This window comes from Amphiura filiformis, chromosome 1, assembly GCF_039555335.1.
Source record: "Amphiura filiformis chromosome 1, Afil_fr2py, whole genome shotgun sequence".
Taxonomy (NCBI): Eukaryota; Metazoa; Echinodermata; class Ophiuroidea; order Amphilepidida; family Amphiuridae; genus Amphiura; species Amphiura filiformis.
Window position 1 is genome coordinate 67188746 of NC_092628.1, and position 249546 is coordinate 67438291.

Here is a 249546-nt window from a genome sequence, read left to right on the forward strand (position 1 = left end):
TCAAGTCCTCAATAAAATATTAGCTATGAAGGGGACAGTAGGGTCTAGGACCTCGTTTTTCGAATTTTTTCAAGGACTTGCATTTGAGAATGCATGTCTAGGTATTGTTCAGTTTGAATCTTCAGAAGTAATGGAACACAAACGCACATACCCCCCCACAACCCCCCCACAAACACACCCCGTTTATTTTACAAATGCCTTCCAAGGACACACACTCCATCCATACTTGTCACACGAAACACAGAGACTCAGTACACGGTCGATCTTACCGCTTCGATGTTGATTAAGATACTTCTTGCATCGATCCCGAGATGCGGAAAAAACCAATAGTCATTTTGTCCCACATAAATGAATAAATAACAAAACCCCCGATCCCCGAGTGGACTCACCCATTCGGTGACGTCACTACGATAATCATCCCTTATCCTCCTTGGTTTCTAGATGAGATAGACGTGTGGATTTTTCTTTACCAACGCTAAGTATCATTACGAACCAAAGGCCGAGATATACAGTTTGTTTGTTACACCTGAGGTAAAAACCAACCAGTATAGTACGCTAGGGAGATAGTTTTGACGACATTTTTCGGCTAGAAAAGTGACAAAAACGATCCAAAAACTTAGCTTGTATGAGTGTTTCCGTTCAGTATCACGGAACACACGTTTTCAAAATGGCACGCCCTTAGGGACGCCATTTTATTTTTGTTCTCACGTAAAACAACTATAGCAGACTAGTAAGTTACAATAGATGTTTGTACAGTACTGTGTATACATGTATGGTGAGTGATTATCGCTATGTTTATGGTGTGCTCTATCGTTATATCTTTCAGTACGCGTCTGATGACGAGTTACTGCTAAGAGTTCGTGGGTTTCGAAGGACCAGCCTGACAAATCTATAACCAAAAGGTTTTCAGTTTTTCATCCCTTTGTATATATATTTTTATATCATACCACTACATCAGCGTCAGCCACTGTGCGTGTGGGTCTGTTTATTGGGCTTGAGCTTGTGTTCGGGGGGGGGAGTGCTATACGCTCCCCGATTACTACAATGTCCAGGCCTTGTCAATCATGCCCTTCCCTTGTGGCAGAGTGGGACCCGATCCACTCTGCTACACCCACAGGGATTGCTCTAAATCAAATAAGTGTGCTTCCTTTTGCATAGGCTTATCGGACATCCACTTCGAGGATTTAGAAAGTAGCGCTCGTTTGGGTCTTCGACACAGACAGAAGACGAAGACTAAGAAACAGAAGCCTACAGGTAAGATTGATATGGGAGGTACTAGCGCGGCCGGCAAGGGCCACGCTAAGGTAACCTCTGGGGCTCCGGTCCCGGGCAAGCAGGCGGACCCTCCGGGGACTGCTAGCGAGCCCGAAGGCCTAGCAGCCAGCGAAAGCACTGACTTAACGTCTAAGCTAGTAGCAGGCAGCAGGGCGGTACTTGCCCTAACAGGCGAGGACCAGTCTACCAGTGAGATCTCTAGCGCGCTTCTTGCAGGTGGACACCCGTCTATTGCTGGATAACGAGCGGGTCTAGCACCGCGAAGTAGCCGGCGCGACGGACAGTATGCCAAGGGTACCCGGGCTTGCCTGGGTTGAATCTAGCATACAGCGTGCGAACGGACCTCCGGGCTTGCCTCGGCCGGTCTGTAGCACGCAGCGTGCCAGTGGAACCCGGGCTTGCCTGGGTTGATCCCGCACGCAGCACGCCTTCGTTCCCGCAAGGGTCGTAATGAAAACGCGTGCATGGGTTTAGCAGAGACGATACCGGGCTAACGCTTCGGGTGTAGTCTTAGCAGAACCAACTGGGGTTGTCACACGGCAGCGTTCCATGGCGGGACCGCCGAGTGATGCCCTGGGCCTTGGAATGGCTGCCGGCTGTCCTCCGGGACTGGCTAGCGGATATACCGGGGTTGGGCTCGCAGTCTCTCACGGGACAGCGACCCAAGTGCAAACAGTGGCAGCTACCGAGGCGAAGCTACGGCTCGACTTCAGTGGTAGCCACTATGCACGCGCCCATAGCTGCCGTGAGTGGTCCGCCACACACAGCGACCTTGGGCGAGGCTCAAGAGGTTAGGGTAGGTAGTTTGAACAGCCTGGCTGATCAACAACCCACTTATGTCCTCGAGAGCCAGCAGAGCGTGGGTGATCCATTACAGTCAATGGGTCGATTACCCTCTTATGATCGATCACTATCTATTCAGCGGAGCATGGCTCCATTGATTGATACTACCTATTCAGGTAGCGAGGTGAATGATCGGGGGTATACACGCTCAGCTACCCGTGATACTAGGCAAGCTCCTTTTAGCCAAGGGACAGCCAGTATAGCGGGGTACCCATACACTGCGGCTTGATCCTCTAGCGGGAACGCTGTGAGGCATGGGTACAGTGGTGCGCAGCCGGAGCCCTACCGGGCACCTACGCTACAACCACGCAGGTACCGCGCAGTACTCGTCCTGGTTACCACAGTCTCTGTGGCAACAGGGGGAGGCGGTACTGGTACTACCGTTCCATGGGGTTTCCTGGTGGCGGATCCTTTCAGGGTCAGCTACCGACAGGGTATACCCGTGGTATCCGCCGCAGGGTGGTTTCTTCCACGGTCTCCAGCACCGTGGCAAGTGCCGCCTAGCGATGGGCAAGCAGTACCACCAGCTGTTACCCAGGCTGGGCGGCGAGTGGCTAACCCTGATACAGCTCAGGGTAGGCCGCGCGCTGCTATGGCTAGGGCGACAGCAGGGAGAGCGTGCGGATCCCGGGGTGCTATGGCTAGCAGCTCGGGGTCTGGCGGGAGTACTCCCTCTTCTGCTGGTGTTCAGTTGGCTAGCCACACGGTGGCGACACCTCCTGTCCACCTTCAGATGCCCGTCGTCAGATCTCTTCCTCATCAGAGAGTGAGTCAGAGTCTGAAGGCGAGGGAAAGGAGTCGGAAGATGAAACCAGTAGCGACTCACAGTCTGATGAGGCTGTGCAGGTAGCTTCAGGTATCCTTCCCCGCTGCCCGTGAGGAACTCGCTAGCAATGGTCTGCCTGCGGACACCGCTGAGGTGATGAGCCGTGTGGCCCAAGGTTTGGGCCTGGCTTTCTCTCAGGAGGAGTCCGTTCAGGAGGACCAGGGCATCTTTTCAGTAGGATGCCCAGCTAGCGGCGTCCACACAAGGGTCGCCGCACTTGCATTCCCGGGCGGACCTCAAGGGTAGGTTTCAGTAGGGCTGTCAGGCTCGCTGGAGCTTCGACGCCGCGTGCTTGCGCTTCCACTGCGTGTTTCGCAGGAGGACTCTGAAACCTACCTCAGGGTCCCTGACATGGATCCAGACATTGCCAGCGCCTGCCGCTAGCGGCCAAGGCGCACGGGTCGCTTCTCCCCAGTGGGAGGAGGAGCTAAAGCTCATCGATACGCGAGCACGCGCGCTTATCAGAGTCTCTAGCGTCGCTACCACGCTTGCCGAGCACCTCGGTAGGAAGGTAGCGAACGACCACGGGGCAACGTCGGAACTCTTCCGCGAGGTTAACCTGTTAGCGGTGCTAACAGCTAACCTCAACGAGAGTTCTATGGGCCTAGCCCATAGGATGTCATCTCGCCGCCGGAGAATGCCTGTCTGTCCCTCCAGTCAACTTACGGCTCCGACTTTGCTGATGCAATGAAGAAGTCAGACTCGTGGGACAGGGGCTACTCTTTGGACAGGCCTTTTGCGCACGGTAGAGGACCGGGCAAAGAAGGCCACCAATGAGAGCACTCTGAAGAAGTCAGAGGCTGCCCTGACCAAGGGAAGGGCAGTAAGGCGAAGAAGAAGCACTTGAAGCCGAAGACTTCTAAGCGTTCTGCAGCGAAAGCTCCGGCTTCATACGGGCGCGCACCACAGACTACACCCGAGCCGAGGCTACTCCAGCACCTCCCAAGAAATCTGGGAAGCGCAAGAGTAGTGCTGGATCGTATGGCAAGCCCCCTAAGAAGAGCCGTTCTTCTAAGGGTGGCAAACCAGATCGGTCCTGAGGGCACGGCGGTCGACAGTCCATGCCGGCAGGTTTGGACTTCCACAGGATTCCCCTGTGGGCGGCCGCTGTACATTACGCCCAGAGATGGCATGCCATCTCACCGGGCGCCTGGGTATTGTCAGTGGTCAGTGGGGGTTACAGGCTGGAATTTACCAGCCACCCTCGCAGGCGCCTGCACGATTCAGAGGTCCACGGTAGTGCCGCCAGACGGCCCCCAGCGTCGGGCACTACTGTCAGAGGTCACTCAGCTTCTCACGAAGCAAGCGATTGCCCCGGTCTACCCCCCTTTCACCAGGGGGTTTTGGAGCACTTTTTGTCTGGCCCCAAAGAAGACCGGCGCCTGGAGGCCCATTCTGAACCTCAAGCCGTTGAACAAGTTCATCAGGCCCAAGAGGTTCAGAATGGAGACTCTCGCCGGTGCTAGCCTGCCCCATCAAGGGTATGTGGGCGGCATCGCTAGATCTCTCGGACGCATATCTGCATGTTCCGATCGCACCTCAAGATCAGAGGTTTCTACGCTTCAAGGTACAGGGTCAAACTTACCAGTTTCGATGCCTGCCATGCGGCTGGTCCACCTCCCCCAGAGTGGTTACACTCCTGGTCAGGGCGGTGGCAGCGTACCTGAAGCGCAGGGGAGTCAACATGTGTTGCTACCTGGACGATTGGTTCATTTACGGACGCACCCGCTGGAGACACAGTGTCTCGTGGAGTTAGTAGTCCGTGACGGTGCGGGACCTGGGATTTCTGATCAACGTCAAGAAATCCAATTTGGTCCCGACGCTTGAGACACCACTATTCTTAGGGGCCCAGATCAACCTCAAGGAGGGATCGCGGTGCCCTCACCGAGAGGGTGACGAACATGGCGAGGTGTGCCCGACTCTTGGCCGAGTCAGAGGGGCACCGCTGTGGCATGGATGAAGGTTTTGGGCCTTATGGCCAGTATGGTAGACCTCGCACCGCACTGCCGCTTTCACATGAGGCCTATACAACTACACCTTCTAGCCTTTTACAGGCCCAGTCGTCACCCAATATCCCTCGCGGTTCGATGTCGGAGATCGGCGAGAGGAACTCTGGTGGTGGACCCATCAGCCCAATTTGACTCAAGGTGTCAGGTTTCCTGCACCAGCGGTCGTCACGTAGTGACGACCGACGCGTCAAAAGCTGGGCTGGGGGCTACATCCACGGGACTCAGTCTCGGGCCTATGGTCGGCCACGGAGACGGAGTTCCATATCAACCTTCTCGAACTTTGGGCAGTGGAGAGAACTCTCCAGCATTTCGAGAAGGTGATCGTGGGATCTCATATCGTTGTCCAAACAGACAACACAACCGTGGTGGCCTACCTCAACAGACAAGGGGGCACCAGGTCACCACGGTTATGCCTGCACGCACTTACGCCTGATAGGGTGGTGCAAGGCCAGGCAGATTACGTTGAGAGCGATGCACATAGCGGGAGTCACCAACATCCTCGCGGACGATCTGTCACGAGGAAAGGTGTCGGGACCTACAGAATGGTCCCTTGCTCCGCAGGTCGCCCAGGCGATCTTCGAGGTGATGTACCACCCTCGATAGATTTGTTCGCATCTCATCGAAATCATCAGCTGCCGTGTACTGCTCAAGGGTCGCGAGACCCACAGGCATTCGCCGTGGACGCTCTGTCCGTAGACTGGGAGGAATGACTGCTTACGCTTTCCCCGATCTCACTGCTCGCAAGGGTAGTGACCAAGATCGGGAGGGAGGAGTGCAACGTCATTCTGATAGCACCGTTCTGGCCGAAACACCTGTGGTTTCGACCGATGGTGGATCCACTAGCGGCCCAGCCGCGAGTACTCCCCCAGTTACCAAATCTACTCCGGATGCCCGGAGGAGAGGTACCAAGTCTACCACTAGAGCACCTGCAGTTAGCTGCATGGCCCTTATCAGGGAACGTATGCGGCGGAGGGAGGCTTTTCATCAGAAGCTGCTTCTCTCATCGCCGGGGTAGACGAGTCTACCCTCCGTCACGTATAGTCAGCGTTTGGCTCCCTACTACGCATGGTGCGATGAGAGAATACATCTCCCACTAGAGCCCCTGTGCCTCTAGTGGCAGATTTTCTGACAGAAAAGTTCAGGTCAGGACTTCAGCAGGCAACGATAGCCAACTACAAGTCAGCCATTCTCTCGATTCATCGGGATTTGAAGACGGTCGACTATCAATTCAGATGGGTCCCTAAGTCTTCTTCTCGACGGTATGTTCAACGGCGCCCGCCCGAAAGGAAGGTGGTCCCTCCATGGGACCTCAACACAGTCTTGGAGTATATTAAGGGTCCCCTTTTGAGCCCCTGTCAAAAGCGACCCTTAAATACGCCACTCTTAAGGCGGCCTTTCTTCTGGCGTTGGCCGGACGGCGCTGCTCAGAGTTGCACGCAGTCTCAAGTCAGCCTCCGCTTTTACTAACAACGGAGCGACGCTGTTTCTTCGCCCGGATTTCCTTGCAAAAATGAGCGAAGTACATTCCGACACTCGCCCTCTTCCTACCCAGTATTGGGCAGGGTTCGTCAATAGCCGAAGACAGGTTGTGGTGCCCGGTGCGGGCGCTACAGCACTACCTTGGCCGAACACAAACCTTAAGAGGGGCTCATGACCGCTTATTTATCACCCACGAGAACCGCACGGTCCAGCCGCTAAACAGACTCTGGCACGGTGGCTGGTCCAGGTGTTAGTGGACTCGGGCGACAAAGACGCCGCCCCAAGGCCCACTCAACCAGATCTATCTCATCTTCGTGGGCCTACCATAGGGGGGTCCCCATTGAAGAGATTTGTCAGGCTGTGTCCTGGAAGAACCCGTCGTCCTTTTCCACGGTTTACTACAAAAACGTAAACCAACGACCAGGCGATAAGTTCACCAGGGCTGTTCTGGGGAGATAACATGGTGGTTGGGTATCAGGTGTTTTATGGACAATCAGAATTCCAACATGGTAAGAACCAGTGTTTCTATTCTTAACCACTGCACTTTCAGCTCAGGGGTTATTGTCTGTTCTCGTATTCTTTCTGTTTCCCGGCCGTGAGGGGGAAATAGTTTGACCTCGCGATTACCATGCTACCCACTCTCCCGATCCTTATCAGATGCTGGCCAATCTTGTACCTCCATCCGTCGGTTACTTGCTAGATCGATCTTTCAGATGTTGATGCAAGAAGTATCTTAATCAACATCGGAAGCGGTAAGATCGACCGTGTACTGAGTCTAGTCCCAAACAAAAATGTTTGGTAGACTCATAACCGTCGCGATCTTACCTTTCCGATGTTGATTATCCGGACCCCGGCCGCCCCTACAAGTTTGGCGAGTAGGGGCTGCCCAAGTCGGATAAGGGATGATTATCGTGTGTGACGTCACCGAATGGGTGAGTCCACTCGGGGGATCGGGGGTTTTTTGTTATTTATTCATTTATGTGGGACAAAATGACTATTGGTTTTTCCGCATCTCGGGATCGATGCAAGAAGTATCTTAATCAACATCGGAAAGGTAAGATCGCACCGGTTATGAGTCTACCAAACATTTTTGTTTGGGACTATTTTGTGTGTGTTTGTTCTTGTAGGGATACCCTGTACCATTTGTACCCCAGCCAATCGGCCATCATATGTATGTTTATAATAAAAACAGATTTTACTTCCCTTTGGGGTATGTATAACATAATATACCTCTGAGGATATGCAAATTGTCCTCAGAAGGAGTAAATGTCCTCATTAAAATGGTATGTTTCAGTGCGATATCTTCAGAAGCAATAGCAATACACCTTTGAATTAGATAGTTTGATTGATCACAGATTTCAAACCAAAATACCTTTGAAGAACTTAGTCAACTGCAAAAGGATATAAGCTTTGGTTTGTTATTATGATTTAAAATATTCAAAAGGAATTGATTATAAAATTCAATGCATACATGTCATGAAATACCAAAAGTACTGTACCATCCATTTGTTTTGCATCAAAGGAGATAGGCAAGCTTCTTTTGTAAATTATTATCTTTGTATTATTGGATTCAGATTATAAATTCCATTGTATATGGCTTAGATATTTTCAAGGAAATGTGCTATTTGTGTCCACTCTAGACCGTGGCAATTCCAAAAAACCCATATTATATCCAGAGAACAGCTAAGCCGACTATAGCTAAACCCAGTATTGTTTTTTTTTCTTTTTGGGTAGAGAGGTTACTCACCGTAACTGGGTATTTGGTTACTAGTATCTGAGTATAGCGTGTTTAAAAAGTCCTATGGTAGGGCTATTGCATTCTGATATTATTCTAATTGGTATGTTTCTCAAATCTTTAAATCTCACAAAATAGCAAACAAATAAACAAACAAACTGTTATTAAACTCAATGGTGTCCCGTGACGAGTTGTTATCAACATTCTCATGTAACAAGACCTGATTTATTATGCTTTTCGATGGCTAAAAATTATTTTTTCTTCCCTATTAATATTTATTGCTTCGTAAGCACCTAATTTTTCCATACCAAGAAGTTGGGAATTATCAAATTTTACTTGTGTGAAACTTAGAGGAACTTCCAAGTGCAAACATAGGGGGAATAAAACAAATTTTCTCTGATTTTGTCCAAATCTACCCCTAAATTGTCCCTGTCTTTAAAATATTTGATACCTTACCTGAGTAACCCATAAGGTTAGCAATTAAACCCACACTAAAGATGTAGGTGTATTGGTTTTTCTTTCAGGAGCAACACCCAAAATCAACAAAAACACCACTGGTAGTAAACCCAACTGGGACCAATTGTTACCATATATGGGCATAATACTTACTTGCCTACTACCACTTATTGGGGAAGTTAATGGTTCAAAGTCTTGATCAGTTTAGGGAGTGATCGTTATTTACGACAGGGGGGTAATGGGCGTTTTGAGGGGAATCCGAATTTTTGGGGTCTTGAGGGGGAACGCGAAATTTTTCGTTGAACCAAGAGGGGGGATTGTTAAGTTTTAAAGGTCCGTAACCCGATCGACAGCATCATCCCCGATTTTTTCATTGTTGATGAGGTTTTGGTATCACATAATAGATACTATTTTCTCATTACTATCCTGAAATTTGACGCTCCAAGTCGATGTATTTCCGGGGAAATCATGAAACACAGCGGTTTTACAGGTATACCAGTTGTTAGCATTTTACACGACACGGGAGTTTTGGGTAGTCATAGAATGAAATCGGAATAGATTCGGAAGACTTCACCCCAGTACCAATTAGTCTCATAAAAATACATCAAATAGGCCCCTAATGTCAAACTATAGATGGCGCTATAATGATATAAAACAAAAAACAAAAATAAAGAAATACATAAGAGGCGAAATAAATAAGGAAACATGACCTATATTGTCAAGCATGATACGAGGAATATGAAAAAAATTATGAGAGCACCTCCCCCCCCATTAAAAAATTAGTTTAAAAATAAATCAAAGAAAAATCATAAATATGTGAAAATGTGCATCATATAGCTAAAAATAAAGAAATAATTAAGCGAAGTAAATACAGCATGGGCTATCTTGTCAAGAATGATAATGAGCGCAGTGATATGTAATGTTTTTTAAGATTAATCAGTATGAATAGAGGGTATAAATGTGTACTGGGGCGAGCCGGTTTTCAGTGCCAAGGCGACCACTTCCTGTTTCCACCGGGACATGCTTTCGGCCGTTGTTTCAGGATGCCTGACCAGAATGCAATGCACGCGTACCAGTGTATTGGCTTGCTAATATGCTAATTATTCACATTTATGCTGAAATTGTTCCCGTTTTCTCACATAGATTGATAAAGGGGACAACATTTGACATTGTGTGTAAGTTTGAAGAGAATCCATATCCTAAACCGATAGGGTTACCCCCCTTTAAATGGAGAAATTCGGGAAAACAAGGGGGGAATCCGAAAATTTTGAGCGGACGCGAGGGGGGAACGCAAAATTTGTTGTCGATATTTTTTCCAAAATGCCCATTACCCCCCCTGCCGTAAATAACGATCGGTCCCTTAGTATTATCAAAATAGTACTGCCTATTGTGTTTTTTTCCACCCAGATAATGACAATAGAGGATATGTGCCCGAACCCATACTAATGCATTGTCAAGTTTAGTTACCAATGTATCCAGGGCTATATTGTCAACAATTTTGCTAGCAATAAATGTTTTAGTAAATGACTTCCTTTTCTGTACTAGGAGAGTTGTCAATATATACCCAGTACTTCCTGTACTTGTCTCAATTCATTACTCAAATTTAGTTCGTAAAGGTTATCATCCTATAGCATAGATTGCAAAGTTTATTTATTTTATGGCATTATTTATCATTTATTTGTTTGTTTTTGTACACAATCCCAGATAAAATAACTTCATATATAAAGATTCAGTGTTCCCAGTGAAAGTGTTACAAATACAATTGTGTGTAAATTGTTTAAAAAGTGAAGGATAAGTCATTAAAATTGTCATAATACAGGTATTTTTGAAAAGAAAAATTTGGCAAACAAACAAGGAAAACAGTAGTAAAAAATCAAGTTGAAGCTCCATTCAAGCTGATTTCTCTATGTAAGTAGAGACATTATATTTTCTTGTAAAATGTCCTATTTTGTTTTACACAGCTTTCGGCTTAAGGTGGTCCTACACCCCTTGATAAATTTGTGACTAATTTTTGCATTTTTCTCAAAAAATAATAACACACTGGTAACAAAAGTTATGTATATTAAAGGGACAAAGAATCCAGTTGCTACACCAGAATTTCAGTGACTCAAGACAAGCGGTACGTTATTTATGATAAGAAAAGAGGTACCACTAGAATGTACCTCATTTCTTAAAATGAACCACTTATTTCAGTGAAGTAATTGGATTTGTGCATAACCTTTGTTACCATTGTGTAGTTATTTTTTTCAGAAAATGCAAAATTAGTCACAAAATTTATCAGGGGGTGTAGTACCACCTTAACCACTAGTTTCAGAATGCAAGTCGATACACATGTATGCAGCTGAAGCTTATATTCTTGAAATTACAGTAAGGCCAAAAAAAAATAATTGTTTGTTTGTCCTCCACAGCTTTGAAAGAGGACAAGCGGGCGGGCGGATTTTTTATTTTTATTTTAATTTTGTTTTTTCGGATTTGGCATATTCCTGGACCTAGCTAGAGCTAAATGCTACAATCATTCATGGTGACTTAAAAAAACACATTTTGTTTCTTTAATATGCAGTTTAAGTTTTAATTTGTGTTCATGTCATAGTCTTTTAATGATTTCAAATCCAATGCATTTTGAAGTCACTAAAAATAATAGACTATGACATGAACACAAGTTATAACTTTGCATATTGAAGACACAAAATGTTTTTTGGGTTTTTTTAATTTTCAACCATGAAAGATCTTAGCATTTAGCTCTAGTTATAGGTCCAGAGATACTCCAAATCTGGAAAAAAATTGAATTTTACTTATTTTTATTTTTAAAAAATTGAAAAAAAAAATTGGTCAGGCCTTAATCTGAGGAGCGGGCGGTGGAGTACAAACAAACAACTTTTTTTTTTGGCCTAACAGTCAGAGCCCAAATTAGCTGTCAAATTATGTCAGGGTATATTTCCATGGAACAACTGGGACAAATGTACACAATGATCCCAGAATAATGAAAATATGCGCAATTGTTTCTCTAATGTCACCCATGATTTTGTAAACATTGAACCGACAAGATACAGAACAAGTTGTGGTCAATTTCATGTTAGGGGGGCAATTTTGGGCCTACAGTCCATGGCCTGATGGTGCAAGTTACTATGTTATCACTACCCCCTGATGTTTACATTTCTTTACTAATTACAATATTTCAATATATTTATGAGGAAAAAAAGATTTACTTGTTTACACTTCAAATCAAAATCTTGTTGTTTATGTAGGCAGACATTGTACATATGTACAAAACAAGGCATATAGGCCTAAAGTCTGGCCCTCATATTATGTATGCAATTCAGGATACAATCCACCCTGGACAATTGTGTGAATTTGCTGAATGAATTAATGAATGAACGTGAGATACTACAATCTAGGGAATGTCTATCTGGCAGGCTGCCCTTGGCATTGATAGTTCATTGGGATACTAGTATGGGGGTGTGGCTTCCAACTAGGTCCTGTACTGCATGCACTGGCATTGTGCACATGTTACATGCAGTGTTGTTGCGTCCTATAGCTACCGTCCTATAGCGTGGTAGCGGCATGTGTATGTTTGTGTGGGTGTTGATATATTTAACTCTGTAACTTTGGTTGCTAAGCTGTGGTATGAATCATTTTACATGCATTTAAGACCTAGCCTATACCATTTGTACCAAGTTCTGTCTGAAGTCAATTCCATCTACATGTTGGCACCTTCATGTGGACATATGGTCATTCTTGTGAGCTAGAAAAGGATATTAAATAGTTCTGAATTTGGAAATAAAAGTTTGGTTCAAATTCAGGTAAGTGATATTTGCATGTACATAATTATAAATTTGAGTACCATAGGAGGATGTTTTCTTTCATATTGAAAGTAAAACATACAATATGTATCATAATCATATTGCTTTATGATTTCCTCATCAATATCCTCTGAAATGTGTAATAATTGAAAAAAAAAGCAAGCTGTTATCAATGCTTTGTGTTAATTCTGCAGATATTGTGTTCATGTGTGATGAACAGGTGCATTTCACACCAGGCTAACACCCCCACCAATAATAAATATTTCTGTACATGAATAAATTTAGGAGCGATTGCCGAATAGGGTGCAACTCCACTAGTCTTATTACAAGACTGCCCTACCCCAACCCTAAACCCTAACCCTAAACTCCGTAAACGAGTACTGGACTCAAGTCTAGCAAGTTGCACCCTATTCGGTAATTGTACCTAAATTTATAGCAGACAATTTATTTTCGCAAGTACGGTACATGTATAAAACATGGATTTGGAGTTTGCAAATGCACCTTTAATTCAAGAGCAATAAACTTGCTCAGTTCCGTCGAATTGTGATAACCGAACAGCGAGCACGTCAGCGTGAGGATAAGTCTTTATAGCGCTGACAGTGAAGTGCTTGCTCAAAGTTCTTGTGGATATGATAGCAGCCTGGGCTCTTTATACTAGAGCTACTTCAAGCGAGGTCCTGTGATTTGAATCAAATGTGTAGATTGGAACCATTTCAAGTTTTCAGGATCACTTTCACATTATCACGCTATTAGGGACATGTGACTGACACATTGTGTATGTACATCATGTACAGCTGGGTTGGAAGTTTCATATCATTGAACTAAGTCCAAATGATTAAAGCATCAATAAATTGATAAATTAATTCTTTCATCAATGAAATTCTTTCATCAATGAAATGCAGCAAATTCCAGTTTTTGAAATCTGAATGTAGAAAATATCTGGTTGCTCTAGAAAAAAAGTGGTATCTGCTATCTGGTAGGCTATGGCAGGCTCAATCCGACTCATACAGTACATTTAGGGCTGCAGCTGCATGTATGTGCATCATTGATTGGGTTATTGGCACACCTGCAAAGGATGTCTGCCATTTAGCGATGCATGCACAGTTTTCACAAGATCATTTAACCATGATATGATTTAAATTACTTGGGATATAAATAAAACATTTTATATCATATAGCCTACTGTATATTAAAAAGTGTCTATGCTCCAAGATGCGCCACCCATGATATTTCAACTTGCAGATTGCGATACTCTAAACCGCCTATCCAAAAGGTTTGGTGATAACACCCGGGATAACACAGGACATGCCTGGACTTTATCCCTCCCTACATTTCAAGCACTAAGTCTCCAATATAAGGGTACACTGAACTGAAATGGGACATTTTTAAACATAATTATGAAAACAGTGTAAATATAACCGCCCATGTCAAATGACATACTTTAGAGGAGGCACAGTAAAAAACACTTTAAAAAAGTGGAATTTTCACAGAGTAAATCAAAATAATTGATATCAAACATTTTTTTACTTCTTTAATTTGCTAATTTCAAGATTTTTAGACACTTGTTGCTCAAGTTTGTGCAACCAAAGCAGCGAATTTCCTCGTAGTCTTAAGACAAACTGACATTTAGCATTTGCCTGAAATAGATGAGGATGTTTGGTTAGGTGCAATCCATTGACCCTTGACCCCTTACCCCCTTCCTTGTGTTGACTCAACTGGATCCAATCTCAAGTTTGACGAGGGGCATTATGATTAAAAAATTCTGTTGGTCATGTTGGATTGTTGGTATATGGATTGAGATATGTTAGAATATTTTAATTGGTGGCATTTATTTGGTTTATTAGGTAGGGGCGTGTTTGTAAGAGTGTGTGTGTGTTTTTGTATAGGGGTGTGTCTGAGGCTCTGAGCTATTGTTTAATTTACTTCCTTGTGGGGGTGTGTATGTGTGTTTTCCTTCAGTACAAACTGCAAGTCGCTTTTACTTGAAATAGCTAAGTTCAAGCAGAATACCATTGAAGTGTAAACCTCATGTCAAATAGTTATTTTTAGACCATTTGATTTAAAAATATATATATAAATGGGTCAAGTAAATGTATCACTAGGACATGTTTGGCCGGGATGTTTGGTATCTTGAACAATCCTTGGGGAACAATCATCCTTCGGGCATATTCTGTATCTTTGATAACCACAAAGAACAACTTGCTCTATCATTGTATACGTCTGAAACCCCAATACTGAGATAATTGCTTTATTGCTGTATCATAATGATAGTCATACAGTATATCAGTATCTTAGCAACTATATGCATGCTCCAGGAACTTCCCTGTCCTATGGCAAGACTTACAGGATATGTGATAGTAGGATAGCTTCCACACCTAAGAACACTGAGTTGAAGAAAGATCATAAGAGTATGTGGTCTGACAAGATGATTCATAGTATACCAGGAGCTTCAAGATCTGTTATGTACTGTCAAGCTTATAGAGCTATCCTTTTATGCAAATTTCTTGTTGATTTGAGTGTTTGACCTGACTGCAGTGTCATCACTGCACATTGCAGTACCGTAATTATACCTTTTGTATATGCTAATTTGTATTTGATCTTCTTTGATCTGATCTGTATAAATTGGGTCTAGTTATAGTCTATTTGGTGAAAGGTTACTTCTGCCAATCAAAGTAGATTACAAATTTGAACTGTATATTCTAATACAGGCTAGTGACCTTACTACTTCTCAATGTATGGATCTGCATCACTAACATATCTTTATAGGAAACTAGATTTCGCGGTTCTCGGGTTGGGTGGTTCTCATTATAGGCCTATCTCTAATTACCAAACACCCGTTACCCATATACCCGCCCTGACCTTTTAAACTACTATGATATAGGCCTGCGTCTCTTAGTGATCAATATAATGTGCTATAGGCCTTACCTGGTTCTGGTCCGATGAGATGCACCTGTAAATTAGTCACATGCACACTGTAATGCTTTGCGATACCCACTTTTCGCCCGTCGGTACTCAGCGACACGCCCGTTGATACTCGGCGTGCAGCGCTCTAAAGCACGCGATAGCTCCGCTGCACTGCGATAGTCTTGCGGACAGACGGACAAACTCTGTATAATTAGTATTAAGATGCTTTGAACCATTATAATTGCTCAGCAAAATCAGGAACCTTTGGATTAATCTTTGTCCAATTTAAAAATTAATCTAGTAATCAGAATCAGAACTCACCCTTCAATGCTTTTGAAATGTGTTTTTGAAATGTGTTATGTTTGAGTGCAATATCAGTTTGTGGTACTGGTAAATCATAAAGCAAAAAAATTAATAGAAATTGAAAATTGTTTAAATTGCTAATTATATTCCTATATTTCTTTTGTTTTACTTACTTGAGTCACATACTTTGTTGTTTTTGATGCAGGCTGAGGCTACCAATCAGCAGTGACAAGATAAGGGGCAGCCATATTGGATGTTGTCAAGGTGATACCAGTCCGATCTAACCAAGATGTCTAACGCAACAGATTCACCATATGATTTGTGTACAGGATTAATCCTTCCACTAACAGATGAATCGGGATGGAGCATCCATTTCCGAAGATTCATTTACCTATTAGGACTACTATGGAGCTTCATGGGAGTAGCCATTGTGGCAGACATTTTCATGTGTGCTATTGAGGTCATTACTAGTAAAACATCAAAGATTAACCGATCTAATCCGGATGCTCCTGGTGGCGTTGAAGAAATTGAAATCAGAGTATGGAATGACACCGTTGCTAATCTTACCTTGTTAGCGTTAGGTTCTAGTGCCCCTGAAATTCTGTTGTCAGTTATTGAAATCATTGGCAACAGTTTTGAGTCTGGACCACTCGGGCCAAGTACAATTGTAGGTTCAGCTGCCTTTAACTTGTTTGTAATCACAGCAGTCTGCGTGGTCGCAATACCCGATGGTGAGACAAGAAGAATAGATATGATCAAGGTGTTTGCAACCACCACAACATTTTCGTTGTTCGCTTACGTCTGGCTATTCTTAGTTCTCAGTGTTATTACTCCTAATGTAGTGGATATATGGGAAGCAGTCTTCACCTTTGTGTGTTTTCCTGTTCTGGTCATCATTGCCTACATGTTTGACAAAGAACTCTGTGGAGTTAAGAAGCATGCACCAGCAGACATGGAGCTTGGTCTAGGTGGGTATACATACTGTGATCATGATGATCATATCATGATGTTCATAACAGTGACACTTTTGAGATCCAGATTCCAGATCTATGGATCCAGATTGTTCAAATCTATTCCAATCAACATAAATTTCTATCTCAATGTCTAGTACATGTAGTTGCATGTGAGTAAAACAATGCCATGATACCCATCTTGGCACATCACTTCCAAACAGGGCTCAAATTACTTAAATGAAAGAGATTTTGAACATATTCTGCGATTTTAAACATCCTTCTAGATACCTTTTCCTATTTTTTACAGGGGCAATTTCATGAAATTTTGGACAATATTGCCCTAAGCCACCACTTATTTTGAGCCCTGCTTGCATTAAACCAGTGTAAATTATTGCTAAATTCCTGTTACCCATCTTTTTTTATTATGAAAACTTATATCAATTTACTCACATGAAACTACAAGAATTAATCCAAATATTTAAAGAATCATTTCTAATCTATGAAACAGGTCTCTAGGAATATTAAACTGTCATTGATGTAATGCAAGGATAGAAACATTTCGTAGATCTGGAATCTGATTTAAAAGTGCATTGCAAATCTTCTCATTATGAAATACTAATAGGGGGGAGGGCATCTGGAGTAAATGCATTTGATGAGTTTTGTTTGAGTACTAAGGGGTGAATAAGTATAGAGTTAGAATAGGGATTGCTGTTTTATTGTGTGTGGAGTAGCATAGAACAAGTGACTCATCAAATGCATTACTTCACAAAATGTGAAGCATGAAAACTTAATGTTAAAGCATGTTCAGCAGAATTTCTGAATGGGTTTTGGATATAATTTGGGTATTAAAGCATGGAAATATGAATAAAAGTGTTTCATTATTTCTGTCATTTTTTCACTATTTTGGATACTAAGTGTAATTGTTGTTTTGAACACGCACAAAAACAAATTATCTGGGTTATATCAATGGGTTGCCATGACAATGCAAGACTTTGTTTCAGTGAGGTAATGATGCATGCATCTGTAACCGGTGTCACAACATGAAGTGCAGTGGTAGGCGGGTATGTACTGAATGCAGGTAGGATGGTATCAATGCATGTATACAACCACATAAAGAGTAGAATAAAATTTATAAGAAATCCAGTTGTATGGAAGAGAATTCTTTCTTTGAAAATATTCTAATATAATAGATCATTCTTTTTGCATGCACACACACAGACAATCGGCATGCATCCAAATCTCAACTTAAGTAATAATATACAATTACATCTATGTTAACATGGAAGAAGAGATTTCTAGAGTCTGTCTTTGTTGGTGTGTCGTCTCAAAATATTACATTCTTGTATTATACTGCAAGACTATTGCTAAGATATTCTTTATATTTCTTTATTTTTACCTGCTAGCATTATTTACTTAATTATTTGGTTTTATCTAACTATTTTGACTTTTTGCTTTATTTGTAATATTCCATTGGGACCATATCATAGAGGTTTATGGATTTGGTAAGCTTTGTAATTTTAAGTTCAAATGTCAAAGGTCGTCTACACCTCATCACTACTAGAAAATCTTCATCACCTTATGATCACCATTTTCTATCACCAGTGTTGCCAACTTGTTTTCATCAATATTGCTTAAATGTTGCCATAAACACACAATACATCAAACAAAATTATGGATATTTTGGTAACTAAAGATTGATATCTGTTGCAGACTGTGCAAAAATATGTCCCTGTTTTAAGCTGCAAGCTGTTGTAACAGTGATATATATATTAGATCCTGTCATTTGCAGCTTAATTCTGGTTGCTGTGCGTGACAATTGATTTTGTCTTTGCTAAGTCGCTGTTAAAGTTGTTCACTTTGTCACAAAATTTATGAATTTACCAAGTAGAGGAATGTAATGCTTTGTAATTCCTTGTCTATTTCACACTTTTTTAAGTGCAAAAAGCAGAAATAAGTGTTATTTATACTTCATGTCCATTTTGGTTTAAATCACACATACAATTAAGAGAATAAATTCAATAAAATAATATTTCCAGCAGGCATAAAAAGTGTTCATTTTTAGGCTTCATAGTGAAATTCAGATTCAGAATGATAATTTCATTTTCAAATAATAAAACAGATCTAACTATTAACAAGAAGTTTAACATTAAAGGGGTATAATGCTAACTATCTTATTCTGGAAACTGAAAGTCACTGAATTCAACCCCAAAGAATTGGCAACACTGGTATAATTAATATCCACATTACCCACCAATTACACCCTGATACTGTTGATACCCATACCAACCCATATCATTTATCTTATTTATTTATTTATTGTAACCTATATTCCTCAGTTGATTGGTGATTGTATACTACCACTACCAGGTCTTGGTATCTATGAATACTCACTGCACACAATCCCTATGCATGGGTTGCAAAGTACAAAAGTTAACTTCCTACGCAAATGATACCCCTCAAAATGTTGCAAAGTTCACTCAGGCCAAGTGTGGGCTGTTTGTTATTTATTGGCTAGCATACCACTTAATTGTTAAAATGAATTTGAATATTGCTCACTTATGTTTGCTATGATATGAACCCTGTGGTGTTTCCACAATTCAGGCATGAAGATATGTTTCTTTTTTTTTCAAAATGTTCAAATTTCTTCATTTTCAGCATATTTTAGTTTGTAGCCACATTTTATATTGTTTTTAAATATTTTAATCCCCATATTGGTAGTTCTGCCTGCATGATCATTAACCACTCAATTTTTCAGCAATTAGTTTATACTACACGTATATGTTATTTATCGACTTAAATATCAATATTTACTATAGATTCCAACTCTTATCATAGACTCTGCCATTGGGAACATTGTTTTTAATTTTGAATAATTCAGCATGTTCATTATCATGATTTATATGATGTCATCTGGATATACCAAATGGCACCAGAACTTACATCATTTCTTCTTCATTTTGGTCTTCGGTTATCATTTTAGTTTAGTTGTAGAAGATGGTGTAGGATACTCATTCTTTTAAAACCATGAGTTTCACTGGGGATTTCATGCCTATTTGGTGCTCCCAAAGAGATTAGCCTAGGAGAGCTCTGAATCTGTAAACCCAGAGTGTTGTTGCTAGTTTTATACTGATATTGAAAATCAGGCAGCCATATTGGAATGTTACTCATTGGGATTGGGAACAAAATAATAATGCGCCTCCAGTTTATAGTCACATGAGTTTAATTCATCCTGATATATCTTGATATTCGTTGCCCTACACTTTTTTATATTGTTGGAGGAGCTTGAGCATTAATACTGAGTTAGTATGTGTTTTATAGTGCTACTTTAGTGTATGTAATCGGCACAAAGCATTACATGCAGGTCACAAACTAGCAGTTATTTAAAAAGAGCTCCTTGTTCACATGGCAAACAATCTTCCCCCTTATAGGGAGAGGGAGACACAAACATGGCAGAGTCTGAGATAGAGAATCACCTAAACCTCTTGGGAGCAATAATAACTATAATTTGCATGAACTTCTGGCAGCAGAGGCATGCAATACCAAGCATAATTTGTCATGGTCAAGGGTTAGAACATCCAGCCCTCATGAATATGCAAGAAACATAGCTACATAGGAAGCAGATCAATCTTCATCAATCTCCATAATCTGTTCTTGTGGATTAAAACCAAACTACTACTTATATAATCTAATTGCATCATATAGATCATTATTTGCATGCTGATAGTATTTCTTTTCTATAATGACACATATAATTAAGCATATGTTCAGTATTTATAAAGTTTGTCTCTGCTGTTTTGCAGCATTTTAGTTTGTCTTCACTGTTATTGTGTCTTTACAAGTAAGCTACATGTATATTACATTTATTTATTTATTGTGATTGTGTACAACAGAAATATGTAAGCTCACATTGGTTTCTTGTATGTAGATTGTTTAATGTAATTTGAACAACAGATTTCTGTGTTTGAACACATTTCATCCTTTTTCAAGCAGCAGGAATCCCCTGCTCTATCATATAGCTTTCACGCCCAAGGAAAGTGTCTATGTAGATGTGGCTCATCAATAACCTGATTTAGGCCCAAAGGATAAATGCTGATTGATACTTGCATTTTGTGCTCTTATTTGGTTCTTCATCTGACATCAGACAAATCAGGAAAGCATATGCTTTTAAAAGCTGATAACTTTGACAAATGTATGGGGTAAGGCAACTTGACTACAATAGAAGTAAACTAATGTTAAAGATAGGAATTTGCATGGGCTAAATATTATAAGGATTTTGTCAGGAACATGTACCCTTTTCTATGGACTTTTTTTCCAAATGTAGACATTTTAAATGATAATCATTCTAAGCCTTCCATGAAGAATACTTGACCCATAACAGTATTTGATTTTAATATTATAACCAATTTTAGGCTATAAGGAATGCATCCATGCATGTTTTTACATGTAGTTTCTCATCCCATCCTACCCTCATATTTTGCTCTTTGGGGGACTGTTATTATTAGATATCATCATATATTTTTACTGCAAATATTTTTCCAGTATTTGAGGAATTATGATTTCAATACTTGAAATTTACAACTCTAAGGTATCTACCATAGAGCTTATATTGTTAATTTGATCAATTGAATTTGTAAAACTGATCTCTCATGCAATTTCTTACATAACAATTTATGATACTGGACAAAATAAGTTGATAGAGCATACAAATGTGTCAGCAGACGTACATACGTACATGTATGTACCTGCAACAATAATGTGATTGAGCTCATTAGAAAGAATATTACCATGATAACAATTAAATTACACTCATCATCATGTAATATGCCCATACAAATTGTGTAGTATATGAAGCAAATGTGACCTGTAATGTGCAGTGCCTTCCATATAGAGGCTTTAATACATTTAGTGAATCACCAATGGTGATCCAATGTGATCCAAGTTTGTATTATTATAAAGATAATGTAGATTCTGCAATTGAAGGAGAGTGAGGGAATGAAAGAAGATTGAGTATATCTCGTTCTTCTTAAAAAGCAGGGAGGTTAATAATTATTAGCCTTTTAGGATTTAAGCGGACACAATAGGATGCCGCTGCAACGAAAATGGGTCAAGTCTTTGAATTTGCAGAGTTTTACCCATATTGAAGACCGATCTCCTATTGTGTACGACATATCTCGAAAAGGCTAATAAGCAAGTGAAATTGTATAGTTGCCCAAGCAGTTGAAAAGATCTCAAGTGTTATTTACCTGGCTGTTAAAAATATTCATCTTTTTGAATGGGAGAGATTGGTGATAGGGTTGAACATTCATTACAATATCGCTAGATGCAGGGAAAAAATGTGTCATTATGATAAATGGAAACTAAATACTAAATGCTTAACATTGTTGGATTGGTGTCATGCTATCAAAGATGCTCACATCAGCATATTTGGCTCCATTAAGTTGATGTACAAGTACTGATGGACACGATGACTCACCGATCGAAGTAACATACGATCACGAAACAAGATATTTTTATCTTTCCCTGATATTGTCGGCAAATGAGATATAGGGAGAACTGCAGCAGTATTACTTCTAATGATTATACTGTGTTACATTAAATTATCAAATAAATGCAGAGTTGTTTTTCAATTTTTAGGATTTGATCTTGAATAATTTTATAAACCTGCATAAAATCCTCTTAAAACCAGCAAATTGTTTACATTATTTGTGTAGGTCTGCTGGTAATTTAAATAGAAAGACCAAGTCAAATTTTCTTATTTGTGCATTTTGTTCTCATTTTTGCTATTTTCAAATTTGAATCGGTTAAAAATCTAATATCAAAACCTGTATAAATCCTTTTATGAGTACATCATGATACATCTCGAGCCAAGATTATGAAATCATCTGTAATCTTATTATTCAATTATGTCTCCGTGTTATGTCTTAAGCTCAATGGCGTCCATTAAATCTGGAAATTTTTGACTTTAATATGCAATATCTTTCATGATCTTCACATTCATGGCAGTAATTAACTGAACCTCTTTTCAACTATGAATTATAGTCATAGGACTACGTTCTGATCATCTATTTTGATGAAATAGTAGTCAAATATATAAAGTTGGCTATAAAGTGCCTGGTTTATCTTGAGCATTTTGCCAATTTGAAAATTCCTACCTGAAAATCTCATTTAATAGGGTACTCAGGGCATGGGAAGAGAAAGGGGAATTCCACAAATACCCTGCACTTCAAGGGGCAAGTGGTAGGTTAGGGCCAGGGGTCCTCATATACCCCATTGCATCCCGTTTTGTGTTTAATATCATTTTGTGCTGTTCTTACGTGAAGCCCTAGATATTCTTAGTTTATTCTTATCTTGATCTAGATTATTCTTAATGGCCCCACTCCCCAGGCATGCTATTGCCACCTATTACACTAGTACGGTACTAGTCATGCTAGATTCCAAATTTGGTTTGACAGCACGTACGTGTGTATTCATAGATGTCCAGTGATGTTAGCTTTTGTACATGTACATTGGTCAATTCCTGGGATGCGAGATATTTCAGTGAGAATCAGTGGTAGTTTATCATTTGCCTCTGTTGATTGCATTCTATCCCTATGACAAGTTCACGGTTAACTATGCAAACAAAACGGCACTGCTTGGTTTGTTTGCTGGCTTGCTGGCAGGAGCATCAACTACAGGTCTAGTCCAAAGGTTCATTGGCTATTTACATTCGAAAATTGACAATAACACTTCTTTGTATACTTGATAATTCATGAAGTTGTATTCATTTGTTTGACATTATCCAATTTTTTGACATTTAAAAAAGGGAACTAGTTACGGAAACTTCCCGCTTGACTAGGCTTTACATACAGGGCGGTTCCAGGATGTAAATACATTACACATATGTAAGTTAAGTTAGCATATAGGCCTACATGTTCATCTACATTTTCAAATTGTTATAATTCCATCTGAAATTAACAAACAGCAGACTAGAAAAACATATGTTAACTGTTTAACACCCACGCATACTACACACCCATAGTGATGCCGGGAATGATGTACCTTGCAATCATTTGACCGGGGAGTTCATACATGTCCTATGGGGGGATGCCATACATTTCATAAATGTTCAGTAGCAATATCATTAGTCACAGATCACATTTTTATTACCGCCTTATTTATTAGTTTACATTATGATGATAGATTTAAATGTTTTAATTATAAGCTCAATTTTATACATCTTTTGAACCATCCCGGGAACCATCAGTAGCAGTCTGTTGCCATCTTCATGTAAAAGGGGTGGGGCATTATGTTATCTCATGGTTGTCTGTACCAGGATGGTCTGTAGCATCTTGATATACAAGGTGTTTTCCAATACTGCAACATGCAGTAGGGTCTGTGCAATAATTATGAGCCCTGGAGGAGGGTGAAATTGAAAAAGAAATGTTCGAGAAACCAAATGTAGGGGGCAAGTAATATTTGGCAGTTCGAAAGGGGGAATTTTGGCACACATTTATGGAGCACATTTCAATAATATGCTCTAGAAATGCTCAGGAAAACAGGACTGATACATTCAAAGACACAAAATATCTATATGCTATCATCATATTCACTTTTTTATTCAGGTTTGAAAATTGTGTTTCCCAAAATTTGGCAACGGAGGCACATGAAGTTTGCTCCTGGGACATGCGAAATTAATGCCTGTAAAATGTGCTCAATTCTAAACGTAATGTTGGAATAAGTTGTGTGAACTCAAAACAACACCAGACTAATAAATAAATGGTTATAAACCGTTATATAGCATAATAGCAGACTGAACCCCAGAAGGGGCAGACTGGCTTATGGTTTTTTGAGTCAAAATTTGGACAGTTTTGGTGAAAATGACAGGCACTTCTAAAATCCTAGCTAAGACCCTGCCTGTTATGCCACTGTTGAAGCAAAAGATACCTTAATGCTCACAATGTGAATATCACAAATTCCAACATGGATATATTTTATGTACCAGATTCAGTCAATGATGATTCAGTGATTTATGATAGAACATAGGAAATAATTTTGTTAATAACAATGTTATTAAAAAAATAAATTAAAGTAGGAACTTTAAACAATATTTAATACTGCATGTGCCTAAAAGCAATTGTGATTTTAATAAAAACAAAACGGAGAAATGTATGGTAAAAATGTCTGCACTGTATGTAGAGTTCATAATGCATATCAATTAAATTTCATAATTGTTAACCAGATTTGCAATGTAGGTCACATTGGTCATATCTTCAATATTATAATATCACAAGAACATTAGGTAATCTCTCCCAGACTTGTTGAAAGAGGCACTTTTCATTAAAATCAACTTTTTAGTCATGTGTTGGCTGCTTTGGTTTATTCAGTTGCATTTTAATCCAAATTTGTATCAACCTCATAAGTTCTGAAGAGTAAAAAACCTTTTGGTGGAGGTTCCTGTGCAAAATGTTACCTTTTTATCAAAGTGTATCCTTATATGATAAAATATCTTGAGCAGAAACCAGTGCCCCCCCAATATTTTTTCTTGCCCCCCAGTTTTGAGGGAAAAACCCAAAATAAGGTAAATTTCCACTTTTTGCAGCAATTTTTGGGCAAAATTTGTCGATTTTTCCCCCCTGAAATTCACCCCCCACCCCCCGCAAAAAAATTTCTGGTGCCGCCACTGGCACAAACGGTTATTTTAGGACTTTATGTCTCTTGCCTTATTCATGCATTTGATTTGTAACATGTTTATATAGTCTGCAAGATATTGGGTAAGCCTATATTTATACTACAAGCATGAGTCTGCAACCTACAGTGCATGTATAGAAATATGATTTGATATGTACGTGCCATTTCTTTAATATGATATTTTTAATATGAATCACGCTTGAATGATGACTAGATTAGTATTCCTGTCTTCACATACCTCATATGGATGGTAGGTCTAGATGTTAATGAGATTGGGCTAACAGGTTATCAGGTGCATGTCATCAAAATTAGGAAAAACATATTTTTTGTAGTTGGGTATGGCAAAAGATGGGTACAATTTGTTATTTAGGAATGTGATTTCTCAGGATTTTTACTGAATGCAGGATTTTTAATGATATTTTGATATAATAAGTCTGGCATTTTTGAAGTTTCATTATGTACTAAAACAGTATAAGATGCACATCAATTTGTTCAATTTATCTTTCATCCGCACTGTTGGCCAAAAAAATAAAAGGTTCGTCTCAAAGCTCACAAGTGGTTTGAAAGCAAGTGCGAAATGTGATTTTTTCCGGAAAAAACTAAAAAAAATTCTGCATTTCTTTTTTTTTCCAAATCCTGTGATTTTACAAATGCGCGCGCAAGCTTTAAGACGAACCTTTTATTTTTTTTGGCCTAATAAATAAATGCTTCTAAAATAATCAGAGCAACTGCCTTGCCTTTCAAATTACGGTACTTTACAGATCGGAAATATGTATTATTCTAACAATATTTAATGTGTAACATATTGGTGTTCTGTATGATGTAGCCAAGCCCTACAACGTAATTGTAACACAGAATGTGTTACACAGATGTTGTAAATTGATGTATAATTCAACATAGAGCATTTGTCCAGAAAAACTGGCATCAATCGGTATGTTAACAGTTATTGATATCGGATGCTCAGCAAGCATCCCATGATCAGTTTCAACTGAGCCATTTACAATGAACGCTCCTAGTTCATGGCACTAGTTGATTTTATGGAACTTGATAATAACACTCATAAAGAGCATCTTTATGTGGGTGTATAATTTGCGAACAGAAAATAATTTGCATCTTTCTTGGGTCACAGAGTTAGGTTTGAGATTTATTTCACACAATCTATGTCCCTTTCCCGGGCTCCCATTATAATTTATTCAGGTAAAATTATCAGGTTAATATTTAACCAACAGCTCATTTGCAAATTGTATTTACAATACTGGTGAGTTCTTTATTTTAAAAGCAGATGTTACCATAGTTACTGATGGTAACCATAGTAACATATCAACATCATCTAGCAGGGTATGATGAGTCACTAGTCTAAAATATGTGTATCACACACTGGATATGGCTAATTTACAAGACTGAAGTGTGAATGTCCATGTTTTTAATTTAAGGACTTCAATAATAAATGTAAAATACATAGGATGGAGATGGTTGGCCAAGTATAATGGCATACATGCTGCTGAGCATAATCATGGGACATGATGAATTGTGAGCAGGATTAATTTTTAAATTTTTAATTAGCCTGAAGAATTAACAAGAAAGGTCTTTAAAAAAGACAACACAGTGATTGAAGGAAATCTCCCTTGTCCATCCTATAAGCATGGAGGTAATACAACCTATATTTAGATGGTAATAGTGCATTAGTGATAAATCCATTTTCAGAAACACTTGCTTCCTCGATGTTGATCAATATACATCATTTTATGATTTGAGGGTGGACATTAACCCAGTTTATATGTCATTTTGATAATGGCCTACAGACAGGCAATCATCATTATGCAGTCACAGATTCTAGAATTTTGCGTGATGCAGTGCTCTACTAGTAGTAGTAGACGTATCTATTTCGGGGAACCAGACATAATTTTGGGCAATCATCCAAACAAGTCTATGTATAGATACATGTGTAATTCCTATTAATCCTATGGGATTCTCTATTACTATAAATGACAAGTTTAAACATTGAACCTGCTAGCATAGCATTGACATTTACGCAACCATGGAAGTATAAAATATAGAATCGATGCAGACCAGTTTGACTTTTGAGCCTATGTATTCATTGGCTTACTTAGAACTGGCTCAATTTGTGGACCACAATGCCACTAGAATAGTGAGTAAGAAGCATCACAGTAACTAGCAAAACAGTTGACATATCAGTTACTCAGACAGATGAGACAGCACTGGGGGTTTACGCCACTTTATTTCAATACCAGAATCTGTGCACATGTCAGATTGCAATGAAGGACAAATCCAAGCTTAGATTAAAAATACTTTAATAATCTAATAGATTAAAATTAAATTAATCTAAATTAGTTTTAACATTTGTTAATCTTATAGATTAAAATTCAATAATATTCCATATTTTGCAGCTTTCCCTCTAGGTCCCAAAAGCAAAAGGTATCACAAGATCCACTGAAGCTGGAGAATTGATGTGTATTATGCATGTGGGTATATAGTGGTAGGCAATGCCTAAAGCCCGATCCTGACTCCACATCGCAGTGCGATGCAATGCTTTTAAAACATTGCAGCATCGCGCAATGAAATTAACATGTACATTTCAATTTCATCGCGCGCTGCTGCGATGTTTTAAAATCATGAGGGGTCTGCATCTCCTTTTATGGTCATCCTGCCGACCATGATTTTCCAGCAGCCAATAACAGAAGCGTGCACGGCTGCGATATCGCATCGCGGTGCGAAAAAGTTGAACATTTTCCAACTCCATCCCGGACCGAAATTTCCACCGCGCGATGAGAATTTTCACCGCCGAGCTCGTAAAACCTGGTTCAGATTACAGTTTTTATAGCATCGCAGCATCGCATCGCGCTGCGATGTGGAGTCAGGATCGGACTTAACTGCCTTTCTAAATTCCAGGGTTGAGAACCAGAAAGCCGTAACTCACAATTTGTTTAGAAGTTCCAATATAAATGGATTAATTGGTACTGTTAAATGGAGAATGCTTGAAACCGCTTATGTAACTCCTACGCATTTGATATGGCCGAATATCTTACACATGTAGCGGAAGGGAGTATTAGCTATAGGAAGCATTAATTTTGAAACCATAACAAATAGCTCATGTGAGACTAGGCATTAGCACTGTAATTTGACCCTAGGGAAATGCGGTGTAAAATTCAATAGGCCTATAATTCCGTGGTTATAATGTAGTTGATATTATTAATAACACATCTTAGGGCCTATTATTAACCACAATATCTTATCCAAATTGTAATTTCATATCTTTTAAAATCTTTTGGTAAAGATCACGAGTGAGAAATTTGATTCTTTTTAAGAGAGTAACTCTACAAATGAGCCCATGGTCATGGGGTGTGTGATTGGGTTAGGCGATTGTTTGATGTAGACAAGCACGGGCCCAGATCAAAAGTTCTCTAATCAGAAAATTATAGACTTACATCACTGAGATGAAATTTTGTCTCATTTGCATCACACCTGAGCCAAGTTCAGTGTTGTACTAGGCAACATTTCCAGAAGAAAAATGTCTAAATGGTCCCACTGATCCATTCCAAAATAAATTAATGGGGTATGCATAAAGAAGATATGCCTACTGCAATTTTTTCTCAATTTTCAAGTAAATTTGAATCAAGGGGGCAATTTCCTCCATTTAGTATGCCACTGGCTGTGGAAGTTGAAGTGAATAATGAATTGTATAGCACCTGGTGCAGACTTGGGTTGCCTTACACACTGTATTTATGGCTACATGACTCACCATGCCAGTAGACTAGAAATAATCCTGTGTCTCAAACATCCCTACTCTTATCATTCATCCGATTCAAGCTTGATGCAGATTGGAATGGAGGGATATGAATTAGGTCAAGTAGAAGGAGTATCAACACTTACGTTTAAAGTATGCGACAATTAAGCCGCCTCTGACATGTGACAGTAATAAAATTATGAAAAACATGTAAATATTATATTGAAGCTTACCTCCTCAGTTCATATCCCTATTAAAGCCCTTTAACCATCAGTTTACAATGCTTTACATGTAGTTCTTCAAGACCCTTGGCACACCATGCAAGTCTGGACCCCAGTTGACTATGCTTAAATTCAGTGGTATGATCCCCCCTCCCCATGAGTTGATAGTGTGTACATGCTTCAATGGAGGATCTGTATTTTGACCCTCATTTTCCACCCCTACCCCTACCTTGGCTGTCCCCTACAGTTCAAAAGTCTAATTATGGCACTGCTTAAATATTTGAACCCTTCTGCACAAAAATCTTTTAAAATGTTGTTTGTATACTGCTCTGCATGTACGACATGACAGCACATTTATGAAGATGATGACTATTATATAATTGGGCTGAGATTTGAAACTGGCAGGCGTCAAGAAGTATAATCTAATTTAAGCATAATTAGTCAAAGTTGTTGAGGAAAGAAATGGTGATTTCATTTAAGCTTGTGATATAAACAATAGTTGCTACGGAGACAGGCTGTGTATAAAACTTGTTGTCATGGATACAGGATACTTGCTAGAGAGTGATGGGGTATTTGGTTTACCAGCTGTTACTAATGGTTTAACAGTTTATAGAATGATACATGTTAACTGGAACAATTAAAAATATTTGTGCATTCATATGCACTTAAAAATTCCTGGCAAACCTATAGGATAAGTCAGTATAGGTCATATGAGACAAGAATTTTTTTTAATATCCTTGGTCGGAATCACTTCAAGCATGATATTGAATCTATTTCAGTTCATTGCATTTGATTTTGATAGCTCTTTTTTTTTTAAATTTACACGCTGATAGCTATGGTGCATCTTTGGATATATAAATGTGAAATTCTCAAGGGTCTGTCATCTACTCTAGTTTTATGTTCTTGCTGTCGCCAGTAATTAAACACTTAAATCAAGCTGCACAGTTATTACACTGCGATATCGCTATGCTAATGCATGTCAAAAGCAGGATTTTCTATATAAGGAGAGTTAATTGAAAGAGAAAATGCATAAAATATCCATTTATTTTTGGTCTAGACAACTTTACTCTTTTTTATTTTTTCGTTGTTGCCATGGTAATATAATAGTCTCCTGAATTCAATGTAGAGTTACATTGTGCAGGAAAGAAATGGGAAATTGTGGAAAAGTTAGAAGAGTTGGCTTGATTTGATGTCTCTTTCAAACACGAGTTTCCAATGTCTTATCATCTATTTTTAGAACAATCTTGGAAGTACATTTTTTTTTAAAGTGATAAATCATTTTTCAATGCATTATTTCAAATATACACAATTACACATCCATTGCTTGGTTTCATTTCTGGCAGACAGCTGCCATGCTGAACCATAACTAACAGCTATTATGATTGTGATTTTCAGTCAATTGGGAGTTCTTTTGTTTCCCCCCTCTTCTCTGTAGTTACTAGTTTCATGGTTAGCTGAACTTCAGGACCCTTCCTGGCATAAAAAATACAATTTGCTCTTTCGTCTGGAATTGATTGATGTTTTAATGTACACATTTCTCATCAATATAATATTGATGAAATGAAAATAGATGTTCGCTAACCACCATTGATGTTTGTGTTTAATCAATACTGGTTTATTTTGTATTACACTAGTCACTGCTAGTTATAGCTATAGATCTGAACAAACTGAGCAAATAAGACCAAATTGTGTTGCATATTTGATCAGATTTGTGCTTTTAGGGATGGCAGTGACTATTAAAATTGAAGAAATTGTCAATAATCCATGGTGCAAATGTTCCACTTTTATAATTATAATAATTTAAAACTGAAAAGTTGAGATAAATTATAATAATATTAATATTGCTGTATATTATGTGCTGTTGCAAGAAATGCAAACCCATCACTGTTTATATATTTTTGTAAGCACTTCAGGCAAATGCTTAAAATCAAAATAGTGTGTTTTGATATCTGTAGATGTGTGTCATATCATTTTGCATATTATCACATACATCTCTCTGGATAAGATGGTGATTGCTGTAAAGAGTGGTGGGGGGCGGTCAAATATATTTGCACCTAAAGACCCAGAGGTTTAGAGTGAAGCTAGCTACGGTGGTGGGTGGATGAACCCACCACTTCCTTTCTGGAGCTAACCACTATAGGTTAATTAGAATGCTGGAGCCCAACATTCAAATGCAAAGAACACATATATTTTACTGACTTTATCCTGATATATCAAAAATTGGTAAAATTGCTGTCCGACACCCCGGGTCCGACACTTGAACTGGGGCTAGCTTTACAACACTGCCCCTTTACTTTCACATCACATTATTTGACTTTGGTTTGGTGTATGGGACACCAATATAGCTTTGTGATAGACTGACAAGTTGGAACTGTTTCAATTTATGTTATTACAGTTTTGAAATGCTGAAAGAAAGGCCCAAGTGTTTCCAACGATATATATTTTGAAGCCTGTATGTTATTGATATTTGACAATTACACTCAAAATGTTGAAGTATGTCTTTAACTTTGTATATTCTGTATAATTAATAGGAGAACTTAATTTGCAACAATTAAGAATTAAGCTAATATTATACAATATACATACAGATTGTGTATTACTAGTGGTTGATAAATGTGCAAATACCAATTGCAATCAATTACATGTGTGATCACTTTACAGGTGTGAGTGGGGTGCTATTGTGTGGGTGTGTATGCAGGGGGTGTGTGGTATGTATTTGTGGGGGTGTATGTAGATATAATGGCCACAATTGAAAAAACCTGTGTGTAAGGTTTACAAGGTCCAGTTAATAACTGAGTCCAATAAAATGGACTTAAATATTTCTTTAATATCATCATATCTAACTGTTTTCTTATGTTTTTTCTTTCTTTTAAAAAACTTCTCCATATTGGATAATAATGTCTTGGAACTGATGCTTCTACTACACATGAACCAATCACCACACTGCTCTCACCACCCTGCCTGTGCTGTCGCTGCATGCTCCACCCACTGGATGTCACATGCATGCTTATGACATTCAAATTGCACTCATTTGCATGCTTTGCTCTGATTGGTCATCTATGATGATATAACCACCAATCAGATAAGGCTAACGGTACAATATATGGTACAGTTATGGGAAAGCTAATTTATACTTTGTCATATAAATATTTAAATGCTTGGATAACCATTTAACTATACAGATAGAAATAACTATAGGACAAGAAAATTTTCTTTCTTTAATTTTTCATCCAAGTTCTGCGTTCTCCTTCATTTTGCTTTGTTTATCTCTCTCCCTCACCTTCTCTTTCTCTCACTTACTCTTTCTTTTAGTAATTCATATTTTCAATGTATATTTAGTTATAGAGTCAATGTTTAAAACTACACTACAAAAAGAAACAGCTAGCTGCATGGAAGATAGGCCTGTAACAAAAAGGAATTATTTGGGATACCGTACATGAGCTTATTCAATTTTTTTTCAATGTGAAGATATAAAAAAGTCTTCTCTGGTTTGTACTTGACCTCATTTGTGTTCATCAATTAAACAAACAATTTTGGATTAGAAAGCAAAATTTAACTTCTACGCTACTCAAATTTGGTAAAATCACTGGAGCACTTTCACCAGCTGAATCGGCATCTTCAGTGGATGTAATTGCTCTGAAGATTTTTTTATGCCAGTGATGTTGAGACACATCTGATTACATCACAGGACGGTGTAGGTGACATCAAACAAGAAGGTGTAGTGGTACTCATTGAATAACATCCGCTGAAGATGCCGGTTGAGCCGGTGAAAGTGCTGCCATGAGTGTACCAATTTTGAGTAGCGTAGAAGTTTAATTTTGCTTTCTATATACATTCACTGCTACTTAAGAATATACATCATTATAATTTTTAATTAATCTTGCACAAAGGTCTTGTTCTTGTCAGGCTAGAATTTGTATTATGTTTGGCTAAGTCTTGTGTACCTCTTCCACAATTACAGGCCTATACTTCTATGTTTGTGGCTATAGTTAGTCATGTAAATTATTGTACAAAGTACAATTTGCTAACCCATAAACTGCACTTTTAATAAATGTGAAGTTATTGTAAAATAATCTAATGTTATAGAAGAATTTAGAAACTGTCTTTCTATCGTTAAGAACCTTTGGAAGTTCAAAAAATATTTAAAGTAAAATTAGTTGGTTGGAGTATAATTTATGTACACCTTACATTTAGTATAGTGTGTCTTAGATTTCGGTGAAATAATGCATGGGATTTTCAACATGCTGCCTATATGGGTTCAGTTCCCTTTACTCTGCAATTTTTGTTTTTGTCATAAAGAATGAAATTACTATAAGAAGTATAAGAGAACACTTTTAAAAATAAGTAGACTATATGTTGGACAGTTTTATATTTTAGAGTTTAATATTTGAAAGATGTACAAGCATGAAGATGCCATGAATCATTGCAATATATGGCAACTCTAAGCACAGATACTCTGCCCTAAGTTACAGCTTATTTGGATCCGAGGTAGATGGACTCAGCTTTGCCCATCCTCAAGTAAACAATGTTGCACTATTTTATTGTAACCCGTATTTATATTAAAGCAGTCCATGATTAAAGCAACATACTTGCAATTGTTGTAGTTTTACTCATAAGTGTCAGAATCACAGTGGGTCAGAATTGTGCAGATAAATATGACGTTACTGTCAAATGGATGTGAATTTGATATTCCTAATGGCTCAGGACCCATGATAGATCATGTTGAACATCCCAAAATATCAGGGTTGTAAGGTGAAATCACATTATGTCATTTGCCAACTTCTAAATATACATGTTGGTAAACAGCCCTGTGCTACGTATTATATACGCTGTAGTTTTAATTGCTTGTTGGCTTGCACATTTTTACCATGCATGGTTTTTTATTTTTAACAGATGATGATGATGGTGGTGCTATTGCAAGAGTTTTCAAACAATGTACGAGTTTGATGTGTACTGCTGTTCTGTGTGCTTTATACATATATGTAGTATCACTTAACACATGTTTGCTTTGAAATAATTTCAGCATAATCATTCATATTTTAACATGTTTCAGCTTAATCGAAACATTTTATTAATGCTGCAGCGATTGTGTTATGTGCTTGCTGTTGAATTTGAAGTGCAACTAACAACTTTAATATACCTAAAATATAAATATCATATGAATAATAACATATACCACCATTACCTACCACCAATTACCTGTATATCGCTAATTCTACCAAATCGGGTGCCAATCCACTGTAAAAATTGAAAAAATAAAAGTTGTTCAAAAACACCTGCTTTTTGTGTTTTTTAAGAGGAAATGTATCACTACTTTCATATGTAAAATATTGCCAACACCACTTGCATATTTTTCTTTCAGGAGGTCATGATGTTTTTTAACACTAAAACTCAATGTAATGTGAGCTATGTTACCGGCTACAAAATGGGCTGGTTTTACTCAATCCAAGGTCATAAAAAGCAAACCTGAATTCACCATTTCATAGAAGTTTTAAAGATGCGTAAATGAGTGTGTAACGTAGCTCACAGTAACGTAGTTCACGGGTTTTTAATATTTTTGATGTGATTTGCGAACGTTAGAACGTTATGTCGGTTAATTCTAATATAAATGGGGTTCGACCACTGGTAGCTTTTACATATTATTAGGAAGTACATGTAATACAAGTGCATACTATAGAATCCTGGTAACGTAGCTCACCAATCTTAACATGGTCGGTTGAAATTTCAATGTTGACAACATTTCTATGCCAAAAATGCTACAGCATCACGATTTTTACTGTGATTTTTAAAAACCTATGAGTGTTTCCTTTCAAAAACCGCAAATTACATTGATACCTCTGTTTTACTTCTTTCCAATAACGTGTGTTAAAAAGGGGTAACGTAGCTCACAGTGTTTTGGTGGAAAGTGCAATTTATTTTAGAATTACACAAAGACGTTTTAATCACTAAAAAAAAATGTTGATAAACAATATGATGGTGCATTATCTAATTAAAAAACAACAAAGATGTAAAGAAATCGCATTTATTCAAAGAAAATATTCAGGGTTAGATGTGACACTTGAGCAGTGGAAACGCATTTTAAGCGATTTTTGAGCCTTTGCAAGGGTTAATCAGGCTGAAGAAAGCATTTAAAGTATGGAAAACTATATATGTCCATGTAGATCTTGTTGAGTTCTACCAGAAAAACAACATATTTGATGCCCTAAATGCTCAACAAAGTGTTTGTGGACCAAAGAATGGAAAAAAGGCTATTGGCACCGGATTTTGTAGAATGAGCGATATACAGCTCATGTGATTTAGTTGAGCAGGCACAAGGAAAACTGATAATGCCTGGTTGCATGACTATGAGAGTTCAACAAGTAGGAAAATCATATTTTTAAGGAACACATGAATAACAATAACAGAATGAATAGAAAACAACCACGGAATGTTTTGATGCATATGGTATTCATTTCAGGCACAATTATTGTTATGCCTTTGGCAATAATACCCACAATGCCATTGCCCCAATGCTATTCGTTTATAAACCTCCATTATGAAACATTTAATTAAATGTAAGATCATCAGATCTTTGAACTAACTCTGCCCTTCATTCCTCCAATCAATATCTTAACTTCAAACCTTAGCTGCATTTAGACATGTCAATTCAAGATTTGTTTCAATGTCAATTGACATTTAATTCTAAATGTCAATTTTGTTGGGTTTATGAGCAGAAGATGACCTCCTTGTAATACAACTAAGATATATTAAATCAGCTAGCAATAATGCTGCTAGATGAAAGAGATGCCATAACATTAGTTGCCATTTATCTTTTTGGAGATTTGAAACTATGTACATTTGTTGTTTTAGAATTCATCAATTTCAAATATTTGCCTTTTACAGATAAATTCAATAAACAGATTTTTTTAAAGGAATACTTGTTCTGATTTTCAAAAGGATTACATTTTAGTCATCTTCTTTGAAGATATCAGATCAGAAATTCCTGAATTTTCTAAATCACATGCAGCATTTATATGCAAATCATTAATGTAACCAAAGATAGTGAAGGAGTATTTCCTTATCTATGGTGTAACACACTCCTAAACGATTATTTAGATTTGAGCTCCCAGAACACCATAAGCTTTAATTCATTCAATTCCTCACAGACTCGCTGCATTTACTCATGTTCATTTATGTACTCAGACGTTGAATACCATGCATCCATAATTATTAAAGTGACAGCATTTGAGCGGGCATTTGAGAAAATGCACAGAATGTATATGAATACACTGTTCACCCATAGATTTTACAACTTTTTGTTTCAAATTTCGCATCCAGTTCCCCTGAAGACTCATATTCAGATCCAAAGATTGTGCAATATTTTAGTAGGAAACTGTAACTGATACCCAAGTATAAATTATTTTAATGGTTGTCCACCAATGTGCCCAAAATAACTCTCTTCATGTTAAAAAAAAAAAGTGTTTTTAGTTTTACTTTAAAAAGATTTTCAATTTTTTTCCGCAAGAAATATCCCATTTTCCCTTAAAAGTTCGGATAAAATGGTGTTTCTGATATTTTACTACATCCCATAATGAGTTCATCCCATACCCATAATGAGTTCATGTTTTCTAATGACAGGTAGGTTTGCAACATAATTTGACCCGTCTATGATTTGACTACATGAAAGCCATCATGAGTATATTCAGTTCCCTCATGACTGTAATATAATAACCTAATATTATACCTCTACCTTTGATAGAAAGATGAGATGACATCGTATGCATAATAATGCAATACATACCACCTTGTTGTTTCTTTAATGAGACTTAGCGAGGTAGCAAGTTTCAATTATGCAAGTGGTAAAACATTAGCATACAAGATGTGAGTGTGTTCGTTCACAGGGAGATTTGAATTGGTAATTCAAAGGAGAAATAATACCTTTGAATTGGCAATTCAACCAAGGAGGAATAGTAGTAATATCTTGTCATATTCAATTGTGATAAACACATTTTAATCATTATTAACACTGATTGTCCATAATATATTTTATTTCGATATATTTTTCGCCAAATACATTGTTGATAATTTTTAAATAACACTATAACTGCATATCATTTCCTGTGATCAGCTATTATAGTTGTCCTTTCATATGCATAACATGTCATTTAATTTCCATCTATAAATATAATATGCAGTAACATTAAATTGCTCTACCATCTGTAATGCGCCATCCACACCCTAGGCAGATACGTCCTCCTGTTGTGGCATATATTCTCCCTAGACTTAATGAGGTAAACTCTGTTATACTTTATTGGAAAGGACAATGATATTATAGATGATAGCAGATATTATTTTGTACAAATTAGTGATGGTATGTGTAATTATGATGAGAAGTGAATAGCAATTAGATATCAAATTGAAATTGACTTGGTATACGTGTTTGCAGGGGCGGACTGGTGGTTTTAGGCGGCCGTGGCAAATTTATCAAGAACCGCCCTATTACTCAAATAGGCGCAGCCAATAAGCTTAGCGTAGCGACTAGCACTGATGGGGTCCAGGGGCCGCGTAAGGCCCCTGGTAGGGTCCAGGGCAAAGCCCTGGTGGGAGTCCAGGGTGAAGCCCCGGACAACTAAGGGTTTTAGCTATTCTAGGGGTCAGGAAGCCCGGATTTGACAACGATTTCTGAAGCCAAATTCCATTTGTACAGACTTGAAATATTCTTTATCCATTGTCACTCACTTGCAATAATCAAGATCAAACCAATAGTTATTCAATTTATAAGTAGTGTGCATGTTTTATGTTTTGAGTCATTTGCACACATATAGAATTACATCTTTGCAGAACTGTGTTATCATATCGTGAGTATATTCAATCATTAAAAGACAAATGCTAAAAATTGTTTAGGCCTACTGGGTAAAGGTTAATAGCAACTTTTTAAAACTATTGCGACTTGGTAGTTCACAGCATCTAGCGAATGGTAGTGAGCTTTGGCAAAAATTGCATTGATCATTTCATAGATAAAAGCTATAAAACTCCACAGTGGCGTAGATTTGTTTTTGACATTGGGGTTGGAAAAATATTCTTGAAATAGCACCTTTTGGCGACATTATAAGTTTATTGTACAAACAAGCTTGAAATTATTATACATTTTTGGCATATTGAAGCTAAACTGGTGATGATGCAATGGAATAAATTCAGCAAGCGGAAAAAATTGACACTTTTAGGCTAAAATGGCCAAATATGAGATTGATTTGGTCAGAAACTCACATAGGCCTACAGGTGTCATCATGGGGGGCTTGTATGGACCATCCCCTTTTAAAATATTGGGGGATTTATCCCCATCCCCGGGATCTATGCCTATAAGTTGAAACATCAAAAGGCAAAGAAATTGGTTTGAGTATTGAACTGAGTAATGTGGCTGTAAGTATTATGTAATGTAATCCCTGCATTACAAGGAGCACCCCAGCCCAGAGGTTTTCGAATGATGGTCTAGCCGTGCTAGATTTTACAGCTGATGGTGGTCCAAAAGGGCCAAAGGCCGGGAGGGGGGCACTCACTAAAATGAGTGAAGCGATGTGCGTGCAGTGCAGTGCGGCCACAACCCACATTAACCCCCATTTTTCAACTCCCTCTCACTCAATGACCACTTTTTAATTTTTTATTTTACTGAATTACTGAACTCATCACTCAATGACCCCTGTTTTTCCTTTTCCTGTCACAAAAAGACCTCCTTTGTAAAGAATTTTGACAAATTTCTGGTAGTCTTTCACCATTGTTTCTCAAAAAATCCCATTTTGATGACTTTTGAAAACAATTATCAAAAATTTGTCAACTTTTATATTTTAACCCAAGTTTTGACCCAGTCTCACTGAAAGAACCCCCTTTTGAGGCCTCCTTACTAAATGACCCCTTGGTTATATGGCGTTGAAGCTCTCACCAAAAGACCCCTATAGCATGTATAGTTTCAAACATGTCCGCACATCCCCGTCACTTCGAAAGTCGAGTGCTTGTAGGCCTATCAGCCCCTATTTCTATAGGCCTTAGGCCCTATCACTATGCAGACAAACAGCGGGCACACTGTGTAGGCCCTTATATTACTCATCCCCTCAATGATCCCCCACCTTTCTTCTCTTTTCCTTTCTTTCTCCTGATACCAAATGCCCATACCGGCCCTAGCCTCATTCCGCAGCCGCAATGAAATACCAATATTCCATTGACAGCCAGCCCAATATTTTGCTGTTGGCTTAAAATTTAAAAATTTTACTGTATCGCATCTAGAGTATTGGCCTTTTGCTGTGTTTACTTTCTAGAGAATTGATTCAAAAGGCCATTTGTAGGTGATGCCATGACGGTGTAGGCCTCACAGTGGCCGGCCTATAATAGCTTAGTGTTAGGGCCTATACCTTAAGCCCTAGGGCCTATACCTTAGGCCTTACGCCTTCGGCTCTCGGACCTATGCCTCAGGCCCTAGGGCCTATGTCTTAAGATACTCCTTCCCCATTCTCTCCCCTTTTCTTCTATTTTCCCTTCCTTTCTCTTCTTTTCCTTTCTCTCTTTCTTTTTTCTCCCTTCTCCTTTTCCTTTTTCTTTCTTTTTCTCTTCTTTTTGAGCAACCGGCCCTGAGCGGCCCAGAACCAAGCGGCCCATGTGGCGATCGCCACAACGCCACAGTGGCCAGTCCGCCCCTGCGTGTTTGTGATTAAATCACAGTAGTCAGAAAACATGCATGTATTTCCTCTTATATTGTACAGATATTCACTGTCCATGAGTGTGATGTTCGAAATATAATCATGAGGTGAAAGATGGATTGTTCCCGGCCAATGGATGGAATGGAACCATTAATCTTTCACAAAAATAAAATAATTTCTTGTTTGATCAAAAGTACAAAATGTACCACAATTATTACATGTTGAGGGAAATCTAATTTTAAAGATTTAAAAAATCTAAAACCTGAAACTACTAATATTTTGAAATAAATGAAAGCCTTTTTATGTGTAACTATTACTTAGAAACACAAAACCAAAGACAATATGTACATACCTTTAATATTTCAGAATTTAAATATTTACAAAATAAAAGATGATTTGATTATCTTATACCAGTTTGTGTTTCACATTAAACTTTTAAATTGAACTTTATGTACATAATTGTAATGTTTTCATAATTTCAATATTTACCAAACTGAAAGATGATTTGATTACCTTACATTAGAGTGTGTTTCACCAAAGATACTCAATCTTTGGTTTCACATTAATTGTATATTTAGCAGGTGAAGTATAAAAATGCTTCTGGTTGATAGAGTCAGTGCATAGAGACTCAATGCAAATATGAACAATTACAGTGCAAATATCAGCTAATAGCATGATGATGATAGCAAATCCTATTAGACATCAATTAGACATTTACAGTTAGCAGACAATTCACATTTGGCAAATTATGAGCACTAGACATGATCATAGAAATCTAACACGAGCCGTAATTAGTTTCCAGATGATATTATCAATATCCTGGTAACATAATATTAGACTGCTAGTTATTTGTGTCAGGGCTGATGGAATCAAGAGTTTAGGAGACAAAGGTCAATTTATGGTGTGTATTTATGTGTGAGAAGCTAGACAGCCACACCCTATGTAGCAATCCTGTGCGCATAGATACGATACGGACTGTTGACCAAGTAAATGTTGAAACCTATGTTGAGACTCAATTTGACTAATTGTATACTTGTTTATAAATGTGTGTGTGGAATGTTGGTGGGTGTGTGTTTTGATTTTCACTGTGAATCGTGGATATACACTAAAAGATCAGTACATACATGTAATGCTATAACAGTGGACACACAAAATAAACAAGAACATCCAAGGTTTTTAGACCCTGCTAAATAGAGGGTGACGAACATAAATATGCAGGAGCATTAAAAACGAAGGGCCATGGTTGTAAAATGTCAGTCTGTTGTAAAATGTCAAACCTGTGTAAGAAAATGGTATATATGCCCTCACAGTGAATAAGAGGGAGGGGTGTGTGTGCATCTTGAGTGGGGGTGGGGGGGGGTGTGTGTGTGTTATAGTTTTGACTTGCTCTGAAATGAAATTGACTTTAATTTCTCTTTCTTTAAGCTACTATTTGTTATTCAGTAAATTAATAGACAAAACCATATGAACAAGCACTTAAGTATATACATCTGTGGCAAAGGTTTCAACAATGCATATCTTTTTACTCATTAGTAGTTGGGCATCGTGTCAATGGTTTGCCCATCTAGGTTTTGGAACAAATTGTTCTTGACACTGCTCATTATACATGGAGGGCTTTCATCACCATTATAGGGTAGATCAATCTGTATCCATGCACAATGTCTTCTTATTTTATGTACAGTCAGCCATGATGGGACACGCAATGTGAAATTTACATTGGGAAGTGTTGCCCTAGAGTGGATACAGATTGGGCTGCAGCACATGAAACATGCATCCAATTCTTTTGGTTTACACTAGCACAGAAAGTGTATGTTACCAACGAATATACATGTTCCCATAATGTAATGTAATGAACATGGAATCCAAACCTCATCAACACATCGTTGAGTATATTGTCTTATTCCTGAACAATTTTCACACACAGTTTTGAGCATATTTGATCACTTTGTCACAAAATGTGTTGTTATTATTGTTTTATTTGTCAATATGTTTACATTTCCAGATGTTTGCTGTTGTATTGTAGTTTTGTGTCTGACGAACAAAATAATCACATCAGTTTTGTTGAATTTTGTGTTACAGTTCAAAGTAGAACTGACTCAAGATTGTAATCAGATAACTTGAAATCACAAATGATTCACGCTTTCTATACTCCCTCTTTCTTACTAGATGACAACCTGGGATTCCTGAGTGCCAGTAATGTGGACAAGAAAGTTGTCAAGGAGTTCATGCAGGAGGTGGGCAAACATCCCGACCTGGACGAGCACACTATCGCTAAACTTATCACTTATGAATGTCAGCAACATGAGAAACATGACCGTGGTTGGTATCGAGTCAACGCATCCCGCCAAATGTTTGGACGCCAGAAAATTGAAGCCAATGTGGAACCTCATATTCTTGATGTACGTACTTAAGTTTTTTAGGCAATAACTCCCGCAACAACTTAGGGTGTATTTTGTTGTGAACTGCATGTGCACTTTCAATTAGTAAACTTAACATGCTCCAATTCTTGAAATATAATCCGGTGGGGGAACACAAGTATGATAGTGTTCATGTGCTCAACCCATTTTTTCATAATACTACCTAAACAAGTTATACTAAGTTGTGCCCCAAGCATGTTTTTTTCCACTAAAAATGTACTGCTTTTTGGATTCAATTTACAAGTTGATCAAGTGCATTTTTGATCTGTAATTCTAGTGACTGTATGTATACACACCTTTCCCAATCACAAGATAGATGCTTTTTACGGTAATAGATGCCCATGCATGTATCTTCTCATTAATACTCAGCATCTCTGATCCACCACTTTCAAGAAACAGTTGATGACATATCACTCTGATATAGTTGTGCTGCACTCCATAATATGTAGAGCTTGGCTGAATTATCTAATTTTGCTGAGATTGATGCAGTCATTAAACATTATGAGAATCACGATCCTACTAGATAAAAGGCTGTAGAATGCTTTGGTGGTGCTAAATTTTCTGTAGTGACTATTAAACTCCATTTATGAAGCAAGTTGTCTGGCAATAGTTTAGTTGAATCTTTCTTTATTGAGGGTAACATACTTTATTGACCAGCACTGCTTTCCAAGCACGCCCTCATACGTACATAAAGTATAATATATTGTATTATATATAGTATATCACATACATGTATAACAGCCTGAACATAAAATGCAATTTAAGTCCGCAAAATTAATATATATAACTGTAAAAAAAACCTAAAATTTTTTTTAAATGAACTGAGAATCATCACCTTAACCAGGGTAGTACTTGATAACTAGAAGAATAACCAAGAAGATGTACAGGGATCTGTTTTCATTATAGTTAATCTGTAAGGCCTCGAAATATGTAAAAACCGCAACAGTGTAATGAAACCTAATGGTAAATGTAGTAATTTTTCTACTGTGTGCATGTGTGCCTGTGATTTACTTTTGGTTTCACATTGTGTGTCAGAAAACCAGAATCACTAGAATCAAAGTGACAGGTTAATGTCACCCTCTCTCTCAACAACTAGAGGCCCAAATCATTCAGCAATGACTCTATTGGTGCAGTGCATTCCTAAAACAGCCGCATAATGACTGGGACAAATTTTAATGGTCTGGCGGATGTAGTGGACTGGTAATGCTTGTAGATCATGGCTGTAAAATGAATCATGATTGTTTTGTGAGCTGTGAAATATTCAGAAGGGATAATTAGCATTTTGTCCTTCATATTGCTATCAGCAGTAGATAGCAAATGAAATAGTGTGTATCATCAGTTCTTTGATAATGGATTGAGCAGAGTGTTGTCAAGTAGACAACAGATGAAATAGTTTTGCTCTCAACAGTAGATGATGACTGGTAAAGGTGCTATTCAGCGGTAGATAGCAAATTGGCATTATGAAGTATTACAACCATAAATCACAAAATGTGTTTGAAATGTACAACACAACTTGCCATTTTTACCACTCATTGTGCTATATGTAACATTGTTCTGTAATGTTGCATGGGTATTATAAGATAAAACGTTATTTTACATTCTTCACAAAAAACACCAGAAATATACAGGAGATGCTCGAGAGGCCTCGTGGCTTGACATTTGGAACAAAAATACATAACAAATATCACGAAACACATTATGCTTTATTAAAGCATTCATATGCAGGAAAATAAGCATGTGTTGTGATATACAAATTAATAAATGTGCACATAAAGTCCATGCGTAATGTCATCGGCATAAGCTGAAAGTTGACAAATTTATCACACCATTGATGAGAATGCGCCATTTTCCTGACCCATCTAACGATGATACTCACATCAGTCATGTATCCTAATGCTGGTTTCATACTACCCTGCCGCTTGCCGCTGAGCGGCGTGGCGCACGTGCATTGCAGACAAACGGACACAATCAAGGCTTGTCATTGGTTGAAACGCCCTGGCGCTTGCCGCAGCGGCAAGCGGCAGGAAAGTATGATGGGAGCTTTATCCTTTAAGTCCCTGAGAAGAGGGTAAGGAAATAAACAATAATAACCAATATGTCATTGAATAAATGGCATATTTCAACCAAACTGTTAGACACATGTATAATTTCTAAAGGTGTTTCTTCTAAGACTACGACTGTCTTCTCACCTTCACCCTGGATATTGGTAAATAGAGGATAAAGTTAAGCATGTTAGCAATTGCCTAGTAATGTCCACATGTTTCATGAATTCCAATCAAAACTAACTAAGTTTTACATTTTCTTCTTTTGCATGCAGCTTTACCATAAGATCAAGAACAAGGAACTGCCAGTCCATACCGGGGAAGATGCGTCTGAAGGTGGTAAGATTGCAGTGGTGGAATTTTCAGCAGCTTCCTGTGCTGTGATGGAGAACGAAGGCAAAGTACGCATTGACATTGAACGCTATGGTCTGACTAGTACTCAAGTCATTGTCAAGTAAGTACAGAGTATGTTAAAAAGACTGTGATGCTCACTTATATGCCAGTCATTAACTGATGAGCGATTATTGCTTTCAGATTACTGAACCGTTCAGTCTTTTGCAAAACTACAATAAGAGAAAGGTTTGAGTAATTGAGTTTTAGATCAGTGAACCGGAGCTAACATAACAGCCGCACTTACGCTCAGATAGAAATCACTGATTACATTAGTTAAACTCAAATGATGCAGAGGGTTATGAGGCTCACACTGGAATACATACACCTTTATACAGTACACTCTAATAATAATAATAATAATAATAAAAGAGATTTATATAGCGCATCATACAGAAGTCTCGATGCGCTTTACAGAGCACACATACATAAGTAAAAACTAAAGTGTACAAAAATCCTTAAAGAATACACCTTAAAATACAAACTACAATAGCATGATTAATTAGGCTACACCAAGCATCCCTCACAAGGAATGGAGAATATATAAGAACGAGCAAAGGGTCCCAAACCAGTGAAAGACGCACTCTAGCCACAACATCAATGAATGATGCTACGCATATCATAATATGTTACAAACTAAAATGGAGGAAGAAACATGCATCACATACTTGAACAAATTAAACATTGAAATACAAACTCACATAACATGCAGAAGTGAATAGACCCTGAAAAAAATCCTGGGATATCTACCCTGCCAGGACTTCAATCTAGGACCTTCTAGGAATATAGGACCTAGGGCACATACTCTAACCCTTAGATTAATAAACACACATATTGGAACTCGAATTCAACTTACTCCAGTGCAGCGTTCAGACCTGGCGACATCACTCATCTTATGCGCGAAGTTTCTTTTGTGTATGCTTGCACTATTTTGGAGTTTGCTCACGCGGTACCTGACTTAGCGTCGATCCCCATAAGCAACATGCCATGATTCCGCGGTATGCTCTAACCACTGAGCTAAATAAATGTAATGGGGATCCCTGATAAACAGGGCTTCAAACCAAGTAGTAAATGATTGAGCAGTCCATGCACAGTGGGTCTAAGTAAGCAATGCAACACACCATAGTGTACCAGATCAACACAGATGCTTAAACCGGGGCTTAAATTAGCAAGCACAGAAACACAGTGGGTAAGGGGCTCGCACATCATATACTGGAACACATGCACATTAAATTATACAGTATACTCTAGTCGCAAGATCATTGAATGATACTTAACTGCATTTCTTAAATATATTACACACTAAAGTGGTGGAAGAAACAGTTTCATCTTTCAAACTACTTGGTGTTGATTTCCATTCGACTCAAGTTTCTCCTTTTACAGGATTTGTTATCAGAACTTCTCAAAATATGCACTGTAATATACCAGATTACCTTTACATAAAATATTAATTTTCACCAAATTTAAACAATACTTTGTATACATAGGTATGAAACTGTAGATGGTACCGCTGAAGCCACCTCTGACTACATCGCACAGAAATCTGCTGTTGTTTTTGAGCCTGGTGAGACACACAAATTCATTGAAATTGAAATAGTTGATGACAACGAGTGGGAACCAGATGAGACATTCTTTGTGAAATTGGCCCTTGATTCCAACCAGGCTAGTAAGGTGAAGCTCGGTCGCAAGAACATCATGCAGGTCATTATCATCAATGATGATGGTAAGTTTTTGCATTTCATGTGTACAAAAGTAGATACAACGATGAGGGAACAAACCTACCAAGTCAGATTTTGCTTTTGGGGGGATATTGTTTTTAATTGTGCTAAAATCATGTAAAACCAGCCGTTTTTGGCCAAAATTGATTGATCTTGATTGAAAAGATTTTGGAAAAAAATCGAAACATTTTCAAAATATGTTTGCAAATTTTTGGCAAACATTTTCAAAATGTTTTAAAAAATCAATTTTTTTGCCAGATTTTTCATGCTTTCAGTGATATTTTAGGGTCATTTTAGCCTTAAGAAATCCTGACCTTGAAAAGTTCATTCGCTCATTAAACAGGGTATGTTTTTGGCCCAGGTTTTTGGTCACCTAATTAGGAAATTTCAATTTTGTTATTTACAAATGACATTTTTAGAAATGTTTAAAATTTAAATACCAATCATCGTCTTTTCTATACAGAGCCTGGAATCTTGGAATTGGCAAGACAAGTTTCTTGGTCAAAGAAAGTATTGGCAATGCTATTCTTCCAATCGTGCGAAATGATGGCTGCGATGGACGTATTGAAGTCACATGGACCACAAAAGACATGGAAGCCGTCCATGAAAAAGATTACATCGGTGGTACTGGCACTTTAGTATTTGAGCATGGCGAACGTGAGAAGAACCTAGAGATTCCCATCATTGATGATCAAGAATATGAGAAAGATGAGAGTTTCCAAGTTGATCTGTCAGATCCTACAGGTGGTGCTAAATTGGGACGAGTTAAGAAAACTGTTGTGACAATTATCAATGATGATGGTAAGGGGTACGAGTAAAATGTTTTCAGCAGGCTTCCCGTTAAGCTTTCAGCTCCGTGCATCCAAGCGGATGAACAGTGTGTGGCAAATGCATACAATTATGTGCCTAGTAAAAAAAAAAAAATTTTAACTTTTCATATTTCTGCACTTGTTATATTAATATGTTGTTGGTGCTAAACATGTGCTAATATAGATACTATAAATATACAAAAAAAAATGTAAAATCATTTTGATTTTGTTTTTAAAATTGCTTTTATTAAAGGCCTAAAATTGCTTTTATTAAAGGCCTATTCAGTGATTTACTCATCCGGACGATCGTAAAAATCATCAAAATTCAGATTTTGGTACCTTTATCATTGTCATAGATGTGCTAACATAGCCTGCGAGTAGTTCAGCTGAAAGCCGTGTATTTAAGACAATAAGACATTTTACACAAATCTGTAATTTAGATGCTACATGTATTTGAATGGGGCTTCAACTCCGTCAGTACTGCTGTTTTCTTTGTTTTTTGCCAAATTTGTCATTTCAAAAATACCAAATGACAATTTGAATGACTTATCCTTTACTTTTAAGCAATTTATAAACAATTTAATTTTTTTTACACTTGCGCTGGGATCACTGAATAGGTCTTTAATCATAATAATTACTGAATATATGCAATTTTCAGGAAAATAAACTTAAACAAAATAAATAGTAATACTCAGTTTCAATTTGTAAGAAATAGTAAAAAATGATACATGCACTGCACACCATGTTGTTAGTCTCATCCCAACTAGGCATGTGATCAATAGACAGTGAAGAAGTGACTACATCAAAAGTTATGAGGGTTTCATTATTGAATGTTCAGCAGGTTGGTCAATATTTTGGGATTTAAATTATTTTCAAAAAGCAAAATTAATGGAGACTTTTTGATCAATTATTATGATTAAATTAAGCTCTTGAATAAAATGCTTCTGGATGCATCAATGCATGTTTACAGGAACCCTGCTGTACTGATCAATAAAGATTGAGAATTTTGGAAAATAAGAAAAGCTGTCGTATTATGGCTGTAACAAGGAAACTAAATACTGAATGAACAACTTATTACTCATTAATCAAATTTTATTGTTTTTTGTGTCATCAGATTACTCTGGTCTCTTGGATCGTGTAGTGAAGATCACGCATGTCAACGTGAGACAAAATAAATATTGGTAATTCATCATATGCTGATCAGTTCCGTGATGCTATGAATGTCAACGGTGGAGATGTAGAGAATGCAACCACAATAGACTATGTTATGCATTTCTTCACCTTTGGATTCAAGGTAATTTGTTCTGTTTGGAAAACATCATCTATCAATGTATTAAAATGGAGAAGGCAGACACCGCCATGTTTTCAATTTTCAATAAATAGCCAGAAGTACACTATGTTGGTTACCATGGTTTCCCATAGGGTTATATATAGGACCAAGTTTTTGTTAAGTGAACCATGTACATCTTCATCTTTTCATTTGCTCTATACTTTCATGTGTTGTCATCCTCAAGCAGGCCTGGCTCTCAAATTGCACACCCTAAGCACTGATCTGGAGCATGTGAAAGTACCAACCCTAATCACTGACCTTCTTGTAACATTGACCAATCATATTTAGGCACCCTTTTTACTGATCTACCATAAAAAAGGAACCCTTTTCACTGACCTATCTTGAAGAAGAAATTTTTCACTGACCCGTTGTAAAAAGGAACCCTTTTCACTAACCTATAATGACCTATCATGAAGAAGGAACTCTTTCACTGACCCATTGTAAAAAGGAACCCTTTTCACTGACCTATAATGACCTATCATGAAGAAGGAAACTCTTTTACTGACCAGTTATAAAAAGGTACCCTTTTCACTGACCTTTCATAAAGAAGGAACTCTTTTCACTGAACTTTCATAAAAAGGAACCCTTTTCACTGACCTTTAATGACGTATCATAAAGAAGGAACTCTTTCGCTGACCTATCATAAAAAGCAACCCTTTTCACTTACCTATCATAAAAAGGAACTCTTTTCACTAACCTATCATAAAAAGGAACCCTTTTCACTGCCCTATCATAAAAAGGAACCCTTTTCACTAACCTATCATAAAAAGGACCCTTTTCACTTACCTATCATAAAAATGAACCCTTTTCACTTACCTATCATAAAAATGAACTCTTTTCACTAACCTATCATAAAAAGGAACTCTTTTCACTAACCTATCATAAAAAGGAACCCTTTTCACTGCTCTATCATAAAAAGGAACCCTTTTCACTAACCTATCATAAAAAGGAACCCTTTTCACTTACCTATCATAAAAATGAACCCTTTTCACTGCCCTATCATAAAAAGCAACCCTTTTCACTCACCTATCATAAAAAGGAACTCTTTTCACTAACCTATCATAAAAAGGAACCCTTTTCAGCCCTATCATAAAAATGAACCCTTTTCACTGCCCTATCATAAAAAGGAACCCTTTTCACTAACCTATCATAAAAAGGAACCCTTTTCACTAACCTATCATAAAAAGGAACCCTTTTTACTGACCTATCATAAAAAGGAACCCTTTTCACTAACCTATCATAAAAAGAAACCTTTTCACTGTCCTATCATAAAAAGGAACCCTTTTCACTGCACTGACATATCATAAAAAGGAACCCTTTTCACTGACCTATCATAAAAAGGAACCCTTTTCACTGACCTATCATAAAGAAAAAACCCTTTTCACTGACCTAACATAAAAAGGAACCCTTTTCACTGACATATCATAAAAAGGAACCCTTTTCACTGACCTATCATAAAAAGGAACCCTTTTCACTGACCTATCATAAAGAAAAAACCCTTTTCACTGACCTAACATAAAAAGGAACCATTTTCACTGACCTATCATAAAGAAAAAAATCCTTTTCACTGATTTATAATAAAAAGGAACCCTTTTCACTGACCTATCATAAAGAAAAAACCCTTTTCACTGACTTATAATAAAAAGGAACCCTTTTCACTGACCTAACATAAAAAGGAACCATTTTCACTGACCTATCATAAAGAAAAAAATCCTTTTCACTGACTTATAATAAAAAGGAACCCTTTTCACTGACCTATCATAAAGAAAAAACCCTTTTCACTAACCTATAATAAAAAGGAACCATTTTCACTGACCTATCATAAAGAAAAAAATCCTTTTCACTGACTTATAATAAAAAGGAACCCTTTTCACTGACCTATCATAAAGAAAAAACCCTTTTCACTGACTTATAATAAAAAGGAACCCTTTTCACTGACCTAACATAAAAAGGAACCATTTTCACTGACCTATCATAAAGAAAAAAATCCTTTTCACTGACTTATAATAAAAAGGAACCCTTTTCACTGACCTATCATAAAGAAAAAACCCTTTTCACTAACCTATAATAAAAGGAACCTTTTTCACTGACATATCATAAAGAGGTCAAAAGAGTTCATTTTTAAAGGTCTCATTAAATGGTTTTTAAAATAATTTAACTGGTAAACTTGGCAGTCAGATTACAATAGATGAAGGAGATCATAGAAAATCACATTTTTGTCATGTGTGATAAAAAAACATTCAAGCTTTTAACTAAACTACATTTTTTTTGTTTTCTCCATGTATCAGGTGATTTTTGCATGCATACCTCCACCATCATTCCTGAACTCTGGCGGTTGGATCACCTTTGTTGGAGCTTTGTGTTTTATTGCTATAGTAACAGCACTCATCAGTGATTTGGCATCCATCTTTGGGTGTTTGATTTCACTTCACCCAAGCATTGTGGCCATCACGTTTGTTGCTCTGGGAACCAGTTTACCAGATTTGTTTGCTAGTAAGACGGCTGCTACTAACGAGAGAACCGCAGATAACTCAATTGGAAATGTTACCGGCAGTAATTCTGTCAATGTGTTCCTTGGGTTGGGTATGCCATGGCTCATTGCTGCTATCTACTGGAGAGTAAGGGTAAGTTGAAACAATATTGGAGCAGAGTTGTATGAAACAACCAAAATTTAGGTCAAGCTAAGTCATTTGGCCTCATTTTTAACCCGAGTCAAAGATATCACTTGAGTCAGTTGTATCATTTTGCCTCGAGTCACAATTCACTGGAAATCACTGTAGGCACAAAAACAGGCAAAGTTTGATGGCCAAATAGTGCCACAGAAGTGTTAGGAAAACAGTACAGATGTACACTGGAAGTGATGAAAATCACTGTGCACATAGCAGACAAACAAAACCAAATAGTTTGGTTGTTTGGTTTTTTCGTGTCTGTTTATATGCACAGTGGTTTTCATCACTGTTCTAGTGCACTTTTGTATTCCCATTGATCCTTGTTGTTTTGCAGGTTTAGCATTTCTGTGGGCCTTGGAGCCAGTATTTTTTGGCTATCGAACTTTGCCTACTTCTAATGCCTACATTTGCTGTTTTTGTCCCCCTGCATACTATCTAGTCTGTATTTTACTTGTTTCCCCACACCAAGTTGGTGTACCTTGCTCTTTTTCTTTCCTGTTGTTCATATTTTGTGTCCTGATCCGTTGGATTCACCATTACCCACTTTAACAAAATGCTAGTCTAACCTGCCATTTCTGTTTCTTATTGTTTCTACAGGATGATGAGTTCGTAGTACCAGCAGGTTCTCTTGCCTTCAGTGTTGCTGTATACACCATATGCGCCCTTGTCTGTGTAGCGGTACTTATGACCAGGCGGTATCTCGCAGTCTTTGGCAAATCTGAATTGGGTGGACCCAAACTACCAAAAATTATCTCTGGATGTGTCCTGGCCTCCTTGTGGTTCGTCTACGTCCTCTTGTCATCTCTGCAAGTTACTGGCACAATAGAAATTTAAATTTTACCCTATTTGTGACCAATATTAATGTTTAGTATATTAAGAAAATCAAAATGGCTGCCAAGGACATTTCCATAATATTCCAATCATGGACTTTTCTAGTTGTGTCTTATGATATGCATCCAAAGAGGTTAGACCAGGGGTCCATTTCACTAAACTTTACGAAGCTTTGTAAGTCTCGAAATTGTTGGTAACTTACGACGAGTCGTAAGTTCCATTTCACTAAGCTTACTTACGAACGGTACCCTTCGTAAGTAATAGGAATTTACTACAGGGACCCTTTGTAAAGTTACATCTAGTATTGGGTGTTTGTAACTTTACAAATGATTACTTGAGTTACGAAGGGTTAAAGGTTTAGTGAAATGGACCCCAGGGGACTTTACCATGTCTGTGTATCGCTCATGGAGGGTGAACTAACTTATCTTTCACATCATGCACCCATCAAACTTAAAATTACTATAGACCACTTGACATCACTGTTTATCAACAAAGGAGAGGGACTCGTCTGTCGATATGCTTGAACGAGCTGCTACACTGTTCAATGGCTTTCTTGTACTATATGAAATGTGGCGGGCGATTTAAAATGCATGTGCCCTTAGCAAACTACGATGCGTACGCACACTGCAGGGCAAAGAACAATGGGAACTGCCATAATGCGCGCGCATACTGCCGGGCAATGACATCACAGGCCAAGTGGTCTATACCTGCTTGTTTACAATGAGCTGTGTGTAATGTATTGAGCCGATTAAGCACTTTGTGTAATATACACAGATCTCAAGATGCCAATTATTATTGTTCAATTTTGGGCACACTAGTTCGGTCCCCATGGATAATAATCCAATATGTTTGGTTTCTCATAACATTATGCACATGGCTATACAGAGCCTCTTGTATGGGTCACACATTCTAGACAGATGCTTTGTGTTGTGTATCAAAGTGCATCTAGAAGTTTTATTGAAAGATTGTAATTTACCATCACCATCAATAAGAATATAGTAAACAAACTTATTCAAAAAACATGTGCAAATTCTTGTTGGTGGGGACAGCAAATTCCAATCTTGGAAATGATAGCAAGATTCCAGATGCAGAAGTAGAAGTGCGGCTTTGGGTTCACAAGAAACACATGCCAAAAACAAATGGCTTAGGATTGAGCCAGTAACATTAAAGTGAAGCCGATATGAGGCATATGTAATGCACTGTGTTAATCATCCCACCAATATGTGCAAGTTACACATACAGTTGCAACCAATCACATGTTTGATTCTGAACACAGCACATTGCACACCTAGATCATGAACCTTTGGGTACCCTTGCTATAGGAAAATTGCTAATTTTGTGTTCATCATAGAACTCTGGGTACACATGCTATAGGAAAATTGCTAATTTTGTGTTCATCACGGAACTCTCGGTATGCCAGCATCTTCCCATGTATGGGGGCATACGGCACAGCAGTAACATTTTCAGAACTGACCAATCGCGTTTGTGCAATACGTATTTGCATCTGCATCCTACACTGTATACACCACATGTATGCAGCGGTGGGAAAGTTCTACGATGAACACTAAATTAACTAATTTTCCTATAATATGTTGCAAAATTGGCCAGCAATATTTGACCGCAGGGTTTGTATTTTAAGATAGTAAACTTTGTTAAAAGGCAGGGCTTCTTCGAATTAAGTGAGCTAACCAAAATGAATCTTAATATTTTAATGGAAATTTTTGGGAATGATAATATCACATGTGCTTGAGCAGTTTATTGTAACAAAGATGCAACAGTGCATTGAGTACAGGACTGAAGTGAAGCTTCCAACTGCACATGGTGCTATCAGATATGTGCTTGTCTTTAAAGTCAATTTGAATATTTTACCCAACACTAGCCTAGAAAGTTGCCCTTTTACCAATTTTAGGATCAATAATATTATGAACACTATAATTGTATAATAGCATTATGAAATATTGTAACAGTGGGGCCAATCTGTTTTGCCAAGAGTCCATGTACTGTTTAAAAGCAGTGTTTTTTTAAATGAACTCTCTGTCTACGATCATAAGTAATGTAAGAAAAATGGCGCAATCTATTTTTGGTGGCAGAAGCCCATAAAATGACTAAAATAATAAAAATAAAAACTTTCATAATATTACACAGTAATCCAATACTATAGCAGGACACTTACTTATCAAACTCATATTTGGTGTAAGGAAAACAAGTAAATAACTCAATTGCTTTTCTAGCCATGCTTGTAGGAAGAAATCACACAACGTGCCATGTGCATTCATTTGCATAGTATGAAATAAGTTGAAATCCATACACCACCCTATGGAAGACATGATCTGAATTTCCCATACAGGGGGTGTAGATTTCAAATGGAGTCGCCCATTCAGGTAACCCCATTCACACTCCATATGTGGAAGATTGAATTCATATCTTCCACAGGGGATGTATGGATTTGAACTAGAATAGCCCATTAATTTTTCTTCACAATTCTTCAGCTTGTAGCAGGTAGAGCGCCAGAGCAGTATATTTTGGTGAAGTTATCTCAAAAGGTTTACTTTTTAGCATGTTTTGTTCTATTTTAACTCCTTCGAATACACTTTTATATTCATTTTAAAATACAATATATGATATCTTAAAAATATCTTGTATTTTTAATAATTTTGGGGGGTAATTTGAATATGTCAACTGTGGTACCAATCACAGTTAATCAAGCCATGTCTTTAAAATTAGCTTTTAACAAATGAAGGTAAATTGATGCTATATTACTAAAGAATTGTGAATTTGAATTGTCAATGGATAAATGAAAAACAATTGTACAAAGAAACTTTCTGTATATATATCAAAAATTTTGAAAATATAACAGTAGTTATTTTATTATTGCAAGTTGTATCACAAAAAGTATGGTACCTAGATATTTTTAGAATAATTCATAAAAATATGCAGGTATTTCTAGAATATTTCACATTATTAATAGCAAGACAACTGATGTTTGAGATCAATGTAGTTGTTACATTTTTCCGTTAATTTTTTTAAATATTTTTTTTAATGTTTTTCATCGTTATCATCGTTATATTTAGGTAGATAGGATAATAATCTTTGTCAGTCCAAGTTGTCATCCTTGTACAGTCTAATATTCATGCTAGATAACTGAAATCATTATGAATTATCAAAAGTAGAATTATATAATTGAAGAGGTGGTTATCTCTCTATCTGATCAGGTCAAAAGTTATTTATTGAGATTCTATATTATAATGAAAGCAACATTGATTTTTAAATGTATTTATGTCTTGACACAATCAAGATTTTGTTAACATTCTAGCAGAGGATTGAATGGGCAATATCTGAAACATGAAGAGACACAAAATTATGAATTTTAGGTTGTTATTCAAGATGGTCCTATATCATATTCTCTCCTCTCTGTTACAAGTGATGGGAGTTGGCATATGGGATATTTTAATTCAGGTTTATGGGGTGTTTTAGTTTTATCTTGGGGTGTGTATATCATCATTACATACATATATGTTACCAATTTCACTTTGGTCATTTTGTCGTCGAATGTGCCTTTTTCATGTGCATACCATGTATGAATGTATTTTAATTCTTTTAACATTTCAGTAAAAGGTGCTTCTTAAATATAAAACTAGGAAAGTCTGTTGGGCTTTTTAGCATCATTTTGCTCTTTTTATCAATTCTTTTGTAGTTTATATAAAACAATTAGTAATGTATAAAAAAATGTGTATGTTGTTTTTATATCAACATTTTGTGGATAAGTGGTAGAAATAATAAGAAATATATCACATCTTATAAGCAACATCAGTTTAATGTAATTGAATGATACAGTGAAGTGTGTATGTTCTGTATGTACTAAAGTCAGGGCCTGAGTAAAATTACAGTTCTTAATCAAAGAGCACTGAGAGGCGCAGAATGCTGTTGTTTCTATATTATATTGACTGTTTGCGCATATACCTGTAAATTTACATCATAACTTATATCATGCATAAGAGTGGAGCTATAAAGGCACATATTTCGCATGCAGGACATGAATTATGAGTACCCGCTGCCAATCAAACCCATTGCTAGAATATGGGCATGTATGGCCAATGTGTTACAAGATGTGCATATGAAATTTAAAAAAAAGGGTTGTCTCTGCTTCTGTTAGCCAAAAACCCTAAGCACTATGCATTGTTTTTTAGTTGAAAAAGACAGAGGCGGATTTCTTTTTTTATGGCATTTTTTGCCCACCTTTTAATTTGCTTTGTTATTTGTTGCTGACGTTTTAAAAAAACCCTGTAAAAGCATGAAGAAAAAAAGAATGCACTGAAAATTTTAAAACCTATGTGCAGGGGAAGCAGAGACAAATATTTTGGGGGCCTACTTGTTAATAATGTCAATTATTGTACTTTGTGCAAAAGTCACACTGTGGATTTGTAATATGTATTATGTTGCTATTATTACATACACAATCTGTGGATGAGTAAGTTCTGATGATCAAAAAAGTGAAACCTAACAATTCTTATTCATTAGCTTTAATTGCTCCACAAGTATTGTGCCAAATGTGATTGCTAACCCATTCACTAGTTGACTTCTGATGCAAATTTATAAACAAGAATCCAAAACTGGCTTTGGTTACTAGGCAACAATTTTGACTATGATACCATAGACTGTAGGGTCTATGATGATACAGATTCAAAAGAATAAACAGAACATTACACTCTTAATTGTGTCAGTTATGTCACCCATGTTGTATCAAACTAATGGTCTATTCCAGTTGAAATACATACATTCCCAATGTGAGAAATGACCTTAATCTTCCACACAGTGAGTGTGAATTCCAAATGGGGTTACCTGAATGAGCAACTCCATTTGAAATCTACCCCCTTGTGTGGGAGATAGAGGTTGTGTCTTTCATAGGGGGTGTATGGATATCAACTAGAAGCCCAATATAGATGTACCAACAACAATTATCAAAATTATTATTTTTTTGCTATAAGGTTTACTCTTTAAGTATCTTAACTTTTTTATAACTATTTTGTACAAGTGTAATTCTTACTTGTTATTGTGATTTACAATATGTTAAGCTGCATAGTCCAACAATAATTTGATATGTGTCTGAAATTCAGAATTTCTTTTTGTTTTATATGAAATTAATGTGTAATTCTATTGTTAAATTGTTACTTTATTTTATATATTTTAGGTTCCCTTATCATGGTTACACATATTATTAAGGGAAATGTTTTTAATTTTTGGCCGTTTTTGTGGTGGAAGTCAAGGAAAATATTATAATGTAAGAAATGTAATGAAGGCAACTGATTTCATCTACATTACATCTCATTTGTATCGTGATATTCCACTGTAATAAATCTAGGATCTAAACCTGTAGAAACACTGCAGGGTAGTCAAGTTTTGAGCCAAGCAAAGTGTGAGATTTGATTTCATTCAGGATTTCTGTCACTAAATTGCATTAAACATATTCTGCAATAAAAGAAGCATGAGATTTTACAAGCTTTTGGTCACAAAATATGACATTTTAGTCAAAGCATAAGATTTTGATGGCTAGGTGGAAAGTGGGAGAAAAAAATTGCTAGGCGTGCTGCTTGCACCCAATAATGCACATGAGACTACCCTGCCATTATGAGGCCGTTGTATTATATTTCATACGGTAGCTAAAAAGGTCATAGGTCAAGTAATGTGGTGAAACTCTGCCACATCTTACCAATTTCACATGAAAATTTAGTTATATATATTTTTTACCCTGTCAATGTAAGCATTCAATGATTATTGTTCCTGCCTTATTTTATGATGTACATATGCTGAACTCTGAAATGTTGTAGTTATTGTAGTAATATGTTAATATACAACAGTTCATAGCTCTTATAATGAAAGACAAAGATAAAAAGACTAGTTTGCGTCTGACGTCACTGTCAATCAAATTCTCTACAATCCTTGATTGGCTAATAGCGCGTATAAGGAAGGTCGATTCATCTGACTGGTGCCGATCAGAGAAAAGGAATAGCAGTGAATGGCGAAAAATTCGAAAAATGACGTACTCTTACAAGGCAAAAAGCAACTTTTCTAGGCATTGTTGACATGGTACCTTCACCAAAGAAAGTTTCCTAGTATAAAGACCTAACTTTTGAGATGGTTTGTATGTTTAAAGGTGCAAAATTAACAATAAGGCGCCCGGTTTTACCGTCGTGTTCAGCAACTCAAATCATCACGACACTTGTAAACAAACCGTGGTCGGACTTTGATTGACAGATGACGTCAGACGCAAACTAGTCTTTTTATCTTTGTCTTTCATTATAACTACAATTTATTTAGTCAGGGACATCCAGAAACTATTATGCATGATCTGACATCTCCAGTGTGTGATTCTAGTTATCACCACTTAGTGTCAGTTCAAAAGTTTCAAAAATTTGCTTTGAAACAGGATCTACTCAACAACTGTTTAGTCAGAACCAAGAGTGCAGGATTACCTTTTTACCACCCAAATATGCCAAGAAGATACAAGCAAATTTACTCAAGGAGTTTGTAGCACCTGCATTTTGAGTTGAAGTATGACAAATTCAGGGGTTTTTAAGGATCTGTTTCATATTACAAATTTAGAGAATCCAATTAAGTGGCTTAGACCTGTTAACATTGGCTTAACTTCAGAGTTTCTGTCAAATAAACTAAAACAAATGTATTTAGAAAAAAGTATGCAATAAGTCTATGATCAGATATGGTGATTGCAAGGATACTTCTGAATATTCAATTATTTTTTGCTAAAAATTTATTTCTTGAATTTCAGTGCCCAAAACTATTGTATTCATTTTTTTTTTCAATGTAAAATTAAATATTCCTAATTATTTTGGGTTGATGAAGTACACTAGAGGCATGTCCTTTACAAAAATATATATAAAGTGCTTTCTCTTTTTTTATAATATTAATAATGCTGATAGCCGCTGGCTTAATTTCATTTTATGCATTGGTGTTTTATATTGTTTTTAATGTCGCATAATTAATAAATATGCATGCTGCTTTTAATATTTTTTTTCAGTATAAAAATGTTTCACTACCCAAGGTGATCTGCTGCCGTCATTGTTAATACTGCCACACAGTGAATTCAACACATTTCATGGAATTTTTCACACTGGTGTTTATCCAAGTTTTGATTGTACTGGCAACCCCACATTTGAATATGTTGGGATGAAAGAGAGGTTGGTTACACTCTAACCATGTATCTAAAATACGGTACTAAATGAAGATACCATCAATTCCTTTAACACATTATAGATATGTGTACATTGAATGGTTTAAAATGGATTACGATAATAAAAAGCCAACAATATTTTACAAACTATTGTGGTATTAACAAAATGTCAAAGTCACATCACCTGACACTTATTTTTGTAACAAATATTTTCGCAGCAGCTCAGATTTTGACCAAAATAGAGATATAGTTCAACAAAATTGGAATCATGATTCCCTTTCCCCAAATACACTGGTTTTAAGGGTTCAGAGCGTAATAGGCAACAGCAGTAAGCCCTGCCCAGTTGGCAAACATTGATAGGACAAATGTACCCCATTACCATGGAAAAGAAATAATGATTCCAATTTACTGGGTTTATGCTTTTGTCTGTTGATCAGCTGTTATTACTTATGTCTTTCTTAAGATGATGTATCTTAACCAAGTGACTGCTTGTTGGCCAGTATTTACAAAGAGGAAGTAAACACAGGGGTACCAAGTAGCAACTCAAGTCTTGTCACTGTGTCACGTTTCAAACCAATAGCCTCCTGTAGGTGTAATTCAAGGTGTGGAAGTCCAGGGACTTGTTTCACAAAAACAGGGGCTCATGTTAAGAAAACAAAATAAAGAAATGTGCTAAAATTCAAATTTCAAAATTTAAAATGGTAAAATCATATGATTTTCGGAGGGAAACTTTTTTATTTAGTCTCATTATGCATTTGTAAATGGGCCCCTGGATGTTCCTGATGAAGAAAGGCTCATCATAGTGTTACAGTTGCTATGGTTTTACACTATGGGTTACCATGACAATACACATGTGTTGTTATGATGTTGCATCATGAGTTGCTATGTGTCATGAAAAACTAACATTGTTCGAAAGTTAATCAAGTATGGTGTAGAATATACGTGGTTAAGGTTATTTAAAGGGAATCGTCTCTAAATTATGGTAGCTGGTACTGATAATTGAATTTTGATCAAATTAAAAATGGTAAAAATGCCTGAATTAATTATATGAATAATAATGAAGTGCACTTTTGTCATATGTAAATATTGTTTATTGCAATCTGTATAGGCCAACTCTTTGTACTATTGGAGTTGTTTTTAAACATGCTTCTAATAAAGTTAGGTGTTGCAAATGTGGCTTTACCTTGTTGTCATTATTTGACAGACTGGAGAGGTTGGAACATGATATACACGATTGTTAACTCGATTATTACCAGCCATCATTGCCATTAGGTAATGGTGCCAACTGCTTCATGATGTCCTGCCAGTCTCTTCTGTTAGCACTGACCAGAAAATTCATGTTTCCTCTGTTGCTGTGTGGGGATGACCCCAAGCACTGCACAAGTGTTTTTTAATCTATACACCCTATATGGACCCTATAATTATGGTCTCTGTACATAGCAAATCTGTTATGTCATATTTCCCTTAGCTTTACATTTCCTTAGGCACCACATTGTATTTGGTTCTATAGAACTATCGGTGTCCGGTGAGGCACCAATGACTCGTAGCATCACTCGCTGGAGATAAATAAATTGTATCAAACATAATAATTAACAGTTGCATAGTCTAGTATTATTGTTTTTTATTTAAATAAAGAAAAAATGAATGCACTGTACAAATGTTCAGGGTACGATAAAAAAAAAGTGCCATCAGTACCTATTCGGGCACCGATAGTGCTATAGGACCAAAAATGATGTTGCATGTTGTTCCTTGGCAGCATTTCCCTGATACATCATACATCAAGGAACAGTTTCACACTGAAACCACAAATCAGTTGCTTTACATATGAATTATGGCTATTCATCCCTAGTATTAAAAAAAAAAGAGCCACATTGTTTGGATTTAAAAGGTGCTTATGTAAATTCAATGGCTAAAATATTTTACAATCAGAACTTCATTGCGCTACTTTACACTCGTAATTGAAAGATGCATTTATTGCTAGATAATTATTCAATTCCATGAGTTCTTCATTGTGGCAGAAAGCCAACAAAAGATACTGTATATTGTTCCTTTATCAGACTATCAGCAGTAGATAATTACTTCATCAATACCAATATCAGCAGTAGATAGCTACTTCATCAATAAAAATATCAACAGTTATGTCTACTTCATCAATACCAATATCAGCAGTAGATAGCTACTTCATCAATACCAATATCAGCAGTAGATAGCTACTTCACCAATACCAATATCAACAGTTATGCTTACTTTATCAATACTAATATCAGTAGTTATGTCTACTTCATCAATACCAATATCAGCAGTAGATAGCTACTTCATCAATACCAATATCAGCAGTAGATAGCTACTTCACCAATACCAATATCAACAGTTATGCTTACTTTATCAATACTAATATCAGTAGTTATGTCTACTTCATCAATACCAATATCAGCAGTAGATACATACTGCATTAATACCAATATTACCAGTTATGCCTATTTCATCAATACTAATATCAAAAGTTATGCCTACTTCACCAATACCAATATCAACAGTTATGCCTACTTTATCAATACTAATATCAGTAGTTATGTCTACTTCATCAATACCAATATCAGCAGTAGATAGCTACTTCATCAATACCAATATCAGCAGTAGATAGCTACTTCACCAATACCAATATCAACAGTTATGCTTACTTTATCAATACTAATATCAGTAGTTATGTCTACTTCATCAATACCAATATCAGCAGTAGATAGCTACTTCATCAATACCAATATCTACAGTTATGCCTATTTCATCAATACCAGTATCAGCAGTAGATAGCTACTTCATCAATAACAATATCAACAGTTATGCCTGCTTCATCAATACTAATATCAGCAGTTATGTCTACTTCATCAATACCAATAGCAGCAGTAGATACATACTTCATTAATACCAATATTAACAGTTATGCCTATTTCATCAATACTAATATCAAAAGTTATGCCTACTTCATCAATACTAATATCAACAGTAGATAGCTACTTCACCAATATCAGTAGTTATGTCAACTTCATCAACGCCAATATCAGCAGTAGGTAGCTACTATATCAATAACAATATCAACAGTTATATCTACTTCACCAATACCAATATCAGCAGTTATGTCTATTTCATCAATACCAGTATCAGCAGTAGATACATACTTCATTAATACCAATATTAACAGTTATGCCTGCTTCATCAATACTAATATCAGCAGTTATATCTACTTCATCAATACTAATATCAACAGTAGATAGCTACTTCACCAATATCAGTAGTATCAGCAATAAGCAGTAGATAGCTACTATATCAATAACAATATCAACAGTTATATCTACTTCACCAATACCAATATCAGCAGTTATGTCTATGTCATCAATACCAGTATCAGCAGTAGATACCTACTTCATCAGTAACAATATCAACAGTTATGCCTACTTCATCAATACCAATATCAGCAGTACTGAGATAGCTACTTCATCAATAACAATATCAACAGTTATGTCTACTTCATCAATACTAATATCAGCAGTTACGACAACTTCTTCAATACTAATATCGGCAATAGATAGCTACTTCACCACCAATATCAGCAGTTATGTCAACTTCATCAACACTAATATCAGCAGTAGATAGCTACTTCACCAATACTTCATCAATACTAATATTAGTTGTTATGTCTACTTCATCAATGCCAATATCAGCAGTTACCTACTTCATCAGTAACAATATCTACAGTTATGCCTATTTCATCAATACTTATATCAGCAGTAGATAGCTGCTTCATCAATAACAATATCAACAGTCATGCCTACTTCATCAATACAGCAGTAGCAGTTATGTCTTTATACTTCATCAATACCAATATCGGTAGTAGATAGCTACTTCATCAATACCAATATCAGCAGTAGATAGCTACTTCACATTAACTTTCGCAATCACAGTTGGTGTCAACATGAAGCGACCACCGCACGTAAGTTTGGAGATAGCATTTTACATTCACAATATTAAATTAGAATGAACAATATTCTCTTAGTACTAAGCCCTAGATAATAACAAACAAAAAAGCGAAAATAGGTATGGCAGAATTTATACGTAAATGGACTGAGTTTGAAAAAGTATGAATATACAAGGACTATTGTGTAACTTTGTGGTTTCTTTTGCGTTTGTAACATTGTTTTTAGTTGATAAATATCCGCAGAAGATAATTCATCAACAGATATCTGATCAGATGAAATAATCCGAGTTTCAGCACTAGATAGCTACTTTGGCAAATACTAGCATACAAACACCAGCAGTAGATGAATAGGCTTATTTCATTCATCAGCAGTATAGATCAGACAGGGTCTAATTCTGCATAAAACCGGGCAACGTTATTTCTATAGATCTGCTGCGCATTCAAATTGCATTGTATTGCATCGTAATTTCATTTGTGTCTATGCTAATTATGTTTACACAACATGAACTCACATGTTTTCAAGCAAATTCGCCGATAATAGGTGATCAAAAGCGATCGGATGTTACAAAAGTACAGATCGCATTCAGCTTACTTCATATGAGATGATCTTTGGAAAAATACGGCATAATTTGTCTTGGTGTTTGCAGAATGCCATGCAGTAAAATATTAATACGTTGCGGCAATTCATGATTGACAACTAACAATCGGCGTGTCCTTCGTATCCTCCACTGTCAATTTCTTATCCACTCACTAATCCTCACAAAAGCTTTGTGTTGATTACGTAATGTGGAGGCAAATTGCAATAAGTACAATGAAATAATGAGTAGGGCGGGCTCCGAGGCGGGTTTCTTCTTCATCTTACGTAACAGTATTGTTCTCCAAAAACCCGGAAGCTTGTCGTTTGGAGCTCTAGCTGAAATACAGCAAGATAATGTAAGATAGTAAATGTAAACCTGTATTTTAGCTAGAGTATCTCGAGCTAGTATAGATGATTGTCTCGAGACAGCAAGAAAACACAACAAAACGATTGCGAGGACCATTTAAATGGAATGAGAGCATAAACCTCTGCACTCAGATGCACATGATAGGTTGGTTCCCTTGATGCTGACAATCTGGTTTTTAAAAGATTTACAACTTCAAAAAACGGAATTACTTCAACAATTATTACACTAACATCAGTGTGGTAGATGGTTACTTCATCAATACTAACATCAGCGGTATATGATTACTTAATCAATATAACAATACTAACATCAGCAGTGGACGACTATTGTGTGTATGTCATCAATACCAATATCAGCAGTAGATGACTACTTTATCAAAGATGATTACTTCAACAATATATCAATATCAGTGGTAGATTGCTACTTCTTCAATACCAACATCAGTAGTAGATCCTTACTTCATTAATCAATACCAACATCAGCGGTAGATAATTACTTTATCAATGCAACAATGCCAACATCACTACAGTATATAATTATGACTAGTTCATCAAAACCATTACCAGTAGTAGATGACGACTTCATTAATACCAACATCAGCAGATGATGACTACTTCATCAATACCAATATCAGCAGTAAATAGCTACTTCAACAATACCAACATCTGCATAGATGATTACTTTAACAGCTATAGCAACATCAGTGGGAGATGGCTACTTCATCAATTCCAAAATCACCAGTAGATGATTACTCCATCAATACCAAATCGGCGGTATTGAAAGGTACTCCATAAATACCATGGCTACTTTATCTATTACCATTATTATAGTAGATGTCTTTTTCATCAATGTCAAATAGGCGGTAGATGTTAAAACTTCATTAATACCAATATCAGAGGTAGACACAAAATTCTAGTAGACCTCTAGCTTTGGATAGACGACTTCTTCCTCAATACCACATTAGCAGATGTAGGTCTACTTCACCAGTACTAAATAAGCGGTGAATAGCGACTTCGTCAATACTAATATCAGTAAGTATATGACTACTTCATCAATACCAACATCAATTGTAGATGACTACTTCAACAATACCATCATCAGAATTTGTAAAAATAGATTACTTCATCGATACCAATTTCAGCAATATTATGTCTATAGATGATTTAATTTCAACGATATCAACATCAGTGGTAGATTATTACTTCAACAATACCAACATCAGCAGTAGATGGTTTATCAGTACCAACGTCAGCAATTATTAGATGGCTACAAGTAAGAAGACAGAAGATATTAGGAAATACAGTGAAAAATTTAAGCAGAAAAGGGAAGAAAGAAGGATAATTCATATGGTGCATTTCTCTATGTTGTGGATAAATCACATGTACCAAAACAATTTATGGTAGTTTTGATTGTTTTGGTAAGTTTGTTTTGGAAAGTTTTTTAAATGCTAGTGCTCGTTATATTTGTGCTCGTTATACACAACAACAAACATCTACCTATAATACTTCTTTTAAAAACATGCCTCGGCATCTTTGTTAAACTTAGTGTGAGTTTCTGATGTTATTCAACAAAAATGTTATTTCAAGACATACTATCTCCTCACCAAACTCTGCAGTTTTCGTCTCAGTGCCCTCGTCGGGTACGCAATGTGGCGCTGTGTCTTGGTTTGCGCGCGCGTTACGCAGGCACCATGCAATCTTGACGCTCAGCCTGCAACCAGCCAACACACGCGCGTAACTTGATAACTACGCGAACGCCAAGTTCGCTTTACGTAGCCACATAGTTACGAGATAAGACACAAAAAGATATCACGAAATGATCGTGTAACTTTTAAACTCTTTGCTTTTTATAGGCCTATGTTGTCAACTGGAATGCAGAATGCAACATGTGAAATACAAAACTTGTCAAAGAACAAATAATTCACGGAATTATGAAGTACGAAGAACTAAAGCTTGCAGTTCTCTACACAAGCTGGGCGCCAAACAGGCATCTCTTGCTGACTCCAAAGGCTACAAACATAGGCCTATTCGCAAAGAAAGTTTGTCGGTGGCAACACCTGTAACTAATGATGCTAGTGTAAATCCAAATGGTAAGTCATAATTACTGCAACAAAACTTCGTAGAGAGAAAAAGAAGTAATAATTATGTTGAAGGTATAGGGGGTTAGATTATAGAGGGGAAAATGACACGGAGAGAATGACACAGTATAGGCCTATATAGCGATATAAAATATAAGGCAAAGGGTAATCGGTAGGCCTTCATATTTTTGGAGGTAGTCTACGTGATGGGCCAGATGTATACATGTATATACTTGTAGCAAGGTGTTCCGCGGGGATTGGGTGATACCCCTCCCCCCTTTTTATACAATCATCTCCCCGGTGTTATATATGCAAAATGTGTGTATTTGTTTAAAATCATTTTCGAGCGCTTAGTGCGCATTTTATTTCAAGTTCAACATCAAAATGCCATTTTAACTTACATGCCTGACCACTTTTCGCGCTCATTTGTGTTATTAAAGTTATTCTGGAAGACAATCTGCTTCACGGATTTTACACCGCCATTCACCCCATCCCCCTAAACTGTTTTAAAAAGTGAATATTATACGCCACTGTATACATTATTTATTTAATTTAAACACACTCCTCGGGTTGGAGGACAAAGCGGGGAGAGAAAGGAGTGATTAGTGGATTATGAGAGATTTGAAGGGGTTAGACGTAAAATGGTTGATTGGGCAAAGGAAAAGGGTATTGGAAGTGAATGAAGAGGAAATTGTGCGAGTAGGAAGGAGTAAGGGTAGGCCTATATGGGCCAAAGGATTTGAACGGATTTAGGTTAGGAGGAGGGACTGCAGGGGTAGTGCTAAGTTGCTTTTTGGGGTCCCGGACCCACCAAAATAGAGTTCGGACCCCCTGTTTTTAAATTTTCTTCAAGTTTAGGGGTCCCTGCAGACCCCCAGTTTTTTCAGTCTAGCGCTATTGTAGACATACTATTTATGCTGCTTTTGTGCAACTCGGACTCACCAAATTCTACTCCGGACCCCCTACTTTTTAATTTTCTGCACTAAGTTCGGGGGTCCCTGTGGACACTGTAGTGTTTAGTTCTAGCGCTACCCCTGGGAGGGAGGCCTGGAGCGTCGTCTTAGGGGTGTACCGAATCGACGGCGCCACCTCTATCGATTCTATAAATGCCCTTCCAAGCGCGTATTTCAACATAAATTGGTCTTCTCCTTATTAAAAAATATTTTAATTGAGCAATTTTTATGTGTTTTGCCAAACTGAAACCAATGATCAAAAATAACATAAAATATTAAAATCATGAGCTGACGATTAGCCAACTAAAGATTTTGAATGCTTGGACTTGTGCCAGTTCGTAAAACTTGGTGACAACAATTGTATGTTTTTGGCACATTTTCCCTAAAATGGTAAAAATCATTTTTTATTAAAAGTTGACTTTTAATGCCAATTAGAACAAAATAAATGAAAAGAATTTAGCCATGTTTCATTTGGCAAAACATGATATTGATAAAATATATTTTGAAATTTTTAATCCCAAAAGATTAGTGCTGTGTTTTTCTGGACTGTAAGGAGTCATTTGAAAGACCGTTTTGAAACCAAACTTCGACTTGATTATACTAGGCTATTTGTGCAAATTGGCCCGCAATCATAGTTTCAGGAATTGGGGAGGTGGTGTCAATCTGTACCATTGCCCCCGGGCGTCACAGTCCTTAGCTACGCCGCTGGGGAGATGAATGGGAAATGTGAGGAACAGGGTGGAGAAAAAGAAAATGATGAGAAGAATCTGTGTGAAGAGTTGGTCATTTGAATCCAAAGCTCTCTTTAAATTAAAGTTGACAATGGTCACAGTGACAGTCCTAACACCATCAATATCGTCTGTTTTACTTCAGGATATTCAGCATCCACCATGTATATTGATTCAAGGAGAGACACCAATTTTGCACCATTAGGTATAGCTAAGAACCCATCATCACGTCATCTTGACAAGAGGCACAAAGAACGAAGACAAAAAGCTCTACATATGCTGATCTCAGAATCAGATGATAGCGATGATGGTGATATCTCTTCCTCCCTGACATCATCAGAGAGTAGTTTGTCATCACAACAAGATGCTTCCTACACAGATACATCAACTTCATCATCGGATGAGTTTCATTATGAACCTTCACGTAGTGTACAGATGAGTAAGGAGATGTTATGGCGAACAGGTGTCTCCAAGATATTAACATCGGTTGTAGAAGGTAACATGTTGCCATCTGAGCCTCCACCTTATTGTGTGGAACCCGAAATTCTCCCAAAAGCTGAGGATATCTTGGCTGGGATGAGAAGGACTAAACAAAAAGCAAATGGTGAAAATGTTGTCAGAAAGCCCTGGAAATTACCACCATTACCGGGACAGGGACCAGTGAATCTTATTGTTACCAAAACCATATCTCGACCACCCGTTTGTTTTCCTCATGAAGGAATAATTGGAAAACATACGAAGAAATCGGAAGACATTTTACGGGGAAAGAAACGTGGTCAATCATGTCAAGATAAAACTGTCAAAAGAACTGTAGCAAAGCCAAAAACATGCCGACTATATAGAAGATAAAAAAGGAGGATAGTGGTTAATAAAATATAGGCCTAATACTGCACCGAAATTGTCAATATCGTCATTATGTTTATGTTCAATATGTTCAACTTGGGCCTGTTGGCCTGGTCCTAGTAGATGTTAAATAATAATCATTACAGCCCTATCTTCAGTAGATAGCACTATTTCTATCACAGCCCTATATTCAGAAGATTGCTATCTTCAGTATAGATATATAGCACTATGCATACACTCATTACAGCCCTATCTTCAGTAGATAGCACTATACATCCACTCATTACAGCCTTATCTTTAGTAGGTAGTACTATGCATATACTCATTTAATACAGCCCTATCTTCAGTAGATAGCACTTTGCATACACTCATTATATATAGCTCTATCTTCAGTAGATAGCACTATGCATACACTCATCACAGCCTTATCTTCGGTAGATAGCACTATGCATATACTCATCACAGCCCTATCTTTAGTAGATAGTACTATGCATAGACTCATTACAATCGTATCTTCAGTAGATAGCACCATGCATACACGCATCACAGCCCTATTTTCAGTAGATATCACTATGCATAAACTCATTACAGCTTTATCTTCAGCAGATTGAACTTTGCATACTCTTCACAATTCTATCTTCAGTAGATAGCACTATGCATGCACTCATCACAGCCCTCTCTTCAGTAGATAGCACTTTGCATAAACTCATCACAATTCTATCTTCAGTAGATAGCACTATGCATACACTAATCATAGCCCTATCTTCAGTATTACGTATACACTCATCACAGCCCTATCTTCAGTAGATAGCACTTGCATACACTCATCACAGCCCTATTTTCAGTAGATAGCACTCACTATGCATACACTCATCATAACCCCATCTTCAGAAGATAGCACTATGCATACACTCGTCACATTTCTATCTTCTATATAGATATCATGCATACTCATCATAAAAGTATTTTGACCTTCAGTAGATAGTATACAAATATATACTGCCATGAGAGGTTCTGGTTAAAACTATGGGCCCGAGGTGAGATCAATTAGTACTATTTTCCTGAGGGCGCAGCCCGAGGAAAATAGTATTAATTGATCTCAACGAGGGACCATAGTTTTAACCAGAACTTCGAATAAAGGCAGTATATATTTGTTTTATATACTTCATCAAAATGTTCTTTGTTCATTGATTGGTTAAAAGAAAATTATTTGACGTTTTGACTCTCCAGCTTCTATCCTGAGTGAACAGCACGGCCAATTTAAGCACAACCTATATTATTTTGCCCTTCAAAAAAATCGAATAGGCTAAAATTTGGCTAACCAATTACAGCAGCGCAAAATCACGCTATGGCAGTATCGCGTGCGTGAACTGTTCCGTCGCATCGAATGCGCGCACGCGGAAGGCATGGTCAAAAGTACTATTTACGGCTTGGAGGTACTATTTACGGCTCATCCGGGACATTGAAAATACTATTTACGGCTTACAGGTACTATTTACGGATAGGAGTACTGATGGTAGAACTATTTTTGGTCATGTGATCCACCTTTAACCAATCAATGAACAAGAATATATTAATGAAGTATATAACACTATGCATACACTCATCACAGCCCTATCTTCAGTAGATAACACTATGCATACACTCATCATAACCCTATCTTCAGTAGATAGCACTATGCATACACTCATCATAGCCCTGTCTTCAGTAGATAGTACTATGCATACACTCATCATAGCCCTGTCTTCAGTAGATAGCACTGTGCATACACTCATCACATTTCTATCTTCAGTAGATAGCACTATGCATATACTCATCACAGCCCTATCTTCAGTAGGAATGTGCAGACAAGGCATCAAAACATTTACCCATTTCTAAGGTTACCCGAATTAGTTACACACATTCACTTCAAAGAAAGTAAAACACATCAAAACCTTGCTGCAGCAGGAGAAAGTTTATTGCCCCAAAATGCTACCAAAATACATATGAAACAAACTGCATTAAAATATAGGTATATCACTCTCTTGTAATTATAATACAAAGATTACATAAATGATAAATACATTGTTGTGCTAATAATAACAGTAATAATAAATTATGACAGATCTCTGGTGTAATAGCAAATGCATGTAAAGTATTTTATACAGTATACAAGGAAAACAATCAGCCCAAGGGGGTACTGAGTACAAATGACCATACGGGGACGTGCTGCAAACATGGGTAGCTTTTTCTAAGCCAATTTTGGTATATGAATGGGTCCTCTTTTTTTTCAATTTTCTCGAAAAATAGCCCAATTTTGCCTCAATCTAGCCAGAATTTCAAAATTGTCCAAAAACATTTGGGAAAATTTGTAAAAACTTAGACAATATGGGTTTAATTTGACCGAAAATTTTGAATTTTGGTATATCAATGGGTCCAAATTTCTTTAAAATTTGGTATATTTATGGGTCCACTTTCAAATTCTCAGCGGCACACCCTATCAAATTCAAACTTGAGTACCCCCCGGTGAAAATCTGGTAGGATGTCTACTAATTATTGATAATTTTGGTTATTACTGAAAAAGACAAAACAAAACATACAACACCTTATTTGCAATTGCTATATGATACAGCCACCCTAACACATTCAAGGTATCAATGTTGGTTTAGGTCAATTCAATCTTGCCGAGATTGCTGGCATCACATTATTCACCATCATTACAAGTAAACATGAATCACTGAGCCGGCCCACAGATTCTATATTCAGGGATTCTCAAACTGACTTGAAATACACAAACCCATTTCACATAATTAGAAAATACACTCTCTGGCTTGACCTCAATGTGGAGTACCCTCCACTGACTGATCTCATAGATGTTATCCATTGTTTACCATATATGGCACAATAAACATAGTTATCAAATAGGTCATCATGACTTTTTTTAAACCTTTCATCTCGCAACTTGATTTAAAACGCATTACTCTTGTACATTAGATGTTTTGCACGAAAATACAGAAAAAGAACCAAATAATCTTATGTGCGTAATTGTATACCTGTTCATTTGATTCTTATCGTATACATTTGTATCTTGGGGATTGCAGGACCTATTTTCATAAAGACTTAAAATCCAACCTAAGTCTCCAAAACCAATGAGTTCAACATCTCAAAATTGAGGTTTGAATACTCCTGATGCACTGCATCTTTGTGAAACTGGGTCCAGTTTATTTACATCCAACCCCATGGAATCTCTAGTCAATAACCCATGCCTTGTCATCAAGATAGCAATACAAGTATCCCAAATTACATACAAACATTTCTAGTGTGGTTCTTTCCAGTATACATACGAGTTACATTGTTCAAAAGAAAGCTCCCACTAGGGAATGGTAAAAGTGTTAATTCTTGAAGTTAACATTAATTAACATTTTGAAATAATTTCTGGCGAAATAACATCTTTAGCTGATGAGGTAAAAAAGATTAGTTTGGTTTAAAATGGCAACTTTAATTATAATATTCAGCTTTAATTTGGAAATGATTTAGTACACAAAGATTAACACTTTTACACAATTTACCGTGGATATAAAACAATTTGGTAAAAAAGGGCAAAGATCAATTCTGTACATCTGTATAGCTGCAAATATTATGGATGTCAGCAATTCTCAGACATTGGATCAAAACTAGGCATGCTTGTACCTGTATGAATGCATGTAACAAATCTGTCAACCCTCACCAATACCAAATCTGACCTGGCCAAGATCACCATCCACTCGGTCAAGGTTGTTCTATCTATCGCAATTAACCATTTCATACCCTCTCTATTTGTTTGTTCGGGCCCTTTCAGTCCAGTCAATTTCTCGACATAGAAAATGATTTAAAAAAATCAAACTTTAGGTATTATTTCACAAACAGACATATGGCATGTTTTGAGATTTCCCCCATTTAGTGCAATAGTAAGCTTTCCCTTCGTGGGAGCAAGACTGAACAACCAAAACAGCCAATGCGATAAAAAAGAACCAGCGGCAAGTGACATGCTGATCAAAAGAATTCACTCTGTTAAAGGCAACTAAATAGTTTTGAGCATATAAAAACATGACTCGGCTGATAGACTGACTGAGAGTATATAAAGTTTGATTATATAGGAAAATTAAGTACCCCAACTTGCAAAAAGCTGTATTATTTTATTACATAGTCTTGTTCAATGTCTTCAAGATACTGACATTAATATACAATAAATAGTGCATAGCAAAGTAAGTTTGAGGTTATTAAGTTATTGTTTCCACATTACTGCACTAATGTCCCATTATGAGAGATATATACAACAGCATGTTCAAGCAAAATGAAGCATTGACTCCTCTCCTACAGAAACAAGTATGTGCTTGGTTTGGGTAATCTACACAGCACCATCTCCAGATTGACAAAATGCAACATTATTAATGTGAAGTGGGCCAGGACATTTGTCAGTGATTGCCATATTTTGGACCTACCAGTGGTCCCAAAGATTAAGTGGGCCCAACAAATATGTTGATATCTTAAAAGCCATTTTGAGCCAAATCTCCCCCCACCAGACTCATAGAATTCCACAGAAAAATACCCCAAAGTGACAAGTGCCCCTTTAATCAGACTTAGTGCCTTCTCAATCAGTTCCAGTGCCTCCCCCAAACGGATGACTTTTGGTATCCCACTGCTGAAATATGTACATTTGTTGTTCTTCTAACAGAAAATGAATTTACAGATTAATTTGTTTCAATCTCAAATACAAGAACCCTCAGTCTTTGATGACCAATTTAAACATTTCCCACTAATTATAATATTGACTACAGATCCTGCTGATATGTACAAGAAATAACCTTTATATTACATTTCATAGGTTAAAAAAGATAAGTTAATTATTAGCTACATCATACTGATCAGTCACTTGTTGCATAGATTATTGATCTACAGCTGCATCTTTCATGCCAGCAATCATCCATCATGTAGTTTAGCAGTTGTTGGCACACCAGCGACTGAATAGCTAGAAGTTGAACTCATGTGAGTGATATCGCCAGTAAAAACTGATCTGGAGACAATCACTAGTATGTAGCATTTACATATTTGATGGGTCAACTTTTTTGGGACATACTGTATATACCCCCAGCAAAGTGTCAGCATGTCATCACTGAGTTGTTAGGTAAATCAGAAAACTTGAAAATCTACAAGTGAATGTCTCATTTTGCTTGATTACACCACTCCTTATAATATATTACAAATTCCAATTGACTTAAGTTAACATATAATTTGTACTTTAATCCATTTGGATGATTTGGCATAATATTCAGTAAAAAATTGATTGATTGAGTTTCTAATGTTTGTTAAAATAATAAGGCATCTCCAGAGATATTTATTCAAATGAAAAACAAACAAACAAAATCAGCAACAACAAACAGGTTACACTCCTTTACAATCACAATATCATTCATAGAGAAACTAGTGGTAATCAGGTGAAAGTGATCCAATCAGCATAAAACAGTTATACAATATTGAATTTAAGTTTGTGATGTTACAAAAACAGGGTCCATCTCATAAAGACCAATGTCTTAGCTGGCTATCTTCATGTATGTCTCTTAGGATAGCTTGACAGGCAGTTTGCCTCTGGGACAGATAAAATTAACACATGCAATAGGCTCTATATAATGATAGCTGTTGAAAAAGTTCATTAAACCCATAGTGGATCTGAAAAAGTTCATTAAACCCATAGTGGATCTGAAAAAGTTCATTAAACCCATAGTTGATCAAATTACTAATTTCGAGCTATAGAGGCCCTGCATGGTGCCTTCGTGAAAGAAAGTTTCCTACTATAAAGACCTAACTTTTAATTAACAATAAGGCGCCCGGTTATACCACCGCGTTCAGCAAGTCATCAACACGATACTTGTAAACAAACCATGCTCGAGTTTGATTGATAGATGACGCCACGCGATAAATTCTTTTTATCTCTGTCTTTCATTATAGTGCTGGACCCCCAGTTAACCAATTCCATCTGATAGAACCTAAGAATTATGCCAGTGGCCTGAAAGCATAACTATTATACCTAGCTGTAATTTTGAAGTGGTGTTCTTGATCAATCACACAAAGCTAGTAATGCTTGTAGGAACACACTCATTAAACTTATATAACCATTGTCAAATATACCATATCATCCTCAATTTCCCCATGTATGAAACACACAGCATCAAAGTTTTCAAACAAGAAAACAAATTTTGGTAGCTCCAACTTATTCCTTTATATCATTACATACTCATTCAACACTTCTATTGCACGGAATACACCATTTTACCATAAAAGAAATTGAAAATTCATTCTATGATTAAATTTTTAGTTAACTTTAAAATAGTAATACATCCTATAAAAATTTCATTTCATACATCCTTAATGAATACAATTAGTGGACTTAATCAATTAAGTCAAAACATCTACACACCTGTAGCTCAACGAAATGGAGCATCAATTATGTCCTCAGCATGTACTCTACATGTAGGGGCTGGTAGGTCTGCCCACAGACTAGTTGTAATGTATACTATTTCTCTTCTCGGCTTGTCTGCGATGTCAACACGTTGAGGCAGCTATGTTGTGTGCTTATCTGTTCGATGTATATAACAGTGCACCTGTGTACGCCAGTGCTTTGAGCAAAAACTTGCGATTTGAAGCTGTGCCCAATAAAAATGCCACTGACATCACTGACTTGCCAAGAACAAGAAGAAAAATAGTATAATAATGTTTTATACGTACGACTATGAGAAGACAACACTACATCGTCTGAAAGTGTAATCTTACACAGGATCGTGAGTGTAGTACAATGTCTTTTGATGTAGTAGCTATCAACCTGTATGTTGCGGTAAGGCTTTTATGACATCCTTACAGCACATACTTGGTTATCTCTTAGCATTTACTTCAATGCTATAATTTATAGTAATGCAACTTCTGACATCAATACATGACATCATTGAAAACTTATTAGGCAAACAAAGTAAAGTAAGTAATAAGTGAGAACTTTATGGTGCCATACCCAGGATGATCATGTGTGCATAATACTCACTATAGGAATGTGTAGATGGTTCAACTTAATTGTTTCTTTGACTCATTATAACCAGTCCAGTGAGTTGCAGACTTAACATGTTAATTGCCCATGACACCCTACCTAAAAGTTTCAAATGTCAACAAAGTCCTATTCAATGTGAGGTCATACATACTCACTAGATATAATCAGTGTATGCATCTGAGCAGAAACCCACACCCACTTTAAATCTGAATCATTACACTGGGTAAATGTTGGCTTGTTTTAAGCTTTCACAAGATGATTACTTGTCCTTCATGACAATATCAATATCCTGACACACCTTGGAGACTTTGTCTGATATGGTGCCAAATCTCTGTAGGTCAAGACCCATGATATTAGCAAGGGCGGCTACTTCACTGTACTTCTTCATCATGTTGTATACTGCTGACAGGCAATGGTACACTGTGTAGTGAAAAGAAAAAACAAGACTCATTGATGGTGATAGCTATGTTTTTACTAGGGGTGTGTATAAATGAGTTAACCATTTATACACAGTTATAAACCTAATAAAGACATGCTTCTTGTTATTATTCATTCATTCATTCAGCTGCAAAGCAGGCGACTACAAAGTTTCTCCATGTACTACGATTGGAAGCCAAAGTGGTAATGGCATCTGGCAGTAAAAAGTTGTCGATATCCCCAAACAGTTTTTGCACATAAGACAAGTAGGATGTTCTTCGTCTTCCAGGTCTACTTTTAACATGCAATGGGGTATCATTATTACCAATATTTAATGTGTGAAAAGTTCCTTTTACTGGAATCGCACACTTTCAAGTGTATAGTACATGTACATCCTCATGCAGTGCTGCTGACTGGCAGGTCACACAATGGATTATTCCAGTTGAAATCCATATACCCCTTTTAAAAGACATGACTTAAATCACCCACACAGGCGTCAGGTATAGATTTCAAATAGAGTCACCCATTCAGGTAACCCCATTTGAAATCTACACTTAGTTGACAACAGCATTGAGTTCTGCCCAACTGGTAAACAAAATCTTGATAAAACCTTTACATACAACTCAATAATGATTTAGCATCCCTGAAAGGGATCCTAATGTACCAGATACCTACCTGTATCTTCTGACAGCTCCCCTGACTGTAGGCACTGATACAAGGCACAGGCAAAGTCTATGGCAAAATCCTCAGAGATCTGTGAAGAAAAGAGTATATACATAAAATACACACAAAGTCACAAACACATACATAAAACATGTTTTTGTCATGATTGGGATGGGATAGAGTTGGAGGGAGAGGGGGAAAGGGTTGTGACTCATGCAATAATATCATCAATGTGAATATGTTATGTTGACAAAGAACACTGGTAAACACTACATGTCATGGGTGCTACACAAAAAATCTAAAAGCAGCTGTTGATGTTATTAGACAGCACATGAAATGCATACAAATCTTCATCAAGTGACCTTCCCAAATAACCCCATAAGACTGCAATCAGCCTGCAGCTCACAATATGAGAAGAGAAGAGAAATACCAGAACTTGGTATATAGACACCCTAGCAAATAGATACCTACATCAAAATATTTTTTGACACTGATCCAGCAAGACCAAAAGAGGGAACATATATAGTTTAGAAAACTAAGTTACTATAATTACCAGCAAACACACTAACGTTTTTTAAAACATTTTTGTTGGTTTAGGTCAAAATTTTGTAAAAATATTGCAATGTTGGGTTATATGAAGGTTATGAAAATAATTTGTATGAAAAAACACTACAAGATAGAACATTTATAAATATGTTTTTCAAATGTTATTGCATAATTTTATCAACACTTGAATAATATTATGTATGAATATTTTGTAGCAAGTTTTTAAAAATGTTTTTGAAATGTTATTAAAACATTCTTCAGAACCACATTAGCCAATCAAAATTGATGTTAGGAAAATAAGCAGAGTGTATGAAAATTTCAACTCCACATACAATGCACAGTGCTTTTGAAAACACATTTGCATCACCTAAGATTGATTCATTATCTCTGAAGATAAATGCCTGTACATTTGCTCGTAAGTTTCAACTGTTTTAGTGACTTTTTGTTTTTAAAATGCAAAAATCACAGGATGTAATATGAAATAGTTTAGAAAGTGCATATTACTTGATGCTTGAGAAATTGGACAGAATAATGCACTTGCTGGGTTATTTTTTACCTGGTACTGAGCTAATGTTCCTACTTTTGCTAATAAAAGTATTCCATTTTCACTTTTACTGATTTGGGGCTGAAGTGGATCATATCATGTCATAATTAAACAACATTTCTACAATGAGAATTTGACTACACCTGAATTGAGGCTGAGGTGTGGACCAAGGAGTAATATTTTTGACTGGCTGGCTAAATTAGTGAGGTCTGCCATCCAGCAGCCACATACATAATGCGATTGAATGAATAAATGAGTAAGTGAATATTTGAAATGGTGTCCAAGGAATATGTCCAACATTCAAATCTTGTTTGTTTCAAACTAGTTCAAACTATGAGTTTGAGTAATGATCATGCTATCAGGAAAATTGGAGTAATTTGGTCATTGTTTTCAAATTTTATGGCAATTACAAATAATTGACATCAAAAAGGTGAATGACAATCTGAACACAACAAATGTCTTAGGACTGTATTTGGCTATGCATAAAAAACCAGTCACAAAAGCAACTTAGTTGTACATTATAGTGGATCATTTTCATTACTGCCTTAACTTTTTTGAATACCTCAATGACCAATTTACACCATATAAAGTTATTTTGGGAACTAAAACAATTACTCACTTCTATGGACCAATCCCCAACAACTCTAGCAGCTAACTGAGTACAACACCAAGGACACCAAAAAGCGGGACAAAGAAATATGAAAAAGAAGAAATGGTAAGAAAAATGATGGCTGTTTTCTATTGGTTTTGTACGGCTCATTTCACAAAGGTATTTTTCCTGTTCTTTCTTGTCATACAAACAAGATTTGGCATTTGAGATTTTCCTAGGACACCATATTTGAATACAATGTGAAAATAAATAAAGTATTTCTGATCTCAGTCTTTTGTTTGCATGTTTTGTATTTTTGTCTTTCTACAACCACAGAAGCATACTAGTGTATGTATAGGCCTATTTGACAATCACAACACACAAATCTATCACATAAAAGCAGCCTAATTCCCCCAGTCTGTAGAAGACAAGCTGCAGTGTATCTGACAAATCGTCATGTTGATCAGTAACAAGTGTAAGGTTTGGGATGCTGTACAGATTTGTCTGCACATGAACTATTTGTCATCTTTATTCTGACAAATAAACAATGACAAGGCTATTAAACAACAATAAATAAAGTGACTTCAAACCCTTATTGAACCACAGATCACACACTTACATATGTACATTAAGAGTGACTGTTGGAATCAGATTTATACCACTTTAAACTGTTCATCAATCAGTATAAACATACAGGAGCAAAGGTTATCTATCCAATTAATTTGTGAACAGACTACATATAACAACTATAGTAATTTTGCACATTTTCTACAATCAGGTGGAACAAAATTGTATTTTCTCTTTGGAATTCAATGTTGGTTGTCAAAAGAGAGTTATACAAGCAAGTAAGGGACCATTCACAAACACTTGTTCAGGGGGGCCTGATGCAAATAAAACAATGCAAAATTCACTTTTTTTTCAGGGTCCCCCTTTCAGATCCCCTTTTGGATGTGAAAAATGTCTATCAACCCCATAGAAGATAGTATAACTCATGTCCTACAAGAAAAATTAAGATTAATTGGTAATTCAGGATAAGGAAATGGACTAGATAATCCAAACACAAGGTGCTTGCTATAGTACTTACAGTATATTTGGATATATTATATGCAAGAATAGCTGCTGGTTGTACTATGGCATCAAACCCTGTAAGGAGACAATTACAAGCTAGAGATGACACCACTCTTCCATTGGTTATCTGTTCTCCTGTATGCGATGGCCATTCTATGATAGATGTCAACCAATGGTAACCTTTCCAGCAGCTACAGATGTTACACAGCTGTAAGAATGACAATCAAACAAACACAGATTATTCAAATAGTTTATAGTTTGTTGGTGCAGTAAGACAAACTGTTTCGTAAAAAGGCCTTAAATGACCATTGTAAACCTTGCAACACATTTTGGCAATATCATATGGAACTGGGCACGGAACAACAACCCCTGCCAAAGCAAGAATTTATCACTGGATATATATTTTCTGTGTTTCTTGACATTAGCCATCTTTAAAATTAAAGTATGTTTTTTAAAACAATAGTATAAAAATCACCCAGCAAAAACAACCGATTTGTTTCTTCAGAAATTATGTGAGGCAATCTCTCAATGCAGCCTAATTATTGACATAACTTTTAAGGTATATTTCTTGCACAGATGCCACTGGGTTTGTTAAAAAACTTGATTAACATTGTAACACAATTGTAAGCTTACAATTACATCCTTTTTGTGTGGTGTCATCCAAATCCGGTTTGGCCAGTTAAGCTTCCTCACATACTCTCAAAAAATCTCCATTGTCATCTTTCTCCTTATTTTTTCTTTCTTTATAACCATTTTTAACCAGATTTTTTTTTTCCAATTTCTCCACTTCAAATATGAAATTCGGTGACACATGATCGCAATGACAGTCCACCGTGACCTGGTTCCCAGCAACTTTAAAGGTACCTATTCAATATGTATAATACGGTAAGCACTATCAGCAGCCAGCAAAACTCAGCAGTGTTGCCGTTGCAAATATTCATTGCACTAAGGATGAGATGAAAATATCAAGGGATTTGTCCAGGTTTTTCTCAGTTTTCTTTGGAAGGACAGCCGAAGAAACAGCTTTTTTGTTTTACAGAAAAATGTCATTCCGCTAAAAAATGGAAAAGTGGCATCTGTTCTTGGTAATATTAATTATTGGCCCAATAAATTCTTATGTAAAACTCAGTGAAGTGAAACAAGTGGTATTGTGAAAAGATTTGACCAAGAATCTTATTACACTACATTATGTAACAAATTTGGAAACTGGACTAATATTTGACACTCTTGATCCTTACCATCCTGAGTACAGCAATTTGGACTTCTAATGTCTGGCATTCACACATGCTGACAAAGTTCATAATCATGTGGTCATCATTTTCTTGCATCAGTGTAATGACATCTTGCTTGAGAAATGCGAGCTGTAGGCAGTCTACCAGAGGATGAAGAACATCAGGTGAAAGCTCTCCAACTGGAAGGCTTAGCAGTTTACCTGCACAGAGAACAAAACAATATTGGAGCAACTTTAGAATAGTCATCATCACTTCCAACTAAACCATTATCCTAACCCTTTCCCTAATCTCTTAATCCTAACCATAATGCTAAACTGAATCATAATTCGCTGTCGTAGTGCACATTAGAATATGACCGTTGCAAGTTCAACTGGATCACGTTTTCTTTGTTTCAAATCACTGATCGAAATGATCACAACACAAAGCCTATGGCATATCAAAATTCGGACAGGTGTATGAGCCAAGGCTTGGAGCAGTAACTAATGGTTACTAATGTGCAGTACGACAGCGAATACATGTACCATCAACTGATCAGGTAGCACATCCACTTGTCTTTAAAGGTGGGTGACCTGCTTCATGGATTACAAATCTTATGAGGGTATGCACAATAATTACTAGGGAGTTCAGATATATAGGTATACAATAAATAAGTACTTGAAATATTATGCCCTATGATCATAACTTTATTTCATAGAATGAAGCATTTTGATAAGCCGATGAGGGCTGAACTCTATGCCTGACACACAGCAAATAACGCTGTACAAGTACATATGTATGATACATGATTGTGGATTTAGGCATTCACAAAACCGCTTTCTAAAGCTGTGTTCAAAATTCCTCACTTAGTTTCATCATTTCAATCATATGTTAAGCTTGAGATTCCATCTCACTTTCTGATTTGATCTGACCAGGCAATGTGAAAATGTAGCATTATCCTCAATTCCTCATCAACATGCTCAGTTACCAAATGCACTATTGATAAAATCCTTCCATCTCTATCATTTTATTGTTTGTTTGTTTTTCGCTCCCTGTACACATCTCAATTTCACAATTGACAGGAAAGTTGCACATTTTTATTTTGGGTTTTAAATGTACATATATCCTATCACAAAAATGACAAAGATCTATGAATATATCCTGCACAATTTTATTATGATTTTAAAACTTACCTATAACCAGAAAGCATTGAGGATGGACAGGGGGAGGGGGATCATCATAACAGTCATCTGGTATTATAATTAAGGACACTTTCAATGAATCTAGAAGGGCTAGTTCTTCAGGTGTCAGCAAACCCTCTGGAACACTGGCTTTCACTGCATCCACACAGGCTTCAGGCTAAAATAACAAGAAATTGTTTCATTTTAGTAAAATTAGTCATAATCATGGTACAAGTACATGTAACTTACATTGGAAAAGACATCACTCTTTAACTGTACAGGAAATCTGAACTTATTTTAAGTCAGTTCTTATAATGTCAATTTCTGAAGAAATATCTTGACTTCAAATCCTAATTTCAAAAGCCAAACTACCCTAGCATAAGACCAAGAAAAAAATCACACTGGTTTGTGTAAGGGTACTGTGTGCATAGCTTTCGAAATTCATATTTAAGCACTTTTCCCCACATGTTTTTTTTTATTCATATAGCATACCCATTGCTCAGGGTTTCGGGTAAGTTACTATGACAATTTTTTCATGCTCAACAGCTAGTAAGGTATGAAGAGTATTCATAAGTTATGCCATGCAGCATGTTTCAGTTGTCTTCATTGTGTGTAACATATCTCAATATACTGAAATTCAATACAAACAACACATGATAGTGTTATGAATAAGTTAATGTCAAAAACAAAATTAATATTTGGAATATGAATTTTATGTCACATTTCAACAACCAACAATTAGTTACTACATTAGTATTGGCACATTTATTCATCACCTGCTGATGTTCATAACAAATTCTTCATGATTTGATATAGTTGCAAAATATCTCTACTTAAAATTAAAACAACAATAGGAGTATCCACATGGGAAAATTACTAGACTATCTGAACATACCTAGTATCATATATTGAACAGTTGATATCAGGCACTAGGACATTCACTTACTGATTTGCATACCAAGGATATCATATTTATACTCTAAGGTATCAAATATGACATATTATAGGGGTAATGGATCCAATACCAATATAAAACCGACCATTTCAAACCATGAATTAATTTCTTGTTACTATTCTTTTTATTTTTATGCATTTCTTTTTGACAAAATGTACAATATATAAATATGTGCCAAAAGAATGGAATTCCTTTGCTAAGGATTTGTGATCATAGTTTTATTTCAACTAGAGATATTCATATCATGCATAATTAGCAATTCCATCAATTCTCAAAATTGATGAAGTTTCATTTCTGTTAGTTCTTGGAATTGATGTTGGGCAAGAATTCTAGTAAAACTCCATTCAAATATATGACTAAATCCTGGCTGACTTGGTGTGTATTTTGTGTCTTGATTGAAGTAGTTTTTTTTTAAATTTTGCATGTAAAAGGGGGTAAATTTGATATATAAAATCCTTGAAATGGGGGGGGGGTAATAGTAATAGAACATGCTAATTTATACAAGCAAAGTCAATGTTAGGTGCACTGTTCTAACAGGTCCTGTATATAACTATTAATATATTTTGCTTCCTCATAACAGTAGCGTCCGTGTAACTAAATGTGGCGTATCTGTAGGGCACAGTCACTTTGTGCCGCATCGCGTACTACAGATGCACTGCCTTTGATCACGCATGTATGACATGCAGACTCTGCTGTCTCAAGAAATCCAAATGGAATAGCTGAGGGCATTTATATTCCATGACAGTAAACATAGAGCTTTTGACAATCCTCTTTCCTTCATCACTATTCCTAAACCTGTTTAGCTATAACTGCTGAGAGCTGATTCAGTTATTTAATACTTACATTAGCCTCTTTGAAAAGCTTAAGGGTAGCTGAAATTGGCATTCTTAACCTCCTCATTGTTTCCTGATATTTTTCTTCAGTGAGTTCTTCATCTATAAAGCTTTTCTTCAGTGATGCTGGCGATGTCTTGGCACCACTCAAAGTTCTTTCACCATTTGTGGATGATCCAGATGCTGCAGCATCATTCTCATCCTCCTTATTAACAGATTCATCATTATTTACACTAGCACTCTTCTCTTTACCAGCACCCCCATCTTTATTTGAATCTTTCCCAACTCCAGCCACAGCTGCATCTTGATTGGCTGCTGATGTTGATGGCTCATTTGCATCTATGCTGCCATTGGTTGCTGTATTGGAATCGATCAATTGCTGTTGTGAAATGGGGATGACTGGATCATATGCTGGTCTATGTCCTTGTACTGTGGGTTTGCCCATGGGGTTGGCTGACATGGAATCCATTATGGGTTTTAGGATGGCTCCTATAGGCCTGAAAATTAACAACAAGAATATCAAATTTGTGTTGATTTAATATCAAATTCAACTAAGGTAGTGATATAAGATGGCATGCAAATACCTGTTTCTTTGAGCTCACCTGATTATTCCTTTCCAAGCTAATCCCTTCGATGCCCAGAAGGATTGAGTCAAGGGTCCTTGTATATAGACACAATATAGCCATGACTCATACATGCAACCTTGCAAGCATGAATCCTTGTTAATGCTTTGCAATTTCCAAAAACAAATCAAAAGATTTAAAGGCCTGCCATTCTCACCCCTCTATTTCAGGTTATACTGGTTTCATACATGCCTGCCGCTTGCTGCTTTGACGACGATTTTGCTTCACTGCAAAGTTGCACTAGAAATGCTAGCGGTGACCTGCAGCAGGCCAATATATAGATAACCACTGCTTTGCCCAAAATTGTTTGATATCAGAGGGACATTCTTCGTATTCAGAATGCGGTTCGATATGTCTGATGTGCTCTAGTGTCCCACAATAAATACTGTCCAAACGTTCATACCCCACCCCTTAATATTGGTATCTCAATTGTAAATTATTTGGTATTGCATTGTTACTAATTTATTACAAAATGTTTTTTTCTATATCATGTTATTTATATGTATGTGTGTTGAGATGAAAATAAAACTGAACTGAACTGAAAGTGACAGATCGCTAGGAGTCTAATTCAAGTCAACTTGGGAGCAACGCCACACTGATGTTTAAGAACAGGAATCAATTTTTAGCAGTGATAAGCGGCAACATCGGCTTTCATAGTCATCGCTGCCACTCAGCGGCATGTTGTTCTGCTTGCAAAAAAAGTATACAAGCGGCATGATGAGGTGTCACGCCACTCAGCAGCAAGTGGCAGGAAGTATGAAACCAGCACTAGTTTATTCTTTTATGCAATTGGACGCTTATGTATATGATGATACAAAGAGAATAATTATGACATTTATATATTACTTACACAATATCAGCTTGACAGCAGCTTGGTATGCAATCAATAAAGTGTATAGTAATTTACTAAAATGTCACAATCTCCCTGTCATTTTACTTACGTATTTAAGATTTCTTGCGGTAGATTTATTATAAATGATGGAATATGTTTACTGGTAAGGAATTCTGCAACCTCGTTACTGAAGGAATTACAGTTGTGATCAAACAAGTTGTACTTATCACCACTGTTCAAGAAAAAAGAAAAACAGAAAAGAAATCTTATTATCTTACATTCCATAAAGTTTTGTGCAAATATCATCAGGTTTGCTAACATGAAAATAATGTTCCTTATGTTGGACATGGGCAAAAGAAATAAGTACTTTTCCGTGCTAGTGTGATTGGTCACTAGCGGTATTTCCCTAATCGGCTATTCGACTTTTTTACGGGGAAAACAAAAGATACAGTTAATATTTAAAGAAGAAAATGTGCGCTAAATTTGAATTTAAAAAAAGTTAAACGTGGCGGTTATAAATGAGGTTAATGAATTTGCATCAGTTTGTTTTTCAGGAATAGTGAAATATCTAAACATTGTGCTTTGGACCTTGGAATATCCCTTGGTTCCAAAGCACAATCTATAATAAATTACTGAAACTGGCGAATTGGTGAGGCTAAAAACTTTTACGGTTTACATTATTTCAGAAAACGGACTTTTGCGATGCGAAGAACAAGGTTGTGCACACTTCAATAAAACATTGAATCTTGTTTTTGTTTACGTTAAGGGGGTCTAATTAAGTTAATTAGTTCCAAAAGCACTGAAAAGGCCTTTCAGCCTAAAAGAACAATGCCATATTTTTCACTCGCATACTCTTTTTTGTCTCATGCTCCAGTCACTGCATCAACTATTATACATCACACAGTAGAAACTCATTAACATGTATTGTTTATTCAACTAATTTGTGAACATTAGCATGTATTCAAAGGATAACTGTTTGTTATGGAGAACATATTGTCAACAGTAGAGTGTTTGTTTATTGAATTAGTTCAAGTGTTTGATGCTTTTGTGTGGTTTGGTAGCCCAAATGGGTGATTTTCCCTGAGACTTTTGACAATTTCCTGTCCCATAGGAACAGATGGTTAAGAAAAAATTGGGTGACTTTTCAGCAATGCAGGTGCAAGTCTGGTAAGGTTATAAGCATTTGGATGTCTTGAAGGCCTACGTTTATTCAACTAAGGGACCAGTGGCGTAACTAGGGTTGGTAGCGCCCGGGGCAAGAAACAAAATCGGCGCCCCTACCCCCCCACCCGAGAATATCTTGGACACGGGCAGTGTCGTAGCTAGGGGTAAGGGGTTGTGGCTAAGGATACATAATGGTGCCCCCCCCCCCCAATTCTTGAAACTACAAATAAGGCCTACCACTAATTAATTTTGGTTACTAGAAGTTGAATATTGGTCTTAAAATGTTCTTTCAATTGATTTTGTGCTGAAATGCGCATGAAGTGCGCGCAAATTTTGACTTTCATCGCTTGGAGGGGCGCAAAATCGATACTGAATTGGTCAATTTGGCGCCCCCCTAAGGCTGCCGCCCGGGGCACGTTGCCACAACTTTCAAAATGGGATGCAAGGTAAAAAAATTCAAGTGTTTTTTTGAAATTGCACCTGATCTTCTCAATTGTAATTCTAAATGACAATATCCTCTCACCTCACTGATCACATTAAATAAAACATTATAATAAATTATATAAAATATCAGTACCGCAAAAGACAGTGACCGCGAAAGACGGTGACCGTGAAAGACGGGTGACTGCTAGTGTTTAGATATTTCACAATACCCTCAAAACAATTGATGCCCAGTATTAACCTCTAAACCATGATTTTCTAATTTCAAGAAGTTTTCAAAAGCCATAATGATATGATAATTTTCAATAAATTTCCTTTTTAAAGAGTTTCAACTTCCATGTAATTGGGAACCAGCCAAATTGGTTGTGTTTGCAGGAAAATTTTGAAATATCATTGTCATCATGATAAGGTTCCCATAGAGCTGCACAGGTTTATGGTTGAGATAGAAAACAATGGCAAGTAGTTTTTCTTTCATGTTACTTCATTATTTTGGTATGGATAGAAAACCTTCCTGACAGCAATCAGTAATATTATTATTTTGTCTTTTTTTGTGGAAAGAATGTATCATACAAATTCAAAAATTCAAATTTAGTTAATGGCCTGAGCTTGATAAAGAACCTGCTAGGATTGAAAGCTCAGGCCATTAACCAAATTTGAATTTAGCTATTACTGTGAAATAAGCAGTTTCCAACAGCTCCTTTTGAACTTTGAAATGGAAATGAACATAAATTATATATTATGGCTTTAAATAACAGCAATCAAACATATACAGCCTTTACTTAATGCATGTAATAAACTGAAAAACAAACAAACATATTGGTCAAGTTTTAAGCCTGATTTTAAGAGTTTTGTAAGACTGAGTAAATATATTCATTCGTTAATCCCAAAGACGCGATAACCTACCTATAATCTTCAGCTCCTAGTCCTCCTAGGTAGTCTAAAAACAATGAATATGTGACTTCTGTGTTGCCTAAATGGTGAATTTGGTCTGGTCGACCAAGAATGGTTCCACCCTGAAGAAGAGTAAGAAAAGACAAGAGTTAAAAGCATTAAAGTATCTATTGAAGTGTAGACAGCTTACAATCCATCTAATTATTAATATACTTCATGCATGTAGGATTTGGCGTACATGATTTTTTTGTATGATACTATTACTAAATAACCCTAAATAGCCCAAATTGAGCACGCAATCACAATATTTCGCATTCACGCATTTCTGATTCATTATTTTCCGCCAATTTACTAAGCTGTCTTGAGCCATGTGACTTTTTAGAGTTGAAAAGTGAAATAAATCAAGCTACAGGTATATTGTCTGGTAAATGTTATTCATACTGACCAGATAAAACAAAGTGGATTAAAGTTCTGGGGTTCTAAACTAATATTAATTTAGAATACTTTATCAGACCTTGATGCTTGATATCAAATAAAAAAGTTGAAAGGTTTTGTATTCTTTTTTCATCATCTTTCTTTTTCATCATTCTTTTTTCATCTGAGTGCCATATTTATTTGTTTTTACTCCCCATTGGATGTTGTGTCATATATACATGTATGCTATTTTTAAATTTACCATTTGTTAGTGTAAAACATTTGAATCCTTTTGGATCCATCCTTTAGTTCCCTGCTGGTCAGTTGGAACAGAATTATTTCTAGTTTATTTTATACACATATTGGGCTATTCCAGAAATTAACGGCACCTACCCTAAAGAAGACATGGGATTCCCAATAAGTTTGAGTTTTCCCATGTCTTCTTTAGGGGTAAAAAGCCGTCCTCAGCAATTGCGAGCACTCAACATGCGAGGGGGGTATACACCCCCCCCCCACCCACACACACGCATTTGAACCTGAGAGTCCGTGATCATTATTTTTAGAATCCAATTAAATATTCATAGCTGATTGATCATTGATTATCGGTTATCGACTATCGATTAACACCATCTCAAACGCTGCTTACCAGCGTGCTAAGGTAAGATCTGTGATGAAACCGTAGGCATGATACTCTATGCACTACTGCTGGCTATGATCTGACCTCATTGTTTACGAGGTCAGATCTTAAAAAAGATTAAGATTTTCCCATGTCTTCTTTAGGGGGAGAGCCAAAAATATCTGGATGCGCCCATTATACTGGTCTTGTGTAGTAATCTACCATACATTGAGTGTCCGTATATCAGCATAGCATAGGAATAACACATGGAGTGTGGCCAACTATGTCTGATATGTGAGGTATGCCTACTCTAAATAAATGCAAATAAATGAATATCCTTAACACAGAAACCTATCGGCTCTTGGCAACTAAATGTTGCAATATTGAAGGAACTACTTAAGCCACCAACTAGACAGTTTTAGTAAACTATAAACTTGGGAAGGTTTTTGGTATTTATTTTTTATTATGTAGTGATCCCATTCCACAATATCTTATGAGATCACATGCAAGTTTATCAACACCCCCCCCCCCACACACACACACATAATTTGCTCACCATTATCAGGGTACATATAGTTGGGGTACTATGTGTTTCCATATTACAGAAACGAAACACCGATGCACCCCCCCGACACAAAGTTTTCGATTTAATTTGAAGAACCACTGGACCTATTCTGAAGTGCTAGGATCATTTACAGTTAATTTGAAGAAAAAAATGTGGAAAAAATTTACGAAAAAATTTTATTAAAGTTTATTATCCTATTATGCAAATCATTAACCAATGTTTACCTCTTCATGTATCACATATTATAAATGCATGGAAAACCAATGCATCTATAATTATGTGTTATATGATGAGGTAAAAATTAGTTAATGGTTTGCATATTAATAAAAAACAAACTGTAATTAAAAAAAAAAAAATTTCAAATTAACTGTGAATGATCCTAGCACTTCAGAATAGGTCCAGTGTTTTCCAAAGATGCCAAAAACTTTCAAAAAACTTTGAAAACAAAAATTTTTTTTAATAAATAAATACTTTTTTACCGATATTAGATCGGATTGGATATTGGCCGATATTATAACATCGATATCGGATATCAGATATCAGATCGGTAGACAAATGCCATATTGGTTGAACCCTAGTTGCTTCACTTTAACCATATCAGAATGAACTCCAACATTACAATGTAGATTATATGACACCTGGACTAAGGGCAAGCTTTTCGCTAGTATACTGTTTATAATATACTGCTATCTTCAGTAGACAGCACTTTTTAGCAGTGCATTAACCCTAACCCAACCCATAGTTTTTTTGCTATCAGAAGGGAAAGAAGAAATGAAAAAGGAGAGAATATGAACAAAGAAGTTACTTGGTACTTTGTAGAAGTTCATATAGTTTAAAACTTCTTAGTGCTTAGCAAACCATATTCTTCCAGTGCACATGACCAATATCAAGGATGATGTACTAGTTGAATACCAGCTGTTATGTAAGTAAATGATTCGTCATGCATCCTAAACCAATTTCAGAGTTAAGGTCACTTTGTAATTGAAGTGCTTTACAAAAACATCCAATACAGTTAGGCTTATGACTCTTGACAGATGCTAACGATAAGGGCAAGCCTCCCTCCCTATGGCAAGCTCACTATGAATCACATCATCAGTTGCTATTTATCACACACTTCTCAGTTTCCAAACCTCTAGTTCATCTTAAAACTAGTGTCCTCATTTGCCAATGGTAATTTATCTAGTGAGTATAGTTATCTTCAAACAAATGTGTGATTTGAAAGGTACGATGATCCATGTACTTTATTAGGCCAAACTTCGGCAAAGGAATAAGGAAAAGGATGAAAATCTTGGCTAGGGTCTGGTGGGCAGTCATACCAACTCAACCATACTAAAACTACATAGGCTAATATGTTTTTTACTGTAACAGAGGAAAACACATTGTTGTCTGTATTTTATTTATACCAAAGCACAACCTGATTAAATTTTGATTTTGACATTTAGGCGTACAAATTTGATTGGGGGGGCTAAATTTTCTTTTATTGGGTCGGTTGCGTGAAGGCAACTCAATTATTGTTTTGGGCTTTACATGTGAAACAGAATGTCAAACATGCTTTGTGTATATGTGTACCCACTCTTCTGCAAGTTGCCAACATTGTGAAATCACAAAATGCAATAAAATAATATCACACACTTACAAAAAAATCAAAGCTGTGCATAAAAGGTGCTCTGCATCAACATCTATTTTAAGCCTAAAATGTTGTTTTGACTGAATGAAAGTAGATAAATTAAGATTAAACTTACATAAATCTATCTATAATTGCTACATGCATGGCCTTTATAATGGTAAACCTATGTGTAACATGATCTGATCCAATCAGACCAAAGTCAACAATTTTGAAAACTGAGATATTACCTTGCCCCATATCGCAGGCATACTTGTTTGGAAAGTTATGAACTTTTTATATGTTCATTTCCTTATGCTTTTATTGCATTTTTACTCCTTATATGTGTCTATCAATTTCAATATTGCAGACTTTGGTCTAACTGGATCAGAACATGTCACATATTTTTTTGAAATAAATCTTTAATTTTATTATATATTGCCCCTCATCTTCCATATCCTACCACACAATACTTTGTTCAACCTAGTGGCAAACATTATTTAGGTTTTGTTACTGCATACATGTACATCATCCAAGTCCTAACATCACATAATCGCAAGTTTTGTCAAAGGAAAATGGGACCCTAAACATGGTCCTCGATGTCCGAGTGAAAACCCTACCCTCTCCCACAAGTTTCTGCTTGAGGATGACAACACCATTCAGTTTGAGAGGCCCCCTGGGCATTGGTGCTGCACCCAACAAATATCATATCAATCCATTAAGGGATCTGGAATGAGCATTTCGACAGTATTATTTGTGGGACATGAGAGCACCTCAGACGTATCGAATTGCATTCTGAATACGAAGCATGTCTTTCTGATATCAAATAATTTTCATTGAAAATCACGATATAATACAAATTTTATGACAAATTTTTAAAATTTGATATTTTTCACATTTTTGATATATAACAGTCCTCGAAGTAAATTTTACAAATCTAATGATATATTCTTAAAGTGTATGTAGCTGGTTGGAAAAGCCGACGATCAATTGAAAATTTTGACCTTTCATATTGAAGATATGAATATTTTCCCAAAAAGGCCTAATTTTTTTTGGTATTTTGGAAAAAAATCCATATCTTCAATACTTAAAGGTCAACATTTTCAATTGATCGTCGGCTTTTCATCCCACCTACATACACTTTAAGTATAAATCATCAGATTTATAAAGTTTACTTTGAGTACTGTTAAATATCAAAAATATCAATTTTAATGATTTGCCATAAAATGTGTATTACATTGTAATTTCAAAAAAATCAAAATTATTTGATATCAGAAGGACATTCTTCGTATTCAGAATGCAATTCGATATGTCTGATGTGCTCTAATGTCCCACAATAAATACTGTCCAAACGCTCATACCCCATCCCTTAATGTGATGAGTTTTGCCACATACACAAAGTAGAAAAAGGTGTTGATAACAATATGCCATAGATGAATATCATGTTTATGAGGATTATAATTTACTAGGCGGTTACCCGTATTTCGCGGTTCTCGGCTGTCCTAGTTATTGGCTTTTGCAGATCTCAAACCTGGCCAAAGTTACACCCACCGACCAAGTTTGAGCTCCATGAGCAATTTGAAATCTTTGTTTTTTGACCTATGACCTCTTAACCGTAGGTCTGACAAAAAGGTCACAATGGAACTTTTGTTTGTTAGTCCAATTTCCACCTACCCACCAAGTATGAGCTCCATAGGCAATTTGAAATTTTTACCTTTTTTGACCTTTGACCTCTTAAACGTAGGTCTGAAGAAAAGATCACTGTGGAATCTTTTGTTTGTTAGTCCAAGGTCCACCCACCTACCAAGTTTGAGTTCCAGAGGGGCAATTTGAAATTTTGACCTTTCTTGACCTATGACCTCTTAACCGCAGGTCTGACGAAAAAGGTCACCGTGGAAACTTTTGTTTGTTAGTCCAAGGTCCACCCACCAACCAAGTTTGAGCTCAATGGGAGCAATTTGAAATTGTTATCTTTCTTGACCTATGACCTCTTAACCGTAGGTATGATGAAAAGGTCACCGTGGAAACTTTTGTTTGTTAGGTCAAGGTCCACCCACCCACCCGTGTGAGCTCCATAGGGGCAATTTGAAATTTTACCTTTCTTGACCTATGACCTCTTAACCGTGGGTATGACGAAAAGGTCACCGTGGAAACTTTTGTTTGTTAGTCCAAGGTCCACCCAACCACCAAGTTTGAGCTCCATAGGAGCAATTTGAATCTGTTACCTTTCTTGACCTATGACCTCTTAACCGTAGGTATGATGAAAAGGTCACCGTGGAAACTTTTGTTTGTTAGTCCAAGGTCCACCCACTCACCAAGTTTGAGCTCCATAGGGACAATTTGAAATTGTTACCTTTCTTGACCTATGACCTCTTGACCGTTGGTCTGACGAACAGGTCACCGTGGAAACTTTTGTTTGATTGTCCAAGGTCAACACAATGGCATGGCTAGATTTGCCATTTAAAGTATTTGAAATTAGACTTCAATTGAACTTGACCCCGTCCTTGACCTTTGACCTTAAAAATATAAACTCGTTCTTCCTCATACCAAGCTGCACCCACCCACCAAGTTGGAGCCCCGTATGACCTACGGTGGCCTCACATTAGCAGTCACAGACAGACAAACAGACAGAGAGACAGAGAGACAGAGAGACAGAGAATAGCGATTATTATATAGATACTAGGCGGTTACCCGTGATTTCGCGGTTCTCGGCTGTCATAGTTATTGGCTTTTGCAGATCTCAAAATCGTTGACCATGGATGACCTAACAAACACAAACCTGGGCTTCCTTGGCCAAAGTTACACCCACCGACCAAGTTTGAGCTCCATGAGCAATTTGAAATCTTTGTTTTTGACCTATGACCTCTCAACCGTAGGTCTGACAAAAAGGTCACAATGGAACTTTTGTTTGTTAGTCCAAGTTCCACCTACCCACCAAGTATGAGCTCCATAGGCAATTTGAAATTTTTACCTTTTTGACCTTTGACCTCTTAAACGTAGGGTCTGAAAAAAAGATCACCGTGGAATCTTTTGTTTGTTAGTCCAAGGTGCACCCACCCACCAAGTTTGAGTTCCAGAGGGGCAATTTGAAATTTTGACCTTTCTTGACCTATGACCTCTTAACCGAAAAAAAAAAAAAAAGGTAACCGTGGAAACTTTTGTGTGTTAGTCCAAGGTCCACACACCCACCAAGTTTGAGCTCAATGGGAGCAATTTGAAATTCACCTTTCTTGACCTACAGGTATGACCTCTTAACCGTAGGTATGACGATAATGTCACCGTGGAAACTTGTGTTTGTTAATAGTCCAAGGTCCACCCACCCACCCACCAAGTTTGAGCTCTATAGGAGCAATTTGAAATTGTGAACTTTCTTGACCTATGTCCTCTTAACCGTAGGGTATGACTAAAAGGTCACCGTGGAAACTTTTGTTTGTTAGTCCAAGGTCCACCCACCCACCAAGTTTGAGCTCCATAGGAGTAATTTGAATTTGTTACCTTTCTTGACCTATGACCTCTTAACCGTAGGTATGATGAAAAGGTCACCGTGGAAACTTTTGTTTGTTAGTCCAAGGTCCACCCACCCACCAAGTTTGAGCTCCATAGGGCAATTTGAAATTGTTACCTTTCTTGACCTATGACCTCTTAACCGTAGGTCTGACAAAAAGGTCATTGTGGAAACTTTTATTTGTTATTCCAAGTCCCATCCACCGACCAAGTTTGAGCTTCATAGGGGCAGTTTGAAATTTTTACCTTTCTTGACCTTTGACCTCTAAACCGTTGGTCTGACAAAAAGGTCACCGTGGAAACTTTTGTTTGATAGTCCAAGGTCAACACAATGGCATGGCTAGATTTGCCGATTAAAGTATTTGAAATTAGACTTCAATTGAACTTGACCCCGTCCTTGACCTTTGACCTTTAAAAATATAAACTCGTTCGGTCTCATACCAAGCTGCACCCACCCACCAAGTTTGAGCCCGTATGACCCACGGCGGCCTCACATTAGCAGTCACAGACAGACAGACAGATCTACAGATCTACAGACAGAGAATAGCGTATTATTATATAGATCTTTCAATTGGAGCAATGCTCATTCCAATGATTGCTAATGAACTGATTGTTGTTGAAACATATATGTAGCTATCAAATTCATGTTATGATGTTTAAACTACAATCCAGGAAAAAAAGGTTGGCACAGTTTGCCTGTCTTTTGGTATATCTCTGCCCCCGCTCCCCCAATTCAATGTTGGACCAAAACATTGAATGATGGGGAGTGGGGAAGGGTGAGATATAGGGGGGAGTCTGTACTTCACATATATTGCATGCATGTTTCCCTCGCCTCCCCAATTTTAATAGGGCACGCATTTCCATTGTTTAGTGCAGGTGTGCCAACTATTAATTTCCTGGGTTGTAGCTAGTGCTGGGGGCACTCACATCTAGAGGTGGTACAGGTATGTGTGGCAGTAAAGGATCCCCTTTTCAGGCTCTCCAGTAGTTCAGAATCAGATACTCACATTTGGGAATTATGCTAAAGGTCTTGAGCCTCACTGTTCACTTTCAGTCAAACGTAGCTCAAATTTGGACACATATTTTATAATTTCTTATATAATTGGCCCAATTATAGTTCAATATTCCAAGAACACATGTTGAAATTTCAGTTCAGGACTCCTATTTTGCCCAAAAAAGAGTTCTCAGTCCCCAAAGTTGGGCTCTCCACACAACCATACCAAAATTAGTTGAGTACCCCTCAGCTAGTGCTATTTAATCATCTATGGATGTTCCAAAAGAGCTTGATTGATTGCTTGATTTTAACCAAAAACTCTGCTGCATCATTGGGTCTTATGAGCAGAAATTTGGAGAGAATAAAATAAAACAAATATTTTGAGCTATTTTGTAGCTGAGACATAATCCAACTTTCTTCCAATTAAATCTGTAGCTTTTGAGAGATCCCCAGATTGAGTAACCCACGCGACTAACAAAATGTCTTTTATTTTTTGCACACTGTAATCTATCTATGTTTGAGTTCATACAATTGGTAATTGATTCGATTTTGAATGTATTTATGAATAATACAAGTTATATGAAACCATACCATAATCCTTTAGTGTTAATTAATGCCTTATCACACTTGATAGTAATTTAATCACAATACAGGGAAATTATTAAAGACATCATATCATTTATATCTTATCCTCATTGTGGTAAGCAGTCATCCCCATCAGCCTATTTTATTACCAACCTTCGTTAATAGGACGGATTCCAACGTCTACAAGTCATTGCAATGAATCACAACATACAAGCTCAAATCCAACTACCAAGTTCATTCACTAATTTACCTCATACTGTGCATTCACCTCATGAACATGTACTTTCCGTATCATATCATATCTTAGGTCAAGCACGTGCTATATATTACGATACAGGTCAATGAACTGTGCACGTGTGTATGATGTTCCAGTGAAAGGTCCTGATGGCTGAGAGAGAGCGGCATACCAGCCAATAATGATTAGCATGAGATAGCATGGTTGGTATTCAACATCTATTTTTGACTCATAGATGAACTCTGCTCTTGTCACTATTGGATTTCAAGTCATCTAAGATCTCAAATTATCTTCAGCATTATGACAAATCATAAGAATCACTTCCTACACCAGGCATGTTTGTATTCATGTGAAACCATCTCACATGTAAATTGCAATATGATTGAAATTAAGCAAAGGGAGTGATGATTTGTTGCTCAAGTTGAACACTGATAATAGTCTCACAGTCCAGTATGACCAAATTTGGTAACTATTCCATATTCTTTTTTCTTAGACCCATTATATTAGAGGGTTTTTTTTTAAACTAGTGTTTTTTAGGTAAAAAGGGAAGATGCAATTTTACAAGATGAAAATTACCTGTCTGGATAAAACTGTGAAATGAAGCGTAAGCATTTTCAAGGAAATTTCTCCCAATTTAGAGGAAGACTTTTCAAAGTCATAAAGACTGGACCAAATTAACACTAAGGGCTATGGGAAACACTGGTGTTCACAGGCAGGAGTGTCCATCTATCTTTCGAAAGTGATTTGAGACCAGGTTCTTTGGTGTACATGGTATGTAACTTGTTCCCACAAAGGGCAAGTTCTAAGAAATAGACAAAATATCCTTTAAAAATAAAAACATAAGAAATATGTTGTTAATATAAATCCTTCGATATCACATTCCATTGATACCTTACCTAAATAATAATCAAGTTATTGCAAATTATGACCACATATAAGGATTTTAACTTTCTTCAAGGGGCAAAATTCTCTCCCTGGTATGCATATCTTGCAATCATGCACAAATATTCTGGGGTATTCATAGCTCAAACTGCTCCTGATTTCAGAAAAATACAGCACTAATTGTTTTTGGATTAAAAAAATATATGATCATGTTTTGCCTAACGAAACATAGATAAATCCTTATCCTTTAATTAGTTCTAACTGGCAATGAAAGTCAAATTTTAATGTTTGGTCAATTTTTGGAAGTGAGGGCCAAAAACATGCATTTTAGGGTGTTTTTTGTATGCTGTGACAATCAAGCCCAAACACTTGTACTAATTGCAATTTATGCATTGTAATTTTTTGAAAACACCTTTTCTAATCTATTTTATAACCAATTATCAAAAATAACATAAAATATTAAAAGTATGAGCTAAGTCTTAGTTTATACTCAAGATTTCGAATGCTTAGACTTGTGCCAAGTCTTAGAATTTTGTGAATACAATGGTAAGAAAACATAAAAAAATTGCATGTTTTTGGCCCACTTTTCCCCAAATTACAAAAAATATTAGAGAGCGCTACTTTTATTGCCAGTTAGAACTAATAAATGATTTAGTTTAAATAGCTATATTTAATTTAGGAAAAATAATAATTTTTAATACCAAAAAACAAAAAATAAGGAAAAAAAATAGTTCTGTATTTTTCTGGAATAGGGAATAGTATTTTAGCAATTAAATAAACAGAGATAAATCCTGCAATTTTAATCTTTTAATGTTACATTTTCTTTTAGATTTCAAAGGTTTGGTTAATGTACCATCAAAAAATTATAAATCAAAATTTGATGCCATATATGCAGCACCACACCACAGAATGTGTACCAGGTATACAACCAGTATTTTACCAAAGGGGTCCCTAGTCCAACACCCAGGCCCATTGGACACATTTAATTTTTGAGATAAAAATAAATTTAAAAAAATAAATAAAAAGAAAGAGGAAGTTGGAATAAGTTGGAATATGCCCAAGGACACAACATGTTCAGCACAATGTGACTCGAACCCACAACCTTATGATCATGAGTCCAATCAACTAAGCCACTGTACCACTGTGCTACCAAGATGATCAAATGAATCATGCGCTATCATGTTTTGTTTAGAAATCCAATTTTAAATCTTATCAACAAACTTACGAAATTTGATGCTTTCAACAGTAATTCTGACTTCTTGGAAGGAATTTAAAAAAACAATATTTGAAAGAAGAATAGGTCTGATTGCTTTCTAAACAATTCCCCTTCATCTATTTGTGTATCATGGTTTACTAATGATCGGCATGATCCCCTATAGATGGTTGGCCAGCTGATATAACACTCAGGCATTCCAAGACTATTAATACACTCATATCTTAACTGATATCTTTTTGTATTATCACTACCACAGCATGAAGGATGACAAATTTAGCAACAATGTTGTGCAAGTTATTATTCATATCAGCACAACTATCTGATTTTAAAGAATGAAAAAGGTAATTCAAATATCAAATATTAGAGAGTCATGGGGCAGTTTTTTCTTAGCCCTTCCTATCTGCAAGGAAGATTTATGACAGAGTAAATAATTAATAATTGACTTTACCTTAAAGGAAGGTGACCTGATATATTTGGAAAATTGAACTCTTTAAAACTTATGTATAACATAAAATGTTGTCCCTTTCAAGCATTCATGCAAAAAGAACACATAAATATTCCTTGTAAATATAACCAATTCCTTATGGAATTATTGACATTTATACAGTGTGATACTGGTAGTCTACAGTGTTTTTATTTTATGATAATCATCATGATCATGTAATAATTGATATCAAATGACAGATCTTATTTTTCTCATGAACAACATATTGAAATTAGGAGTTCCAAATCAGCGTATTTCCAAAGATATCATCAAAACACTGTTGAATTAGTCTCAAAGGTGGTATACCACAGTTGAGACAAATTCAACAGTTTTTTGATGATTTCTCCTGAAATATACAGATTTGGAACACCTAATTTCAATATGTTAATGATAAAAATATGAGCTTTCACCTGATACCAAGTCTGCTTTTTGATGGGGTAAAGTGGATTATGAGGTTGTCAATCAGGTTAAAGGAGTATATCATGATCCTAGCATCCTCTTTTTATGACATTTTTCAGTAGATAGCCATGAAAAAAGATTATTCCTAAAATTCCAGTTGATTCTGATTTTGCGTTTGCGAGTTGTGCATGATTATGTGTATTACACTGCTCCATAGGCCACTGTGTTGTAATTTTGTTCTGGTACCTATTTACCAGAACGTAATTCAAATTTGACAATATTATTGTGTAGCCAGAGGTTTCCAGTGGTATAAAAATCATAACCTTTTTTTTTTAGAAAAGTGGGCGATGAGGCTGTGGATCACAAAATGCACCTTTCTTTAACATTGCCCAACCAAAATGGATTCAAAATTAATAGATTAAACAGATGTAATCACTTCATCATCAGTGCAATTTATTGAGAATCCTAAAGTTGCACTCTTAATATTATACAAATAAACAACAAGGGAAAAGAACATCTTAATTATAAATTTCTCAATGTTATCAAAACTATATGCTGGGAAAATGTGTTCTGAGCAAATCTATAGTTGGCCAGTTTTACAATGTAAAAAAATATCTCCCAGAATTCACTTTACTTGTTTCAAGTTGCTACTTGATCAGTACTAAACTATTACTTTTACTTTTTATTTTTGATCAATGCAATATATGTTGCAACAAATTTGGAATGAATTAGGTACCTATTTGTCACAATTAATAAAATAATACTGGTGTATGCTTAAACATGCAGAACTTACTAAAATTCTTTTGTATATTGATCCGATCTTCACTTTCTCTTGAAACTTAAGTCTATACATGCATGTATCGTACCTAAGAGTCCAAGAGATATGTCTTACCTTACTTTGGTGAAGTATATATAAGTTCATCATAGACCATCTGGTAGCAGGCAAACCATGATTCAAATAAGACACTCCAAACCAATTTGAAGTTTAACATACCTTGTTTCTTGTATACTTTTATTCCTTATTAATGCAATGTGTATGCTAACACATTGTATCCACAGAGATTATTTCCAGAGAATTAGCATACAATGATACATAAAATACCGGATTTTAATCCAAACGCAAGAAGCAATTTTCTTACCTTACTTACAAGCCTAGCACAAATGCAGACAGACCATCTGGTAGCTAACCATGGAATGACACACCTCACCTCATTCACTAACCCTGCCTACATGCCTGACTTCTCAGTTACTAATCTGACTTGCATCTAAGTTATGGGCACACAAGACTGCCCTTCAGTCTGCTGTTACCTAGCCAGTCAGCAAAGACATGATGGGGGTCAGTCTATTAAGGGTACATTGATGCATACTGACCTTTAATATGATTATAATGATGCATGGGGGTTTGAGGAGATGGTGATGGTCCTTAAGTGTGCATAAACTGACAGAATCATAATGTTAATTTTTTTTATTTAAAAGTAACAATTCTGATATGTCTACATGTGTGTCTGGGTGTCTCTTTTAAATTTGTTTTAATGGGGACACCGTTCACTCACCACCCATATGGAGATGAGATGAATGGAGGAGAGAGTCAACAATCATGTTTCTCTTTAGACAAAGAATATAACTACATGTAACTCATTCATTTGAAGTATTTTGGTGTGGTGTTTTTTTTAAAACATGAAATCAGACCATATGATGATGATTTCAGTTTCACCTGACGAACATTTTTGGTAAAAACTATAAACAAACTGATGTAATGTCAGTCAAGGATTACAGCGAGAGCCTGGTCTAAAACTATGGTTGAATCCTCTATTTTCTTGAGGAACAAGCAATACACAGCTTTTAATCTCATTCGTGTACACAAGAAAAAAAGACATTTGCTATGTTTATAACGAAATATTTACTAAAATGTCAGTAAATATAAGCAAATATAAATGCATCCACAGAAAATAAATCAATAACATGTGACAGTGACACAAATGCGTTCAAAAGCATTGCATTTAGTACACAATTATACATTGTCAATGCACGGCACTCCACATACCCCCATTTTTCTGATTGGCTACTATTTTAGAGTCCTGAGTATATGAATCAATTGCTAGCCATGTCAGTTTATAGTTGGTTAGTCATTTTGGCAATAATCAATCCAGTGGCATATCATAGCCGCTCCTACCCGGGGGATACAGAAAATGTAAATTTGCCGCCCCTGCAACAACAGCCCAAAAAAGGTTGACCCACTTCCAGCAAGGATGGGGCTCAAGAATCTAAAAAGTGGGGGTCAAAAACTTTTTCTCAACAAGTTTTTTAATATTAAAGAATTAGAGGTGTTGCATCCCCAATTATCCCCACCTCCACGAGTGGTAGCCCTGCTGGCGACCAAAAAGTATAGTTACCGTACATTAGTTTTCAATAATTTTCCACCCTTTTTCATTAATAATTCTTCTTGCCGCCTCTTCTGTCCCATCTTTTTTCTTTAATAATTCTTCTTGCCGCCCCTTCATCTTCCGCCGCCCCTTGCTTTTACCCCATCATATATACTTTACCATAGCTGAACCAGGGGTCTTTGGCAGTATATGTGGTATACCACTGTCACCTGTCTACTGTCTATTTCGAGATAGAGCCCTAAAATAGGAATATCCACCCGAGTCTTAGGAAGAGTGTCACCCTTGGTGGGGAAATTATTTGTATTATCTTTAATTTTTTTCTCTTTCATTTGACACCACTTGGTAAGTCTTGGCATTTCAAGTTATGAAAAGGACCCACAATATGAATATTTACCCGGATCTTATGAGGAGTGTCACCATCGGTGGAGAAATTATTTCGATTATATTCTTTGTCTTCTATTTGACACCATTTGGGGGGGGGGGTCACTCATACCTTCTTGGGTTTTGAGATATGAAAAGGACCAAAGTAGAAATATTGACCTGGTCTTATGAGGAGTGTTGTTTACTTCTTTCTCTTTCATCTGACACTACTGGGGGGGGGGCAAACCTTCTTGGCATTTCCAGATATGAAAAGGACCCAAAATAGGAATATTGACCCAGATCTTATGTGGAATGTCACCCCTGGTAGGGAAATTATTTTTATTAAATATTCTTTTAATTTGTTTTCTTTCATTTGACCCCACAAGGGGGGTCATACCTTCCTTGAATTTCGGAGATATGAAAAGGACCCAAAATATGAATATTGACCCAGGATTTATGAGCAGTGTCACCCTAGTGGGGAAATTATGTTGATTAAATATCCTTTACTTTTTCTCTTTCATTTGACACCAGCTCAGGGGGATCATACCTTATTGGCATTTTGAGATAAAAAGATGGACCCATGGTATGAATACATATTTGACATCAAAATAATTATAATGCTAACAACAGCACAACCTACATCTTTCTCCTACCCCTTATCTGCCACTGCAACATTCTCTCTGGTCTCTTTTCTATCAGCTCCTTTCTTGCTCCATTAGAATGTTCCTCTAAAGTGTGCTCCCTTAATTTCTTTTACTCTTACTCCTATTTGCTCGATTTTGTTTTCACCAACTACACTGAATGTTTTGGCCCTGACATCAATTTTTTTTTCAAATATTTCTTGTTTTACCAATAGACACACTGCTCTCTTCTTTTCACCATAGCTACTGTCTTTCTTACCTTTCACCCATCGTCTCTTAATCCTCTTTTAATTCCCTTTCACTTAAAGGTGGCTAGACAGATTGTAACAAATGGTGCACTCACACATTCTTATTCTAAGTTTTGAGTTCAATTGCCACAGCAATCTAGATTCTTGAAGCAAAAATGTGTATCAATGTGGCCTGTAGAACAGTACACAACTTGTGGGGTGGTAATCGCCAAACTACACTTTTGTTATAACTTATACATGCACCACCTAAATTAAACATATTTCATACCTACAATTTCACTGGGGTTATCAGACAAATAATGAGCTTTCATCTGATACATTTGGGGAAATGACTCAAATGAGGGTGGGTGTCAATTGGGTCACACACCTTTTAATGGTGCAGTAACTTTCCACTCCTCCGTTACACTCTTGGCATATCAAAATGTGCCTTTTCTTTCTTTGCTCTTCATCTTTTGTTTTCATCCATCTCTCTCGCTCTCTCATCTTCTTCTTCTAAATCCCCCGACCCCCTTACTTACCGGTTGGCAACTTTCCACGCCGCCGCCTCCATAAAAGTACTCTCTGTCAAAGATGACAATACTAGTGTGCCAGATACCATCTAACTGCTTACCTAAAATCAAGAACCGACAAAAACTCCAACTTTTAATAACATGGTTAATGCTGCAATGTGATGAATTCCCCATATTGGATCATCATGTTTACCACAACATCCTAGTCCCACTGTGTGAAGTTTACAGTATATAACAAATTTACAGACTTCCAGGCGTAATTTTTCAAATAATTGATCAAACAATGTTTTAAAAAAATGAAGAATATTGTTAATCATACAGATTTTCACTAAAGTGTCACTCACAAAACCATGTTGGTCAGTGGTTTTGATAAACTTGATTGCGAGAGCCGAGAGGTTCAAATGCTAAGATGTTTTATAACAAAATATTCACTGAAAATGATGAACAAATATAGTGAGTATCCACCTCCAAGGCAAATTAATGAACATAGTGCCTGCAATTTTTCTAACCGCTTTTCTGACTGGCTACTATATATGAGTGTATGAATGGACAACAATCTGACCACAGCTCATTAATGCTTGATAGGGAAGAAAAGCGCAGGGCAAGATGGGTCAAGGAATCAGTTTGGATTTGCAAGAGAGGAGATCACACCATGAACAGAGACGAGGGGACATTCTTTCTAAGCCACATCTTTGATCCTCTGCTCAAGACCAACGTTGGAGACAGGAGTATTTCCGGTAAGGTAAAACAATAACATCCGGCCGGGATTCCCGCTCCAAGCAGATGGATCAATAACAACATCAATCGCTTTGAGAAAGCCAGAAGGTTTCTGGCAAAACTGTCAGCAGAAAAACCTTTCCTTTGGTCTTGGCAAAGAACTTTTATTTAGTTTTCACTGTTTGATCTTTTATTTTGTTGTCTATCCCTGAACTATGAAGAAGAACATCAACTGCTCCAAACATCATTGTTGTTGTTTTTTGTAGGGGTGTGATTTTCGGGTAATTTTGTGCCCGGGTACCCGGCGCGTTTTTCGGGCAGGTAACCGGGTACCCGAAATTACAACAACAAAAAATTAGTGTCCCCGGACCTTTAGTTTGATCAGCTCTTAATAGGCGGGAAATGTTAGGCTTTTACCACTACGCCGAAAAGTAGACCCACGTTACGAGTGCTATTAGTTGACCTGTCTGGTCTATATTTTGTGTGTTAAAGAAAATAGACAGAGTATAGGACTTGAACAATTTGTGATGCTTCTGGCAAGATGTCACTAGACAATTCTCAAAATAAAATATTTTCATATTAATCCGCGATGTTATAAGTCCCGCCGATTACGAGCTGATCAAAGTATAGACTTAAATGCTAGGATCATTCGTAGTTGACCTAAAAAACAAACAAAAAAAAACAACTTTTTTTTAAATTGTGACCCGGCAGCACAAATGAGCCGTAAATTCCCTAAATTGTATTCTGAGTTACGATTGTAAAATGTGTACGAAGGTCATATTCATCGGTAACTTAAGCTGGCCCGACATCCGTCTCATTTTTATAGTCAAAAACTAATCAATAATCCTATTGTTGAAGTGGATAATAAGCTTCTACCTTAGATGGCTATAGAACTTTTAATAGCTCTGGTCTTTGTTTGCTTTTGCTAAATCCTGTTCAAGTGGTGGGTTACCAGGCATTGTATTTTGTACAGGTATGCATAACCAACAATTAACAATGAGAGAACTTTCTTAAACCTTGTTGACTTGGGGATGATTTGAAATGACCGCCAATTATGACTGTTTGATATATATTGCCAGCAATGTGGAAAAAGAGACACATGTAAAAACGTAAAAAGCTATAATTTTGTTGAAGGAGCAAAGTTTATCAAACCATAACCCCGCTTCTGGATATCGTTTGAAGTCAAATGATATACCATTTTTAAGTTTATGATGTTTATTTTTAAACACGAAATAAAACAAAATTGACCGGGGAGGAATTTACGGCTCATTCGCCGTGGGACGGTCACATTTATTTATTTTTTGATGGGTAGACATCCCCATTTATCACAAAATATCAATTTTCTTATTAAAAACACAAACATCGTGCAAATTTTTTATTTTTTTTATATTTTTAGGTCAACCATGTATGATCCTAGCATTTAGGTCTAGGTCCAGAGACACTACAAAACCAAAAAAAACTTATTTTTTTATTTTTATTTATTTTTTTAAATTTCGGGTCCCCGGGCCGGGAATTTCCTGCCCGGGTAACAGGATTCTCAGGCGGGACTCGAATTCCCGGGACTCACTCACACCCTTAGTTTTTTGTCTGTTTGGCATTGTTTGTCTGCTTTTGTGACCCGCTCTGACAAAACCAGGAACAAGTCGCATTTTTGACATTTCATAATTTGAATAAAAATGTTTGCACTGGACATGAATAAGCTTTAAAATGATACCAAAATTATATAGCATCAATACTTTTCAAGATATGGATAGTTTTGTAAATGATACCTTGATATTTTTGTCAAATTGCTATTCTGAGTAATGGGCCAATTAGTTTTCTACATTACACAGGAATGAATAGGATTTTTTCAAGTTCTGTTATTTATTGATTAAATAAACCTCATTTTAATAAGTACTTTCACAGATTTGAAAGTCCACTTAGTTGCACAGTCACATACATACATGTACCATGAAATTATGAATTCCAAATTTTTTTTTTATGGGAATGGCATCTTTAACAGCCTAAATAAACTCAAAAACATGTCTGGCGACTTGTTCCGGACTTTGCTGGAGCTGGCCACATAATATGCACAGTGACTTTCATCACATACTTTTGAACTGTTTTCCTAACACTTCTGTGGGTTCCAGAATTGGCAATTTCTGGCCATCAAACTTTGCCTGAGTGTTTTTGTGCAAATCGGTAGTTTGGCTCATTTTCAATAACTCATTGAACTGTGCATAAAAGCATGTGCACAGTCTAGACAGTGATTTTCATCACTTGTTCCAGTGCACTTTTGTTTGTGATGATCCCTGTCAGTGTTCGAAATAAGAAAATAGCATCATAACAAAATAAATTGATGGCATGATTTACACACAGTTTATCACTCGCAACAAGTTTAATTTAAGTTTAAGCTAGTTCGCAACACAAACTTTGAAAAACAGGCAAAACAGACATGTCATTGGGTTGGGGGCATTCCTTTACTTTAGGGTTTTTTATTTTTACATGTAATAGCTGCCTTCTGCACTGGTTAGGGTTAGTGTTATAACACTGTACTTCCACAAGGCAGCTATAACATGTAAGAATAAAAAACCCTAAACGCCGGGTTGGGTTCCCTGTAACTAGGTATGCTAGGTGAATTCAAATTTGCCATCAAACTGCATCAATTTACATATCAAATTAAAGCCCTTGAGTAAAGAAAGCCAAAACTGAAAACATTTTTGTCATAGCACTTTCCGTAACAAAGTTACATCTTGTCAAAGATTGACTTTCATCAAAAAAGATTCTGCTAGCAAAATTCCCCAAAAGCGGCATTTAGGGGTGTTTCTAGATCTTAGTCTCATGGCGATAGCAGCTTTTTTTAATGGAACTGCTATCAAAATCCCTCTAAAATTCCATGTGCGACTTGATTATCACCATAAAAAATCATATATTTGGGTCAAGTGAAGTATAGAAAACATATTTATCCTTCACCAACCTATTCTCGAAAAAAATTCAAATTTCTATGTAAATATGCATTGTGTTTGGGCCCCGGTCTCGGCGAATTTCGCTGACTAGCAAATGTGTTAAGGGGGCGCAGCACTAATTCAGCGCCCCATAGGATAACGTGTGATTTCGGCCTACTTCAAGCGCCATTTCTGGCGTCCCTGCAATACCTGGTAAAACAAATCTGGTATCAAATTAAAGCTCTGTTCCTGTAGATTCCAAAACTTTTGTCGGCATATATCGATGACCATTGACTTTTTTTCGCTAATTTGCGGTGCAAAAAAAGAGCTAAAAATATACTAAACTCACCACTCACATTTCAAAATCGGGTTTCTCTTAATCCGCCACAGAGAATTGCTTTTGAGATCAATTGTCCAGTTTTTATCTGCATGTTATCATTAAAGACACTTGTCGAATTCATATGAGCCGATATTGAGTGATTTAAAGTGAACATGTCGGTAGATATGGTCCCTACAATCTCATATTCACTATGGACTATATTAGCCGAATTTCGTTGTTACATAAGGCCAAGGAAAGTCGATTTTGAGTTTCCCGTCACCCGCCCTCACTTCATTTTCTGACCCTCACTTGAATTCATTATTGTGATTTTCCAAAAACTACTGATAAAAACGGGTTATATTTGTAAAAAAAATTATGAATATCCCTTTATTGTTTGTGGAAAAATCAAAATTAAAACATACATTTTGCTGTCAACCTTGCAGACTCTTTTTCATATACTTTTGAATCTCATTTGGGCTAAACATTTATCTTCAAGTGAGTGAGCGGCAAATAACAACACATTTTACATGCATGTTGGTCATATAATGAAAGGCAGAAAAATAATGAATAATGAATAATGAAAAAGTTACCTCACTTGTTTTCAGAAATTATGTGACGGGAAACTCAAAATTGACTGTTAGGGGCCTAAAATGCGGAGTGATTTAGTGTTGCGCCCTCTTAACTAAGGTTTGCCTGGGATACCTACTGTAACGTGTAATAGTTCGCAAGGCAAACTTAAAAAAACCGGGCAAAACAGACGTGTCATTTATCGGTATGACATTTCCGTTATTGATGCTGCCCTATTTTAAGTTTGCACAGAAGAGGCATCTCAGTTTGAGTGCATCGATTGTCAGTAAATTACACATATACTCACTCTAAATTGTTCATCAAACTAATCCTGTGTTCCTTATGAAAAGAACCATATGCTGCATTGCATGTACAATCACCAAAAAAGATGAAAACGCATCTAAAAAATTGATGCGTGCAAGCTTACGGCCCTAAAATCAAAGTCATAAAACAGCGTAAACAGAGTGGCGTCATCGCTTTGCCAGTCAGAGCCAATGACATAGCGCTGACATGTACCACGTGACACCTGATCATGTGATATTTCATATTTACGGGAATAAAAGTTTAACTTGTATTGGAATTGTGTGCTCTGGAAACCTATTTTTTTCTGGATTCATAATGGAGTATTAATTACAATTTCAAACATGAATGTTTTAGGTAAGAAGTACAACATTAACAACCCGTGTAATTAATATTATGACAAACATGCAGATATTTAAGCTTCTGGAGCCTTGTACTGTTTATTAATTGCTCCATTGAAATTACGTTGCACTCGCTTTCTGCATACAGATCAACCCATACCGTACTAGCAGAGCTAAGTACGGTATGGGTTCCTCGTACTAAACGTGTAATAAGTTTAAGCTTACTTACCGATGAGAGGTAACGACATGGACTTGGCCAAACCTTTCGTCAGATCATACACATACAATGTTACTGGTGTGCCTGCCATTTTGATGAGTAGATATATTTGAGTTTGCACCACTTCAATACTTCACTTCAGCTACTCTAGAATGTTCAGTAATTGATGAAAACATGTACAGCATGACAAGCATTTCCACATCTCAGGTGAATTTTGCGGAGTAATAACAATGGTACCTAGCTTTCTAAAGAAAAAGTCAAACCATTTAAAACCAATATTATAGCATATAATTGAAAAATTAAATTGATAGGCTTTCAAAACTACTTATAATTATGAAATAAATGCTAAATAATTTTTAAATAAAATAAATATAAATTTTAAAAAGATGCAAAATACTTTTTACTTAGCTAGAGGGTACATTTTATGCTTGCCTGAAATATTAAAAGAGGGCGCTATTTAACAGCGAAAGAAAATGAAAATGCAGGCAATGCAGGACCTGGAAAATGAGAAGCTTCAGTGCAAAGCCGGACGTGAACTTGGCCATGATTTAAGGCCGTGTAAAATTAATATTTTGGTTCTCGTCCCCTCCCGCCTCAATTTCTGGGATTTGTCAGATTTTTTTTTTTTTTTAGATTTTTCAATTTTTTAAGACTTTGGAATGATTTATGAAATCTTCATAGGCCTACATATAAATAAGTTTATTAGAGAACAAGCATCACTTCCAAGTCTTTTTGTGGTTCTCTAGGGGTTTATCCCTCAGAATCTAAAAAAAAAAAAAAAAAAAAGGGCCTCATTGTTTCCTCGAGCACTGTTGGAGAAGACCGAAAACTACTGACAATGCTAATCATTACATTGAAAAAAAAAAAAACACTAACCTCCCTCCCTCATCAATTCACGAAAATCCTCTGGACGAGAACCAAAACATTAATTTTATACGGCCTAACCCGGGGGGGGGGGGTCACTCTCACTCAAAAGTGCTACCCACCTGCGTCAGACCACCTCTGAAATGCACCTTAATGGCGAATTTTCACATAACCAAATTGCACCCTTAACGGCGAAACACATGCAAAATCCTACCCTAAACCAACCGTATGATCAGCGTAGAACATGCAAAAACCATAGCTAACCATAAATGGCGTCAACTGAGAAATATCTCATTTATACCCAAAGTGGTGTAAACAGAAAAATGAGCTAATTTGATACCCAAGTTGTCTTTTTGATGTTGCAGACCTAGATACTAAAGGAAACATGCACAAAGGTAACAAGAATATATTAAAAAGCGGCGATTTTTATCAAATAACTCACTCAAACACTACTAGGCCTAGTATAACTAACCCTAAACGTCTCTATAGGATTTGGCTGAAAAGGGACCCCTAAATGGCGATGCCTTCTGAAAAAGGGGCAATTCCCACTTGGTCCAATCCCATTTGGTCCAATCCCACTTAGGCCAATCCATTGGTCCAAATCCCACTTGGGCCAGTCCCAGTTAGGCCATGTCCCACTTACGTCCATGTCCCACTAAGGCCATAGGTCATTCCCACTAGGGCCATGTCCCACTTAGGTCATTCCCACTAGGGCCATGTCCCACTTAGGCCATGTCCCACGGCCATGTCCCACTAGGTCCATGTCCCACTAGGGCCATGTCCCACTTAGGCCATTGCCCACTAGGGTCATGTCCTCACTTCTTTGTGCCATGTAGGCCTAGCGCCTATATAAATTGAATTTCAAGTAATTTTGTATGTCTTCATTTTATATTATTATAAATATTTTTTCTTAAATGTGATAATTGATTCTATTTGGTCATTTTACTGATGGGCAAAAGAAATAAATTTTTTGTTTGGCTAAATACCAAAGACCCGGTACCCCAATAAAAATTGGATGTAAAATGTGGACCCCCTCCATATACTCTCTAGCATACAACAAAAATGTTTACTTCACCTCTCTAAAAATATGCTTTTGTGGGTTTGAACATGCGTTAAACATGAAAAAGTGGTCTCTTTATAATTATTCTGGGGAGGGGGATATCTTAAAAGTGACAGGTATGTGCCTACCGGAGTCGGGAAGTATGGCCTATTGTTGTTTAAAAAAATGGGATTGTTATAAAAAAATCTAGAGGTGATCATTTGGTACAACATTTTGAAAAAAGGGTCATTGGGTACACAATTTTTGAAAAATACATTGTCACGTCATCTGATAGAAAATTTCCCAATTTTGCCGAGGCACATACCCGCCTTGGATAATTGTACTCCGAAAGTGTAACTTTTTATCTGAGGAAGAACGGGTTTTGAAGGCAAAATGGCAAACACAAAAAAAGGGATTTATAGTTCAGTGTTTTTCATCTCAAAACAAATTATTAAGTTACACAAATAATTTATTGTGTAACAAGGTCAGATAAGTAACATAATTATTATTAAGACATTAAAGGCATGCGTTTTCATTGCTCAAGTGTATTTAACCGAAATGTGGCATTTATCAAATTCAAAACCTAGGACTTGATGAGACAAAAATAATGTTGAATGATTCATTAAAAGTTTTGTGTTATACTGTTTACGAGCTTTCTATGATACGTTCTAATATTTGAGTGACTATAATGAGTTTTTGCCAGTTTAATTCGGGCAAAAGCGGGGTTTTTGCCACTTTACCAGCAAAAATCTCCTTACTTTGTCCTACTGCTTCTTTCTCTTTTCCTTCCTCTGTCTATTCTTCTCCCCCCTTCATTAGCCTTATTCCTCCTCTTCTTTCTTCCTTATCTCCTTTTCCCTTTCTGTTCTTCTAAATCTTGTCATCTTTTCATGTTCATGTAGGCCTATGTATTGGTCCGAATGGGACATGGCCTAAGTGAGATATGGCCCTAGTGGAACATGGACCTAGTGGGACATAGCCCTAGTGGGACATGGACCTAGTGGGACACGGCCCTAGTGGGACATGGCCCTAGTGGGACATGGACCAAGTGGGACATGGACCAAGTGGGACATGGCCCTAGTGGGACATGGCCCCAGTGGGACATGCATGCCCTGAGTGGGATTGGACCAAATGGGATTGGTCCAAGTGGGAACTGGACCAAGTGGGAATGGACCAAGTGGGATTGGACCAAATGGGATTGGACTAAGTGGGATTGGACCAAATGGGATTGGACCAAGTGGGAACTTAAACCGTTTTTCACCACACTGCGTCGTCGACGTCTTTTTGAAAAAGGGGTACTTTTTGTGGTTTATTGCGGGAGGTGGGACAGAAACAAGTATGGCGGTATGTCTAGGGGGGGCTGGGATGAATGGGAAACGGGCTTAGGTCCGGGGCACTTTTCTCACAGTCTTTCAATTTTGTCGGGGACACTCTATCTCCTACCCACCACTGGCTACGCTACTTTATACTGGTAGGCCTATAACGGAGCATCGTTTAGAGCCTCGGAAAAACTGCAGGATCAAAAGCTTGCGCCACAATTGCAAAGAATGCGATGCACATTAAAAAGGAATAGAGGAACCGCACATGTTAAACTAATAATATTGAAAAATAGCAAAACCTTTAGGGGCGAGTTCACATTATTTTTGGAAATTCAACCCCCCCCATTAACAAACTGGCTGGGGCTGGGGCGGACGCCCCAAAAAGCTCCAAAAGTCCCATTTGCGAGCCGTCTAGCGAGCGAAAAAAAAAGGGTTTTAGCCTTTTTCAGATCAAAAAAGGTCCAAATTTTGATGAAAAAAAGAGTCAAAATCAGCCCCCTCCCCCAACATAATTGCATTGATAATCGCGTACGATCCTGGGTCCTATGTGGTGACTATATATAATGGCAGTAGCACATGTCAAGAGCTGCATGAGATCTCAACACTTTCAAGTCTAAATCGGGTGACGTCTGGCAGTCCCAAGTCCAACTTTTTTGCATCATGGAATCCTATCATGGTCAAAGTCATGTGACATGCATAGTTCAAAAAACCGGCAGACATGCCGATATGTAAACAAATTTGTAGGGAAACCTGCCTAAAATGTAAGAAATGTACATGTACACGCCTGTTTTCTGCAGAAAATAAGAGGCATAATACAGTAATTCATCTCAATTTTCATCCGGAATTAAATTCGGCATCAAATAACCTATAGCAGATTAGACATCGGGCTGGAGCAGACATGGGGGATTCGGAGCGTTCGGTTCGTTTCTGCAGGGAGGATTATGAAGATATAGATTCACTGGTTGAGCGAAGTGAAAAGGCGAATACAGGCAAACCAGTCAAGCTACAAAGGCAGGTGAGCAATAATAGCTAATAATGTAACATTTCTGATTGAAATCCATCTCTAATTTTTGGATTTGATACAAATTCTCTGCAAAAAATGATGAGCAGACTATACCCCTGAACCTGAGACTATTCCAGCCATCGAATTCCTTTTTGCATTTATCTTTATTATTGCTGGCTTGATTCTGTATTTCCCATTTGTTTACTTCAAGAAGGAATTACCATATATGGGTAAGTACAAATAGTAAACAACACTATAACAACAATCACGCCTAATTTATGGCAATCAACATTTCTGAGTGGGAATCCAGCTTTATGGCAATATGAACACGTTTTTATAAAGGTGTACTGGCCGCAAACATGTCAGCATTCTCTGCAAGATGATACTGAGTTTCATGCTGGTGCTAATGCCTAGATATACCTTATCATAAAAGAAAATGAAATGCACTTTTCTTCAGGTGTCATAACACTTTAGATTGAGTAAGTATCTGGCATTATTTTAAAGTAACTAAGTACTGTGAACACAATAGAACATAATTTCTCTTATTCTTTACAGATAAAATTACCACTTTCCTTCAACTGTTCCTTGAAGTTGCACCATCTGGTTACAACATTGATCCAAAAGATGACCATAGTCATGATAAAGAAAAGACAATCAAATCTGCCGCCACTTACACTGCCTTGTATCACTAGTAATTGAATCCGAGCTATATAGACATAAGTAGAGGGCTCTCTTCCAGTCAAACAGCAGTGTCATATTTGGAATGTACCCAACACAGCTGAAGTTCCAAACCAAAGCACCCATGAAATTACCAGTGAATATTATGTCCTTATTTGTCATGAACATACCTGCCAAGGGATTTGTAATTGACTTTTTTTTTTATATCATTGCACATGATAAACCTGACTTTCAATTGATGTCACATGTATAGTTGTTTTAAATTATATTAAATACAGAGCAAAATAGTCATAGACACATTATAATTATCACTTTTTGTATGAATATTCTTATTTTTTGTTGTCACAATAGATCACATAGTTCACAATAGAAACACAAATTTAATACAATGTGGGCACACAAACAAGTAATTGAGTTGTACAATATACTTACATAAGGTACAATACCAAATAGTCATACCAACTTTTGCCAATTCTAATATCATTACTCAGTCATTATATTATGTAATACATGATTGATAGTATCCATGTGGTAATTTCCCAAGTAGAATTAGCAGGAATAAAGACAATGACTTCATTTAACCATGGAGAGCTGCACGCATTTACATACAAAACATAATTGCTGCTCCTTGTTGTATCATGTTTTGTGGAGATCTGTCAGTTCCATGTGGTTTTACACCAAGATCTGTGACCATATTCATTAAGAACATTAAGGGTTTCCCTTACAGTGTCACACATAAATGAAACTGTTACACACTGTTTGCCCAAATGATCAGTGTGTTTACAACTGGATATAAAACAATTACATTTTACTCAAAATGGTTATCTGATTTTTCAAATGATTAAATTTTGACACAGGTTCCCCACAAGGGAGACTGTGAAGGGAAAACCTCAAGTTAGTGCAGGGCAATTATTTTACCACTGCAACTTTGTAAGGGAAATCCTTGGAAATGGTATACTTCAGTGAATACAGACACTGGAACCAAACCGAGTAAAACTGTAAGGCACTGTCTACAACATTTGGCTATTTGGTGACAGAATCTTAAATCTATCTGATTCTGTGCAGAAATTCCGATCCTAACAGGATCAACTATAGCTGCTGGCAGAGATCAACTTGTAATGTTACGCATGATGTTAGGACATAAGCAAGGCATGATTGGTTGATGACCTGCACAGTACCTGCATATTCGGTCCAATTTGACAAGACATCAGATGCAACATTTATAGTTTATCTCTGCCGGCGACTATAGTCTACATCATTTACCTGGGTGGACACAAAGTAGAACTATTGGTCCCCTTGGATCCACTTTGATATGGATCAAACTCGGACATCCCAATATTTATATGTGTAAACCACCATGTGCATTTAAGCAGTCTTGGAATTGACATGCAGCTGGTAAAATCAAGGGCAAAATTACAAACAATATCAAGTGTTACATTCTTCATATCCCACTATGGCAACATTTCACACAGACTTACCATCAATCTTACATTTGATTTATCACATGTAAAACATTATTATATCAAATATGAGATGGATCCAAAGTCTTTATGAAAACATGGCAATCATAAATGACCCAGATATTATTTCTCACAGAATATAAATCACAATCCAAGAGCGTAACTATACCCAAAATTCCCATTTAAAGTGGATCCATTGACATCCCTGTTAATCACAATCTCTCTATCAATCAATCAATGTTCATTTATGTAGGGTCAACATGATTTATGTCAGCAAATGTCACATAGGAAATACTTTTGAGATTATTTAGTTATTTGTTCTCATCATGCCAGCAAGTTTGTTTATGTTGCATTATGAAATAGGTAAAATAACTGAAATTCCATGGATATTGGTAATACCAAATTATTAGAGATATGTTCTAAAAATTTTGTACAAACTTGCCTTGAAACATAAATCGGACAAATGGCAACTAACCAGTTTGAATATTTTCTTTTCCGTGTGTGTAACACAGAGCACCAAAATAACTTTCAATTACAGATACCTTGGTAAATAAAATTGATATGCACCATACTCAAATATACACATTCTTCCTTTCTTAATTGCATAGTTGCATATAAGTTTATCACAATTATGAACAATACCAAACTAAAAACATTCCATATCTTGAATTTAAATTGCATTATGCTGAATACAAAATATATAGGATATAGTGTGTGGGGAAAATAACACTTAGTACAAATGTGGATCCTTGACAGTCCAGGATAACAGGTCGCTCATCATTCAATTAATTATTCATTGCAGTTTATGTACTAAATCGTTCATATAATGTGCAGTTTGGTCTCATAAAACATGTTTCCTAGTTCCACACTTATTGACTGCCCATTATTTTAAAGAAAACATGTTGTTTTACCCAGTCAATACACCGGCTGTTATAGTGTCTTGTCTCAAGCTGAGAGTAACGATAGCATGTTTTGAATTTTTTATACCATTCTCATAAAAACTGATGTACATACAGGGTGTCCCTGAAAATTGCTACATGTAGACATGGGAAATAAATTTAACTTCCTTTGAAATACATCACTAAATTCCTTGTATTACACAATCTATGCAGCCTTTTAGTACTCACATACAGTGAGCACCAGTATACCTGATATTCTTCCCCAGGTACAAACTAAAACAAAAGTCCTATAATTAAAATAAAAACAAATTGCATTTGATGCATTTTAAATGTATAGTATTTTGAAATGTTTACTGCTTATTTGTCAGGAAAGATGTATTAAGGGCTTCGATAGCAACGTTTGCACAGTATTTTGGGGGGACCTGAGAGCACATCAGACACATCAAATTACATTCTGAATACGAGGAATGTCCTTCTGATAGCAATAATTTTATGGCAAGTGATTAAAAATTGATATTGAACAGATTGAAGATATACATGAAATTTCATTAAAGAAAACTTTATGTGTATCTTCAATACGAAAGGTTAAAAATTTCAGTTGATGCTCGGCTTTTCATCCCAGCTACATACACTTTAAGTACATTAAATTTTTAATAATGTTCATAAATTTTGTATTATATCGAGAATTTCACAAAATTATTTGATATGAGAAGGACATTCTTTGTATTCAGAATACAATTTAGGGTGTCTAGTGTGTTCTCAGGTCCCACAAAAAATACTGTGGAAAGTTGAGTGGCAGACCCCTTAAAGCAATTAATTTAATCAAAATATAACCTTATCAATGGTGGGAGCTACTGTTCAAGAAACAAACATGTTGCATAACCAAATTAATTTAGCATCATACTGGGGTAAAACAGTTTCAACAATTTCTAGGTATTCAATTAAACTTTGATCACCAACACTACCACTGAAATGATTCAAAATCTACAATTTGGGTAACAATAATTATTTTCAATCAATTACTATCATTAATTTATACATGTCACATGACCTATACACAACAGAAATATTTCCAGGCATATAAAATTCATGATAGTTTGGCAGTGTGCAAAAATTAATACAGAGAGTAAAAAAACCAGATTCACAGCAGTAAACCTTGTACTGGGTTGCTCATTTCCTCTCCAGGTAATTAAAGAGTGAATTCATGACTTCATCAAAAATACATATCATTACAACACAAATATTACCTAAAAACATACAGAGCTGTTATTTTACTGTTCAACATATTTAAAACAGATGCTGATTTCAATGTTTGTTAATATTTTTGGTAAGTGTTTAGAAACAAAGTGTTTTGATGAAGTGTCTAAAAACACTATGTTTTACAAAACTTCAGATGAACATTGTATAATAATCCCAAACATGTTAAACAAAATAAAGCATGCTCAGTGCAATATACCTGAATCTAGAAATAACTGCCTCTAACCATGGCAGTATTACAGCCTTTGAATAAGTCGCGGGAGGATGGCATATTTGCATTCAGTGGCATATTATGCAGGGGGAAGGGAGAAAATTGGCAAAGCAATGGATGGCTTCTACAGAAGAATGTTAAGATCAGCACTTAATGTGAGCTGGAAAATGCATATAACCAGTAAGGAATTGTATGGAGACATTCCACCTGTAACCTCGAAAATCAGCACAAGACGGCTACAGTTTGCAGGACACTGTAAGAGAGCCAAAGGGAGGATTACATCTGATCTGGTTACATGGAAGCCCACACAAGGAAAAAGAACCAAAGGCCGTCCCATGAAGACCTTTGTGGACCTGCTTCAACAAGACACAGGATACACAGTGGCAGAAATTGAGACCAGCATGCATGACAGGCGGTAATGGCGAGCCATCGTTGATGCCCGACAGCAAGAGTCGATGGAGTAAGAGTAAGTAAGGGAGGCAGGATACCTCTCAGATGGGTCTGAACTACCAAAACTGCTGTGTGCAGCTACATTTTGGCCCATCAACACCAAAATAGTGTGAAACTGCAATAAATTGTTCACACTCTGCTTGCACATGACATGCCATGCACAATTGTTTTGGCAAAGTTTTTGGAGTAGGTTAGCCAAATTCTTTTAGCCGTTATATTACGTGAAATTGAGATGTTTTTTCATGTTGGTTAATTTGTACATGTATACATTATGCACATGTCTACCCGTCAGCTTGTTAATTCAAATTGGCTGAGTGTCACTTTGCTAGGTATTCTAATAACATTTTGCAGGTTTCTCCTCTCCAAGATAAAGGGCATTGTATGAAAAATCAAGAGTGTGCCTATCATGCAGATTCCGAACATGAGTTTTTATATATCTGTTTGAACCCCGTATACAGCAAATTGGCAGGGTACAGCAAGGATACATTTACATGGGTATTTACTCGGAGTCTGTGATCAATTACCATCATGAGAATTGTATGCAATCAAACAAACTTCTGAAATATGCAGCTGGGGAGGGGTTATGGTATAACCACAGACTATAACACACACTATTTTCCAACAGTCAAAGTTCCAAAGTCGCATAGTCATGAGGGCCTATCGTTCATGTCTAACAATCATGCCAGTGTTGCCTGTCTTTGCATATATGTGATAGAGCATTGCATGTCTTTATCCCAAAGACCGTAAAAAATTCAGTTTCATCTGTCGCTCTTCATGAAACGATCGACCATAACTGCTGATGGTCTATTTTAAATGGGACTGTCAACCTTGTATTTTCGCTAGCCTCGAACGTCACGTGTCCTATACCGCCTGCGATCGACCCTCATTATTGGGTGATGCTGAGACTTTGACTGTTTGGAGTTCATCCGTGTCTCTTTAGTCTATGGGTATAACATTATTAGCTTGAATTTTTCTTTGTCAGTATTTACCACGATAATGACATCACCCATTGGTTTTGAGTGTGCAAGTTTGTCAACTTCATTTGTCTTTATTAGAAATTCTAGGGTCCACTGCAAGAACACATGTGAGCATTCAATTCCTATGTAAAATAAGGATAATACCTCAAATATTTCTGATAACAAATATTGATGTTGACTGAAGTTCACACACACAACCTATGGGTCATGTCTAGCACATGGGTGATTTACTTCAAAGAAAAAAATCGCCAAAAAATAAATTGTGCTTCTAGGACTCAGGGCTGGAAAAAATCTTTCCCTGGAAGATGATCAAAATTTCCCTTCAGAAAGACAAATTTCCCTCCAAATTCTTATGTATTTCTTTGTTTAAGGACCTTAGGTTCCCTCCCAAATTTCCCGGGAAGCTTTCCACATTTTTCCAGGCCTGTCTACGAGCATGCATGTCTCGTACAAATTGCTGAAGCCTAACAATCTGTATAGACCTTACAAAAAGGGCACTTCTATGACTTAATATGACAATACTGGTCAATGTCAATCACATCATTCAACATGCTACAATCATTTCAAATAAAGTGTGGCTAACTTGTAATGTATATTATACCCATCACATACATCTAGCGTACACTGTTTTGAGCAGTGCACAGGCCAGTTGCACACCTATGTATTACTGTTATGGAGCTACATGTATACTGAGCGTTCCACAATGGCCACAATTTACTTAAAAAGACTGTAGTACAATAATTATTGCTGTTTGCTGATGTATACATAACCAATCCCTTTTTGTCTGACACGACCACAAGATTAAAATTACCATATTTAAATTCTACATAGAAATATCAAATTGTATTATGTAGCAAAACACACCACCATTCATTCTTTACTTCATCAAGTTTGGTAGTGACATAGGTGCTTATTTCACTGTTTCAAGTATCCAATCATGGGCTATTACTGTGCAAAGCGTATATACACACATGCAAGGGCTGTTTGTGGGCACACTTGCGCGACACCACCACATAAAAAGCAGACATCAATACCAAACTTGTGGTGAAACAAAGTATAGGACAGCACTTGTTCTGACCTGCTTGAATGAATTCACTTGTTATAATATGGGACATGGGAACAGGAAACTTCCTGATCACACATTGTAATATTGTTTATTCCACACAGACAGGCTTTTATAATGCCACAGTAAATCATGCACAACTCAACACCTGTAGATTTTGAATTGCTGCCACAAATATTTTGCACTTGATTCATAGATTGATTTGTTCGGGTTTTGACAACCTTGGATATTCCGAGAAAGCCTCTTCTAACATTTATTTACATTGGGATCCATTTGAACCCCGGGACAGGTTGGGAAAAGTCAAGGGTCAACACCCTACTCCTTTCAAAACTGACTATGAGCTACGTGTACAGGTATGGCTCTTCTGTACATGGGACCGACGGCTTAATGTCCCCTCCGAAGGACAGAATTCTCTCATGGTTCATTTACCTAACTCTAAATGCACTACAGCGAGAGGGAAATCTACAGATGTTGCCAATAAAATTCGGACTTTTTCCCCCCCAAGTCAATTACCCCAGCAAGTTTTCCACCACCGGGAATCCAACCTGGGTCCTCATGTACTGGAAGCTGGAAACAAGCCTTGAAATTCGTTTTTCAAGGGTACTCATTTTCATGGCCAGTGAGAAAGTGTTCAAACACTAATAAGTAATATATATCAAAGAATGCTTTAAAATTGAAGGGCACCAAGGCCAAGTTTACGGCCACCAGAAGCCATGGCCTTGGTGGCATCCCTGAATTTTGAGGCCTGGCGAGAGCTCTAACCACTGTGCCATGCTCTCCCCCTTTGTTAATGTATAAAGAGTGATATGATCAGCCATTGGGAAACCAATATTTTCCAACCTGTTTCTACCTGCTAATCAAGGACTTCAGTATCAGACATGGAGGAAATTTGTTGAGGTATTCAAGTCCTTGCCAACAGCATTAGGGCAACAAATGAAAATAAACAGTATGTCACATTATGTTTCAAATTATAACTACTAGCCCCAATAATCTGCATGAGTTGCACACATGAAACATTTACTTATAAATGCATTCAAAACAAAACAATTTTCTTCATGTGTGTACAGAGATGATAGCAAGTACCCATTCTCTGTTATCTTCCCCTGTGGTATATGCAGTCATATGCTATAGTCCACCATTTGTGCATTCCCCTGCCATACATGTAATACATCAAGATATATTATTGAGTATTATCGAAACAAGACCACATAACATCGCTGTGCATTCTAAGCATGTATTGAGCTTTTAATTTGAGGACCTAGTTTCAATCCTTTTGTGGGAATTGTGGAGATGCACAAATGGTAAGATAATTCAAATGAATTGACGGCAACTTAAACATCCTGATAATCCAGAGAATGCTGGCTGCATCCAGTTTCTTGAAGACAACAAAATCAATAGATGGTATCGCTGTCACTTCAGTTTGCGCTATCCTTGTCAAGTATTCCAAATTCTGCACCATTATAAGCATTACAAATCAAGCACCCCATGTATGCCTTGCAAATTCTGCATCCATAAAAGTACATAAACAACTTGGTGGGGTTTCTAGAATGAATTGCATGATCACGATTAGATTTCCACATACACTTCATCAATCAATGTCAAATTTGGGAACATAAAAATAGGTAACATGTAAATCATAGTATACAAACTTGCATTATATTTATATGTACAATTTGTTGTTGATGTGAATAATTGTATGGTAAGCTTTAAATATGCAGTTACTTTTGCTTCACATTTAAGCATTTACCTTTGATTTCAGCAGACCAATTGAAATCGTAGTACATCTTGAGTTGCACACAAAGTTTTAGATGTTCTGCTTTTGGAAATTCTTTAAGAATTTTAATGCGTTGTGAATCACATGCTGCAGCAGTACATACTTGACAAGCATTTAAAACTTCACAACCCCTGGTTGCTACATTTTTGATGAATAACCATCCTAAAAGTACGTAGGTGAATCTATGATTGGACATGTTTCACCGATAGAATTTCTGATGAGCAATTCACCACTTTTATCAAGTTTTCAAAATCGCTTAAACATATACAATACCATACAATTGAATCACATTTAACAATTCAGTTGTTTTGTCCATTCTAAACCTCTTGAGACAAAAAGGAGTATAGCTACATTCTTTCACAATTTTATACTCATTCTACTTGGGTACATGCTATGCTCATCCCCATTTCATTAATAACAAGTCTCGCTAAATTTAATTAGGCACTTGTAACTGCATGTAAATAGTCCATATTGACTGTGATTGGAGTATGCACCTGTTAAATGCTTTTTCAGTCCCTTGTACAATGGACTATGAGATGCAGAGCCAAGGGTAGCACACATTTCTGAAATGTCCGATCAGACTTTGTGTACTGTGATTAGATTTTTATAAGTAACAAATATCTAATGCCCTTAGATTTATATGTACACAATACACATTACAATGCTCAAAGTCCAGTGGCTGATTTGAAAAAGCACTTAACAGATGTGTGCTCCAAGCAATCAATATTATGGCAATGTTTTCTGCTATATTGGTGCACAATAAATTCATATCCAGTATTTATATGGTATCTTGATTTTTTTGATCAGAATAGGTACAACTTTTTAAATAAGATTGATGATCAGTACCAAACAGGAAGTATTTTTGTTTATTTGCAGGTTAAATAATAGCATCTTGCAGGTGTACCTACATATAGTATATACAATACTTTCTGTGCACCGTTATAGATGAACAGAAGTGCTTCTCACACACAATATGGCAATAAATGTGTAGTGTCCCATGAAAATGCAATGCGATAGTCTTAATTAACTGACAATGTCCAACACGCTTGCTCTAATCACAACTACATAATATATTACCCATAATAAGAGTAGCGTGTACCCAAGACAGATACAGTACATTGGAAAAGTGTAAACATATCCCTTTTTTGCCATAATGGCCCAAGTATCATGATATGATACAACTTTTTCTAGGAGTAGATGGGGGGTCTGTAGCATTGAGTATAGTTCTTCTTTTCTTTGATCTCAAGTCCGTTGGTGGAAGCATATATCTATACATGTGATTGGCATCGGCAAATGATTTCAGTCTTGATCGCAGTGTAGGAGGCAATGGTAGTCTGTCTATTGTATATGTTGATGTACAATTTACAATTACACGGCAGCAGTAGTCTTGAAGGCTTAATACTGTAAACAAAGAACAAAACAAAATATGATTGAAGATTAGTATTTGATAGTAAAGCTTGACACTTTTATCCGTCTGCGATACTCATAAAACTGATATCACATTATAAATTGTAAACTCAAGCTTTCATACATAGAAGATGTGACATACAATGTTACACGTATGTGACATTTAACGATGGCATTGGGTAGCTTGGCTTTTTTAATCAAGCTAAATGAGGTTCAAGTAACATTTAATATGTGTGGGGGTAATGTATGAGACAATATAGGCAGGTGCTTATCTTTTTACAAAGAGCAGCTGCAAACAAATGTCATTTCATCTATGATAATAACCAAGAGATTTGATAGACTATATGGTACAATTCTGAAAAGTGTGATCAACGCAACATTATATGTATCACAATGAAGCTCAATAAGTCCTTGGAATCAAAATTAGTCTAACAAATCCAGAGGTATTAATTTGTTTATGCTGCAACCGATAATAGAATATGTACCAAGTTCATCCTTTCAACTGTATTTCAAAATAAATTTTATCATCAGATAACTAATCTTCTTTAAATGTGTAACATGAAAGTAAGAATATTTGAATAACTATTGTAATTACCAACTTCCTTTCAGTAATCAACATAGCAAAAGTGTAAAGAGTCAGATAGTTTGGTTAATTACACCTGTCCAGTATAACATGATTGATATGATGTATGACTACGTGTAGTATCATAATACAAGTCAAATACTTAAAATCTTCATTTCAAAAACAATGACACCAAAAACTTTTATTTGAGAATTTATTATTTTTATGTCATAGTGACATAATTAAAGTGCCTGTGTCAGATTTTATGAGGAGAGTGCCCACGATAAGATTTATGCAAAGGTAGACAACAATGTGTTAACAAGTAGCTTATCAGAATATGCATTGCAAAAACCAGCAACCTTCAATCGGAGGTAGGACCGAGTGGCTAGAACATGACAATATAGGCAGATTTGTCATGTTTTTGGTATAAAATGGGTGCTCATAAGTGTGTATCAGAATACTTTTCCACTGATTAAGTTTAAAAATAAAATAAACATATTTGATACGATTCAATGGGCTCATCTAACAAAGCAATTCAAGAAAAATAAAACTGGCTTGATATCTGACACAGCTTATTCTATGCCTTCATTCCGATGGATCATATTTGAAATTGGGCAGGGTGATATTGATACTTTTGTCAAATATTTTTATCTGTTGGCTAATAATTATCTTTATTTATAAATCTGTATCATATTGAAGCGTATGATCCTACCTTTATTTGTTCTCCATAACCTCTCCATTCCATTTCTTTTAAGTACTACTCTTGATAATTCTGTCAATGATTCTGTTACATTAAAGTTGCACAATGGACTGACTTCAAAGTAAGCCATATCATTCTTGAGGGCATAGGCCTGTGCCTCCTCCTGACTCACTTGTCTCTTGTATGCCAGATGAAGACGATTACCGATGAGGATCTTGGGAACACCTGGAGCATGCTGAAATGGATAATTACATTAGAAATGGTTAGTTGATTTTTTTTAAGGAAGCGAATGTGAGAATGGAGGATACCCATTTCATACAGTATTCATACACATAGAAACCAATTCTCCACTGTGATACACATTACCTTAAAAGTTCACCTCGCCTGCTCACATTCTATTAAACCCATAGTTTGTAAACTTGATGTACGAAATTGTTTCAATTATGGTGTAATTTTGAAAACATTTAAAACTGCTGGATGGGAGAGGGGCACATGCTCCCTCAGACACCCCCTGCGTGCACAAAATGGGGTAAAAATGTATCTTCCCTATATAATTCCGCTTGCGGATGATTCTGTAAATATTTAGTTGTTTGCAGTTATTTTACCTCATCAATTTCCTTAATCCACCTGTCAATTCCTTCAAAGGCCCATCTATTGGTGATGTCATACACCAGGAGAATCCCTTGAGCACCTCTTGAGTAAGAACGTAGGATGGTACAGAACCGGCCTTGTCCTGATGTATCCCTGGATAAGAACAAATGAAAGATATAATGGTCATCATTCACCAGAAAAAGTATATAATGAAAGTAAGATCCTTCAAATGATATACATGGGTTATGATGAAGACTCCTTGTATTTCAACAATTAAACTCGTCTAATCTAATTTTTGTCCTCTCCCGTTATCTCAATTTTTTTTTTGTCCTCTCCTCTCCTTCCCTTTCTCTCCCCCGTCGCCTTCCTCCTTCACTTGCTCACATTGTTAACTTGATTGTTGGGAGTGGCCTTCTTTTCCTTGTTCTTTGTCTTCAAATCTGTTTCTCACTTCTCTTTCCATACAGGCCAGCATGCTTATAGGCTTTTTAGCCTGGCTTGAGCATTTTGTTTGAGCCTGGTCCCATCAGGACCCAAGCGTGTCTCCACACGGAGCGACCATTTAAACAAACAAACAAACAAACATCACATTTTCTATCTATTGTTTTACTGTCTCTCATCATTATTAAAACTGCCACAGTGCCACAAATGTCTTTTTTCCATAGTGTGTCTCAGTGTTCTCAAAGGTCATTTGTTCAATGTCTCTGTGTGACATTTTTATTAGCTATGACCCATCTTTTTGGTTTATTGTCCTTTAGTAACCCACTATTACTAGACTAGCAGAGATCATGACTAGCTTTATGCACAGATGAGAAGCACACTACTGATGAATGTCATGATTGTTGAAGTAACTATTGGATGACTGCTTTCCTGGAATTACAAAAATGATAACTGATGCCACAGTATCATATCCCCGGGATCATATCTCAAACAGACTGAATGAATCTCTCTTCACAGGAAATTCTGTACATGAAGTGTAAAAATATAGAGCTTGCATTTAGTTAAAAATATCTAGTGAAAACACTGCCAAGTTGTGAAATATTCATCATCTAAAAATAAATGCCCTATTTTGAAAGTAAATACAAAATTCAGCCAAATTTTTCTGCATTTTCATTTCAAATATTTTATTTAATTTCTTTAAATTGGAATTTTAAGACAGATCTGAAAGGCCAAAACATTCTTTATATGAATTTGATTTTCTTTTCTTCATATTACTGTGAAAAAAGTGAAGTACAAATATGTTTCTTCTTCAGAGTAAAACATATGAAATGGTTACAGTAAAATGGGTAATGTTTACACCCGTTTGTGCTGGAGTCTATGGTTGCTGAACAGTAGGGAAGAACATTCCTTACATGCCAACAGTTGAAAAGAACTGTGATGGAGTCCAACTGGTTAATAAATCATTTTGGAGAGTTCTTATTAGATCGACTGCTGTTCTGATTCAATATTATGTTAACTCATTTTGGTTGGAGAACTAAAATAGCATTCTGTAGTAGGGGAAATTTTGGCAAGGCATTTATTTTTGTTGGGTTCATCCAAGCTGGCACAAAATTGTTGGGTATAGGTAAAGCCATGATTTCTCTGTGTTACAAAATTTAAAATCCGTGTTACAAATTGTTTTTCCACAATAAAGCACTGAAAAGTTAAAACAAACATGTTTTAAAAGTGTATTTTGTCTTACCTTTTATTGTAGTATGGCCAGAGTCTTGCTTCGAAGGCCTAGAATTAATGCTAGAATGCTAGATTGTTTAATGGTTGATTACTGCTAAATGCCCGGGCTAAATGATCACTTTTCTTTGTTTTATTTTGCAAAATCAACACAAAAGGTAGACATTTTGCACAGTTTTGAGCTATTTTGTGGCGTTTTCAAATTTCCATGAGCAAATTGTGAATTGTTCCGTTTTTCCGTAAAACAGAGAAGCTTTAGGTATAGGCTTTTATTTTAGGCAAAAATAATAATTGTGAGAGTGTCAATGAACTTACCATCATAAAAACATAAAAGAGGCTTACATCCAGCATTTTGGCATTTGAAAAAACTTCCTTGGAAAGGATATATACCTCATTTACAATAGATTTGTCATCCCACAAAACACAAATTTTACTAAAATATGTAACAAACACACACATCCCACATATACAACTCACTTGCCCCCCCCCAACACAAGTCACTCAAAGATACTTCTGATTCAATTTAGTCGCCATAGACCATTTTTTTTTCTACTTTTTTCATGAATCATGATTTTTTTTACCTGAAGACATTTTCTTTAAAGGGGGCTGCTACATTTATGACTGTAGTGGTACCACAGGAATTCACATACAAACATACACATGCATATATACACACACACAACAAAATCACCCCTACATACAGACAGACCAATAGACAGACAAGACACGTCCACCCCCACACACTGTCTTAGCTTTTGCACAATGTATGTATCTCATCTTAAAGACTAATTCTAATTGATATGACATCTACAGACATCAATACACACAGAGAAAGAAACCTTATCTATGTGAGAACCAAAGATGGATTGCAAGAGTCCAATGACGTCACTGTCATCCTGTAGACTAATATTCTACAAGTAAGAACTTTTACACAGCTAAATCGTTCTTAATTTACTGTAGCTGTCTAAATTGTTTTTAATTTAGCTGAAGCATGTTGAGGAATGTTATGTACCAAAGTAACCATGTACATGTATGTTGAAGAACACCCTGGTAACTGGTTCAAAACAACTTTGCCTTAAAACTAAAACATTTAGCGAAAAAATGATATGTGCTCCAATTATTTTTAATAAATCAAGCTATCTTATTTTTATAAATTGCATTTTTTCCTCTTTTTTTCAGACGACTTCAAAAAAGATCCAAATTACCCCATTGCCCACATATTCCAGTGGTAAACCTGTTTTTTTTTCTTTGGCCTCATAGAAATTTATAATTTATTATTAATGTTGTATGTAATTTCAATTTGTATGTAAATGGCACTAACTTCGATGCATTTTTATAGTGCGGACAAGCAATTTGAATTCGATTATTTTGTTTGGGAAATCTCTTACAGTTGATATTGTGTGTTTGTTTTTTCACTAATAATATTATATTTTAAATATACACATACTTTTTTATTCTTATTTGAGTCCTATACCAAGTTTACATTGTACAGAAAATGTATCAAATAACACAATATAAAATATGACAAAATAAAATAACAGCACTACTCTGTTGCACTTACCATAATTCTAATTTAACCCGTTTTCCATCTAATAAAATTGTAGTTGTTCTGTGATCAACACCTGAAAATAAAACAGACAAAAATACTGTTAAAGAAATTCATACAACTAGATACAATTTTATGCTAAAATGAAAGCTACTATTAAATACTAGACAACCAATATATTTTGGAATACACAAATCTGCAAAGCAAACACACAATCAAGTACAAGAAAGAAAGGGACTACACCACTATTTCCACACTAAATAGCAAAATGATTCCAGAAAAACATGACAGGTTAACCGATTTATTATCTGGAAAAGCAATAGACATTGAGGTAATATTTGAATGAATGCTAAATTTGGACAAAATGTATGCCGCCACATACTCTTTGATGATTTTTGAAAACATGAACTCTTGAAGTGTTAATGATGGCATTTGTTGTCAAGCTGCTAATGGTTTGGATGTCGAAAGTGATTATCAAATTGATCTTGCTTCTACACAGAAAAGCACTTAGCCAGCACTGATGATGCCTGTTAATTTGTCAAATGCGCAGTCAATTATTGATCATACTGATCATGAATATGGTCAAATTTAGTTCAATGCTAAAAGCCTTCCTTCAATCTGTTCTTTGGCTTTGCTGCTAAAGCAAATGTGTAAGGTTTTGTTTTCTGGTGACATTCGGCCCTGATTTGGTAAAATGATCTAACTTGAAATTAAAATCGCTGTTTCGAGAAAAAGAGCTTTAAAGTTTGAACACTTGACATTTTTCTTTTTGAATAAAATAAATTATTAAACAGATCTAATGTCTTAGAAAACATAAAAATCTCATTATTTGGTGGCATGGTGGTGATTTTAGGATGTCACCAATGAAAAGAGCGCCTCACATTACCCATGATATGGATTTATCTCAAAATGTCCAAATTTCAAGTTCGATCATTTTACCAAATCAGGGTCAAGATTGTCCTGTTCAGTTTACACTGAAATAAAACTGAAACAAATCTAATCCAAATTAAAATTTAATCCAAATTAAAATCTAGCAAAGCAAACCATGATAAAAACAATATATCACTTAGGGGCTGTGCAATAATTATGAGCCCTGGGGGGAGGGTAAAATTGGGGGGAAGAAATTTTTACGAGCCAAAAGGGGGGAAGCAATTTTGGCAAGTCGAGAGGTGGGGGCAAGTAATTTTGGCACACATACTTGGGGCGCCTTTTAAATAAAACGCTCTAAAAAGGCTTAGGAAAACCGTACGGAAACGCTTAATATGCAAATTTTCCTGCTCGCTGCAGTACACGTACATATATAGATCATTTAAGGTTTGCAAATTGGGATCCCAAAAATTTGGCATGTGCGGGGGAAGATTTCCTGGCAGGCCGAGAGGGGGTGGCAAGCAATTTTTGGCGGGCTGAGAAGGGGGGAAAGTAATTTTTGGTGAGCCGTTTGGAAATTTTACCCCGGGGCTCATAATTATTGCACTGCCCCTTAGGGAACAAAAAAACCAACACCTCGTTCTAGGAGCTGGTTGGTTGATCTGGTGTGTTTAATCACCAAAATCTATAAATAAATAGCAATGTTTTTTCCAGTCAAAATAAATCTCTGTTTTGCCCAAAACAGCTAATTTTACACAGCATTTTCCTTCAAACTCAATCCACTCAAAACTGAACATCTGGGTCTGTTGCACCCATAGAACAGGTTTTTTTTGGTTGCCTTATTGTTCATTAGCAATTAATAGGAAATTTTTCACAAATCTTTAAAACCAGAATACAATGTCACATTCTTAATCTAAGTCTATGGCATAATTCTAGTTTGCATATATATATCCTGTCTATGTATTGTGGTTACCCAACTATTTAAAAATTTCTCCCCAAAACAATTAGTACATGACCATTCATTTATGTCTTCAAAACAATGCTTTGCAGGTTTGAGTGATGAAAATACACTGACCAACAAATTGTCTGTTTAGTCTAGAGCAGGTCTATGGTTTGACATAACCATTCGAACTTTTAGAACTTCGCATCACCTTAAAGGATACACATGACATTGAGCTGATTTTTTCTCCTTAAAAACCACCAATATTTTATTTTGAGAGCATTTTTGAGGGAAAAATTGTATTTTTAATGGAATTTTTATATCAACAACAGAGGAACCACTATCAAATATATGCAGCCTTATTAGGCTGTTTGCAGTCAATTGCGCTGAACGGGGAGGGTCCCTGGTTGCAGCAAGAGAGTTAAATTTCCCCCTAACTTGGCAGGATTTCCCACCATTTCTTAGTATTTCTTTATCCAGAAAAGCAAAATTTCCCTCCAAATGACCAAATTTCACAAAAACATCCACATTTGACAGCAAACAAATACGCCCATGAGCACGAACAACCATACAAACACATAATTTTGTTCATCTTCCTTGATCACTCAACAAAGTAATTCAATTAATGCAATAGGGAGATGGAATACATCATATTACTATCATTCCATTGAATCCATTCTGTCATATGACTCACTCCTGATTTCACTCAACATGAAAACCACAAATCATAGGAAATGATGACATTAAACCACATATAATGTTATTTTCATCAGTCTCATGATTTGTAAGCCAATTATTCTGATTACGGCACAAATATAGGCCTACTAAAAATGTATAAACTTAGAATCTGTTTTCAATATTTCCCCCTATCTAGCCTTCTACATGTATGCAAATTCACAGATGACACAGATTAGAACAAAAATCAAAATAATGACACTTGACCTATCCAGTACAAGTAAAAGTCCACCCATATTTTTAAATGATGGTAGGTATATTTTAAGTTTACTGCAGCATAGTAAATTTTCTTTTACTATTATAGGCCCAATACATTCTCCTTTGGAGCTGACTTATAATAGATAGCAAAACATAAACAATCTCCAATATTTGATGTCGTCACTGACTCCTAGAATTAGCCATCAAATTATCCCTACAGGAAGCACAAGCCAATGGAATGGTTTATCTGTGAGACCCATAAGCCACTCTTCCTTCACTAGCTGTGTACTCTCAATACAGCTCACCCAAATTAGATCAAGATATCTATATATTGCCACATCCTTGAGGTAGGCTCTCAAAATAACCCATCTCAATTTTGTAGCTTTTTTCACTATATATTCTAATGGCATGGTACAATGTAACTAAGTTCACATTATCCTACTCGTAATTATTGAGGGTTATATGGTAAATCACAAGATCATACTGGATAGAAGAAAAACTGCAACACAACATTTGACACTAAATTTGTGAAAATTTCTAACATTTGTTCTGAGTACAGCAAAGCTTGATGGAATTTATGTTACAGAATAAAGCATATTAAGTATTTGATTTACAGCAGTCATTGATGTCTAGGTGAATAAATTGGGTCTTTACCTTTCAAGATCTTAAATTTCACCAATATTTATTGTTGAGAACTTAATCAAAATATTTAATAAGCTACATTTCCACTTTTAAAAAAAAGCGATTGATTTTTTCATTTTTCGGGCCTGAAAGGGCAGTCAAACCTTTTTCTTAGGCCTTATCACAGATTTCATATTCGCAAACACACCAATTGAACAACAAAGGCACAAAGTATCAATCAAAGTTAGCCAATTACAAACATCAGGGCCTAAAGAGGTTGATTGCATTTCAAGACAAAATTTCTCTGGAACAGAAAAACAAACAAGTCAAGAAGTCATAATTACATTGGTCTGTCTGCCACAGGCAAAAGCTCAAACCGATTTGATGAATTGGTGTTATATGAAATCTTAGCTGATGAGTTGAGTAGTTGGTTTGGCAGGTTTGATTCATGGGAGGTTCTTGTCGGTCTCTTGGAAGTAAATTTACTTCAGCCATAGACCCTGGAAAGAAGCACTTCTTTCCAGGGTCTTTGCTTCAACTGAGTGAAAAGTTCTTTGTACTCCCATTTATTGCAAGTCACTACAGTTTACTTTTGGGCAGGGTTATGTGCACAGTTCCAATATTGGTGGACAGTGCAACACTTACAAATCAACATCTAGTTTAAAACAGCTCTGCCAAATATTTAGGTAAAGTTTGTTTGTTTCTTTACTTATTTATTTATTGATTCATTGATTGATTGACTGTTTTATTGGACTAATGATCAGGTGAGAGCCGATCAATGTGGAAAGTTGTGGGTTTCTCTAATGCACAATGACAAGCATATCTCTTAGTATCACTAATTACTATCATTTCCCATACAGATGCTGTGGGTATTTAAATTATAATCTTTCCAATTTATAACTCATAATATATCGTCGGGTTCATCACATTGGGACGTATCGTGATTTTTGGTCGGTTTTGCAATTTTTGTTATATAGGTTTTGAATATTGTTCTCTTCAATTACGCTAAGTAATTAAATTGGCATATTGTAAGATAATGGTACATTACTACATTGTACAATTATTTATTACATTGCAGGGTTAGCATGGTTAGTTTAGGTTCAAATTTCATGAGAAAATAACAGAGAGATTGTGATTCTGACTACATGTAGATGCATGGGGTATCCATTCATGTAAGCAAAAACCTTAACCTTCACACATGTGCTATTAAACGGCGTGTTTATACAGAGCGTACGGCTTTTTGACCCGCTATTTTCCGGGCACAAAATACCGATCATAATCCGGCCCCCGTTACCCAGCTTGTTTCTACTGAGACCAGAAAGCCGTGTCTCGCACGATGCACAGCATTTTTTTTCTTTCTGTAAACGGAAAACAGATTTGACGGTTGTATCCTAAATTTAAATGTCTACGCATGGCAGCTCATGGCATATCGACCTACAATCACAATTTAGTGTTTTCGTAAAATACAAATTGCATTAATTTACCAGTGGATCTAGTAATTGGCTATCATGATAATTAATTTACAGCCAAAATATAACCAACTCATTAACTATAAAGAAGTAGGCCTAGACTAAGTAAAGTCATATCCATTTTACTTCATCAAGTTCATGCGAGTCACACATCATGCCCGTGTATATAATATCAGAAAGAAGGAACCTACTACATTATAGGCCTAGGCAAGTAGAATATACTAGTAAATCGCTTAATTTTTGCAAAACACATGACCTAGACCCGGCAACCGATCACACGGCTCGTTTCTACTGCGCGGATTACACACATTCAGCGTGTTTATACTGAGCGTACGGCTTTTTGACCCGCTATTTTCCGGGCACAAAATACCGATCATAATCCGCCACCGTTACCCGCTTGTTTCTACTGAGACCAGAAAGCCGTGTCTCGCACGATGCACGGCATTTTTTTCCTGTAAACCGGAAGTACGTACGGAAAACAGATTTCAGCGAGCGCAATGACGGTTGTATCCTAAATTTAAATGTCTACGCATGGCAGCTCATGGCATAGGACCTACAATCACAATTTAGTGTTTTCAATAATCCAAATTGCATTAATTTACCAGTGGATCTAGTAATTGGTTATTATGATAATTAATTTACAGCCAAAATATAGGCCTATTACTAACTCATAAAGAAGTAGGCCTAGACTAAGTAAAGTCATATCCATTTTACTTCATTAAGTTCATGCGAGTCACACATGTGGCCAGTGTATATAATATCAGTAAGAAGGAACCTACTACACATTATAGGCCTAGGCCCATACTATATAAAGAAGTAGAATATAAATCGCGTTATTTTTGCAACTGGCATGACCTCGACCCGGCAACCGATCACACGGCTCGTTTCTACTGCGCAGATGACACGCTTTGACCCGGCATGATCCACCTCAAGAGGTGGATCACGCGAAAAAGCGAGCACATGACCCGCATGACACGGCAACCGATTACCCAGATCGTTTCTACTGGGCTTGTTACCCGCCATGACCCGGCACGGCACGGCATGGCACGGAATTGGGCCCTCAGTAGAAACACGCAGATGCCGGGTCAGGGCATGATCCACCTCAAGAGGTGGATCACGAAAGGCGAGCACATGACCCGGCATGACACGGCAACCGATTACCCAGATCGTTTCTACTGGGCTTGTTACCCGGTATGACCCGGCACGGCACGGCATGGCACGGAATTTGGCCCTCAGTAGAAACACGCAGAAAGTCAGTGATGAGGCTGTTTACTGAACATCAAGTACATGTAGATACCCTCTTTAATTGACCCTGTTGACCTCTTTAAATCCTGTATGACAAAAAAGTGCAGTTTGCAGATGACATCCAATTCATGCCTTCGGCAATGCACCAGTATTGCAGGTCATCGCTATGTATTACCTGCCTGCATACATCATGCAAATTGACTAGCACAATCATAATATGCCAGTTTCAAGCTCTACCAAAGGGAATAATAACATAGAGGGCTGTGCAATAATTATCTGCCCCCTCCCCTGTGGGCAAAAAGAGGACAAGAGATTTTTGGCAAGTCAAAAGAGAAGGGGATCACAAAAGATATTGGCACACATTCATGGGGTATCTTTTAAATAAAACTCTAAAAAGGCTTTAGAAAACAGTACAGAAAATTAAGCCCTAATCCGGGGCCCTAATAAAGTAACATATATTTCCTCCTCACTACACTCACATAAGTATTCTTATTCTAGACATTGGTTTGCAAATTAGGTTCCAAAACTTTGTCATAGGTGCAAAGGGGGAACAAATATCTTTTGGCAGTCAGAGAAAGAGTGAGGTGCAAGCAATTTTTGGCATGTTGAGGGAGGGGGACATGGTTTTTGTGGCATGCCAAGGAGGGGCGAGCATTTTTGGCAGGCCATTTTGAAATTTGCCTACAACAGGGGGACAGATTATTGCACAACCCCTTAATGCACTATACATTGTACAAGTTGAAATTATATTTATGTGTCCTCTTAAATAAATAATTGTTTTCCAATTAGAAAATTAAGTCAGATTTGAAAACGTTGAAAACATTCACACCACAACACAAAATACACAGGGGCTAAGGGAAATATCCACAAAATATGCCACCCTCACTGAATAAAATTTGGCAATGGCAAGAGCACACAAGGGTTATTTTGGCAAAAATTTCTTTAAAAATAGCCCTCATACAAGGACAGACAAAACCAGTTTATAATTTTGGAGATAGTTTCATTTTTCTTAAAAATCCTTTTTTGTAAATCACTGGCAACATAAGGTGCTATTTTTAAGCAACATACCGTTTAAATGCCCTATGTACATTCAATGAATCAGCAAATTGAACTTTAAAAACTAAAAAAACTAAAACCTAAATTGAATAGACCAACACAGAAGCAGGTGCTGAATTCTTTCTGATTTTGAGCCATGATTTGATTAGGCTTGCTACTGCATAAAACTTGGTGAAACACTAGAGAGTGTCTCATTGGATATAAAGTATATATCGTAAGCATGATAGTATGGTAGCACGATAATATACATACATGTACATGTACTAACATGGTTACGTACACAGATAGCAGAACAAAAAAATGCAAATATGATTTTAAGGGGCGTTGGTTGCTAGGCTATCCATTAAAGGACTTAAATACATATTCTTGCTCCATCATACAGTACTCGAAGTCGAAGCTGAGAAACATGAAATTAAAATACAAATTTGTAAAGCACTGTCACTGATCAGTTATCCTCCCATGCCTAGGGCAGGCGCGGCGGCACTGTTTCAATTCTGCGATACCTTTGGTGCCACAGTGTCGTGACACTCAAGTTTAAAGCCTCTGTTCACACTATAGGATAGATCACTTTTAGATTCTTAGCAACCACTCAATGTCAATCAAGATGAATACCAATTAGTGACCCACCACGGCCCTGCAAGGTGCTAACACTTCAAAGTGTTCATAGTTCGGGTCGCTAGGGTTCAAATCCCCGCACAGGCATGGAATCCTACATAATATGTATCATGTTCGCTCATGTTCGCTTCCATCTAGCGATCAATAACCTGATTAATCATTGTGTAATTCAATTCAATGCACAAGCTCATACACATGTGGTTTTTTGATGTCAATCGCATACACTATAACCCGTGATCAATAATGAACGTTGGTCAAAAGACGAGCTTACTGAAGTGAAAAATTATGTACATGCAGATTCATCATTTATGCATATTGCCTTGAAAATCATAAAAAGCAACTGCTTGATCAACCCAAATGATTTTATTAGCGTTATTTCTAAACCAAATTTCAAAACCACAAAGTGTTTTACCTGACTTTTGACCCAGAAATGTATGAATTTGATGAGAAATTGTGATGAAAAATAATATTTTACAAGTCAGATTCAGAAAGAGAAAATCTCATTACACACGTTAATTACATCACAATCCAAACATAGATGGTTAAGTTCATGGAGAATGTTACAAACTGTTGTATGTTTTGCCATATTGTTTTTCTATAGGTAATAATGTTTTATCGTTAAAATCGGACATGAAAACCTATCAAAAACACAACAAAAGCGTGCATCGCTATGTGTATGCATGAAACAAATTATAAGAATTGTACAGAAGTGACCTAACACTTATGAAGGCTGTATCTTGAGAACGCGCATGGTCTGATGCTAGAATCTTGGCAAGGACACTCTGGTGAAATAAAGAAAAATATATTTGATTGATTTTGTGTGACTTTTGAGCGTTAAATGTTTCAAAATTTAAAAATGAACAAAATGCGAGTAACTATGATGTCATCAACATCACAATAATATTCATGATAAATAATTATTGCTCCCTAAAAAAGAAATGGTTAACAACTGGTTTGAATACATCGCACGACCTTATAGTAACTGTATCTAGAAATTTGTGCATGTTACTTGTCAATTTTCGCCAGAAACGAGCTTTTTCTACGGTTACTGCCCAGCTCATTAGCGCGATATGGGATATTCTTTATACCTCGAGTTTACTGCCCTCTGTTGACGACAGGGCTTCGAACTCTTATCAAGGCGATCTAAGAAGTGCAGGGCCGTGCCACATACATTACAAAGTATTGTATTTGTAATATGAATTGGATAGTGCAACTCTCTTGTGTTGGCTAGTGCTGTCATTGACATGCAATTACATGTATGTCAACATGTTGTCGACATAAGAAAAAGTTGCCGATGTTGACATAAAATTAGTGGATTACAACATTTATCAACGTTGTTTATGACACATGGTACTTACAAAATAGTGGTAAAATTAATTAAAAATTTTCAAAATAACCACATGATGTCCGCAAACATATATGCAAATAAGCTAATTAATATTCATGAATATGCATATAACACAACACAAAACTATAAAGCGCATCAGGCTACCATACCAAGTTTGAAGTTGATCAGTTTAATAAATTGTGTATAAGCTTCAAAGTGGATTAATGAAAATGTACAATTGTACATGTAGGTAAAATATGCAAATCAGCTCATTATTATTCATGAGTGTATTGTGGGACAAGTGCCAATTTCTGTGTTTATAGTGTACATGTATAAAGAATTAACCTCCTGGAGTCTTTTCCAGGTATGAAAACATATCGTACTTGAACATGCAGCCCACATATTGCACACGAATGCATGATACAACGCTGTCAATCATCATGAATTCTGAACCAAATGTTTGGCAACACATCAGGTATATTATCAGTGATAGGCCCTTTGCACCTGATTATTAGTTTCCTGTTTACCGCCTGCATCCAAAATTGAAAATCTCAAAATAATTACCGTACTGACGCGAGTATAGTCCCACCGTCGAGTAAAGTCCCACCCCCAAATTTTCGAAAAATTTCAGAAATTAAAAAAAATTGCTAGGATCATTCATGGTTTAAAAAAAATTTTCAAGATGTTTTGTATTTTTAATATGAAAATTGATACTTGGTATTCATGTCATAATCTATTAATGATTTCAAAATGCATTCAAATTCAATGCATTTTGAAATTATCAATTTTCATATTAAAAATACAAAATATCTTGAATAATTAAATGCCCGCTCTAGTCAAAACGAGTCAATAGTTGCTTGTAATAGTTCAAACTAAATAAAGAAAATAAAAGATAATTATTAAAAGTCACCTCGTCCCTTTTTCAAAATCTTTAAGAGGAAACTAATAATCAAGTGCGAAGGGCCTTATACATGTAAGATGTACATATGCAGGCCCGTAGCCAGAATATTTTCATGGGGGTGCAGATTTTCCAAATGCAGACATTTTCAAGAGAAATCTTCATTCTGGCCAAACAATTTTGGATCTTATTTTTTCATGAATTCGGGTATATTTATCAATATTTTTGACATTTTTTGCCTAATTTTGCTATTTTTTTTTCAGACAAAGCAGACCTTGTGCAGATTTATGGGGGAGCGTAGCCCCCACTACACTCCTTGGCTACGGGCCTGGATGTACAAATTGGCCTGTAATTGAAAAAGCAAAATAATAAGAATTTACCTCAAGTGGTGACAGAATTTGGTATTATTCTAATACTAATAGGGACAGTCAATTAGTAAAATTGATCTGTGGTGTAGCTCAAGCTTTTGCCCCGGGCTTTTGCCATCGTTGGGTATTTGCCATCGTTGAGTATTCATGAGTCCTGTTACAGACAGTTGATGAAACAGACCTGTAGGCTAGTGTCATGGTATCATCTTTTTGCTTTTCGCCAGCGCATAGGGCGCTGGTACCTAATTCTGAGATGGGGTTTGTGTACACTAAAGATTAGCTAAGATTATAGCCTTCTTCTATTGGTATGAATTTTTTTTTTTTACTTCTCGTGGTGGAAATGTTTTTGATGTCTGCTAATTGATTTGCAAGGAAAAGAAAGTATGTTTTGCCGTTTCAACGAATCGAAAACGATTGAGTATTGCCAAAGTTATGTTTGAATTAATTATGACTTAAAAAGTTATCATAGGTTAGGCCTACACATATAAACATAAACTTGTTCAGCAATCAGCATATCAAAAAAATGACATGGTCAAAGCGGGGAATGATCACGAGGTCATATCAGTGGAGCATAGCATGATGTTTGGTTGCCTGTGAGTGCATAATTGATATGTTGATAACAGATCTAATAATGTTGTGGAATCAAAATCTTCATTATATGGACCACATTGAAGTCAAAGTAATTATCTATCCTATCCTGTATCGTTTTATGGATAAAATTGACTCAAAATGTTATTGATGATATTATTGCTATCTTTAACATCAGTTTTGTCTTTTCAACGGAAAAATCCGATTGAAAATAAAGTTTTTAGGGGCTAGCTATAATATTGAACAATACGGTATATCCCATATTTTGACATGCACTAATAGAAAATAAATAAATTATTGTCTTACTTTATAAATGATAAATACTGTAAAATAACACATAACTAAAGTGAGGCCAATTTCTATCTTTTTTATTCGATTCATAAAATTACATTCAACAAAATGATTGAAGACTGAGAAAACACACAATGCAGACTACAGAATGGAGTAGGTAAGATGCCATGTCCATAGCTTTGCAGGAGTTTCGGACTAACAATCAACACATTCAAAAAATACAGTTTAAAAGTGAAGATTGTAGTGAATGATCAGTCCTTTATCATGTGCTTGCCACTATCTACTTTATAGTAAACTATACATTGCGAAATAATATAAAATTATTTTAAAATAAAATGTGCATGTAAGTTGAGTTAACATAGCGAATTAACTAACAACTGCAGTGTATTTCTTGATTTTTATAATAAGCATGGGTAAAAAGCAGTAAAGACAAAAATACAGAACAATTTGGAGTAATGAATTAAAGAGTTGACAGGAGTTATAGGAGTTAATGTGTTTTGCTGTTTCAGTGTGCATGTTCTCACCATTGATGGTTTGGTGAACTGTCATGTAACATGGATGTAAGCGTGATCCTAAAAAATGCCTTTCACGGTGACCCAAACTATTTACAAGACCTCTTCTGCATTGACGCTGGCCTTCCCTTTTAAAGGGAATTTTTATAATGTTTGCTACATGTCAAATGAAACATTATTCCACAAACTCATGGAGCACAAACATACATAGTACATACATGTAGATAGTCTTCATGAACCATGTGAACAGGGTCAGTTATAGCATAGATCATCAAAAAAACATCGGATGTTAATGTTGTTCCAAAGTTCTGTCAGTTCAAACAGGATGCTGTGGGATGATGTCAAACTGGTCATAAGATTATGAAGTCAACCATCAAGTCAGGGTCAATGTTATGTTCTTGTTTTTCTAAATTTGTAATTACAAACATATCATTGATTCATTGTTACTGATGTCGCATATGGCTAGGAGCAGTAGAGACAGTGATGTGGCCACTGGCAATGCATACTGCACACATGGGCACAAGAAGTCATGTTTTTTAGTGGTTTTTTTGCTCTTTTTTTTTGTTGTTGTGATTTTTAATTATTTTATTTAGTCCCTGGACCTAGGCTACAATCATTTATGTGGTTGATTAAAAAAAAAATCTCCAAAATTTTCAAAAACTTTGGTCATAGGATGAAATTTTTGTGGGGGTGAACATAGCATACACATGTGATATTTGCCCAAAGTAAGTTGTATGTAGAGGTTGACATGACAAATAAGTTACAACTGGTTGGGTTAGTGAGCTGAGCAACCTCAAACTCAAAGGACAATGACCTGAACAACATAGATGACAATTAACTTACAATTTAGTACAGAACATTTTCAAAATATTTCATCCCCAAGTTCACACTTTATTTAGTACTTGTATTATTCTGTTTTTGGTATGCATCAATCGTCTAGATTATTATTTTGTGATTGATTTAAAAAAGATCACATATTTTCCATGTCGTTCGGATGATTTTCTATGCTATTTTTCCACGGGAATTTTGCCAAAAGTCGCCATCTTGTCAGCTCACACTTTCGCATTTTGTTGGCAGGCTTCCCGTTAGTGTGCATTATTGCGTCCAGACGCGTTTTTAAAAATGTAGACGCAAGTTTCAGATGTCCGATCATGTATTTTGCATACGGTACATGTCACATGCATAGGTTCACAGTTTCTTGCGTTTTCGCATCCAGGATGCTTTTTGAACTCACTGGACCCAGAAAAAGTAAGATTATGTAACCTGAATGGGTCCAGCAGGCTGTGCTTGGACCTGGAAAAAAATCCCATCCAAGAAATGGTAAATATCATCATAGATCTTCATTGTGTGGTAACCCAGCTCATCCAGTCGGCTTTCACTGGCGGCGCCACCGGGGGGTTGGAGATTTTCGATGATGTTCAATACAAATCTGTAGATGTGACATTTTAAACATGATCTTAACATTCATAAACAATAAAAAGATGAATTTTGTCAGTACCGTAAGTGTGATTTTAGGGGTGTCAAACTTGCATTTTGGCAAACGGCATGCATAATATTGCGCAATTTCAGCGACCTGGCAATTCCACACGCAAGTGCGCATTTTTTTTCTCTAGCTAATATAATTTAGGCAAATAGATCCCTTTAAAACTTCCATTTATTTCAAAAGTCAGATTTGATGGTAAAAATAGACCCCCACCCATTTTTTGATCGGCCACCATGGGAAAATGATAAGGGCTAGGGATGGCAATAGGTATAACATTTGAGTGAAATTTAAAGAAATTCTGAGAGGTTAGTGCGGGAGCCATCTGTTGAATTGACATGGACTGACCCACTTTACAAATGTAGTCTGCACAAGTGCATGTAGAATTTTGGTTGTAAATTACACAGTACAGTTGGAATCAGAAACATACAATGTGCCTCTATATCAAAGAAGTAATATAAATATGGTCATTTTCACGGTAAAGGGTGAATTTTGAATTTTTAACATTTTAATCCGTAGTGTTCTAATAAAGCCTCAGAATTCCATGATTTTTGGCCACATAAGTCATCTAGTTAGCAGCTAACTTGAGTAGCATAATCAACTTTGGGAGTTACTGCATTCAGTTTTAGCAGGCTTAAATGTACTTAATATTGCCATTTTGAAAAACTATAAAAAACAGTAACATTTTTGTAAAACCCTGTGTTTCTTCAGTTAGTTCATGGATAATTTTTCTTATCCTGAAAGTACGGTCATATGTTCAGTAAACACTGCCACATTAGATTGTGAACAGCCCTGTATTTTTGAGAACCGGACTTCGATATTTGTCGTTTCAGAGGCTTCATTTTCCGTTAACAATTGTTAACAAACTTTGTGGGTGTAGCTTTGGTTCATAATTCTTGGTTATTTCTGCACTTCTTCTTGATTCATAACAGTTGTTATCTTAACTTGAAATGGGTAACAAAAATTAGTCGATTTGCAAGCTTTTAAAATTTTTATAAAATCTTGACTTCAAAGAGCTGTTTTTCCGTTAACTTTTTTGAAGCCTCCAAAACAAACTGTTCAGCAAGCTTGTGCAAATATAAATAAAAGAGCTCATCCAATCTATTTATCAAAATGTAGCAAAGTGGATCCTCAAGTCACATGTTTTTAAATCGTGGAGATATATATCACCGTTTGAAAATGGGACCCAATACAAACTTTCCGTTAACAATTGAAGCCTCCGAAACAAATGAAGCCTCCGAAACAACAATAAGATTAATTATCATCTATGCATATCTAAATTGGTGTGTTTCATACTGATATCTGCATTGTAATTATTACTTGATATGTGCAGAATGTCATAAATTAAAAAAAAATTTGACATTATGGTTAATGTTTGAAAAATATACTGATACCCACAAAAGCCTGTTTCGGAGGCTTCACATGCAAAAAACACCATACTTAACAAATGGGTGAAAAAATTAACATGTGATAAATCTACAATATCTGCCGCATAGAATCATTGATTCAATACACACAAGAAAATAACAGCTTAGATGATCCCAACACTGTTGTTTTCAAAAAAACTACTTCTGCAATGTTTAACAATTGTTAACATGAAGCCTCCGAAACAAACAAAAAATGACTTGCTGTGATAATTTAATTTTTGTCACAACTGAAATTCAATACTTAGAAGCAAAGCATGAAAATTGGTAATTGTGATATTTTTACCTATTTTTTATGTCAACTTGTAGTAGACATTGAATTGCCAATTCTAAAAAACAACTCCAATTTCTGTGAAACTTGGCTGGGAGGTTCCTTTCATCAAGTAGTATTTGTACATGAAGTTAGACATTCAAATTATTTTAGGAACCCAATTAAAACTTTAAAAATATGTTTAAGGTTTGGAAATTTCCATTGTAAATGACACTTGATGTTAAAAATTGTCAAAACTGCAATTACACACATAGCAAAACATGGTATAAAATTTAACTTATATCTGTTGACTTACTTTGGAATGGGATTTCACATGTATTCCAGCTTTCATGTCATAATTTTCTGAGGTTATGTAAAATACATTTTTCTTAGATTAATTAACCAAAATGTTATGCAAATGTCAATTTTTTATTAGAAATCAAAAGGTTTAAGCCTTGAAACATTATTTTACTGGAATTTAAGTTGCTTCTATGCATGATTTCAGTAAACAGAAACATATTTAAGTGGTTTGAAATTTTGACCCTAAAAATCAAAAGTTACACCCTTTACTGTGAAAATGACCATATTCCTTATGAAATGACACCAATTTTTACTTTTCATCTGTAAAAAAGATGATTTAGTTTCATAGCACAAACTTATTTTATAATGGTTTTAAAAATTGTGCTTTGTGCAGGTAGATTTTTTATGTTGCCTGCACAAATACAAGTAAGTTTTTTCTTGCTCGAGCGAGAAGTCTAGCCAAGAACTTGCTCACCGGCGATAGCTTCACATTCTAGGCTAGAGATCATACATGTAGCATTCAAAATCTAGTTGGATTCGCTGAAGCATGACACCGTGTAAAGCAATGGTTCATAGCACTTTCCATTGTCAAGTTGCATCTTGTCAAAGCAGATTGACTTTCGTCAAAAATGTTCAGCCAATATTTTATGCTTCAACAAAACTACACACTACTGGCAACAAAAGTTATAACAGGGGCAATGAATCTAATCCAAAATCAAGACAAGTGGTTCATATAAGAAATGAGGTACATTGTAACGGACTGGTAGCGGTACTATACGTCGAACTGAATACATGCACAACGTGTGGACCAATATATTTTTGTAAACAGTTTAGGCCTATAACAAAATGTATATTTCGTACAATTGTACAACTATCGTTTCTACCCTATGACCTATATAATAGTTACCTGTTATCAAAGTGTCCGCAAAAAACTGGTCATCGCAAGTATCTTTGATGCTGAAAACTAAGGATATTCACGCAGGGACAGGCCGAAAACCTTACCTCGATCGTAAAATCCAGCCCATGCATGTCATAAATAATTCATTATTTCATTGTATAAATGTCAGTGATTGTGTCCATGTATTGTTATTGCACATCTGCAAGAGTGCTTTTTTATTTATACTCGATCGCTGGATCACCACGTGAATTCGCCTCTCGAAAACCTCTACGAGGTTGTTAAGCATCAAGCACGCTGACTGGCTTAGCAATTATCAAAGTAGTTTTGAAAACCAATCAGGTTAGACGTACTTTACTGGCGAGTCACATTAATTAATACCGTAAAAGGCCGTCACGTTATTGGCTTATGATTGCAATGAATGGTTTTTGCAACCAATCACAATACGGGTTATATGGGGCCCGTCGGAAATTTTGCACACGTCGTCCATGATGACGTCATGCCCCAGTGCTACAAGGTGCCGGAGGCTGGCTTTTCTGCGAAAGCGAGCGAGTGGTATAAAGTCAGTTTCACACCTGTGATTTATGAAGCACATCATAAAATCTCTGCGCACATCCACAGCGCATTTGACAGATAAAATTTGCAATTCTGAGCAACGGGATTCCATGAAATTGACGATTATTCTGCAGGATCGGTAATAATTAACGGCTGGTCTGCTTTATTTGAAGTGCATTTGAAGTTTGTAAGTTTGTGACTTTGTATGTTATATGCAATTGATATTATAGGAAGCTGAGTCATTCCATATCAACTCACCTAAAGGTTGGCTGGTCACCCTCTCAGATTTTCTTTAAAATCACTTATATCATAGACCTATGGGTCAAATGAACACATTTCAAACGGTAGGTCTCAACTCCTTGTCGTTTCTGAGTTATGGCTCGTTGAATATTTGATGTTTTTTGACGCAATTTGTCCACTTCCCATTGAAATATACACAAAATTGTCCTAAATACCAACCCAAATTTTATTATGTGGGAAATGACCCACCATAATCAAACTCTCACATATTCAAAATACTTCTATGATGTTCCTCTGTACCAGAAATCAAAGTGGTGTCAAGCCATCTTCATGGTTAAATGACTGTTTGGAGATCGCATTGAAATACACAGTAATGTTCTAATTCCCAAAATGCAAAGTTCATCAATTTACTGTGTATTTCAATGAGAGATTCAAACACTAATTTAACCATGAAGATGGCTTGACACCACTAAGATTTTTGGTACAGAGGAACATCATGCAAGTATTTTGAATTTGTGTGAGTTTGGTTATGGTGGATTATTTCCACAAGGTCAAATGGGGTCCGAACGGGGTCTTTTGGCCGAGGAGTCATCTTTGAGCCCCAGTGAAATTTTTATTAAGCCAATGAGTGGTCTACCCTGCTATACATGTACACTGTAGGGGGTCACACCTGAACCTATATTGCCTACTAAAGGCAAAATAGATGATGTCTGACATCTAGGATGAAGAGGAGGGGGGGTCAAAAACAGGAATATGTCATGTGCGTCAACACGAACATGCATTTTTATATATATGTCTATATCATCAAATGGGGGTGAGATACATTGTTTATGAGTCCAGAATCTGGTTATTTGGGTCAAAGACACCCTAGATTCCAATTTGTAGCCCTGTAGCTTACCCCTAGGGGAAGATATGAATGTCTAAACTCAGAAGAAAATTAATGTTGCGACACGCGTGCCCAAAAAGGGGGGTCTGACCCAATTTTCAATAGGCCGGTTCTCGGAAATGACAAGGAGTAGAGACCTACCGTTTGAAATGTGTTCATTTGGCACATAGGGCTATGATATAGGTGATTTTAAACAAAATCTGAGAGGGTGACCAGCCAACCCATTAGGTGATTTAAGATGGACTGACACAGCTTTTAAGCTTCCTATAATATAATATTTTCCTATAATATAATATTTTCGGAAGAGACGGATATAAAATTGCATGACAGCTTGCCAATTTAAAAATTGGCAAGCTGTCATGCAATTTATCCGTCTCTTCCGAAAATATATTGACGTTCTGGACATATCACACCGGAAGTATGAACAACCGATAGCTTGTGATACGAAGTTAGAACGTGCAAGGATGTTATCATATGTCACGTACTTGTTTACATGTACGTGTGATACATGTACGCAGTTGCCATACAGAGTACAATGTCATGCATATGAATAAAAACTTCTTCCTCAAGTTAGTTATTGTCTCTAAAATATCATGAAATTGTTCGTGACATATACAAACACACTGTCCTATAATCATTTATAATTCATACTTAAGTACATGTACAAATTTACGAAAAACGTCAATATTTGTTCTCCTAACAGCTTCGATCAACGCTGTGTCTCTGCTGTACATGCACCCACTGACCTCCAGCAGTGTTGCCCAAAATGTTAGCCCAAATCGCGAGTCAAATAATTGTTTTTAAAAATCATACATTGGTATCTATGGGATAGACGCCAGATTTGAAAAGTTGCTCAATTACTTTCTTAACCATCAATTGGTGTCTATTGGACAGGAAACTGTAGTGTGGAAAATCTTCAAAAGTCAGCGTTTTCATATACCAGAAAGTTTTATCTTTAATATGCACACAGCAACTATCGTGTCGTCGTGCATAAAAGATAGATTTTTCGATCAATGGAAGTGTGACATGACCTCACTGGACATATAGCGGTACCAGACCTCGAATTAACCCAAGGCACCCGGCATTTTGCCGTGGGTGTCCATACCCACTGCCGTAATACCCTCAAAATATGTCCTTTACCCAAGCAGGCAGTCACTTGCAGTGCCCTCTACTGAAGTTGCCGTCGGTGCCCTAGCCCTGCCCCTTCATTTATATAAAATCATCTATCTACGTTTGTGTGTGTTTTCTTCACTGTGGTGCAAGGGCTTAGGCAGCCAAACACAATACATACACATACTTACATCATGACATAGAAATTTAAAAGAAAACATTGGTCAAGGAAACCTACATAAATATGTTGTCTATACTTCACTTGACCCAAATATATGATTTTTTTTGGTGATGAGACAATCGCACATGGAATTTTAGAGGGATTTTGACAGCAGTTCCCACATAGAAAATCTGCACTATCAATTTTGTTTTTTAATTGATGCATTAAATGTTGGCTGAATAGTTAGTTTTCATGGTTTTGATGAAAGCCAATCTTTGACAAGATGTAAACTACGGAAAGTGCTATGACAAAACGGTTTTCAGTTTTGGGTTTTCTTTACTCAAGGGCTTTAATTTGATATATAAAATGATACAGTTTGATCATGTTGATGGCAAATTTGGATTCACCTTACATGATTGTTTGACTGTCTGAGACTGTCAGATTGGGAGTGTGCAAATTTCAGCTTCTTTTTTTTCTTACCATTGTAAGTTCCATAAGGCAGACTAGATGTGTCATCATCAAGTCGACCAAGTATCTCTCCTTTGCCTACATCACTATCTCCAACAAGCAGAAATTTCAGAAGATAGTCATAAGACCGTCTGATAGAGTCGGGGGAACCAGGCCCGCCGATCATGTTCATTTTGTGCTGCGGGTTCTCTACGCGGAATCACAACTTGCGCAGGTCGGGAATCAGCAAGTAGAACCCTAGTATTTCCTCTTTTACAAATTTATCATGTCATGGTGGCTTTGCAGAAATGTCGAACAGAAACTTTATAAAAACAAGCGATGTTTCTGGGCGTTAGAGAGATTTCGAGCCGAGCTCTGCGTAATGTTTACGCCTGTTTATTTGTCTCAAGAGATGACAAACCTTTTTACGGGGCTTTTCTTCTGACTCAATCGGCAGTGATTTGCAGATTTTGATCACCATTTAAGTGACACTATCTCAATCCTTTAGTAGATTTCATGATTTTAATTGGTGCAGTACTGGTAAATCGTCACGATTTATTTGAAAATACGATTTATTTTCCATTTTTTGTGGCTTCAAATCGTCGCCTTCGTTTGTAATCACGACTCAACCCAATTGTCAATCAATTACTGAATGTTGTTCTCGATGTTCGCGTGCTAAAATGTATTTACAGTGTAAGAAAGTAAAAACAGGAAACCAGCAAAAAAACCGTATAATTGATGCATATGAAATTTTAATGTGTGTGTGTTCAAAATATACTCAATATACATTACAATACATTTATTGATATCTATTTATAAACAAAATACATACTTATAAGTATTGAATACAAATATATCAATATTCAATTGCAATATTTCATCCAAAACGCGAATGTAGAAAGTTCTAACCGGCTGTAAAAAATAAGCTCAACAAAATTTGTGCGGTATTATAGGTTTCTTACAACCAAACAAGAACTATCCTTTAAAAAGGCATGGTAGTTTTAGGATTGCCAGGGATCATTTTGGGGCTGTGCAAGCCCTGGCAGTGGCGTAACTACTAGACATTTTCATTTGGGGGGTAGCAAGCGGGGGCAAACATAATAAATGAGGGAGCAGGAGCTGTTTGGGTTTATAAGCGCGTCAACACCCTCTTTGCACTCCGGGTCGCACGGCAACACGGAGTGGGGGAGGCTTGGGGGGGTCTGACTCTTGGGATCTGCTTGGAATGTGTCCCAGTCGAGGACAGTGGCGTAGATTTCTTTTTGACATGGGGGATGGGGTTGAAAAATTGTCTTGAAGTATAGTGAATCCAGCACCTTTTGGCGACAAAAGAAGTTACATGAATGCACGCTTCGTGCAGGTTTGGCATCATTGAATATTGATGCTAAACTGGTGACATGGTACAAAAGTGCAATAAATTGGGTTTTTAAGGTTAAAATGACCAAATACCAGAAGTAGGCCAAGCGTTACCTTTTTTCATATGGAGGAAAGCAGGGCTCCCTCCCCCTAGGTACGCCACTGAGCCCTGGGGAGGGTAAAATTGGGTGCAAAGATTTTTGGCAAGCCGAGGGGAGCGAGCAATTTTTGGCAAAACGAGTGGGGGAGGGGGCAAGCTTTGGCACACATGATTTATGGGGCACCTTTTAAGGATAGACGAGGTATTATTGGTCGAAGCAGCCAAAAAATTGATTTTCATTATTTAACTCAATAATATTATTGAAAAATAACACTTTGATGTTTTGCAAAAGTTCATTCTACAAATCATATACTTTTGCTGGATTTATTGTTGTTAATGATTTATTTACGTTTTACGTAAGTGTTTCAGCCATCTTTACAACATACCACAGGACCTACAAAAGTATATCTGTGATATTTTAATTCTTCTACACGCCCCGCTACACGCTCGCTATGAAATGAACAATGCAATTGTTGCCTAAGCTCACTACCATTCGCAAGATGCTGAGAACTACCAAACCGCAACACCCCTTGATAAATTTGTGACTATTTTTGCATTTTTCTCAAAAAATAATAACACACTGATAACAAAAGTTATGAATATTATAGGGCAAGGAATCCAGTGAGTTAATACATTGGAATTTCAGTGACTCAAGACAAGCAGTACGTTATTTATGATAAGAAAAGAGGCACCACTAGAATGTACCTCATTTCTTAACATAGATAATGAACCACTTGTCTTGAATCACTGAAAGTTCAGTGAAGTAATTGCATTCCTTGCCCCATTAACAGTGGCATAACTAGGGTTGGTAGCGCCCGGGGCAAGAAACAAAACTGGCGTCCCACCCCTCCACGAGAATATCTTCGACGCCCCCCCCCAATTCTTGTTTTGGACAAATAAGGCCTACCACTAATTAATTTTGATTACTAGAAGTTGAATATTGGTCTTAAAATGTTCTTTCATTGACAATGTGTGCGGCTAGCTACGAAATGTTTGACTTTCATCACTTGGAGGGGCGCAGAATCGATGCTGAATTGGTCAATTTGGCGCCCCCTAAGGGTGGCGCCCAGGGCACGTTGTGCCACTGCCCAATAATATACATAACTTTTGTTACCAGTGTGTAGTTATTTTTTGAGAAAAATACCAAATTTGTCACAACATTTTTGTGACTAATTTTGCATTTACCAAAAATGCCAAATTAGTCACAAAAATGCCAAATTAGTCACAAAAATTTATCACAGGGTTCTGACTGGAGGGGGGCATTTGCATTTGCCCCCCGCCACTGGCAATAGATTAATAGAGTAAGGCAAAGTACACTGATCAATATGCATTTTGTTTGAAGTATTAATCAGACATACGGTTTTCATAATACATCAAGCTAAAATGATTGTAAAGGCTCAAGTTTTGCCAATATTTTGCTAAAAATCCATGCATAAATGTTCAGGGTACTTTTATTTTGCATACTTTTGCCTTGAAACTTAATCAAAGTATTTCTAATATGTTCTAATGTATTAAATAGTGAAGCCGACCTCTAATTTGCACAATTGCATAATTAATGAGCTAATTTGCATAAATGCCAATTATGCAAATTAGAGTGTGGCTTCACTATATAATACATTATTAGAACATATACATGTATGATATTAGAAACACTTTGACCAAGTTTCAAGGCAAAAGTATGCAAAATAAAAGTACCTGAACATTTATGCATGGATTTTAGCAAAATATTGGCAAAAATTACATATGTAAGGGGCATGGCCTGATTTAACTATATAAAATTTTCTTGATTGAATGACCTTTACCACCAATTCCCATCTGTGATGTTTCACGCCAGTATTTCGATTCATTTTGATATGAGAGCTAAAAATGTGATTTTCTAGCCCCATAGGAACACTGTGTATTAATTAATTGGTCAACCAAAAAGGTGCACCTTTTCATTCATAACATTCAAACTAAATGTTTCTGAGCCCTGAAATTTCACAGGGTGGATGAGAAAAATGGTATCTTTCTTCTGATACCAAAATTTATACCACTTCCGGTAAAATCTGGGGTTCTGGGGATGAGGCTATTAGCGATCGGGCTATACCCCTTTAATGAGCTTCTCCAGTCATTTTAGCTCATTAACTTTATTGATGATTATTAATCAAAAACAATAGGATACAAAGAAAATATAAATTGATATATTTTGAAAACTGTATGTCCGATTTGCTTCAAACAACAGGCATATTGATAAGTGTGTTTTGCTCTACTCAATCTGTTTACAACATGTTTAGAGCACTCCCGTAATGCCTCAAATACCCAGGGCCAGATTTACCATTGAGCCAGATGGGCCCGGCCCAGGGCCCCAAAAATTTGGGAGGTCCCCAATGTGGCCATGTGCATGTTTCTTTTTAGCCCGAAAACACCATGTTTTGAACCAAAATATGCTAAAATTTATTTTGGGCTACAATTGTCTAAAATTGATTTTTTTTTCGCACGCAAATGTCCTAGTAAAATCGATCTTATAGTAGGTCCCCTATTTATACTACAAAAACATTGTGCCACAATATTATTGTAAAATATTTGCAAACAATTTTGCAAAATATTTGTTAACATTGTTAGAATGTTTTGCAGGAAGTTGTCAAAATGTTTTTGAGTTATTTTATATACCCTTTATAGCCTGATATTTTCATTTTCTGGCAACCTTTCTATCCTTTTGCAAATGTTTTTATGTTTGCTGGGATATCACATGGATGTATATTGATTTACAGAGATACAGGCTCATTTCATTAGACTTCAATAATGGCATTTATTTGTACAATACTTGGCAACTAAATAACTATTATTTGTTGACTTGACTATCTATACATGACTTTGTAGCTTTCAATTACACTTATCAAAACACTAAGACACTTAAGGTAGAAACATCGGCTACGGTGTCATGCACAGATTTGGTTTAAAATGATACAGGATGTGTAGTTGGGTGAGAAAAACTTGCCTGCCAAGTTTTAATTTTTGCCAACAAAGCGTTTTTGAGTTATGCCATTTTTTATCATTAGAAAGCCCCATTGACTTTGCACATAAGTGGTTTTGACACTAAGCCTCGTTCACTAAAATTGGTAAAAGTTTGAAAATGGATACTATGTTTAAATATTATTTTTTCTCCTTTCTATCCCATTTATGGAACTGCTTTTTGGATCTTTTTATTACAAAAATGTTACCAAATAATATTAGTGACTTTTTTCCAATATATTGGTCAGTAATCTAGGGGATATTTGAAGGTAATGTTAGTACTTGCTCAAATTTTCTTGATTTGATCTAGAAACACTGAATGACCCAATTTCATAATTATTGTCTGAGCTAACCATAGGGCCAATTATAACAAACAAGGTGTCATATGAAAGGTTATTAAATTTAGAAACTTTTCTCGCCAGCTTTTTTTAATAAAGTGTTTCTATTTTAAGTTATGGGTGTTTCTAGATATCCCTAATTTAAAAAGAGAAAAAATTATTTTTCTCAAAAAATAAACACTTTATCCAAAAAATCTGGCGAGAGAATTTAGATATTAGGCTTATTAACCACCCCACAAACTATGGAGACCATATCACATTCCCTCTAGGCTAGCAATAATTATTAGTAGAAAAAATTAGGGAATTTTCAAAAAATAAAGAAAAACATAAGAAATGTTTAAATTTTCATGAAACATTATAAATAAGTGGAGTAAAGACTTATCTTCAATTGGTTATATATTTGAAATGGATACATAATTCTGATTTGAAATAGTGGCTATTTTCCTGCATGGGTCTATTATCCGATGCTCCTACCTTAAATGTTCATGCTGAAAAATATACTACTTTTGATCTATTCAAGGCAATTTTATGGTTTCAATTTTATTTCTCGTTACAATCTTAACATTGCAAAATAGGAATGTAGGTGTTGCTGATAATCACTCTTTATTTTTCTTATACTAAAGCAGTCAAGTTAGCTCAATTAATAAAGGGACGAAATCAAAACTCGATCAGCGGTTCCGGGCGCACAGTGTCGACACCCTGTGTTATAAATATTTTTTCCATACTCCGTTGGTGAGTGATTTCACCAAACGCAAGAAAAGGAGTCCTATCTGATTAGAAATTGATCGCTAGATCGCTCAGTACTGAATTACAAACTCATAATGTACAGATGTATTCAATTCTATTCAATCAATATTCTATTATTGACGCAGATAATGCAGATTGGGGCATTGTATTATAGACTTGTGATTTAATATTCTATACAGCACGTGGTCTGAGCTGAATGGACCTTTATAATAATTATGATTCTCAAACAGTTGAATATATGACAATTTTGATGTTCGATTTAAAATCTTTATGGTGAAAATGCAGTAAAATATATCCACAGCAACCAGCAATCGCCGCTTATTAGTGTATATCCAGTTAGTGTATTGGAAACAAAACCTGGGTTTTACCTGACAACAAATCAAATTTTCTTGTAAAGGCAACACCATATGGGGTACTGCGCAAATCGTAAAGATTGTAGAATAGAAACTCTGTGGTATATCTCATATTGTGTAAATGGTATGCTTAGCCTGAGTCGCTCGGTCTATATCGAAAAAATTCGCCATGCGTAGCTGTTGAAAAACGAGAGGATTCGCCGTACTATCACGGCAATTTTTGACACAAAGATATAGGGATGATGACGCTGTGGGCGGTTCTGTCCACAGTGTTCGAAATAAGCACTTGTCCTCTTGTCCAAAAATCACTGAGAACAACCATATTGAGCTATGTACATATCCACTGGACAACCACTATTTGGATTCTTTGCACTCAAAAACATGACATATATATTTGGGGGACAACCAAAATGTTTTGAGGACAAGCAGAATTCATGCTTTAATTGTCCTTGGGACAACCTCCTTATTTCGGACACTGTCTGTCCGGTTGCTATTGTTCTAAACAATGGAAACCGGACGGAACCGCCTGGAACCGGTGGCTGACCGCCGGTCGAGTTTTGATTTCATCCCTAAGACATTTTCATACTGCAGTGCTGTGTATTGTATTTTGAGTTGAGGTGAGTTAGTGTCCCTGCAGGTAGGTATGTTCTGTACCTGGGTTCTTTGTACTCTTGTGGGCTGATTCACTGCTGATTGTTCCAGTTTACCCGTATAAAATCTATGGAATTAATGCGCCAATCCTGGCTACAAAAGTTCGCTTTGTGGAGACTGATTAGGGTACTGCTCATGTATAGAGCAGTTTATCTGAATGATTTACTGTGTCTTTGATACAAACCGTGGTCAGTAATTATCTGTAAAGTACAATGATCTTATGTAATTGCACTACCGTATATTCTCTAATAAATGCTCCATTAATTCAGGGTCAGAATTTCATTTCACAGTGCGAGAATCAACCTTGATTCTTGCAGAATAAATTTGCGGGAATCATTTGATTCTTGCAAATCAACTTCTGTGTAAACTACAAACATTTGCAGGAATCAACTTTGATTCACGCAAATCTGTTTACGAGAGTCTTTGCGAGAATCGATTCTCTGATTCACGCCGAAATTCTGACCCTGTAAATTGCGGTCTTTGATACAATGGTGAATTCCCATTACAAACATTGCTAGTACCACATGCCAGTAGTGATGTGGTGCTCCACAAAGAATTAGGAATTTCTACAAATAATGTTAACACTGTTAATAACAATGGCTGAAAAAAAAATATGAAAGTGTTTATTACGGAGGGAGCATTTATTAGCAAAAATACAGTAGGCCTACATAAATCTCATTGATTACAATACAAAATTAATTATGGTGTACATTTATCACATTGTGTCTCATCAGTCAATCACCATACTCCATACAAACTTATTCAAAAGTTGAAGGATTTGTTATACAATTTCAACATGTTTCTGGGTCATCACATCTGGGGAAGTGGAGTAATCATGTGTCAATGCCCTCACTGGCAACAAATCTCACAATGCCACCCATACTAAACATCTTCTAAATCTTATTTTCAAGTGTTAAGGCTTCAGCCACATGTAGAGTTTACATAAACTGGGAATCTTAGGGCTGCTGCAGACTTTTTAGTATATGTAGAATATTCAAAGCAACATGTCTTCATTATTTAATCTAACGAATGTTTGATGACATAAAATCGATAATATATTTCTACCAGACATTCGACACAACATATTACCGATTTTACATCATCAAACATTTGTTAGAACTTAAAACATTACTGGAAATAGAATGAGATTGATAAAAATAATGATTACGAAGACATGCTGCATGGAATATTCTGCGTAACATACAGAGTCTGTATGACCAATTCGGTCGATTCACAATACGATGCGCCACCAGCGGTAGCTGGGGAAATGCCAAAATACGCAGTGCATCATGGGAAAATGTCGACATCTAAAGCCCGCGTAATACGAATACAACACAGGAACATGTATTTGTGTGTTTAAATGTCAATATATTATGTTACACACAAATGTACACTAAACAGCAGTTTACACTAATTGTAGTAGATCTATTGATCACGCGGAATCCTTCGTGGATCTGTCTTCAGCATTATTATTATCACACTCGCGTAAAAATCCAATGGTGGCTAGAAAGGCGATGTCGACCCAGGAGGTCAAAATATAGACTAGCAAGAGCAACCGTTGGCGGCGCATTGTATTGTGAATCGCGAGAATTGACCACACAGGTTCAAAACATCTCACCAATGACCACATTTCAGATTTCAATAAATAAATGTCCAATTAATGGGAATATAGCTACTATTTTGATTTTCAAACAATGGTTTGATAAATACACTTCAGGGTATTATAAAAAGTTACATCCAATTTGACAGCAAAGGATTTACATGTAGAAAAAGCCACAAATGATGAGAAGGTAAAAATGGTATATATATATCATAAAGTCAAATATAAAGTTATCATATTTAGTGACTAATCTCTACAGATTACCGCTAATAATGTTATCAGATTTTCATATGTGAGGAACCCAAACCACATGAGGCTTTTTACTTCATGAAATTGACTGTAATAACAAGTTGTGGTAATTTGCCTTTTTTTAAACACCCCCCCCCCCCACACACACACACAATTTCTTTACTTTGAAATGCAAAACATTTTAAATTTGCAAAAACAATTTTAATTTGAAAGTATTAAACTAAAAGTGTGCTAAATTATTGAACATCACATGTGTTTGGTTGCTATGGTGATTTAAATTGAACTATGACTACGAGTAAACTACAAGTAATAATGAAATGTGTGCAATATTTTGACCTGCCTATTTATGTTGGTATTATAGTACTATGCATAGCATGTAAGACCTGCCATATAGGACTCCCTGTGTTTATAAAAGAACTTATACTTAAGTTACAATTTAATATGGATTTGATAGTACATGTAAAAATAACTTCTAATGAAGTTGTAAAAAGTGAAAACTGCTCTGTATCAAGGGTAGCGCTAAGTTGCTTTTTGGGGTCCCGGACCCACCAAAATAGAGTTGGGACCCCCTGTTTTTAAGTTTTCTGCAAGTTCAGGGGTCCCTGCAGTCCCCCAGTTTTTAAATCTAGCGCTATTGCAGATATACTAGTTATGCTGCATTTGTGCAACTGGGACTCACCAAACTCTACTCCGGACCCCCTACTTTTTAATTTTTTTCAAGTTCGGGGGTCCCTGCGGACACTCGAGTGTTTAGTTCTAGCGCTACCCCTGCTCTGTATGCTGTTGAAAAGAAAGCTGATGAATAGGTCAAATAAACATGTAGACAATGGGAGTGAGGTTTATCCAGGGAACAATTTACTTAGACACTCTGGTCAGCTCATAATAGGTGGGACTTGTAACTTTGTAGATTGATATAGAATAGCGTACAAACAGCTTGGCACATCACCCACGTGAACCATGCTTTGTGTATTGCTCGACTGATGTGAGCTTTTGTAAATTCATGCAGGCATAAGGTGGGATTTTTGTTTTAATGGCAGGCCTCAATCAAGATAACAAACAGAACCAAGGCTTATATTAACCAGGCAGCAGGCACCCAGGCTTTTTTTACCCCATGGTTGCCAAGTTTTGGCTCCTGATGAGTCCAATATTTTACACTGCAAAATATAGGACCAGGAGCTATCTTTGGGACCAGATGCTCATTTTAGCTCCTGGTCCAGGCATACTTAATATAAGGCCTGAACAGAACATGAAAAATCTGACCACGCCTCTAAATTATTTAAAGGGACATTTAGAGATCCGTCAATCACAAACTAATCTAACATGCGCGCGATCTCAAAGATGGTGTAACATTTTAGTTTTCTTCATATTTTGACAATGATATATGGATTATCAACCATTTCTAAGCGACTTATAATATTTTACTGAATTTATGGTCCTCGATGGATCTCTAAAAGTCCCTTAAAAATATTTAGACAACATTACCTGAATTTTTTAAAATTTTGCAATACTGCCTTAATGGGGTCATAGTTTTGCAGTTTTACATTCATTTTTGGCTGGCCCTCCAGTGCAGGATAAACATGTAGAACTGTGTGCCGGATGGCGATATTTGTGCGTGTGTACTCCTGGCCAAAGCAGAGCATCATTATTCATCCATTCTGTGGGAGGGGTGGCACAGGAAAATTCCCTAGAATTGCTTAATTTTATGTTTAAAAAAAAAGAAACAGAAAGCACACATAATTGGTTATTGATGAAACAGTAGACTTCAGTGTTTAACTAAAATGCTAGTGAATTAATAAAATCAAGTCCTCATAATCTAACAGTGGGTATGACTGGCTACAGCTGTCTACAATACAATGCTCTAGCTGGATGCCAAATACTGATTGCATACATGTGTGTAAAAATAACATGAGAGTTTTCCTTCAGCGATTGTTAACACTGGTCCATTGGCTGTTGATTGGTCTCAGCCTCTTCATTATGATGGCTTTGTGCTAGTAGCTCATGTATGTCTGTATGTCCCATATCTTGAGCAAGTTCCACTGGTGTGATACCATTCATACTTGCTGTAATGTCTGCTCCAGCCTGGACTAGAATTTCACACACACTGTAATGACCTACAAAATAAGGAAAGTGAAAAAGTTTGTAAGGAGATCCTACAGTAAACATTACAGGGGGCAAATGCGTTGGGTGCCACCCTTGGGGGCACCCAAATGACCAATAACAGCACAAAAAAGATTATTTAAGACCGATTTTCAACTTCATTATGATCAAAATTAATTAGTGGTCGGCCCTATTTCTGCAAATGTACGCGAATTGTTTCCAAGAATGGGGGGCATTTGTATTCTAAGCCTTGGGCACCACAATACCTAGCTACGTCACTGGTCACAGTTTATATTGGAAAACGCATAGACCTGTTTCACAAACACCAACATTGATCTTATCAATGATTTCATCAACTTGTGTTTAATGTGTGGTAAATCAAACATAAGTTCAATTGTAAGGCTTTGTAAAATGTAGGCAGTCCCTTTTTGACAGTGAAGATATTCTCACCTTGCATAACAGCTAGATGTAGTGGTGTTGCTTGGTCACATTTTGGGTTGGCAGCATTAACATTAGCCTCGCCTTTACCAATTAACAATGTCACCATCTCCACATAACCCCAGTTAGCTGCAGCATGGAGGAGTGTTGCCAGATTCTCGGCATGGACTGTTTACATCTATCACACCTTTTACCTGGTGAGAAAATCAATATTTATATGAAAATATATATACATGCAGAGAACCAAATAGATTATAAGTGAATGGACAAACTCTGATTAAAGGTCCTTGACCTGATCGACAGCCTCAGTCATCCCCCATTTTTCTTCATCAAAATTGAGATCTTTGTATCAGAAGAAGCTCATGTTGTTCTCATTAACCCAGTGACATCTAATGCCAGAGATATTCTTCATTTAAATGGTGTGAACAAAAACGTAGCGAATTATGGTGTGCATGTACTATACTATGGGAATTGTTATCCACGTTGTTGCTTCTCATATCAAAACCGCTGGAACAATACAACTCAAAATGTGGAAAGATATTGTTTTAATGGTAGGCCTTAATTAATCTAAGATAGAAAACAGAACATACACCTATACAATATCAAAATTTTCTTTTGTATTGTTCACAACCCCATCAAATTTTTATTGAATATTTCACTTTTGCAATGACTGCATATTAGCTGAAAGCATAGCATTTATGATGTCATTATCATGCAGTGATGTCATAGCACGGCTGGCAAACCATTGCAGAAATCCTTCATGTAAATAACGTATAGATACATGTACTCTGTATGGTAACAACTATATTAACCAATGAGCGAATTAATTCCTACCTTAGAATTTTTAGATGGTACTCCATCTTTAATCAGCGAGTAAGTGACTGTATCAGGTCATGATCTTTTTGGCCTTTGATCTGATAACAAACTCCTAGATGCCTTGAACCGGCCCCTGTCTTTGTTCAAACTTTCAGGAGTCTACTGAAAATTCCGAGGTATTTCAATTCCTTGTGTTAAAATCATAAAGTTTCCATTTTTGTTGGTCCAAAGTTGATCACTCAGTAGAAGAACCATGATTACAAAGAATAATCATGATTCCAAATCAACTTTGGCCATAAGATTTTTAAGATGCTTGTAAAATTATTGAGAGATCATTATCTGCAATGACTTACCTTGGTGACTAGATAATGTAGAATATGTTGCTGTTTATGCATGATAGCTGCAAATACTAAAGTCCTTCCTTGTTCATCTCTTACACTAGCCACCACTTTGCCACTCTTGACAAGATAGTACAATACGCTGACATGACCAAGTCTCACTGCCTGAAATGCTCTCCTCTTCATCACATCTGCTGCAGAGCTTGGTTTCAGCCCATCCTCCTCCTCGCTTTCATTCATCAAATCTGATTTGAATCTGCGGTAGAATTTGACTATGTTGCTCCAAACATTTAATAGAAGAAAGGCTCGTAGAGCCAACATCCATTGCGCATAGTCTCGATTTCTAGTTGACATCTTGGCGTCAGTCAGCAAACGCTTGTATTCATGGGTCCTTTCTGATGAGAGAATGTCTAAAATGTTTAAGAATACATGTGGACCTTGTGCACTGCATAGTCTGGCAGGGTATTCCCTTAGCACAGCCAAAACTAGATGATTTAAATCAGACAAGTTGACATCACCTTGTTTGATGCCATCTTCAAATGCTATAGTTAATTCGTCACTTAGGATTCCAACTTCCATCTTGATGATATCAAGTCTCTGGTATTCTGGAAACTCTGTGAGCCAGAAGTGTGAAAAAGCGTACAAAGTTCTCACCATGATTGCACCAACTAGTTAGATCATTAACCATTTCATTTGACCTTGTGAGCCACTCGTTCACACAGCTGCTGTCCATATGTTGCAATGCATAATCAAAATTGCCATCAGGTATTGCAGCAGACACTTCACCACTACTTGGCCTATCACTACCACTGCTACTTGCTGTGGATGGCCTGGAGCTTTCCTGTGGAGATGATGACACTGGTGGCAGAGGGGTCTTCAACTTTCTGAAATCAAAGCTTGAAGGTGTCTGGGGACGTTTGAAAACACCAGTTGTCCTTGGCTTAGCCCCCTTTCCTGATGTTGGCGGAGGGCGCGGAATCAGAGAATTGCCATCACTAGCTGCTAGTGTTGAATTTGCACTGACTGCACCTTCCCCATAGAGGCTCATAGAACTCAAGGGCCTAGTTAAGTCTTCATTGTTATCTTCTTCATCACTATCTCGTATGGTCAATCGAGAGACGCATATCAAATCACGCAAATCTTTGACACTTCTAGACATTGTGCAATAGTTCCTGTAGGTCTATTCTAGTCAACAAAGATATATCAATTTTATTGTAAGCTAGTTGAATTTAAATCATCAGTACATCAGTGGTTGATGTTCATTTGAATTTGCAGCCTGATGTCCAAAACAAAGAGAGCGAAGGCCACGATTGATGGGAGCTTGAAGCGGACACGGAATGCCAGGTTGAAGAAGAAATTCAGGGTTCTTGACAAAAAAGCCAGCGCATCTGCTTCCATGGTCAATGCAACAATACAGATACCCTGCAATTGGACATAACAAAAAAACACAACTTGTAAACAGTGTTCATCAATTAAATTATTATATTGTTAGCCAATGCCCAGCAGACCTCAAATTTTAATTTTTTGGGCACCCATTTTCAAAGCCACTGGGTAAAGACAAGGGCAGTGGGCTGGGCACCAAGGCCAACAAGTAATGAAGAATGCCTTGAAGTTGACCAAGATTTGGGGGCACCAAGGCCCAAACTGAAAAAGTGCAGGCAATAATGGCCTCGGTGGCCCTGAAATTCAAGCCCTGATGCGCAGTATTGAATGAATCTACATCTGGTAAAAGGTATGTACTTTCATATCTGGGCATCAGACAGGTCATTTACATCATGAATGCCCCACTGGCTGCTATGTGGTGTGCAGTAATTGCTGGGAGTGACTGCTTATCAGCAATATGTTGGACAAGACCAAGATTTTGGAGACTCCTAACAGAAAGTCCTGGTTTTCAGTCAATTTTGTTATGATTTATATGGCCGGGCAGGTTGGCTATGTGCTTTGAACTTGCCACCCAGAAAAAGGTGGGGGTTAGTGTATTCCTTTTTTGCATCACTTGGTATTGTACAAATGTACATATTATTATGTTTTGATGGATCCAAGTGTATGGAAATATTGGATCCAAAACATAATAAGGATAAAATTGGATGCTTTACGCCAAATATTTATTGGTCTCGCTATGAGTTTTAAAATATTGGACTCGACTTTTTAAACTTATAGCTTGACCAATAAATATGGGCTCAATCGATCCAATTTTATATCAAACGTGGGTCATAAGCTAGTGATGAACAGATCCACCCTAGATCGGAAATTGCCAATCCCCATCCAAAAAATTTCAGATCGGTCTGATACTGATCCGATCCGATATTTAATAACAATCACGTAATTCATGTTAGGCTCGACTCAGAATGAATGACGACTGTGACACATTTACACTTCCATATGTATGCTCAGTAGCAGTAGTACAGTACATATACCGTATTCATTCCAATAAGCGCCCAGGGCGCTTAACAAAGTCATTTTGGGTGGGCGCTTATTTTTTACACTAGTTTTAGTCATCAATCACCGTCTGAAAGTATTTAGTTAGTGCGCCCTCATAAAATGTGTCCATATATTTTGACACCACTTTTTTGAGGGCGCACTAACTGGGAGTAAATATGGCGGCCGTCATCAAAAAATACGATTTTGAGTTAGAATCACGTCAAACTTGGCCTTTAAAGGCATTTGCAGGTGGTTATTGTGAAGTATTTATGATATATATATACATCTGCCCACTCTGAAATAGCGTCATAATTTAATTTTGGTGCACATTTTGGATACGTTTGATGCTCAATTTCCCACATGATGCATGTAATGTCACTCGACAGGTAAGCTTACTGGAAGTATTTTGACAACATTGGATGGGCGGTTAATAATTTCATATTGTGTTTGTTGCAAAGTCGCTGGGTGGGCGCTTATTGGGGCACGGGCGGTTATTGGAACGAATACGGTATTTAGTATTTACCTTGAAAGAATTTATACTTGATATCACACGAAATAATTCATTTATGCCAACTTGGCGTAGTTGTAAACAAACATGTGTACCATTTAAGCTATACACACAGCATGTGTAGCACATAGTTCTAGGCTAGCGATATGGCGCTAATGTGGTAAAGGGTGCAGAAATCGGCGAAACTTTGACAATAATTTTGCCTTTTTGGACACTAAAATGCATTCGATCCTTAATTTTGTTTCAACCTAGTCTTAAATTAGCAAGCACAATAAGGTTGGTACCACTTTTATATACATTGATGAAATTTTTAATAATTTGTTTCAAATTTCTGACCCGCGCAAATCGTTAAGTGTGTATTTCCCCTGGGGTATTTCCCATTCACATCCAAAATGGCGTAAGCCAGTCCTTATACATAGGTACGGCGTATATATACCTGATCTCATGTACCAATACCTTGTGTATTGGTACATGATTCGGCGGGTATACTTCAGCAATAGCGAATAAGTGGTCGTTTTTTACTCTTTTCAAAAGCGTCACATGTACACCAAATACAGCCCCGAAATGGTCTACTTTTAGCGTGCCTTAACTCGAAACAGTTTAGTCAAAGTTAAAATGCGATCCCCAACCCTTTGCTTACCTTGGACGAATTTGCAGTATTTTCCGCTAGCTCCGTGTTGAAAAATGTCCGGTACTTGCCCGGTACAAACATAGAAATGGCCACATTTGCTTCAGTCCTGGTATGAATATTTCTTCCGTAATCCAATGGTTCCAACGTGGGCATCACGATGATAGTCTCCTACACAACCAGATTGTGTCGGCCTGACGCTCGTCGATCCTAAAAGTGAGGACAGCGTGAGCTCTTACCATGGACAAGTTTCTAACTTTCTTGGAGTGAACTGACTGAAGACTGAAGACCTGCGTAAAAGTCTGTTCGACAAAGGCAATAAGGATGATTGACAGCGCCGTTCATTGGGCGGAGCCATTATATTACGTCATGACAGCAGACAGGTTGCGCTGTTCTCTGACCTTGACTGTTCGTCACGTGAGACATACCGTGACCTGGGTACACGATACAAAGCTGGGGGATGCGATTGCGGCCGCCATTTTGACACGCTGGTATCTACTCTTCAGAAAAATTACTTTTGGTGACGTTTTATATCAAACAATTTTCGATAACGGATTTCTACTAGGATTTCAATTTTTATTAATGAAGGTGCATGTAGTTTTGAGGAATAACACGGGATGTTTGAGTTTTATTTCAACTGGTGGTGTAGGAAGGTGAGTGAATTCGTGAATGAGGCCGGGATTGAGGTTTCGTTGTTTCAACGATCCGATAGTAGGATCTAAAGCGTAGGCTAAAATGTCTAATGACGCCATGTTTACATGAAAACATTAGCTGTTGCGAGGTCAGTGTCGTTGAATTTGTTACCTAAATTCCTTTCAGGATATTCTGATTTCACTTATTTATGATGTGTACGAAAATTCACCATATAAACTCAAAAGTGTGAATGCAAGCTGTTATTGCTGACAATAGAAACATTGTTGCAAGGTCATTAAAAACAGGTATGTATTACAGGCGTACTTTGGCGAAAGCGAGATACAGGCCAGTTAGGCAGTCTCACGGCGTATATAGGACTGGCAAGCCGAGTCTAATAATTACTCTTAATATTTAACAATTCATCAGTTGTGTCAACTTTGAGCAAACTAACATGCTGAAAAGTAACTTTTGGCTGCAGATCTTTGGTTGTCCGCCGGACGATAGCCAAAATAATTAATTCTCGATCATGAGAGCCAACTTGGCCAGCACAGTTATTTGCGTCGAGCTTACTACGCAAATACCGGCGCTTACGGCGCAAACACAGCTTCTGAGAATTGACCATCACATGGTCATGGTCGTCGTTGCTAGGCAAGCCAAGGTCAAGGTTCGGTCATGCAGGTCGCGCGATCGTGGACGTGGTATTCTATGAAAAGTACGCTGACGCAGAAGGTACATCCTCTCATGATCAAGAATTTGTTGTTTTGACTATAGCATGCATGGGATGACTAGAGTAGTCAGGCTCACATCACACACTATAGGTGGCGCTATTCGTCCATAGGGGAGTGGAATGTGCCTGTACGGTCCAAAAATGGCTTTACTGTGGGGCTCAATGGAAAAAATTACTAAAAATTAATTTTGACAACCAAAACCTAAGTGATGTTGACTTATGTTGGTACTGGCATAATAATGGATTCATAAGCTATCACATAGTGCAATCTATGTTCCACCAAGTGGGACGCTTTCGTTAAAGCGCAAAAGCAATTTGTGTGCAAATCAAGACCATCCAAAACAGCTTTCTTACAGTAAAGAATAGGAGGTCATCTGGGGTCACATACAGTAGTGTACATTGTACATGTGCCTGCTGTCACAATTTCACACACAAAATTTTGGACAATTTGGTGACACTATTTTGTCTGTAGCTTCAAAAGTATATGCACTAGAAACATGATTGACCCCTTATTGTTTAGGTAATTTGATTCTCTTTCAAATGAAAGAACTTTCAGCTAAAAATATTGAACTTCAAAATTTTATGAACATACCTAACTAGAGTAGACATGATCACATTTTGAACATGTGAGGGCGGGCTTCATTAAGCTTAGTTGTGCACCAAGATCCTGTCTTAACTGTGTAATCCAATAGGAAAATGAACAAAATTTGGATTTTGACCCTCAAAACTCCAACCTAGCATGATTTTTTTTAAACTGCATTTTAATAATATTTGATACTATCAAGTAATGAAAGCCACATTTCATGAAACATTTGCGAAAGTTTTGTAAAATGGCCCTTCGTGCTCAAAAATTCCGCCATAAAATACATACACACATGTTATGACATAGGAAGCCATTGATAATGCTGGGACACACAATTTGGCCCATTTTAGGACATTCAGGCAAGCATACTTTTCCTCATAACATTGCCAATTATAGGCCTACATACATGATTGACCCCTCATTTTTTAAGTTAAATGATTCTCTTTTTAATGAAAACAATTTTAGATGAATTTATTAAATTTCAAAATTTTATGAACATGCCTAACTAGAGTAGAGAGCATTATTTTCGGTTGTCCGGTGCATGTTTTGCCCTGGCCCTTTGGTTGTCCCGGGCGAACGGACAACCAAAATTTCGAACACTGCCTCTCAATCACACTTCCAGTTAGAACTTCTGTTGGGCGTATTTGAAGAAGATTATGGTTAAACTTATTATATAGGGTGGAGTAGCAGAATTCTGCAGCCCTGTCCTGCGTACTTGTTGTAATGATTTGTGTATATTTTACCAGTCAAATTCTTCAGTCATTCTTTACGTTTAGAACGTACTAAATTACACTTTACCTTTTATTTGAGCAGTAAATTATACAAATACATTCAGGGTATAATTTAATTCACATTCCTCCCCCAGATTCGATTTTCTGGTCAAATTTGCTGAGGCGAATCGATCGGAAAAATTTCCAAAACCGAAGATATGTTGCACGTGTTTCTATTTATTTTAGGTTGGGTATGTGCAATTTTTGAGAATCAAAATCAAGCTAAAATTTTATAAAACATTATTCTTTTAAGTTATATAAGATATTTTAATAAACATCTCTATGTAGCTGATAATGAAGCATTTTTGCCATATTCAGAAGATTTATTTTAGACTGTAATTTTTTTACAATAACAAACGCTAACAAGAGCAACTGCTCTGAAACGAGTACTTTAATTGGTTTGCCAGATCATCCTGCATTAATTTCAACAAATAGTGAACGTTGTAAGAGAAAGACAGCCAAGTCAAGTGGGCGTAAAATAGTTGAAAGGTCAAACAAAACAGCTGATTGATTTGTATGCTTATTATGTTTTTGCAGTAACAACCAGCAGTTGTGATTGTGAGTCTGATATTAATTGGTGAGCCTTTTAATACTTGCTTCATGATGGACATTCGATTTGATGGGAAAAGAGCTCTTGTTACCGGAGCAGGAAAAGGTAGGGTAGGACTACCAATTATCGGACACTCTGACACTTAAGCAATTTGCTCAATATTTAAAAAACTGAAGAATATTTCCCCAACTATAGAACATCCACGTAATGACCAAAGACAGCCCTAAATGTAACATAAAATTTGAATTGATGAGACAAGCCATTATAGATATATGGATTGAAAACCACATTGAGGCATCTTGCCAGTTATCGGACGCCTATGATATAAAATTGGATCGGTTGAGCCCATATTTATTAAGTCGAGCTATGAGTTTTAAAATATTGGACGAGGCGTAGTCGAGTCAATATTTACAACTCATAGCGAGAACAATAAATATTGGGCGTAAAGCATCCAATTTTATCATTATTATGTTTTGGATCCAATATTATCACAACTTGGATCCATCAAAACATAATAATGCCAGTTATCGGACACTACGCAGCCAGTTACCGGACACCCGCAAAACTAACGGCACACATCTATTTTTTCAACTCAACCCAATGCAGTTAAGTTTGTGTCTATTCCTTCATGATTGTGGGTTATATTTGGACATTGTCTGATACTTCACGGTGGCATTTTCCCCACCGCAAACCACATTTAGGTACAATGTAGGCCTATACATTGTAGGCGCATCAACTATTTTAATCATAACATTATAATATAACTTAAACTTAACATCAAACCCTATTTGCGTTCTCAACTAAGCTAAAATACACCTAACATAGTGCAACATGTTAATTGACATACAGCGCCGGCTGGCTGGCAACTGTTTATATATGAAGGCCAGAGGGTGTCCGGTAATTGGGCATGCGCAAATTTTACAAGCCAATTATCGGACACTTCATTCAGCCGAAGCGTTGTTAGCAACGGTCATGTCAGATGTTGCTGCAGAAACTACACAGTTTTACAAACATAATAATAAAAATATATCAGTTTTAGTAAATTATGAAAAGCTCAAGACCCACACAAATTGGTCATGCGAATTACGCTACCTCATAAGTAACATGTTTTTAATAATAAAGAGGCATACTCAGTCCATTCTCGCTTTCGTATTTGCGAAATAATAATAACGGAACCAGCTGCAAGGCAGCCATTTATGCAGTAAGTATCCGTTCTTTCATTTGATGCGATATAAATTCATGTTGACTTGAAGAAACAACTCCACATGGTCCAAACCATGTAATCGTCCGATAACTGGCATTGTCCGATAATTGGTAGTCCTACCCTATATATCATCTTTTTAATAACTTAAATAAGCTTATTCGTTTTTTACATGTGATGTTTATAAATTAAAAAGGGCATTTACATAATGTTTATGTACCAAATATTTCTTGCAGATTAATTCGTTTAGCAACAATATCGTCAATTTTTAATTACGTTCTGGAATACCAGAACGAAATCACAACAGTGGCCTAGGCTATGGAGCAGAGTATAAATACACATCATGCATAACTGCATAAGCATAAAATCGGAATCAACTGAAATTTTGGGAATAAGCTTTTTCATGGATATCTACTGAAAAATGTCATAAAAAGAGGATGCTAGGATCACGAAATCCTCCTTTAAGGCTTTAAAGCTTACTAAAAATCACTAATTAAAATCATGATGATGTATAAACCATGATACTATATTTTGCAGTAAACCTTTGATGAAAGCATAATAACGCACTTGTCTCTGATTGGCTGCAGAGAGGCGATCTGCTGTTGCCGAGTGGAAACTTATGAATGTGTCATACGCGTTATTAGCTCTGACTTTGGACATCCATTACATTTCACTACCTGGAGAGAATTGATCAAAAATTGAATTCCCTCCTCAGGTTCGTATCTGTCAATGAGTTGACCAGATCACAAGGATGTCATTTAATATAGCTAGAGGCAGTATATAACACAAATGGGTCAATGAGTTAAATAAAAATGACCTTGTGTGGTATTTGGTTCCCAGGAAGTGAGTTTTGCCTGAGGCAATTTGTGGTTAAATGTTGATCCCTCACTACAATCTGAGTTATTTCCGTCGATTTGGTTGAAAAAGGAGGTGAGACATGATCAAATCTCTCCAGGTATTAAACAAAAGCGTAATGTCACGGTAGTGCACGCTCTCGTCAAAGGTTTGCTGCAAAATATTATAAATAATGATAATGAACATGAGCGATGCTGACATTAGACCCAGGACTTTAGACCACCTGATCTATATAACTATATTTAAAGGTTAAGATTACTAATTTATCAAAGTGAACTTTCTCAACAAGGTTAGATTTGTTTTCAACTGTACAAACATAGCCTACCCTTTTATTCCATCAGACAAGGTTTATTTTGTTTCAAAATTCATGTTTTATTATAGCTATTTTTGACATAAAACTAAAAGAGTTTGATGCAAATCTGGTGATACCAGCTCTAAAGCTTGTTTTCAAAAATTGTTTAGGCCTTGTTTTTACCCCATAATTTCCCTCATTTATCGAAGCCCTGCTCTCCTTCCAATACATTAAACCGTGGCTCCAAAGTGTTTTAACACTTTAGTGTAGTACCACCTTAAAAGGTGGTACTGCACCCCCTGATAAATTTTGTGACTAATTTTGCATTTTTCTCAATAAATAACTACACACTGGTTAGCTCGAGATACTCTAGCTAAAATACAGGTTTACATTTACTATCTTACATTATCTTGCTGTATTTCAGCTAGAGCTCCAAACGACAAGCTTCCGGTTTTTTTGGAGAACAATACTGTTACGTAAGATGAAGAAGAAACCATACTCGGAGCCCGCCCTACTCATTATTTCATTGTACTTATTGCAATTTGCCTCCACACATTACGTAATCAACACAAAGCTTTTGTGATGATTAGTGAGTGGATAAGAAATTGACAGTGGAGGATACGAAGGACACGGCGATTGATAGTTGTCAATCATGAATTGCCGCAACGTATTAATATTTTACTGCATGGCATTCCACAAACACCAAGACAAATTATGCCGTATTTTTCCAAAGATCATCTCATATGAAGTAAGCTGAATGCGATCTGTACTTTTGTAACATTCCGATCGCTTTTGATCACCTATTATCGGCGTATTTGCTTGAAAACACGTGAGTTCATGTTGTGTAAACATAATTAGCATCTACACAAATGAAATTACGATGCAATACAATGCAATTTGAATCCGCAGCAGATCTATAGAAATAACGTTGCCCGGTTTTATGCAGAATTAGACCCTGTCTGACACTGGTACCGGGTAACAAAATTTATGTATATTATAGGGGCAACAAATCCAATTACTTCACTGAAATTTCAGTGATTCAAGTGGTTCATTATATGTTAAACTTAAAGGGGCATTTCGTGATCCACAGCCTCATCCCCCCACTTTTCCCAAAAAAAGTTGAGATTTTTACACCACTGGATACCTCTGGCTACATAATGTTTATGTACCAACTATTTCTTGCAGATTAATTCGTTTAGCAAAAATATTGCCAAATTTGAATTTCGTTCTGGTGCACCAGAACGAAATTACAACGCATTGTCTATGGAGCAGTGTAATACACATAATCATGCATAACTCGCAAACGCAAAATCGGAATCAACTGAAATTGTGGAAATAAGCTTTTTTCGTGGATATCTACTGAAAAATGTCATGAAAAGAGGATGCTAGGATCACGAAATCCTCCTTTAAGAAATGAGGTACATTCTAGTGGTATCTCTTTTCTTATCGTAAATAATGTAAATACTATAATGTAATCCGCTACACAGATCTAGAAAATCATTCAAACTGAATGTGATGCAGAGGGTAAAAGGACTGGCCACAGTTGACCAACGATGTCATTCTTTGCCCCAGTCACCAGAAAGCCTTCGGTTTAAGGTGTGAAATTATTTCAAAAAATAAATCGTAAAGGCGTCTTATGGGCGTATATGCAACCAATGGGGCTGTCTAAAATTGAGTGGAGATGACAGGTCTTTGCCAAGAACTTTAACAGGTAGGCTTTCAAATTTGGGTATATATCAAAATAATTATGTGTAAATTTAAAGCTTTAATATTTTAAAAAGTGAGCCTAACAACTAGCCAGCTCCATAAAGTTTATGTTGTGTCGTACAATGTAGCACATGAATTATTTTAGTTAGATTTTTTTTATGCTACTTTACATGTACTGCATGCCTTGGTTTTAAAAATCCCTAAAATTTGGTGAATAAAGTCGTACACAAAGGTAAAAATAAAAGAGCTTGAACCAGGGTTCACCAAGATTTGGAGTGAACCAGGGCCCACTTTGGATGAAGCAGGGCCACTTACCCATAATTAAAGCAATATAATATAAATAAAAAAAATAAAATAACAAAGGCCCTATAATTTATATTACTATGCGGAAAGTACTGAGTGAACACTTGTACATATGTATTTCTTCCACGGAATTCAAAGTTTTTGCATGAACAGTATTATTACATGTAATGTTTAAAAGAAATACACAAAAAGCCCCATTTTATGTTTCTAGAGCAGAGGAAAAGTTGAATTCCATCAGGACTCAGGAGGTTGGATTAATTTCTTGTGTGTATATAATAATATCAAAATAATTATTTGTAAATTTAAAGTATTTTAAAAAGTAAGACTAACAAGCCAGCTTCATAAAGTCTATGTTGTGTTGTACAGTGTAGCACATGAATTAGTTCATTTAGATTTTTTTGATACTACTACATTGTACTGTACATGTACTGCATGCCTTAGTTAAATCCCTAAAATTTGCTGAATAAAGTCATACACAAAGGTAAATGAATGAATGATGAATTCCATCAGGACTCAGGAGGTAGGATTAATTTCTTGCGTACCGGTATATATTTGATGTCAATTAGCGGTTTAGCGGCTCAGTAGTATTTTTTATGATTGTAACCTTTCTGTGTTTGATGTAGCTCCTTTTACCAAGTACGTAAATCCCGGGCGTAAATTACGCAAAACATGCTGCCGGTTTAATATGGGTACCAGCAAAAAGAAAAACAAGATCATGAAACACGAAAGGGAGTTGCATTTACTTTCTTTGGGGTAAAGAATGCCAATACATGTACTGGTACTTGTTTGTTTATATTCATTACACTTGTTGTATTTGTTTTGTGGTGTATTTCCAGTCCTCGTAAATTGTACGTTAGGGTGCTTTTTGAGACTCCATGGTCATGTATGATACCCCTTGACAATGACCTATGCCACCTGCTACTACCCTTTGCCTCTTCTAATATTATTGAAAGATAAAGGGGCGCGGTGGAGAAGCGGTACAGGCTCTACCTCGCAATCGGAGGGTTGCGAGTTCGAGCCCCAGTGGTGCCATCGTGTTGTATACTTTGGCAAGGCACTTTATAATTACCTCACTTGCCTCTCTCTTCCCAGGGGTTAAATGGGGGAGCTGTTAGGAATATTGTCCATTGAGCGCCGCCCAAAGGTATGAGCATGCCTTGGGCATTGTATGGCAGCTGACATATTCTAATGACAGTGAAATAAATGTAAAGATTTCACACCACCAAATAGTATATATGGTTGTGCACCCTTGAATTTCACTTCTCAGAAAAACCCATTGATTCTGAATTTAAGCATTAAAATGAGCAGAAATTTGCATAATTTTAGCCAAATTTGGATTGGTCATGATTAGTAATATTAATTCCTGCAAGTGTACCACAGATGGGAGAGATCGAATAACTTTTAATGATTTTAAACAGCCTTTTCTTTACAGAAACACCGGCATGGTTTTGCCTGAAAAATAGGAAATTCCCAGACATCGTAGACTTTGAGGGCCAGTCGTAAAAAATAATGACGGTCAACCTATATTTTTTCCCAGCCAGAGGGATCAGGCAAGGGCTGATTTCAACCATCATAGCTGTCGCTTAAAACTGAGTCGCTCCTGTGAAGAAAAAAATGACGGTTTCTTAAGGCAAATTTAGCACATATCTCTATGGGACTCTGATTTGGTGGTGTGAGATCTGAATGGAGCTGTGTGTGTGAGTCTCAACTTTTGATTGAGCAAGTTAGCCCTGTGCCTAATTCGTGTTTGGATTCACCGAAGAAGTGCATTAACTGAATTTATGTAATTAAAGGCTAAAATTGAAGAGAACTGCAACATTTGCTACTAATATACCAGTGCTAAGGTGAGTTTATGACCCAAAATGTGTGTTTGAGTGAAAGATTCCATTTCGTATAGTGACTTAGGCCCATGCAATGTAACCATAATATTTTGTAAGCTTACATCATCAATGGCATGCAATGACTCAGTGCCAGATAGAGAAGACATTGCAGTATGGTGCTAGGGTACTGGTCGGAACTCATGAAATAGGCGCCTGGATCAGGTAAGCTTACGGTTTGTGGTTGGTGGGGGGGGGGGGTAGGCTAAGCTTATGATTCCACTACTGGTAACCCATGTAATGTTTACAATCATGATGGTATGCAATGACTCAGTGCCAGATGTAGAAGACATCAGTATATGGTGGCACGTGGGCTAGGGCACTGGTTGGAGCTCATAAAATGTGTCCATGGATCAGGTAAGCTTATGGGGGGGGTAGACTTAAGATTTCACTAATAGGCCATATAATTGAACACTTATAATTCAGACATTGTGGTCATGTTCTTCTTTGTTTTTGTGTGTCTGCCTGGTTACTTGTCCCTCTTGACTGTAAATTGCTGAAAGCCTAAGTCTTGGTGAATTTTTAACATGGTAATCACAATGCTATCTTCAGTAGATAGCAGATGTCACAGACACAATGATTCTGCTTGAAAAAAAAATTAACCAGCTTCTTGCTCAAATTGTGCTAAAAATAAGTTAATTAGATTAAAATAGTCTGAAATTAAGGATAATCAGAAACATGTTGCATCATTCAGATTTCACACCACCAAATAGTATATATGGTTGTGCACCCTTGAATTTCACTTCTCAGAAAAACCCATTGATTCTGAATTTAAGCATTAAAATGAGCAGAAATTTGCATAATTTTAGCCAAATTTGGATTGGTCATGATTAGTAATATTAATTCCTGCAAGTGTACCACAGATGGGAGAGATCGAATAACTTTTAATGATTTTAAACAGCCTTTTCTTTACAGAAACACCGGCATGGTTTTGCCTGAAAAATAGGAAATTCCCAGACATCGTAGACTTTGAGGGCCAGTCGTAAAAAATAATGACGGTCAACCTATATTTTTTCCCAGCCAGAGGGATCAGGCAAGGGCTGATTTCAACCATCATAGCTGTCGCTTAAAACTGAGTCGCTCCTGTGAAGAAAAAATGACGGTTTCTTAAGGCAAATTTAGCACATATCTCTATGGGACTCTGATTTGGTGGTGTGAGATCTGAAGTGCTTTGATACATGTGAAAAGTGCTGTAGTATTTTATTTATTTAAAGATGTGTATATTATATGTAGACAAATATATCCAGTGTCATGTGTTTCAAAATTCTTCAGTACCAACCACATTTTGAATTGCTACAATTTACAAATATCACCAAATCTTTTCTAATGTAAAATGATTTTAATTCCAGGTATTGGTCGAGTTGCAGCCACAATGCTAGCACAGTGTGGAGCCAAGGTGATTGCTCTTAGCAGAACACAGGCAGACTTGGATAGTCTCAAACAAGAGGTAATTATCCAGCAAACACAAAAGGGTGTACAGAAAAAAACCATTTGAATGTCGGGTTATATAATAAAGCATTTTAGTAACAATCATAAAACATTTTCAAAAGCTTAATGCAAAACATTCTAACAATAAATGTTATTAAGTGTTAACAAAAATATTTTTGCCAAAAAATATTTTGCAATAACATTTTGACTTTCATATAAAACATTTTTAAAATGTTTTATTATATGACTTTTTTATAACCCGACATTTAAAAGTTATTTAAACATTTTGACCAAAACCAAATCATGTTTATGAAGCTTTAAAACATTTTTTGTTTGCTGCAGTTTTAGAAATATTTGTTTGAACACTTTACAGCCTAATTGGAAATGGTCTCCCTTCTACCTCCGTACAATGTTGGCATGCCGAATATGCTTATCTTCATCATATCTTCTCCCAACATTGCTTGTTGTGGAAAGGGGAGAGGATATGTGTAAGATTAACATTGAGACTACGCTATTGTAATTCTTAGTTTCCAGTGACTCAAATAGCATGGTGTATAGTATACAAGGCATTAGCCAGAGGGGTATCTTTAGGGTGTCAAAAATGGTCAAAAATACCTTATTCTTCAAAATCAAGGTGTCCACTTCCTATTCACTCCATTATAAAAATCAGAATTTTAGGGTGTCCAAATTGAAAACAGGACGTCCAAATGACACCTGGACACCCCTCACAGTGTCATCGCCCCGATATCTTCATGGCAGAAAATGCCATGGTAGGTTGAATCCACAGCCACGCATGGCCATTGTATTCCCACCTGTTTAATAGTTTTTAAATGCATAGTGGGCTGAAGGACATCCGACTAAGGCTAATGACATTAGCCTGTGACTGACCTCTGTACGGTCAGCGAGCATACATTCGCCATTGACATCTGCTTATAGACTGCCTCTTCGATAGTCTCCTACACAGCCAGTTTGTGTCAGTCGGTCTGACACTCGTCGATCCTGTATGTTCGTGATAGCCACATACAGTCTGGCCCGAGACTACCTCCATGAGGGTCTATGCTGCGCTATTTAAAATCTTGAACTTTGGTCACTTTTTCAGCTCAAGACGCAAGCTACTCTCTCAAAGCGCAAACTAACAACTATCATATCTGTTCAAAATATATATTCAAGTGCAAGGAACCACATCTGGTTTCTTTATACGAAATCATTTACTGGAGATATTCATCATTTTCCACCCCGGTATCCAAAGATTTATCGTCTGAATATCAATCGTGCATAGCACATTTACGTATATCGATCCGTGTATTCATTTCAGTGTCTCTGATTGTATAATGTAATTATTAACCGGGCGATGTCGGTGTGCCCCTCTGGCTAATGCCTTGATAGTATATACTAAGAAGAACTTGGAAATTACAGTAGGTGTTCAAAAACATTTTTACAGGATTGTGGGGAATGAATGAGATGAGTTATTCATACAAATGTGTGTTTTTCTTTAATTGGTATTTAATAATGCCTTTTACAGGGTAGCCAGTTGTGAAACATTTCTTTCCATTTAGTCCATGGATGCACTTGATTTGGAATTGAAATTTTGGACAGTAATTGTTTTTATCCTCAGAATAAATAATGTTAGTTACAAGAGAAGGAGAAGAGAATTGGATTTCGAATCTTGGGCCATAAACATTTAAATCTTATGCATCGTCACAGTGGTAGTGGCCATTCAATGCCCACTTCATCTGGAAAGAATAATGTTCATAGATATGTTTATCATGTTTATTTAATTACAGATGAACAATGTGGTAATTTTTACAGGTTCCTGATGTAGACACAATATGTGTTGATATTGGTGATTGGGATGCAACTAAAGCTGCCTTGGAAAATGTGGGACCAGTACATCTCTTAGTTAATAATGCTGGCGTATCCAAAAGACAGACTTTCTTTGAGATTACAAAAGAAGTTTTTGATGAGTAAGTTTCAAATTTCTGATAAACAAGGGAAGAGGTGATAAAATTAAGTTATTCACAAATACTCTAGGAGTATTTCGTGATCTAGCATCTTATTTTTATGACATTTTTCAGTTGATATCCACGAAAAAAGCTTATTCCCAAAATTTCAGTTGATTCCGATTTTGCGTTTGCGAGTTATACATAATTTTATGTGTATTGCACTGCTCCATAGACAATGGGTTGTAATTTCGTTCTGGTATACAGAACGAAATTCAAATTTCACGATATCTTTGCTAAACGAAATAATCTGCAAGAAATATTTTGTACATAAACATTATGTAGCAAGAGGTTTCCAGTGATATAAAAATCTCAACTTTTTTTTGAGAAAAGTGGGGGGGATGATGCTGTGGATCACGAAATGGTGGTACTACACCCTCGATCAATTTGTGACTATTTTGCATTTTCTCAAAAATAATAACACACTGGTAAACAAAGTTATGTATATTATATGGGCAAGGAATCCAGTTACTACACTGGAATTTCAGTGACTCAAGACAAGCGGTACGTTATTTATGATAAGAAAATAGGTACAGTTAGAATGTACCTCATTTCTTAACATATATAATGAACCACTTGTTTTGAATCACTGCAATTTCAGTGAAGCATTTGGATTCCTTGCCCCTATAATATACATAACGTTTGTTACCAGTGTAGTTATTTTTTGAGAAAAATGCAAAATTAATCACAAAATTTATCAGGGGGTGAGGTACCACCTTAAAGCAATATATTGCAATATTTCCATTAAAAATAGATTTTTATTTTCCCCACAAATGTTAGTTTTCACTCTCAGATATGTGAGTTGAACAAATGATGTAAAACTAAGAAAATCGCTATTGCATTCCATTGGCTTTATATACAATATGTCAGTCAGTTGTTATTAGCCCATAGCAAAATGCACACATTGAGACATTTCAACGAAGTTATATGAATTAAATCTTGTGTTCCTTGATTTCATTAAAAGTACGGTACATAAGGCATTAATTTATGGAGTACATGATGTTAGTTAATTGTTAATCAGAATTTTAGCAAGAAGTTGAGGGCATTCCCCTCGGTAAATGTTAAAATATTGCTTTAAATGAATGGAACGTATTTGCTGTATAGTGCAAATGGCTTTCATTTCTATGAATTTTGGCTTGCAAAACACTTTTTAGTTGTGATCAAGGAATATTTCTAACCCAAAATATTCTTTAAAAACTATTTATTGGTTCATGAAAGTTGCATCTAAATATATGTATTTTTTAAAATCTTTTATCAACAGAACAATAGGAATTAATGTGAGAGCAGTAATTCAAATTTCACAGGTGAGTGGCTAGCTGACTTTTTATTGTTTTCACACTTTGGATTTGTTGTATGTAAATTTTAATTTTGTGTCCTATTCATCTGACCACATTGTAAAAATATTCCCTCTGAAAAACATTGATACAGCACTATAAATGTTTAATCATCTTTTGTCAAATATGTTGATGTTACTGTGTTGTTTCTCCTATGTATCTCCTAGATAAAAATAAATAAATAAATAAATAAATAAATTTATTTATTTATTTATTTATTTATTTATTTATTTATTTATTTTATTTATTTATTTATTTATTTATTTATTTATTTATTTATTTATTTATTTATTTATTTATTTATTTATTTATTTATTTATTTATTTATTTATTTATTTATTTATTTATTTATTTATTTATTTATTTATTTATTTATTTATTTATTTATTTATTTATTTATTTATTTATTTATTTATTTATTTATTTATTTATTTATTTATTTATTTATTTATTTATCTCCTAGATAATTGCCAAAGGCATGGTAGAGAGGGGTGAAGGTGCCATAGTCAATGTATCAAGCCAAGCATCCAAAGTTGCCATCAATCAGGAAATGGTCTATTGTAAGTAAAGTTGAATTCATATTTCATTAACAAGGATTGTGCAATCTTTGCAGAGTGCTGCAGTGGCATAGCCAGGGGGCAAAGAGGGCAGCTGTCCCCTGAGAGAAGTTTTGGTGAAAATAATCAGCTAAGACCCTGATTCTCATGCCAATTTCAAGACCTTGTTACTCAAGAAAGCTCTCAAGAAATAAGCAAGCATGGCAGGAGTAGTAAATATGAAAGAAGAACAGACAAAGGAAAGAAAATCATGAAAAATAGTTCACATCAAGTGATATTGTGAGTTTCACTCTGCAGGTTGTATGAAAATAATTGTTACTCATTTTTGGTATTTTTGAAAAGCCTGCCTCTTCCAAACACACCATATGATCCATTTGATATGACCAGACATACCCAATATTAACAGGTCTGGTCACTTCAAATAGATTCAATGCTGTATTTGAAAGAGGCAGGCTTTTTCAAAAACAATTTGAGACCCTGTGATTTTTCCTATACATGTTTGTTCACCAAACAATACAACATTATAATGTATTTGAATCACACATACTCACAAAGTGGACCATTCTTACACTGACAAGGACTTTTCTTTTTCGTGAGATGAAATTAAACCCAATAATTTGTATTTTATTTTGACATTGCAGGTACAAGCAAAGGTGCATTGGATAGTCTTACTCAAGGGATGGCATTGGAACTTGGACCAAAAGGAGTAAGTTTTCTTTACTTTGATTAGTATTGATTTACACAGAAGGTACATGTAAGATGCTTGCACATCATACACTGGAACACATAAACACACTCTAGCAGGGGCAATTTTAAAGGACCTCCTGGCACGTTCGTGCAGTGAGAATAAAAATCTGTGCAGTGAGAATTAAAAATTTGTACTTAAAATATTTCTACACTATTCAGTGTCAACCCGACAAACGACCAGAAAATTAAAGAAGTTTCTCCACAAAGTATGACTGATGGAGTTAGAAAATCCTATGCAAAAAAGGTGGTATAGTTTGTGGTGTTCCTTCAAAAATCAATTAACACGTCTGGAAAGGCCTTTTCTCCACAATATTTGTTCACTCTTTGAGCAGATGCGCACTAGGCGTGGGGGAGCAGAGTAGCTCCCAGACAGCTTTACCGGCAATTTGCTAAAGAAAATTCATGGGAACAAATCAGCTGGCCAACTTTGCCAGGGGAGCATAGGTGTAGATCCTGGGGATGGGAGGGATAAATCCCCAATATTTTGTCAGGGGGATGGTCCATACAATCATCCCCCCAATGTTGATGCCTGGATGTGGGTTTCTGACCAAATTAACCTCATAATTGGCCATTTTAACCCCAAAAGTGCCAATTTGTGTGTGCTTTTAGCGTATGTAATCAACTTTTGCACCATATTTCATCATTTTAGCTTCAATATGACAAAATTTTTGCATGCTTTGTACTATAAACCTACACTTCAAGAAATTTTTCCAACTCCATCCTCCCCCCAATGTCAAAAAGAAATCTATGCCACTGCAGGGGAGGGCTGCACTGATAATAAGGTATTATTTTGTTTGGGTATTTGTTATAGGGGTGCATTTAAACACATATCTAAACTTCAAGGTTTTATACTTGTAATGCTTTTAAAACTCTTCTTGGTGTTTACACAGTTATGGTAGAAGCCTAAGATGTAAATTTTAATTTAAACACTTTTAATAGGCTCAGAAACACTAAATGGTAAACACATCAAATCTTTTAGGTATTTTTTTTTTTTTTTTATGAACTGAACATCTTAGTATTGGAAGTTACGTAGTTCTTAAACAATGTGTTTAATCTTTTTGAGAATTTATCTGTCTGATATTTTACAACGATGTAGGTGTGCATTTTATGCAACTTTGCATGCATTTTTGTATTCTGTTTACAATTTTTAAACATAATACCGTTTAACTTGATATCAGTAGTACACAGCTGGTTTAGCAAGCAGCTGCTAGGTAAAAAAAACCCGTAAATTAAATGGATTGACTTTTTAAATGAAAACATATCCATAACTTGATATTACAGTAGTAAACCAGCTGTGTATTTTCATCGAGCTGCAGCTAGCTAAAAGAAGCGTAAATCAAATGGATTGATTTTAAATGAAAACCTACCCTTCTAAATAAATCTAATTTACAAAGATTGTAATCAGATGAATTTGTAGGCACATGTGTCCGTTTTATGCGATTTTGCAGAGTTTTTATTCCTTTAAATACATTCTGATTAACATTTTTTGAACATAATACCGTTAATGAGACATTATGAACCAGGTGTGTACTTTTATTGAGCTGTAGCTAAGTAAAAATAGTGACAAGTAAATTAAATGGATTTACATTTTATATGAAATCTACCCTTCTAAATAACTCATTAACATTTTATAAATATTTTCTAAACATAATAATATTAATTTGATGTATTCGTGAACCAGGTGTGTACTTTCATCAAGCTGTAGCTAGGCTCTCGCTCAAAAAATGACATTATTAAAAACAGAGTCCTTTGCACTTTCAAAACCTAAATAATTTTTAGTTTATTTAGTTATGTCAGAAAAAATGAGAATGGTTGTCTAAGAAACCATTTGGTTTTAGCATGTTTATTATTTACAATATTCTTAATTGTGTGACCAAAACGTGTAAAATATTCTTAGAAACAACAAGTTGTCCTTACGATGATATTACACCAATATCTGAAAAATTCAAGAAGTTAAATTTTGCTTTCTAGATAACAATCATGTTATTAAATTTTTTAATTTCAATTTTTTTAAAGTTCAAGATTTAACATATAAGTTGTGGTGGTACCCCAAGGGTAAATTCTTGCACCCCTATTATTTATGTTATATATAAAAGATAATAAATACATCACAGATATTCCAATTTATTCTCTCAAAAACTAAATGTCAATGTAACAAGAAAAGGACAGTTTCCAGAGAAAGGCTTAGGTACATTTTAGAAATACTAAACTGGTTCTATTTTGGAAATATGTGCTTATTTAAGCGTCAAGGGGCAAGTTCACGTAAAAGCTGTCAACCAAATTATTTTTGTTAATTCGGGTTTGCAGAATTAAAATATTTTGTCTGTCAAGCTGTATTTGAACCCGGTGACCCTTAAAACAATCCTACAGAAACATACTGGGGACATTAAACATGCTTTAAATTCAATGACTTTTGCCAGTTATGTCCAAATAAGCAATTAGGATTGAGCTACAATGTATGTTTTATTTGGCAAAACAGGATATTTTTTTATCTAAATAAAAAAAATGATAAGAGCTGTATTTTTCTGGAATTGGGAGTAAAAGACTGAACTATAACACCAATAACAAAATGTTTAGTTATAGGTTCAAAATGATTATCTTGCTCCATTTGGATATTTTCAGATTCGTGTTAATGCAGTAAACCCCACAGTCACCATGACCCCAATGGGAGTCAAAGGATGGGGTGACCCTAAGGTGTCAGACCCAGTTAAAAAAAGAATACCATTAGGGAGGTTTGCAGGTAAGATGATTTAAATTTGTGACCTCATGTGATTGAGACAGTAATTCAAAATGGGGTGATGTAAGAAAAAGAATGTTGTCAGAGGCTTATTGCATAATAAACTTTTGAACCATGAACATTCAAAATTTTAAAAAGTACAGTGAATACTGATACTAAAATAACTTCAAGAGTGGAAGTTATTGACTTGAATAATATTTCATTAGGGTAATGTAACCATGGTATTCATAGCCAATGGATAGGGAAATATAATACTAAGATGCGTAAAGCCATATTGAAACAGTTGCTGAGGAGGGCACCCTCAATATTGTCCAAAATTATGTTTGTTTTTTTACATGATCGTAATGTACTTTATTAAACTAACATGCCCTGCAAAAATCAAGACTTTCTTAGGTGCTGTAGTTTTGTCTGAGATTACAATGGAAATATTAGTCAAATGCATCCACAGTACAAATGTACGTACATGGCGTATGGGACAGTCATACACACATCAGAGGACCGTGCCATAGCACGATCGGCGTTGGTAGTGAATTCTAATTTTCTTTGCTTTACTTGTTTGGCTCAAAAATAAAAGGGGACATATCTGAAAAGCTAACATTTTATGGAAAAGAAATACCAATCTATTATTTATAAAAATGTCACAAGTATACTCCTGTGTTGTTATTTTTGTGTCCGCTGCTTGAAATGTGAAAAGCGGACAAATAAATGTAGTGCAAAAATGGAATCAAAGAAATGGTGATGCACACCAAATTTATATTTGCAGTCTGATCAGTGAGGTAGAACCAAAAAGAGTACTGACTCGCCATATTTGTGAGCTGGAAAACTTTGATTCAAAGTGTGTAGTGCTAATTACTACATTTTGCAAACCTTTTGTAAGGCTCAATCTCAAAGATGCCAAATATGGCTCCATTTCAGGCTTAGCCAATAAATGCTGGATGCATACTACTTGCCCTCCATAAGTGACATATACTTAGATCAGCTCGTAATCGGCGGGCCTTAATATAACATCGCAGATTAATATCAAAATATTTTATTTTGTGAATTGTCTTGTGTTGCATCTCGCCATAATCATCACAAATTATTAATTTAAATCCTATACTTTGTCTACTTTCTTGAACACACAAAATATAGACCAGATAGGTCAACTAATGGCAATCTTAAAGTGGGTTTACTTGTCTGCGTATTGGTAAAAGCCTAACATTTCCCGCCTATTATGAGCTGATCAAACTATACTAATATGGCGGATTTACCATCAGGGCAGTTTTGAGTCGGCACTCTTTGGGTCTAATCTCTTGAAGACAGAAACAAGTATGTCCTTTCTTTCAGTGAAGAATTTGCTTATGATTTTTATTGGAATTAATATATGAATCAACTTTGATCAAATGCATTTTGTGAAGTTAGAGAATAACTCTAATATTGCTCTTTCTTTCAGAAACTGAAGAGGTTGTTCACACCATTCTCTACCTATTGAGTGACAAGAGTTCATTTATTAATGGAGTCACATTGCCAGTTGATGGGGGATTCTTAGCCGCTGGAATATGTTAGAACTGATATGAACTTTTTATACGCATGTGGTAAAAGGTGGAAATAATAGCATTCCTAACAAAACTCACTTTGGGAGAATATTCATTTTGAATTATGAACCAGAACTCACTTTTGGTCTAAATGGAACTGTTTTTGTTGAGTCATATGCTGCTATTGTTTGCTAATGAAACCATATGTGATCATTGCACAACCGATATTTGGCAACCACCAAGCTTGCATATGATCTGAAGGCAATGCTGTGGGATAACCTAACCACTATTTATGAGCAACTCAAAGATGATCAGGTGCTTAATGTCTGCCACCGGCTTATTGTAACCATCATTATGTGAGCTAACAAACGTAAATGAAACAGATATTTGTAGTATAAAATCAAAAATGTATTTTAATATCAGATTATAATATGTTATTATGTTCAATTGATTAACAACGCTAGATTATACTGCAATCAAACCTTTATATGTAGCGTCTAGAAAAATATATTTTGAGATATGTGTAAAATATTTGTGCAGTTGACCTTTTTTCATCATGAGAAATTGACATATCAAAAGAGGTCAAGCCAAATTTAAAAGTTTGTTTAAATTCTTCAATATAAAATATAGTTTTGGTATGGATTAATATTAATATAAGAATAAAATTTAATAATATTAATATCAAGAAATTTAATTAATATTTAATTTAATATTAAATATTAAATTTAATTAATATAAATTTCATTAATATTAATATAAGAATAAAAAAATGTCATTATTTGTATATTTCCCAGCAAATGCAACATTTAATTGCCTTATTTCACAAGTCATATTTTGAATAGAAAAAAATGCTGTCATCCCAATTATGGTTCTATACTAGTTACAATGTACATTTTCATAGAGAAAGTGTACTAGAATCAGTACCAGCTGAAAAATGAATGGATAAGAGCAGTTGATCTGTTGATGTATTAGTGATTCTGGTTGTAGAACAATTGGCTGAAGTACATATAATATGCCATACAATATTGTTTAAAAAAAACTTTAAAAAAACTCACCCAGGCCAGAACCTATGTGTGCCCAAAATACACATACGACGTACTGTTATAGATACTGTCATTTCATCCCCACTGAATGCACTTTTTTAAAAATCCATATGAGACATGTGAAAATATGGGTAGCCATTTAGATTCCCTTTGTGGGATAAACAAACAAATCTATTTCTGACATTGGGTGTAGTGTAGGAGGTCAGAAGTTGAAGTAACTACAACTGGCAAATAATTCAGTTCACCTATTGTGAGAGAAGAGCTCTCTGAACACCAAGTGTTTATTACCACACTTTATAATCACTTAAATTTATTATATGTGATGCGATCAAGCAAAATCAGTCGGAACTCGGAAATATTTAATTTTCAGTTTCTGATAGCATAGGAAAAAGCATTTACAAAGCTGGATTTTGCAGAAAAGCCCATTGAAATTGAACAACCAATTCGACAGATATGAGCAATTAATGAGTTTCCAAAACAAGAGGAAACAAAAAGAAATAGCTCCTTTATATCTCAAAATCAATATTTCCGAGTTCTGACTGATTTTGCTTGATCGCATCACATATGGGACCGTCATGTTTTTATTGCAAATTGAAATCAAAATGAATACACATTTTGCCCTGTTGTTTGGACTCTTTTTACTGTAAAATTTCTGTGTTTAGTTAATAGACAATCTTATAAATGATTTGTGATATGTACTTTAAAAACTAACATATACTGGTTTTAATGCAAATAAACCATTATTGTATCGATTTTTGCTACTTATTGTGTTTGTGATGATTTATCTTTACATAATTATATAAATAGATTTTGTTATTTTGCAATGACACTTATGGGACATTAATCTCAATTCTGCCTTTGGTTGTCTATGTCAAATCAAATTTGTGGTTCCAAACTGTATCTTGATCATATGACCCTAAAAAAATGACCCCCCTCAAAAAAAAATACAGGGCTCAAGAATTAAATATTAACAGTGTATCAAATTATTTGGCTGTTTGTTCCTAATGAAAAAAATAAAATACAAAGTGTATGGGAAATTGAGTTCTTTTTATTTCGGCCAAGGGAAAATTTTCACAATTTTTAGAGACAATAATAACAATATTAAAGATTTAAAAATGTAAATATTAAACAGTAGAGATGTCATACTTCCAAAAATGTTCTACAGGTAAATGTAGTTAACAATTTTGTAAGATGGATATTTCAAATGGACAAATCATACATCAAAATTTTCAGCCTAGTTTAGAGAATCTTTTCTGTTATGTTGTCAATTTTGTAATCCATACATTCTATTCCATCCATGGCAACAGTCATGCTATTTAAGGATTTTTCCAATCTTTTACCCAAAATGTCACATTTTAACTAGCGATTTCTTTAAAACTATATGGAGTAGATGCTCCGTATTTGGTGTGCAGAATACATCAGGCATGGATATTTAATGAACAAATCATCACTTCATACTTCATACAATACATTATCTATGCCCGTGGAACGGTGGCATAGATATTGTATTTGTTGTGTTTAGTCTTCGACTTCTCCTTCTCCTCCTCAAGACCACTTCTTTGCACCCCTCTAGCTCAGGAACTAAAGTAGCCCCGGGGCCCATACTTGGTACAATGATGGCCCATGACCCCTAGAAACATCCTAGGGTACCCTCGACCCCAGAGGTCAAAGGTCATGGGCTACAGGGGGCAATATGTGTAAAATTTCAAACAACTCTAGCCTAAAAACTATAGCGCCCTCAGGGTTCAAACTTGGTACAATAATGGCCTATGACCTTAGAAGTATGCTATGCTAGCCGCAACCCTAGAGGTTAAAGTTCATATGCTTTAAAAAGCAAAATAGGTACGACCGGTTAACACAGCGTATCGTAATAGATAGTATTTTGGTAGCTACCTGTATTTGCAATGATGAAGGCTTCAAATATACGTCAAGACGTACAATGGGGTTAAGAGGTTATCCGCTTAAAGGGGCACAATATTTTGGGATTAAAGGGGCATTCTCCAGTTTGGTGGTGTTTTAGAGAGAGTGTGTGTCTGGTGGAGTATAAGAGAGAGTGAGGGTCTGGTGGGGTATTAGAGAGAGTGTGGTCCAGTCTGATGGTGTTTGAGAGAGAGTGAGGGTCTGATGGGGTATAAGAGAGAGTGAGGGTCTGGTGGGGTATTAGAGAGAGTGTGGTCCAGTCTGGTGGTGTTTTAGAGAGATTGAGGGTCTGATAGGGTACAAGAGAGAGTGAGGGTCTGGTGGGGTATTAGAGAGGGTGTGGTCCAGTCTGGTGGTGTTTTAGAGAGATTGAAGGTCTGATGGGGGTATAAGACAGTGTGAGGGTCTGGTGAGGTATTAGAGAGAGTGTGGTCCAGTCTGGTGGTGTTTTAGAGAGATTGAGGGTCTGATGGGGTATAAGAGAGAGTGAGGGTCTGATGGGGTATTAGAGAGAGTGTGGTCCAGTCTGGTGGTGTTTTAGAGAGAGTGATGGTCTGGTGGAGTATACAAGAGTGTGAGGCTTTGATAGGTTATCATTTATCAAATGAAAGCTTAAAACAAGGGCTTTCACATTGCGCTCACCAAGTTTTCGTTTGTGAATAGGGGAAAGGGGGTCATGGGGTTAGGGTTGGTCACGGGCATAGATATTCGTGTTTGGTCAAACACAACTGTGGTTTCTAGTTAGATTTATGATTGTTGCCACAAACCAAGCACTTTGGCTTCAGTCAGTTCTTATGTGACATTGTGGTGGTAATGGTTTAGACTCTTGGTGGGATTCAATTTTAAATGATTGTCCCTAGCCTATTCAGTGAAATTATCAAGATCATCCTGAATTGAACTCGGCAAATGTCGAGTCATCAACATGTTTCCAATACTGACTACCGGCATCTTGTGCAGTATCATTTAGGATTTGAAACCCAATGGGCCACATTTTGTACCCTGGGGTACACCACTATGAAAAAACTGTGTTGTTTGAGAGCACATTATTATACCTAACACACAGTTGATGGTTGTTGAGGAAGTCACAGATCCAGGGAACAATGGATCTACGGACTCCATATCTATGATCTTACCAAAGAGAAGCATGTGTCAACAAGTGTGAACACCTCTGAGAAATCTGTTAGTACCACTGTCCCTATGTTATTAATTCATCAGGTAGGTAAGATGGCAATTCTTTTATTTATTATTTCTATTATCGATTCTTTATTTTTTAACCCTTAATTATATATCTGACATTTTTCTGGAAATAATTCTGTTATACCCTGCACACAAGTATAACCCTTATCCTAACCCTAACCCCAACCCCAACCCTAACCTTAAAAAATAGGGTGCGCAGGGTAAACCAGAATTGTGATTTTTTTCTGGTGCTTAACATGCTTAAGGAATCGGATATTAACATTTGCACAGTAATTTTTGTAGGAGCTAAGAGTACATCAGACATATAAAATTGCATTCTGCATACGAGGAATGTCCTGATATCAAATAATTTTGATTTTTTGAAATTTGCAATATTATACAAATTTTATGACAAATTATCAAAATTTTATATTTTTAAAATTTTTGATATTTAACACTCCTCAAAGTAAACTTTCTAATCTAATGATCTGGATGAAAAGCCGATGATCAATTAAAAATTTTGACCTTTCCTATTGATATTGATATACATTTTTTCCAAAAAGACCTATTTTTTGTGTTTTGGGGAAAATTCCATACAATACGAAAGGTCAAAACTTTCAATTGATCATCGGCTTTTACCCACTTTTTAAAGTACTTAAAAGTACATATCATTAGATTTATAAAGTTTACTTTGAGGACTGTTAAATATCAATAATATCAATTTTGAATAATTTGCCGGAAAATGTGTATTATATCACAAATTTAAAAAATCAAAATCATTGATGTGTCATGTCCCACAAAAAATACTGTCCAAATGTTGCTACCAGAGCATTTTTTTAAATTCTTGTTTCATTAGGTATTGGTCGAGTCACAGCCACAAAGCTAGCAGAGTGTGGAGCCAGGGTGATTGCTCTTAGCAGAACACAGGCAGATTTGGACAGTCTTAAACAAGAGGTATATATTCAGTAGTAATGTATTTTGTTTCTGTAACATTTTACATGTAACTGATTGTATTAGTAGCTGTCAACTATCTTTTATAATTACTGATGTATTTGATCTCATACTTTCTATGCATTGTAAGTTAATTTGGTCTGACTGTAGTTTTAACAAAATACCAGAAATCTAAAAGCAAAGATTAACCCTAATAGTACTAAACATCAAAAAAACACAATTCACAAAGCCTATGGACCGGCAGGTATCCCACATGATGCTATTGGATCATATTGGCCGGCAAAGCTACACCCCCGTGGCAAGGTAGGCGCTTGCACGTGTCTGGCACCCGAGGGGTCGGTGGTTCGAAACTGCACCCGAGAAAAACATTTTTTTTCTCTTCTTTTTTTCTTTCTTTCTTCCTTCCTTCTTTCCTTCCCCCTCGCCAAAAAGCAGTGAGGGCATTAGGATTAATAACCATCCCATTCCAGGATACGAGCTATTCATTCATTTATTTTTGTGTCTCGTCTGAACTCTGTTGTAGGCCTATGCTATATCTATTTCTGTATGTATGTTTTATCAATTTGGTTAAAGTTTTGTAAAATAGATGCCATTCCAAAATTATCATTACTAGGGGACTCAAAAAAGGTCACATACATGTAAGGGTCAAATTCTAAAATCCAAATAGCTGTGATTGGGCTCAAATTTGGTGGATATAAATGCAAAGAGGAGGGGAACATGTTAAGAGGTTACTTGAGGTCAAAGTTCTTGTAGGTGTGAAATTTCAAAATTGCTCTGATTATGCTCAATATTAATTAAATTGTGAATAATACCTTCTGCAGCATAGTTGCTCTTGTTTAATAAAGAATCGTTTTATTCTGACAGGTTCCTGATGTAGAAACGATATGTGTTGATATTGGTGATTGGGATGCAACTAAAGCTGCCTTGGAAAATGTGGGACCAGTACATCTCTTAGTTAACAATGCTGGTATTGTCAAACGACAAGGTTTCTTTGACATTACAAAAGATGTTTTTGAAGAGTAAGTTTCAATTTCTCAATTATATTTGTAAAAATTAGATGAATATAGATGATAACATTTAATTTCTTATCAGTTATACAAATTGAAGTGCATACCTCAAAACATTGATACTCTTGATAATACATACTCACTATAGAACAGCGTGCACGATAGCTGGGCATAAACAATGTTAATGCCCGGTAGCCCGGATGTCAGATCGTGCATGGAGTAGGGAAAATGAAAGAAAATCACATTTTTAATAATGTTACTTGTTATTTTTTGTTATTATTTTGATGACATAAGAATCACAAAATGGTCTGGTAAGTATGAACAGGAAAGCAGCCCTCAAGCATAAACAACTGTTTAGTCATGAAAATATATGAATGAACCCCTAAATCAAGGACCCACAACAATTTTATTATTGATATGATAGGAATGTATACAGCTACATGTACATACACAATACATGATCCTTGATTTAATGTTGTTTACTTTTTTCAACAGAACAATCAACATTAATAGTCAGGCTCACATCACACACTATAGGTGGCGCCTGTACGGTCCAAAAATGGCTTTACTGTAGGGCTCAATGGAAAAAATTACTAAAAATTAATTTTGACAACCAAAACCTAAGTGATGTTGACTTATGTAGGTACTGGCATGATACTGGATTCATAAACTATCACATAGTGCAATCCATGTTCCACCAAGTGGACACTCGATTTAGCTCAAAAGCTATTTGTGTGTAAATCAAGACCATCCAAAACAGCTTTCTTACAGTAAAGAATAGGAGGTCATCTGGGGTCACATACAGTAGTGTACATTGTACATGTGCCTGCTGTCACAATTTCACACACAAAATTTTGGGCAATTTGATGACACTATTTTTGTCTGTAACTTCAAAAGTATATGCACTAGAAACATGATTGACCCCTTATTGTTTAGGTAATTTAATTCTCTTTCAAATCAAAGAACTTTCAGCTAAAAATATTGAACTTCAAAATTTTATGAACATCCCTTAGAACAGGGCTCCGAATAGCGGGCAAGGCCACATGTGGCGCGCCGTGAGCTTCCCGAGTGGCATGGCGCCGTTTAGATTTAAAAAATAAAAATAAACAATGTAATTCCCATGTTATCCTGGTAAAGACAGGCTAAAATAGTACAAAATGTTTCACCAAATGGCGTCATTTGCACCTTAAATTTAAAAAAAAAAATCGATAGCTTCAGAGGGGGTAACCCCCTCTTGCTACCCCCGCGAATTCGCAGCCATTGAGTGGCGCTTTGCAGTTTTTTTTAAATTTAATGTGGCGCTTCAACAAATCTATTTGAGGAAGCCTGCCTTAGAACATTAATTTGAGAGGCATACTTCAAATTTCACAGGTGAGAAACTTTAATTTCAATTTCATCTTTTGACATTACATTAAAGAGACATTACATTTTAGCATGTTTGATCGACGAATATGTAAAGAATTCAACTGGAATAGCATAACAATTGAAATGGCAGCCAGTTTTCAAATGACAGCGAGCAGTGGCGGCACCGGGATGTTTTGTTCGGGAGGGGGCATTGAGGGGTCAAAGGGAATTTCAGGGGGAGCAAAATCAACAAATTTTGCCCAAAATTGTTGCAAAAAGTGGAACTTTGTGTGATTTGGGACAGCGAGATTCCACAGTCTTTCATACCTACCACATGTTTTATATAGAGAAGAAACGATAGGAATATTTGTCATGAGTGATGTTGTATTGCATAATCGTCTATTGACTTGCTTCAAGTTTTAAAGGACATACTCCATTTTGTCTAAATTTAAGCCATATCTTGTTCCTTCTTTTGTATCTCCTAGATAATTGCCAAAGGCATGGTAGAGAGAGGTGGAGGTGTCATAGTCAATGTGTCAAGTAGAGCATCCAAAGTTGCCGTAAATCAGCAAATGGTCTATTGTAAATAAAGCTGAGTTTATTCTTTTGAGGGGTTGTCAAATGCTCTTACATAATTTAATATACTCATTGAAATGCATTCAAAATGCTGCTGCCTGGCTTGTTACATTGACTAAGAAGCACAAACACATAACTCCTATTCTCCAATCCCTTCATTTGCTGCCTGCAGAGAAGCACATCATATATAAACTTATGCTTCTTACATTCAAATGCCTCAACAACCTGGTACCTGACTACTTATGTAACCTCATAACCATCAAGAAACCAACTCGTGCTCTCAGATCAAACAATACCACCAACTTGCAATGCAAGACTGTCAATACTGTTACTTACAGCCAGAGATCATTTTCATATTCAGCACCGGAACTGTGCAATCAACTCCCAATTCATGTCAGGAATTCCAAGTCTCTAAATCAGTTCAAGAGTTCACTAAACTCTCATCTTTTCAACATTTGACTGTGTGTTTTGTCTTTGCATATATTATGTGTAGTTTAAGTTGTAGTGTAAGGTGTTCAGCGCATTGGGGTCATCTGGCGGAATGCGCTTTATAAGCATACCATTCATTCATTCATATCTTTTTCAGTTTGTTATACTTAATATCTCAGTATTCTATAGTTTGCTTATATGCTATTTGTATTCTTAAGTGAGCCATCTAGGCTGTAGACAAAATATAAGAAGCAGTCGACAGTGGCGTACATATGCAGGGTGGCTCTAATGGGCCTTACAAGGCTAGCCAACACCAACAGGAAGCAACCAAAATTGTCATGTGAATCAAACTTTTTTTAGCCAATTAAACACAATTTATTTGGGGCTAAAATAGTGTTTAACTGCAAATGGCTAGCTAAATACCAATGTCACCTTGATTTTAAGCTAAAATGGTGTAAAATTTTAAACTGTTCATACTCTTCATATTTACCCAATGTATAGGTGCAAGTAAAGGTGCATTGGATAGTCTTACTCAAGGGATGGCATTGGAACTTGGACCAAAAGGGGTAAGTACATTTTAGTTTGATTTTAAACCGGAACACTGCTTTTTGCTATCGGAAGTTAAAGAAGCAATGAAAAAGGAGAGAAGGTGAATAAAGAAGTCACTTGGCACCCCCGCTGTGAGACAATCTGTTTGCTTTGCTCAATCCGCCTTCTGGGATTGTAATTTTGGCTGCCCCATTTTTGGTCACCTTGCTACGTGCCTGCATAAACCTAAGAACAAAATTACACACATACTCATCACTGATATGTATGTTTGCAGTTTTTCACTCATAGACTATATGACAAAGCCCTCCATCAGCATCCCTGGTGTCCTGCTACTCTTGTGCTATGCCCTAGTTGTGAACTGGTTACTTGGATGAATGGTAGGGTTTTTGAAAAGGTTAAAGAAATCAAAAATTTAATTCCATCTAAGATTCTTTCCCATTTGTAAGCATGAAGCATGAGTACCCATATGACTTAGAAACAATGCCCCACTAATGCATATGATCTTGATATTTTAATTTTGATACAGATCCGTGTGAATGTAGTGAATCCCACCATCACCATGACTCCAATGGGAGTCAAATGTTGGAGTGACCCTAAGTTGTCGGATCCAATTAAACAAAGGATACCATTGAGGAGGTTTGCTGGTAAGTAGACTTGTCTCGGTCCCAGCCGGTTTGTGTTCCTCCGTCACTAAACAAACCGTCTGGCAACAACCGTGAAATAATGATCGCTGATTGGTTAATGAATTTCCAAATAAAACTGTTTTCAATTGGCTGTAGGATGTGACTTGTGTAAAGTGACACTAAAAATCATATGCCCCACTATTTGTAGATACCGCAAATGCAAAATATACGCTAGCTCACACTTACTGAGGCGCCAATCATCTGATATCACCTTTCATGTCAGCGACTAGCAGCATATACTCACGTACGTTGTGTGGATTTATGTAACCGCATAGCTGTCCATCAACAGCTGCATGCGCTGAAGCCCAGCGCTGATTGACAGACAATTCTGAGTCTTATCATTTTCTGATGACGATGATGGGCCAATCAGAAAAGACATACTATGAGGTTGTCGCCAGACAGTTTGTTTAGTGACGAAGGAGCACAAATTGGCTGCGACCGAGACTAGTAAGTAGACTTGCATGATCTCAGTAGAGGTAGGAGAGGGTAATTCAAATGCATCAGATTTGGATAAGAAAGAGAATTCTGTCAAAGGTGTTTATTTTTGTTTAATTGACTTCTCAGCTATAAAACACTCAAACTTGACAAAAGTAGGCTACTGATATTCAAAATGTGCCCCTGTTGTTTCATCAGTGAAGCAATCATTCTCTTAATTTTTCTATTCTATTGGGATTATCATACTGAATCAATTTGGCTTTGATGTGTAAGTTAGCAACATAAGCATATATCCCAGATAAGGGGGGTATGGTCCATACAATCCCCCCCCCCCCCCATGTTGATACCTATATGTGGGTTTCTAACCAAATTAATCTCATATTTGTCCAATTTTAGCCAAGAAGTGCCGTTTTTTGCGCTCTTCCCACAAATTTGTTCCACTTTTGCACCATAATTCACCATTTTATCTTCAATATGGCAAAACAATTTTCCAACGCATGCACCCCCCAATGTCAAAAAGAAATCTACATCACGGGTAAGCAATGCGATTGTAATTTTAATCTTGTTCTTTCTTTCAGAAACTGAAGAGGTTGTTCACACCATCCTCTACCTATTGAGTAACAAGAGCTCATTTATCAATGGAGCCTCATTGCTAGTTGATGGGGGATTATCAGCTGCTGGAATATGATAGAACTGAGTTGATTTAAATTTTCATACATAATTATGTTACAAGGGTGCATACCATTTCCAAAAAGACTCAATTTTGGATGGGAAAACTAGTCCAGCTTTCCACTACTCATAGCTACGCTTTCTATATCTGTAAAATACTGGTGGAAACTTAATGAAAAATGTATGATATGAATGGTAATGATTCTCTTGTAATTCAAGCACTTGTAGATAGCAGAAAGTTATTGTGTACTAATATTTTTACATGGTTGACAGGAATGAAAAATATATTTCACCTTATCAATAGGATCAGGGGCGTAGCCAGCTTTCTTGGTCAGGGGGGGCAAAATAAAATTTCAGGGCACAGATGAAAAAAATTGCACTTGCATCATACAATACATATACCGGTTTTGTTTTTAGAGAGACTGTACATGTCTTTGAGCTTCCAAAAAGGCTAAACCGGGATGATGTGTGCACGTAGCGTGCAAAAAATGTGTATTTTACACTATTTTCGCCCATACTCAGGATGAAAAGGGCTTTTATAAATTGACAATGTGCGCGTGCAGCACACAAAAAATTTGTATTTTACACTATTTTGGACCATAATCAGGTTGAATTTTGGTGGAAAAGAGGCTCCTTACCCCTTTTTGTTTCCTTTGCCCTCCAGATTTTCTCTTTAATATTTTGTCAGAGGGGCACTTTTTTCATTTATTTTTTGTCAGGGGGGCACTCTGCCCCCTGCTGGCTACGCTACTGAATAGGATTAATATTTGGAATAAACCAAATATGATCATCGCCTCTTCTAATTTTAATGAAAGTATTGTATCTAAACTTCAAATTATTTACAGCAAACTTTGGGTTAATCATATTAATAATTTTAATCCTAAATGTTATTATCACTAAAAGATCTTCTAGAGCTTCGTTCTGTAAATTAAGAATAAGCTCCCATAATCTCATAATTAAAAGGGGGTGTCACTACTTAATTCAAATTTTAATCCAGAGAATAGAATTTGTACACTTTGTAATTTAAATCAGGTGGAGGATGAATTTCATCTTGTAATGATATGTCCTTATTATACCAATGACTTGATTTATTATCTACAATACATGAAATGTATGATATAGAAAATGATATTTTCATACTTCTAATGAGTGCAAGTGACTTTGACAGTATCACTCCAATAACCAAGTTCACGTACAAACATTGACTTATAGATATTAATAATTTCACTTCATAACTAAGTGCCAATATGTTTTTTACAGCAGCGACCCGTTATATTTTCATTCCAGGACTCAATACACCATGGACATGGGCGCTGCCATTATTAAGACTAATTTATCTTTCTTTTATAATAGTAATCATTTGTACTTCTATCTTTAATATTAACTAAATACCAGTTTGTTTGGTGAATGTTAATAAAATATTGATTAATAAACTTGAACCAGAATTTGTAGATAACAGAACTCGGCTTTGCATTGTTAATGTTGAACATGTGTGTTATTGACAAAATCGTTTGTGATCAAATAAATTTTTGCAACTGACAATCATTAAAATGATGGCCTGTTAAGACAATGCTTCTGATGCAAAATGCTGACTGACCCTGCTGACCACATTTTATTAGGAAAGGGCAAACAAAAATGAGCAAAGGGTGTTGAAGAATAAATGATATCACTACACAATCTTTTGCCAGCATGCTTGACTAGGTACCTTCGTAGTCGATGACAAGATTCTGTTGGGGTAACACATCGTGTAGTGAGCTGGAAATAGTATTTCACGTTGTGTCGCGACATTTTGTTGTTTATGAGTTGCCAAATTAAAGTTTCAAGTGAAGTTTATAACACCAAGTATTCTTCCTGTTTCTTCATGTGTGTTTTGCGAGTTATTCCTCGGGATAAGTTAGAAATCCATTGGCCAGCTATTGAGGTGTGTTTCAAGTCACCACGATATCTTGGTGACTTCTTCATAATACTTGTGACCTGCTAATTTGTACTCTTGTATTTAGTTTAACATGGGTAACAGGAGCAGATTATATAATGCAACTCCAATATAGAAGAAATACCATGAAATGAAATTACCAGAGATACAAGATACAAGGTAACAAGCCCATCCATAAGGGGACTGTCATTTTCTTTGGAAGGGGGTCCGGATTGGGGTTTGTAGATTTATTTTATTTATTATTTATACTAAATAGGGAGGGCATAATATTTTACATCCAAAACAGGAGGGGTCATAAAATTATCAAGGCCTAAGCACACAATATTTGCACTGTGTGTTGTATGCTCATTCTTTACACCTAACAATCAAAATTTTAATGCACTACCAGTCAACTTAGGAGACACATTTCTTGACCTTATGGGAATAATTTGTTTTGGATCTGTGTGTTGGGGGTGTGGGGGTCATACAAGTCATACATCACAAGTCCCAGAGTGCCTCTCGAGAAGCAATCCATTTTTTAAACCACTAATTATATATTTAACATTTTTCTTTGTAATTCTTGTTTTATTAGGTATTGGTCGAGTCACAGCCACAAAGCTAGCAGAGTGTGGAGCCAGGGTGATTGCTCTTAGCAGAACACAGGCAGATTTAGACAGTCTTAAACAAGAGGTATATACTTAGTAGTCATGTATTTTTTTCCTGTAACATTTATTTACCAGCAAGTGATTGTGATGGTTTCCAGCCAGTGGTGGCACTGATTTTGCACCCCCCCATTCACTTCCCCCTCTGTAGGTTAGGCCAAAGTATTCTATACTTTGGTTAGGCTGTCTAGTTTTGATAAAGTACCAGACATTTATGGATTGATAATGGCCATCCAATTCCAGGATATTAGCTTATGTCCTTTCATGTATTTTTAATGAAGAATTGTTTTATTCTGACAGGTTCCCGATGTAGAAACGATATGTGTTGATATTGGTGATTGGGATGCAACTAAAGCTGCCTTGGAAAATGTGGGACCAGTACATCTGCTAGTTAACAATGCTGGTATTGCCAAACTACAAAGTTTCTTTGAGATTACAAAAGATGTTTTTGAAGAGTAAGTCTCAATTTCTCAATTATATTTGTAAAAATTGGATGTATATAGATGATAACAATAATTTCTTATCAATTATACAAATTGAAGTGCATACCTCAAAACATTGATAATCTTGTTATTACATACTCATTATATAGCAGTGTGCCTGATTGGCCGAGAGCTGGACATAAACAATGTTAAATTTTTTAAATAATGTTAATTGTTATTTTTGTTATTAATTTGATGAAATAAGAATCACAAAATGTTCTGGTAAGTATGAATGAGAAAGTGGCCCTCGGGCACACACAACCATTTGATCACAAAAATATATGAATGAACCCCTAAATCAAGGACCCAAAACGCTTTTGATAGAAATGTACAGGTGCATACACAATCCCCTTGATTTATTGTTGTTTACTTTTTTCAACAGAACAATCAACATTAATTTGAGAGGTGTACTTCAAATTTCACAGGTGAGAAACTTTAATTTCAATTTCATCTTTAAAGAGACATTGCATTTTAGCATGTTTGATCGACCAATATGTAAACAATAGAAACTATGCAATAATCCAACTGGAACAGCATAACAATTGAAATGGCAGCCAGTTCTCAAATGACAGAGAGACAGGTCTTCAGATCGATTCCACAATCATTCATACCTACCACATGTTTTATTTAAAGAAGAAACGATAAGAATTTTTGTTTTTACTATTTTGTACTGTGTGATAGACAACAGGCAGGTCCAATATTTTATCGTAGTGGATACCGGCGTGGCTCATTCTTAGTTATAAAATATTATTTTATAACCATAACCTATTTTATTGAGCACAAATTACCATTTACCGTTGCCATCATAAAAACTCCTCATATTCTAAAATAAACAAAACTTGTTTACAACTTCACATCTTCAGTTACGCATACTGCAATTGCCTGCAAGTATTATATACTTGGTCTGCACATACAATATGCTATACACATACCCCTACGACTATTGAAATGATGTTGAGTCTGTCATCATGAGTGATGTCGTATTGCATATCCTCTATTGACATGCTTCAAGTTTTAAAGGACATATTCCATTTTGTCTAAATTTAAGCCATATCTTGTTCCTTCTTTTGTATCTCCTAGATAATTGCCAAAGGCATGGTAGAGAGGGGTGAAGGTGTCATAGTCAATGTGTCAAGTGTATCATCCAAAGTTGCCGTAAATCAGCAAATGGTCTATTGTAAGTAAAGTTGACTCGTTAGCTGAGTTTATTCTTTTTGAGGATTGTCAAATTCAATGGAGAGTAATAAACCATAAACGAGGTATAATTCACTTACAAACAAATAATATATTTATTATGTTTATCAGTTTATTATACTTATATCCCAGTATTCCTTAGTTTGCTTATGCTGTTTGTGTTCTCAAGTGAGCCATGTAGGCTGCATACAAAATAAGAAGCACATGGCAGTAGCATAAAAAATTTTTTTTTAAATCAATTTTGGATTTATATAGCACCTTTTCTCCAGATCTTAGAGGACTCAAAGCACTGTAATTTTGCTGCCATGGTGAATCATCACAATCAGATCGCATCAACTAGGCTAGTTGCTGCCACCAATTATCTGTGCAGCTCCCCAAATTCCATCGGGTGAAGGAAGTTTTTGATAACCAAACACTTCAAACGCTTCAACTTGCCAACAGATGACCTTATTACTATCTTTTCTGGGTTCGTACCTCTCTTACCTGCGTCTCCCTCCCCTCTGTTCCACCCTGGTCTGACCATCGACGAAAGTGCCGCTTTGGAACGAATCCAGAAGAGAGCATGTAGGATCATTGTTGGCAAGCAGTATACAACCTATGATGAGGCACTTGAGCTTTGTAAGTTGCCAACCATGTATGAGAGACGTGAGCAACAATGTTTGAAGTTTTTCAACTCGCTTTTCAAATCTGAGCGTTTCCATAGTTGGGTACCGCCAAAGAAGAGCACCGTTCATGGCAGAGTTTTAAGAAATTCTGACCAATTGGTCGGTTCCAAGGTGTAGAACATTGCGTTGTCAGAAAAGCCCTCTGGTGTACATGGCCAATATGTGGAATAAGAAGACTCCTAGTTTTTAGCTTTTTAGTTATTTTACAAGGCTATATTTGCATTGTCACTCCCATCTCCACCAAATTTTATAAACATTATTATGTGCAATATATTTTCTGTTTCTCACATTTAATATGATCTTAATATGCTAAGTAATTCATTTATGAAAGTATGTGTGTGCCGAGAAGGAGTTTGAGTATGTAGTTACTAGTGCATGAGTAGAGAAAGAGTTTGAATAAGTGGTGTGTAAGGTCAGTGGGTGTGATCTTGTGGTAGTGATTGTTTATGAGTGGATATGGGATGCAGAGGTGTGTGTGGTGATGTACATGTGGGTGAATGGATGAAAATGAATGTGTGGATGTTTTAACTATGTAATTTGCTCTTTTCTTCATAATTTTGCTGTATTTATATGTACATTGTATTTTAACATTTATACTTAAATGTATTTTAATATTTTTATATGTGTGTACTTTTGTAAAATTGTTGCATTTCAGTTTTTATACTGCTATGACAATTGTGTAATAAACCTTTAATGAATGAATGAACTAATCACTGATTTTTGCAGTGATTTTAGCATACAGGTAGGGAGAGGGTCTTACAGGGATAACTCCATTTACCAGGAAGCAACCACAATTGCCATGTGAATCTTCTTTTTAGCCCATTAAATAACTTTGTTTGGGGTTAAAATAGTGTTTAACTGCCTGCTAAATATCAATGTCACCTTGACATGCAGTGGTGTGCTTGGAGGGGGGGGGCAAGGAGGAATGGTTCCCACTTGAATTGGTCAGATGGGGAATATTTTCAGTTGGTTGGGGAATTGAATATTTGGTCTGTTGATAAATTGAAAAGAAGGTGAAATGATCAGCTGGGCAAAACAGGAAACTGGTCTACAAAATGTGGGACCATGAACTCAATCGATCCAATTTTATATCAAAGTTTCCCCCTCAAATAGCCAACTGTGAAGGTTTTGAAAAGCACAAATCCAGGGGCTTCCTGGAATGCTGTGCTCACACCAGTTGCCCTAAGGGCTTCACATTCACACCCAAGGTGCTCGCCTTGTGTGCTATGCAAATAGTGCTCTTATTTAGTATTAAGTCAGTCAGACATGAAGTCTTGCGCATGCCACCACCAAAATGATGCCCACTGGGAAATGTTTATCTTTGTCGCCCCTGACAACTACCCATTGATACATACGCCAATGACGAAGCATTACAATTCCTCTATTTACCCAAATGTATAGGTGCAAGTAAAAGTGCATTGGATAGTCTTACTCAAGGGATGGCAAATGAACTTGGCCCAAAAGGCGTAAGTACATTTTATTTTGATTAATGTTGATTGACAGAAACCCAAGAACAAAATTACACACTAATATTCATCACTAATGCATATATTTGCAGTCATAGACTATGACAAAGCCATCTATCAGCATCCCACGCTTGGTATTTTCAATTTGAGTGTGTGTCTTGCCACTCTTGTGCCATGCCCTAGTTGTAAACTGGTTACATGGATGAATCATAGACCCTAGAAAGGAAGGGTTTTTAAAAAGGTCAAGAAAGAAATTGGAAATATAAAATTCCATCTTAGATTCTTTTCCATTTGTGAGCATGAAGCAGTGACAATGCTTTACTATTATGCATATTATCTTGATATTTTAATTTTGATACAGATTCGTGTGAATGCAGTGAATCCCACCATCACTATGACTCCATTGGGAGTCAAACTTTGGAATGACCCTAAGGTGTCGGATCCAGTTAAACAAATGATACCATTAAGGAGGTTTGCTGGTAAGTAGACTTGCATGACCTCAGTTGATGTAGGAGAGGGTAATTCAAATGCATCAGATTTGGATAAGAAAGAGAATTCTGTCAAAGGTGTTATAGTTTTATTTAATTGACTTATGAGCTATACAACACTTAAACTTGAGAAAAGTAGACTATACCAATATTCAAAATGTGCCTCTGTTGTTTCATCAGTGAAGAACTCATTCTCTTAATGTTTTCTATTATATTGGGATTATCATACTGAATCGACTTGGCTGTGACGTGTAAAGAAGCAACAAAGCATAGATCCCAGATAAGGGTGGATGGTCCATTTTGATAACGGGATGGTCCATACAATCATCTCCCAATGTTATACATATACATGTACATGGGTTTCTGACTAAATTAACCTCATTATTTGTCCATTTTAGCATTTTAGTCATGTTTTCTTTTGACATACCAAAATAGTGAATTTTACTAAGCCTCGGGCGAAGGTGGAGTTGGAGGTAATCTACAGCTGCAGGCAAGAAATGGCAGAAAAATAGTCTCTGCCAAAGAATCTAAGCAAAAACACCATCACAGTGCTGAGGCATGCATTTCATTGACAATTCCCTCACTTCAGACAAGGCTCCAGTATCACTGTCACTCTGTCTCATGCCATGTGCCGAAGGTGGTAGGGGACACTCACAAGAGGGCAGATGGCTGAAATCAGAAAAAAATATCATAGCCCTGAAGGAGGGATGATTGGTGAGTGAGTGTAATAGTAGTATCTGGCACGTGCAGTATGTAGTCTGCTGTGACTTGAATGGGGTGAAGATTAAAATGCAATGTTTCCACTCCCAATCCATGGATGTTAAGGACATGCAGCAAGTCTATTTTAGCCTAAAAAGTGCTGATTTTTGTCCTCTTCTTGCAAGTTTGTTCCACTTTTGCACAGTAATTCACCATTTTATCTTCAATATGGCAAAACAAGTTTCCAACCCTATCCATCCCCAATGTTAAAAAGAAATCTATGCCACAGGTTAGCAATGATATTGTAATTTTGATATGTTTATTTTTCAGAAACCGAAGAAGTTGTTCATGCCATTCTCTACCTATTGAGTGACAAGAGTTCATTTATTAATGGAGTCACATTGCCAGTTGATGGGGGATTCTTGGCTACTGGAAAATGTTAGAACTGAGTTGACTTAACTTTTCATACATTATGCTACAAGGGTGAATATTATAACATTTCCAACAAGACTCACTGTTGGAGGGGAAAACTAGTCCATATTCTTCTTCTTTGAACTTGAACCAGAATTTGCAGATAACAGAACTCAGCTTTGCATTGTCAAATGTAGATTTCTATAGGAATGTATGTGTGTGTGGATGGATGAAATAAAATATTAAAGTTTCAATGAAACACTCATAGGTGAAGAGTTCAAGCACAGCAAGCAAACTTAGGACATAGATGTAGTATGAGCGAGACAAGCGAGTGGTCTGGGGTTCAAGTCCCTGCATAGGTTGGTATGTCCAGAGTTTTTACTCTGGTATATCTGCCTATGCATGTCACGTTTCCATTTGTAAATTCATGTTTAATTGTGCTAGTGTGCGATGCGTAATTCTTCTTTCCCCTTTATATTGATATATTAAGAATAACGATTAAGCATCATTAATTTGATCTTGTGCACTAGTTTGTAATGTTTCCTTGTTCCAGTGTATGATGTGTAAGCCTCTTCCCTTGTTTGTAGAATGAGGGTTTTCATGTTATGGTGTTGTGGGCGCATAATTTGACGTTGGAGGTCATCTGAGGTCAAATTAACATTTTATGGTTGAAGTTTTTATAAAATGGTCTCAGGTGAACAGTACACATCTCATTGCAAGCAAACTTGGAGCATAAGTGTAGTATAGGGTATTCAACTCAGGATGTATCAATGTGTCACATGTTTTTTATCCTTAATATTTTATGGCTAGAGCTGTTCTCTACTTGTTGTATACTGAAATATGGTTGGTCTCTACCTTTTTAAATAAACTAAAACTAAAACTGATCAAACGTAAACTCCGTATTAGTCTCCTGTAAACTTACAACCTATTCAGTGATTTTCTCATCCGGAGGATATTAAAATTCATCAAAATTCCGATATTGGCACATTGTTAGCATCATAGATGTGCTAACATAGCATGCTAGTGGTTAAGCCGAAAGCTGAGTATTAAAGAAAAATAAGATATTTTACATGAATCTGTAATTTCTCTACTTAAGTAGAGAAATTAGCTCTACATGTATTTGAATGGGACTTCAACTTTGTCAACTGATGTTTTCCTTGTTTTTTGCCAAGTGTTTCATTTCAAAAATACCTAATGACAATTTTAATGACTTACCCTTCACAAGGTTTTTTTTTACACTTTCGCTGGGATCACTGAATAGGTCTTTAACTACCTCATAAAGCATTATTAGCGTCTGCACTAGCCTCTTTATGTAAACTTAACTACCTCATAAAGGTTTCCATTATGTACTACCCCTGATTAAGGAAAAGGAAACATTTTATGTTTTTGAAACATCAGGTTCTACTAACTTTATTTATCAACTTGATAAGTAAGTAAACTAGTAATTCTGTTATTTGGAGTACAGCATCTTGTAGCAAGAATGCTGCTTATTCCATAGACAATATGGTTGGATATCCTTGATGCTAATGTAGGATTAATATATCAAGGCTGTCCATCATGCAAATGCTTAGAATTGATGTAATACTTACCACATCAAGGTTATCCATTGTGCAAACACTTTGAAATGAGATCGAAATATCTGATAGCAAAGTTGATGGTAACGTAGACTTACCACATCAAGGTTATCCATTATTCAAACACTTTGAAATGAGATCGAAATATTTGATAACAAAGTTGATGGTAACGTAGACTTACCACATCAAGGTTATCCATTATTCAAACACTTTGAAATGAGATTGAAATATCTGATAACAAAGTTGATGGTAACGTAGACTTACCACATCAAGGTTATCCATTATTCAAATACTTTGAGATGAGATTGTAATATCTGATAGCAAAGTTGATGGTAACGTAGACTTACCACTTCAAGGTTGTCCATTGGTCAAATACTTTGAGATGAGATTGTAATATTGGATAGCAAGGTTAATGGTAAGGTTTAATGGTATTGTAGACTTACCATATTAAGATTGTCTATTGTTTAAATACTTTGAGTTAAGATTGTAATATTTGATAGCAATGTTTATGGTAGACTATGCCATAGTCGATTTTTGATAAATAAAAATATGTTATTAATCATGATGAACGCATTCAGTTGAACTCGAAATTATACTGATATTTATTACATCAAAATACTAGTATAAAATGGTTATGAAAAAGTTTATATAATTATATTTGTGACAGTAAAAGTAAAGTATACGTAGGCTTATATTATTGAATGCAACATATCATAATGGCATAACTATAATGGCACTATAATACTGAACAATTCTAATTTTAGAATCTGCCAGTTTATTATCTAAGTTAAAAATCGACTATGGACTTTCACTTTTAAGCAGAACTTTACCCGGACTTCGTTCTCTAAAACACACTGTCAATCATACTTGTTTATCAATCAAATCTAACCACAAGCCTAAGCATGGTGGTACAATACCAACTTTCGCGCCAGCACAAAAGCGCCGCATTCCATAGATAGTGGTGTACCATGTATAGTTAATGGCAATGGTACGTGTCGGGAGGATTTAAACAATAACGAGATCTGGGCGACCAATCACAAGCTAGATTCATTTAAAGATGCATTACATCATGACCAATTTTAGTTAGGCCAGAAATTGGCCTAACTCTCCATAGAGTCCCGTGTTAAAAATGTAAACTGCAATCCAAAGTCAGTAGTCCACTTGGGAAGCTAATAAACAGAGGGAGTACGGTGACTGAAAAGATCAGATGTGAAAATCTATCAATTGTGCACAAATAATTGAATCAGAGTTTTAAGCTTAAATGTAATAGCCAGAGTATGCACAATTGGCAAGTGGACTACGCAGAAGTCTATGTTTATGGTAATATAGTCTTACCACATGGTTGTTCATTGTGCAAATACTTAATGAGTAAAGTGTTTCATTTCAAAAATACCTAATGACAATTTTAATGACTTACCCTTCACAAGGTTTTTTTTACACTTTCGCTGGGATCACTGAATAGGTCTTTAACTACCTCATAAAGCATTATTAGCGTCTGCACTAGCCTCTTTATGTAAACTTAACTACCTCATAAAGGTTTCCATTATGTACTACCCCTGATTAAGGAAAAGGAAACATTTTATGTTTTTGAAACATCAGGTTCTACTAACTTTATTTATCAACTTGATAAGTAAGTAAACTAGTAATTCTGTTATTTGGAGTACAGCATCTTGTAGCAAGAATGCTGCTTATTCCATAGACAATATGGTTGGATATCCTTGATGCTAATGTAGGATTAATATATCAAGGCTGTCCATCATGCAAATGCTTAGAATTGATGTAATACTTACCACATCAAGGTTATCCATTGTGCAAAAACTTTGAAATGAGATCGAAATATCTGATAGCAAAGTTGATGGTAACGTAGACTTACCACATCAAGGTTATCCATTATTCAAACACTTTGAAATGAGATCGAAATATCTGTTAACAAAGTTGATGGTAACGTAGACTTACCACATCAAGGTTATCCATTATTCAAACACTTTGAAATGAGATCGAAATATTTGATAACAAAGTTGATGGTAACGTAGACTTACCACATCAAGGTTATCCATTATTCAAACACTTTGAAATGAGATCGAAATATTTGATAACAAAGTTGATGGTAACGTAGACTTACCACATCAAGGTTATCCATTATTCAAACACTTTGAAATGAGATTGTAATATCTGATAGCAAAGTTGATGGTAACGTAGACTTACCACTTCAAGGTTGTCCATTGGTCAAATACTTTGAGATGAGATTGTAATATTGGATAGCAAGGTTAATGGTAAGGTTTAATGGTATTGTAGACTTACCATATTAAGATTGTCTATTGTTTAAATACTTTGAGTTAAGATTGTAATATTTGATAGCAATGTTTATGGTAACATAGTCTTACCACATGGTTGTTCATTGTGCAAATACTTAATGAGTTGAGACTTTGCTATATCTGATAGCAAAGTTGATAATGTAGAATTTTTTACATCAAGGCTGTCTATTGTTAAAAAATATATGTACTTTGAAATGAGATTGTAAAAATTTGATGGTATCGTAGACTTACCACATCAAAGTTATCAATTGTTTAAATACTTTGAGATGAGATTGAAATATCTGATAGTTGATGGTAATGTTCACTTAATAATCAAGGTTGTCCATCATGCAAATACTTTGAGAAGAGATTGTATCACTCATATATAAATTCTAGACAGCTTATTGGTTGATTACCATTCAATATTTTTGCCATCAACCATCGTAGTTCGATAGTTTTTACCATCCCAATGACGCTTATACCGTGCGATATATTTGGATCTTTCACATCTTGGCTATACTTAGTTTGAGAAAAGGTCGCTTCCTGGCACAATTTGCGCATGCATTGTCTCTTAGAATCACTAATTTACAGATATATGAGCGATCTAAAGCAAATTATGAACTGTCTTATTTGTGTAGTGGTCAAAATATAATCACTATGAAAGATTGTTCCAGTCCACTTGCCGTTCCAGCTCATGGAATGGAACTATCCATCTTTTGCCTCATAATTATATTTCAAAAATCACATAACTTAGACTTACAACATCAAGGTTGACCATTGTTTATATACCTTGAGATAAAATTTAAATATCTGATAACAAAGTTAATGGAAATGTAGATGTAAGTTGTAACAGATCAAGGTAGTACATTGTTCAAATACTTTGGAAATGAGATTGTAATATCTGATAGTTAAGTTGATAGTAACGTAGACTTACCATATCAAGATTGTCCATTGTGCAAATACTTTGAGATGAGATTGTAATATCGGATAGCAGAGTTGATAATAATAATACTAATAATACTAATAATAATAATAATAAAGATATTATATAGCGCCATATGCAGAAAAGCCTCAAGGCGCTTTACAGAGAAAACAATGCAAAACCTTAAAAACTACCAAATATAACTTAAACTTACACGTCATGATACAACATGATAATATACACAAAATACAATAATATTACTATAACATGATAATATAGAAAGCAATTAAGTATAGGCAAATTGTTTTTAAAATCAATACAAGTAGCAAGTATTGTGACGTTGATGGTATTGTAGACTTACCACGTTAAGGTTGTCTATTTAAATACTTTGAGATGAGATTGTAATATCTGATAGTTAAGTTGATGGTAACATAGACTTACCACATCAAGGTTATCCATTATTCAAATACTTCGAGATTGTAATATCTGATAGTTAAGTTGATGGTAACATAGACTTACCACATCAAGGTCATCCATTATTCAAATACTTTGAGATTGTAATATCTGATAGTTAAGTTGATGGTAACATAGACTTACCACATCAAGGTTATCCGTTATTCAAATACTTTGATATGAGATTGTAATATCTGATAGTTAAGTTGATGGTAACATAGACTTACCACATCAAGGTTATCCGTTATTCAAATACTTTGAGATGAGATTGTAATATCTGATAGTTAAGTTGATGGTAACATAGACTTACCATATCAAGATTGTTCATTGTGCAAATGGATGAAATTGGATATCTGATATCAAAGTTAAAGGCTTTGTAGACTTACCACATCAAGGTTGGCCATTGAGGCTGAGCTGAGATAGTAATTGGTGTATATGTGATACCGATGATTTAATGCAACTTGGTACTTTTGTCTGATATTATATCACTCATACATAAATTCTAGACAGTTCATTGGTTGATTACCATTTATCATTTTTACCATCACCCTCTCTGTGTGATAGTCTTTACCATCATAGTGCTCTGCCGTAGTGCGCCTGCGCCAAGCCGTGCGCTGAATCTTGGACTCGCCGATTTAGTTATGGGGTGGACCCCAAAATGTGAAGTATACTCACGGCAAAACATGGTGTTATGTTGATGAAAAAATGTATTTCCTACCTTAAATAGTATTTTAGTAATAGAATTTATGCATGAGTGATATAAAACAAATATTAACTGTCTTAAATTCGTGTATAGGTCGAAATATAATCACTCGGTGAAAGATGTATTGTTCCATTCTTCCGGCTCGTGGAATGGAACAATCCATCTTTCATCTCGTGATTATATTTCGACCATCACACTCATAGACAGTTAATATTTGTATACTATTAGGCAAATCACCAGCTGGCATTTATTCCGTTGATCTCCGAGTTAATGCTATTATGTAGACTTGCCATATCAAGACAATCAAGTTTTCCATTGTAACTACAAAAAAACACACACCTTGAGGTGAGATAGTAATATTTGATGTTGAAGGTGATGCTTTAGTAAGCTCGCTGTGTAAATCCAGATAATAAAGTTCTGATCAAACATAAACTATGTATTAGCCTCCTTCTGTAAACTTGACTACCTCATCATCACCAGCCGTCCATGGATAGAATGAAGGAAGCAGTAGAAGTATGGTGGCCTAATGTAATGTCTGTCCCACTTGTTATGTCAGGTCTGTCTTTGTCTACATGGTGTCTTTGTCTCTGCTTTGTTTTGTATTTCGTTATTACTCTTAGGGTGGCCAAAGTGTTCTTGAGCTTTGCTCTTTTTTTTTGGTCATCCTTCCATTATGTATTATCTATCTTTACATTGAGTTGTTTATATGGTAATTGGTAAATAGATAAACTAAAACTGAAACTGATCAAACGTAAGGGGGCTATCATTTTCTTCGGAAGGGTGGGTCCCAAATTTTTTATGACCCCCCTTCCGCCTACACAGACTCAAGACAAATTATTCATTGCTGGAACAAAGGTGCGGAGGGCACCAAAACTTTTAGAGCGAGGAAAGTGTGTGGAGTGTGTTGAAATTTCAAATGCGCAAAATTTTTGCATAATGTTTATAACGAAAGATTGTGCGCACATTTTAATTGTTAAGTTAAAAGAATGTGTGTGAATGCGTGCACAGCGCACGAAAATTTTGAGTCACCAGCCCTTAATAATTCTATAACCCCCCCTATTTATTTTTGGGTGTTCAAAAATTATAACCCCCCCCCTTATTTTTGGTCTACAAATTCTATGACCCCCCCCATGTATATTTGGGACCAATTTCGGAAGAAAATGATAGCCATAAACTCTGTATTAGTCTCCTGTAAACTTGCAACATATTCAGTGATTTTCTCATAGTAAAATTAATCAAAATTCAAATATTGGCACATTTGTTAGCGTCATAAATGTGCTAACATAGCATGCTAGTAGTTAATTGAAAAGCCGACTTTTTACGTGAATCTATAATTTCTCTACATGTATTTGAATGAAGGACTTCAAGTTTGTCAACTGATATTTTCCTTGTTTTTGCCTAATGTTTCATTTCACAAATACCTAATCAGGGCTGGGGTATCTTTCCATATCAAAGTTTAAAAATCTGTCAATTTCCTTATGAGGGGAAAAGTTTGATTTTACAATATTTCGATATTATTTTTTAACCTTGTAACTTTATTATGATTAACATAACTGTATTTCAAAGCGTCAAACTATATCATTATTTTGTCCCAACAAATATAATCCAGGGAATAAAATATTCATTCATATGTTTATTTATTTTATTCAACCTGGGCCATTTCTACTGGTGCACATGCATTCTAATAATTTGTCTATAATACCTTATACAAGCATCAGCAAGCACAAATTGTCACAAGATTTGAAAAGTAAATAGCCTATGTACACACTGAACACAATGCACATACAAGCTGTAAAGTACATAACGAAGCTGTCAGTATAAAATGATATATATGACCTTCACGATGCTAGTATTAATTTAGCCCAAAGATTAGGAAAACTAGCAAAACTGGTGAACTGGTACTGTTCAAATAAAAACATCTGAAAATCTTTCTATAATTATTTTGGTTATTTCTTTTAATACAAACACATTACTGCCTATGACAACTTTATCGTATTACTTACATATCAAAATCAAGTAATCATTACAAAACTCGCCGTTAACTATCACCTCTGTGGGTGTTTGGGTATATAACCGGCACGAATATTTTCTCAACACTGCGGCATGTGAAAAAGTAGGTCAATAGTCGGACAAATATAGGGCGCCCAAAAATACACTCATCTACTCTAGGTTCCAGAGTAAAAAAATAAGTACAGCTTGTCTGTACGCAGTGCGATACTACTCATACATAATCAGGCCTGCACTAAGAAGGAAGAAGTCAGAATTGATTTTACTTGTAGATCAAGATAAATATGTAAATTGGGATCCCAAAAATTTGGCCTGTGCGAAAAGGGGGTAAAGATTTTTTGGCAGGCCGAGAGAGGGTGGGGGCATGTATTTTTGGCACGCCGTTTGGAAATTTTACTCCCCCCCCCGCCTCATAATTATTGCACAGCCCCTTTTAAGGATGCGCTTAAAAACAACATACTAAGACAGAAAGTTGTACACCCGGGTTGTACACAACTTAGTTTACTCTCAAAGTGAACATCTTTTCATTCTGATAGTAGCGACAAGACCTGACTGTCCACTACTCATCAAATACGAGATCTTTTACGCCGGGGTATAACCCGATTTAAAAACAGTCAAAAACTTTTGAAAACTTGCTGCAACACATGAACAGTGATGATAGTGTTGACGAAATGTTTTGCCAAACTGTACGCCAATAATATTTTACAAAATTATTTTGACAACATTTTTAACATTTTTTTTAACACAAGATAGTGTTTAAAAACATATTTTAAACACTATCTTGTGTTAAAAAATATAAACATCTTCATATTTCTAAACGTGTTTTGGTGTTTATAAATTAACATCCCTATACCTTCACTGTACAAACAAGTGTTTATGAAGTGTTAAAGTGTTTATTAAGTGTTGCTCTGCTGTTTTTGCAGTGTACTATGGGGTCTTCAACTCAGGACGTATCAATGTATCAGTGTTTTTATGCTTTTATGGCTAGAGCTGGTCTATACCAATTCTGTGTCTATACCTGATGTATACTAAGAGCTGGTTTCTGCCCTTTTATCCCTAGAAAAGGAATGGTTTTATCTATTCCAAATGTCAGGTTTTACTACCTTGATTTATCAACTTTTTGGCGTTTCATAAGATAATTATTCTGGTATTCTGAGTACAGCATAATGTAGACTTCCCTTGTAAGATTATTCATTGTTCAAATACTTTGGAAATGAGATTGTAATATCTGAGAGCAAAGTTGATGGTAACGTAGACTTACGATATCAAGGTTGTCCATTGGTCAAATACTTTGAGATGAGATTGCAATATCTGAGAGCAAAGTTGATGGTAACGTAGACTTACCACATCAAGGTTGTCCATTGTTCAGATACTTTGAGATGAGATTGTAATGTCTGATAGCAAAGTTGGTGGTTACGTAGACCTACCACTCCAATGTTGTCCATTGTGCAAAATACTTTGAGTTGAGATTGTAATATCTAATTGCAAAGTTGATGGTAACGTAGACTTACCATTAAGGTTGTCCATTGTTGAAATACTTTGTGATGAGATTGTAATATGTATCATAGCAAAGTTAATAGTAACGTAGGCTTACCACATCAAGGTTGTCCGTTGTTTAAATACTTTGAGACAAGATTGTAACGTCTGATAGCAATGTTGATGCTAACGTAGACTTACCACATCTATATAGGTTGTCCCTGGTTTCAATACTTTGAGTTCAGATCGTATCTAATAGCACAATTGATGGTAACGCAGATTTTTCACATCAAGGTTGTCCATTGTTTTAATACTTTGAGTTGAGATTGTAATGTCTGATAGCAAAGTTGGTGGTTACGTAGACCTACCACTCCAATGTTGTCCATTGTGCAAAATACTTTGAGCTGAGATTGTAATATCCGATAGCAAAGTTGATGGTAACGTAGACTTACCACATCAAGATTGTCCATTGTTCAAATACTTTGAGTTGAGATTGTAATGTCTGATAGCAAAGTTGGTGGTTACGTAGACCTACCACATCAAGATTGTCCATTGTTTAAATACTTTGAGTTGAGATTGTAATATCCGATAGCAAAGTTGATGGTAACGTAGACTTACCACATCAAGATTGTCCATTGTTCAGATACTTTGAGTTGAGATTGTAATGTCTGATAGCAAATTAATGTGGTTACGTAGACCTACCACTCCAATGTTGTCCATTGTGCAAAATACTTTGAGCTGAGATCCTAATATCTAATTGCAAAGTTGATGGTAACGTAGACTTACTACATCAAGGTTGTCCATTGTTCAAATACTTTGAGATGAAATTGTAATGTCTGATAGCAAAGTTGGTGATAACGTAGACTTACCACATCAAGGTTGTCCATTGTTCAAATACTTTGAGATGAGATTGTAATATCTAATTGCAAAGTTGATGGTAACGTAGACTTACCACATCAAGGTTGTCCATTGTTCAGATACTTTGAGATGAGATTGCAATGTCTGATAGCAAAGTTGATGGTAACATAGACTTACCACATCAAGGTTGTCCATTGTTCAAATACTTTGAGATGAGATTGTAATATCTGATAGCAAAGTTGGTGATAACGTAGATTTACCACATCAAGGATGTCCATTGTTCAAATACTTTGAGATGAGATTGTAATATCTGATAGCAAAGTTGATGGTAACATAGACTTACCACATCAAGGTTGTCCATTGTTCAAATACTTTGAGATGAGATTGTAATATCTGATAGCAAAGTTGGTGATAACGTAGATTTACCACATCAAGGTTGTCCATTGTTCAAATACTTTGAGATGAGATTGTAATATCTGATAGCAAAGTTGGTGATAACGTAGATTTACCACATCAAGGTTGTCCATTGTTCAAATACTTTGAGATGAGATTGCAATGTCTGATAGCAAAGTTGGTGATAACGTAGACTTACCACATCAAGGTTGTCCATTGTTCAGATACTTTGAGATGAGATTATAATGTCTGACAGCAAAGTTGGTGGTTACGTAGACTTACCACATCAAGTTTGTCCTTTGTTAATTCAAGGCAGTATCAGTGACTCGCGAAATCTGAAAATCGACAAAATCATCAAGATTGTTGCATTTTTGTAAAAAGAATAGTTGTGTTAATATATCCTGCAAGTGATATGACCGAAAACAACCTAATAATGGTAGAATGTCACATTGTGATAAATTTTTGGAGACGTTGTCCGTACTGACATTTGTGGAATTGAATGACATTTTACATTTATTAACACAGCCGTTTTCTTCTCTCGCCAATGATTTCATATAAAAAGGAAACACCTAATGACAAAATTTTGAGTTATCCTTCACTTTTAAGACCGTTTATTATTAAACTCCTTCTGACCTTCCGGGATGAAGGTTGGAGAAATTGTTTTAATTTCGGACCATGCATCAGATAATGATGAACCATCTTTCATCAAAGTGATAATTCTTGGATCACATGTCCCGGTGTCTCTAGATGAAAATAGGCCAATTTTGCAGATTTGGGCATTTTTGGCATGAAACCAAAACCACGTATTTATAGTCGAATACCTTTAATTTCAAACTGATTCTGTTCATGATACTTACACTTCATCGATATCTCAAGGTTCCTCTAGGGTGTGTAAATTCAGCAGACTTGTAACGAGTCATGACTCGAGACTCGACTTTTCAAAAATGGAATGACTCGACTCGGATCTTGACATTTTCCCCATAGAGATTGTACAGTGACTCGAGTCATTTGACTCGACTCGAGCAATTGCTAGAAATGACTCGACTCGACCATGAAATGACTTGACTCGTTACAACTCTGGACTAAATTGTACATTGCGCCAAATATATCTCAATTATATGTGACCCGGCAGCACAAATGAGCCGTAAATTCCCTAAATTGTATTCTGAGTTACGGTGTAAAATGTGTACGAAGGTCGTATTCATCGGTAACTTAAGCTGGCCCGACATCGATCTCATTTTGATAGTGAAAAACTAATCAATTATCCTATTGTTGAAGTGGATAATAAGCTTCTACCTTAAATGGCTATACACCGATCCGAGAAGCGTTTACTGTATTTGGCCCTCTATTGACGGAACCACAGGTGTACCAGTGCGGGAGATTTAATTTGTTCAATCAATTCATGATCGTGTATTGAAAATCACTGTTGTGTACAATTCTGTATAGCATACTAAAAAGAAATGGATGGAACCCCCGACCTTGGTACACCGCAGTTTTACGTCGGGGACACCGCAGTAATGGCCTAGTCGGATTGGTGTATAGAACTTTTAATAGCTCTGGTCTTTGTTTGCTTTTGCTAAATCCTGTTCAAGTGGTGGGTTACCAGGCATTGTATTTTGTATAGGTATGCATAACCAACAATTAACAATGAGAGAACTTTCTTAAACCTCGTTGACTTGGGGATGATTTGAAATGACCGCCAATTATGACTGTTTGATATTTATTGCCAGCAATGTGGAAAAACAGACACATGTAGAAACGAAAAAAGCTATAATTTTGTTGAAGGAGCAAAGTTTAACAAACCATAACCCCGCTTTTGGATATCGTTTGAAGTCAAATGATATACCATTTTTAAGTTTATGATGTTTATTTTTTAAACACGGAATATAACAAAATTGACCGGGGGAGGAATTTACGGCTCATTCGCCGTGGACGGTCACATATTTCAGTTTATAGCCTGATGATCATATTTCAAGGCAGACAAGAAGAGCTACTGGTTTTATTATTTCTATGGAGGTAGTTGGTTGCTGATATGATACTTATAAACAAGTTATTGCCCATTTTAGTATCAGAAAAAGCTGGTGCCAGATTGAGACATGCTCATTTTTGTACTGACAGTCACGTAGAACACGTTACACTGCTCTAATATGGTGACATTGTGACTCCTCTGTTCTGCTTGGTATTCTACATTGTCGGCAAAACTGAAAATGAAGACTCTGAATCATTGCCGAACAAATTAGTAAGAATCATTTTGAGCTTTGAACCCAAGGTCGAATGTGGGTCCAACAGAAATGGCTTAACTAGGCACGCTGAATTTTGATAATGGTGTCAAACTTTTTTAATGAAAGAGCACCTAACTTCTTATTTTTTTTATATAATTTCTAATAGTCATTACCTCAAAAAAGGGCTACACAGTAAGAATTCCCGGTATGCCGCTTTACTATTCTACTTTATTGAATTCTACACTGGTTTTGGTCATATATTTTTGATAATGTTGATTAATGGTATAATTATGTAACAGTCAAAGAAATAGTATAATAGCCTTCCATAAGAAATATAAAGATCTTCTTCCCTTATTGAATAAATTATAGACCCGCTTTCATTGTTGCCCATTAATTACAAGATGTTTGCCCAGAAATGAGCAAATCGCTTAAAGGCGTCTTTGCTCTGATTATTAATCAGCAAATCAATCTTGTTTTCTTAAAGGGTAAGTCTACGTTAGTATCAACTTTGACTTCATAGTCGTCAATAACATTATCTCCTTGATATTGATAAAGCCTTTGATAGTGTCAATCATGACTTTTTGTTGCAAGTTTTAAGATATTTTAATTTTGATGATAACTTTATTCATTGGATTAAAAAACTTTATTCTCAAAGGTTATGTTATATCACAAAACCCAATGACACGAAAGAAATTTTCATGATTGCCCGATTTCTCCATATTTATAATGAAAGACAAAGATAAAAAGAAGCGTCTGACGTCACTGTCAATCAAATTCTCTACGATCCTTGATTGGCTAATAGCGCGTATAAGGAAGGTCGATTCATCTGGCTGGTGCCGATCGGAGAAAAGGAATAGCAGTGAATGGCGAAAAATACGTACTCTTACAAGGCAAAAAGCAACTGTTCTAGGCATTGTTGACATGGTGCCTTCGCCAAAGAAAGTTTCCTACTATTAAGACCTAACTTTTGAGATGGTTTGTATGTTTAAAGGTGAAAAATTAACAATAAGACACCGGTTTTACCGCCGTGTTCAGCAACTCATATCATCACGACACTTGTAAACAAACCGTGCTCGGAGTTTGATTGACAGATGACGTCAGACGCAAACTAGTCTTTTTATCTTTGTCTTTCATTATAACTCTGGCTTCACATATACAATCTCATCTCAAAGTATTCACACAGTGAACATCCTTGATGTGGTAAGTCTACGTTAGTATCAACTTTGACTTCACATGTTACTATCTCATCTCAAAGTATTCACGCAGTGGACACCCTTGATGTGGTAAGTCTACGTTAGTATCAACTTTGAGTTCACATGTTACAATCTCATCTCAAAGTATTCACACAGTGGACATCCTTGATGTGGTAAGTCTACGTTAGTGTCAACTTTGACATCACATGTTACTATCTCATCTCAAAGTATTCACGCAGTGGACACCCTTGATGTGGTAAGTCTACGTTAGTATCAACTTTGACTTCACATGTTACTATCTCATCTCAAAGTATTCACACAGTGAACACCCTTGATGTGGTAAGTCTACGTTAGTATCAACTTTGACTTCACATGTTACAATCTCATCTCAAAGTATTCACACAGTGGACACCCTTGATGTGGTAAGTCTACGTTAGTGTCAACTTTGACATCACATGTTACTATCTCATCTCAAAGTATTCACGCAGTGGACACCCTTGATGTGGTAAGTCTACGTTAGTGTCAACTTTGACATCACATGTTACAATCTCATCTCAAAGTATTCACACAGTGGATACCCTTGATGTGGTAAGTCTACGTTAGTATCAACTTTGACTTCACATGTTACTATCTCATCTCAAAGTATTCACACAGTGGACACCCTTGATATGGTAAGTCTACGTTAGTATCAACTTTGAGTTCAAAATGTTACTATCTTATCTCAAAGTATTCACGCAGTGGACACCCTTGATGTGGTAAGTCTACGTTAGTATCAACTTTGACTTCACATGTTACTATCTCATCTCAAAGTATTCACACAGTGGACACCCTTGATATGGTAAGTCTACGTTAGTATCAACTTTGAGTTCAAAATGTTACTATCTCATCTCAAAGTATTCACACAGTGGGCACCCTTGATGTGGTAAGCCTACGTTAGTATCAACTTTGACTTCACATGTTACAATCTCATCTCAAAGTATTCACACAGTGGACACCCTTGATGTGGTAAGTCTACGTTACTATCAACTTTGACTTCACATGTTACAATCTCATCTCAAAGTATTCACGCAGTGGACACCCTTGATGTGGTAAGTCTACGTTAGTATCAACTTTGACATCACATGTTACTATCTCATCTCAAAGTATTCACGCAGTGGACACCCTTGATGTGGTAAGTCTACGTTAGTATCAACTTTGATATCACATGTTACTATCTCATCTCAAAGTATTCACGCAGTGGACACCCTTGATGTGGTAAGTCTACGTTAGTATCAACTTTGACATCACATGTTACTATCGCATCTCAAAGTATTCACGCATGGGCACCCTTGAAGTAGTAAGTCTACGTTAGTATCAACTTTGACTTCACATGTTACTATCTCATCTCAAAGTATTCACACAGTGGACACCCTTGATATGGTAAGTCTACGTTAGTATCAACTTTGAGCTCACATGTTACAATCTCATCTCAAAGTATTCACGCAGTGGACACCCTTGATGTGGTAAGTCTACGTTAGTATCAACTTTGACTTCACATGTTACTCTCTCATCTCAAAGTATTCACACAGTGGACACCCTTGATATGGTAAGTCTACGTTAGTATCAACTTTGAGTTCAAAATGTTACTATCTCATCTCAAAGTATTCACACAGTGGGCACCCTTGATGTGGTAAGCCTACGTTAGTATCAACTTTGACTTCACATGTTACAATCTCATCTCACCCTTGATGTGGTAAGTCTACGTTAGTATCAACTTTGAGTTCACATGTTACAATCTCATCTCAAAGTATTCACGCAGTGGACACCCTTGATGTGGTAAGTCTACGTTAGTATCAACTTTGACTTCACATGTTACTATCTCATCTCAAAGTATTCACACAGTGGACACCCTTGATATGGTAAGTCTACGTTAGTATCAACTTTGACATCACATGTTACTATCTCGTCTCAAAGTATTCACACAGTGGACACCCTTGATGTGGTAAGTCTACGTTAGTATCAACTTTGAGTTCAAAATGTTACTATCTCATCTCAAAGTATTCACACAGTGGGCACCCTTGATGTGGTAAGCCTACGTTAGTATCAACTTTGACTTCACATGTTACTAGCTCATCTCAAAGTATTCACACAGTGGACACCCTTGATATGGTAAGTCTACGTTATTATCAACTTTGAGTTCAAAATGTTACTATCTCATCTCAAAGTATTCACACAGTGGACACCCTTGATGTGGTAAGCCTACGTTAGTATCAATTTTGACTTCACATGTTACCAGCTCATCTCAAAGTATTCACACAGTGGACACCCTTGATGTGGTAAGTCTACGTTAGTATCAACTTTGACTACACTTACAATCGCATCTCAAACTATAAACACGATGATAACGTGCATGTAATAATGTCTACGCTGACATCAACCCTGTGATCGGATCTTTCTCTTGTAACGAAATACATCCACGTATTTGTCCACTGGAATTGAATTAAGACCAATAATGACTTCGCTGTATTTTTAATCCCCTAGTCATCGTCACGCGATATCAAGATTTATCCACAATTAAGCTGAAAATGTAGATCAATACAAATTAATTAATTAATTAATTAATTAATTAATTATAGTAAAGAAGTATCTAAGGCATAAACGAAATACGTGATCAAACTTATCCCGTACAGACATAAATTATGGATATCTTTGCCAAGAATCGACAGATTCCTACCTTAATTAGTTCAGATGCTACTAGAGTGAAACCTTTTAGTCTAGCTCTGATTACTATGATTAGTAAAGCCACGGATATCTCATGGCATTAAAGTATCAATAAAAAGACCTTTTCAGTCTTAATTACTAAACATTAATAATTCAATTCTAATAACGCCAGTACTCTCATAAAAATAATGAGTGCAGAAGACTCTTTTGGATTTGGAAGTCACGCCACTGTTGCCAAGCATATAGTTACTAATTGACCGCTAGCCGTTCTACAACGTCTACTGTTGGTATTTTCTTCAATTATCTGAAGATGTTAATCCAAAATTAATTCAATTACTGCAACACATTCATTGCTCTGATTACCTTACCATGGCTGGTAAAAGTCTGAACTGGCTATTGGTAATTGTTATTTACGGATACAACGCAATTGGAGCTTTCACTTGTGACATGGGTAAGTTGTAGGGTGTTTTTGATGGACAATGTGACGGACCATACAGAATAACTTAGTCTCAGTGTAACAATGAAATCATTGATCAAGAAATCTGATGGAAAGTACTTATTATGGTGCTCCTGGTTTTGAAGTGAATATCATAATCATCAATTCAATTCTTCACGATGTAATCACAGGGGTATTAGTATTTGAAAAAGGTAATGATCATTTTCAACAATGTAAATGTGGTTTATTTCACATGTTCCCCTACATGTAAGTTTTTGGGGATTAGGAGAGGAGGAAACGTCCCGAGCACGTTTTTCGAGGGAGGTGATTTTATAACCAATGTTATTTGATTCTTGTTAGTTTGCCAAGCAGGATGGCCAGTTATGCCACGTGGGAGCGAAGATAATCCCGGCTTGACCATGGTTGCCCCAGATAAACATTTCACATGTAAAGGGCAAGTTACAACATGGCGTTACTTCTGCAAGGCATCCAATCCGTTACGAGCAATAGTATTCAGGCCGGTAGAAGGATCAAACACCCAATTTCTCATCGTTGGTATCAATGATATACCAGCAGGAGCCATTGGGACAGACGTCACCTATACCGTACCAGAATTTGAACGTATTACAGTTGAAGCAGGTGACGTAATTGGATGGGCATTTGGTAGTGCAGTTTTGGCATGGAATCTTGGAGAAAGTGTTGTACGTATTGTAGGTGGTAATTTCCATGCTGGGCTAGCAACGGATGAAATCATTACAATCGACGGTTCTCAGTCCAATCGTGAATATTCCATCGAAGCCGATGTTGGTGTCCTGGAAGGTAAATATCTAGTATTAATGTGATTAGGGCCGTTATTATGTCTATCTTGCCGAACATGTTGCCTATAAGATTAAGAAACTCATATAACAGAACCGCAATGCTAAGTGCAAAATGGGTTTGAATATTGCAACATTGCGAGGTCGATTTTACCATTGGTGAACAATGGTGCAAGTTAAATTTTAACATTGAAATATACGAGTCAAATGTGACTTGCATTTCACATAATTATCATGTTCATTGTCATCGTAGTCATCGTCGTAATCATCATTAATCAGTTAGCTTTATATTCAACAAGCATTCAATGTAATGATATTGTGAACACATATTGCAAGACGATTTGGTCGTCAGAAAGATTATTTTACTTTGGCCTTCCACTTATGTGACAATAGATGAATTCAATGCATTTGTCTGTCTTCCTTTTTTAAAAGATATCTAAGCCTGATATATGTAATAAGAGAAGAGATCTATTATAGCATTTGTAATTGTTTTTTATTTTTGGCAGGTTTCTGTATTGAGTATGTATTTCCGTTACCACGCACATTCATCATAGATGGTAATGTTTATCCTCCACATGTATTCCTCACATCACAATCAACGGACATGATCATCGCTACCATCTACATTCCTGGTTTGAATTTTGAAGAGCAACACACGATTAACTCGGGTGAAAGTAAAGACGTGGTTCTCAGTCGGTTGGTGCTTTTAACGACAAGTGGTATATTTGACAAGACAGTCATCATACGTGCTTCAGGTTAAATAGGATTTTCTCAGTTTTCATATTCTAATATTAAGGCGTTACTAATTTTGCTGCGCCAACAATTGCAAGTGACCAATTTACTTAAACTGCTGAATGGACAATTACTTGTACGTTGAATCGATTGGCAGACAGAAACATCATATTATTTAGGGTTTAGCAAATACAGAGTAATATGTATGGAGTTGTAAGTAATACGGGTAGCTTTTATGGAGTTTAAAATAATGGCGGTGTTATCATTGATTCTAATTCCACATTATATAGATGACTTTTTCATACGTCCTGTTTAGTCTAAACGGCGATTAGACTAAACAGGACGTATGGAAAACCGAACTGTAATCAATGTCAATGATTGCTTTGTATCTACTTATATATAGGTCTTATAACTGTCATCAGTATTGACAACCCTTGGGGTGGTGGTGATGCATTCCAAGTTTTACCAACAACACAACTCGGTACCGAATATTACGTACTCACATTACAGCAGTATTTTGGCGGATATCCATCATTCTTCAGTTTTGCAGCTCTATCTGAGAAAACCAGCGTGAATTTTACCACAAAGGCAGGAGAGTACCATGAGATTGTTTTAAATGCTTATCAAAGCTACCGTTTTGATGGTGCGTTATATGAAGACGTGACAGGGACGTATATACACTCCGACAAACCAGTTTCAGTAGTCGCTGGGACTTACACCCGTGGTCCAGGGCCGCCGTTTCATTGCTGCGATGACGGAGTTTTAGAGCATATTTCACCTGTCCGGAGCTGGGGATATAAATTTGTGCTTGCACCTTTTTCTGCGGTGACTTGTGGATATGCCTATCGCATTATCTCGTATGAAAACGCAACCATTATCCTATCACATTTGGAAGGTAGGAAACATAATATTGTCCATATTTCATTTAGGAAAGTATATAGAACCACACAAAACAGGGTTGAGTTGGGTGCTTGGATTTATTGGCGCTATACCGGTTGCCAGTAAGAACTAAGTCGAATCAAACCAACTGTACGTAATTTCGTCTGGGAACGGTCGGAGCTCGAACCCAGGCGGGACATCAGTGTTGCGAAGCAATTATAGACCCGCTACACTAACCCGCTCCCCCGGATGGGGCCAGGTGAAATAACAGAATTGTCATGATATATAAACACATACATAAACCATGTTTATTTTGGTTACTTTTCAGAACCAATTCAGCTTGAAGCAGGTGGTATTTATCATGGGGATATCACATCCAGTGTAATGATCATGATTTCTTCTACCAAGCCCATTGTTGTCGCCCAGTATATCAAATCCTTCACTACGTGCGGTATTATTGCTGAACCAGCTATGGTCATGGTCCCCGCCGTCGAGTCATTCTTCACCAATGTCACTTTCCCGGTGTTTGAATTCACCATTGGTGGTGCCCGATATTATTTCATTAATGTTGTGATCAGTTGCGAATATGTTGACGGACTGATTCTTGATGATATGGAACCAATGTCTGAATGGGATCATCTGCGAAGTGATGATAATAACACGTGCGTTGTTAGTGGACCAGTGGCAATTGGAACGCATTCGGTTGGTCATGCTGATCCTTCAGCCAAATTTGCCGTGTCAATCTATATGGTTTGCCAATGCTTATCTTCTTACGCATTCCAAGCAATAGCGGCCCCGTTTACAGGTAAGAATGATCATTGTGAAAACAAATATGTGTGGACAAAATATGCTGGTAAAATTGTAATGAACAAGATAGCTTACTTTTCAGATGGTCGATGATCAGGAGGCGTAGACGTATAAATTGAATTTGTGATTATACACTAAGCCAAAAAAGAAACTTGAACAAGGTCCTTGCACAGATGATAGTTCCCAAAGACTAGTGGAATAGTGTGGAACAATACCTGTTTTTTAAAGAAAGTCCGTAAAAACGGAAAGCAGCACCGTTTTGTAAATTGTCATCTGTTCAACGATTCTCACAGATTTCTTATGCTGGGTGCCAATTATTGGGCAGAGAATGTGGTCCAGGAAGCTGTTCAATATTCAGTGCATTTTGATGTGGTGTCAGTTGGACAACTGCTTGGTTACTGACATGTGTATAGAGTAGAGTATTGAGGCAATCCTGTGGTAATTTTGGTTAATTTTGATGGACAGGATTTTAAGATAATAATATGACCTTGTGAAAAATGGTAAGTTTCTTTTTTGGCTTAGTGTATAGTTCTTTAACTATTGGCTTTATAAAGATGGTTTTTATAACCTAGTTGCTACCTCAGTTTTCAATCTATAGAATGTTTTTAATGCACGTGGACATCGCATTGCTATATCTTGTCATTTATAGCTTCGATCAACTTCGAAGTTTCTGCAATGTCCGTTTATGAATCTTCGGGTACGGCTTCTGTGGCAATTACTAACAAAGGCCCAGGGACTGGAACTGTGTGTAAGTACCGGTTAATATAATTCTTAATAGTCGGGACAGATGCCTGATTAAGTCAATAAAGTTTGATGTTTGGTCCATGTTAAAATGTTCTCCCGTCGGATTTATCAGTCTTGAGTTCAAAATCTTTGATGAAAACCATTGTTTGACAGAATCTCCTTTGCTCTTCTTGACTCCCTGCTTGTTCTTGAATAAGTTGATACTGGTCGCACCGTACCGAAAGTGACTATGTCAAAAATGTTTAAACAGATTTTTGGACTGGAGAATCAGATTCTTATCAAAACAAAACATATCATTATGGTATTTTAGGGCTTACATGCCCTGATAACTCTTTTAAGATACATTGTTTTGCAACGGCACAAAGGGCCCTCAACCTGTCGAGAGGACATCCATCCATTGAGTTATTTTTCATTCATTTTATATTGGTTGTGTCGTTACCCAGGGCCGGATTTACCATAGGGCCAGATGGGCCAGGGCCCAGGGCCCCAAATTTTTAGGGCCCCCAAAATTGCCCTGTGTTGTGTGCATCTTCCATTTTAGCCGAAAAACACCATGTTTTGTTTTGGGCCAAAATAGCCTACAAAAATTGGCCTATTAAATAGCGAAGTCAGTTCGGTCTAAAATTTCGCGCAAATGTCCTGGTAAAATTTACAACTGGGCCACTTGAGTGCACATGCCTTCCTCACGGTGCGTTTGGGGCCTCCAAATTTTAGCCTGGCCCAGGGCCCCCAAAACGGTAAATACGGCCCTGTCGTTACCTCTTATAATGCAAGGAGAGAGCTGCTGGTTGGCCTTTACAAGTGCAGACGTTTCATATAGCCTAATATTCAATCAATTGCGCGGGGCAATTATTTTTATCAGGTTTGCACGTAATATAGTGGTCAGTTATTAAATATAGCAACAGGATCATGTCACGATTTTTTTTACTACAGATTTTCGAGTGATACCCGAAACAGCAGTTGAATATGAAGATTACAATGAGCGTTCAGGATCTGAATTGATAATACCATGTGGAAAAAATCTAGTCGACATAGAACTTATTGATGATAACATATCTGAACCTGATAAATACTTCGTTGTGGAGATAACGGGTGTACAAGTTGGTAGTGGATGTACGAAAACCACCGTTACAATTTTGGATGACGATCGTAAGTCAATGCAATTGAAAATTGTGTGTTACATTAACAAATAATATGGGTTTGCTCATTGAAAATTTATAAACTAAATTAATCAAACATGCGAATAATGGGAAATCTCTCAAGTAGAAAGCACTTAATAAGAGGTTTTTGGATATTTTATTTACTAACCCATTTGTAGTAGGTAAATGGATAGTTATCTACTTTTTAATTGCAATTGTATTGCCCACTATACAGCATTCGTCGTTTTCAACCAAGATACTGTATCAACTGTGGAATCTTCTGCTAATGTTTCATTACTACTCAACAACACCGGCTCTGGGAATGCTACCGTTTGTAAGTAATGAAACAGATAATTATTTTTAGGAGAATATAATTTGCAAACCATGTTACTGTTCAGAAAACAAACACTTGTAAGTTGCGACTGTTAAGTATATTCACTACCAGATTCCCCCAGAGGTTTACTGTTACCAAACTACTTCATTGGTATTGTAGAGTACCTATGTGGGTACTCTAGAGTATGTATCTAAATTACATGTACAGTACAGTACAGTAAAGTACAGTACAGTACAGTACAGTACAGTATAGTACAGTACATACACTGGTACTGGTACTGGTACATATACTGGTACATATACTGGTACATATACTGGTACTGGTACTGGATTGGTACTGCACTCGTTAGTAGTTGGTAGTTAGTAGTTGGACAGCAGCGTACCTCTGGGTTCGGCAGTCATTAATTTTGTATTTCAATCGTTAATTCCGCTGTATAGCCTATAGAACTACTTAACTTGCATCCAATGCAAATAGTAAATAGTAATAAAATCAAAACCAAGTTACGGTTTGATCAGCTCGTAATCGGCAGGCCTTTAACATTAATATTAATATATTTTCTTTCGAGAATTGTCAAAAGTATCACGAACTATTAATTCAAGTCCTGTACTTCGTCTACTGTATTTAACACACATGACCAGATATGTCGCTTAATAATAATAATAATAATAAAATGCATTTATAAAGCGCATCAAACTAAAAGGTCACTATGCGCTGAACAACTTAATCACTCTTAATGTGGGTATATTTTTCGGCGTAGTGGTAAAAGCGTAAGATTTCCTGTCGATTACGAGCTGATCAAAGTGTAGTTATGTTTTTTATTCTAAGCACGAACTTTTAAACAAAGTAAAGTAAATCTAGCAAAACCAAACATTGAAACAATTTACAACTACTAGTTAATAAGGGACACCTCCGTAGAGGGCGCCCCAAAACCTTACAAAAGGGCCAAATTTTCTTTGTTTGCGAGTTACGAATTGTAACACAATCTATAGACTCAGCACAATGTCAAATTTTTCTGCAGACTTTCAGAAAATTCAGAGCTTTACAATAAAGGTCAATAGAGAGAAAACTAAACAGCAATTTAACACGTAAAATCTCTATATCAAAGTATTCGCTACTTGCACGGTTCCGCCATTATGCACTATGTGGGAGAGCCTCGAACTGGCAGCATACATGAATGGGAATTGAACTAGTCATAACGTTCTGTGTAAGGTTACATAATTCTTCCTTTCATGTATGCTGTCAGTTCGAGGCTCTCCCCGCACATAGTGCATAATGGCGGAACCGTGCAAGTAGCGAATAGTATCTTCAACGATGCAGTGATAATTAGTGGACATTGATTGATGTACTCGTTAAATTGAAATAAAAAATAAAAGCACAAATGAGTGACTTCAAGTACTTCTAATTATCATTCGGTATATGATACGGGGTGATACAGAAAGCTCAAACGCAATGAGCCAGATATAATGGAACTTCTAAAAAAAAAGTATGTCAACTTCAACGATACAATGATAATTAGTGGACACTCATTGATGTATACTCGTTAAATTGAAATTGAAATAAAAGCACATATGAGTGACTTTCAAGTGCTTTTATTTAATTAGGCTCATTCAATATACAGAAAGCTCACAAACTTAATGAGCCAGATATAATGAAACATGCGCGGACTTTCTATTCATTCAGCCAATGAATCGATCGATTAAATTGTTGGGGGATAATTCGTGATAGATTTACTATATTGTTTTTGTTTTGTTGTTGTTGTCATTGTTGGTTTTGTTTTGCTTTTAATACAAACAAGATAACTTCTTAAAGGAGGATTTCGTGATCCTAGCATCCTCTTTTTATGACATGTTTCAGTACATATCCACGAAAAAAGCCTATTCCCAAAATTTCAGTTGATTCCGATTTTGCGTTTGTGAGTTATGCATGATTATGTGTATTACACTGCTCCATAGACAATACGTTGTAATTTCGTTCTGGTGCACCAGAACGAAATTCAAATTTCACGATATCTTAGCTAAACGAATTAATCTGCAAGAGATATTTTGTACATAAACATTATGTAGCCAGAGGTTTCAGCGATATAAAAATCTCAACTTTTTTTGAGAAAAGTGGGGGGGATGAGGCTGTGAAATGCCCCTTTAACGTTGCTGTGGTGTTTTCCTGAAAAGGGCGAAGATATTATTGATCACCTAGTAATATGTATGCTCTTTCAAACATGAAGTTTAACAACAAGCACCACATAATGTGTGGATAAGTCTAATATAGCATAACCATGAATAGTTTCAACAACTTTAGTACGCATAACCCGTCTTGAAGAAATTGTTGTTGATACATTTCTGGATTTCATGAAAAAACGGATAAATAAGAAAGAAAGAGTCCCTCTGGCTTGATCATTAACCATACTTTTTTTAATTTTTTTTCTAAAGTGCTACGAATGGTAAGCGATTCAGCAATTGCAGGTGCTGATTTCATAATCGATGACGAACCCGTCTTTTTACCACCTCACTCCGACAGACAGATTTTCATTGCAATAGTGGATGATATTGAATTTGAAATGACAGAGCATTTTAATGTTACCATATATGGAAGAGATGTTGGAATCGGGATCACGACAACTGTGATTTCTATTTTAGACGATGACCGTATGTTTCTAGTATTATTTAGTATCTGTTTCTTTTACTTCTTTTTTCAAATAAAAAAAATCATTCGCGTGCAGTGGCGTAGATTTCTTTTTGACATTGGGGGATGAAGTTGGAAAAAAATCTTGAAGTATAGTCAATCCAGCACCCTTTGGCGACAGAATTAGTTTATGATATAAATTTTTGCTATTTTGAAGCTAAACTGATGAAATATGGTGTAAAAGTAGATTAAATGCGCGCGAAGCGCGCGAAAATTTGCACTTTTGGGGCTAAAATGGGCAAATATGAGGTTAATTTGGTCAGAAACCCATTATCAGGCGTCAACATTGGGGGGGGATGATTGTATGGACCATCCCCCCCTGGCAAAATATTGGGGGGATAAATCCCCCCATCCCCCCGGGATCTACGCCTATGTTCGCGTGATCACTGTTAAAGAAAGATTTTGCTTTTTAGTTTCTATTGTGTGGTTCTTGAATGTAAGCTGTATGGCTTTGGCAATGCATTAACGCTTCCACGATGTTCTGACTAAGCTGTTGTTTGGCGTGTAGACATTTTTCTGTAAATGTGGAAGTTGCAAGCTGGAAGCACAAATTCTCTAATTCCCATTGAATATTTGTATCCAAATTGTGTATTCCAATATTTCTGTACAGCTGCGATTGACTTCTATGATGAAAGTATTTCTATTAGAGAGGCATCCGGGACTGCAACAATCAAATTTATTAACATTGGCAATGGTGGCGGTATCGTATGTAAGTAAACGAATAAACAGGACATAATAACACTCCTGTCGTATTTTAATATTTAAGTGACAAAGTCATTGGATAGGGGCCTACACACAGTGGTCTGTTGAGATGGATAAGCAATATGACTCATTCAGGGTCTCATCAGTTCTCACAATTTCTTGTTTAAAAAAGAACCACTAACCGCGAAATGTGGATATCCAATTATTTACCCCACAGGGCTACAAAGAACCACTAACCGCGAAATAATTATGGATATCCAACAAGCTTACACTATAAATTAGCCCCCGATAGAGGGCAGGGCCTGAAGAATGGATAAAAAGTTTTTAAAAAATCATTAAGGTTATTATTGCTTTCTTGCCCCAGTATCAACAAAAAACATCAAGGCCGCAGGGCCGGCAGGCCCGAGGCGGGTGACTCCCATGCGACGACTAAACACTCCAAATGGGACCCTGCAGGGCAAGAAAGCAACAGTAACCTTAATGTAACATTGACTAAAATTAACCATATTTACATTTTAACCACTTTTACTGATTTAAACATATGTTAATATTACGAATGAGGATAGGGTGTATTATTATTATTATTATTGTTATTATTATTATTATTATTATTAGTGTTATTATTATTATTATTATTATTATTTTATTATTATTATTATTATTATTATTATTATTGTTATTAATATATCATCATTTATAGCTTTTAAAACTCTGCCTATGACATCGGCCACTGCGACTGACGATTTCGAGGTTGTACTGCCTACATTCATCCCTGTATCAGGTACGTCATCCGTCCTATTCTATGTGACTATCATCGACGATCTTGTTGCTGAACCAGATGAACAATTTGGTGTTGAGATTACTGGAACATCAGTCATCGGCGGATATCAAGTTATTAATATTACGATTATGGATGACGATCGTAAGTATTATGTAGAGATAGTTAGTGAATATTGAAAATTATGCTTAATGGTCAAACATCATTGAAGGAGTAACGTATTAAAATGGATTTTAACGGAAGAAGGTGTGCTTCTCTCATTTACGGAATTCAGAATTCCTCGTTATATTTAAATATAGCGCCAACTATTTAATTGCGTATAAAAGCAAAACAAAGATCGACTTCTTAAGAGTGAACTTATCGTGACAGCAAATTGAGGAGCGTAGAAATACAGTAATGTGCCCTATCTTTAACATGCATGTATAATGTATAATGCAAATTAGCATATTATTTATTTGACTTCGCGTTACGTCATTATGAATGGGTTATGGTCGGATGTGGTTAAGTGTTTAACTTATGATCGTGTCACTTCATGTCGGAGTGCTTCAAAGAGCACACGCTAATTTAACCAACCCAGACTCCTTATTAAAATGATCATATTAATAATTCTACATCTGGTCTTAAAATAATCATATCAATCATTTTAGTGCGGTGACAGCGCCATCTGTTGTTATTAAGTTTATGTTGTTATGTTTTTTGATACTGGGCTCCCAGCCTGTCAGGGCTTAAAGATTCGTAACCTTAACTATGTGTAATCTTTACCTTAACCTTAACTATGCGTAACCTTAACTCTCACTGATGTCCTTTTTACCATGTTTACAAAAATTGGGTTATATCCAAAAAACGCTGTGTAACCTTATGTTAACGACAACAGATCGCGCTATCACTGCACTAAAATGATTGATATGATCATTCTAGTTAGGTGACTAACATTTCACAAATGTAAACGTTTTACTTTTGAATGTTTAATTTGCATCCGATTATCCTGTCCTGGGTTGACAATTATTGTTTATGATGATTCGGTGGGGGTTTCAATAATCAAGTTGACATGAGGTATACATTATGTTTGCTGAGTGTGCCAATTTTTTGAATAGGTAATAGACTAATTACACAGGGAACTATGCCCGGGGAACTATGATTATTAATAACAAAATTATCTTATGAGCCTGGGACATGATGTTACTAACAGAGATATTCATTCCACCATATCCACCGAAGCTTCCATCAATTTTGTCACCGAAATCAGTGTAGTAAGAGAATCTGTTGGAGTAGCTCTTCTATTCCTGTCGAACACAGGCTCTGGTAACGGGACTGTTGGTAAGTAGCAATCCATCAGGATGAATAAAGATAAGGTGAATCAATGGGATTGAAGGTATCACCTGTGGTGAACTGATATCATGCGCGTATTCCAGTACTTACAGCTATTTACAATGGCGGAATAATGGAAATCCGTTTGAACTTAGAGATGAAAATACTTTAGTCCACGAAGATGCCTTCAAAATGGTCGCCAATGGTTTAGCCTTTAGAATGTCCCCAAATAGTTTAATTGGTTCTTGCGACGTAGGTTACGGAAGAAGGTTGCATGGAAGTGGCGCCTGGTCGAAAATGATAAAGATGGTCGTCGTCTTGCAAGGATTGGGGCACTCGGAAATTGCAATAATAAGACATACTGTCATTTAAACACATGATGAATACAAAATACAATATTTTTGGTGTGGATCAAGGTCATCTAGTGCCCTATGATATGGGGTAGCCACGTGACCTTTCGTTCTTCTGAGTCACCAGACTTTAAAGGACGTTTGTCTTCTAAGGCTGGTGATTTCTGCCCTCCGACACATCCATGAATTATTATCCCACCACCATTTTTCTGAAACCAATCAAATCATTTGGCGCCCATTGTAAAGACATCTGGACATTTTGTGGACTTCCAAGTCCACAAAATGGTCAGATGCCTTTACTACATCGCTGAAGTTTCTTTGTCTCTGCATTCACGGCTGGTCATTTCCTCCACCCGACACATTCATGAATTATTCTCTCACCACCATTTTCCTGATTTCTTGAAGAAACCAATTAAACCATTTGGCGACCAAGGCATCTGGACATTGTGTGGACTAAATTTTCTTTGTCTTTGCGTTCAAACTGATTTCTATTATTCCGCCATTATTAGCAAGGGAATGCGCGTATGATGTCACCACGGGTGACACCTTCCATCCCATTGATTAGCCTAATCCTACTCTTTTCATCCAAATAACATTGCCAGCTAGTATGTAATGTCAAATCAAGAGGATATTTAATGACTGTTCAACATAATTATATAGTTTGCCGAATTCGTTCTCCTTCTTTCAGCGATGTTGCAATACTCTTGGCTAGTCTTCGTAAATCAGAGATGACAGCCTTGTTACTATCGTTGTAGAGATAACAGACTTCCTGAAACTTACTTTAAATATCACTACGGATATGTTTACATAACAAAGTGTCCTAAATCATGTGTTCGCGGGGCCATTATATAACTTACTAATAATTGTTAGAGAAAAATATGTACCTTGAGTTAACCATATTACTGTTTCTATTCAGCTGTAGAGGCAACCGATGATTCCGCAAATTCCGTCATCGACTACGATATAAATAGTCTTGCTAACGTATCACTCGGTCCTCATAGTAATGGACATGCGCCTGTTCATATAGTGGATGATGCATACGGTGAATACGATGAAAAGTTCTACGTGGAAATATCAGGACCAGATGTTGGCAATGGAACAAAGCGTATTACAGTGATAATACTTGACGACGACCGTATGTAGTATACATATAAAATTTATTTCCAATAATTATATGTAAAACTGTGCCATTTTAAAGAAAAGTTGAACGATGATGGTGCTATTTATTTTAAATCTTGTGTGCATCTTTACGAGCGGTAGATACTTGTATAATGGTATTAGAACATCAAAAAAAAATTAAAAAAGACTAACTAATGGGAAGGAAATTTTCAAAAACCTTTTATCATGAAATGTAAGGAATAACTTTAAGAGATATATGTAAATAGCGCCCTCTATTTTCACACAAATGTACGGTTTATATAATAAAAATCACAAACAAGCAGAAAAGGTGATTACGCAAATCTATGTTAAAAATAGCTAAAGAAATATATGTGAATATTAGGGTGATAGCTGACGGTGTTGTCCAGGTCTAGAATTTAACATTATATAATGTTTTGTGAGAAAAAAATCAATAAATGATCACATCAAACAACCGTGTCTAGGATTGATCAAAGTAAGCCCCAAGTTAATCTATGTCTATAGCTCATGATGCAGTCATGTCTACAGTAGAAGTCATCTCGACCTTTGCAGGACTTAACCCCATTAAAAGCTATTAAACCAAGATAACACTCATTGAAACAGCTCAACTGATTAAATCGGATCTTCTCTGGTTGTGCACAAGTGTCTGTTTTCATGTGCGATATCGCAATAAAGCTGGTATTCATAGCTTCAGTTGGGTAACCGATTATAAAGGAAACGAAAGGAAACAATGGTATGTGTACCTTTGTTCACGAAATGAGACAATGGCGTGCTTTTTGTAAACCAGCATTCTTGAAAATGAGCAACATAATGATTGTTGACTTAACACGGTTTGGAAATAATTTCTTCATATTTTTGGTGTTATCTGTCGTTTACATATCCTTCCTAAAACACAAAAGTGCGACCCTCTCCAAACACCTAAATTAGCTAAAAATTTAGGACATGTTACAAAACTATATTGTCTAGAATTTTAGAAGAGTACTTTTAATATTGGCCGGTTATTTTTTCACACAGCGACGTTAACTAGGCAATGTACTATTACCTATAACATTAACTAAAACACCAAAGTACGAATATTTCCAAACATCTAAATTAGCTAAAAATTTAGGACATGTTAAAAACTATATTTTCTAGAACTTTAGAAGAGTACTTTTAATATTGGCCGGTTATTTTTCACACAGCAACGTTAACTAGTCATATCCCCATACTTTTAACGTAGGGCTATTTGTAGAGGTCACGCGTCAATGGGAAAGAGCACTGTGTATTGTGTATAGGAAAACGGACAGTAACTGCAGTATGAAGTTTCATTTCTATTATCATAACATAATTCTAACCTAAAAGCGGGAATTATGCTATTATGAAGAAAGGTAAAAACTAGTATAGAAAGGATAAACATGGATAGATTTAGCTGATCATGAACAACTATTAAAAGCTATTAAAGTCCTGAAGTTCTTTTTCTTGTATCACAAAGGTTCGTTAGAGGAAGAATGCATTGTGTCTCTTGACAAAGCTTATGATTTTGAGTCTGATTTGAACTTAGCAGCAGAAGATCAGATTGCACAACTGGAAAATATAGCAAAAGTAAGTTGTACCAATATCAATCTGTGTTCCTTTACAGTTTTCTCAAGGGTTATATAGGCCTACATGTACATTATCTAGCTCACGAGGTGAACCAGTTTGTCTGGAGTATACAGCTTTTCAATACTTTCAACTCAGCTATTTTTAAACACAACTTCAACACTCTTTTTTTCTAAGCTGGTAAAAAGTGGGCTCAGTATTTTTGGCAACGTAGGAATACGTTTTTAAAGAAGTTAACTGTATTATATGAGGGGTATATTTTCCGTAGGGTTTATAATGTTTGAATCACAGCACGGTGGCATTGCCTAACAGATAGGGCGTTCGACTCAAAAACACGAGGTTGTGGGTTCGAGTCCTGACAGGACTAACATGTTACGTCCTTGGGTAAGACACTTTATTTCGCTTATCCCACTTCACCCAGTTGTAAAATGGGGGATGTTAGGGCCCGGGGTTAGGGCGTAGTCAGATTAGCGCCGTTTTGGCTGCTAGATGGTGTTATATATCCTAGTGGCTGCGGAATAAATGTAAATCACTTTGATATCCGTTTAATTACCGATCTAAGGCACATCATAATCTATTTCGTGCAGGAGTTAGTTGAGAATATTCTAAACCGTGTCACGGATGGCGATGACAGAGTAAAGGTAGCATGGTGTACAACGGAAGTGATGATTGCCTTGGCGTACCATATACCCACAGGAGATGAGCTTAGAATATCGCTGACAGATAGGGTTCCGGGTGCGTATCCAGCTTCTCCTTTTACTTCATTATTTTTGCAAAATTTCTTTTTAAGTCCGTCAGTAAAGTAGATACTATCGCTAGGCTAACATTTTTTCATATTCTTTGAAACCCATGGTCGAACCATGATTATAATCCGTGTCATTTTACATTTTGTTTACAGTGTTTGCTGCAGTAGCAAAAAGTTTAGTTTCAGATATGTTTGGTGATAATATAACTATTATCATCAATAGTGACAACCAGGATGGACCTTCAGTGAAGATTTTGGGTCAGCAACTTGAAGAGTTTGGCACAGGTATTTTCCTTTAGTTTCTGTGCGCTTACTACTCTGATGTTTCTGTCCTGCGTCTATACCGATGGGTGGTTTAAATACCGCCCCTGACGGTTCGTCCCTGATGTACTAAGACGCTATAAACATGGCTAAAGAGCCCAAACGTATCAATGTAATTGTAGGACCATCCTTTACACTCATTTTGAGGATACAAATTATACAACCTATACATTGCCCGGAGGTACGGTATGCTATCAAAGTCGAATGGGTAAAGGGGTGCTTGCCACCCAGAAAGTGTTATAATAAAAGCCAAGAATATGATTTTGAGTCTTTATTGGACGAAAGTTCATTTTTTGCATATCTACAATGTAAGCTACTGTACGTAGTTTACAAAATGTCTCATTTGAAAGGTTTGCGGAGATTATAACATCATTGTGACGTCATACGAGGCATGCTGGTACTTTTGTGGGTATCAATGGAAAGAGGACACCCATAATATCTTACTAATGTTACCAAATAAAAATACATACATCTAGTTTTGAAAATCAAAATGCTTGATGAGGGTTAATAATAAAATTTAAATTTTAGTAAACTTAACATTTTGTACAAAAATGTCTATTTTTTCCAATAATAGGTAATACTAGTGTACTGATTGTGACATACCTTGGAAGGGGAAATGGAACGTTAGAATCAGCTCAATTATTTATTGATCACGTCAGGTATGTAAAAACCTTTAATTGTCCGAACAAATCTCCAAAATTCACCTTGATTTTAAACGTATAAATCAATTTATTTTATCCCCCCCCCCCATGTAATGTTGTCCGCAGGAGTAGTTTAGTTCTTAGAATAATTTGATTCAGGACATTAGTAATTATGTCTACAAATTATATCTACCACTTATAAAACGTTGTGAATGTTAGCATAACATATTATATGTTGCCAGGAGGTTCGGCGGTTGGAAGGACAACTTTACTGGCTCTTTTGTCCTTGCCATATGCAGTGCAGCGCAAACCCCGAAGGTGTACTGTAACTTGCATCTTTTGTAGGCCTACTTATACGGTATGTGATTGGTGAAAGAATAATAGGACCGCTATCAAATATTGATCTGGTAAACTTATCTATTCAATCGTGTGTAGAGCCAAAACGTGAGTTTTTGTTTTTCCGTAGACAAAGTTCAGAAGAAAGAAATCAAACAATCTTGGTTGGTAGTGGAATACTAAGCATCCAATTCCTGAATAATGGCACAAGGCATTCCATTTCACCTTACTTTGACCTACCATATGCGGTATGTGGTTTCTTTATTCATTATCATCATCGTCATCGTCGTCATCATTATCATCATCATCAGCTTCGAACTTCATTTACAAGCATCATCTTAATCAGAATCGATTAACTTAATTTTCAACATACATGCAGAACTAATATTTATATTGGGAGGTAATCCAGCGGTCGGAAAGTCTACTTTACTTTGACTTTTTCATTTGTGACAGGAACTGAGTTCAATAATTTTCTTTTATGTGTCTTTCGCTTCTTGCAGAAATCCACGTCCAACAAATGCAAGGGAAGGACTGAAACAGATGAAACACCGACATGTGGATTTTGGAATTCAAATATTGAGTAATACTATATAGTCAAGACCATAACATAACAAATTCTTTCCCTGAAGTGTTAACAAATGTAATTAGTATCTACCAAACGATTCTATTTAATACCAGAACAATTGTGTTTTTCCGGGTACTTGTACCGTAGTTTAAAATAACAACCATTTTTACTGGTTTTGAAGGCCGATGTTTAAAGTATTCTTGCAAAGCTCTGTCTGAAGTTTAACGCCACATGAATAACCCATGATGCAGTCATGTCTACAGTAGAATTCACCGCGACCTTTGCAGGACTTAAACCCCATTAAAAGCTATTAAACCAAGATAACACTCATTGAAAACAGCTCAACTGATTAAATCAGATCTTCTCTGGTTGTGCACATGTGTCTGTTTTATATGTGCGGTATCGCAATGAGCTGGTATTTATAGCTTCAGTTGGGTAACCGATTATAAAGGAAACGCAAGGAAACAATGGTATGTAGACCTTTGTTCACGAAATGAGACAATGGCCTGCTTTTTGTTAACCAGCATTCTTGAAAATGAGAAACATAATGATTGTTGACTTAACACGGTTTGGAAATAATTTCTTCATATTTTTTGGTCGTTTACATATCCTTCCTAAAACACCAAAGTACGAATACTCGTATTTCCAAACATCTAAATTAGCTAAAAATTTAGGACATGTTACAAAACTATATTTTCTAGAATTTTAGAAGAGTACTTTTAATATTGGCCGGTTATTTTTCACACAGCGACGTTAACTAGGCAATGTACTATTACCTATAACATACACTAAAACACCAAAGTACGCATATTTCCAAACATCTAAATTAGCTAAAAATTTAGGACATGTTACAAAACTATATTTTCTAGAATTTTAGAAGAGTACTTTTAATATTGGCCGGTTATTTTTCACACAGCGACGTTAACTAGGCAAATCCCCATACTTCTAACGTAGGCTATTTGTAGAGGTCACGCGTCAATGGGAAGAGCACTGTGTATTGTGTAGGAAAACGGACAGTAACTGCAGTATGCAATGTTTAAAAAAAGCAATTTAGCAATCAATTAATACAATATGAATGTATTGATTCAAATAATTTCCAGCGCATATTCTACCAAAGGATTGGCCACAGGATTGACCAAAATCAAAGATGGCGACAACGTGTTATCATGCTATTCAAACCATACAACAAGCTTTGCTATTCTGTTGCAAGTTTCTGAGTGTACTGTGGTAAGAAGGGTGACAATTTGTATTGCCCATATAAGCATGTTATAGCAGAAATATGTTTTGTTTGGATTCTATAACTATTTCTTCCTCATGTCAGTAATCATGGCTAAATATTTCACAAATCTTTTGACTAGCAATCAAACCAAAAGCAACATAAACCTCTCAATCAATCAAGGTACAAACATAACACACAGCATGTGATGAAATCTAACCATTTTCACTTCAGTATCATCATCTTTAAATCGAGAATAGCTTCGCATCATTGGTGATATATTTCCATGCTTTGTTTCCACAAAAAGGTACCACAAAAACACCAAAAGATTCAGGATATTTTGACGAAGATGTTTTCTTCCATATCTGTCATAGCGCTTATCATCACCATCGTAGTGTTCTTATCATACGAGTAAGTACTTTAGTATATACGCACTACAAAAGTATTGCAACATTGCTGAAAAAAGAATTGAACATTGATCCAATATCCTGTCGATTTCACCAAGGTGTCACTTGTGGTAACATCGTGCGCCTGTTCCAGTGCTAATACAATGGCAAAAAAAAAATGAATCCGTTTGAATGCAGAAACCAAAGAAACTTTAGTCCACAAAATGTCCAGATGCCTTTATTAGAATGGTCGCCAAATAAATTAATCGGTTTCTGCAAGGTATCAGGAAAATGGTTGCGGAAGAGAAGTTGCGCGGAAGTTGTTATTGAACAAAAATAAATAACAGTCAACGTGATGGCTGACGTCTTGTAAGGGTTGTGGGATTCGGGAATTTTAATTGCAAAATAATAGGGTCACGTGGTTACTCCATAAAGGATATAATAGCATTTAAACACGTAATGAACACACAAGTATTTTTGGTGCGATTCAAGGTCATCCGGTATGTGCTAGCCACGAACCGGGCCCCGAGACCTTTTTTCTTCTAAGTCTTCCAGACCTTCAAGGACCTTTGCCTTCTAAGGCTGGTATTTTCTTGCCGACACATCTATGAATCATTCTCCCACCTTGCATTATTTTCCTGATAGCTTGCAGAAACCAATTAGGTTCTTCGTCTCTGCATGTATTGAACATATTGAAACGGATTTCAGTCTTTCCACCATTGTAAGCACTAGAATAGCCGCATGATGTGACACGTTCCACCCCATTTATTAGCTATAATCTTACTTATTTCTGCAAAGAACAGTAAGTCATGTGAAATCGACAGAATATTGGATGAGTGGTCAACTTATAGTTTGCGAAATTCTTCTTTTTTCAGCAATATTGCAATACTTTCGTGTAGTGTGTATAATGAAGGTGTGGACGGAGCATACATATGTTTCACTAAATAACAAGGTTGCTGCTGCGGATACTGTTGCAGCTGTTGCTGATCCTGATCTACACCTACAAAATACTCAATAATGTTGCAAGAAGCAATATCTAATTGCTGATGTTAATATTATAATTCAAATGCAGTGCGTGTGACTTAATTATACGTTGTTAAGATATTGAAAACCTATTTCGGACATGATCAGATCACATTTCTTTAATAATATACTAATACCCGATTCGAATTCATAGGTCCCTACGTAGAGCTGAGCGTAACCAACTTCATGTTAATCTTGCGGCATCTCTGCTTGCTGCACACGGGTTGTTCTTGGCAGGAATTGATAGAACTGAGAACAAGGTGAGAGCTCCAAACTGATCAAAGCCTCATAAGATTCATTTTAGTTTGGGGGAGTTAGAAAGGTGAACCCGGCAGGTGAACTTTCCATAAGAATGTATACGCAATGCATTTCTAAAAGCTCCTGGATAAGAGCAGAACGATCCGGTGTCCAGAGGTTACAATATAAATTATATTTTTTGTATCAACGTGCATTGCATATTGGACTTCGGCATACAATATAATAATTATGTTCATAATCCTAAACTTCTGAAGATATGTAGATAGATCTGAGGTAGGGAGGGGAGTACTCAAATATTGCTGGTAAGCAAGTGCCGCCTAGCTTTCAAAAATGCGTTCTCCAGATCGGAGTTTCGGGATGGTGGTCTCGACTATGAGCTTTGTATTACCCTTTTGGCTTAAATGCCTATACATTTCTCAGAAATAAGTGCTTGGACTTCAAATTTGAAGCTAATTTGAGTGCATTTGGAGAGAAATTTAGCCCGAAATTTAGCCAAAAGGCCCCGAGGACTTCAGGGGTCCCCGGAATGAAAAGAGCTTGAAAAGGGGCATTAAAGGCGGCACTGGCCCGAATAGTGCAAGGTATATGACATCCACCCAGGTAGGATTAGATTTATCAACGTTCCCTTCTGAATTTGTGAACTAAATTACTCTGTTTGCTTTATACCTCTACGATATTCTAGATAGTTTGCAAAGTGATTGCCATGCTACTGCATTATCTATTCCTGGCTGTCTTTGGATCCATGTTAGTTGAGGGAATAAACCTATACTACAAAATTGTAAAAGTATATGGTGCGGAGAAGAATCGACTGCCGATTTATATGGGAATTGCTTGGGGATTACCAGCTCCTATCGTAATCGTTACTGCTGGGATAAAATTCGAGAAGTACACTTCGGGAAACAGGTAAAAACGATGGAGTTGATGACCATGCATGATACTGAACTTTTGATATTGATGATGTCAATACTGATGATAAAGTTGAAAAGCAATACAAATGTCCATCATTTTCACACATTGGATTTCAATGCAACATCTTTCATGTTATCTTCCATTTTCTTTCTTTCCTCTATAGTTGCTGGTTGAACACTGATGATGGTATAATCTGGGCATTTGTCGCACCGGTTATAGTCGTTATCATTGTAAGTATAAAGCTCACGAAAGTAGAGTATATCTTGCGGCGGATTATTACATTCCTTAGATTTGTTACATTCTTTCTAACTGATTCTTTGTCAATTACAAATGTTTGTAAGTTTTGTGTATTTTGAGTTACAGTTATATCGACAACACACATTATGCTATATTTTTGTAACATAATATCACTATTCTCCCAACATCAATATGTCAGAGGCCTTAAAAGCAAAAGAGCATTCAATTTTTAACGTGGGTTAGCAATCGGAATGAATAGATTCCGAAAACAACCGATATTTTAATGCAAAATTATCATAATTCATTAACTTACCACTATGGCTATTGACTAGTATGTTTATTTGGGAAATATTACAACTTGTTTCATTTGTTTGAATTGTAGTGCAACACCTGTATCCTTTTCATGATTGGCTATATTTTATATAAGTCTGCTAATGCAGTAAGTGATGATGTGAACAAGATGGCGGGCACCAGGTACGTAAATGTGAATATAAAAGTAGGTGTATTCATGGACTGTGCAAAATGCGCTTTAATTTGGGTCAATATCGTATTATTCAGTTCCCCTCGGTCCCCTGGCAACTTACAATTCATACCACTTCGTCATTTTCAACATAAATGCTAATCCCGGAAATGGTAAAACTACACTATGGTCAATGAGTGCTTCTACTCGATCAAAAATAACCTGTGCAAAATTTTCATTTTATGTTATCAAACGGTTAAAATAATTAACGACCTCTAATTATGTAACTCAAACGGTTGCTTTATTTTCTACAGTAATATAATGTACCTATTTTTCTTGCAGAACATGTATCAAAGGCGCATTAATTTTAACCCCTCTACTTGGCACAACATGGCTATTTGGTTTGCTGGCAATTGATAAAGCAGCAATTGCTTTCCAGTACTTGTTCATTCTTTGCAACTCACTCCAAGGATTGTTCATCTTCTTGATATACTGTGTCATGAATAAAGAGGTAAGTGAAAGACATCAGTCAATTTTTTATCAGGTAGAGGAGTTAGAAATCAAGCAAAATATGCATTTGACTGTAAATTTTAAGATCATGACTTTTGAAATGCATTTTAAAAACCTCCGAAAACGGGAGATGATTTTGTTAATATGTTTTTAATCATGAGCTCTTTGGTCATTGGGTGACCGATGAGAAAATGAAAACTAAAAAGTTAGTATATCAACGAAAATGTTTCTAATATACACTAAGCCAGAAAAGAAACTTATAGTTTTTCACAAGGTCATACCTTAAAATCCTGTGCATCAAAATGAACCAAAATTACACACAGGATTACTTCAATACTCTACTCTAAACACATGTCAGTAACCAAGCAGTTGTCCAACTGACACAACAGCAAAATGCACTGACATGGAACAGTCCAATAAATGGCACCCAGCACAAGCAATCTGTAAGTGGAATGTTTCTTGAAGAAAGTGCGTGAAAAAATGAAATCAGCCACGTTCCACACTATTCAACTTACTCTTTGGAAATTGTCATCTGTGTAAGGATCTTATACGCATTCTCACAGATTTCTTGTGCTGGGTGCCAATTATTGAGCTTTGAATGTTGCCCAGGAAGCTGTTCAATGTCAGTGCATTTTGCTGTTGTGTCAGTTGCACCAAATGCTGGTGACATGTGTTTAGAATAGGGTATTGAAGCAATCATGTGTGTTATTTTGGTTCATTTTGATGCACAGTATTTTAAGATATAGGGTCCACAACTTATAAGTTCCCCCTAAATATTTTTTTAAATAAATCGAAAAGTATTTGACGAAATGCAAACGTGTAAAAAGATATAAGTAGCCTTATTTGCTTTACACATGTGGGCTAAATTATAGCGTCACACGTAATTGGGTTCAGTCAAATAAGGCTACTTATATCTTTTTACACATGTGGGCCAAATTATAGCGTCACACGTAATTGGGTTCAGTCACAGCGGTTCATTATGTAAAAAAGAGACCGTTTTAAACAGTGTTAAAAGTTGCATCGGAGTCCATAGGAGTCAGATCTCAAACATTACAGTAGGCCATGCCTATTCATGTGTTTGTTAAAGAAAACCTGACGGCTATGGACTCAGGTGCAACTTTTAAAACGGCCTCTTTTCTTACAAAATCTTTTTTTTTTTTTGGCTTAGTGTACATGTAGCATTAAATTCTACCCTCTATTTACGTTATTACCCAAATGTTATACCCGCACAGGTTCAAAACGTTGTCAGGAAGTCCTTGGAAAATAGCCGATTTTTTGAAGGGCGAAGATCAAACCAAGTTATACCACTTGAGCCAACTTCGGTAACGTACAAGTTTATCTGCTTGCATGCTATAGAAAAGTTATTACTACCATGACTACTGTTGTACAAAGGAAGAGAGACATTTACAGTGACACAGAAAGAGACGACGAGAGACAGAGTCAGGGGCAAGAGACACGAGGAGAGGAGAGAGCATGAATTTGGCAAATAATGTAGTAGAAAACTAAGAGTTGTAAAAGAAAACATACGCTACCGTGCCTCCGTGGCAGTTACATATGGATTAAGAATTTTCTTTATCTTGACCCAAGGCTTACAGTAATATTATTTGTTTGATTTGTTGGGAGTGGCCTTCTTTTCCTTGATCTTTAAGTTTCTTTCCATATATTATATTATAGGCTAGCATGCTTATCAACTTTATAGCCTGACTTGGGCATTTAATTGAGCCGGGAAAAAGAAGCAACCTTTTAACAGACAAATTCACAACAAATCCAGACAATTGAATATTCATTATTCATTACATGCAATACAGCAATCCATCTTAAAATCATGTATTTCTTCTCTCAACAGTCAACCAAGACAACCTCGGTAGTGGCACCAACAGACTGAATGAGCTGCAATGGGTGTACAAAACTGTACATAGCCTTTGAGCGTGTTTTTCAACTGTCTTTACTTAAAGCGTGTGCTATTTATATGTTCTTTAAATAAAATCTTATAAATTCTGGATTGTGTACGTATGATAGATGTTAGAATAATCGTTTGTGGCTTGCATTCTGCAATAAATAAATGATCATATATATAATAGGCCTATTAGATGTTTAAAATGTAATAGTGAATTTGTGTGCACACAAACAAATATGTGAGAAATGTTTTCTATGTAATTTTTACAAGATTTTCTTGGCTCTTTATGATCCATTTCAAGAGCATGCAGCATAATGCAGATTTGAGGTGAGCAAGTAGGTTCCAGCTCCACAAGGTCTGTTTATATTCAGTTCTCATCTAATAACTTTGAATCCCATCAGTGAGCATCAGTTTAGTTTTATTTTCATCAATGTATATATACATCTAATAGCATATTTGTGATTCAGTTATCAAGATGTGCCCCTGTAGCACAACTACTTTACTGCAGTCAAGTTAGCTCAATCAATAAGGCGTTCGACTATGGTGCGAGAGGTTGCGGGTTCAAACCCTGGCAGTGGTTTAGTACACTCTCATGGAAAATTAAGTTAATCTATTCAATGCACACTTGTGACTGCTTTGTTTGAATGTGAAAACAAAACATTAAAACAACCTTAAACATGAACACATACACTAAACTTGACATATTGTATTATCTAGCTCATTGAAGTATTACATACATGAGCAGTTTTTATTATCGTAGTTAATCCATAAGACATAGTCCAAACTGATGCATTTATTATTATTCAGTTACTCATATATCTTAGGACATATAATAAGTTTATATCTATTTATATTAGACACACACAACAGGCCAAGATTTAACATAGACTTGGAAAGCATTGTAAGCACATCCAAGCTTGTGTGCTAACTTGCATGTACATATTACAATCTGGTCCATGGGGGCCAAAGGCGGCAAATTTGAAATTGAGATCAAAAACAATAAAATACATAACGAAATAGATGTCACAAAACTTCATAACTTTAGAACCAAGTATACACGCTAGACCTTTGGTGTTTTCAGTAGGCCTATATGAAAGCCTAATGTGTGTAGAAGGTAATGATTACAGTAACTAAATTTTCAAAATGCCTCCTTTGGCCCCCATGGACCAAATTGTGTCAAATATACTCTGCCAAATTATGGTACATTCTTGTATGTTGTTGTTCTTGTTACTTGACAACCTTAAAGCAAGTTACACAAACTTGTGTAGGCCACAATACTGATAATAGTGGTAGATTTTAAACTAATTGGCTAGTATTCACATAATGGATGAAGAGTTGTTCAATTTTAGGTCCGGATAAAATTGGCACTACTCTAAATTGATTGAAATTTTTCTGTCTTTCATGTACCATTAATTACAATCTCCCCACAGTGGCAGAATATTAACATTAAAAGACAACCATTTAAACGCTAAGGTTTATTGTGTCCTGTGTGACTGTACAGAATTAATGTTACTCCACTCCAGCAGTGAAGTTAGCATGCTTTAGTGAATACAGGACATGCTACCATTACCATTCATTACAAGCCTTGTGAAATTCACAACAATCTGGCTTGAATAAGACACTTCACAATGACAGAATCGGTCAAAAAGACCTGGCATTTAAAACACCTTTTGCCAAGGTTCCACCCTGTTCAATATAATCCCAAATGAACCACATTGAGCACAGGACAGCTGAGAAATATCAATTCAATTGAAGTGTGCTTTCCCAAACTCACTCAGTCCACAAACATGTTACTCATTTTCATTTTCAAAAAATTTAATTGCTCCATTTGATTTCATTTATCATTACAAAAATCACCTGAGCCTCTTGGCAAGAAAATTATGCCCACTTAAGTATGACCAAGCAAATGGCAAACATCAGTAAATGAGCAACATGTTACAGTGTACAAGAGAACATGTTGACTTCAATTACAGAGTATCATTTAAGGTCAGCTGGTACACATTTTGGTAACTAGAAATATATTAAACTTCATAAACACCAAGTCAGTTTTGACCTATCCTATCACACAATAATAACAATGTAATTTTGCAGTGATTTAAAAGGTAGACTATACATTTGTGCGTAATATAAAATCTGTCTTATAACACATCATAATCCTCTTTCTCTTTGGCACTTTTATAAAATAATTATTTATAATATCCTGCAACATTTAACGCAGACCAGAGGCAAATTTAAGTTGGGAAAAGTGTAAAATCTTTCATCACACCTTTATCTAAATTCACTTTTTTGACATCTGTCTACTTTTTTTGACATTATCCATCTACTTTTTTGATATCATCTTCATGACCTATTGTATTGACAACACCAAAAAGTAGATTGGTTGTCCAAAATTGATTTTTTTTTGTACTGCCATTTTATCTTTTAGAATGCAGCTACACTATTAAGATATTAAGATTACTCATGTACATATATTAGGATAATGTCTTGGATGTATTGTACATTTGCTTCTGGTTTACTATGTGTATATGACATGGGAAATGCCATAGGCTTTATTTAGTATAATCCTTTGCCTAATATGATTAATTGCACATGGGATTTCCCATACCATTCCACTGTTTCAATGCCTGTTACATTATATTGGGACAAAATATTTAAACATACGAGATCAAAGTTATGCCAATAACATAAATGTCAATTGTTGCATTCCCTGCAATTCTGTCATGCCAAAGTACTCTCTTCACCCCCTGCCTAATTGTGGAAAAACTAAGTTTTTACCATGAGAATGGGAAATATGGCAAACCTCATTTTCACTGTGCCAAAATGGTGACAAACTACCTCAGCCTGCACACTGATTGTGTGGAATGATGATGTTCTACTTCAAGACTCAAGTATAAATAAGGAGATGAAGGTGCACCTGAGATTTATACTCACCACTATTCCACACAGTCATATACATAGAAGTTTATTTATTTCTCCCATTAATTACAAAAGAACAAGCCAATTCCAAAACAAAACTATAATAAGACATTACAGCAAAATAGTACAAAAATAATACTCAAGATGCCCATATATATGCCCAATATACATGTGTCTTAAATAGTACTTTGCAATTTTGGTCATCTGATGATCTTTGGAGTTTTCTAAAAACATTTTACCCGACATATTTTCCTTTCCACTCTTCTGGCGTCTGGAATGCAGTGTATTAGTATTACATGTGCTCAACAAATAAAAAAAAATAATGCAATCGAATGTGCTGAAGGAAGACAAATTAATGCAAACATGAACTGATTGCGGGGTCAGCCATTTTAGAATGTTTTAAGAATTCACACAAGCAAAGTGAAACGCAATTCATGCATATTATTATAAAAGTTCCAAGTAACTCAAATATTGCACTAGCTCCAATGCAGTGTTGCAAACTGATGAGAAAAGCACAGCAGATTTGGTCCAATAAACAAAATAATGGACATACGTGACGCGATCAAGCAAAATGAATCATTGAGCTTCATCACATACCATACTTGTCCTGGTATTCGATAGAGAGAGAGAGAAATCATCCCATAGAACATAGATAACCCGTAGGCTACCTTGGGGGAGGGTAACACAGAGCTGACTGACGAGAGTGGTCACTAGTGTTTGCTCCCACTTGGGGAATATCCCAACTTCCCAAGCCAAATGCAGCATAGATAACACAACCCTGTTCTTAGTACTTCAAAAGTCTTGAGGGTCAATAACAATATTTGTTCTGTGGCAAGACCAGCAATATTTTACTTGTGTTAACTATTTCACCACACCCTTCGGTTAGTACACAACAGTTTCTGTAAACTTTATCTTCAGATTTTTAATCAGAATTTAACTTAATAATGTCTATATAAATTTCCCACATCATCCACCTCCCTTAATGATGAACAGACTTTGATGAAAGCCACATGGTTTTCCCCAGCTGCTTCTTATATTTTTTTGTATCACAAATAATTTTATATACATTATAGCAGAATCCTTTCTTTTTTACATATCAAGTGTACAAGTAAACTGCTCCAAGAAAGTATCCTTACACTTGGAAAATAATCACAATTTCAAAACTGAACCATATTGAGGTAAAATTGTTTTTTAATAGATGCACTATCTAATCCGGCACATTATGACATCCCATTGAATCCAATGTGACTTCAAGAAGCAAAGTTACAAGCATTTGATTAGATGAAGGTCCAGTTTTAAAAGTGACAAACTGGCCTATTCAAAACTCCACGGACTAGATATCTGGTTTCAGAGTGGTAAATGGCAAATTTGTGCGTACCTTTAATTTTGAAACAAAAAGAACAAAAGAAAACTGAAACAAAAGAGCTGACAAATAAAATGGAAGTTATGAAAATTACAGAGAAGTAAAAGCTGAAATAAATACTGCTTTAAATAAAGCTTCATTGAAGAAACTGTGTAGTCTCTTTGTTGCGCTTGTTGGAATCTTTTTGCGCCTTGTATAGGCCAGTTTGTCACTTTTAAAACTGAACCTTTGTCTATTCAATTGCTTGTAACTTTACTTCTTTAATGATGGAAAAAAATCCAAGTGTAAGGATACTTTTTTGGCGCAGTGTAGATACTATAGCGGAAGTCAGATTGCATATATAGCCTCATGTGTAATTACCAGAAATCCACTATATTGTATTGTCACATGTGCAGGCCAAAAATTGTACCTTGCGAATTGAGTATAGAGAACATGAGTGCTATAGATTTGCACATGCAGTGCTTATTAGCATGCATTATTAGCTTATCACATTACATGCAGAACACAACTAAGCACATGCTAATAAAAGTTTGTCAGGTGCATGGCAAACCAATACACAGGTACACTATAATAAAAGATAGAAATATAAAAACTAGTTTAAATCTGATGTCCCTGTCAACATGGTCAATCAAACTCCTTGTAGCCAATGATTGGTTTATACCACAGTGCACCAAGGGTAGGCACCTCCCTAGTTATGCTTTGTCAACCAATCAAAATTGGATTCACATTAACATCAGATGTGATCTTGTTTTTATTTCTGTCTTCCATTATATTTTGTATAAGTGGCATACAAACATGATAGTGGCTACCTTCTCCAGCCTAATGAAATGATTAGTCCCAAATCTGCCCTTGATTACATTTTAGAGCACCTATTTAATGGTCATATCACAATAACCACTCAAAATTAGGAAGAGATCACATGTTCCAAGTTGGGTTCATGGCTCCTGCTTATATTTTTGATCACCTCCCCTATTACCATACATTGGGTCAGTTAACAATTTGCCTAATAGACTGGCAGTATATTTTGTAAGACACACACAAGAAAAGATCAGAGGAATGAAGACAGGATATTAATATTCATACTGAGCAGAGTTTAGACCTGGGTCAAAGCAGGTTTTACATAAATATACATATTATAAATCATAATACATTTTTATTAAATAAAACTTCTGCCCTCATAATTCAAATATGTTTACTTTATGAGATGCAGCTGCCATATTTTTTCACCCATGGGAGGAAAATCTGAGGTACCTATATTCTTATGACTTCATGAAAAGGAAATAGGATTGTTGATTTCTGCGCATATAATGATCCCATAAATACTTTTTACAAGTAAAAAATAGGGAGCATCATTAAAAAATGTAAATGCTAAGGGACTTTGTCCCTAGCTGATTAAAATAAGTTTTATAATGTGCTACAATGAGGCCAAAGACAGTGCACTTGAATGTGATGCCATTGAAATCAAACATGTGACCTCCTGCATAATAGTCGGACATCCAAACCTCAAGACCAGTAAGATTATCTCAAAATTTCTCCCATGGGTGATGCCACATCACCCATCACTGATGGGGCAATGAGGAGAAAGCAACCGATCTCTTTATTTTAAATCTTACAGCAAACTGCTAATTATCCTTTGCTCTTTGCAAGGGACCAAACCTAAAGATTACTGAACCCCTATGAATGAATCTACAGTTTGATCAGCTCTTAATCGGCAGGCTTTATAACATCGCAGATTAATATCAAAATATTTTCTTTCAAGATTGTTTTGTGACAACTCGTCAGAAGTATCACAAATTATTATTTCAGGTCCTATACTTTACCAATTTTACTTGACACGCACAATATAGACCAGACAGGTCAACTATATTACTCTTAATGTGGATCTATTTTTCGGCGTAATGGTAAAAGCCTAACATTTCCCACCGATTACGAGCTGATCAAAGTATAGTTTCTTTTAGGAATAGGTAAAATGTTGGATTACCTTCCTCAAACTTTCTTAAGAACATACATTTTTACTCACTTTCGGTTTATTGCAGATGGGAGTGAGGGGCACCCTAGTAACGATACTAGTTAAATCTATTATAGGGGTTCATCCATCTTACTGCTTGTTCTCTACAGGCTGTATCAAAATGATTGGTACCAATCAGTTTTCAGTGATGCCTCATTAAAATGCAACATAAGATCCACTAATATTTGTTAGATTAATGTGATAAAGTTATACACTATAAATTCTGGACAAAGAGGATCCATTAATGCATTTGAATAGAAGCAGGCTTTTCAATAAACACCAACAATGGGTACCAATCATTTTGATACAGCCTGTATCCTGCCATTACATCCCTTAGATAACATACCATGTTCAATTAATAATACACCTGTTTGTTCATGCTCATTCCCTTGACTTCCTTTTTTAGTTCTTCATCCTCCTCATACATTTCTACTGAAGTCTTTGTAAACTTGGTCACATGGAATTCTGCTAGTTTTTGTAGCCATTTGGGGTCTTGGTGCATTACTAGTAGATGTGCTGCAATGGAACGCTTTAAATCATCTGCAAAAAAACAACCAGAAAATGCCA

The 249546-nt window shown here is 36.4% G+C and overlaps 7 protein-coding genes across 10 annotated transcripts in view; 3 read left to right on the forward strand and 4 right to left on the reverse strand.

The window, feature by feature from the left end:
- Positions 1 to 12189: 12189 nt before the first annotated feature.
- Positions 12190 to 60447, forward strand: LOC140151545 (sodium/calcium exchanger 2-like). The gene is given in 13 exon segments (XM_072173931.1): positions 12190 to 12423; positions 15836 to 16598; positions 32299 to 32322; positions 34110 to 34151; positions 42050 to 42282; positions 44618 to 44796; positions 46220 to 46455; positions 46914 to 46931; positions 46934 to 47251; positions 48374 to 48423; positions 48425 to 48553; positions 50878 to 51213; positions 51856 to 60447. Coding segments are annotated over 12 exon segments (2481 nt in total). The 5' UTR covers positions 12190 to 12423; positions 15836 to 15919; the 3' UTR covers positions 52093 to 60447.
- Positions 60448 to 70732: 10285 nt separating this feature from the next.
- Positions 70733 to 109044, reverse strand: LOC140151554 (uncharacterized). Of its 2 annotated transcripts, XM_072173943.1 has the most exons (11): positions 108836 to 109044; positions 103448 to 103539; positions 87812 to 87921; positions 85413 to 85535; positions 83859 to 84345; positions 82073 to 82238; positions 80910 to 81103; positions 79688 to 79879; positions 78634 to 78669; positions 76937 to 77015; positions 70733 to 76264 (listed from the first exon to the last, which is right to left on the reverse strand). In XM_072173943.1, exons 1-11 carry the CDS (start codon positions 108912 to 108914, stop codon positions 76104 to 76106), a joined length of 1719 nt encoding a protein of 572 aa, XP_072030044.1. In that variant the 5' UTR covers positions 108915 to 109044; the 3' UTR covers positions 70733 to 76103. The 2 variants fall into 2 exon arrangements, with proteins under 2 accessions (XP_072030044.1, XP_072030052.1); XM_072173951.1 differs by lacking the exon at positions 78634 to 78669 and having other exon boundaries at positions 108836 to 109043.
- A 13316-nt stretch (positions 109045 to 122360) lies between these two features.
- LOC140151570 (ras-related protein Rab-40C-like) lies at positions 122361 to 148426 on the reverse strand. The gene is made up of 5 exons (XM_072173963.1): positions 147802 to 148426; positions 128307 to 128367; positions 125092 to 125230; positions 124499 to 124721; positions 122361 to 123218 (listed from the first exon to the last, which is right to left on the reverse strand). Exons 1-5 carry the CDS (start codon positions 147959 to 147961, stop codon positions 122983 to 122985), a joined length of 819 nt encoding a protein of 272 aa, XP_072030064.1. The 5' UTR covers positions 147962 to 148426; the 3' UTR covers positions 122361 to 122982.
- Positions 148427 to 156926: 8500 nt separating this feature from the next.
- LOC140151578 (uncharacterized) lies at positions 156927 to 166276 on the reverse strand. The gene is given in 6 exon segments (XM_072173976.1): positions 156927 to 158264; positions 158701 to 158828; positions 158830 to 158882; positions 159858 to 160478; positions 160480 to 161264; positions 166141 to 166276. Coding segments are annotated over 5 exon segments (1506 nt in total). The 5' UTR covers positions 161002 to 161264; positions 166141 to 166276; the 3' UTR covers positions 156927 to 158082.
- Positions 166277 to 166499: 223 nt separating this feature from the next.
- On the forward strand, positions 166500 to 208353 carry LOC140151588 (L-xylulose reductase-like). The gene is made up of 14 exons (XM_072173984.1): positions 166500 to 166767; positions 174247 to 174344; positions 176135 to 176289; positions 177587 to 177629; positions 191141 to 191237; positions 192162 to 192226; positions 192736 to 192853; positions 196501 to 196598; positions 196871 to 197025; positions 197435 to 197477; positions 198133 to 198229; positions 200313 to 200377; positions 200739 to 200856; positions 201895 to 208353. Exons 1-14 carry the CDS (start codon positions 166713 to 166715, stop codon positions 202005 to 202007), a joined length of 1320 nt encoding a protein of 439 aa, XP_072030085.1. The 5' UTR covers positions 166500 to 166712; the 3' UTR covers positions 202008 to 208353.
- Positions 208354 to 219139: 10786 nt separating this feature from the next.
- On the forward strand, positions 219140 to 242981 carry LOC140162492 (uncharacterized). The gene is made up of 28 exons (XM_072185735.1): positions 219140 to 219221; positions 219567 to 220025; positions 220528 to 220776; positions 221157 to 221648; positions 221961 to 222437; positions 223089 to 223187; positions 224117 to 224332; positions 224558 to 224656; positions 227083 to 227298; positions 227946 to 228044; positions 228738 to 228959; positions 230034 to 230132; positions 231390 to 231608; positions 233082 to 233191; positions 233776 to 233923; positions 234087 to 234218; positions 234829 to 234913; positions 235362 to 235479; positions 235732 to 235811; positions 236897 to 237023; positions 237320 to 237423; positions 238576 to 238681; positions 239362 to 239582; positions 239752 to 239818; positions 240208 to 240299; positions 240628 to 240796; positions 242028 to 242117; positions 242642 to 242981. Exons 1-28 carry the CDS (start codon positions 219140 to 219142, stop codon positions 242678 to 242680), a joined length of 4716 nt encoding a protein of 1571 aa, XP_072041836.1. The 3' UTR covers positions 242681 to 242981.
- Positions 242982 to 247248: 4267 nt separating this feature from the next.
- Positions 247249 to 249546, reverse strand: part of LOC140151604 (uncharacterized) — a 23003-nt gene continuing 20705 nt past the window's right edge. For all 3 annotated transcript variants that reach the window (XM_072173986.1, XM_072173987.1, XM_072173985.1), the window contains exon 6: positions 247249 to 249519. In XM_072173986.1, coding sequence (XP_072030087.1) covers positions 249335 to 249519 — 185 coding nt within the window. In that variant the 3' untranslated portion in view covers positions 247249 to 249334. The remainder of the gene's footprint in view (positions 249520 to 249546) is intronic.

Coding starts and splice junctions, on each gene's coding strand:
- LOC140151554 (XM_072173943.1), bottom strand. CDS start 108,914: ATGGCAGGCACACCAGTAACATTGTATGTGTATGATCTGACGAAAGGT. Junction 78,670..79,687: donor ATAATATATCCAAATATACT/GTAAGTACTATA, acceptor TGTTGTACTCAG/TTAGCTGCTAGAGTTGTTGG. Junction 76,265..76,936: donor GGAGCTGTCAGAAGATACAG/GTAGGTATCTGG, acceptor TTCACTACACAG/TGTACCATTGCCTGTCAGCA.
- LOC140151570 (XM_072173963.1), bottom strand. CDS start 147,961: ATGAACATGATCGGCGGGCCTGGTTCCCCCGACTCTATCAGACGGTCT. Junction 124,722..125,091: donor GGATTAAGGAAATTGATGAG/GTAAAATAACTG, acceptor TATCCATTTCAG/CATGCTCCAGGTGTTCCCAA. Junction 123,219..124,498: donor GTTATGGAGAACAAATAAAG/GTAGGATCATAC, acceptor CTTTGTTTACAG/TATTAAGCCTTCAAGACTAC.
- LOC140151588 (XM_072173984.1), top strand. CDS start 166,713: ATGATGGACATTCGATTTGATGGGAAAAGAGCTCTTGTTACCGGAGCA. Junction 197,026..197,434: donor ACAAAAGATGTTTTTGAAGA/GTAAGTCTCAAT, acceptor TTTTTTCAACAG/AACAATCAACATTAATTTGA. Junction 200,857..201,894: donor ACCATTAAGGAGGTTTGCTG/GTAAGTAGACTT, acceptor TTTATTTTTCAG/AAACCGAAGAAGTTGTTCAT.
- LOC140162492 (XM_072185735.1), top strand. CDS start 219,140: ATGGCTGGTAAAAGTCTGAACTGGCTATTGGTAATTGTTATTTACGGA. Junction 220,026..220,527: donor CGATGTTGGTGTCCTGGAAG/GTAAATATCTAG, acceptor TATTTTTGGCAG/GTTTCTGTATTGAGTATGTA. Junction 220,777..221,156: donor AGTCATCATACGTGCTTCAG/GTTAAATAGGAT, acceptor ACTTATATATAG/GTCTTATAACTGTCATCAGT.